Below are 273,597 nucleotides of genomic sequence, written 5' to 3'. Positions count from 1 at the left end.
TATAACTGGTCAATATACTCCTGCTCCCATAACCAGGGAATAACTCTAGGATACCTCACATGCTTCAGCAGTCAGGGAAAGCAGCAAAGTTCTCAGATCATTACAATTCTCTAATTACTGATGGATGTGTTACTGGTACATCTTGGGTAAAGAGGAAAAAAAAAAAAAGACATTTGTTTCTTTCAAGCTCCCTTTCCTTTCTGAGGAAGGCCCAGAAGAGCCAGCTGGCACTCAGACTCTCACTATTTATTGCAAGACAAATGTTTACTTCCTTTATGAAGTGCTAAAGTAGCACATCAATGACAGTTTAATACCAGGACCAACAGCAATTTCCTGGAGAAATCAAAAAAGTAACCTTGATTAAAACAATCAAGAACCAATTTTGAGTTATCAGCTGAAACAAGAAAGACTAGAATGAAGTTCAAATTTATTTTTCTATGGTAGCATCCTGGATTTCACTGAACAGGAAAATAAAGTTTCTGTTAATTAACTGCTTGAGAGTTTAACTAGTGCACTGCTGCTAAATAACACTCAGTGCTGATTCAGAGGTCAGGGTGGTTAGTTTTTTCAAACATTATGTTGTGAACTATCAATCTACTTCAAATTCTAATAGATGTGGGGCTTTCTTGTGTTTCTTAAGTCATGAATAATCATCACCTACTGCTGCAAAGCTTTCTATTGCCCTATTGTTTGTTGTAATTGTGAGCCTAATTTTGAGAACACTTTTATCCAGTTTTAAGCTCATAAGCTGCTACATCAAGCTTGCTAAAGGAAACTTATGTTTCATGGTGTGGGGAAAAAAAAACCCACAGAAAGAAAACCCAAACCAAATCCATCCAACCAAAAAAGGAGTCTTTTTCAGTGTAAGACATGAACAAGAATAGAGTTCTATCAATCTATACCCAGCTTATATACAGTCTCTCAGAACGGATGTACACACACTGCAGCCCATTTTTCCCAGCTCTGTACCAGAAACAGAAGAAGCTTACATCCAAAGGTAGCTGTAAAACAGCACAGTTTGGAAATTTATTATCTTGGAATATGCATAAAATCAAAGTCAGTAAAGAAGAAAGCACCCCAAAATATTAAACCCTGAAAGTATTCACACTCACTATTTCTTCTGTGGTTTTTTGACAGTTTAACAGTTTCTGAGAAACTTTGATCCCTTGCCAATTGCTTCCTTTTCCCCTGATCCATGCCAGCTTGTTGCAACCATTTCCTTGGTCTTCCAACACCTCCCCTTTTCCTAACTTCCTTTACCTTTTTAGTTTGAGGCTTGCTTTGGGATATGGAGACCCTATACACACATACGAATGCTTCTGTTCTTGCTCTATAGCAGAAGCATTTAGCCACCTTTTCTGTAGTAACTCCATTCTTTGATACATTTCAGAATTTGAAATGTGATAATAAATGAAAAAAGTTATCTGAAAGTATTATTCCTTGCATTTGTTATTACCAAGTTGCCACTGTAACAAAATTTTTTCAAGAATTTCTATAAGTTGATAGAAGCAAAACAAAGTAACAGATTTGGGGTGCTTGGTTGTTCGGGTTTTTTAAATAAAATACTGAAAGGATGCCCAGGGAGCTCGAGACAATAAGGGCTACATTAAATTTTTATTCTCAGTTGATCTGAACTCATTCATTTTTGGTTGACCCAGAAATCATTTTCTTCTACTCAATAGAGACTCATGAGAATCAGGAATTCAGAGCTGACAGGATTATTTTTATGTTTACAGTTGTAGTCTATTTTAGATAATCAGAATGTTAGAGGAAAAATTCACCAGGGAGAGCTGAAGGCTTCAAAACAGTTTTTCTTTAAATGGTAATTTATCTATGTAGACTAAATGACAGATACTTCACAGAAACATGACCACAGTTGCCAGTTGTGTCACTACCAAAACCAGACAGTAACACAAGGTTGGCAGCAAAACTGAGGGTCAGTGGGCTGAGAGCCTGGCAAACACAATCCTTGAGGCACCTAATAGGGAGAAAACATGTTGGTCTAAACTGAAAATCTTGCCCAAAGATAAGGAAACATCCATTCTTCTAAAAGGCATCTTAGCAGGATCACAAGTACAAGCGTAACATTCTCAGAACTCAGGAGGAAGAGAAGAAAACTCAACTAAATCCTCAAACAGCAACAAAAAAGTTGGGTAATAATTGGATACAGGGTAACTTGCTAAGTAACTAACATGCAAATAGGTGAACTTTGCTTACACTTGAGGGTGTGGGCTAATCACCAACCAATAAATTGATTTCTAAGCACTTCTTCCTGTGGCCTCAGGACATGAACTAAACCAGGCTGAAAATAATTTTAAAGATCTAATTAACTCATTAGCTTGAAGTAAAAAAAAAGTCTCTTCCTCATCACAAACAGCTGTACAAGCCACAACAAAGCAGGCACGGATGTTTTTCAGAACTCTAGAAATCCTGTCAGTGTGAAAAGCTGTCAGGGAACCAGCCTGCTAAACTCAGAGCCACACAGCACCCTCAGAACCCAGTGTCACGCTTGATGGTGACAATTCCTATCTCAGGGATGGCAGCTAAATTACAGAACACCAGGGAACACCCACTCCACATCCTTTAGTAAGATTATGTGGAGTAGAGCTTCAAAAACACAAAAACTCTGCAAACTACAAGAAATGAGTTCTCTCACAATTCTATTTCATTCAGAGTATTTTTAGAGATAAATAAATTGTAAGAAGATAAGGGAGAATCTACTGATATTCAGTCTACAAACTGCCAAGGCACAAAATATCCTTGAGAAACTCACCTTGGATAGGAATTCCTATGGATTCTTCACATACCTTAAGGGCTTTGCCCTTGTGCAATTAAGCCAACAGCCCCTGAAACTCACCTGGGTACCTCTTGCTCCACTAACACAGAATTTTTCTTTTGGAGCTCCACATAGTTCCAGTATTATTCAAGGTAGTAATTACTTTTATTTTCATTCAACCAATTATGTAATCAAACATACTTTATAAGCATGCTGCTAGCAATATCTGGAATTAATAAAAAGAACACCAGAGAAAAATACTAAAGTACAAAATCAACCAGACAATCTGGATGAATATTGCGGCTATTAAGAAATGATGAGTCCAGATTCCTGCAAACCATTAATCAGGAATTCAGGCAAAATAAGGGAACAATAGTTAGGGGCAACAGTGGATCCCAAACCCCGAGATAATACTCTTGAGAGAACAGTGAGGAACCAGCACATTGCTGGAACACAGTCACCCACCCAAACCTGAATAGAGTCCAATCAAGGTCATGAGAGAAATGAGAAGAACACAGGAGAACAAACACCAAAATATTAGACTCACTGAGTGGGAGCGTAGGCTAGGGGGAGGCAAACTTAAATACACAAAGGGGTAACAAAGATAAACAAACAAGTGCTTATTTCAGGAGAGATCAAAAGAGTTCCTCCTCCTTTGCCTGGTGGATAATGAGCACTGGACCTGGAGTTACTTTCTGCCACTGAAGTGACAGATTCTTAACTAATGCTAAGAAAAATGTTCTAACATGGGTAGAGAAATACCATTTCCAGTAGTTGTTTATCACTAGGGAACAGCATTTAGGCCCACAGGAAACACCTCTGGAAGGGATCAGGAATAGAAAATCAGAAAAAGGCATAGTCTCATTTTATTACTAAAATTATTATTCGTTTTAAGAACATGATACAACATCCTAACTTGTAGCTATTAGACATGTACTATTACTACAACCTTCAGGGTTCTGTTTTGGAGTTTGTTCATTTTTTCTTGCTTTGGGTGTTCAGTTGTTTTGTTATCAGTACAGCATAAGAGCAGATTCATTTAATTTAACTAAGATTTTTTTCCTCAGTTATTTCAGTGTGAAAGTTAAAGACCACAAGCTTCAAGATTTTACAGTTATACCACTATGAATTTAGTAGAAATAAACTCGTAATCATTTTTATTTCAACCCTTTACTTAAAATACTGATCTGCCTCTCCTGATAATACATTTTTATTTATTATTAATGTGGTAATAAGTGCTCAATATTCCTTTTTACTCTGTCTGTATTCAACAGCCAGATTATGCCATCAAAGACAAAACAATAAAAGTGGGCCAGTATTTGAAGTGTCCACATATTTTTATGAAATTTTTTGTGTGTTTGCATTTAAAGGTCAAAGTCCTACCTAAACTGTGAGAGACAGAAGGTGGAAACAGACCTCCCAAGTGGCATTGTACACTTACTGCCCACTGAAAAAGTGGAATAGAAGTTGGATAAAATAAAGTCCAAAACCACAGCTGCCCCATGTAGATTTTACCTATGTGTTATACAAACCAATTTTGTGTTTTCCTGGCCCAGTTTCAAAGTTATTTCTCATCTTTGGAGGATAAAAGAACCTTAGACAAGTAGGTGGCTCCTCTTGGGGTATTGCTAAACACTGAGGTTGTGGCAGATGGAAAAAACATCTGTGTCTCAAACCAGGACATATCCCTTATGCAGAACCTGGTGTTGCCATCAGAAATGGTTGGCTTGGGTTATTTTTTAGGAATGTTTTACCTTGCCATGCTCATCTCAAAGTTCCTTAGTGACCACTGACATCTATTATGATCTCAGTAAAGTCTGAGACAGAAGTTTGAAGACATGGAATTGTGGCTCTCCATTTGTTTGAAGTTTTAAGGCTCAAAACTGGGGGGAATATTGCCACAAAGCTTTGTCCCTGCCCAGAGCCAAGATCTCCTCTCCAAAACAAGAGAATGAGTAAAACCTTTGGGTAATAAATACAAAGACACTGATGTATTTTTTAATACTCTAAACACTTCATTTAGCACTGTGTTGGGCCTGACAATGAAATTGGCAGCTACCTACTCACACAGTCCACCAAATCCCGAGATAAAGACTTTTGTTAATCTCCTAAAACTCCTTCTGTACTACAGTTTATAATCCATTCACTACACTAATAACTAACTTGCCAAATATCAATAATCTTCCTAATTTTGACTATTTCTGTCTCAGCTGGAATGACACACTGCTCATCATGCATGTGAGGAGACTTACACAAACCACAGCTACTCTGACATGGCAGAATGAAACCAGTAACTCCAGCCTTCAAAAGAACTGAATTATGCTTTATAATCATGGGGGGGAAAAGCTGGAAAGTGATACATATCAGACAAGACTTCAAAAAACCTCTGTCTCTAAAATCACTTCAGTGCCTCCATTGTTTATAAAACTTATATATTTAATATGAAGAATGTATAATACCACTAAAATTAAATTTAATTAACACAGCTATTAAAATTAAGCTTAAAATTAATAATATTAATAGTGAAGTATTGCAAATTACTTGCTATTTCTCACATACCAGGTAGTATAAAGAAACCAAGAAGTTTTCTTCTGTCCCCATAACTTGGCACACAGCACTTAGAGCTGAGGATGGTTTCAAAGAAACACCTTAACCTCCAGTCCAGTTGAATATTCTGAGCTTCCCATTTGCATGCCAGCATTGGGACATACGAAATAAAGCAGTGAGAGGCATTCAACCTCTGCACAAGATGCTTAAAAGTGCATCTGAAGCCACCTTCAAGACAGGCAGCACCTCCCAAGCAGCTCGGAGAGGGATCAGTGTCTGGCAGAGTCCTGCCTTACAGAGTGGTTGGGAAGTTTTTCTCCTTTGTTTTTCCTTTCCCAAATATAAACTTCATTTTCACCTTCCAGCCAATGGGAACTTCTCAGTTGTAACATTTTCATTCATTTCCTTCAGTGCTTTTCATATGCACAGGTCTATGTTAAATTAAATTTGATCAAGTGCTGCCTTAACTGTTTCACACTGTTGGACCTCAGTTGAGCCATGGAAATTGGCCATAGTTCAGGGTCTTCCAATCATCCCAAGTAAGTTTCATAAAAGCATTTTTGCTTTCTATTTATCTCAAACTGATTATAAGATTGAATAGTGCAAGCACACACGCACTGAACTATTTGACTTAAGGACAATTTAATAGATAGAGGTGAAAATTAGATAATGATGCTTTTTCTGTTGCACAATATAAGATTAAATGGTTTGTTACTTTCTACTTCAATAAAGTGAATGATATAAAATAATCCTACTAACATCAATATTCAGTGGACTACTAAATTGGCTTTTCAAAACATTGCTCATGTATTTACAAAAACTGTAAAAGCTCATAATTCTCCCTGTTCTGTTTGCTGTTACATTCCATCCATTAAGTCACTGACACTTCCACTCCACAGCAAGAGAGTTGATGTCATTCATATACAGCTATTTTTCTAAAATAAATTTGGTTCCTGCATAGCCAGTGTGTCGACTCTCAAAAAAGGCAGTTACACCACAGAAGAGTTGTCAGGCACTGGTTTTTTTGAAAGCTAGCAAGGATTTAACTTTCTATATGGGAAATTTTAATTAACTTTATGAATACAGAAAGATCAACTTCCTCTGGATACCTTTATACCTCTGCTGATCTGTTTAAAGGTTTAAACCTCGGAGTTGTTACCTGCAGCAGCCACAGCTCCACCCAGGGATCACCAGCATTGCTGGTTCCATTTGCACCTGATAAATCCCAATTCCTGACCCCCCAAAACAAACATTTTAGACTGTTCTTGACCTCCAGGTTATCTCAAAGTAATTTCCTAACCTACCTACCATCCTCTGTTGCATTTGAGTCACAGTCTGCATGCCTCTGTATTTACTGGCAATATTACATTGAAGGGTGAAGGAAGAATGAACTCTCACCTCAGCATCTGGATCCACTAAGCCTTTAGCTTAATACTGATGCCAATTTAAATTGCTTAAAGCATGTGCTCAGTGTGTTCTTATGCTCTAAGATGGGTCAAACTTTGATTTATACATACAAAAATCAGTAAAGTGTCTTTGTCAAACACTGTATCTGCAAAGTCACAGTTGTGAGCAACCACAGCACATAAAGAGTTCAGTGAAATCTAGGATCTTCCCAACTTCCATAAATTCAACTATTTTGGTGTTTCACCTGTGCCCAGTGTTCTGGGCAGATGAGAAAGAATGTACCTGGTTACCTCTAATGTGACTGGTTTAAATACACTTTCCCAGAAACAACCAAAGACAAAGTTCAGCTCTCAATGGCACTGCCCAGTTCCTGGTAGTTGTTTAATTCACTGCTGGCAGTTGTGTTTGTTTTAGAATCTGCTCAAGTTCATTTTTCAGTTTCTGCTGGGAAGTCTACCTACCTCTCTCATACTGTATTTTTCTTTCTGACATTTTTGTTATTTTATTAACTGCTATGCATTAAAGTGACAGACTGCAAGAAAACAAATGGACACTAAGATGAAGCACAGCCAAAATTCTGGAATACTGGCTAGATTGTTGAAGGTGATGAAGGAAGAGAGAATTGCAAATGACTCTTCTGCAGAGGAGCATAGCCAGAGCTCAGTGCAGGAATCCAAGGACACTGCCCAGAGCCATCAGCAGCACACCCCTTGGAGGATCATTTGATCAGATACTTCCATGGAACAGGAGTTGCCAGCACTGCAATCATCACTAGAGTGCATGTGGCAGGCAGCTCCTAAATACTTTCTTCAAACTGACCTGAGTATAGTTTGGTCTGAATGAGAAAATTTCAGAAAAAAATTTTTTTCACAGACTATATATTAAATTATCTTTAATATTTTACCCAATTGCTTGAACTCTGAAGCTGTTGGGATTCAGTTTCTTGTTCCTTTCAATATGAAAACTAAGCTTAATAACAGTTCATAAATTGTACTGTTAGTTACAGAGGAGAACATCCTGTGATAGTATTTTTAAGCTCCAGGTCACACCAACTAAACCTTAAAAGCTTCTGGATCAACACCATTTTTCACAGAAGTAAAGTCTATGGTTTGTTTTTGTTTTTTTAAAGACACAAAGACATCACAAAAGCTAAATGAAGTTCCACTGCTAAATGTTGTGTAGACGCCTAAAAGCAGAGGGGGCAGATGAAGCTGGTGTCCAGGCTGGGAGGGGGATCAGGGCAGGGACATCTGTCAGCACACCTGACCAGGGAAGTTATGAAGGAGCTCAGCTGTCTCTCCTGTCCCTCCCATAATGATGTTTCAGTTATGTAAATACAATGGAAGCAGACAAAGCTCCATTTTATCTGCAGGTAAGATCAGAAATGACCTGCTCTATCATCCTGCACATTGGCTCATGTGCAAACAATTAAAAAAGGTCCATCTTTGCATTGCAATGCAAAGCTTTCCACCTCAATCAACGGCACGCTTGGGTACATGAGGACATTTAGGAGCCTACTGAGTGCATGGGATAAGTCATGTAAATGTTTTGATTTTCCTGAGCAAATGAGTCAAGATTCTCAACATAAGCTGCAATATTGAGCTACTATAAACAGCAGGAAACACTGATAAAGTGCCCAGAATTCCCAGCACTGGGGCCAAATGGATCCACGTCTATTTTTTGAGTTAATGGGCATTTCTTTCATCATGGGTGTTCCAAGAACCACTGAAGGAATTTCAGACTTCTGAAAAGTTGATGTGAAGCCTTACTCTCAGTGCTAAGTTATTAAAGTGAATTATCTATATAGTTCTGAATTAACTGCAAAAAGCACAGTGATCCAGCAATGTTATGAAAGAGAATGTCCCCAAGACTTGCTATGAATTATTTATGGACTCCTTACCAAGGGGGGGGAGAAGGGGAGGACATTAAAATCAGTAAGTCCCATGGAGTTACTAGCAGCTATGTTTTCTTCCTGTGCATTTGACCTGACCTGTCCAAACTTCCTCAGCTGATACTCAAATTCCAGCAGTTCAAAGCTCCATCTTGATTTAGAGTTTTACTGGGACATTAAAACCCTTTTCTGCTGAAGCATTCCTATTCAACAAGCTATAAATGACTATCCTACAGAAGATTTTAGCAGCTTATTCCCATACTTGCAGTTCTCAGAAAATGGAAAGGCCTTGGATAAGTAACTCAGGGTGGGTTAGGGGGACTAAAGGAGGACCCCGTGTCACCATCCATCCTGAGGTACACCATAAGTGTTTATTTACATTTTTATTCCCTTTAACTTTCCAGCTGAAAGGGTGTGTTCTCCTTCCCCAAAGACTGTGACTCAGTAAAAAGCCACTCAAAATACATTTGACAATGCAACACATTGCCATTCCAACTCCCTGAAAGCTACCCACAACCTCTGAAATCTATGTATCAAAGACAAAGAGAATAACCACTGCTGTCATTCTATTTATCTGAAAATAACTCAGTTTCTTGTGGAAAGTGATAAGCATTGATAACAGCTGAAAAATAAACAAACTCTTCCTAGGGAACACACCATTTCTGCATTACTGAATTTTTTTTTTGCACCACTGTTTTTCATCAGCTTATGTTCTTGTCTGCAGCATCTATCCCAGGGTAACTGATGTTCATAGGAAAAAAATCTCTATCAGTACTTGCACAGAGGTTCAATACATACAAAATTTATCTTGGTAATAGCAAAGAACAGAAAAGGAGAACATTTTGCTCAGCCAATATCTTGTACAATAATTTGATAACAGGGGCCAAGCCTGAGCTTATTGTGCATCCAAACAAGATAGGAAATAAAAATGAAGGACACAAGAGCCTAACACTTCAGCAAATGAATTCTCAACATTAGTATTCTGGCAGTGTTGTAGTTGATGGATCCACACAAGAGATGAGATTTTGCTCTCTGCAAAACTAAGTGAAGTAAAAGCTATTGTATATTTTGCAGGGACTAGGACCTCATAAGAAACAACTGCAAATAATACTTGAAAAATCCATGTCATTTGTGCAGTTCTCTGGCTCTGCATCAGAGCTGGCAAGCTTCCCATCCTATGTTAATGGCTCAAGAAGGGCTAATGGAAGGGAAGAGTACAGACACGCTGGGATTCTTGGGGCTGTCCTGTGCAGGACTTGGACTTTGATGTTCCCAGCGGGTCCCCTCCAACTCAGGATATTCTGTGATTATACTGTTCATTTAAGAGATGGAATATTTTCCTACTGCAGTGTGTACTTTCCTCAGCTGCAGAGCAGGAACCACAAAGACCACAGACACAAAAACATTTTAAGTCCATTGTGTCTCTTGCATTTTTATATTGGTGCAAAGTGATTGAAGTAGCAGCAAAGGGCATTGAAGAGATAAAACTTTATTATTCCTGTGAGAGTAAGTAATTTTCATTGCTCCTTTCCCACACATCATGTAATGCTTACCCCATTTCCACCACTAAAAAAATTTTTTACCTTTTTTTTTGGTTAGGGTTAGGTGGGACAGACTTCTCAAAGGACATTTTAACACACTGAGGTACGTACAGACTTGCTATGTATTTGATCTATCTTAAATGCTTAACAGAGGTTAAAAAGGTGGGGATTTAAGAAAAAAGAATCTCATGCTAAGATCAGTCAACAACCAATTCTCATGTAAAAAGCACCTACCAGAGCCAGCATGGTGATTTCAATCATCCAGCTACTCTGCCTGTGATATCATCTGTCTAGGTTTTATTATGCTTAATACTTTTGAAAAAAAACCACATCTTCTAAACAATTATTCTTATTTTAAAGATGCCTATCAAACCTAAAGATAGAAACTTCATAGCTCTCTTTCCACAGTTAAGCACTACTTTTATGGATGGAAGAATACAGCTCAGCATCAAGAACTTGCAATAGGGCAACTTTAAAAATAAAACTAAATTAAGGAAAACCTTTCAGTTATAATTAATTTGGTGACAGCAGCAATTCAAACTGAGTCTTCCATATCAAAACCTTATACCTCCCTCTACCACTATTAGTTTCATCAGAAACTGATAATGCCCAGGAAATTAATAAGTCAACAGCCAGCACATGGAAGAATTCAGTTATGGGAACACCCATTCAACTACAGCTGGTAAATGTGCCTGGTCAGTTGTTGACCATTTTTAGGTCAACTGCCATAAAAGCCTCACTAGTCATGAGTCATACACAGATTAAAACAAAGAAAACAGGTGTATTATCAATTTGTCTCATTATGATCAGTGGATAAGTCTTTGAACTGCTATCTGTTAATAGAGTCTCATCATTACTGTAAGTGATCACCTTCCCTGAAAGCACAACCCAGCTTGTTGCATCTTGCAGTGGAGCTGACTAATCGTGCTCATACACAAGGAGAGTCAGTTACAGGAGTAGTAAATCAAATACACTTCTGTTTGCTTTTCATTAGTTTTCAGAGATTTGCATTAATTAAGTTACTGATTATCAGAATGAACAAGACTCCTAAGGCTAAGATTTTACATGAGTCATCTCACTTTCAATTCAGTGAGCCAAAAACTGCAGTGCCTACATATTGTTCCAGCTAGGAAGATAATGGAATCTAGCATCTGATGCCACCCTTCCCTTTATAGTTACATCACACTATTGTATTTCCCTCAACACAGCAGAAATCAAAAAGGGCAATCTTTGTTTATAGTTCCAAACCACTTCTAATAAAATCTTAAACCAGAAAGCTCTTTTATTTTCGGCAGTGAGAAGTGGTGGGAGGGTGGGGATGGAATATCACACCAAAAAGCTTTGCTCAAGGTACATTTACAGGTGGCTTTATCCATCCTGGGGCCCTTTTCTGCAGTGGTTCTTCCTGTTGATCTCACAACTCTTCTGTGGATACAATACCTCCCAGAAGGCAAGGCTCCCTCCCTCACATCCCCTGAGGGCTCTACTCTCAGAGTTAATTTCCTAATTGAGCATTTGAATTCAGTTTACTTTAGGGAGAGAAGCACCCTAACAGAGTGTTATATATGAATGTGTATAAAACCAGGCAGGATCACAGTTTCCCTCTTGTGCAAGAAAAAACAACTCAATTAAGTGGGGGTTTTTGGTACATACACAGGACTTTTTACAAAGATGACATTCCTGGTGCTGTAATTCCTAGCATGTTGTACAGACACTATGGAAAGCAAGACAAGTCCACAAGTGTTTCCCAGGTAAGTTGAAGCTTTCAAAGAGAAGTAACCCAAGGAGCCATGCACCTAAATTAGCCAAACAACCTGTTTTTCCTAAACCTGTAACTCCTCAAGAAGCAATACAGGTGAGAACATCTTAGACCATCCCCTCAAGAGCATCAATGAGTGGTGGCTTAAATGCTATCTTCATAACAGGTATGTAGGATAAGAGGCAAAACTCTCCTCTGCTCCCTCAGCACTGCCAGCCTCAGGGGAAACTATCAATTCTGCAAATCCCTCTAACGAGGTGAAAAAACTAGATACCTTCAGTGAGAAAATAAATGAACTGCAAGGGTGGCATGGATGATGGTCATGGAGCAGTCACATGCTACTTACCAGCCTCCAAAGAGGCTGACATGCTGCAGCCACACCTGTTGGAATACAGGCTAAAGAACTGTTCAAAGCGTTTGAGAACTTTAATTGAACCCTTTGCATTAGGTTTCTTTAATTTCAGCAAGCTAGATTCACATCAGTCATGTTACATTATTGCACAAGGAATGTACATAGAGGAGCCAGGCTTCTGGGATTTTTTGGTCTTCACATTTGCAATTAGCACTCTCTCTAAGATTCAATTCTTTTACAATCACTTGGGGTTTAAAATTGGGAAAGTTGTTGCCATTTGAACTACACATCCTATAAAACACAACAGGGTAAGTTTCAGGATATTCACTTGGCAAACTAAGGTTAGTACATCTCTGGCATCAAGTGACAATATTCCATCTTTCTGTGAAGAGAGATCATCATGGTGAAATGGCTTCTTTCCTTTGATTTGCTTTGCAATATTCTTGTGATAACCCATGTATCTGTAGCACTTAAATTAGGGGTTATTTCTCACATTGTTTATATTAATGGATAGTGCATTAGTGAGCACTTCAAGGACTAGAACTGGGATGTCAATTCATTTACAACTCAAAGCACAGACTTAGAATAGTTCACCTGCCCTGACACCTCGACAGCCAGTGCCTTATAACCTGAGGTGAGTGATGGTAAAGTGGCACCACTTTCTGCTATAGCCTGTGCCAGAACAGGGCTCCAGAGCCCTGACGAGAATTCTCCCTGCACTTGAAAGCTGTGAGGCATAAAGCAGACAAGCCCATTCAGACTATGGCTCAGCCTGGCTTGCTGTCCTTGGGGAGGTGATCTGCTCACTGCTCGCCTCCTGCTCCACAGGAGGATTTCTGCAGGCACCATCATTGTCCTGGAGAGCCTCACACGACCCAAGACCTTTTCTTCCCTAGAAGTTATTTCATTTCATATGACCCAACACTCCTGCAAGTTACACATAAGTCTCTGGAAGCCACACACTAAACAGGCGACAAAGCCTGATCTGCAAGCAAATTAATGTGATATAAAGTAACAAACCAAAACCTATGTCCTCCAAGTACCCCACAAAGCAAAATGCTGTCTCATAGCTGGACAAGACAGGAAAATTGTAACCACAGCCCAAATGAGAACCTTGAATTACCACTACAATGTGAGCAACTCATGTTGCCTTTCAAGAAAGCAAACTGGGAAGAGAAACAATCACCTCATCACTTCAATTTCATATCTTCTGTTTTATTTTAAGGCTTACTAGTAAGGGCTTTCATGTATCTGGGGAACTTAATTTTGTTTAACTTTTCAGTCTTAATGTTTGTTTAATAGATACTATTTGTAAACTTAGAGTGTTTCCATAACCAAACTCTGTTTGTGTTTGTTTCTCCAGCATTTTTCCTCCCTCCTGTGTTTAATTCTCTACTGACACATCAAGGGAGGGCTTACTTTTGGCACACACTCGTGCCAAAACAAATTGTTTTATGTATTATTTCCTTTCATCAGAACTTCAACATATTAACAACTTAGGATATTGCATATAAGTCTGTATCAGGATTTTAAAAAATGATGGGAGGAAGAACAGGACACATGTTGAGGCAAGAAAGATTAAAGGAAAACATTTCTCTGAATTAAAGCCCTCTTAGCAGTGCAGTTGAAACTACGCCCTAAGTTTTGTTTTGTCTTTAGACAAGTTCAGCCCTTAATTAAATCGTGTTTACTAGTAATTTGGGATCAATCTTCCTTTCCTGGAAACAATCAACAAGAAGTTAAATTCAGAACACTTTCTCTTTTTGGTGGGGGAGTGAGGCAGTAAGGTGGCAGCTGGGTAAAAATAAAAGTTAATAGAAGAATAGAACTAAAGTAATTAGCTATTAACTGTCTCAAGTTTGCCCATGGAATGGGAATTAAAACTTATGGCAGTTGAAGGTATATTAGATAATGTTGTTCCAAGTCAAAACCCTCCACAGAGCCAGTTAAACGTGTACATTAGCTTCTATGATTTTCCAGATAGAGGTTTCCTGGTGTTGACTAAAGAAAATAAGCACAGCAATTCATATTCATAATTGAGACCTAATATAGTACCTTAACTAATCTCTACTGTCCCATTTAGTCAGTACTTGGCAAAAACAGTTTTAATAAATGGTGACTGTCAAACATTTTCTTGTGGATCCTGATCTGAGATACTCCATGATTCGTTCAAAATTCTGTTCATAGTCAACAAGTTCTGTAAAGATGACAAACTCTGTCATCTAAATTAATTTGAAAGATTTATTTCTTCATTATCAATGCCATGTCAAATAAGCTGTGACAGCACTTATTTATCATGGGACTCAAGATTACCATACGTACAAGCAGGCAGAAACTGTCCTCAGAGTTACTTGCCTTTATCTCCAGTAATTCCAAAGGCATTCATTCACTGGGCACTATGAGCCAGTGCCTATCAAACAGCTATGGAACCGTGGGGAGTTAGTGCACCAAGCAGCACAAGTACCTTGTACATTACTGACACTTTTTAAAAGATGAACTACCCTTGAACTACAAGAGATTTTGGAGGAGAAGTCACAGCACATCACTCACATCATGGCCTTAGCCAGTCCATAGGTGGACAAGACATGGAGCACATTTTTCATTGCCACAGAGGCAAACCTTCCATGAGAGCACAAAGGAAAGGGACCAGGAAAGCAAGGACATTTAGGCTGCTTAAATACAACTGAAGGGCTTGTTTTCCTTTTGGTAAGCAATAAGTTTATGGATCATCACTTTCAGATGAGTTAGTGGTGATGGGAGCTCTGTTTCTCCCCTTCACATTCCTGTTAGAACTTGTTAGTAAAACTTGACCAGTGTCAAAGTTGTTTCAGGGTCTTGTTACTGGACTCTAATGAAAAAAAACCACAACAGAACCAAACAAGTGTCACATCAGTGAGACCTTGAAAGCAAAGAAATACTCTTGTAAAGTGAGAGGAGTCAGTGATAAAAGTGCCTAATGTTGAGAAGGCTGGTAGGTTAAATATGATCAAGATTTAAGATTTTAAACTTACTGTACAGATATTGAACAGGTGAAAAGAGGTCACAGTCCCTTCACAGGGTTCAATAGGTGTAAAAGAACTGCAGGCTATCCACTGCATAACTTGGAGCAGGGGAGCTGGGAAAAAGTCTTTGAGGGGCTGTGCTGTTGTTTAAATTTTGCTAAACAATCTATCTGTAAAATTGATGGTAGCAAACTTAGAGCAGCTATAGCACACAAATATTTTCTCACAGAGTTACCTATTTTTAAATACTTGCTCCATGCACAAATCCACTCCTGAAACATGGAATACAAACCAGAAACCTTGCTGTGAACAAACATGGTTAAAACCCACTGATTTTCATGTTTTGTTTGGGTTGGGGTTTTTTTAAAGTTATTGCCTTGTGGTCCATGCAGTGGTTTTTACACCATGTATTACATGTGTCCAGTTTGGAGCAGAACTTGAAGAACTGATGATGAACTCTTAGTACAGCTCTAAAGTAGAGTACTTGTGATGTTAATACAATTCATGCTATTCTCTTATCTTTTTACTTTTATCCTCATTTTTCTCCACCCTACTATGTCTAGTCTAGCTCCCCAGGCTCTATACTCCTCCTTAAATCCTTTTTTATGTCACTGCCCGGCCCATGGCATTCACTTTGTGCATGGTCAAGGCTTCAGTCTCATGAAATATAGCCAGTACCTACCAACTCTGATAAAAGGATCATTCCACAGACAATGGATCGTTCCACAAAGGCAAATGGCTTTGGACCCCCCACTAACATTAAAGAAAACTGAAGGCAGGAAAATTCAGGAGTTGGCAAACCTAATTACATTTTCATAAGATGGATAAGATCTTAAAAATTCATAAGCATTGGAACACTTCTGTATTATGTGTTTGAGACCTCAGTCACACTTGCTATGATTAAAGAGTTCTGTGAAGAAAACAAAACAACAGAGACAAAACCCACTCAGCCCCCTAAAAGATCAGGAGACATCTGCCAGTCAGGGCATCTGGCATGGAAAAAACATTTTCATCTTGCCCAGATTTTGATTAAGCAAGATAAAGCTTCAAAAGCACAACTAGTGCTATCTGTTGGGCCTTGTCTTAAAACAAAGCTTTAGATGCAACTGTTGTCTACAGATTGGCTTTTACCTTCTACACAACAATTGTTCCAGTCCCATGGGAGGTGATGACATTAAAAAATGATCAGAAATCAAGGACACACTGATAAACAGAAAAGCACAACTTGAAAAGAGATGTTTAACATTTCTGGCAACAGTTACAGGTGCTCTAACTTTTTGATTTGGGGAGCTGGCAAATAAAGCTTGTTAAATATGAGAGCAGCACAATATCTGAGTTACCAGTTATTATGTCACTCTCCTCAAATTTCACACCTCAGTGAAAGGAGCCAGTTGTGAAATTTAGCACAGAAGCACAAAATGTCAGTCAAGCGGAGTGATATTTGGTGGTGCACCACCACAAATTACTTAAACAATATGAATGCACATCAAGAATTCCTTTAAAACACAGCTACTTCTTTGCTATCCCCCACAAATATCCCAGAGGAACAGGGGTAAGTAACACAGGTGCTAGCTGTGTTTCTTCTAGTCTGTTCTAAGCCCCTCTCCATGACCACACATGCTTGTAGATGAGCCAGCTACAGATACAGCTGAACATTTTGACTTCGTTCAAACTGCTTGATCAGGTATTACACCTTAATTTTGCTATGCCAGCTTTTCAGTAACTTAGCATACTACTGAGCATTGCTTTCAGAACCTGGAAGAGGTAATTTTTGCTGAAGGATAGTACCATGACCTCACCATTGGAAGAAAAGCTTTCATTGTTCAAGTTACTGGCAGAATTTCATAGAGGTGAAGGCAGAAGATAAGCTCTCAGCAGAATTTTCATTCAGGCACACATCCATATCTTTATCTGTCTTTGTCTCAGAAATTGCAGTTTGTGATTCACTTTTCAGCTCTTAAGAGTTTGGATTGCTTGAAAAGAATTCACCCCATTAAGGACTCAAATATTTGAAAAGCTCCTATGTGAAAAGACTTCAACTCTTTAAGATCAAGACCAGATCTGTATCAGACTCAAATGATACTGGAAATAATGTGGTGAACTGCCAAGAACAGACAGCTAGTCCTCTTGGGTAAAAATCTGGATATCCTTAGAAAAAGTGCTTAATGATTCTAGAACACAGATTCAGATGAACTGGTGCATCCACGTGGTACAGGGACAACTATGCAGGACAATTGCTTATGGCATCATTGTGCTCTGTTTGCTGCCTTGTGTAGTAGTACCAGGGCCAGCCTGGGTAATGATCTTTTGATTTAGGTAAATTTGCTCTAGTGCAGGAAATTAAGATGGTCCTGAAGCAGACACCACTACAGAAAGCAGAGTCAGTGGAACAACATTGGGAGATTTAGGATAAACTGCATGTCAGCAGCTACAAAGGATCAAAGATTTTCTTTGAACTCAGAAATTTTAATCCATCAATAAAGAAGAAAATCAGCACTTGAAAGTTTTATTCCAGTAATAAAAAGTGGCTGAGACACACTAGATAAAGTCTGACACAGATACCCTGGCAAACCATTCACCCTGACTTTGAGAAGATCTCAATTAACCAAAGTCAACTATTTATTGAAATACACAACCTTAGTAGAAGAACCAGGCTGTAGAAAGATATTTGCTCTTCTACCAGTAACAGCCAAACTCCCAGAAGTAAAGCAAGACCTAGGATTTAGTAGCATTCTAATTGTATTATCATCACAAAAGTATTATCCCCAAACCAAACTTCAGGCTAAATTTAACAGCAACAAGGTCTAGATTTCAAGTGTTTCAGGCTACCAATCATCAGCAAAATCCCCATCTTGAAGTGTGGGAAAGATGATAGAAGATACAGGATTCTGAGTGAATTAATTTCCTTAAAGGCCATTCATAATTTGATTAATAAAACAGCATAGCAACAGAAAGCAAAATATCAGGACAAAACCAAACATACTAAAAAGAGTCCTTTTCCTCTGTTTGTCATTCTCAGATTCCTTTTCCTTCTGCACAAAGGCTTGAGTCCCAGCCCCTGCCTCATGCACAAGGGAGCACATGTGAATCACCTATGCTGTGAGCCTGCCCTTTGCTCTTTCATTCTTCTCCTTTCTTCCCACTGGATATTCATACCCCTTCCTTCCCAGGGATCTGCCCAGAAGAGGCTGCTTTTCTCTTCTGGGCTTCAGCCATCGAGGTCTTTTGACAAGTGCTTACCAGCTCCTGAAAGAAAATCAGACTACATTCTGTACATGTTTAGCCTACTTCTCTTTTCTAGAATACATTCTTGGGGACTGTAAAAACGTCACTCAAATTGGATGGCAGCGTGCACCAGCTTTGTTGAGCCCTGATATTTAAGCACAATTGGAGTGGCATTCACAGTGCAATGCCTACTGGTGCAGTTCTGGCTTTTCTGAGGTCCCTTCTTTGCATCTGACTAGAAGAAACATTGAGCAATTTCAGTATGTACAGATAAATCCAACACAAGTTTAAGACTTCCTCTTTCTTTGCTTGTTTAACTCAAAGCAGAGAACATTCCAAATCATTGGGATCCAAATCAAACAGCCAGTTTTGTAGCTTCAAGCAGCATCACCCCAGAGAGCCCAGCACATGCCCTGAAAAACAAGACAGTGACCCAAGGCACAAAACCCTCATAACAGGTTTCTAGCTTGATAACTCCTATAAACACATGCTGCAGCAATGAAGTCACTACTACAGCTGTCCAAAACAGAAATATAAGTGTATCCTTCAGAAGGGAGCAGATGACAACAAAGCTAAAGTAACTCTTAATTCCAAACAGTAAAAACTCACATGTACAACAATAAAATTTACTTATTTTATCCAAATTCTAAATCTTTGGTTTCCAACTCAAGTCCAGGTGCTTTGTTTAGGTAAATTCAATTTCATTGAATTTTATTGCTTGACCTTGATCATTCAGAAAGCTGTTTTGCTGCCAATAACTCTGTACTCAGAAGCAGGTGCCATAGAGATCAGGTCCTGTACCCACTGCTTTTGCATCCAGGATGTATCAAAGTTAATGAGCAGGTGCACCTTGTGCTCCAGGATCTCACTGCAGCCAAACAGCCAAGTTTTTTGTACAGACAAGTACATGACAGCAGTGCCTTTCTATAGTAAGAATCAGTGTATAGGTAGTGAGTACCCTTTAATCACCAACACAAACTCCATAGTTTCACAGCCCACTGGAGAGCCATTAAAGGAAAAGGAATCATTACATTTCCTTTTGAGACTATTCCCAGACACAGAGGTTAGAAAGTTGTAACAAAGCCTGGAAAAGATTATTGGTCAATACCACAAATGGCAGGCTGCTTGATGTGTTTCTGTTAAGGCTAACTTTAATAGAACTCTTCCTCTCCAGCTTTATCAGAGATACTGCTTCAGTAAACAACTCCAATCTGCAATGTTGCCTTTTTCATTGCAAAACACATCTATGTAAGTGATTGGAAATGTGTCTTCCCTATCCATTACAGAAATTGCAAACACTGCATGAGTTTTTACATGCATGTGATTAAATGTGCAGTATTTAGTAACTACTTGATGCCGTATCCATGTGGCAATCATTGTAAGTGATTGATTACATTTGAGCAATATAAATTTGTACAAGTATTTGCATTTACCTTCTACTAGTTTTGGTGGCCAAACTGGGGAGCAAAAAACAGGTTGAATCCTTAACACAAAAGGTATAATTTGTAAGCAACAGCTCTAGCAGAACTGTCCAAAAGCTGCATTTGTTTCCCTAATATTTTTCAACTGGCAAGAGAAGTTACCACAACCTTCTCAGGGTAATCATGGCACACCGTAAGGGCATCGATACTGGCTGAGCCAAACACATTTTAAGCCCTGCTATGGTTTAGAAAGGACAGATAGAAAACATTAAATGCTGTCAGGACTCCAAAGGTTCCATCCACGTACACTAACAGACACTCAGTTAAGCAATTTTTACTGCTATTAACCTTAACATTTAGAAAATGAGTACCCTTTAATCACCAACACAAACTCCATAGTTCACAGCATAGGTTATAAGTTCAAGATTTTGGGAATGTCTGCTCTTCATGTGTTGCTTTAGCAGCACCAGTGCATCCTTTCTACTCTTCTACCTCTTCATTACAGGAACCTCCTGCTTCCCTGAGGAAAATTTCATGAAGTTTTTTATAAAGGTGGCATTCTGCAACAAAAGCTTTTCCAAACACAGGAGAACTTTTATCCATAAGTTGACAGGTAAACTGATCTGTCTTTGCCAGGAATTTTAGCACCTACATACTGATAGTCAAAATGGACTTAATACACACTAAAAATAATTGAAATCAAACCTTATAGGGCAAAGTAAATGGAAATTGATCAGTAAATAACTTTAAATAGAGTGTGAATAAAGTAACTGATGCAAGATTAAACTTCTGCTTGTTTGCTCCCATCATACCAAAACCAAGATCTCAGCTTGAAGACATATCCCAAGTCTTGTTGCAAAGTCATGCTCCAGTTGCGAAGATTAATTATGTATATCCAAAAAACAAATGATGAGTTACACAGCATTCAGGAAGATTAATTAGTTACAAGCAGAACTTCTTACTTCCACAGAACTTAACAACAGAAATAGTTTGAGCTATTTGCTGCCCGAATGTGGCAGACAGCTTATTTCCTAACTGAAAGAGTATTTTCAGCTGTTAGTGAAGTAGATACAAGAAAAAAAACCTGAAGTTAAGTTACATTTCAGCTTCAAGAGGAGTCAGGCAAAGGGTCTTAAGCACAAATATGTGGAGTGGCTTCATTTCTCAGTGTAAGTACCAAAGCACTTTTCACTGGAAAAAAAAGTTAAAATCCATATTCTCCAGGAAAGATCTGTGAATCAGTGAAATCCTTATCTACCACTATTTGACAATAGCTGTGAGGCAGATTACTAAAGGCAACATTTTCCAGATGAAACAGTCCTCTAATTAGAAATAAAGTACTTTTTTCTTCCTTTTTCAGAAAAGACTGCTGTGAGGCAAAACAATAGAAATGGCACCATCTGCTAATAATCCAATTAGAGAATTTCAAAGCACCAGCTAAAAAAGCTAGCTGTTAGGGATTTATTCTTCTAAACATATTTCTCAATTACACCACGTGGATGTCCACATGCTTTCTAATTACATTCTGTTTGGAAACTGCAAGAGTTCATGGGATCAAGGAGAAATATCATGGATAATGCAAAACATGAGTTTTTCCCAGTTATATTTGTCTCCTCTTGTGACAGAACTTGAGCACTTTCTCATATTCCCCCATGATAGGTGTTAGTCAAACATGTCTCAGACATGGCTTTTCACAGAATATTCTCCAGAATGACCTAGGATACACCCTCTCTTCCCACTTGGTTTATGGTCAGAATTATCAACAGATGCCAAAAAACAGTAACTGTGACTAAACACTCTGAAATGCTGTATTTAGGCAGCAATTGCTGCCTGTCATTCAGGATTATTTGACCAGAGATGGAAATTCAGCTAACACTGTTTAGGTGGGACAGGTTTATCAGTGCCAAACATCTCACTGGTTCTTGGCCTCTTGCTGACAATAGCAAAAACTCAAAACCCAACCACTACTAATATTTGAATATGTCTTCAGAAGATACTGACAGCTTCAGTAGAACAGCTGAAAATTCCACATGAAATCCAATGTTCACTTTCTGCCTTTCAGTAAATATGCTACGCTTTATTGCTGGAGGGAGACAAGAAGTCCTTCCAACCTGTAAAACTTTGAATCCAAAGGTGAATTTATGGCAAAAAGATCTGTTAAAAGTAGTATTTGTCTGGAAATACTTCAACAGCTGCTAAGGTGTAAATCATACATCCACCATAACTGCACTAGGCCCAAATATTTTCCTCTCACTTCCCTTTCTCCAGATTATCTTCCAGACAAAAGCACAAAAATATTAGCAAAAGTCTGAGCTAACAAGCTTAACATGGTTTTACTGGGCCTTCAGAAGAAGCAAACTGCTAAACATTGTACTCAGAGCTGATACTTCACTGTACAGCAGCTCTTGGAGAAACACTGAAGGTTGCACATGGATGTTGTTGCACAAGGAATATCCAAATGCCCAAATCTGTGACAACAAGAAAAACCTGGCAGCACTTGTGGTGCCACCCCAAGAACAAACTCATTTCTGTTGTTCTGTAGAAAAAGCTAAAATGAAGCCTTTGGGGAGTGATTAATTCCCCAACACTGCCCACTATACAGAGTCCATAAAAAATACTGATTTCTTCTTCACCCATCTCCACTACACCTGCAGTGTGGTGGGGCACAAGTTGCTGGTAGATTAAAGAAAGTTTAGAATTTTACCACAGCAGGTCTCTTGGTTGTTTTTTTAACCCCTAGGTTCCTCACTCATGCTTACAGCTGTCTAACCTGTATCCTGTGTCTAACAGCCACCAATAGCCTTGAGTGAGTGCAATGAGACCATTCACACAGCTGAACTTGTGTGGATCTTCCCAACCCATCCTGAAACTAGTTTCTTTACAGCAGCAGCACAAAGATCAGTGCAAACCAACAGTGGGCAAGATAAAAGGTGAACTGATCCGAGTTTCATCAGCTCCTTGCCTGATAATGTAACTTCTTTGACTAACATACAACAAAAATATTCTGCAATTACACCCAAGATTCAGAAGTTCCTAATAAATACATGAATTCAGTCACAATCTCAAGTAACTTATCGACCTAACAAGCAACCTAATGAGCCCCTCTAAACCCAATGCCAATATATGATGAGGTAATAATGAAATTTCAGGATCAAGAGCCATCTCCATGACATGTCACCAAGGTCACATTTGATGGACAGCTATCATTTCTGTTTATAGCATGCAGTTGAAAGGAAAAGATTTTTGAGCAGTTCCATTTTAGTTTTACTCACTTCATTTGCTGAGAAAATTAAATGGTGCCACAGCAAAATATTTTAATGCAATCCATCTATTTAGTGATAAGTAAATAGTATTCCATGAAATGTGATCATATAATACTTAATTCAGGCCTTGACTGCTGTTTTTCACACTAAGCTATAGAAGTAAGGAAAAGCACAGCACACACAGATCTCTGACAAAAATATACCTCAACTAGAAAAGAATAATAATAACAAAAACCCCAAAACATCTGCAGCACAAAGCTGCTGGGTATTTAATATGGTTTCTTCAGCCTGTTTGCACATTTAATGTTGAAAAGTAAGTTGTGGGGTTTTTTTAATAAGGTATGTCAATGTTTGATCAAAAGATCAGTTTCCACAAGTGTTTTACTTCCATGTTAGTTACTAGAGCCATATCCCTTTCTGTAGAATAAAACAATTACAGGCAGAAGACAGCTGAGCTGCTGCTTCAGTTGGTGACGATTTCCATGTTGACTGGCAAACCCATGCACTTCACTTCCAGTTGTGAAAGTCATTGAAAACATCACTGTTACCCAGTAAACCCTTCAAACAGACTAGGATACAAACCCCAGCTTCCACTCAGAGTCCTTAATTTTACAGGACTTGAAAAGTAGAAGTTTCATCTCCCACCTTTAGTGCTTACACTCAACAAAAGTACTGTACTGCAAACTGGAGTGGACAGACTCTCAGGATAAACTGATCCCTAATACTTCAGAACCTGCATAAATATAAACTTCATGTAGAACTCCAGCAAAATTCCCAAAGAGATCTTCAACATGTACATATAGCTACACTTCCATTGGGAACCACAGCTATCCATTAACTTTTGGTAACACAACATGCTGGAGGAAAAATACACAGCAACAAGCTACTAAAAGTACTAGCGAGTAGGTTTGCCAATACAGGCTCTGTACCCAGTGTTAGCACAGTATTTCCCACCCTGGTACTAACATTAATCCAGACCTATACATGCACTCTGCTCATTCCAAGTCATATCCCAAATACCAACAAAATAAAGCGTACCTTAATTATTCCAAACAGCAATCTTTTGAGACCTGTTTCAGACACAGAAGTTTCTGCACCTAAAAAAGTGTACCAAATGATGAATGGTAGCTTAAATACAAATACTCCTCTCACTCATTCTCCCCTAGAATCTAATTGTTAATAATCTTGAATGCCTTTCACTAACAAGTCTGCTATGTTAAGTACCTTTTAGGTCCTTCTGCCCTTCTATCCCCAAGAGCAAAACCATGTTTTTAATGAAGCTAAAATCCATCAGATGCTTTCTGTTTTGTACTTTTTAATATGCTTTACTCACCTGTAAATCCAGAAGCAAAATGACTACATGCAGAGACAAAGGAGGAGGCAGCTCTAAGAGATAACACAAGTTCTGTGCTGGATATTGGCTGCCCATAATAGGCTAAAAAAAAAAATTAAAAACTCAGGAAACAAGAAATTGTCTGGCAGCCAACTTCCATCAGGATGTGACTATACTAAAGGCTGAGATCTTCAGGACTCCTGAGGAGAGGCAGGTGCTTGACATGTAACTCTCAAACACTTCATTTGTTTGAAGATGCCAGCCAAGGAGATTAAACCCAATGTGCTCCAATTCATTTTAATTCATATTCTGTTGGAAGGAACATTAATTACATAAACTTTTGCCAGTTTTCTGCCTAAAACTTAAGCACATTTCATTCTACTCCCCTGAAGGAAAAGCAGGAATAAAGTAACTAATATTACAAAGGTGTATAAGGAGTCAGCACAAGTGCTCTCCAATGAAGTACAACTTGTGGTAAACAACTGACTCAGGGGATCAGTCTTCCTACTCCGCCCATCACATTAAAAGTTTGCCTAAGGAAAAGCCTTAATTTAGGCTGGCTTCCTCAAACTAGGACACAACTGCCAAAACTGTTTCTGCTAGAATTTTTTTTTAAAAATTACTTTATATAAAGTGATCTAAGATCAGGGCAGCTGCTAAATTTAAGGTAGGACCCAAGTACTACCTAAGAGTGAGATAATCTGTGCTATTCTTCTAGTCAGTAGTGTAGTGTACTTGTGTAGTACAGGAGGACAGAAGTGAGAATAATATATGCAATACCAACTTCATGAAAGTATTCCAGTGGAAGTATAAATCCATCCTATTCTCTCACTATAGGAAATAAAGCAATGCTCAGCAGAGCTGAAATCTGACCACTGTATTTCCAGAGGCATCCATCTCCCACAATTCAAGTCAGCTCTAAGCAGAGTCATTTTTCTAGTTCAGGTTTCTAATACACTGAACTAGAGCTAAAATCTTTTCTAACTTCAGATACACAATACAATGTTCATAGATCTTCTTTTATTCGAGTTCTACATTTTGTGCTGAAAACTTTCTGAATTTAAGTTCAAACTTCGTTATACTTTTCACTAATTGTCCAGATAATCAGCAGCATTAGAAAACCTTGAAACCATAAGAGTACAGTGAATTGAGAGTAAGCCCAAGACAGAAAAATATCCCATATAATATTCATATAGGATCATATATAGTGATATGGTTGAATTCAGAAAGCTCAGATTAGGCTATCCATCTTCCTGAATTATTGCAATAACAGGGAGATAGAGTTCAAAGTCTAATGCAAAAGCACCTGAAATAATAAATAAATCCCCAGACTGAATTTGTCTGTTAGAAATTTCAGTATAAAGAACTTTTAAGGAGCGTCTGTTTCTTCAGGCCTCAAATTTCTTGCAGTTACTGAGTATCAATATGGTTCAAATAGTAAATTGAAACAGCAGAGCAGAGATGGAAATGCATAGGATTTCAAAAGGGGTTTAATTCTCAGGTACATGTTTTGAAAGTCCTGTATTCAAAGCTAAAAAAGAAATAGCATCTAACTAGATAATGGATTGCAATACTCCAAGATCACTGTCTTGAGAGTGAATTGCTTAAGCAGATGCATCTTGTCAACTGTACAGAACCTATGCCTTAAGAGTTAAAATCTTAATGTTAAAACCTACTAAGTGTGTGAAAAAATAGCCTCAGCAGAAGACATTAAGTAATGAGTGTCTGCTGTAATTAATTACAGGACTTGCACACTTTTCCCCCCAGAAGTGATGGGAGTTTTCTGATGAGCAGCTTCCAGGCTGGGCACTGGAGGCAGCCAAATGAATCATCTCTTCCCCTAAACCTGGCAATTGATGACTCTTCTTTTACATCAGGGTTTAATTAGTTTTTGCTTTCAAAGCTGATGCACAGCACAGCATCCACTGCCACAGAAACCCAAGGCAGCAAAGAAGACTTAAGTTCCTACGTGCAGCAGCTGTCACGGCCTGATACAAAAAAGTCTTTTCTAAATGTACCTCTTGGAAGCAGTCTTACACACCAAAAAATTCATCACAGCAGTTAGAAGTACCCTCTACTTTTGCACAAGAGTAGCTTTTGGGAATAGCCTTCCTGGGAATTCTAGATTAAAACCAGTTTCAGTATAACTTTCATCACAAGGCTACAATACTTCATGAAACAACACTTTAGGATCAAGCAAACCTCTAAAAAAAGTCAGCTACAGCTTAAATTCACAAGAGATGGCCCAGATTAATGTCTGTAAAGATTAAAGCTTTACATCTTTGATTTTGATAACCTTGCCTTTTAATTAATTATGCAACTAAAAAAATACTTTACATTGCTGAACAGACCTCAAGGCAACAGAAGAACTTTTCTTCCTATGAAAGTCAGCTTTATTATTCAATAATCTTTATAAGATAACAGTAAAAAGGACCAATTGTTTGTGTTATACAAGATGTACTTTTCCTTCTCCTCTCCTCTCCCTCCTCTATTTCATATATTCTTGCAACTCTAAGACAGATCAGAAAGACTAGATTAGTCTGTGAATATATTTTGGAACAAGCCAATGGCAGATAAACTATTGTCTGATTACACATGTAAACCCTGAACATGAAACAACGCATTACTCAGCTCACAAAAAATATTTACATATCACAACTCTCAAAACCTCTGACCTGCTATTGCTGAAGGCTGAGGACTTAAAACGTCATTAGAATATAAAATCCAAAGTAAACATTCCTAATAACTATATCTGGTATATAATTTTTTACTGTGAACAACCACTACCTGCCCTGTATTATCATTTAGACTTGATTAAACGACTTGTGGGAAATAACAGAGCAGTGAAGTAAAGCTTTGAAAGATGTGATACAGAAAAAAAATATTATCTTCCCAATCAGTCATTCAATCAGCAAGGAAGGGCTTCAGTTACACAGAACACGACCCTGTATCATGATTAAAGCTAATTATGGTTAGTGGCAAATTAAATAAAGTCACTGAGGAGCTACAGAAATCTCATATTAATATTGTTGAACCAGGCAGGAACAGAAGAGAGGAGCAACCAAGCCCTTCAGCTGCAGCACAACTGAAAATTGACTGAGAAGTTAAAAATGCAATTAAATTGATACCAGAAAAGAAACAGTACCAGTTCTGATCCACCTTGCCATGTTGCCATAGCAGAGGGGGACAACAATATTTTCATAGTACAAGGGACAAACAACCTTCAACCTGAAGTCCAAACCACGCTGAACTTCAGTTATTTGGGGAAAGCACACCTGTCTCACCACCTTGGATAGGTGATGCACTGTGCAGTATGAAATGGCACATTCAATGCTTTCTTTGTGATTTCATCTGTTTCAGCAGCATTTAAACTGCAATAAGGCTTCAGCTGACAATTCTTTTGCATGAACTAATAGGCTTGCCTTTTTTTTTTTTGTTTTACACATTTCTCTTTGAAAAGAAACATGATTTAACTTCATTTACATTAGTGGTCTCTCTATGAAAAACTTTATTATAACAATTTCCCTCTGAGGTTACTGAAAACTGAGCACAGAACTACACAGGCAGAACAGCCTTACCACACTCAACCTTGAATAATAAAATACAGTGAAATAAAGTCTAAAGGAAAAGCACAAACCTGCCATAAAAACAGTTCATTCAAATAGCTCCCTAAATACAACAAATACCAAGATCTTAGAAGCAACTACGACTATAACTAAACATCATGAATGCAAGCCTCAAGAACAGCAGATATACAAAAGCACATTAATGATAAAGTTTTGATGAGACACTGAAGTCCAGTGGAACTTGTATTCTAATTTTAGATTACTCATAAGAAATGGGGACAGGCAAGGCCCAGCTCAGCAGGCAGCTTTCCTGTAGGAATCTGTCCCTCTAGCTGCTATTCCCTCATTTCCTAACCAAGTTCCCTACACTGGACACATCAGATCATAGAACAGTTCTCCGCTGTTTTACCAGCTGAAATGCCTTGTCTGCTGTTGTTAACTATAATCCATAAACCTTTGTCATAATCCATTTTAATGTGAAGCCACATCTATGAGAAAACCAGTAATTGCCAACATTTATCATAATATCAAAGAAAAATCTGACCTTTTCACTTGGAGAAAGACAGTGTCATCCCATGGTTCATTACTTAAGTCAGTGATGTGTTTTAAAATTGCCATTTTAAATTATTTTTAAAGTCCTATTACTCATCTAAACATGATAATTTAAACCAAAGCCAGATCCCAGCTGCTCAAATCAGCACACACAATTTAAAACAGATCCTGAGACTACAAAGACATTCTGTATACCACAGGAAAAAAAGAGGCTTATTATAATTTTAATATTACTAGTCTTTGATATAATCAGTGTGAAAAAATCTGTTAACAATTAAAATAAAGAGCATTCGACCTCAAATGCCTAACAGAAGTTAACAATGTTCTCATTGCTATGATCAAGAATAAACAGTTATTTAATGAAGACATGCATAAGCATCCTAATTTATAGTTCAGGGTTTATATGCATATTTAGCATGGGAATACTAATTGCTGCTAAAGATCAACTAGCCAAAAGCTTTTCACTGTGCTGCTTAGTTACACTTGAAAAGGCACCTTTGGTGCTCTATTTTGACCACGTGAGAAAGGCTGCAGTGCCTGTCACAGGACATTTGTAGGGCTTACCAAGACTATGAAGTAGCTTCAAAAGACATAAATAAGTTTTTTTAAAAATTTGGTACTGCTCAAGATAAAAATATAATAAAAGCAATAAGCAAATATTTCAAAAGTTAGGAGAACATTAGGTAATAAAGTTGAAATTAACCTTTTTGATAGTATTATTTCCCAGCTAACCAGAGTACACTACCATTTACAAGGGGTATAGGAGAACCCAGGTAAATCTCTAAATTCTCACCTCATTTGTCTGTTGCATCCGTTTATGTTTGAGCTACTCTTTCACCTTACTCATCATTAGTGAGAATCTAACAAGAAGCACTGCTTTCCTTCACACTGAACTAATTAGCAGAAAATAGCACCCCAGCAATTTCTCTTAAGCCATTCTATAATGGGGATGACTCAGTCCACCAAAAATCAGCCCTGAGTGCTGAACAATGTGGTTATTTTGCTGCTCTCCTAATTCTGAGTTAATCCCTATAAGCAATATGTTAAGAAGAGTGTTTCAGTGCTCAGAACCATTTACATTTCTCCTTTAATTTAAGGAACCATCTACAAGTCACTGCTGCTGAGACTCTATAGGAATTCACTCAAATTTGCAGTGGCACTTCTCAGTTAACATTGCCCAAGTTAAGACTTAAACAAGAATATATGTACAACTTGATATTTTAGCAGGATTAGTATAGAGTGATAACGGTTTGTTTTAGAGGTACTTTTAAACCTAAAAACCTCAGGTGAATCCACCTAAGTCTGAGTAGATTATCTAGGCTAAGTCTGGCTAAAGCAAGACTTTGCAAAGGTTGATACTGTGGCATTTGGCGTGAAGCAGTGTAAGTTCCATGGCTGGGAAGCTTTTTGCAGCACACATTTTAGGCCATTCAATAGCACAATGTGTCTGTGGGAACAGATCAGTTATATTACTAAGTACTAAAATCATGGACACAAAGCAGTAAATATGGTTTCAGGCCATCTTTACTGAGGCGTTTTGTGAGATCTTGCACTCAAGATTAAATAGTTTTGTATTTTGAGATACATCATGAATATTTAACAATGAAATAAAAGCCAATTGTGTTTAGAATTAAAACTAGGCTCTAAGCTGTTGATCTGTCAGTAAAGCTATTAATTAGTATAATTACATAGAAAATGAAACTGGAATTCTCAATGTTAGAATATTTTACCAGGCTAAGCAAATAGAAAGAACAAAGAACATATTTAAGTGATTAGACTCTTGTTTCATCTTTCCAAATTGCCCCATTTTACTCAATCGTGTTCATTTCATTGCTTTTATTTTTCATTTTTGCATTCAAAAGTATAAGAGGAAAACAGTTACACTAAGGAAAAAATATCCAAACCACCACAAAAAGATTGGGGGTTGTTTGGTTTTTTTACAAACATTTTCCAGCAGCTTTGGAAAAATCTATTTGCCTTCTGGTAAGACTTCAGCCCAGCAGTCCCAGAATGAGACTGGCCACTGCTGTGGGTGATGATGCACTTGCAGACTGGCAGAGAAGCAGGCAGCTGAAGATAAAACTTGTGCCTAAAGGACTGAGAACTCCCTCAAAGCCATCAAACTCTGTATCTGCTATTTCTTTATATAACCAGATATCAGATACTGTTAATTTAGTTAACTTCAAAAACATCAATTTCTACCTGATTCGTGTGGTCTCATGACAATTTATACAGGTCTACAGTCAGAGCAGGACTGCTTAGCCCTAAACAGTATCAGCTAAGATCAAGAAAGCATCCACTAGGTTCAGCTAATAAAGTATTTGATTTCACCATTTAAAGGGGGAGGGAGTGTCATACATGAACTCCCTAATTAGCTTGGTCTTTGCATGTTAAGTGTTTTAATTAGTTAATTTGGGTTAAACAATTTTAATTGAGTGTTAATGTTCACCCATCAGTCCAGGTACAAATATCAAGTTCTGCCATATTAGTGTTTTCACTTGTTCAAAGCAGTTTTTCTGCACCAGGTCCAGTTAAAATTCCCCAGTTAAAAGTGTCCCAGTTAAAAATCCCTTTCCAACTTTAAACCACTTGTACACTGTAAGAGTTGTTTTTCTCACGTTCTCTGTATACTTTTACAAATGTTTTAAGATGTGTTGGATGTATTTTAATATTTATTTTAAGGGTTTCTACTTTGCTCCTTAGTCTCAGAACCAGCTCCAAACCCCAGTTTCTAACAGCCAACAGGGAGTTTTAGACCTTTGGCCGTTGGTCTGTAAGTAAGCTCCGTGGCAACCTGAATCTTAATAAGGACATGTTAGCACTCTTACTCCAGCTGCTACTACCCCCTGACAACGACGAGCTATTGGTACACAGAGATGATCTGTCAAAAGGGAAGCTCCAATCACTTAGGACCAAAGGGGTGTGCCATGGGCGGGCTGTGGGCGGAGCAAAGGCACTATAAAATAGCGAGTCAGCTTCGGACTAGGTGCAGGACACTGCAGATTTAGCTGTAGTGGACGCCAGTGCTGGGCACTTAAGCCTTACTCATATTTAGGAGCTTTTAATAATTTTTCTTTGACTTTTGGGTTAGCTAAAAGTCAGCCCAGCACTGCAAGTTTTCCACCGGAGGTCCAGTGCTGTTTAAGCCCAAAGATCTCTAATCCCTGCGTTCCTGGGCATACCTCTTGAGCCACTAGGATCCCAAATTTTTATATTTTTCTGATTTTCGTAATTTTTCAATTTTTCTGTTTTAATAAATTATTTTAATTTTTCTGAGAGTTGTCTCATTCCTCACAGGAAGTGCAGCAGGGGTTGGGATGAAAAGTAAAATCAAGAGTTTAGATAAAACAAAAAAAATGTTGTTAGAAACAGTCTTAAAAATGAAAATGCTAGAACAGAAACAAAACTAAACTATCCAACTCAGCTTATTGCTCTTATTACAACCAGGGATAAATATACTCAACAGTAACAATAAAGTGATACTTCAAAAACCCAATAGCAATTAAGTATTCTACAGTTTAATCTTTTAGTTTCTGTAGAGCAACAGACCCCAACCACTAAAAATAACTGATGACTTTTCCTACATTCCTATGTAAGACTGTCTAGAGTCTAAATTAAGCTCTTCACATGAGCCTCATTATAAATAAAACCCTATAGCTTATATTTATGTTGTATATATATATAAACTATATGAGACACAGATAACTTGTAGCAGTCTTAGCTTGAAGGCTTCATAACACCATTTTCTAGTAAAATCTGATCTCAAAAGTAAAACATGCTTTTAGAGACATTAAGTATTTTTACAGTGAATTACAGCTCTTTTAACTTACTATTTTATTTTTCTTTTCTGTTTTGAATTCTTCTTTATTGTTGTAAGCATCAGAGATACATAAGCACTAACTAGCATTTCCAAAATTACTCAATAGATAAGAAACTAATGGAATAGAGGTTTACACAAACTTCAATACAGTCATACCATCCCACATTTTAAAATGCTGCTTAAGAAAAGCTAAAATGAGAAAATGTCTGTAGCTTAACATATTTCACACAAATGAACACTACATATTTTAAGAAAAGAGAGATCAAGAAACAAATTATCTTACACTTCACAGTCACCTAGGCAATACACCTAACCTGGCAGATTTTTAGGGGACGTCAGGCTCTTTTATAGCAGGCCTGAAACGAGCTCCAGGTGACAGCTATTGATGTGAAATAGCTAATGACCTCCAGCTGGGAAAGCTGGTTAAACTTTTTACTCAATTTGATTAGAAATTCACAGAGACAGTGCTAAAGTTATCGTCCAGAATATAGCTGATGATCTGTTTGAAATTTAATTCAATTAAAATTAAAGACAATCCCTCTGTCCAACTGTTTAGCGGGAGTAAAAAAAAGTACAGTCACGAAAATTAATTTGGAACATAACTTTGCTCAATAGGAAGCTATATTAGTTCACTGGATAATTTTTCCCGTCGATATTTGATGGCTGTTACTCATGTTCGGCTCCCGGGACGGGCACGGGAAGCGAGACCGGGAGCCGCAATGGCGCGGGACGGCCGCCAGGTGGGGCTGGAGCCCCGCGGCAGCCCCGGCACCGCCTCGGCGATCCCAGGGAATTAAAGTCGGGAATAAAAACCTGCGGCGAAGGGTACAGCGGGTGTTTAAATGACTGCCTTAGAGAAGCTCTGCTATTAGCGAGCATATAAAAAACCCGCACACAAACTGCAATAATTTATAATGAGTTTTATAGCATTGTAATTGTTTGGGTTACTTCATGGTTGTGCAATTAAAAGCGTTGATGATGGTGTCTATATGCATACTTTTATGTCACAAAATGTGGCTTTTAAGTACTTACTTGATGCTGTTACCAAAGAGGATAGCAGCATTTAAACACTGAATTAGCTATAGATCAGTGCAATAAATTGAATGTAAACTTGTGTCAACTAAGTAAAAAAATGTAAGGAAAAAAGCAGAGGGGGTTCTGAGGCACCATTAAATTACGGCGTGGCAATATTGGGTATCTGCATTTATGCTGGGTGTGAAGTTCAGTTGGCTTTTTAAGATACTGCTAAAAGAAAGAAAAGTTAAAATAACTCTGAGTCATCATACACTCCGGGTTCTATTACATGTGGATTTGGCAACCTTGTTCTGGGATTGACTGATCCCTTGAGTTAGCAGGCATATACCAACAACAACAAAAAAAATCAGTTCCCTGAGGTTGTCATAAAACTTGCATTGTTTTTTTGTTGTTTTTAGCAACATCTTGCAATTTTGACTTTAACCATGAATATTTGGAAAATATGAAAGATGCATCAAATTTTACCCTTTCTTTTAAGAATATATTGTATACTGAAGGAAGTATATTTTCATAACTGGACTCCTGGGTTACATAAATCCAGGAAGCTCATCGTGAGGCTCCTGTCCCATTCAAGCAAGCAGTAAAAAATGTGACCAATCTAAATAAAAGTAATGGCAAGGTTTCATAAGGGAGTTACAAACCTGAGAGTTTGTATTTGAAAGAGACTCTCACACCTACTTGATAGATTTTGCAGCGATCACATGTGGCCGCAGAAGGCTATTTAAGGTCAGAAAAATGCTAAGTAAAGTCGTGTTTTGCTAAGACGACTGAAATAGTGAGATGGAGTGATTTGGATGAGGTCAGTGTCTAATAGTTTAGAGAGGATTAGAAATAGTTCCTGGCCCTCAATCTGTTGCTGTAATTACTGAGCTACTCGAGCTCCTCACAGAATAACTCAGGTATTGGTATTACAGCTCTTAGTACTCACGGTAATAAATTAAAACACATTAATATTCTGGATTCTGTTTAACAGAAAGTGAGAGTGTCCCATCTCAAAAAAGCAGAACATTTTCATATTTACCTGCTGAAAAATCTGGACAGAGTTGAACCTGGGCTTTTATGAGTTGCACTAGCAAATAAAATAACATGGCTTTAAGTTGTGCAGCTCTGAGTGTTCTTAAATAATAAAGAGCAAGAACATGCAAAAAAACCCAAACAAACAAAAAAACCACAATCTAATGCTCCAGTAAGTTTTTTTATGGTGAACCCTGGGTCAGTTGTGCCAAAGTGACGGGTAGTAATCAGCACTTCTCGACAGACTGCTGAAACTCACTTGCTCCATGTAGCATTTGGTATCTCAGGCACAGTTACTAAAACATTTGTCAGCTCATATGTTACCCTGAGCAATTAGCAGGGAAAGACCAAGAGGGCTTTTATAACTCATTGGTTTTTATGCAGATAAAAGCAACAATCCTCCTCCTCAGAGGAAAAAAAAAACCACCAACACACTTACTTGCTGCAATTAATCCCTTATTTATGTGGAATTCTTGCCTGCTGGAAGATAAGACTCACAAAACATGGATTTCCATTTTATACAGGGTCAGCAGTGCACAGATTTAATTAAGTTTGCTGATACAAAATGTCAATAAACAAAAGTATACAAACTACACACTCAGGAAACCTTTATGCTTCAGTAGCTACTGGATTTGTAGAATCTCTGTAGGGCAATGGTTGTTGTTGTTGAGTTCGGAAGCAGGAGAAAAGTACCTAACAGTAAATTTATGGTTACAGTAGCAAGCTAAGGACTAAGTATAACCTAAGCTGAAAAGAAACATGAAAAGTGACAGTCTTCTCATAGATAAGTGGGGAAAAAGTATTTGTTTCCATAAAGCCATATTTACCACAATCAATGGATATAATGACCTTGTCATTCTATGTTCTTCTTACAGCCTCTTAAAGTGAAATCCAGCTTCAAAACGAAGGAATCCTGGTATATATCAGAATCAGATATTGTAACACCAGGAAATGATCCTGCAGCATTCTGGCAAGATGGTCACTCCACCTAACAAATTGCTAACAGCTTGTTAGCAACCCATGCCTGTATTTTCTATTCACAAGTTGTAGATACGGTTGTGAAACTGTCCTAATGATTGCTGGTTCAGCAAAGGGAAGAGAACAGGTCTGAAAATAAAGGTATTTTTTAAATAATGAATTTGTTACTTTGCATCCAAGCTCCTAACTCTGCTTTAAGCCATAAATGGAAATTCTAAGCTGAGGAAAATATTATGGAGTTTGCTAAATTATTTCATGTACTGAACATCAGCTATCATAGATGACTGTGGAATCAAAGAGGGGGAAGCAGCAGCTATTTTAACTCTTTTATAATTTAGCAGGCTGTGAGGGTGGAGTAACGATGTTAATACTCAGCTCTTACAATGTTGGTTGGTTATTTTTTTCAAGATGTACTCACTCACTGTCAGGGGAGTTATATGGATTTCTTAATTAAGTCACTGTTATCCTTATTTTAAAACAGGGGGCTTTAGCTGTGGGTATTTGGAGTGATTAATCACACAGTGAATGCAGCAGAATCAGGATTAGAACAGGATTGTCTCGTTTCCTGTCCCTGTTTTAATCAACTTGGTATTCTTGTCTGTCTAGACCATTCTGTATTTAATTTTAAATCCCATTTCTGTTGACAGAAGCTAGACTCCCATTTTGATAGAAGAGTAGAAATAGCATCATTTTGATAGCAGTAGTGTTTTATTGCCTCCCTCTGTCAAATTTTAAACTATGTGCTTATTTTCCATGCCCCTTTTTTCTTAAGACATCTATTTCCGTCCCAGTTGCTCCAAATAGGATTGTTATCCCTGCATCTACTTACAGCCTGTTGCTTGAATTTAACCATGCATTACTTGAAGCATGTTTCTCTAAAGGGAGAATTTGCTATCACGTTTCCACGCAGTGGCTTTGGTTAGGGATGTCACATCAAGTAGAATAATAAGTACAAAAATATATGAATCTTGCAGAACAGATTAAAAATTTAACCACTGTTTAAAAGTTAAAAATTACTAAGGTTTTCTTTAGGGGGGGAGGGAAAAAAAGTACGCAGACACCTGTGCTTGGATTCCCAAACAGCCATGGTGAAACACTCCTGCTGATGGACTTTGCTCTTTGTGAATATCACTCAGATCTTCACAGGCTTAGGAAATCTGTGAATAGTGGACAATTTAGCCGTCTAAAATCCCTCCTTGGGAGAAAAACAGAAGGTTATTGACGACTGTGCTACTAGCACTTAACTTGCTGTGTAGCTTGGACGGTAAAGCTGCACAGAAATTAAGGAAAGGCAGAGTAAGCAGGAGGTGACATTTCCTCAGGGACAGGCAGCCTCGGCAACCCTGCTGAGGGGGATTTCCTTGCGGAGGGAAGCGGGCGGCGGGATAGAGCAGACACTGGGGCAGATGGAGCGATGGAGCAGCCCCTTGCAGTGGGATTTCCTTGCGGAGGGAAGCGGGCAGTGGGATAGAGCAGACACTGGGGCAGATGGAGCGATGGAGCAGCCCCTTGCAGTGGGATTTCCTTGCGGAGGGAAGCGGGCAGTGGGATAGAGCAGACACTGGGGCAGATGGAGCAGCCCCTTGCAGTGCTCCACTGCCAACCCCAAACCTCTCCTGTGCGACACTGCACGGAGGAGGAGCTGGCGGATCAGCACGAGAAAGGAGAGCTGGAACAGCAAACAGCGGTTTGAGTGCTCATGAATAGACAAATTACGGAATTTGTAGCCAATGAATGCTGATGCCTTTGCTAAAATGTGTAAGTAGTGTGAAGTTTTGCTGATCGCTGAGCCAGCCTTTCGCAGCTCCCTACCACCCAGCTCCCTACTTTCCGCAAACTGGAATAAAACACAGAAATCGCTCTCCTCGGTGTGCGAATTGGCGGCCGCGGTCGGGACAACACTGTGGCATTTAATACCAACGAACGAGTCGGCCACGAGCCTGCGGTAGCAGTGACACAGGGTAACCGTGAGCGCTCCGGCAGCGACGGGCACGAACCGCCCTCACGGCCGCCCTCACGGGGCCCGCCCTGCGCCGGAGGCGGGGCGGCAGAGGGCGGGGCGGGTCTCGCGAGACTTGGGCGGTGCCGGGGAGCCGAGTTTGAACGGCGGGAGCCTGGGACGGCCGGTGCGGGGAGAGGGCGGCGGGTGAGCGGGTGGGAGAGAGCGGCGGCGAGCGGGGTTTGCTCTCTGTGGAGCCGCCGCCACTGCTGTGGCGCTGCCGGTGCCGGCTCCTGTTCCCTGTAGTGGGTGGGGCCTCTTGTCGCCCTATGGCCCCTGGTGGAGCGGGGAGAGCCCGTCCCCGCCGCCCTCGGGGCCTGTTGGGGCTGTAGCGGGTGTGGGGGCTTAGGCCCGGTCACCGGCCCGGTCTGCAGCGGGTCGGGCCCGGAAGGAGGGGACAGCGGTGTCATGGCAGATCCTGCTCGGGTTCTGTGGTGGCTGAACGATGAAGCTATAGTGTGATATTTGTATGTTCTCTGTAGTACTGACCAACCCTGTTTGTGGAAAGTGATCAGCTCCGAAAATTTTTCAGTCTGAGAGTGCAACGTGGTAGGCGAAGATATGGACTCGTGTAAGTAACTGGCTGGAATTGTCGGGGGGAATACCTGGGCTAAGGGAGAGAAACTACCCTGGTAATTGTGTTCCTGATCAGAAAACTGCACAGGTGCTTCTGACAGGATCAGAACACAGACAGCTGTTACATGTGGCCCTGGGGAATGGAAGTTTAACCAGAACTGTGTTAGAGTGGGAGAAGAAAGTTTGCCTGCCAGGAGAGTGCCTTTTATCTCCTACCCCATTACTTTTATTAAGGATTACTTGAGTAGTTGAATAGTAAATGTCTGCAGCTCTCAGTATAGAATCTGTCAAAAAATGTTTGAAGGTATTTAGCTAAAAGTGAGTAACTCTTGTGATTCAATAGAATCAATAAAGACTGATTTCTGTTATTTCCCCCTCCTGCCTACTCACCTTGCTGCCTATTCAATTGATCTTAAAACATTGTTTTCAGAGCAATTTATTTAGCCCCATGTATAATATTAAATTGCTTGCAATTATTTCAGCGTACAGCTTCATAAACAAAACTACCTGGACTTGTTTGATTCATCCAGAGTTGACAATGAAAAATTGAAGTTGGCTGTGCTCCAAAAGGCATAATTGCTGTTTTCCCTAATAGTCGGGAGGAATGTGGGAATAAGAAAATTTTTGAAAATTATTTCTCCTTTCCTCCATACTTCAACTATAAAATTAAGAAAAACCCCATGAGATCTTTTTTCATATTGTCTAGTAAATCATTTATTAAGAGCTCAAAGTTCTTATATGTGAAACTGGAAGAGAAATGCAAAAGAGATGGAAGAAGTAGGGGAGAGTTGGACAAAATCCCAAAAAAAACCCCTTAAAAATTACCAGAAGAAGATGACCCTGGCTGTAGCCTGTTTACCTGCTCCGGAGGCCAGTTGCAGAGTATCCATCCTTTGGCAGCATTGCCTGATCTGACTGTTTCTAAGCTGTCTGACAGTAGCCTTACTGAGATTTGAATAAGATTTGCATTTATGTGGGGGTTTAGCTTGTGATCTGCATGTTCATGACACAGCCAGCAGGGTTAAGCCTGTTCTGAAAAGGGACTGCTCTGAAGGACTGTGCTGTGATGGCAGCTTAGACTCATCCAGACTAGACGACTGTTGCTTTTTTTTCTTTTAAAGGTGGAGTGCAAGAATAAGGTCAAGAAATACTTCAATGGGCTTCTGAAGGTGAGTTAAACATGGTATTCATTTAATTTAATAAACTAGGAGCTCGCAAATGGCTATGTTGCCTCTATATTGTTGTCTGATCAGAAAATAAAGCTGTCTTTAAAATTCTGTTTATGTAGGTGAGCAATGATTCATTCATCCTCTTTACTAATGGAAGTGCGTGCCAGAAGTTGTTGCCTATGTGCTTATATTGCTACACCTTACAGTAAACACTTAATTATTAAATTGTACATGGTGTCTCTGTCCTTGCACTAGTATAATATTGATGATTCTTAGTTACTGGTGTGCAGAATTTCTGTGTTTCACTGGCTTATTTTAGTATAGATGCAAAGCTAGTATTTCAGGCATTGCAGTGGTTAGAGGTGAAAACTGAAGTTTCAAGGCCTGGCTGGATAAAGTCTCTTTGGATGTGTTGAACCTGGATAGCAACAAGTGAGGAGAAAATGCAAAAACCAGAATGTGATAATTTCTGTCTTGTGCCTTGGAAAGGAATTGGCACAGTATTGGCACGATGTACTTTTGCATGTTAATTAAATCCTTTTCTATTAGCAGAAGCTGGGTAACTCCACTAGTAGTCATTAATGTTGGATAAGAGATAGTAAAAAAAATGTGAAAGGTGGGTATTACAACATTCATAAGAATGATGTATGTGCCAGTAAGAAATGGCAACAAATGAATTGCTTCTGTGAGAACAAAAAGCAAGAGTTAGGTCTTCAATACAGAATTACTTTAATTCTGAAATTATATAAAAGTTATGAACCCTGACTTTAAAAAATCAACAGTATTTTTTTGGTGTGTTTGTGGCTTACTGTTGTTTCCTACCTTCTGAGAAAACTCTTGGCATATGTTGTTCAGAAGCCTGAGTTGCTTAGCATTTTGTATCTTAATAGGATTTTTTTGCAGTGGTCTGATACAGTAGATTTGGGAACGAGCAGTCATGCAAGCTTATGGTGTTAATTTGAGCTGATTTTTTTAAATTTTTTTTTAATATTTGGTTTGTTGGATTTACTTTGACTAACCTTTTTTGCAAAATTCACCTGTTACAAAAGGATGAATATTTTGAAATGTGACAAGGGGATGATTATTTACAAATAGGTGGCCTGCAGCAACTGAATTTTGAAAGACTCCATTAACCACTTTAATAAATCCAAAGCTCTGTGTTAAACTCCATATATTTTTACAGAGCTTCTATTTTTGACTCTTCACTTCAACTACTGTTTATCTGTTTCTCTATCCCACATAATGTTATTAGGAGTACACTGTCCTGCTAATGCAGCTGCCTACGCCAGTCTTAAGTGTTATTTGTGTACACAAGAAATGCTGTACTTGGTGGGGCTTGGTTTATAATAGAAAGAAGATAGTGTCAGCCATGTGCATAGCAGTGTTTTCCTAAGGTTATTTAATTGTTGTCTCTTGTACTTGGCAGGAGAGCTCTGTCCTAGATTAACTCTGGTTGTGGAGTACAAAGAAACCAGGCTGGGCACACAGGAGTGCTTTTGCTGCATGTTAGACATAACTAAGAATAAGGCAGTAACTAAGTTTATGAAGAAACAGCTGTTATTTTACTGTTCACAGGTCTGTTTGTGAGCTTTTTTTGTGTCTTGTATTAATGCAAAAATAGATCACTCTATCCTGGTTAAGATAGGAAATCCAGTAACTTCTTTCACATAACTACTGTAATTTACTGCAATATATTTTTTCAATAATTTTGTGTTTGCAGTGTTGAATAAAAAAGGAAGAAAAATGGAGACAGAGACCATTTTAAGTCTTAAACAGCAACTGAAGGAAGCAGAGAATGAGCGAAGAAAGGCAGCGCAATATGGTTTGCATTTACTGGAGTCCCAAAGTGAGGTTCAAAATCAGCTGGATCAAATACGCCGTGAATTGACTGAGAAAACTGAGGTGATGATGCCTTTTCTTCTCAAAGTTCAAAACTAGAACTTTGTTTTATTTCAGTTATTTTCTGAAAGGCACAGGTGTTTTAAATGCCTTCTAGCACCTAGATTAATTTTAATAAACCTCTAAGTAGTTGTAGAGAGGGCTTTTTTCTTGGCTTGAGCACAAGTGTGTCTAACTGGGACAGGGTTTCATAGCTAATTATGCATCAGGTGTTCAGTATCGTGTAGGACTAATTGCTTTTAATGTAAAATGCTAAACAGAGGCAAAACACATGCTCTGAAGCAAATTTACTTTAGCATTTAGTATTCAATTTGTTTGTGTATGCTCTCCCAGTCAGCTTTATATCACTTAAAAGCTGTGAGAAGAATGCTAGAAGCAAGTCTGTAAAATTGATTTCTTCTCTAGTGAAGTTTTCAAATTTTCCTAATACCCAGGGGTTCTGAACTTATTAGCATATTTCTTCACAGCTCAGACAAAGGAGTAGTCTAGTGCTGAATTACAGAGGTATTATTTAGTCAACCAGTTTTCTTCTTAGAGAAGATTTGAGAAAATTTCAGTTGGGAAAATCTCTTCCACTTTTCATAGAGGCTTTCATTTTCATGTTTGTATTCAGGCAGCCCATGTTTCAGATAAATTATTTATCTTCATTTAGTCTGTTTCTGGTTGTGCATCCATCCCTTCTCCTGGGATAGTGCTAAAACATTGGTTCTGTAGCAGCTGGAGGGTTGCAGCACCCTGCTATTCTTAATGGACAGAATTTTTTATTCTGATCAGTTCACTATTAGTAAGCTTTGTGTGAGAGGCAGCTGAAGGCACAAGTGATAAGGAAGCCAGGGCAGGATCATCCTTTCCTGCTGAGCAGCAGAGAGGGCAGTTACTTGAGCTGTCAAGCTGCTCCCTCAGACTGTGATCCTGTGTGAGAGGCTGGAGCCAACTTCTGAGCCTGTCTGGTAACTTGGATTCCAGGGGTGGAGGGGAGGAATTGTGTGCCTTCATACAGTAGAATAACATCTCGTGGGAGCTGTGCTTACCCAACAGATTCTTTAGAGCTTTTGAATCTCTCTGGCTCTCCTCTTTGCAGTCTGAGAGCCAAAGCAGTTACTGTGAACAAAAGTGTGAGTTCTACCAGCAGGCACAAAAGCCTTTCAGAAAGCTCTGTGTGCTCTTCTGTACGAGTGTGCAGGCAAGCTGTTGCCAGGATTTTGTTGTTCTTGGCTCTGGCCAAGCAGGGCACTCCCAAACATGTCCTGTGCGCAGTCTTCATCTTGGTGTTAAAGCTCCTGCCCTGGGTATTTGAGAGCTAAGCCTGTCCTTGATAGGCTGTGTCTAGGCCACAGAGGTCACTTTGATACCTGACAGCTTTTATTTTTTTGTTTAATTCTGGTTTGTGTCTCAAGACTTACGTTATTTTGAAAAGGAAAAAAAATCTGCGCATTTAGATTAATTTGGTTTCCCTATTACTTTTTCCTTTCAAGACTTTTTCTTTTCCTTAATTGCTGCTGGCTGAATGGAAGAGTAAAATGAACCTGCCCTTGGTAATTAGGAAGCATGCAATCAAGCATAGATGGAAGCTGTTTAAAAAAATGATTCTTCAGTCTGGAAGGGTTGGTGGGATTTATTATAACAGCCAATTTAGCGGTCTTAAAAAAACTATTGAACTCAGCTGTTCTGCTTGATGGACTGTAGTAATTTTTAATGTAATTGGGTTCTGTAGTGGTAGAAAGGGCATATAAACTCTGGCTAAATTTGTGACACTTGTCACAAAGATGCCCACACCCTTCATGTTGAGTGTAAAGAAATACAGAGTTTCCATGAAGAAAAGACTATTGCATAATCAAATTATAATCATAACATTTATAAATCATAACATTTTAGAGCAGTTGTTCTTTTTTTTAAAAAAACTCATGGGTATTACAACTCTCTAATTGGCACTCCCAACAAAAGACTAAATGAGCTAGAAGCATCTTGGTTCTGTGCTTTTTCATACATGCTTAGGGAACAATGTACAATTACATCTAGATTTATTAGTGTGTTATTTCTTCCAGAAATTTGAGCAAGAGAAGTACACTCTTCAGAGAGAAATTGAACTCAAGAATCGAATGTTGGAAAGCTTGAATTTTGAGTGTGATTCCCTTAAGCAACAGCAAAATGTGCAACTGGATAAACAGAAAGAACAGCTTGACAGAGCCTATGGACAAGAAATCAGTGACCTTAAAAACAAGGTTTGGTGACTAATATATAGCTGAAAGGTTATTAATACCCTTTTAGATACTATATGTAGAACTCATAATTGCACTCCTAAGTACCAAAATAAATAATAAGTAGTTACAATGTGTAGTAGCTTGTTTGGCTGGTTTTTAAAAAACATCTGTGTAGTTACGTATGAATTATGTTAAATTTCAATGCTTGTTTTTAAAAGTTACTTTTGTGTTTCCAAGACATTTTCTGTAATTGGATCAGTCAGAAGTATTGTGCTTTTCAAGAATTTACCATGAAATGATACTACTTAGTTGTCAACTGTTTTTAAGTTGGAGAACCTGAAAGCAGAACTTGATGAAACCCGACTCTCAGAGAAACAACTGAGACACAAAGTGGACCATCAGAAAGAAATAATTGCTGCCAAATCAGAAGAACTGCACATGATGTCTGAGCGTGTACATGAGACCATGTCTTCAGAAATGCTCAACCTTCAGATAGAGCTCACTGAACTCCAGAGTGAGAAGGTGTGTGAGTAGCACTGAATCATTTGCAGTGTAGCCTAGTTGAAAATGAAATTCTGCTGTTTTGCTCATTTCATTTTTAGGTGTGTTGTCTGTAGTGCCATGTTAGGATTGACTTTTGTTCGGACAATGTGCACAGCAAAATACAGCAGCCTTAATAGCTAAACTTTAATACCATTTCCTCTTCAAGATAACACATTGTATTAAAACTAACTACTTCTAGTAAATGTGTTTGGTTTACTTGGGCCTGCTTGTCTTCCAATTGTTTTAAATAACTTTTGATTTCATACTTGTTTTTTGTTTGTTTAGGCCAATGATGAAGAAAAGCTGAATGAGCTGCAGTGCAGTAAAGAACAGTTAGAGCTTGTGAACAGTAACTTACGTAACCAGCTGGAGCGGCTGCAGGGGGAAAAAGAAGAGAGGGAAAAAGAAGTTACTTTTTACTGTAATGCGTTAGAGGTATTCTCCTAATTTTATTTGACAGTGGTAGATAATCCCCAAACTGCACAAGTTGTGTTGCCAGGTTTTTGGTGAAGTAGGAGTTTTGAGGAGTTGTGAGAGGGAGGGAAAAGAGAAGGACAATGGTTGGTCATGTTTGGTGTTGCCTGGTAGTAAAAGCTCTCTATTGGCACTGTTTTGTGTGAGTGGTGAAAGGAGAGCCTTTGCATGGCACTGTTCTGCCTCTTAGGGACCTTCTCAAAGATCACTGGAGGAATTCTCATTTTTATTTCCAGTTTCTACTGAATACCTTGGAGAATCTTGTACTGGGGAGTAGAGCATTTGTGACTAGCGCAAGGAGAGCGATCTGAATACCGTAAATCTGGTTGACAAACATCAAAGCTTACTCCTAAAGTCTTTTACTTGTGCTCTTGTCCTGAAGAACAAGTGGAATATTAAGTGTTTTAGTGAAATTAAATGAATTTGTCTCTTAGTTACTAGAACTGTCTGTACAGTTAAATAGTTCTGAACAATATAATCGCTGCTAAAGTGTAGGAAATTAGAAAGAGTTAAAGCTATCTGATTATCATGTATGCAGTACATCAGATGCTTAAATGACCAATATCCTCTTTGCTTTAATCTAGAAAGCTCAGGAGGCTAATCAGGAGCTTCGGGTTCAGCTGGATCACGCAGTGCAACAATCTTTGGACCCTACAAGCAAAGGCAATTCTCTCTTTGCTGAGGTACAACTATGCCACGGATGCCTGAGAATGTCCACAGGCCAGAAGAAGTATTTTCAGTTTTCTTTCTTATGTTGTATTGAAAATATGAGAGTATCTGTACCTGATCTGGCCAGCATGTATCTCTAGTCCTCAAATATGACTTCAGTGTTGATCTGACATGTGGAAAACCATTTCATGCTCTCTCTGAAGGAGTTAGTAAACTTAACGGAATTACTTTAAGTTTTCTGACTATCAAGTCAAAAGTTGTGACCGAGGGTTCATGATGGTTCTGTCTATAGCTCTTGACTCTAAGTAGTTTTGTTCAGCTGATAAATCCTTCTTTAACATAGAAGACACTATGTGAAATATTAACAGATGCTGATAAAAACTGTCTTAAAAAATTCCTGAAGATATCTGGATGTTTGAGCTTTTGGGAGGGTTTTGGAATTAGCTTTTCAGTAAGAATTCAGCTGCTGTTAAATGCATAGGGAGCATTATGTTTCATGACAGCATCCAGGGGATGGGTGAAGTTGGGAAACAATTCATATTTTTTTAAACTGTTTGTTCTGTTGCCAGTGGGCAAAACTATTGTACAGCAACACTGAAGCATGAAATGTTACTTTATTTTGATATCAAAAGAAAAATCTGTTGCATTTCACTGATTGGGCTTCAGTAGCACTGTCTACTCAGTTCAATCACGGGGGAATGACAGTAGCCTGCATTTCCAAGTACTGTTGCTGGAAAAGCACTATTTGCAGACTGAACACCAATTGCCAAGCAGCATGTCCTTACCAAACTCATCCTCCAAGTGACAGCAAGTGTTGTAATTTCACAGTAGTAATTGTTCACAATGTTCTGTAGGTGGAGGACCGTAGGGCAGAAATGGAACGACAGCTGATCAGTGTGAAAGTAAAATATCAGTCCCTACAAAAACAGCATGCATTCAGTAGAGAACAATTGCAAAGAATGAAGGTATGGTGATTCCTGTAATACTCCAGGGTGTCCTTGGGTCTGATAAGGCACTGTGCTAATGCTCAGGCCAGGGGATTTGTTATCTTTAAAATATGATGCAGTAGTCTGTGGGGAGGGAAATGGGAGAAAAAACAAGTGAGATGATGATGTGCTGTTTGACTCCTATGGTACAAGTGTCCACATTACAGTGAAGGCACCATGTTTGCTTACTTTGGCTGTAGTTGTTTAATGGATAAAAGTAAAACACAACTCTTGTCAGTCAAACTAGCATTCAGTTTGTCTTGATAATTGTTTTTCCTTGTCTAATTCTTGTACTTCATGAATCAAGTATTTGTGCATTAACTGTGGTTGTCAGGGATGAGCATAAAGAAAAGGACAGGCTTTTGCCCTCATCACACTCTAGGTTTTTGGGTTTTTTCCACTTTTGTGTTGCTTTCTTTGTCCATATTTTTTTTTTCTTGCTTTGCACTGTTTTTGCTCTAAGTCATAACTTTCATCATAACTCTTTAACTTAAACTCCTCTGCTATAGGATGGGAGCCTGTTGGTTAATATTGTTGAGGACTAGTTAGCAGAAGCTGATTTATAAGATAATGTAAAGGGGATGCTGCAGAGCTGGCAACTGTTTTCATGTTGGTCTCATGATTTTTCCAACACTAAAGCGGATCCTTTAATTTTGATCAACTACTTGGTCATGCAGTTTGAGGAGAGTGCTTAAACATCAAGGGTGATGATCATGAGTTGCACTGAAGGTTTGTGTTACCTAGATTTTGTGGAGTAGGTTGAAAATAGTTCAAACAACAGTCTTAAAGGAGAAGAAAAAAACCCTACTGATACAGCAAAGATTTGAGTGAGGGAAGTCATTGGGTAGGATCAGTTCCTTTGCAAATTTTCCCCTTGTAATATGGGGTAAGTCAGTCATACTGATTGAATGGTATAAGAAACACACCCAATACTAAAAGTGCCAAAAAATGGAGGCAAATTGGTATCCCTGTACTAGTAGTTAATGCTTTTATTTGGAATTTTTGTACTTGTTTATATTCATAAAACTTTTTCAAATGTCAGTAATGGAGATAGGTAGTTTGTTAGGACAGCTGTTTTGCTTAAGCTGCTGTTAGAATCCCTGTTAGCATCCTCTCCGTGTTGTGCTGCACTGGGATGCTGCCACTTAAAGCTCAGCCTGTGCTCAGCTGATCTCTCAGTTCGAAGCTGCTTCCCACAGGAGAGGTAACTGCTGTTGCAGCTTTAGTTGAAGAATCTCTCTGTGTAGTATTTGCTGGTAAATCCTGAGGATCTGGCTCCTGAACAGAATGTACATACCACTCCTGGGAGAGCTTTATCACCTCTAGTGTAGTTTTCCCAATCCAGAACATCCTTCTCAGTTTAAGTTCCTGTTCTCTGTTATGTAGATCAGCTGCAATTTGCAATTCTGACAGCAGGAGGGCTTTTAAGGGAAAAGGTTGGGTGTCTGTGCTTGGCAACTGTAAGGATAGATTTAGTCAGCCAGTGAGGTGGAGTTTACGATTTTGCCTCCCTTATATCCTGTAGAAGCTATGAGGAGATAATTGAATCTTTCATTAGCTCTAACTTGTGCACAGAATCATCAATCCCCTTTACCTGACCTAGGAGATTCTACACGTAGATGCTCTTCTCGCTTTCTCTCTGTCTGTAATTTAATTTTGTCACATGATCATTTTCCTGTGATTTCTCCCAGTGTCCCATTGTTACCTTATCCATACTGACCAGACTGATAAAAATACCTCAGATTTGTGAAGTCTTTCATTTATTGTATTTCCTGTTGTTTAAATGTCTAATGTATCACCTGCAACTGAATGTATTAACACCCTTGTACTTCAATATTATGTTAACACCAACACAAATATTGCTCTAAATGTAAGATTTTTACAGCTTCTCCTTTGTAATGACAGAGGGTGTTCTTTTGCTTGAAAGGATATATTCCATTGGAGAAGCAGAAAAAGCTGAAATTCTTGGGTTAATATTGTAGAAAGCAAACATGGTGGTGTTATACCTGAAAATCAGAACTGAAAAAAAAATGGGGGGTTAAACTTGTGGGTTCTCCTAAGTGACTTGTCAAGATGCATTTTAGCTCAGACAAATAAGCCTGGACTGTGACTGGATTCTGGCTGACTTGGTGTTGATGGTGTGAATGTGGAATGCTGTGTGTGACCTTGGCTGTGTGTTTCTGTGTTCCTTAGCCAATACAGAGATATGGGTGTGACACCTCAGGACCGAACTGTTCAATGAGGTCTCAGCTGTCCTCATGCCTTGTGCTGTCTATGGTGATAATTGCTAAGATTATGTGGTGAGGACTGAGTTCAAGCATCCAGTGCACTTCTGTATTCAGGTTTAGAATTAAAAGGCTTGAGTACCTAAACAGTTTTGTGTAGAAGGCTGGGATTTTTAGTCACTAATCCCAGTATTTGTTGTAAGTAGTTTTTTTCCTTTTTTCCAGCTGCAAATGGCTACACTGCTACAGCTGAAAGGCTCCCAGGCAGAATTTGATCAGCTGGAACGCTTACAGTCGATGTTAGAGCAAAAGAATGGTGAAATAGAAGATCTTCTTACTAAAGTGAGGCAGCTAGAAAAATTTAAGGTATGTGGTTTTTAATTAAGTAGAAATTTGTAGTTGGAAGCTAACACATGAGAACAAGAATTATGAAAACCAGTATCTGAAGTCCACACTCTGGTTTGAGAAGGGATCCAAAAGCTGACTCATATCTTTATTTGAGCTAAGTTGTATTTTACAGCTGGAGAACATTAGACTCCTCAGGCGCAGAGAAGCAGAAAATTATACACCACCTAACACCTGTGTTGAACAAGCAATTTTTGTGGGTTCTTGTGTGAAGCACCTTCATATCTTCTATAGTTACTTACAGCATTTAAGTTCAGTTACTTGGTCAAAGCTCGCAGAGCTGGGACATCCAATTTTTCTCTTGGAAGGTGTAGCCATTTGGCACTTTAACTGTGTGTACTTAGACTTTAGCCTTTTTTAGTGTCTCAGCTCTATTGAATTTCCTCAATACTTATTTTCTTGATGTGTCTTTGCAGCTGAAGCATGCTCTTCTCTAGCAAAACTGAATTGTTTAATCATCCTTGTAAAGCAGTTTTTTCAGTCCTCTTATGCAACTTGAAAACATCTTGTCAATATTTTGAAAAGTGAGAAATACATGAGGATTCCTATATACACCAGTGTAATGCTACTGATGTTTGTGTGTTTCCAGAGTGAAAAACTGTAGCTTGATTCTTGTGTGTTTCTGGAGTCGTTTGACCCTTTCTTATCACAGCTTTGGAGTGTAAACTGAAGTGTTTTAGCTTGTGCAGTAGGATTATGCTTTCCAGGGTAGCTTCCTGTATTCTGTATTTAACCCAAGTGGTATGAACCACACTTAACCCATTTTAGCAATAATTGAGGAAGCCTGATTGTTTTACCAGTTTTGTCATGTTTAAGCTTGGTCTGTACTTATTTCTGTTTCTAGGCTGTAAATAAGTAGTGTTGGGAAATTGAATGGTTGATTCCAATAACCATCAAAAGTATCTGTAGTCAGTGACTACTGAGGGAGGTCTCTGAGACAGGATTAAATCTGAGCACTGCTTGTTCAGAAAAAAATCACCAAACAAAAACCCCAGTGTCACATGTTGCTGCATTTATAACATCTTTACTACAAACCAACTTCCTCATCTGAAATATGGAATTGATTTTGAGATTTTGGCTGTTGGTTAGCATGGCTTGTATTCCTCTGCGGTCCAGCTGCTGAAGCCTAGAATTAAATGCTGAAAAAATTCCCTATGGGTTAACTAAATACTCTGTGTTTTCAAGTAAAAAGCAAGAAAGCTGTTCTGCAGTGCTGCTTGCAAACCTTCTGGAGCTAACTTACTTTTTTCATTTTTTCAGTGAATGAGAGAGAGCTGTCAGTACTATTTGACATTTGTAGCAAATGAGAAAGTTGTCGGCACAGCTGAGCTTTATCTTTTGTGTTTAAATCCCTCTGTGATGAGGCTTCTCCATCAAAATGCATGAAAAATGTCTCCTAAGAACTAAGCTAATGTGCTTCTGAAAGGTCACTGCTTGACAACCTGACTCTTTCTTTATCAGAGTTTATATGAGAATATGGAAGAGTCCAGACCTGCAAATGGCGCAAAAGGAAGCGATTCTGAAAATGGTTACTATGCAGATTTACTGCAAATTAAACTTGACAACTCAAAGTAAGTACTTAGAGCCTGAGGCCTAGAAGTTGGTTGTAGCAGGTTTATTTTCTAGGTACTTGTTTTTATCCTCCCTTTTTTGTTACTGTTTGTATGCACTGACTGCATGTGCAGAAGTGTTTTGTTCTTGATGGGTTTTCTAATGCTGTGGAACCAACCTGACTTCATTATAGGACTGAGAGGGGTTTTTTTGTAGTTTCATTTAAGTTTTAAAGATAGCAGCAGAAATATTGTTTATGATTATTGCTTTCTGCCAGAAATCTTGTTAATACTCCTAGATACAGGGCAGTTGAGACCTTGAATCAATTAAAAGTTAATCTCTAAGGAAACTGTGTGAAGATTCTTAATCTTTAGCCTGTATATGTTCATTTCTGTTTTAAAAAGAGTGAGACAATAACACTTGAAATGTTTTATAGTACAAAAAAGCTTGATTTTTCCTACTAATTTATAAATACAAAGTTGAGGTGAAGTTGAGTGCTTATTTGTCTTTACACCTATTGGTTTACTAAAAGAAAAAAACCCAAAATAATCCAAGTCTGACTGATTTTATAATTTTCCTCCCACCCCAGCAAGGAAACTGAAACACTGAAAAATGAACTATCCCTGCAGAGAATGAAAGCTCTGTATGAGAGTCAAAGGGTCCTGGAATTTGAAAGGAAGCTCTTCACAAATGAGAGGCATTTGCAAGCTTGTCAGAGTGAGAACATGAACTTGCGGGTTATGCTGGATGAGCTAAAAATGAAATATGAACCTGAAGGTAAATACTTCTTTTCTACCTGGGAAAATAAAAAGTTCTGATTTTCTCAGCCTTTAGAAATGGACTGACATTAAACAGGAAGACATTGGTTTAATTCCAGAGCTTAATGCTTAAATAGCTGCCTTTCTGCAATAACCTACTCCAAAACCTGCTGAGCTGAAGTAGAAAAGCTCTACCTTGCTCCAGACCTCACTTGAATATGTGAACACTGGCTTGAAAAGACTAAAGAAGGCAGTTTTACCACTAAAAATGAGAGGCTGTAGAGACCATAGATAGATACCCATACTCAAGTGGGTGGGAACAAATCTCAGGTGTTTCCCATAAAAGCAGTGGCGTCTTTGTGGTCCTGAGAAGCCTCAGCTCTCTGGGTGTAGGCAGCTGATAGGAGCTTTGTAATGAGGTGCAAAGCATTTAGAGGAAATCTGTTTAGTAGCTCAAGTTAATATGGGTTAAGTTTTGACGACAGAGGCCCACTCAACAAACAGCTGATAGCTAGTATGTGCAAAGCAAGGGAGCTGTAGGCTGTGGAGGAAGATTTCTATTTAAACTGAGAGAGAGAGCAGGTTTAGATGAGTTATTAGGATGAAACTTCCCTGGGAGGGTGGGGAGGCCCTGGCACAGGTTGCCCAGAGAAGCTGTGGCTGCTCCATCCCTGGAAGTGTCCAAGGCCAGGCAGGGCAGGGCTTGGAGCAACCTGGGCTAGTGGAAGGTGTCCCTGCCCATGGCAGGGGGCTTGGAACAAGATGTGCTTTAAGGTCCCTTCCAGCCCAAACCATTCTGGGATTCTGTGAATGGGGAACGGATAGGTAAGTTGATTTCCACCCCCCCCCCCCCCCACGCCCAAAGGATTTAACTTCAAAATGTTATTTGTGGAAGCTTACCTCAGCAGCCTGCAGTTTAGGGCATTTAATTTAAAAGCTTGGTGAAAAGACAGAGTGGATGAGGAGAAGGATGTTGTCTCTTTTTCAAGGTAACTTCTGTTGGGATTATTAGGTTATGTGAAGATATGTTCTTTAAGGGATATAAATTGTCTGTTAAGAATTAGTCCAAGCTCTTTAGTCATGTGAAATGTTCTTACTTTTATTATGAACAAGTTGGGGGACAAGTCATCTCCAGCTTCTCTTTTGTACAAAAAGTATATTCCTTTATTCCTTTTTTTTCCTTAGAATTACTTAAAGGTCCTAAAATTAAAAAGAAGAGGGAAAAAATTCCAGTGAATGCTACCTGTGAGTACTTTGACAGCAGAAATACTCCAGTGAAAGAAACTGCTCTCACTCAATTGCCAAATAGGGAAGGGAAAAAGGTGACTACTGAGAACTTGGAGCAAAGTGATGCTTCTCCAAAAAAACAGCCTTTCCAAGCATCCCCACTACATACAGCCCTCCAGGCAATACGAAACATTGTTGAACCTGAAAGAGAAAGAAAAAGAGTTAAAATTCAGGATGAGAATCACATTGCCTTTACTTCGAATAGCGGAAGTGGAAACAATTCCTTGGCTCCAGCTGCCCCCAGGTCAGTGTCAGCTTCTGTCTCTGCTCAAGGCAATCAGCACAGACCTGCATCTCTTTTCTTTCGCTGCATGAACTGTGCTCTCCACTTCTTTATCTATTTCCTCAGTGTTGCATGCAGTGTCATTCCTCAGCTCCGGCTGCCCACGCTGAACCTCTCACTACCTTTTAGAAGGACTAAAATGCTGACTAATAAAAAAAGACTCTTGAAGCAGTCTGTGAAATAACTTTCCCATTGCTTGAAGACATTTAAGGTGTGCAGGTAGCATGACAGCTCACTTGGTTTGCTCCAGCATCAGAAACTTTGTGTTCTTGGTCCCTTGAAAACTGCCACACACCTGTGTTACAGCTCAAGGTAATAAAGGCAACTGGAATCGTGCTCCAGTTTTATACCTAATTTCAGACCCCAGCAACTTCCAGATTTAGCTAAAAGCCTAAAAATTATTTAAGTAATTCTTAACCTGAATTGTGTTAACTTTCATTGTACAAGATAATGGAGAATTAATTAGCTATCTGTGTTGTCAGACAAATGAAATGCATGATCTGGATGCATGATAGGTGGAAACACAGCTGCTAAATTAAGATGAAGTTTTTCCCCTGAACTGAGAATTGAAGTTGATTTTTGCTAGATGGTAAAGTAACTGAGAACAGTCGTTATCTCCAGCTTTTTTTATCCTGATAAAAAGAACACTGACTTTAATTTTCTACTTTTTCAACTAATGCTTTTTGTATTCTGTTCATAATCTTTGTAAACATGTATTCAAGTGTTTGGGGGTAGAAAAAAGTCTAGGCTAGTCTAGGTGTTTTGAGCTTGCAACTTGCTAATATCTGCTAGAAGAAATAGCCAAAGTTAATGGCATTCAGGAGTAATTGGATTGATGCTGTGACTCTTAGATCAGTTACTCAAGGTTGCATGGACATATTAACAGACTTAAAGGATCCAAACACTGCAGTCTTCTTAAACTGTGGAGAGAATATGGCAGAAACAGCAGTTTTAGCAGCTGTGTTAAAATGTGGTGCAGGGACTGTTAGTGAGGAGGGGAGATCAGGAAGGTCAGATGTGGGTGAAAGTGGAGAGGAGAGATTGGAATAATTTAGTGATGGTATTGTGTTTTGATAATGTCCTCTACACGTAAAGGAACAGGCAGAATGGAACCTGTTATGAAAAGTTTAACTTACTTCCTCATAATGCTTTTGGAAAAGGAGATACAATGTCTGCTAACAGGAAGCTGTTGGAAATAGTTTATGTGAACTGAAGAGGGAAACCTACTGCAGAAGGGGTGAGGAGTGGAAATTATTTATGGAGCTGATGCTGGAAAGCAGAGAGAGTAGAAAAAGTGGAAGAGGAAGATGAAACCACAGTTCAGAGGGAGGTTTCTAATCTTGTACCCATTGCTGTTGTTTCAAATAAGGAACAAAACATAAAAAATACTTGGAAAATAAAAACCACCAACACAATTAAGTTGCCACAAAACTCCATATAAGCTGCTAAGCTTTTTTTCAGTGATGGTAAGAGCCTGTAAAAGGCAAATCCAGGCAGAAAGCTGTTTGTTTCTGATTGTGTTAATGAACTACTAAAACCCCAAGTCGTGATGTTAACATTGAGGATTTACTTACCCCTGATCTGCTATGATGTGTTATGAAATAGGAAGTCATGTTAAAGTCTGAATATTTGAGAAGTTAGATTTCTAAACACTGAAAGAATCTCTGGACTGTTCTGTGATGGATGTGGCTGAACTCTAGGCACAAAAAATATTGGCAAATTGGTCGGGAGTGTGGATCTGAAAATGGAGAGTTGGTGGGAGGAAAAAATAATGGCGGATAATTGTCAGTGTTTCACCTTGTGTTAACTAAAATGTGATGCTCCAGCTGAAAAGGCTGTTGTGGTCCCTCGGGGTTGGTTTTGTCCCTGGAATAGTTTTTGTTCCATAATTAATGGAGCTCTGATACTGGCCCATGAACTGTGGGAGAAAAGAGCCACCATAGCTGTGAAAGGGCTGCAAACTTCATTTCTAGAAAGTGGTGTTTGGAATCTGTCATCTCAGTTCAGGAGGTGATGAGGAAGTGGTCAGAAGTGATCTGTGTGCACTTGTGGAGGTGACAAACTCCCTTGTGTGAAGAGACTTTCCTGCTGAGGTGATTTAACCAGGTACAGCTGGATAATCTCAGCCAACACCTGTGTGTGAGGGCATTTCTGTGTCCTTCCAGAGCTCTGCAGCCAACATTGGAGTAGCTCAATGAGGTGCTGGTACTGATTAGATTATGATATGAGAGTGTTGAGACTACAGATTTAAATATTCCAGTGGTGATTATTAATTGTCAGTGGCTACTGAAATTCTGGCAATGCAAAGGTTGTGTGCACTGATATCTTTCGTTTGGCCAACTAACTGGTCAATAAAAAGATACATTTCTCTATCAAAATGCTTTTCTTCCCTTCTGAAACTGAAATAGTAAATTCTAGCCCTTGCTGCACAATTTATTTTCCATTTAGATTTGTGGTTGTTTGCTTGAGTTTTTGATTAAAGAGCTTGAGTGCCTAAGAGCTTATTTGCTACCTTAAATTATTTAGTTGGATTACATTTACCAAATCTACTTCACTTGGGCTTTGTCCAATTGCCTCCAGCTATTTGGCTCAGCAGAAGATAACTAATAATAGTCTTCGGGATTTTAGGCGTGACTCTCAGCCTAAAGTAAAGCTCCACCTGATGAGACAAGTTCATCTTCTTTAAACAGGTAGAAGAAGCCCCAGTTATATCTCAGTTTTGGAGTCTATACTGTCAAAGCTTGGTAGAATCATGTCATAGTTTCACAAGCATTTGCTTAAAGTGGAAGTGTTTAACCATTGTCTTTCTGATCCATTTCTTGTGCGTGTGTGTGTGATGAACAGGACAGTGCTCTAAGGGATGCACTCTGAGGGCTGTAGGGGTGAACCTCAGCCTTCTGCCAGCTGCACATCAGCTGCTCCTCCCTCTCTTCCATGGGACAAATGAGAGCATTGGATTGAAAAAGCTTGTGGGTAGAGATAAAGATGACAGAGTTCAGTTGGTCATGGGCAAACCAGACTTGAGTTTAACTCCTTGCCAGTTAGACAGTGGGGCAGTGAGAAAGAAAGAAGGAAAAGTGCTCCAGCCCTTCTTCCCAGGCTCAGCTTCCTTCCCTCAGTCCTGGCTTCTGTAGCCTCACCAAGAGGCACAGGGTGAATTTGATTGCCAGAGTTCTTACATTATATGCTAACAGAACTATTTAATACTGTAAATGGGCAATATTTTGTATAAATCCAATTGTGCTGCTTTGGGACATAATTTAAGTGAATGTGGGTTTTATTTGGTCTTCTGGTTTGAGTTCTTTCTGCTTGTTTATAGGGAGTCTTTGTTGGCAGTTTTGGCCACTAGAGTAGTGTTTCTGGTGGCCTTGGACAGAGGTTGTTTAAGGCAGAAAAGTAGGAGGGGATGAATGAAGGGGATCTGCCGTAGGAGCCAGGTTTGTGGACAGAAGCTCTCCATCCCTAACTGCAGCTGCTGGGGGAGTGCAAGCCACATGATGGCTACTGAGAACACCCTTTTTTCTTCCCTGAACAATTCCTTCATGCTGTAACCGCATGGCAAAGGTGACCATGGACAGAAGGTGCGCATCCATCAGAGTTACAGGTGTGGATTTCATGCAAAGCACACGGTGGAGTAAACCCTGCTCTAGAGGAGGTGCACAGCAGAGCCTGTTTTTCTTTAGCCTGTTGAGACAGTGCTTATAGGGAATAACATGCACATGGCCTGCAATGTACAATAGTTTGATAGCAGTTTGAAGCTGTAGCTAAATTGCCCCAAACTTTTTTGTTACAGCTCCTTTCGTAGTCCTCATGTTCAGCTGCACCTCTCTTTTTTTGTATTGCCAAAAAAGTCTCTTAACAACTGAGTAGCAGCTATTTGTGTTTGGAAAAGCATCACTGAAAGTAGCTGTCCATGGTGTGGGTTGCTCACTGAGGGCTCCTGAGACCACTAAAAATCCACAAGGTCACCAGAGAATTGCTTTAATGCGTGTGCTGATAAACAAGTGTAGAGTTTGTGTTGCTATATAAAGTGATGTTTAACTTGGAACTTAATTTTCCATAATTTCTTTCTTTGTGAAAATAATCATGTGTAGCAGTCAGTGGGCCATGGGTGATTTGGCTGGGTAAAATATCACTATTCATCAATTGTTCTAATGGCATGTTTGAATGTTCATTAAGCTAAAAACAAGATTTAAGCATATGAGCACAATCTGATGTTTTGATTTCAGAATTATCTTTTTAACAGCAATGAGACAGTTTTATCCAGATTTACATTCATAGCAGAATTAAAACCTGCCAGTGGAAAAATGATGTAATTCAGAGCCTGAAACTGAATCTTCCCCCAAGTTAAGGTATTCAAGCACTGAGCTAAAGGCAGCAGTAGTGTAGAGCTAGGTTGAAACGAGCATTTTGTGTTAAAGGTAGTCTTTTTTGGTGGTCTAGAAGTAAGAAGCTTGATTTCATCCTCTTTGTATGATGTGGCTCAGACTTTTCACTTGGAGTTGTGCTTTTGGGGGACTGGATCTCCTTTCTGTGCATGACACAGTCACTGGTGTTTTTGGAGGCTGATCTCAGCCACTTAACATATTCAGTAACCTTTCTTACCCAAGCACTTCAGCCGGTGAGGTGTGTGGGGGAGCCTTTAAGAAAATGTCATTAGGACTGATACAAAAATGCTTTGGTTTTGTCTCATTTTCTTCTTAAACCCTGCTTGCTCTGTCTTTGTATATGGATGGTCTTGTATGCCAGTTGGCTCATTGATTTTGCCTAAAATTCTTATTTTAGTCCTGGTTTATATTAACTAAATATGTATTTAGAATGGTTGCTTTGCCTATAGGTTAACAGCTGAATCCGGATTTGAAACTACAGAAGAAAAGAAAGAAAACAAAATCTCAACAGAGAAGAAAACACAGAAGAAAAAACATTCAACATTGTATGTATCTTCCAAGGCAAGTCCTGAAACACAATGTGCTCAGCAATAAAACACTTCTGCAAGGAATCTGGACAGTTTGGAGTCCTGCTTCAGCAGGAGCTGCTGAGTGAACTTGTGGCCACATCAGTGTGCAGGTTGCTAACTTAAATATTGATCTGCCTGGTGTTTTGAAGGGTATGATTGCCATGCAGAGCTGCACTTTTGATCACTTCCCAGAGGGTACCTGTTGTGTTCCCTGGCACTTGACCTGAGGTGTGGCCTGTTCTTGACTCTTGGCAAAGTCTCTAAACACGTTAATTGCTCTTTGTTTGAAGCACGGGGCTGTTGTGGAGAGGAAGTTCTGGCTAACAGAGGTTTTATTATATGGCAAGACAGACTAGACAGGGTTGGTGGAGAACTCAACTAAGTGATGTGCTCCTAAATTTCTTCCAGTTCCCAGATTCAGCATTCTTAGTATTTTTCCTCCTAATGTGTAACTTTTCAACTTTCAGGCTGACACAATTGCAAAAGTGCATGTGAATCACTTTGTGTGTTTTGTTAGTCAGTGTTTGAAACTCTACAGATTCCTGTATTTGTACTATTAATTAAAATAAAGGTTTATTTCTTTCTTTATAAAATGGAGCATGTATTGTATTTGAGAAGAAACATGTATCCATTTTTTAAATGAAGGTGATGTCTTTTGTAGAACTTTTTGTTAAAAAAAAAGTACCTCTCAATAAATGATAAGAAAGTGTAATGCAGGTGCTGTGTGTCATCTTTTTAGGAGATAATTCTGTAACTTTCTGAAGTTCATGCAGAATAATTCTGGGGACAGCTTTTAAGCTAGTTCCATTAATTTTTGGAACATTTCTATGGAAGTTAGATCACTTCATTTGAGTTGTGCTACTACAGTTTAAGCTCCCTCTGGTGAATGGATTACCCAGCTTCTAAGTAAAAGACTCAGTAGTTAAGATGAAAGTTCTTTAAGACTTCTTTTAAATCCAGCATGGAAAAAAATATGTTGGGGAGCAGTCTTGCAACCCACTGGTTTGTTTACAGTTCTGCCAGGTCTGAAGTGATGCCTGGGATTTTGTTAACCCTAAGTGTGCTTGTGGGTGGCTTTAGCTCATAAGTCACTTACCTCAACAAAACCTGACTTCTGGTCACAGCAGAAGTGACTAGAGAGGTGGGAAAGTCACCTTAAATGGCCATGTCTTCTCCTTTTCCAGAGCTGCTCTATCTCATTATCAGACCATTTCTGCAGAGCTCAGTTCAGACACAGCCCAGTGCCTGCTACTCCTGGTGAACAAAATAATCAGAAATCAGTGTGTCATAGAAACAAATTGTCACTGCACTGATGTAAGAGATTTGCTATGTAGCTGTGTTTTTCAGTCTGTTATTAATGAAGTTACACAAACTGAGAATATCTTCTTGTTAACTTTTACTAAGGTATTTTATTACTGGCAGCAGATGTATAACCATGAAATAGTTCTTGCTCTTCTTGACTTTGACGTGAACTTAAATGGTGTGATGCTACGAAATACTAGAAAAAAATCCTTTTTTATGCAGATGATGAAAGCTACATTTGTTTACTGTCACTACTCTGAGACACAAATAGCATAAAACAGCTGAAATACTTGATTGTTCTACTTAGAGGAAAACTTTTGGTAAATTGACACTGGAGAATGTACTTTAAATGGCAGTACTGAGCTGTAGATTGTCTACTAAGACAGTTAATTATATGTTATGTTAATTGTGTGTTGATTTATGTTATAGTTGACTATATGTTGAGCTACTGGGCATATGACGTTTCTAAATTTTTTTTCTAGATTGAAATAACTTTTTAATTTATGCTACAAACAAAACTGGGATGTCATCTCAACAAATGAATGAAACTGATTAGGGTTATCTAATTACCCCCAAGATCTCCTTTACAATCTCTGCTTCTGCAGTTCACTTGGAGTGTGCAGCCTTTACCATCTTATGCAATATATTCGTGTTCACACATCCTCTTGCAGGAGTGCAGGTGGGGGAACCTGTCTGGGATTCAGGCTTTGGGTTTGCCATAACACACTGAAGGTGCTGTGCAGGAGAGTACTTGCTGTATTTTCTTAGTTGGTTCTGTTTTGTCTCATCAGTTGCTTTTCTGCAACTGCACTCACAGATCTTGGCACAGAATAGAATTTAGAGGCAGTTAAATGCAACTTCTGTCTTCTGCTCAAATTCTTCTTTGTAATGGAAATTAGCATAGCTAAAACTGGGTAATTAGCTACTCAGCATCTTACAAGGTCTTGTTTTCTGGAACTGATAGCAATATTGAAGGAAGCAAGACTTGTTTCCCATTCTGCCTGTCCCCAGCCCTGAGAAGGTAAGCTTTTTGTGTGAGCTTCCTGTATAAAGAGTTTGATCTTTTAGGGAAGTAAGGAATTTTCTATTTTCCTTAAAAGACCTTGTGCCTTGAAAAAGACTTAAGGAAGAAATGGTAATGTATGTGAGGGTGATGAATCTGTCCGCTGTCTTCTGTGGAATATCAATGTGGAAGTGATTGCACAAATAAACCAACTTGGAATAAAAACCTCCACGGACAAAGGGTGTAACTATTACCCACCTTAATTCTTTAGACCTGTGTTGTAAAAACAGGATTTTAGGGTTGCTGTATGTGCTTTGCTCTGAGTGCACTTTCCTCTTGCAGCTAAGAAAAGATTTTATTCCCCAATCCATTCATGGGGAGTTAAAGCAGCGATTTTTCAGACACAGTCAGACAAGGTAGGAGCTGAGCAAGATGAAGTGGCAGTGGGTTCCAGTAGCTGAGGAGTTGCAAAAGCATCATCATGAAAGTCTGCCAGGAAGAAGTTCCAGCAGCTGTGCAATGCTGAGAGCTGCTGTGGGGAAGGGGATGGCAGCAGGAGGCAGCAATTCCTGTGGGAGCTTTGGCCCTTGAGTCGGCATTAGGGGTGAGTCCAGAAGGTACAAGAGGGGCCGTGAGCTCTGGCCAGAGCCCAGTCCCTGTGTTTGTGCTGTGCTCTGCACGATCACATCAGGGCATCAGAAAAGTATTGCAAATTAGATCCCAGTCTGCAGGTGAAGTTTCTGTATTTTGGATCATTTACTTTGAAAAGACAGTGGCGTTAACTAGGTGTATTAGAGCTCTGTGGAGAAGCAGGTTTGTAAATGAGTGCTAGAAAATAACAGTTCTCCACGGGGCTGTTGTTTTACAGGGAAACACAACAAGGGAGAACAAGAAACTAAAAGCAAGGCAACGTCTAAGCCAAATAGTGAATGGGAAGGGGGATTTGCTGCAACAGGGATTGGGAGGAGTGAGAAAGATAATCAGCACTGGTTAGGAAGTTACTACTCAAAACCCATATTAAACTGAAAGATTAAATTGTTCAGCCTCAAGATCTGTTTTTGACAGAATAACAATATAAAGTGCATTTTCCAGGGACAAAAAGGATTGAGAACTTTTAGATGAAGCTTGTCTGTAATGGAGATAATGGGAGTTTCTGGGAATTGAGCCCTCTTTAGTAAACATAACATGATTTGCAATGTTATTTTAGGGGAGAGTAACGAGCTAAATCCTTTTCTAAGCTAGTATGGTTAAGATTACACCAATTCAAGCAAATCTGTGATAAAGGTTAAAGTGATTTTCCTCCAGAAATATATATCAGAATTCCACGTGCAAGGAGAGAGACTGGCAGTCTGTGCTCCACATGATTGCTAGTTAAAACTGAGAAATAAAATGTCATGGGTTATCAAAAACAGATGAGATGGTTATCAAAAATCAAGAGATGGAGGTAGCATGGCAGTGTTAGACAGTTTGGATAAAAAGTGATTGCTAAACTGCAATGGAATATCCAGAGGACAGGATTGTCAACTGAATTTGTTGTACTGAGCAGAAGATCAAACAAACAGTAAGTCTTGCAAGGATTTCATTTGGGGTTTTTTAACTCTAAACTTATAAGTAAAGCACAGACTTTGTGCTTTAAGATTACATACTGCCTTGAATTCAGTATATTGTCCTTAATGCAGATTCCAAACAGCTTGGCTTGGTCTTTGCACATCCAAGATGTCCTCACCCAAGTTAGCTGACACAGCAGCCTGTGTGGAAGCACAGGCTGTAAATATACCAAAAGTTGCTTTTGGCAGTATTGTATTGACAGTAAGTCTTTAAGAAAGTACTGCTTTGTTTAGAGAATAGTCTCCTACTTCCTCCAAACATAGAATGACAGAAATTAAAAAGAATGGGTGTGGTATGAAACATGGCTTTGTCTTCACTCCGTTTCTGTTTGCAGAGGAGACATGAAAAGCACAAATCTGTGTTCGAGGACAGGTTAGAAGAGCGGAGTATTTAAGATGTAGTGTCCCCTGAAGTCAAGTCTTTCAAGCCTGGTGTTGGTCTGGTGTCCAGAACTGACCTAGCCCGTGATCAGAGATTGTCACTGCAGGCGGGCTTTGCACAGACCTGAAGTTCAGGGGTGGTGCCGTACGGTCCTGGTGTGGTTTTGGTCCTTTTTTCATGCTTCTCTTTACCGCTGACATGGTGCAAGAGAAAGACCCGGTTTGGGATTCCCCTCCCCCATGACACTGGGGCACAATATCTTGAGTTGAGAAAAGAGGAAGGAAGCTCCGAGAGGCAGCAAATCTCACAGAGCCCTCGCAGCTGCCTCTGCCTGCTGCTTGTCCGAGGGCTGGGGAACGACGGCGCTTCCGGGGCCTGTGTTTGTCACCCACCTCCAGCTCTGCATCCCGTAAATCCTGGACTCCTTGGCAGTGGGCATCCCTCGGAGCCTCACGGATTCATGTGTGATGGCAAGATGGCACAAGACGGAGAAGAGTGGTGTGGGTAAGTAACTCAGGGAGCTGCCATTTCAGTGTTGTCTTTCTGTCTTCTGAGCAGGATGTGGGCAGGTGTTTTCTCTGGTGTGATGAGTTAACACTGTCTACTTTACCACGGTGGCTTAATTGAAAGGATCAACTTTGTACAAAGTTTTGACCTTTCAAACAGAATGGCATGAAGTACATGAGAGTCGGCCTTCCCACTCTCACAGTAATGCAGCTTTTGCCACCTTGGTGTGTTAGAGGCAGACTGAACAAATAATGTGTTGTATAATGTGCAGCAGCCAGAAAGTTATGGGGAACAAATGTAGGGGAAGGGGAATCCTACAGTTGCTTCTGCAAGATTGTCACTTGTGGTCCCTGTTACAGAAAAAAACTGTTTGAGTTGGTAAGTAGTACTTTTTGGAAGGAAAGTAATCTTCTTAAAATGAATGATGTTAACTTGTATGGACTGAATTGCTGTTTAAAAAAAGCCTTAAAAAAGTAGGAATCAAAGCTAAAGCACTCGAAAGCTAAATGCTAGTTCTTAGTTATTAACCTTCTATATACTTCTGACAGAATTTTTTTATTTTAAGTAGGCCATAGTGTTTTGTGATGTGCATTAAAAACCCAACTGGCTGCATGAAATAAAATGTAACACCAAGGAATTTATAAGAGGAAAATAATGTCTTGTTCAACATCCATGTATAGCAGTAGTAGAACTGCAAAATGGAAGTAGCCTGTTCTGGTGGCAGTTTACATTACAAAATAAAAGGTGTAAATATTTTCTGTTTCAGTTTTACGTATCATAAAAAGCACCTACTTTTTGCCCTTGTAGTAGTCTCTGTGGTAGTTGAAAGGTTCAGCAAACCTCACATAGTAAAATCCATCTTGTGAAATACATTGCTTCAAAAACAAATGGCAATCCAGCAGTGTTTGTTGTCCTGTCCAAAACAATATCATTTACTCTAGAGTAGGTCGCTGGGAAGAACTGACACTGCAAACCTGCTGGCACTTCCTTTCCCCTCTGCTTGCTCCCCTGCTGCTCTCACCTGTGAGCAGAGTGAGTTTGGTGTAAAATAGAATCTGGGCATGTTGTGTCCTGCCGTGTGGTGATGGTGCTACCACTTGCTGGCCCCACGGAAGTCCATTTTCTGGGTTAAAGAAGGGGTTTCTGTTAAACATGTTAGAAAGCTCTTTATATTTGTATGTAAAAATCACAGTTGTAGTAGTGTCTGTGGTTTAGTGTGTCACAAAGGAAAATAAATAACAATCAATCGGACTTTTCAACAATATTAGAATAGTAGTTATGTAAGTGGTCATACATGTGACTTTATGGTAGGTTCCTTCAGTAAGAGCATTCTGTCTCTGTTTTTGCACAATTGCTTGAATTTAACAGATGAGTACAAATTCAACAACCTTTAGCTTATACCCAGAAGTTCCTTTTCTTAGCCAAACTGTTTGCTCACAGTTTGTCTTACTTTACCTTTATCTTGGAAACCAAGTGTATTCTTTCATTATATACATTGGTGAGAAAAATGCTCTTGCACCCCAGAATAATTAAAACAAGCAGACAAACCCAAACAAGCATGTACCACCACGACTGGTTGTCCTGTCCCATAAATTAAATAAATTTATGTTCTTTGAAGTTGGCAGGAAAATAGTGTAATTGCTGAATTTCAAGTAAATGAAACTTACGGAGTAGTGAGGCCTGGAAAAGGGGCATTGGCAGCTATGGTCACAAACAAAGAGGGTTTTGCGTTTATGGTTGGTTGTAAGCATGCCTCCTGTGTCTGAGGGAGACGAGAAAAATGGGCAAACTTGAGTCTACTGAGTCATAAATTCTGTGAAAGTTGATGAGCTTTTGGAGTAATACACACTGGAAGCTTTTTGACCACATAGGGTTATTTTGTCTTCTGTGGTTTTGAAAATCTTTGGGTTTAAGTCTCTGATTACAAATCTCACGTTGAATTTTCAAGTCTCTTGTTTAGAAGTGTGCTTGATGCCTTCAGTTTCTGCTGATCAGCAGAGTTTCAGTTTGAGAATATTGGGCCCATCATGCTTTGGATGAGCAGAGTACACTGCAGGGTAGGTCTGGGAGACCATGCCATCCCTTGATTATGGTAAATTGCACCTGTTGTGCCCACTTTTGTGTTTTACTAAATTAAATGGAGTGGTCCAGGTGGAAGATATTCAGCTTTGCACTTGGAAACTACAGTCCTGGTTTTACACATGAAACCTGTTCTTAGTCTTGCAGCATTCCCAGCCTAAATTTGTGTTATTCCTCTGGGCTGGACAGGATGGAAGAGTCATGACAGGCTGGTGACATTGGGTGGCAGTTTCCTCATGGAAAATCTTTGCCTTTGTCTCAGATGTTAAGCAAAGTTACAAACTGGTGAAATATTACGTTGCCATTCTAAACTCAAGCATCTGATTTACTCCTGCTGAATCTGAAAATGAATGTTTGTCCTTTTGAAGCAAAATTATGGGGAGGAGTGGGGGACTTCTCTGAAGGTGTAGAAAAGCACATGCTCAGCCTGAGTGCACAGGGCTGAGACTGCCTTGTCTGATTTCATCTGCTGAAGTCCTTGGAAATTATTCTACATCTCTGAAATCTGAATAGATTGCGGTGTAAAGGAGCAGAGCTTTGTTCAGGGCAGGTTTCCTCCATGAAATGCACCCTCTGAACCCAGCAGACTGTTCCAGCTGCTTGGGAAGCAGCAAAAGGCAAACTGAAACGGTATGAAGACAAAGCTGGGGAAATAATATTTTTATCCATGGTCTTTCATGAAAAGAAAAAATCACAGCTCAATATCCTTTCCTTCGTAAAGAGTTCTAAGAAAAATGTCTGTGCTGCATTTTTATATGAGAAGGAAAAGAGTCAGAGACAATATCTTATATAACTGGTTTGGTATGTTAGAGCTTCCTGGTTCTTGTAATCCATACTGGCTTTATCGTGCCTAAGAAGGAAAATAAGTAGCTCAGGTCAGCTAAAACCTCCATCTGGCCCCAAGATTAAGCAAGTGAGGAAGTCTGTATTCAATTGTTTTCTGAGATAACAGCTCATTACCTGAGAACTGCAGAATTACCCTTTGAGCATTATTTGCAATAAATTTAATCAGCATCTAACGCTTAGGACAAGTCTCTGACCTGTGATTTTTCCCCTAGAACTGTACCCATGTTGTGGTCATTAAGGCACACTTGGTCTGTGAGATTTTAGGGGAGATCCTTAACTTGGAATACTGGAACACATTTTTTACAGGTTTCTTTCCAGAAGTCAAGAAATCCTGCTAGGACTGTATATTTTCACCTGGGGTTTATCTGTCTCCTTGCTGAATAATTTCACCCTGTTCTCATGAGAAGAAAATGGTAATTGAGCACCAAGAATCGATCACTTACGAGCACTTTACTACTCATAAAAGTGGAGCTGCATATTTTAAAAATAAAACAGGGTGCTCGCTGTGCCCATTAATTAGAATTTTTTTTAATATGCAAAACACATCATGAGTTATTGCCTCAAAATCATACCAAGTTGTCCTTCTGTTGTGGTAAAGGGAAATTAGGACCTGAACGGTTCAGTTATATCTTAGGATTTTTTTTTTTTTTTTTTAATTCTGTATAAGAGTGGAAAAGTAGCCAGGAAAAACAACTTGAAACATGGCTTGTTATAGAAAGGTGAGTCTCAAAATGAAACAACGTAATGCTTGTACTTTTTATAAAGAGTCGGACCTGGACTGCCCCTGAAGGAAAACAGGCAGCAAAGACAGGCAAGATTATTAGGCTAATAAACGGTTTCAGTGTTGCAGGTTGTGAGATTTTCCTCGCTTACCATTCCCACCTTGCAGTAACTTACAGGCTAATCATGTAAATAGCAATAATATGGGCTTTAACACTGAGGAAATGTAGCTTTTTGAGGAAGGGGTTCTGTTACCTGGGTTACTGTGACTCTTCCACAGTGTTTTGTGTGTGGAAGTCCCCAAACAAGGTATGAGGGGTTTTTTTTCTGCTGGCCATTTAAATTAGGAAAGGTTAACTGTTTTCTGTCTCCACAGCCACCCATCTATTCAAGAGTGTACACACATATTTATCTAGAGGGGGGAGTGTGCATATCGGATCCAACAGCTCTGGCTGCAGTAGATGAGTAGGAGTTAAATGGAAACAGAGGAATTTTCTTCAACCCTCAATTTTTCCCGCTGGGATAGACACTGGTAGATGTCTTCACTCAAGCACTGGGTGTGAGGGTGACAGCAAAACCACACAGAAGCTGCTGAGAGTCACTGTCTGCAGCACGATCTGTTTGACTGGACTGGAAAGGATTCTCTGGGCACGCCTCAGGGACGTGATGGGAGTTGTTCCTGTCTTCCTGACGTGCAATTCAAAGCCCACCTGGGCTTGAATGGGGCTCAGTTTGGAAGGCTGGCTATGTCAGCAGTCTGACCCAGCATTTCCATGTGCTCTCTGAGCAGTATTGATGCTGTGGTGTGCTGGCCTTCAGCTCGTCTCCTGAGGGAGCTGAGAATCTCAGGGGACTTGCACTGGGCTGTTTGTTTGCTGAGTCATGCGTGATGTGTGTGCTATAAAATTGCCACAGAGGTTATGGGCATCTCTAAAAAGACAGTTTTTATCCTTTGCTTGTTCAGGGGAAAATTTTCCACCTGTGTTCTCAGTGAGCTGTAAAGTCCCTATTTAGGAACACAGTCATAAAATTGGGGTTGCTGGGCATTCTCTGAGCCATCCTGGAAGAATCTGGCAGCACCTGTGTGCAGACACACTGCTGCTGGGAACACCTCAGCTTGGGGCTGAGGAGGGCATCTGCCATCCAAATCTCCCCCGCTAATCTTATTGCCATGACTTCAGTCACTCCTGAGGTCAGTAGTTACTATTAGGATTTAGGGTGAATGCTGGGGTCTTCAAGCAGGTCGCTTTCTGTGCCTCAAGGATACTGAGATACATGACTCATTTTTTATTTATGGTTGGGATACAGGATGCCAGGGAGAGGAGCAGTAGGAAGGTTCTTCAGAGAGATTTGAAAGGCCTTTTATTTCTACTCACTGGAGAATTTATTTTTTAAAAAGCCAACAACATGTTGTGAATATCCCACCAAAAACCTTGAATTTCACGTGGGGTTTTCATACACTATTTTTGAAGAGAAAAATGAGTTAAATGTTTGTGCACACATAACCCTGAGGATCTCAAAAGAGGGTGGAGGAAAGGGAACCCTCCTTTTGGCTGGTGAACTCTGAGGCGACACTCACAGATACAGGAGGGTCCTGGTTTGTGAGAGAAATGACATCACTTATAGCTGACAGAAAACATAACTGGATATAATAGTCAAATTTTCATTCACAGTAAATAATTAAAGCAATAGCAGATGTGATGGTTAAGCTGTCTGGTGCTGTAGATAAGACCTTTGGATGTAGCTGATGGTGTTGGGTTATTTGTTACATTTTTTGCAAAGTACTTTGGGAGGTGGTTTATCACAAAAGGTGTGGGTAGGTCTATAGCCTAAAACTTTGTAGAGGGATTTTTTAAACTCATCCTACCAAAGCAATCCAAGTTCTACAATAAGATCTTTCTTGTTAAGTTTCCACTTACTCATTTAGAAATAACCAAGATGGTATAGCCACTTCCGTTGCCAGTTTGTAACTGCATTTTTCAATACATTCAGGGCTGTTAAATGAAGTTTTAAGAGAGCAAAACCGAAATGCAATGTAAATATATGACTCAGTAATTTGCATCTATATTTTGAGACAGCTACAACTAAGTAGAGCAGCACATATTTTGAAATCTAAAATATTTGCTGGTCAACAGTAGTCTTGATCTCCATGGACTTTTGAGGAAAATAGTATTAAGAGCATGGGAGTGCACACACATCCCCCACCTCCCAAACACTCCAGGCAAATGTCTCTTGAAATGTCATGATAACTTTTCAGGGTTGTTTGCCATCCTTCACTTATGGAAAAGAGACCTGTCAGAATAGAATTACACATGTGTTATGCTACGTAAACTCAATTTTGTGTTGGGCTAAGGCAGTTCCAAGGAAGTGTTTTCAAGATTCTCTTGAATAAATGGCTGAATCTGGGAAGCAGAGCCTCACTTCAAAGTTATACTTCTTTTACTCCTCCCCATATGTTGAATGATTCAAGCCTTGCTCTCCCCACTCAGGAGGAGGAACTGCTGGGAACCTCTTCACGTCAACAAAAAAGAATTTATTCTTGGTCCAGTAAGCCTCTTCAATCTGAAATTCCTTCTAATTTCTGTTCCAGAAATATAACAAATATAATGATGGCAAAAGAGACATAATTTATGGAATACTTGTAAAGGGAAGAGGATGAATCTATTTAGCTCTACATTCCTACTTTAGGCATTTTCCTGGAAGGCAATTTATTTTGAGACTTTAATAATTTAAGCAAAATAAGTAAAATGTTTAAATAAAATGTATCATGATACATGTTGACCTAGCAGAGATGAACATCCTGATTTAGAAACCTGGAGAGGGGAGCAGAAGGAATGCAGGAAGATGCTGAAGGTAGACTCTGCTTTATAGATCAGCTTTCCCTCGCCCAAACTACTTCAGGTTTGGTTGCTGTGTGTGGCTGGATGGGGACACTGCCAGGAGCCAAGGTGGAGCTCTGCTGACTGACACATTTCCTGCACACCTGGGGTCACCTTTAGCAGCCTGTTCCCACCTGCACAGTTTAATCGGGGGATCAGCTGTTTGTATTTAATCAGTTTCCCTGTGTGATTGTAGCTTCAATAAGCACTTCTGCTCTAATGCTGTTGTAGAAATTTGTAACCGAGCCCAGAAAGAAAAAAAAATTTACAGAGGCACGGTTAGCATAGGAGCCCACATCCTGTAGCCCTGGAACGTAACTGGTGAAGAGGCTTATTATCTTGAATTCTCTCTGAAACTTTGCTGTTTCTTAACCACATGTAGATAAGTTTCTGATTAGAACACTTTTAAAATCCCCTCCTCCTGTGTTCTATTCAGAGTCATGCAGAGAATACAGAAAATTATGAAACTTGGTACTGTTTCCATATGAAACACAGTTTCACGTTAAATTAAAGCATCTAAACCCAGGAAAGAAGTCAGTAAATTTAGTTTTTACAGGCATCTCTGTGCCCTTTCATGCCAGTGTAACTATAAATTTCGATAACTCTGTGCTTAAATCCTTTGGGCCAGTAGACAAACAATTCCCCAGCACTATAATTGTGTGTTTATCAAAGACCTGCATCTAAACAGTGCTCCTAAATCCTGTGCAGAGCAGTGCTGATCAATAGCTGGTGTCCCCATGCTTGCTGAGTTTTCTGTGGGGTTGGTTTGTTTGGTTTTTGTTTTCAGCACTGGCCATTTTCACCATCTTTCCATTCTCACAAGAGATTATTTAATGGTGACAAATGGAGCTTCTGGATAGAATTATAGTTCTGTTTGTCTAGCCTAGTGTATTTATCCCAGTATCCAAACCTTAATAACCATGTCTGGTTTTCAGTTAAACTGTAGTGTGTGGCTGTATTGAAAAATAGTGTTTTCATCCTTTAATTTTCCAGCTATATACAGTTTCAAAGGCACAAAGATACAACACCTTTCTCTACAGATTGGTGATGTGGTCCATATCCTGGAGTCCTTTGAAGGTAAGTCACATTTCTCATTTCTTTGTGAATAACATATTCCTTTCACCTCACAGCAATTCCCTGTATTACATTGGTAGCTGTCTAATCCTCTTGTTTTTAGTGGTGGTGGTGGTGGTGGTCTATTTTGAGGAAGAACGTGATCTTTTCTGAAGAGCCAAAATTAGACATATTACAGTACATGTGGTTTTTTGGGAAGCCTTTACCAAATGAGGAAGTCATCAAGGTGAATGTAGAGTTCGTGAAGTTTGTGCCAGCTTGTGATGTACCTCATGGAATTTATATTAAATTTGATTTAAGATTTAAAGGAGTAAACTTTTTGCCTCTAAACTAAATGTTGGTTGCTAGGAGATACTCAGCACCCTCATCCTGTTGTACAATGAGGAAACCCAGTTAAAGAAATCTGAGTGTCAGCATGATAGAAACAGTTCTGAAGGCCATCCAACTGATTGAACATGTTAAGCAGCAGAACTCCAAGTCAAGTCATGCACGATGGACAGCCAATACCTTCACAATCCCACTGATTCTCTGCAAGTCTCTGCAAGACAGAGCTACTGAGGTTTCCATTAGTATATAGCACAGAGGGTGGAGTTATTACTAACTCAGCAGCTGGGTATCTGCAAACGTCACCGTGAGAGTGATTTCAGTTTGCAGTGATGCTCTTGACCAGGCCAAGAGTTTTTTAAAAAAATTGCAAACTGCTTAAAGCTTTGAAAAACATAGTGTGAAATTATCTTCCTCAACCTACTTCTGCTGATAGAACATGTGTCTGTGGTATCTTATTAACTGTACTTATGTTAAAGAGAGAGGCCAATTGCTGCCTTACGCAGTGGCAGAGACAGCTCAGTGTTGAGACATTTGGTTTGTTGTGGTCACAAAGTGCAAACACTCTGAAGCTGTTTGAACCCAGCCTTTTCCACCACACAGAGCTCTAGGCTGTTTTGTCAGGAAACAACAAAGGATTTGAGGGAGGAGCACCTGAAAAACCACATTTACAATGTACTGGAGCACAAACCCATAATTATTTCTCTTCTGTTTGTAAGATTAAGTCAATATCTTTAAGCATCAGTGAAAACATTGATGTCACTCAGCAGCCAACAGTCACAATGATTCCTGTCCTCTCCTAAAAAACGTAAGGTCTGCACAATTCTTTAAGCCTCTATTCTAAACATTTTGGCTAAGAACAAAGCACACAGACAAACCAGAAACCTCCTCATCCCTGTATTGTCTATTAGTTGCAGAAATAGCATTTCAGGCTTCTGATGCCTGTGGTACATTTGTAGTCAGCCCAGCCTAGTGAGTTGAGTGCTGATCTTATGGGGTTATTTTTTGTCTAAAAGTCTTTTCTGAATCCCCTGCCCTTGACATGCTCTGTCATGCCTTGCTTTATGAAATATGTCTGTCAGTGAAGAAGTGGAATCCTTCTCACTGTGCGAGTGAAGTTCATATTTCATCAGATATCTTCAAAATATGCTGCCAGCTGCAGCTGGCTAGTAACCAATGGTGACAGGATTCTTCCCGTGTTCCTTTTATGTCCTGTTTTAGTTGGTTTTGCATGGACAAAATTTATGCACAGAGCATACATGTGCTGTCACAGCAGATGGGGTGAAACCAATTTTACACACTTGGTTGTAAATTGAGACTATGTGCAAATAATTCAGTTTTAGCAGTAAGATGGAATTTTATTGTTGAGAAAACACTGGGGGAAAAAAGAATCCCAGTGCAGAAAAACCTAAAAGAAATCTGTCCTGAGTTTTTCTTTGAGGTCAGCAATCATCCTGTGACTTTTAGCATCACCTTTCTGACACTACTGTTTGGTGTTTGGGATTTATTTTTATTATTTTATGCTTTGCTTGCATGGCTGCGATACCTGTGATAGAAATGGTGAGAGAGAAAGGGTGATAACAAAGACATCACCTTTGTTCATGAAATTACAGTTAGAAAATGTATGCTTTTAGTCATAAATTCTTTCTATGGGATGAAAAAAAAAGTAGTATTCAACAGTTAAACATTGATTCTCTGCAGGTGATTTTTCATGATGGGGTGTGCACATGATGTGGCCCCAGATCTAATTTAGGAAGGTTGAACTCTGCTTTTTATGCTTTTTGTAGTTTATTGAGACTTAACTGTGGAATAGGTGGAGCAAAGCCTGAATTAATTTTTAGCTTTCCATTACTGCAATTCTGTACTCCTGTCTTTTGGAAGGGCTTTCTAGTTACAAATGGAGCAGAAGCCAAATAATAACCCTGAGTTTTCTTGAGATTCCAACTTGAATTTACACCAAGAAGCTGCTTATTATGGTTGAGTCCAAAAGCTAAAATTCCTCATAGCAGAAAAATGACTTAGTCTTCTTGAAGGAAATTGAGTGTGTAACAACCATGTGCTCTATTGGATTAATACTGGGCCTGGAACAGCGGAAGAACTTCATGGGCTATCCAGGACCAGGGGCAATCGTGGCTGAGATAGATATTTAAGGATGTGCACATAATTACTTTGAGATACAACTTATTCTACCATTTTAATGTGAGCATGGGGTGTTAAAATATGTGTACAATTATCTGTACTTACTGTGCAAGGTTTGAAAGCAGACAATACAATCATATTTGATAATATGCAAGTCATGCTTAATATAATCCCTGCTATTCACTTTAATCTATGTATGTTTGAAGTAACTGTTAATTCTTACAAATACTATGCTAGGTATTTTTTATGTGAAATAAACCCCATGACTTTGTTGTGTGCTTTATAATGCATGGGTTTTTTTGTCATACCAAGTTATCTTTCTCCCTTTTAGATTGGTACAGGGGTTACCTAGTAAGATACAAAGGAGCAGAGGTAAGATCACACTGTTCATTCCTATGAGACTGTTTTTAAGGAGTCAGCTCATGAATTGGGTTTTTTGACTATCTCTGCCTAGATAGTCCTGATCTCTCTGTTCTGATCTCTCGAGTCAGCTATTGCCACTCTTTCCTTTCAAGATGAGAAAAATGATCAGCATTCATCCTGGACAATGTTGGTAAATAGAAGTGAGGGCTGAGAAAAGCAGATCGATGAAGAAGAAATGACTGTGACTTCAGGTTAATGGTGTTGAAGACACCATTTGAATTGAATTTTGAAATAATTTGCTGCTAGATGTGTTTGTTTCTGTACTTTTCCAAGGATTCTTTAGGCTACAAACAATATAAACAACTTGTAGGAGGCTTAAGTTCTTAAATATCTATAATGTGCAAAAATAGTATTAATTTTTTTAAAAATCAATGTTCTTAAGCCCAAAAATGGAAAGCCACAGAGGAACAGTTTTTACCCTAGGTATGATGACTCCTGAGTTAAGTAGCAAGAAAATTACTTCTTAATTTCAAATGCACTTTTCCGGAAGAAAAGCATTTTTGTTTGTAACTTGCTCTTAGTATAAGACTCTTTTTTTAGGGAGCAGCAATGCAAATGCATTAAAACACTATGCCTGTGTTTCAATTACTCCTTTGACATTTCTTTTGACTAAAAGTTTTATTACCATTTATTCTATATAAGATTCTATTTTAATCAATTAAAATTTAGCCTAAAACTAAAAAGGGAAAATATTTACCAGAACTAACCACTTCCTTTTAACTAATTCTTAATTCCTAATATTGCTAAAAGGCTTCAAGATCAACATGCATAACATGCTTTAAGAAGTATTATTAATTTCATGTACTAAGATACCACTAAATTTACCATTAGTGTGACCTTCTTCTTTTACTTTGCTACTTCACAGACTTTTTTAGCTTTAATCTTAATGAAGAAAATGTGGAAGTGATAAGACATGATTGTGTTCTGATTAAGATCCAGTGCTTAAAAGAAAATGGTTATAAAAGAAGCAATCTAATTCGGAGAAAGACTTTGTAAAGTAGCACATTTGTTATTGAATTATTGTGGTACTTGAGGTACCACGAGTGAGTTATTGAATAGAGAAGAATCCAGGAAGAATCTAGTTAATTACCAAGGTGAGATTTGCTAGTTATGGGGAGGATTGTCATGGACAGAGTGATTGTCAAACATTCCTTTAATCATAAAGGATTAAACTTTGGCTTAAGACATTTCAGCTTTTGTAGAGCAAGAACAGGTCACATTAGAACTTTTTCTCTGGTGACAAACCATTTGTTTTCTACACAGGTCAGTTAAAATAGATGTTGAGAATGTCATGGAACCTGGTGCTTTCTTGGCTACATCTTGCTGGGCATCTCTGCACAGCCCTGGGGAGCAGAAAATGAGACTGCGATCTCAGCTGCAGTGGGGCCACACAAATCTGGGAAGGCTGAGAGTTTATGGCTTTACTGTCTCCCTTCCTCATGCATTGCAAATACTTTTATCAGTATTCAATGATCCTACATCAGTCTTTCTTCTTTGCTTTGATAATCAAGCTGATCTCTAAATTAGATTGTGTTTTTGTCTATGAAAGGGGAATGTATGAGATGATGCACAGACAAAATGTTTCTTTACTGAATTTAATCTGTATTTTATTATATTGTATTTAATTGAACTGTTTTCTGGGGTGGAAAATGGTGTTTCTTATGAAGAAAGATGCCTATGCAGTCTATATTTGCAGAGATATAACAAAATTTCTATTATTTGTCAAATAGAAATGCATCCATCTGGACAGAAACTAAATAATCAGCAGTTAATTTGGGTATTACAGTTTGTCATTACAGTTTATGTTCATACTCATGGTTGTTACCCCAGTGTTCTTGGAGAATAAGTGTGGATTTCTGATTTTTCTTCTCCTTCAACAGGGAATATTTCCTAAATCCTTCATCCACATTAAGGAAGCTACTGCTGAAAAGAAAAGGTATTGAATTTATCTGTTTTATTACATTATTGAGCTTGTCTGCTAAAGAATGAGTTTTAAGGCATTTATGTTCCTCACCCACAGTAACTATAGTACACACCCATGAAATGCAGACACTCTTTGTGATAAGTTTCCTTCTCTTTCCTAGACATACAGAAAATGTCATACCTGCTGAGATTCCCTTAGTCCAAGAAGTTACCACTACTCTCTGGGAATGGGGAAGCATTTGGAAACAGCTCTATGTGGTAGGATGCCATTTGTTGCTTGTTAGTCAGTCCTATTTATGCCCACTGGGGCCTTGTTCAAATTAATGTCTTTTCCTACATTCAGGGCAGGGTCTGGGTGGATTTAAGAAATTGCTTTCTCACTACTAAGATTTTCTTCAGTGGCTTTAAATGCCTAGTGGCTTTAAATCTAATTCAGCCATCAGCCTTGGACTGGATGATCTTAAAGGACTCTTGCAACCTGAATGATTCTGTGGTTCTGTAAAGGGAAAGCTGACTTCCTGCTGAGGAGTGGTGTAACTTCATGCCTTTGTTTCAACCTTGAGTATCCTGTGCATGATAAATTTTTCATAATTTTGATTAGCATTGAAAATTTTCCAGATAGGAGTATAAAAGATAACTGGCATGCATTTGAAAAGATTCATGATGCTCTTGGAATGCTAGAACAGAAGTTCTTCAAGGGTTACTGGAAGCAAGTAGCTATCAACAGTTGGAGATTTCAATAATTGTACTGAGTGTTCCAGAATCCCAGCCACTGGATTTTGCTTTTTCTCTGTTGGGGAAAAGCGATCTTGAATGTGCTGTAGTTTTCTGAAACACATCACTTGTTAGTCTTCTTGATTAAGTCAGCAATGAAAACCCTTCTTTATTTTCAGTGAACGACACTAGAATTGCTTTAGTGACCTCTGTGTATTCTCTCATTTTTCTCTTAAATGTGTTAATACCACAGTAAAGTGTTGTTGTTCCCATCAGTATCTCATACAGAAGTTAATTATTTTTGTAATGTTTTCTCTTGATAAGAATTTGTTAAGGAATTTTAAAACAACACAATTAAATAAAACAAAAATAACATAATTCCCTATCCTAATACAGACTGCTTAAATTTCGTGTCATTTCTTTATGATCACATGGGATATTCTGTCCTTAAGAATTTGTGGGATGAGACATCATTATTTTACCTACTTATTGTTCCTGCTATCATTTAGCATTAAATATGACATGTAGCCTTTAGTTGTCAAGACCATAGTTTCGCTTCAACTCAAAGCCTGAAACTATTGAGGTTTTTTTTGTCTCCTAGACAAATAAGAAAGCCCGGTTCCAGCAGGTGCAATCCATGATGTATGACTTGATCGAGTGGCGGTCACAGCTTCTGTCGGGGACTTTGCCAAAAGATGAGCTCAAAGAACTCAAACAGAAAGTCACATCCAAAATTGACTATGGTAACAAGTAAGCGGCCTACATTACTTCTGGAAAACGTGATTTATTCTGAAGCACATCATCAAAGAGATGATGATAAAGTTTTCATGTTTAAAGGTTTGGAATTCAAAAGTGTGGTTCATATTCTTCGTTTTCAGACTTCCCCCTGTTACTCCTGGGCTGGTGGTGGATACTGTGATGAGGCTTTTCATAGCAAATGGTTTTTCAAAATATTATTTCTTAATTATAAATACATGTGCTTGTCTATCGGGAAGATTTGAGATCTGGCCTCTATGTGCATGTGTCACCAGCGTGCTTGGGGCCCAAAATTTGTCCATCTGTCACAAACGTGGCCTGTGTCCAGTAGTGTAAGTGACCCTCAGAAGTGGTGCTGGCAAACTGTACTAAGTCTGCAAACAAATGCATCCACACCCACACCCAATTCTGTAGGGAATTTCCAGGCAGAACTCTGGTTCTGATAATAGAAGTGAAACTACCAGGGGCAGAATAGTGATTTGACAAGATGTCTTGTCTGCTCCCTGCCAATAAAAAGCCACTGCAACACAACATATTTTTTGGCAAAATTGTGGGATTATGTGAGGTCAGTGGTGTTCTACCATCTGATAAGGGGGGAGAGAGAGAGAGAGCTTGGTAAAAAAACCTTCACAATATTATTTTTACAGGCATTAGAATCTGCTTATAAACTGTGTTTCACTATTATAAGTGACTGTGGTTGCTGTGGCCTGAAGGCCTCTATGCAGCTGAAAGTCTACAAATACTGGTGGCTACACATACAAAATGACCACAGGGTGTTCTGAAACTCTTAACTTGTTCACTGTGATTTGGATGCAAATTTGTAATAAATTGTATTCATACAGAGCACACTGTGGAATACATGTATCCTACTGCACTGTGTGGAGCTCAATGCTCACTCAAAACCAGAATTTACTTTGAAGTGCTCCAATCAAAGAAGCCCAGCTGTGATTAAGACAAGATTAATATTCATTTGCTTTCAGACTTTTGTTTTCTTATATTCTTTCTGTATTATGAGACAGTAAAGTGCTTCCTTTGGAAGAGTAGGGGTGAAGAGGATGTTTAAAATTATTTGGATCACAAGCTGGATGGTGTTTTTAAGCTCCTGAAAGTGTGGGGTTGAGTTGTGTGGTGTGAAAGAAACTTGCCAGACTGTGGAGAAGAAATAAAGGGGAAATTACAATGAAGGCTGAGGGGGTCACTGTGGGAGAGGGAAAAAAAGAGTGACAGGGGAAAAAAGGCATGATTTGTATGAGAACAGGGCAAAGAGAGCAGAGTTAAGTATTGGGACAGAAAGGGTAAGAGAGCAACATAAAAGCAGAAGGCAACAGGAAGACTCTACACATCTTGATTACAAATGTTGAGTGTTAAAAGCTAAAAGCAATGAAGACTGCTAAAAGTCATTGAATAGGGTGAAACTATTTCATGTGAGAGGCATTTCAATGCTTTGGTGACATTACTATAAATTCCTAAATATTGTACAGCAGCTTAAAGAAGAATCATGGTATGTAGTTAGATTTTTCTTCAGTTTTGCATATATAACTTTAAATCTTTAAGTGCCTCCTTGTTTGTTACATTTCTAAGCTTTCTTCATATAGAAGGAAATAACCCTACCATTATGCCTTTCACATTTTCACAGAGTACTTGAGCTAGACCTGATAGTTAGAGATGAAGATGGAAATATCTTGGATCCAGATAAAACCAGTGTTATCAGCCTGTTTCATGCGCATGAAGAAGCGACTAATAAAATCACTGAGCGAATTAAGGAGGAAATGGTAGGAATGACTGGCTAAACTTCGTTTCCTTTGCTAAAATCCAAACAAAAACTAGTCTAAGGGTTGAAGGATGGAATCAAAATTTGGTGGAAACATTTTTCTCTGGCTTAAGAGCAGATCTACAGACTTCTGTTATAGATAAGGCTAAGCCTCAAATTGAATTGCATTTGTGCACTGGATTTGGGCTGTGGGCTGGGCTGAAAGCTTGTGTCTAAAGCTGGTTCTAAATCCAGTCTGAATTCATATATGGAAATATGTCTCTTCACTCCATCCATGGACTACTCAACAGGCTGAATTGCATAGTGAATAGTTACACACTTGGAGGTCAGGCTGCAAACCAGGATTGACCACAGCTTGCTTTCACAAGGTCTTGTGACTGCACTGGTTGTTTTCTAAGTGTTGCTGCTTGCTAGTTAGTCTGATGAAGTTGAAGAATTTAAGCTCACTGAAGAGGAACTAGGGTGAACTCAGCATAATCTTGTGGACACCAGAAGTTCATGTGCCAAAGCAAAGCTGACAAGTGCATAAATTAAATCTTTTTAAATGTAAAGCAGGTGACTACACTTCCTCGACCTTTTGCAATATGAAATCTCTGCAGGGATTTGTAGGCCTCTTTGGTTCTTTTCTCCATTTATGAGAAAGTAAACTGTAAAAAAGCAAGTAAAACACTTAAAAGAAAATAGTTGGTTTGTCATGACACTTCAGTAACAAATCACTGGAAAACATCTTGTAATTAACTGACAATATAAGGAAAATTAAACTTGGGAGTCTGTGATAGACCGTGGTGACTTATTTTAAAAATAGAGAAAACAATGGGTTTAGAAGTGTTAAGAAGCTGCTTCTTGGTGGTTAAGATGGAAGGTAGGTAGAATTCAGGAGCCTATTTTTGAGTCAGTGAACCTGCTCACCTCTGTCCTGATCTCAGAATGTTATTTGCTTCCTCTTCAAAGAGACTTCATTTTGCTATTGCTTCTAGCACACTGAAAGCCCACTGTGATGTGGATCACAGGCTTTCTGCTATGGCTTACTGTGCTCAAAAATGTATTCTTTCAGGCTTGTAGGCTTGTCTCTGTGCTGACATCTTGATACTTGCCCTTTTCTTTAAGACTGGTGAGAATATTTCCCCCTTTACATCATTGCCTTCTGGCTGAAGGACTGGCCTAAGGCATGGCAGTCATAGAAGAGCTCAAGGTGGAAGAGAATTATGAGAATTATTGAGTCCAAATCCCTGCTCTCTTTTTCAACTATTACCTATACTAGCAAGTGAAACTGCTTGTAGTATAGCATCATTTCAATTCATGGATTGTTATTAACTGATTTTCCTCCTCCTGAGTAGTCAAAGGATCAACCAGACTATGCATCGTACTCCCGAATGTCTTCATCTCCCACCCACAGCCTGTATGTCTTTGTGAGAAATTTTGTTTGCCGAATTGGAGAGGATGCAGAGCTCTTTATGTCACTCTATGATCCACAGAAGTCAACAATTATAAGGTAAAACTTCTTCCTTTGACTGCAGAAGAGTAGCAAATAAAACAGGCCAAAATGAATTAAAATAATTGCCAATGTGCTATAACAATATAATAATGCAAAGAATATATAAATAAAAGGAAGGAAACCAAAACCAAAGTGAAGCATAAACAGATCTTGTTGCTGGTTGCTACTAAAGGATTCTAATTTTCCTAATATTTTCGTAGGTAATTCCTGGATTGAACATTTCAGAAGTTTGGAAAAGCCTGAGCCCATTTCAGATTTAAGAGATTGTTCTAGATGGGCAATATTGTGGTGTTTGGAATAAAGTGCCGAGGGGGGAAGGGGAGTGAAAAAAAATTAAATTTATAAATTTCTGGGTAGATTAAGATTCTGTTGAGTATTCCCATAAAACAGACTATGATGATGGTAAGCTTGCCTCAAAAAAGTGCCCGTTTGTGTTATGTTCAAGTTACTCTTTTAAAACTTACTGTTGATACTTGTATAGTGTTTTTCTTGCCATTTTAGTCTGGTCTTAGATTTAAACCATCACCACAGACTGCTTGTTATGCAACTTTTGTACTGTGTAAAGGGAGAATTTAAAATCACTTGGCAGTGAGATATTTACCTTCCAAACAGTGAGAACTACTTGGTGAGATGGGGGAGTCGAGGCTTTCCAAAGGAAATTGATATGCTCAACAACCTTAAAGTGGTGTTCACAGTAAGTGTTTCCCAGTTTACTGCCCTTTGTATTTGCAAGTGAAATTGTCTCTTCTCTGTGGTCACTGCCAGACCTTGTAAAGAGTGAGCAAGATGAAGAGAGAAGCAGAGGTAATCTTAGAAACAGAGCAAGATGACAAGTTATGAAGCTCTTCAAGGCAGAGACAATGTTTCAGTGGCCTTTCTTGAAATCAGTTTCCTGCCTCATGAATTTCTTGATGACTTGATTTATGTGTTTTTATCTGCTGTATCTCTTGATTGTTATTCTCTCTATTTACCTTACCCTTTTTTTTTTTTTTTAACTTTAAACTGTCAGTCTTTTTCATCCCTTTGTTGTGCTCAGGTTTTTTTGTTTGTCGAGTTTTTGGGGGGTTGTTTGATTTGGGGTTTTATTGTTTAATTTTTTTTCCCATCGATTATTAAGGTTCAGTTTATTACTGGAGGTCCTGTTTCAATTTCACAACTTGATTTTTCCCCAAGTAACACTGTGATTCTTTTTTGTTTCTATCTTAGGATCTTGGAAATAAAGACCTTAGCAGAGACAAAATTTATTTAGTTTGCCAAATAGTTCGAGTGGGAAGGATGGACCTGAGAGACAGTAACTCAAAGAAATACACACAAGGGCTCCGGCGGCCTTTCGGAGTGGCAGGTACCTGGTGTCTCCTGTGCTATGGCTGAATCAAGACAGCAGTGGTTTTTGCCAGCCCTGGACTATTAAAATCTCTACCAAGACATGTCAGAATACACAACAGCTCTATCAGTTTTTTCTATACTTTTTCAAGTCTGTAAAGACTGCACCTACATTTAGTTGCAGTAAAACTAAACTAAAATACACCTGCATTTTAGTTCAAGTCAGAAATATGCTTTTGAATTTAATTTCCTAATTATTCATATAGTGCCAAGGTGTGTGAGTGAAAGCACACCACCAGTTTAATAATAGATTCCCTTGCAGATGAAATAAAGTCAGAAATTATGTCCCAAAATCACCACCAAAGCTCTGATACCTGTATTCATAAGTTTATACTAAAACTGGTCTAAATTCTCCCTCTCTCTTCACAGCAGAATGTTGGTAGTGTGGACTTTGCACTAAATGCTCTGCTCCACAAACCTACCCCCACTGGGCTGCACTGCTGCTGATGAAAAATCTACACTTACTTGAGGCACAAGAACATTGATAGATAAGACAAGCTATTCTGAAGTGCTTTTATATGTTCTGATGATTTTTCTTTTGTTCTTCTAGTCATGGATATTACAGATATCATAAAAGGAAAATCTGAAAGTGATGAAGAAAAGCAGCATTTCATTCCCTTTCATCCGTAAGAGCATCATAGATATCTTTTTTTATATGAAAAAAAATATTTATTTATCCATCTTTTTGGCTGTAATTATCTGTGAAAGGTTAAAGAATAAGAGAGTTTTCCTTAAACAATTTTGTGTTGCGATAGTGCTAATTATTTAAGTATGACTTCAAAAGGCATTTAAGACTTGCAGGGGTACCACAGCACATTAGATTAATGCATAATTCCATGAATGTACTCCTTCAGACAGCTGATACTAATGCCTTTTCCTGGTCTTAAAATCAAGAGTCAAACACGGTTAGAAGGGGAAAAGGGATTTTACCTTGGGATTTATTTTAAAGCTCTTTAAGTGCACACGTCCAGGTCAAATGCACCTCCATGCACGCTGCAAGGCACACCCACAAAAGATCTGGTATCGTATTATAGGTTTTACTAATTAGCAGATCTATCAAAAATTCCCTAATGAGAGGCTCGAATGAGCCCCTCTCCCCAAGGAGCCTTCTCCTGTGTGGTTCTATCTTGGTTTACAGAATGTGTTTTGGAGAGGACCTTGGGGTCTGGGGCACACTGATCCCCAGCTACGAAGCTTCTAAAATGTTGAGTCTCTCAGCTTGACAAACAAGTCCAAGAATGGAAGCAAAAGTACTAAGAATAGAGAAGATGTAAAAAAGTATAAAAGAAAAGGCAGAAAATCCTCATGGTGTCAGTACCAGGTCTGATTTCCTACACCCAAGTCAAATAGTTACAAGTACTCAACAGCAGGCTTTAGAAGCAAGGATAACTACTATTTTATGAGCTTGGTTCTGTTTTGAACTTGAGAAAAATCTGAGTAAAAACTATGTTCCCTTTAAAAAGTAATAGAATTATCATATACTATCTTCAAAAGAAATGCCAGAACAGCTGCCTGAAAATGTGATGCTCACAGATCAAATGCAGATACCAGTGGAAATACTGGAAATAACTCTGTGTGCCCTACATAGCACTGTACTATGGAGGGTAAATAAATTCTGAAAGACCCAGGTATGGCACACTGGTTTATTTTTTCACTTGTTTCCAATTTGACCCAACATGTTTGCTATGTGAGAATTTGCTTCTAAATTCAATAGTAGCCAATAAAAATTCCAAGTTCATTTATCTGGTTATTTGTCAGGGAAAGTGGACTGAGCTGGAGTGGCATGTTGGTGAGTGCATTCATATTGTCACTGTCACAAAACACCTTTCTTGGTGGTTGGCTGAATCTTTTTCACTTCAGTGTACGCACAACTGAACGTGAGTGGGCTGCAACTTGAGTGAGAGATAATAAAAAAATACCGAAAGTAAAACAAGAAGGCAATACTGCAAAGACTGAGGCTGTTTGTCACTTATGTTCTAAATGGTGTCTGATATATTTAGCACTTAATTCCTGAGCAGACACTGCTGTTTCTCTTGCAGGGTAGTGGCAGAGAATGACTTTTTACACAGTCTCCTAAACAAAATCACTGCATCAAAAGGAGACAGTGGTGGACAAGGTAAAGTATCTTTTTATTTTTTTTTTTTAAGTAACACAGTATTTTTGTGAAACTTTATTTTGTGTTGGAGCTGTAGGACCACCATGGAGGTGGGTCAACTTCGAAGCTGGAATTGAGGCACCATGAATTTGTTACAGAATCTTAGGGGCTATTTAAATTAGTAGTGGCAGTTTTACATTATAGAGCTTTTACTTTCATCTACAGGAAGTGGGAAAAGTGAATTCTTATTCCTGTTTTGGTGGGTAGAAGAGGCAATCATCTGAAGACAGATTTTTTTTTCCCCCCTACCAAAAATGTAATCTCTTTTTCCTTTTTTTGCACATGATAGGTCTGTGGGTAACTGTGAAAATGCTGGTTGGAGATGTGATTCAAACTAGAAAGGATTACCCACACCTTGTAGACAGAACCACCGTTGTTGCTAGAAAGCTGGGATTCCCTGAAATAATCATGCCAGGTAGGAGGTGCTTTGTTCTGTAATAGGAATGGATTTCTTCTCATTCTTTATGTTAATAAGTATCAGCTGCTGCCTTACTTATTTCTGTAATGGGTAACTCAGAGGCCCCTTAGAATTCATTCAGGGTAATTTTTGTTCCAATATTAGAGGCTTATATGAAATTGTGAAATCCTTGGAAAGTTGTTGCTCATACTTAAACAGGAAAAATAAAATCCAGACAGTGAGGGATAAACCTATCTCCTTGTACATAACTTTCTTATCCTGTAAGTAGATTAGGGTGGATGTCACTTGAATTTTAAATTAACCTTGTTTTCATCGTAACATATTGCTGTCCTTAATAATAATAAAAAAATGAATTTGCAATATCTTGATTTCATTTGTATTTATGACAAGATATTTTTCCAACAGAAATCACTCACAGCCTGTTGTGCTCGTTTTTAGAAAACAAATAACCAAAACCTCCCTCGCCCCAATTCAAATAAAATCTCGAACCTTTTAAAAGTCATATGAATTCATTCAGAAGAGAAAATTAAAATATGAAGCTCCCTCTAGAAAGAGAGCTGTGTATTTGGGGAAAGTTCCTGATGGGATCATCCAGCACCTCACCAGCAGGTGTCGGGGCAGGACGGGAATTGCTTCGAGCCACTCTGAGCCCCCATTTGCTTCTCCTCACGTCGTAGTTTTGCCTTAGCAAAGGAAAAGAACAGGGAATTTAAGTTCAGATGGAAAATAATATTTTTTTTATCTGTTTCACCGCAAAAAGTGAGGTACTTGTGTGCAGTACAGTTAATCCTCTCACAGCTTTTGACATGCAGTTAAAAGCTCTCACAGCTTTTAAACTGATTTTTAACCTTCCAATTTCTCTTTTAGGAGATATAAGAAATGACATATATATTACATTGCTGTATGGAGATTTTGATAAATACAATAAAACAACTCAGAGAAATGTGGAAGTGATAATGTGTGTCTGTGATGAAGAAGGAACAATGTTGCCTGTAAGTTTTCTTTTTTTCTGCATGAGGGGCATTGACACATGAGCTGCATTTTTGATGCAAGGGTTAACTTACACATTCTATAAAATACCACTATCCAAAAACTCACAGTTCTCTTACTTGTGTCATCCTGTGACATCTTGTGACAAATAATTTTTATGATTTTTAAAGTGATCTATCTATTAAAGCCCTATAAAAGTCTTGCATAAAAATGTAATGAGGAATAGCATTGAATGACCTATTTTAGCTGTGCCAAGGAACAAATGCTGATCCTGACAATTACTGCATTCTTACTCTAGGGTTTTTCTTGAGGAAATTCCCAGAGGAATACAATTTGTACACTGAAATGTTGGAAGTACCATTTCTGCTACATAACAAACCCTTGATTTGTGCCAGAAATGTGTCATTGTGCCTTGAAAAAAGTACATGGCAAATAATGAAATTAGTGACAACAATTACATATGCAACATAAATATTTACAGCGTCTTTTTGCTTGTCTATTCCCATTTTGAGGATCTTTTGTCTTTTCCTTAGGGTTTTATCACCAGTTTGGTATTCAGGGAGATTTTTGACCTGTCATTTTCTGAGCTTTATAGTGTTGAGATCGTAAGGGCGAAATCATAAAGACACTTCTTGAGATAAAAAAAAGATGGAGTGAATCACTGTGGTTCATGACTTGTTTATGAACTGTGACTAACTGCTTGACCTAAAATGTAACTTTAAAGCTTGAGTAAAGAAAATTCTAATCCCACAAAACATTTAAGGTCCACACAACAAACTGTAGCCCTGATTACAAAACATTAACTATGACAGCACCTGACCATGACTTTCATGCACAGAAGTTAACTCTATTCTGTATTCTGTCTAATCACAGTTAAGATACTTAAAATACATACAAACAAAAGTATTCCTTAGGGAAATAAATCTATTACCATGCATTAAATCTTGCATTCCAATATTATGTGTGCTCAGTTCTGCAGATACATAATTTCTGCAAATACGAGGAGAAAGTGAATTTGTCATGTTGTCTTTGAGCTGAAATATCACACCTGGTCTCTGTGGGTAATATGGCTTAGACATATTTAAGCAACAATTTTGAGGAGTGAATTGTTGTTGAATGCAAGTAATAACAAAAGTCACTGGTTTTTCCTTTCAGCCTTTAAAAAAACCCCAAAACAACAGATGTTCAAACCCATGAATTTATATTAATGTTTCTCATAACAGGTATATATGTTCCCTATGCAGGAAACTGGTTGGTTCTGTTTAGATATCAAACCAGTTCCAGTTGCAGAACTAGCCTTTGATCTACTGTTACAAGGAACAGGACTTCTGTTCCAAGTGAATGTCACAGAGGTGGCAAACAAGTAGGTGCATAAACCTTGAAAAATCTCTTCTCAGGCAGATGAGACATTGCTTTCTGCAGTTAAATCCCTCTGACCAGACTGTACAAATCATTTTCAGGTATCAGCATCACACCCTTCTGGTCACAGGGCATCCTGGTGCTTGAAGGAGACTTTTAAGATTCACTGGATTTTCAGCAGGATTATTGCAACTTTGCAGCAGTTACTATAGCCTAGATTGGATTAATTGAATCTGTGCCTTCAGTAGAGGATTTAATGTTTGCTTCCTTCAGGGACTTTAGTTTCATGTCTGAGAGGTATCAGAGATCTTGGTGCCTCCCTGTCCACAAGTAGCTTTTACTCTGCATGTACAACTCAGCTGCAGTCAGCCAGACCAGATGGATGCAGGCCAAGTCTTCACAGACTCACTAAGAAAACTGAATTCCTATGAAAAGACAAGTTTTGAAGTTGATCAAATCTTTCACTTGGCTCTGTCCTGGTTCTGATAATCTTTAAAGAACTGGAAATTCTAACTGTTTATTGTTGGTGCCTCTACAATGTCCAGTTTGGAAGTTGCTAGGTGTGCGGCCTAGCACTTCTGAGACTCTGCTGGAAGAAAGTATTTAAAAGTAAATAGAGAAAAAAAAAGAATAATGAAGCTAGTTTTTTTTTTTCTTTTGTTTTTCTTCTACTAATTGAGAAGACGTGTTGGTTACTTAAATTCATCAGATGGAGAAATCAAGTCTATTGTATGTTCCTCACACATCTCTTAGAGCCCGTTGTGTGACCCCTGTAAAACACAATTACACTGGCCCTACCCATAGATTATGGTAAATGTTTATTTTCATTGTGTTCAGAGGCTTGGAAAATGCAGTATCTTCACACTAGTGCTTCCCCTCTCTTGGTGCTGTCATTATTTTTAATTCTGAATGATGCCATATAAAAATTCAAACCCGCTGTGAGGCCGGGAAGCGGAGCCCATGAGGGGAAGCCATTGTGCCACAGCCGGAGTGGAATTCCCAGGTCGGGACTCTGAGGGGAGGCTCTCTGGTGATTTGGTTTTTCTCAAGTTAATTTACTCAAAATTGCTCAAAACTTTACCCAAATCAACAAGGCACTAAACACTGTTTCTTCCCTCCTTTTGTAAGAATGCCATCTGCCTGGGAGCGGGGGACAAACCCGTGAGCGAGTACAGATCAGTTGTTTACTATCAGGTCAAACAGCCGCGTTGGATCGAGACGTTGAAGGTATGGTGTGGATACTTCCCACTTGCTTTTTTCGCTTCTAAATGCCTCACACAGAAAGGTTGCACAGCATCAGCTTCTTCCAGAAAACATCTTGTTCCTGACTGCAGCTGAAGGATGGAGTCTTAGTCATACATCAGTTATCAGAGATACATGATCTCTGAGGCTTGAAATTTGGCCTAGAAAATGATGTGTAGATTTTGTTCAGCAAAGCAAATGAGATCATCTTAGATAACCTTATGTCCTAACAAGGCTCATCAAAAGTGAAATACTGCATTTGTTCTGTTGTGCTGAAACAATGGAGATGAGGAGCTTCAATTAAAAAACAAACAAACAGGACCAAACCAAAACCCAAATGAAAACATCCACCCCCTCTTTTGATTTCAAAAAGAAAAAACTGTCTTGCATCTCTTTAGAGACACACTAATAATTACCTAATCAAGCTTTAATGTCTATGATTGGAAAATGCCCAGAAGCTGCTAGGAACAGTTCTTATAAAGCAGTATCAAACTTGCATGGTTTTTTAAAGATAAAATAGCCTCGTATGACAAGCTTTCAATTATTACTTAAGGGTGTGTTATCTGTGATGCTGCAGGACAGGGAGGGAATGGAAGTGTGATTTCAAACAGAAGCTTATTTGTTGTTTTGAAAACATTGCCCCGTTCTCTTTATTGCTTATTGTACTAGTTCATTTTTAAATTATTCTGTAGTTCAGACTTGTGTACAGGATCCCTAACAGTTGCTCCTGTTGAAAAACATAGTTAATATTAAGACATTGTGAAGTAAGATTTGTAAAGGGAAGTTGTGAATGGACACAAAGGTGTGCAAGCCCTTAGATTTTTAGAACTATAAACTTGATAATATGAACATTTGTTCTTTCCCTTACACAGTTGGCCTTTTCTGTTGCATGTTTGACCTGAAGTATGCTGCTTTAAGAATAATGCACTTGCAAGTTCCTGTGAGTTTCCTCAAGGCTTTGCACTAAATTTAATCACAAAAATATAGACAATTTATTTTGCTGGAATTTTCATACCCTTTTCACCTGACATTTAATAAATTGGTTGTCAATTTCTGTATCCAAAATGTGGAAGTTGCAGAGTGCAGAGGTGATGTTTAATTCTCTGTGGTTAACAGGGTGAGCAGTAGGACTGCACTGTGCTTATTTTCTAGCCTACAAGCAACTGTGTGTACTAACTCACTGGGTTTTGTGCTTCATTTCTTTGCTGGTGCAAGACTTTCAGCAAAATCTAACAGATCATTGCTTATCGGCTACCACTTCTGCTACTGTGATCAGGCTCAACAGTTTTAAATGGCCTGTGAAAGGCACTATGGAAACAGCAGAAGTGGGGCTTATTTATTCTAAAATAGGAGCTCATTACATGTGAAACCACCCCCCCTAACTCTCCTCACTGTGTTCTGATTTTACAAAAGGTAGCAGTCCCCATTGAAGACATGCAGAGGATTCATCTGCGCTTCACGTTCAGGCACAGGTCGACTCAGGAGTGTAAGTAGGGAATTTTTACTTTAGTGAATTTTAATTTGTTGATGGGTAGTCAACTCAAAATCTTTTGCTTTGCAGCTAAAGATAAGGGAGAAAAGAATTTTGCAATGGCTTACATAAGACTAATGAAGGAGGATGGAACAACTCTTCAAGATGGAGTCCATGATTTGTTTGTCCTAAAGGTATGGGCTCAGTCTCCCTTCCTCCCTTCCTCCCTTCCTCCCTTCCTCCCTTCCTCCCTTCCTCCCTTCCTCCCTTCCTCCCTTCCTCCCTTCCTCCCTTCCTCCCTTCCTCCCTTCCTCCCTTCCTCCCTTCCTCCCTTCCTCTCACAAGACAGCTTTTCTCCCACTGTTGCCTTTGACAGCATTGTATATTTACTTAGTGCTAGATGGATTTTATTATCCTATCAAAGATAATACGGTGTTTTTCATTGGAACAGAATGAAAAGTTGTAACCTGTTCCATTGTCAGTAAACGTTGCTCTGCATTTTAATGACATAAAGATGTTATCTAAGCACAGTGAGAGATGATTGCTCTTTTTACCGATATATGTGCTTTTGGCCTTCTGTAGTATAGAGAAAATTATGCTGCAGCTCCATATCTGGGTGGGTACCGTTCCTCTTGCTGGAGGTGGGGAAGTGTTTGATCCATTTGGAATCTTTGTCACATGAATAATCTGGGAATGCAGTCTTAGGGAAATGGTTGTTTTAAACTTCTGTGTAGTTCCTTAGGTACAAAAGTCAAAGTTTCAGCAATTTGGTTTTGGGTGTGAAGAATAGCTTTAGCTACAGGCCTGGCTGGACACAGGTAACATCTTTGGGAAGGAAGCAGGGAACAGACGTTTCAAGACTTTTGTTTTATTTCCCCTCTTGGAGAATGGTGTCTAGCAGGAACTAAGAACCAGAAATCACTTCCAATATAAAGGGAACTTAAGTTATTTCTCATCACTCTTCTCAGTAAACAAATTTGCTGTAACATTAATGCCAAGTGAGATGCATGCAACTAAATCAAGTTGCTTAGGCAAGCCAAAAGAGATTAATGGCAGCATGTAGTTATTTATCTTCTCTTCATTGAAACTATCATTTATAAATATTGAGACTAGAAGGAAAATTGTGGACTGTGTGGTTAATGTTAGCTATGAAATTCCACGTAATTCATTTCTGCTTCAGCTCAGTAATTTTTTCCTGAAGTGACAGCATGGATGAGAAATGCTAAATGGAGTTGACCTAGTTTATGGTTGTGAGAAACAGACAGATTCTCTGACATATGCTTGCCTATTCTAGTATTAAAAACAGTAATTGTAAGCTGTAAGTGTTTAAAGCAGTCATACATCTGGCCTCTCAAAATAAGTAATTTGAAAACTGCTAAGTTTAAACCGTCTGGATCTTTTTGAGAGACTGTTGGATCAAAATTTCACGTCTTTTTCCCATTGTCTGTCTGACTTGTCCCAAAAAGAGGAAGTCAAGAGTTGCTTTTGCTTCCAGAAATTTGGGAAGTAATTATTTGGCAAGCCTGATACAGTCATGGATGTTAGTACTGTTTTCTGTTGTGCTGCATTAGGGTTTTGCCTCTTGTCTGTCTAGGTCTCTTATAGTCAGCTTTTAACCTTATCTCTTGTTTGATAGGAAGTAGAAACTGCACATCTGCAGTCACCAAACCAGATAAAACTGCAAAACTTTAAAATGTCTTGCTAAAATATGGTTTTGAAGCTCCTTGTTCATGCACATTTGTAGATTAAAGGTCTGCAACTGAGTCATATCTGTGACAGTGTTGCAGCTTTAAGTGGCAGCTCAAACTCATCAGGGAAATTTTCTGGAGTAGTTTTGTTAAAAAAACCCATGTTCTCTAAACAGTGAGTAGCATGATTTTTATTGCCTTTGTCTAAAACTATTTTCCTGTCTGGGGAATCCTAAGGTGAGACCCAGAAAATCTGTGGGATTGTGGCACACAAGCTGATGAAAGAGAGGAGGGAAAAATATCTGTTGGCTCTGTGGTTTTGTACTGTTCATTCTACTGAAAAGCACTTATTTATGTCATTTAGCTGCTGCGGCATACTGTGTTATTTAAAACATAACCTTACCGTGCCCTGATCTTTTATGTTCAAGGTCCACATACAAAGTTATGATGGGGATACCAAAATAGTGCTGTTCTTCTTTCCTTAGTCCTGTTTTCTGATTTTAAGTTGTGTGCAGACATTCTAATCATATTGTCTATATCCTGTGTACAGTCTTCAAGGTGATGCTCAGTAGTCTGCTGTGTTCCACACCTCTTGGCATTTTAATGAGAGATTGGCTCTTGCTTTTACTCTGCCAGTGGTGTCACCCCTCATAGTCCCTTCCTACACCTTAGTTATGTTTACTTCTCTAGAAAGCACAAAATAAGTTCAATTTTAAATGTGGTGCTGTGAAATGGGTAATGAATGGTGTGTTGTTTTTCAGGGGGACAGTAAAAAAATGGAGGATGCTGGTGCTTACTTGATGTTGCCTTCTGTCCGTCAGCCCACAGAAAACAAAGGAGCAACCTTAGTCAGGAGCTCAAGTATTGTTGGGGGGCTTTCGGTCAGCTCTCGAGATGCATTTTACATTTCAACTCTTGTTTGTTCTACAAAGTTAACCCAGAATGGTATGTATCTTCTAAACAGGTGGGAGTTTTAGAAAGAAGACATTTGCACAGATTGATAAACACATTTGAAATTTTAATGTCTGTCCGTTTATTTTCTATTAGTGGGCTTGCTGGGTCTCTTGAAGTGGCGCATGAAGCCAGAGCTGCTTCAGGAGAACCTGGAAAAGCTGAAGATTGTGGATGGAGAGGAAGTAGTGAAGGTAAATCTTTAAATAGTTATTCTAGTAACAGTTATTCTAGTAATGCCTTTGTTAGTTTGCAAAGGACATGAGCAAAGCTCTTCATTAGAGAGAGCAAGAAAGCAAATACCTGGACAGGATTCTTGACAGGGCTGGCCAGCTCTCCTTCTACTTTTTGATCTCAAATATCTCTGGTATTGCCTCTTGTTGGGCTGGGGGATTTGCAAGATTATTACTAGGAGATGAAGATAGTAAAGATAAAGTATTTTTCACTATCTCTATTTATCTGTTTCCTTTTGTCTATCTGAAGTAGAACAAACAATTCCTACTGCTTTCTTTGCAGTTCTTAATATTAATTTACGTGTTGATATTAAATCCAAGAAGTGTTATGTACCCAACTAAGCTCTTTCTTAATGAGTATAATGTGAATAAAAAATTGTTACTACTTTGGAAAATGGCAGACCCTATTTATTACCTTTGTGTCTTCAAACGCAAACTAGTTGTCTCTGGAGAGAAGGAATGAATATTAAAAAAAAAAAAAAAAAGTAGGAGGAGTGGATTTTTTTAACCAAAGATTTGTGTCCCAAGTCACTGAGGTACTTTTCTTTGATTTAGAGCAGAATTTGAATTAGACCACAGAAATAGGAAGAGTGTTTTTAATCATCATGTATATGTGAAAATAGCAACTACTAATCTGTGTCACTAAGGAATGCAGTTTTAACAAGTTTCGTATTTTATACAATATTTTTATATTTTCCATAACTCTGAGCTAAACATGTATTATTGATTGCTCATGTGTCTGAGGATGTAGGTTCTTAAAATTAAAGCAGCTAGAGCCTAAATCCTTGGAAATGTTTTCTGAATTTAAGTGATGCTTCAGTAAAGGTAGTGAAATTCTAACTTGAGGGAAACCAAGTCTGTTATCAGAAAACATTCATGTGAGGTTTTCAAGTTGAATTGGTTATCAATTTGTCCTTTTGTGTTGTTCTATAGTTTCTCCAGGATACATTGGATGCCCTGTTTAACATCATGATGGAACATTCCCACAGTAATGAGTATGACATTCTTGTCTTTGATGCACTGGTAAGAATCAGCACCAATGATTTTATTTGTCAAAGTAAAGAACTTTAGAATTTTGAGCAAACGATGAAGTTGTTAATTTCAGAGAATTAATCTTAAAGTCTCTATAGAACAGAGGGATATTACTCATTGACTGAAAATTAAATTTCTTTAAAAACCTAAATAGTAAATTACCAGAAATATTTTTAGAAAGTTAATATTTAAATTTGAAATGGGACTCTGGCTAATTGTGTCCCTGTCTGTTTAGATCTACATCATAGGGCTCATTGCAGACCGTAAGTTTCAGCACTTTAACACTGTTTTGGAAGCATATATCCAACAGCACTTTAGTGCAACCTTGGCATACAAGTAAGTTTGTTTTATCTTCTTCCTCTTTTTTCCTAAACCTTCACCATCACATAAAGGAAAGTAAATCCTGCTTGTGAGTTTTCTGATGTAATTAGTGGTGGCTGTTGTTTTGATGCTGCTGTTTGCTTATCTGCCTCTGAGACATATTTGGTTATAAATGGAATTAATGAACCAATAGCAAATGATTTGGGGTTAAATGATGCTTTGGCATTTGTTTTTGCCTGGATTTTGCTGTGTCTGAGCACTTCAGATGTATCCTGTTAAATTTATCAAAAGATGCTTTGCTGTAAAGCCTCTCCCTTCATATCCCTGGCCTTAAGCTGAAATGCCTCAAGTGAGGGAGGGCTTGAGGATGTCCTTAACCCATTTACATAGGTTTCCACTTTTTTTTCCACATCAAGCAAACTCAAGGGGAAAAGAATTGTTTGGGAACTGTCAAGTCTTCATATGCATTTCAGTCTGATGTTGGGTCAGGAGGGGTTCAGTGCAGTGAACTGGAATTTTGGTATTTGTTACGTGTTCTGCTGTAAATGGAGTTTTAGTATTTGTTACATGGTCATGCCAGTGGGCAGGTGGATGGACTTGTAGTGGTTTATTATTTTATTTGTTTTCAACTTCTGGAGCTTCCACATAATGCTCAGATGGGAAGACATGGACTCATAGAAGAGAGTAAAAACCATGAGGACATGTTATACACCAAATTTAATGCTGGATTCCTACTTTATTTAGAATAGGTTTTTGCAGATGATGGTAGGATAAAATGACTGAATTATGAAGGAAGGTAGCATCTTCAGCTGATGCTGATCTCTGGATGTGCTATAACAGGATAGATGTGGGTTTTTAATCCACGTGATACCTTGTTCTGGCAGCTTAATGGAGTGGCAGATTGAAGCAGAACTTTAATTTGGAATATGAATAGTATGTGGAAGACCTGAGCTGAAGGTTTGAAATAGTTGAGGATATCTTCTAGTGCCTGTGCTGAATTTGCCTTAGTTCTAACTCAACAGAAAATGTCACAAAAATCATGCATTAGAACATGAGTTTCCTGGAGCTGAAAGGCAGCAGTGCAAAACCAGCCCTTTCTGACACCCCAGTAAAGTTGAAATGAGCATTAGTGGGCTCAGAAAGCTCAAGCACAAAGAATGTGCTCTTCTTCAACCCTCCCTCACTCCATAAGTAATAAGCACATGTAATTTAATGCTTTATGTTACTGTGAAAGAAGAGAAGGAAGGGTACAGGACCTCTCAGGACAGCCTTATTTGCATAAAATATTTCTAAGACTTACCTGGCTGGGAGTTTCTGATGACTTAATCTATATGGTAGAGGCAAAATAATAATGTTTATGGTTGTTCCCCACATCATGTGTTTTCTTGGCATTATTGATTCAATGCAAGAATCTTCTTCATGGAAGATTTACTCTGTTTCCAGAATTATTTATGAAATAAACAAGTGTGTGTGGCCTAATTCCTAACTAGGAAGGAGCTACTGTGTCCCAGACATATTATAACCATGTTATGTCATGGTTGGTTGGCCAAACTGTTACCTATTTATTCAGTTCCTGGTTAGTCATCCTTTCTCCTGGCTTTTAGAGAGCTCTGAGAGGGCTTAATGTGCACTCCCCCTACATACAATTTGGGTACATTTTGTTCCAACTCAGAGAAGCTATAAAAAGGAGTAAATGGAAACACACAATGGTTGTAGTGCCCAGAAGGCTCAGAGGCTGAAAGCACAGCATTTTTGTCCTGAAATGTGAGTTAGGCTGGGGATGTGTATTAGTTACTCAGGAAGTTGGTTGTTGGCTTTGTTTGTTTAGGGCAGGGGACAGTGGATCTCCATTTCTGTTGTGATTTAGGAAAAAAACCCAACCACCCTTATCTTAGTATGGCTGCATTAAAATCAAGACTGCATTATTAGTATTGGTTTAATCATTTAAGATGATTCTATAACTATAAACTAAGGGACTTAATTTTAGGTGAACTTCTGCACTTTTCTAGCAGGCTGTGTGTTTAGCAAAAAGTTGCTCTCAGATCCAGAGTAAGGAAGTGTTTAATAAAATAAATAATTTAAGCAGATATTGCTGTGTACTGGAATACTGTAATATTTACATGCAGTTAATTAGAGTGTGGTGGTGTTTAATCACTGCTCAGTGCAGGTAGGCAGAAGTAATATTTCGTGTTACCTTGTGCATATGTATTACAAACTTCTGTAAAGATGCCTCCAGGACTGTGAAAAGTCATGGTGCTCTTTTGGGATTGCAGGTTGCTCTCTTGCTTTTGCAGCTACGAATTTGCTCCTCATTTGTTTGTACTGACAGAATTTGTGCAACATAAATGCAGAAGTACATGCAGCCTGTTTTGTTGTATGTGCTCGACTAAGCATGAACATATATTTAGAGTTGCCAAACGAGTTAAAGAAGTTAATTTAAAAAATAGTAATAAAACCAAATTGTTTAAATTTTTTTTTTTAACTTCAGGAAATTAATGAGTGTTCTGAAGACTTATTTGGATATTTCCAGCCGAGGAGAGCAATGTGAACCTATCCTAAGAACTCTGAAAGCACTGGAATATGTTTTCAAGTTCATTGTTAGATCAAGGACATTATTTTCACAGTAAGTACTCAGATACTGCAATTTAATTACCTGTCAGACATAGAAGGAGACCTGAGAAGTAGAAAAAGTTGATTCTAAAATAGAAATGGTTATTATTTTTACAAATAAAACATAAAAACTGGCAACTTCTCTAAAATACAGATATTGCTGACATAGTTTTTGGAGAGGAAATATTCAAAAATCTGCTTTCTGATTCTCAGTGTAAGATCCAGAGATGTATTTAGCAATAGCAGCAGGTCTCAAAGCATGATTATTCTTTGTGTCAGGTGGCTTGGCCTAAGACCAGTGGATGGCCAAACGTCTCAACAGATGGCTGGAGACTTGTCCTTGAGAACACGGTGTTCAGCCCCTCAGACTGTGCACGGAGCAGTGTCATTTCAGTAACCATGGTCACACTGAATTTAGGGGTTTGGGTCTCCTGTTGAGGAATTTATAGGGAAGACTCCATGGACAGGATGTGCGTAACTCAGGCAAACAGAGGAGGTGTATTTACAAGTGAAGTTCAGGTTTAGGGGGAAAGGAGGATGGGAGAATGAAGTAAATGAAAAGTGGGAGGAGAAAAATTACGCACTGATAACTGTACTCTCTCCATATACCAGAGACCCATTCCCTCAATTCTTTTCTGCTTCACCTTTCTCCATTTATCCTGAGCTGGTTTCCCATACAGCTTGTTCTGACATCCTTTTGCTCTGTGGCTGAAGGAACGCAGGGGCAGAGGCCAGGCAGTGGCAGACTCAGGCCTGTAGGGAGAGCGAGTTGTTGGGTGTTGTGTTTGTGGCTGGCATTCACCAGAACAGGAAGGTGTTCTGTTCTAGCTGTCTTTTGCTCAGTGAGAACTCTAGTACCATTTTTCTCTGTTATTCCACAGTCCATTAAAAAAAAAAGATCCATGTGGATTTATAGTTTTGTAAAATTAAGTTTGCTTGCTGAATTATGAAATTTTGGTTGAAGTAGGAGTAGATTCAGAAGGTATTTGCTGCTACAGATAGTACCTTAGAAATATTATTGTCTCTAGGAACCTACCATTTATAGATGGATACAGGAAAACACGGTGTAAAGCTGTATAAGGAAGGAGATGATGCTCAGGAGAGCAGAATATAGCTTTATATTTTATATTTTTATCATAGGTGACACTGCAGAAGGGGACATTAGAGTTTTGGGGAAGGAAGCATTGTGTAGAGGATTATGGAAAATTTCTTGTCTGGATGAAGGTCATAAGGCAGAAGGGGTTTGCTTGGAGAGCTGTGGTCCTCATTTTAATCTCTCATGTTATCTCACAGCTAAAAGTTGGACAATCTGTCACAAAGTAGGTTATTGCAATGTGTTGCATATTCAGGTGATTATCTACACGTATCTACTCCTATTTAACTAGAGGTCTGAAACTATACATTGATTGGGCAATTATTGTTATTATTGTAGGCAGTCTTATATTTCAAGTTGAAAAGAAAAGCAAATGACACTGCAATACATAACTTTAAAAAGAGATTTTTCTCTTCTGATAGAGCAGAAAAGGCAGCACTTAGCTCACATTATTCTACTCACATTTCAGGACTCTCTTGTCATCTTGGCTTTTTTCTTAGCTTGTTTTTCTTTAACTTTTGATAGCTGTATCACATAGCTAGTTTCACATGTCATCAGTGTTTTTATTCTCTATGTAGGCAGTGTTTAGCACTAAGAGCCAGTATGAACAATACAGAAGAGATAATCTGAGGGATTAAAACTTTTGGACAGGGAATGGAGAAGTAATGGAGTGAGCTCAATTTAAATGCATTTTTAAACTTTTAAGTGTCAAATAGAGACTTTTTTTCAAAAAGAAGACTGGTTAATGGGGCCAGTAAAAATAGCTCTTGGAAAAAGTGGCAATAGCAGCAGAAGACAGAAATTGTCATAATTTGTGAAAAATATCCTAGAGTAGCTCAGTTGTAGTGGGGAAAAAAAACCCAGGTTTTTTTTGCATATAAGTTACTTTGAAAGTAAAATGACTTATATAAGCTCCAGTCTGGAAGATGTCATGCTTCAGAGGCTTTTAAAACAATTGAAAGTGGTTATGTAGTGTTCAAACTGAAGAATTTCTACACCATACAGTGAATAGCAGTTATAACCCATTGGGGAAATAGCTATGTACATAATATTGGATCAGCTTCGGAAATAGGTATTTAGTGTTAAATCTGTTACATCTGGGAGGATGAAACTTTTTGATTCTGAAAGGATAACCTAATGCATCTCTCAACAGATTATATGAAGGCAAAGAACAAACAGAATTTGAAGAATCAATGAGGAGACTCTTTGAATCCATCAACAACCTGATGAAAAGCCAGCATAAAACTGCCATTTTGTTGCAGGTTGGTGTGTGCTTGGAAACCAGTTGGATTTGGTTTTCTGTATGGTTTTTGTACGTGGCCTTTTTTATTTTTGATCTTTTTAAATAGAGGAAAAGACACTCAGGAAATTTATCCAATATGCCTCTTTTGTAATTCCCCTTTACTGGAAGAGCAGGTTGTCTGACAAATTTGAAGCCTAGTTTGAAAAGGTCACAACAAGATACACTTACAGAAATTCTATGAAAGTAGTCAGGGAAAGAACCATGACACAGATGTTGGAACCATTCAACCAATCTAATGACATGAAGCCTCCAGTGGGACCTGAGCACTTAATTCTTGAGTTTCTCCAGATAATGTTAAACAGGGATTCCACCATCTTAGTGGGGAAAATAAATTTTATTGTCTCAGTCTTTGGAAGTTACATTGTTTAAGCTGAAAATAGGACCAGGTTTTGCCATTCACGTCAATCTTAGTTATTCTAACACCTCAGAATCTGATGTTTTAAAGAAAACTAGAAAAACAGGAGCTATTAACATCTGTAATATCAAATAATTTGCAGTTCTGTATTAAGATGAAAAACTATCAGGATTTCCTGTAGAGTAAAATGTAGAAGATTTATTAGGCAGCTGCGATACTGATGCTTCATACATACTTTATTAAAAACTCATTGTATTTATTTAGCTCGAATTTTCCTCTGGCTTTGTGTTTAGATTCCTTTTGATATGACTTAGATTAGAAGTAGAAGCCCATGAAAATGTCTGTCTTGAATAAAACCTCAGGTGGCTCATCTTGAGGTTTGTATTAGCTGACACTTCGCACGGAGTGTTAATGTGCAACTGCAAAAGAGCTGAAAAAGTAAATACCAAGTTAATTGTATAATACCATGGTTACAGTAATGTTCTAAATGCATTTGAAAATCAATCAGACCCACTGTTACTTGATAATTCTGTAGAGGCCTTCCTGGGAATAGTTTATGTATTTGAATACTACATTGGAAGCAGGAGAAACTTCTGAAGAAATAAAAGCATCTTTAAAGTAATACTGAAAGAGTTTATATAATAACGTTTGCTCTTATGGTACTTTTACTAATTAGGAAAGAGATCTTGGAGGATTTCATGCTCTTTGGGAGAGCATGTCACATCACTGCATTCTGCCCTGCCTCATCTCAAAGTGGCTGTGTGGGATTGTCCATCTGTGTTTCCCTAATGAGCAGGGTAGTTTCTTCTTGAGAGTGACAAGAAAGGGTCATAGAAAACTTTTTCTTCCTCAAGAGTTGCTGGGTGTGCAAGTGGCAATGGTGCACCTGAAAGGCTGGTGGGAGTGTTTCAGAACAGGTTGTAGTGCCAGTGGCACCATGACACTGCATGTATTGAGGAATGATGAGTGTGCCTACCCTCACTTCCATATTTGCATGTTTAATGCCAGTTCCTAATCCTATACCTGTTTAGCAAAAATGCACGCTCTCTTGGTTGATGTTCCTCAGAAATAGCAGAACTTTGAAAGCAGAACTGAGCATCTCTTAGAAGGACTAAAGGAAAGAAATCTAGGCTAATTTTAAAGAGCACGTAAGTGTGTTTCATTAACAGACTGGTTAGTAAACAGTTATGCTTTGATCAATACCATATTGAAAAGGAATATTTTTGATTTCTAATGAGTGCTGTCAGTTGTGCAAAATGGGTCCTATTTATTCCTAAGCATGAAGCACTAGTGGGATTTTGGGTATCTAAATCTGCATAAGGTACTGGAAGTTTTCTTTTTAGCAGGATTATTTTATGGCAGATGTGAAATACTGGTTTACATCATAACTGTGTTCTTGTTCCAAATCCTAATGACTCATACAGCTATGTCTCTGAGAGAAGTCTACAAAGAGATTGCTTTACATACAGTAAATAAAAACTACTGTATTGATGTTATAGAATTCTAATGGGAGAGGCACGGAATAAGAAGTGTCCAGCTGTAGTTTAGCGCTGGCTGCTGGAAATAAGTTTAATGGGGGGAACAAATAAGAAATTAACACTCCCACTTCATCATGAACTCCATAAGCAAGTCAGCCACAGCTTTCACAAGGGACAGTATTTCTGTGCCTGTTTGGAGGAGACTTCCGTGATGATACCTGAGACTCCTGCTCTGGTGGGTGGATACAGACCAGAAAACAGAGATGATTTCTGCTGAGAGGGAGGAGAAAGGAGTAGGAAGAAATTCATAAATCTGCCTCTGCCTAAATCCAAGACTGATTTCCCTTGGCGAATTTGAGGTGACAATGATAGATGTTGTAGTAGTACAAATTAACTTTGCAGAATAAGGGACAGGTGATTCAGTGATTCTACAGACACATGAGACTCCATAGGTGTTACACTTTGCATACCCAGAGAGGGAAGTTCAGAGAGTCTGTTGGAAAAATACAGGAATAATCAGAAAATTAAAACTCTCTTAAATCTGTCACAGTTGGAATTATCATTGATAAGTGGTACTAGGTTGGTAGGATCAATTGAAAATGTTCAAGTAGATTATTGTCTGAAGATATCAGAGAATAAAGTTTTAGCAGCCCTTAAGAAAGTTAAAGTAATTGGGTTTCTCAGGATATTGAACTAGTTTGCAGAGCCTTTAAATGTGAATTTTTAACTCTTATTTCATCCTTGGATGTCCAAATGCCTATCGGGTTTAACTGTAGATGATTTAAAGAAGTATTTCGAAACCTGAAGTTTCTTGGTCTCTGCTATCTTTTTTTTACATTTTTAATTTGGAGCTCAGTATTTTAGCCAGTAGTAATTTTCCAGTTGTTTTTACCGATAGAATCACACTCAGACTTGCATTGAAAATTAATTCACTCAGGAAAAGATTGTTTATAAAATTATGTGTTATATGGAACAGCGTCATCTGTGCCAGAAGCACTTTATTGTTTCAATTTAACTTTATCTACTGAGTGATATCTTACTTCCTAATCTGTTAAATGGTGTATACATTTACAAAAAGTTAAAAATCTATCTTTTAAGTCCTTGTTCTCGAGCTGACTGAAGTGGATTGAGGCTTTGACTTATTGTAACGTCTGAGCTTTGAGAAGGGCAGATATCTGGTTCTGTTTTGCAGCACTGTTCATACAAGTTTTGAACAGCTGAAGATTGAGCTGTTAATTTATTGTTGGTGAACTGGAAATGTCCATGTTAATCCACATTAGCCTTTCTTAAAAAAAACAACTTCTGGAGTTGGTCAAGTTATCTTTTTTTTTAAAGAAGCAGACAGAAACCTTCTCAACTTCAGCATTGCATGAAGTAATTAAGCTACAATTAGGATTATATTTTCAATATCCCTACTGTGCTGATGTTTAAGAGCAACCATCTGAGCTGCAGAGTGGCCTGGGTGTGGGTTCTGGCACGGCACTTCGTAAGACTGGCCCTTGTAGTGGAGATTTGAAGTGGTTTAAGTTCACCAGTACAAGTATCAATGTGCAGGTGTAGGGTAAGGGTTCCTCCTTTTAAGAGTTTTTTACAGATTTTTCTTGTAATTATTTAAACCAATTAGTTCAGAACTTATTTTGTCCTTACGGTTGTAGGACTTTCTAGGTACTAGAGATAAACCTTTCTTTAATTTATTTTGGCAAGGATGATGTTACAGCTTTGTTGCATTTATCAGTTGCTTTTCTGTAGCCATTGCTGGTGACTTTTGTAGATTTTAGAGAGTTTTTTTTCATGAAGTCTGTACTTCTGGGGGAGAGAACCCCTGAAATCTGGAAACCTGGAAATCAGTTTCCAGAAGCTGCAAAGATTTTGGTGAAGGGAAGCTTGGGGGTGAGGGGGAATAGGGGAGGTACCTATCCTTTGTCTGAGCCCTCAGGGAAAAACCCTTCATTTTTAGGGGATGTGTTTTGTGTCTGTTTAAATCATCCTCTATTTCTGGGGAATAAAATTGAATGAATTATTTTGAAATTTCAGATTATGTTTTTTAGATCATCCTACTGTTGACTTCTGACTGTTGACTGTCTGTGAGTGTGCCCTTTCATTGACCAGCTTGTGCTCTCAACCTTAATTTACAAATCAAGCCCCTGCTCCTTTTCCAACTGTTCTGTTCCCCAACTGACACACCACATTTGACCTACAGATGGTCTTGTCTGCTGCAAATGTCAGCTCTCCCCAGCTCACTCCTAGGCACTGATTTGAGAAAGCACAACTCCCTGTGCTGTGCATGCTTTCAGAAACCTTAGATGACATGTTCTCAAGGTCATTGAAACATAGGAAAAAGAAATTGTCTGTGGCATTGAAAAGTATGAAAAATAAGGGAACATGAAGATACTGCCTTTCTCTCATTCTTCCTCACACACTTTTGACCCACCCTACTGCTGCAGTAGACTCCGAGGACTTTATGCATCTCTGTAGAGTTTTCTTATGAGAGAGCAAGCCTAGAAAGGTACTGATAGTGATGCTTTGCTTGTGGTGCACAATGGGGGATGGTACAGTAACTTCTTAAAGTTGCCTTGATGGCAAGTAAAATTAGATTAAGAAACAGAGCACCAGTGATTTCTTGGAATGTACTTTTCATCTCATGGGTACTCAAATTTCATATGTATAATGTAATGCTGCAAAAAGAGGGCAGCTAAAAATAAGCTTGGTCAGGAGTAAAGGTTAAAATAAATGTAACAGTACATTGTATATGTAAGAAATAATTTTCTGCAGTGCTGTGGGTTTATCTGTACCCGCTTAAAAAACTAATCTCTTAAGGTTTGAAGAATGCAGAACATCTTGTACTGCTGACTAGGAGATTTTAATGACTTCATTAAGGGCAGTGCTCAGTTGTGTCCATAGTGCATCATTTGAAGCAATTATTGCAAATGAAACTTGGGAGTCTAAAATAGTGCAGGGGATATACTTGTAATTGTACTTCAGCTGGAACTATGGATCTGCAGAGAGGTTGCAGCTCCATCCTTCCCACTTCCCTCCTATGCAAGTGTAGAGCAGGGAATATGTGAAAGTCAGACAGCACAATAGTCCAGGAGTCAGTGGAGCACTGCTTGAAATATTCTGTGGCCACTGGTGGCTCTATCACAGTACCTGTGAATTGCTGTAAGATGAAACTCAGATGCTGCTGTGCAGTCTCTTCATGCAGTATTTGTAGCTTGAAAAGCGAGGAACAGCACGTGTCTGAAATAAAGCTGGAGCCAGTTTCCAGCCCAACACAAGTATTTGTATGGGTGTTTTAAATAGCCCTGGGATTTTCCAAATCAGTAGAAGATATAATCTCTTTGTTGAAGTTGCAACAGCTTTTAAACACTCTTTTGACCTTTCTAGGCTTGTGTATGAGTGTGGGATGAGATCTGCAGGAGAATGACTTTATCTGAAGGTATCTTAAGCCAGCATTTAGTCTCTTTGAAATACCGTATTCACTCTTGCTGAAGGCTGAACTCTTTTTTTCAATCAAGACATGGATAGTTTTTTGGGTTTTTTGAATTGGCTACTGCAGTGGAAATTCATACAAATAAAATTATAGCTTTATTGTGTTTAAAAGGTCTGAAAGAGAGCCAAAGAAAGCTGTGCTCTGATTGTCCTCATCCAGCCCCCCTACTCTCAAAAAGGAGACTAAGTTTTTAACAAGGAGCTTGCTGTGTACAGGTACAGAGCAATATTTAACCTAGATAGGCTTTTATCAGATAGAACTGTAACAGAAGACTTCACATTACTGTAGCTTAGTTCTCGGCAAAATGTTAGTAGGAATTTATACCCTAAAGCTGCACAGTGAAGTAAAGTACTGCAAGTTAGTTTTTATGCATATTAACCTTAAGTGTTAGTGGTGATTTTGAGCCTGAAATTGCCTGCTGAAGTTTTTTTTTCCCTGTAAGAATAGCAACTCATCTCTTACCCTTGTCATGGTAAGGTTTGGTTATCCCACTATACTGTCAAAACATACCTCAGGAATTGATAAGAGAAGATCAACCATCACACAGCTTGGCTGCAGATGGTGGGTTAGGGACATGACACCCCTCTTCATCTATTCTAGAAAGGGTGGCTCAGGGTGGGTGGATGACTGTTAACCTCAATTCTGCCTCCTGCATGGCACATTTCTGGGATGGAATTGATACTGCTCCTGCTTTGATCAGTGCTTGGTTTGCTTATTTGCATCGTGATGACATTTTTAGTGGTCTGCAAAGAGATTATCTACAAAGGCTGGACCCTTTCACAGGTCTACAAAGAGAATAAGATCCACTTGGTACTCTGGTAGTTAAGCTCTTCTGCATATCCTCAGCACAAAAGCCCTTATGCAACTCTGTGATTAAACTTATTCAAATGCCATGTAAAATTTCAGTCTGGGGAAAGAAGTCCAAGTTTATCAGTTTGTTTTGTGTGTATCTGTCGCAGCAGTATGCTCTGTACTGTTTATGTACTTGTGTAGACATACAGGGTTAACAGGATCTGTCTGTTAATTCAGGTTGCTGCCTTGAAGTACATACCGTCAGTTCTTCATGATGTTGAAATGGTTTTTGATGCCAAGTTACTGAGGTGAGTCACTCTTGAACATTTCCTAGTTATCAGCAATGACTTCTTATAGATCAGTTTAGGGCCTCAAAGCTACACCAGTTCCAAATAATCAAGACAGTGATGGGTCCCTAAATGCATGTTTGTTACTGGTCTCTTGTCAACATTTGTGATATATAAATACATGTAAATCTTAAAAAATGATAAATGTTTAGAAGTACATGACTTTTTGCTCTTTCTCTCTGTCCTTATTAACACATGAGGAATTCATCTGTATGGTATTTATGACACTTTTCCTTTACATGCAGCCAACTACTATACGAATTTTACACCTGCATTCCACCAGTGAAACTACAGAAGCAGAAAGTGCAGTCCATGAAGGAAATTGTACGCAGCAACCTTTTTAAAAAACAAGGTAAATAAGAAATGCCTCTAAGGCTTCAAATAAATGTGTGAAAATTTTCAGTGACTTACGTGTTGTGCAATGCACGTTTGAAATGGAGTGAAACAAACACTGAAAGAGTGTGAATGCCAGAAGTCTGAGCTCTGGAGGGGATTCATCTCTTTCCACAGGATGGCAAGAGCTGTGCAAAGTGTGATTGCTGGCCTAGAGCAAGGAGCAGGTGGGACTCAGAGGAACAGTTCTGCGTGGTTTTCTTACGATACAGTGGTTAGGTGGATGAGCTATATATCCTTTCAACCCATTTTAAGGTCTATAATGGAATAGGAACATGAACTGAAACCTTGTGAACACAGATGTTATATAAGGCCTCTGCCTGGGAAGAGGACAAAAAAAATCTGATTGTGCTGTGGTATGCTCAGCTGCAATGCAGCATTTCCACTTACAGGAATTACAATGCTTCTCAACCTCTATCAGAATTTAGTGTCTTTCTCAACTCTCAGGTGTTTTAATGACACTGAAATGTCTTTATCAGCATTGTGCTCAGTTTTCCTTCATATTTTCACAAAAAGTGAATTTTTGCTGAAGGAATCCTATCAGAGAAGCCAAGTTTTACATTATTGGCTTCATCTCAGTGTCAAGAGTTCTGACTCCTCTCTTGCGGACCGGATGGTTGCTTCTCTCTCACCACCTTTTTGCTGTGTAGATAACCTTCAGAACTTGAAAGGCACGCAGACTATTTAGATGAGTTCCAGTTTCTGACAACTTAGAGATAATGATTCCAGGAACTTGACAGTACAACAGTGCATTGCAAATAGTGCAGTGTGTGAGTAGATTGAGAGGGGATTGCTTTGTGCCCCTCGTTGTGTGTTGCCAGGAGAGTGATGCAGTTCTAACTAGCCAGGACAGATAAAAATTGCACTTTATTTTAAGACCTGTGCTGCATTCCATTGAGACTGAAATCTATATTGTAAGCTTTAACAATAACTAGCTGTGTCTGTTGTGTTTTAAGACCATTGTAGATTTCCTGGGAAAATATGTCAAGAAAATAATGTAGTTGGTTTTATTGTTTAGATTAAATTATTAGTATTTTCACCTATCTTTATGTTAATAGTTTCATGGTCAACAGCTCTGATTTTTTTTTTTTAACTATGTGTAAATTTACGTTTGCTTAGTATTGGTGAAACTCAAGTAGCTGCAGCTTAGGTATCTCCAGACACGATCCAAACCATTAAGAGCAGTTCCTAATTAATTTTCAAACAGTTCTAGTCCTGCATTCACAGTTTTCTCTGGTAGTTGACTGTATCTCTGTTTAACAAGCAGAGTCTGATATATCATTGCAGTATGAGCTGCTTTTACTGCTGCTGCTTGTAAGATCAGAAGTGCCAGACATAGTTTTATCTGTGGTGCTTGTGGTGAGCAGCGTTTAGACCAGAAGGAGAAATATCCTCTCACAAGACCAAAACTCTTGGGTTAAAATAAGGCGCTCTCTTGAACTCTTGATCTTATTAGAATTCAGTCAGCTACCCTGTGTTTAATACTGAGAAATTAAGTGTAAGCTATAAACTTATTTTGGTTCAATAGTTTTTCTTTAAAGAAGCTTGTCTCACTGAAGTACGATTGTTACTGGTTCATAGATCAGGGGAGGTGGTCAGGATGGCAGATCCCAGGCTCGTATAATAAGGAATAAAGCCCTAATAAAGTTTCAGAAAGAAAACAGTTGAGCATATAATAACTGTGTGCTTCACAATTCTATTCACTAGCATACATCCTACAGCTCCTTTCTTCCTTCCCTCTGTATGTTCCAGAAGAGAAAAGAATGGGTTTTGGATTCCCAAGAAGATTTCATTACAGTCTGCTTAGTGTGGTGTTTGTTTCATGTGTTTAACAGGCCTTTCCTTTAGCTGAGGTCTGTTAATGCAAAATACTCTGTAAAGCTTTTACTACTTGCAGATAAATAATAATAATAGATTGCTGGTTGCTTGTAAATGCAGCTTGTCTGATGTCTTGAAATATAGCTGGTACATCATGGGAAATGTCTACCTTGGAATGCGTTGTGAATTCTAAAATGGGGACATGGTTTCTGTTTCTCTATTTTTTTAGGTAATATTGAATAAGAAATTTTGCTAGGAGGATTTCTAATTCGGGGGACCTTTTACAAAACCAGTAAATGGTGGGTTTTGCATAGTGCTGACCAGATAATTAATACATTTTAATTTTTCCCAGACAGGTAGGTAGTGGGTTCGTTTAGTCTCACATTTGTAGATGAAAAAAATGTATTGCCCAAAACCTCTCTATTTTTTGCTAACATCAGACACTTGACAGCAAAACCAAGCAGCTGAGAGTATGAAGGCAGCATATCATACTTGATTCATTTCCCAGCCCTGCTCTTTCACCTATATCCTGTATATCTGGGTATTGTGATCCAAAGTTGCGTTAGTAATTGACAGTTAAAGTGTTCCCACTACATAATATGTAAAAATTAACTGCTTGTTTATGTGCTTGTGGTGATTACATGTGCAAGATCTACCTTAAAATGTTTTTACTGTGATACTTAATATAGTAATACTTGGTATATAACTATATAGTAATACTTAGGTGTGTTCTTTTTAGAGGAGTCTGGGGAAATGGGTTGATTTTTTTTCCATGTATTACTTAAAAACAAGAGAAGTCCTCTGAAGAAGCAATTACCCAAAATAGAGAAAACAAGTTGCTGTCATTTTAAAATAGAACTAAAATAAATCCTGCTTATTTTAGCTGTATCATGACATATTGTTTTAGGAACATCATGACTTATATCATAATAGTAATAACCAGAGGATATTTTTGCTAGCTAGAAAATATTAATGTAAACATTTTGTATGTCAGTAGTTTGATGACGTGATAGAATAAAACAGCTCTTTGTTGGTAACGTAGGATTTAGAGTTGCCATTATTGTAGGATTTAAAATGCCTGAAAACCACTGCTTTTTTATTTTATTTTTTACTTACTGGAGTGGCAGATATACCTTTACACCATCCTTGGTGCAATCTGGTCAGGACCAAATAGACTTTTGCAAATACATTTTCCATTTCCTGACACCATTCCATGAAGCTGTCATTCCTCGAACACAGAATGGCCAGCTAACAATGCTACTATTGCCTCGGGTTGTTACCCAAGTACCTTTTAGGGCATTTAATATTGGAGTTTCTCTGTTTGGTAATGATCTTTATACCTTTCTTTTCACCCAACTGCCCCTGCACCACTAATGGCAGAAAATCATCCCTGTAATAATTACAGGGTGTTTTTTATCTTAATGATATTTTTTGATTATTTGCATTTATGTTTTGTTTTCAGCCTTAACATTGTAATTACCATAGGGGGAGAAGTCCACATCATGTTTAAGTGCAGGCACTGGAGATGTGAAAAGACCAATACACAATTAAGAATCTATAATATTATAGTGATATGAAAACATTTCTGTACCATGCTGCTGTAATACTGTGCATGGTAAACAGCAAACAAATCTCTTTTCATTTACATCGCTGTGGCTTAAAATAGAAAATTCTAAAGATCCTTTTTTTGCTCTACATCAAATACAATTGATTTTAAAATTAATTGGATAGAGAACCAAGTGTGTGTAGGGTGTAGACGCCGCCTGATTCATTACTGCACTCAATGAGCTGGAAGGTCATTTACAAGAAGGAAAGCACATGTAGGCTATCTCAGAATAGGATGCAGCGTGATAATTAAGGTAAGATTGCCAACAGTATCATTAACTAAAGTTCACATTTATCTACAACAGGTAGCATTTTTTCTGCCATGAATATGGAATGTATTTAACTACACTGCTAATTACAGCAAAGTCTATTAATTTGCGTGTTTCAGATTATCTATTCCTCCAGACTTTATTCTCTTTCCAGGTAGTTCATGGCAGTTCCAGTTCAATTAATTTACATCCATCTCCAGAGGTATTGTCTTTACAATTCAATTGGATTGCATATACTGGCACTTCTATTCCTTGACCCATTGATATTCACAGCATTTTCTAAAGAAGCAGACTTATGAAAACACAGGAAGGTATTTTCAAAAAATAATAAAAAAAAAGCCAGTGAAATTTGTCTTTATTTAATAAAGCTGCATGTGAACCTGAAGTTGGAAACCTTGAGGGTGAACTGAATTTATTGGTATGTATTCCCAGGCATTCAAAAGTTTCCACTGTAGACTCAGGGAGTGCTTTCATCAGATAGGAAACGTGGTCCCGTGCACCTCTGCTGTAATTGATCTTCAAAGGCCTTGTAGCACTAAAGCACTTTTAGAAGCCTTTAAATTACATTGCCAGTTTTTTCATAGAGGCATTGATTTCTTGCTCCCACTCTGTAACTGTAACACAGCTTGGAGAGGTTATGGTGGTGCAGGTATTGGAGGGGCTGAGTGTAGGAGGATGGATGCTTTCTGCTGCTTGCACACTTTCACCGTAGCATTTAGGAATGTTCTAACAGGATGTGTGAGCAGACTTTTATGCAGTTTTGTGTTTAGAAAATAGTAACTCCTTTTTGGTCAGAGGACAAGAAATCTGCCTAATTTTTGACATTTTTCTTCTAGATTACTTGATATTTTATTATTTTAAAATACCAGAGTTAAAGAAATGGTTGCGTTGTCTCATATAAGCATCTTTAATGGGATTTTAGAGTCTCTTTTATGATGGAAGAAACTGTCTCCTGTCATATCTTCCACCCTGTACAGTAGGATGTAATGGATTATTCCTCCCTGTTGTGAAAAAGTTTTGTTTGAATTGTTTAACTTCTACGTAAAACTACTTTTCAGGAGTTACTGTTTTGTTTGTTTTTAGGAAACTTACTGCCAAAATTCCCCCACTATCTCTCTGTTTTTTGAGAGAGCAACAAATTAAGATATAGCTGTTCATAAATTACATGGAGTTTTTATTGTAGTTAGTGCTGCTGAGTTTATAGGATCTAGATGTTTATTCTAAGATGGCCCTGGAATATTTACTGACACTATGCTGAAAGTTGTAAATGAGTAGCCTTGGGAGAACTGGTTTTTATTGGTGTGAAATGAATGTAAAGTGCTTCAACACATGATAAAATGTGTCTGTTTTGATAGTGGTGCTTTGGACATTGCATTCCCTGACTGCCCAGTCCTGGTGAGGGGTTTGTGCTGTAGCAGAGCTCAGAGATCTACCCCAAGGACCAGGAGCTCTAAGTAGGGCACACAGATGGTCACTGGCAGGGGTGGGAATCGAGTTTCAGTGTCTTGGCTGGAAATGCAGGCCCTGTGCTCACTGTGGCTCCAGACACGGCTGCTGCATGTTCAGCATATGCAAACCACTTGCTGATTTTGGAAGAACAGCAGCAAGAGACATATGTTAGCACCAGGGGTTAATTTGCCAGATGCCAGAAGAAATGCTGAGACTATAGCAATGCTTTTTTTCCTCACTGAAGAACTCTTTCTATTCTATTACTGTTTAAACAAGAGAAGTACTTACACACACCCATAATTACATTGATTTCCTAACACTCGTGTACATTACTGGGTTTTACCTGTGAAATACTTTGTTTCGTTTCAAGAATTGAATATTGTTGGTAGTTTGTGTTGCTAGAGTGTATTGTTTTTACCTTCAGGATTATTAAGAAAAAAGTTTTAAAAAACAGAGTAGAAGGAGGAGTAATTTCTGATTAAGCATATTTCAGTGTCATTATTATGGTCAGGATTGAGTTGCAGATATGGATTTTTACTATTATAATCTTACAATCTACTTCCTACTGATATGAGTTCCTAAGCCTAAGTTTTTGCGGATTTGTGGGGGTTTTCTATGATTTTTTTTCCCCCTTTCCTGTGTTCAAAAAAACTTCTCAACATTTTAAATGACTTGAACACAGGAGATCATTAGTGCATGTCACTCTCCTGTTTTTAGCTACTGGGAAAAAATTGAAATCAGTCACTGTTCATAAATTTCTTTAAAAAGGTTCTGTATTGAAACCCAGTCTTGCCTGTAGATTCAGTCTCAAATTTCATATTTAGCTTTTTTATTTATTGGGGTTTTTTTCCGGGGGTACATTAGCTCTAAAACATCACTTCAAGTGCTGTATTCATTTTTTGCCAGTTCTATTCCTGCAATGTTTTGATATAGATGAGTACGGCATAAGCATATCTGTAGGTATTTATCTGCATACATTTGTGATGGACATATGTAGATTAAAGCCATTACTTGTGTTTATGGAGGAGTAGGAGACATGCTCGATATTGCTATTGATAACTTTTTGTTAGACTTGACCCATTATGGCATTTTTTAGTTGCATTTTTTAAAAATCTTGTTATATAGAGGGAAAGCAAGTTAGGTGAACTAGTTTTAACAATGAACTTCAGGATGTTTATGTAAAACGTGGTTTACGATTACTTCAAATAGAAAAAGCAGACCATAAACATATTAAAGCAGTTGATAACGACACATATTGGGCGTCAGTAAAATGAAATGAGGAAATATGTGAGTTGGAATTCATCTAAATTCACCGAATCATAGGATGGCCTGGGTTGGAAGGGACTGTAAAGATCTCAATCTGCCAGAGAGGATGTGCTGACAAGGCTGTGTTGCAGCCTGGCAGACTGCAGTGACTGCAAGCTGGAAAAGGCACCAAATGCTGAAAATGCTGTCTTGGCTACAGCAGGGTGGTGTTGGAAGTCCTGGCTGTCCTGGAATGCCTGGCTTTACTCAGCCCCTCAGGAGTGGAGACACTTGCACGTACGCCTGGAAGCTGGGAGGCAGAGACTTCTGCAACTGCTCCTGGTGTCAGTGGTGTGCTGGGACTGTCGATGCTGTACCTGTTCTGTATCCTCCTGCCTCACTTGCTGACACTGAACAGTCAGCAGGTGCTGTGTGCTGGCCTCACAGGATTCCTGTGTTTCTCCTTCCTTCATGTTCCTATTAGAGGCCAGCGGGCAAAGAGAATTTGCATCTTGCAGTGCTGTCAGGATCTGTAGGTGACCTATGGTACCTTCCCTTTCTGTGGCTCTTATCTGAGCTGTGAAATTTTAATTTAGATTTAACAACAAATGGAAAATATACCAATTTAAAATCGTTACTTTGGGGCTTCCCAGTAAAGCAAAGAGTTAAATTGCAAATAACAAAGAAGGAAGACTTTTAGTAGGAAGATTGCTGCAGTTGTGAACAGATGTCCATTGTGAGGAAGCACAATGCTTTAACTGAGCGCTGGCTGCCATCAGAAGTCTCACCTCATTGAAAGAATGTTGTTCACTGGCCTTATTTTTAAGGCTTTGTTCTAAATCTGTATTCAGATGACACCTATGTCCTTATTAAACTGGCATGCCAGTTTTTAAGTGGGCATGAAGCCATCCTAACAGATGGATATGACTACAGGCATGCCAGGGAATCAAGAGTAGTATTTCCTAAGGGAGACAAAAGTGGTGTTAAATCTTTATTACCATTTTGGCTGCACATACGAGGCAGTCAGGAATGAAACCCATCTGTAATTTTTGCTGAAGGAGACCCAAATGTCTTTTTTAATGACATGATTGCATTAATGACTTAAGAGTTTGAATTTCATTTACCTGGTACATAAGAAATCTTTGGGTATCTTCCAAAGGGAAAAAGGTGAATAGAGGGGCTAAAAAACCCAACCAAACCCAAAATAGAAAATATATAACTGCTTAATTCTGGACAACAAAGAATCTACCTCTCCTTATTCAGGAAGGTGCTGCCAGGGAACCTTTCTAAGAAGTGTGTTGGAATTTGGAATTGATGAATATGTATAATACTAAGTCTTTTAAAAGACCTTGATGAAGAAAATGCAAGATGCTCAAACTGTATGTTGATGTTTTATCAGTTCAAATAAAGTTTGGGGCAGCTAGAAAAAACCAGTCAGAACAGTTGGGCTTTTTCATGCTTTTGAACATTAAGGAAGAATAGATGTTGCTGGGAATGTTCTTACATTATTTGTCAAGCTGAAAAGAAAGCAGCTAGTACTTAAATAGGCATCTTCCCCCCTCTGTGTCTCTCCCTTGTCTGTCTTGAGCTTTCTTGGGGCATGGGAGGAGGTGTGAGAATGTGAATTGCTTCATCACAGACTTAGAGATTTGTTTAGGCTGGAAAATACCCTTAAAATTGAGTCCAGCTGTAAACCTAACACTGCCAAGTCTGCCACTAAACCATGTCCCCACATCCACACATCTTTTAAATCTCCCCAGGGACGGTGACTCCATCACTGTCCTGGGCAGCTTGTCCCAGGGCTGGACAACCCCTGAGACAGTTTTTGCTTATCACTTGCTACTTGAGAGAGCAACTCCCACCTCCCTCCACTCTCCTCTCAGGGAGTTGTAGAGGTAGAAGGTCCCCCCTGAGCCTCCTTTTCTCCAGGCTGAGCCCCACCAGCTCCCTCAGCCACTCCCCATCAGACCTGTGCTCCAGACCCTTCCCCAGCTCCGTTCCTTCTCTGCCCTCTCTCCAGTCCCTCAGTGCCTTCTTTGCCTGAGGGGCCCAGAACTGGGCAGAGCCCTCGAGGCGTGGCCTCAATGGTGCCCAGCACAGGTCACTGCCCTGGTCCTGCTGCCACACCAGTGCTGGTACAGGCCAGGTGCCCTTGGCCTCTTGCCCACCTGAGCAAACCTGGACTCATGTTCAGCCACAGTCAGCCAGGACCCCCAGGTCCCTTCCTGCCCGGAGCACAGGACCTGGCACTTCACCTCAGTGAAGCTCACCCCACTGGCCTCAGCCCACTGATCCAGCTCGTCCAGGTCCCTCTGCAGAGCCTTCCTGCCACCAATTTAGTGTCATCTGCAGCCTTGCTGAGGGTGCATCCAGTGATGAGTCTAAATCATCAACTACAACATCAAATTTTACTTTGGCTATTTTTCTCAATTACAGTCTTCCACAATTTTCTTAATTTTTTTCTCCTTTTCCCAGGCCATTGAATTGCTCATGTTTAAATAAGAACTTGGTTCATTTTCCTTACATAACTTGTGCAATGATACCTTAGTATTATAATCTGAAACTTGTGTACTGGTTCAATAAACTTTTGCTTGTCCCAAGACAGTACAAGGATTTCATCTTTTGTGTAATGTTCTAGTGAAATAGTTTTACTGGGTTTTCAAAGATACAAAGACATGACTACAGGTTTATGTTTACTTTAGTCCACCTGCAGGCTCAGGATGAGATCAGGTCTTCCTTGCTATGAATACAGGTCTTTTCCAGTTGCTTTGATTGTGTGTTTTTCAGAACATTTTGGAATTACACTCTCATATGAGATGACTTCAACTGCTAGGTGTCTTATAAAACCTAATTAGTTTTCTTTTTCTTCTATTCATCAATAATATCCTAGAAGTGCATTATAAAATTCCTTCTCCTGTACTAACAAGCTGAGTTTATCTAGCAGCCAGTCAAAAAATATAGACATAAAGCTTTAATATTAGCCAAACTAATTAACACCAAAAATTGAATTTTCTTGCTAAAATCTATTGATTTTTTTGTATTATTATCAATGGCAAGTTTGATTTTTTTTTTTTCCCCTAAGGAAACAATTTAGCTAAGACTAGTTAAACAACCTTGAATTTCCATGTGGCTTGATGTTTCAACATTGTCCACATCTGAAAATGCACTGTAAATAATTGATCAGCTGCATAGTTTGTCCTTTTAAGAGATTCTCTATGTATCAAATATGGATCCAATTTTAATTTATATTGCAAAGTACAACTGGGAGTACTGAAGCTTGTAGAGTAATTAGCTCTAAAATCTGAAGGAAATCAATTGCACTTTCTGCCTCAACTGTTGTCTCAGTACAACAGGAAAATTGGTCTATGCAAGCAACCCTGTTTTCTCCATGTTTAAGGAGTATGGAATGGCTTTATATGGAAGAAAAATTATGTCAAAGACTTGATTCTTTCACTAAAATACACATGTGTGGTTTTTAATGAGTTACAGACAAGGGCAGGCATTTTGCATCCTGGTAGGAGGCTTTAATTGACTTCTGAAGGCTTGTATGGAGGAGTTTTAAATTCAGTGAAGCTTGCCTCCACTCCTCTTTAAGGTGTCCACTGCAACTTGTTAGTCATGATCTCATCTATGCTTCCTGATTATTGAGCAAATGGGTGTCACTGACATGTGAAGGCACAAGTAATTTGGTGATTAATGTTTTCATAACACCTACCTTGAATCCCAGGGTTTTATTTTCTATACGAAGACAAATTAAAAATGTACTTTATCTAAAAGACAGGGTTCCTCTTGATCAGTGACTTTGCTCAATTTAGTCTCTTACTTTACTTTTGAAAATAAGCTCGTTAGGTACAGGTTTTTATTATCCAGTTGCTCCCTGTAACTTTGAAAGCTACCCAAAAGGAATTTTTATATTTGCTAGCTGTCAGGCAGTTCAAAGGGACATCTTAATAGCTTAAAATTGAGCTGGATATTATTTTGAAGGAGTGAGAGCAGTAAGTATGTTTATCCTGGCAGATGTGAAACCGGAATGTGCCAAGAACCTTCCATTCTCTTTGTGAGAGGTGAAAAGTGGCTGAGATGTCACATAATGTGATGTGACTTTGAACTTTGCTGCTATGAACAGCCTGTTAGCACTCCCTAGTGATGTTTTTTGAAGTGGAAGTGTTTTCAAGGCACTATTTTTAAGAATGGTAGTTAAGGGGAAAGAGTTGCCAGCTAAATTTCTTACATACTGTTGATTTGGAATCTGTACTTCTATTTGTCATTCCAGATTAGTTAGATGTGCTTGTCTAAATAGGTTCATCTTCGTGTTGTATTAGGTGTAGCTGTTACTGTGTTGTTTCAGATTGCTGGAGTAAGTTATGAATCCCTGTACAAAGTGTAATTTATATGGACCAGGTTGAGAGTTGAGAACTTGTGGCACAAAGTGTTGCCATGGGTAGAACTCTGCTGTAGCTGCAGACAGGCATGGAGAGGGATGTGGATGAGTTTTACTGCCGAGGGTTTGCTTGGTATATGGGATCCACAATGCTGTAGGAGAAATGGGGTTTAGCTTGTGCTGAATCTTTCCTTCAGCATATCTTGCACACAGTCAGAGAATCTGGAAGGGAACAGGGGGGTGGAGCAGAGTGGAGACCAGAAAAGAGGTATTTTACTGCATGTGTATTTTCATACAGGTTACATATATGTGAAACATTTCTTACGCCTCACTACAGATGCTGTGCAAGTGCTAGGGATTCAAATGGCAAGAATTGGGTTTCTCCTACCTGTCTTTAGAATAATGAGTTTGATATCATCTCTTCTGATATAGGACACCTTGATGTTTGAGTCCACAGATAAAAAAATGACAAGCCCCAAAAATGTCATCATTTATGTACACAGGAATATATGTAACTTTGTTCCTAACTTTCTGACAGTCTCTGTTCATTTTCCAGAGATTCAGAGTCTCCTGTGATTTTTTTTTACTGTGTTGTGTTGCTTACTCGTTACCCATAGTTGTCTGCTCTGTTCAGGTTCTGAGGATTAGAAACTGATATTTTCAGTGCAGCAAGCTACTGCCACACTACCATTGATTACCAGTTTTAGCAATCAAGAATCATAGAATAGTTTGAGTTGGAAGGAATCTGGGAATGTGTCCAGCCCAACCTCCAGCTCAGCATGAGGTCAGCTGTGAGGTCAGACCAGGTTTTTCCAGGATAGTCTGTGCAACCTGTTAGTTCTACTGCTTGGCTGTCTGTGTGAGGAAGAGGTTTCTCCTTATATCCAGCCTCAACTGCTTGCTTGGGTTGTGAGTCCATTTTTTAATTTCATCTGATCCACTTTAAAATGTGTTAAATGTGTGCCATCTTTCAGTAAGACTGTTGCGCTTATGGTCCTTCTCGTAAGCACCATGAAATGGAACTAGGTTAGCAATAAATGCTATATCAAAATACAGCTTAAGTATTTTTGGGGTGGTCAGAATCTTGATGAATGAATTCTGAACTGATCATACTAGGAACTGTTTTCCCCCTGGATAACCTGGATAACTGTTGAAGGACAGTCTCCACAGATAATAATGAAAACAGAACTTAAGTTTGTTTACTAGCTTTTCCAAAAGTAGTAAACTAATAATCTATTTTATAATTTGCACTTATTTGTTGACTGAATATATCAACCCTGTATTAAAAAGATCCTATCACATTTTAGCAAGTTTTTAAGGTATTGCATGTAACTTTTTTGGTTGCTGATGATGTTTCTTTGGTTTAGTTTTTAGTTAAGCTAATAGCACTGGATTTGTTGCATTTACAATGAGTTAGAAGCAGTTTGTAGGAGCAAATCAAGAAAGTTTTTGCTAGTTACTGAATTACATCTCAGTTTCAGAAAACTTATAGTATTTGCTGTCTGCAGCTGGTGACCAGCTGCCAGTACTGACTTCTGGAGCGCAGGTGTTCTCTGCCTGCATGAGCACAAATCCACACAGAAGTGCTTTAGGAGTGTTGGTATCCCCTGCTGCTGGGCTCCACTATGTGGTTTGTGAGCACAGCCCTTTGGTTTCTGCTTCAGAGGGGTATCTGTAGCCTGCAAGAAGTGTGTCTGTGCAGAGTTGGTCACATAAAGAACTGTAGGCTGTGTGAAATTCATTTTTATGCTGCTGTTCAAACAGGGCTCGTGTTGATATGTGTTCTTTAACTGCTGTCTTACTGGTGAGTTTGTAACTTAGTTATTGGGTTAGATTTGTCTTGTAGCTTGGAATAAGTATTATAGAAATAGTTACCAAGGGTAGAGATGCTTTCTGAGGCGACAAATTATGCTGCTCTTCAGACATGATTAAAAGCTCTTGGCTTCATTTAGTTTGGAGCTGTTACTTCAAATAAGAATAATCTGCATGGATTGCTTCTGTTGCTTCATCTGCAAAATTCAGACATTTATAATCTACTTTCCATTCTTTTCTTTTTCTTTCTTTCTTTCCTTTCTCTCTGTATGTACTAGCACCTTTATTTTGGGGGGATTCTGAGCCCCTGGCTTGTTTTAAATCACAATGGATACAGTTTCACCATGTCTCACAAAGCACTGCTTTTTCAGGGAGTGCAGTGTATGTCCAGGTGCTCCAAATCATTCTTAAAAAATAAAAGATACTTTTTATTCCTAGATAGATATTGCTCTCATTAAAGTTCTATCAAATTTGTGTATTTTGTACTCCTGACATTTCCTATAAGCACCTCTCTCTTAAAAAGTCAATGTATGGGTGATATTGAAACATAACTTCATATTTGTGTCAGCTTCCTTAAATTTAAATAAGGATGAATGTATGCACAGCTCTCACTATCACAATCTTGGTAGGCCTTTCATTAGAGTCTTCTCTTTGTCTGCATTCTTTTATGTGCCTTTAGAAGATATGTTTCAAAATGATGCACATAGAACACTTCTCTTCTCCTGTTTGAGTCTTATTTTCAGAAATAAGTTAATAAGTGCAGTAATTTTCTCACATTAAAATCCTGTCATTACTTAAACACAATTAATTTCCAGATGCTTTGTGTGTAAGTGAGTAATTTGTCCCCAAGTGTTTGATATAAGCTGAACAGCCTTCAGAATTTAAGTGAAGAAAACTATTTTTATCAGGAACTTTCGGTTTTAATATATGAAAATACTGTTAACTTATGAAAATACCGCACAAGTATGGAATATTAACGAGGCACAATTGGAAAATCAGCAATTCCACGTTGGGACTGTGGCTGTTGAAGCATATTGTGTTTCGCTGTTTGAGGGAGGGTTTATTTGCACACAGTATTTGATTTATATTTGTTGTTAAGATAATTTGCTTTCTTTCAGAATGCAGGGACATTCTGCTTCCTGTGATTACAAAAGAGCTGAGGGAATTACTGGAAGAGAAGGAGGATCAGCAGCTCCAGGTCCAAGAGAGGAAGTACTGCGTTGAATTACTTAATAGTATCCTGGAGGTTCTGAGCTGTCAAGACCCTGTAAGTATTGATGATGATGATATAGAGAGCCCAAGTCTGTAGAAAGCTTGAGCTGATTAGGTAGTAAATTATTGATGATGATTAATCTCTTTCAAATATTTAATACAAGTCAGTGGCGAATTGAACTTTTCTCCTATTTTTCATAAACTTAAATGAAAGGGCAGTTGAGGTATTAAAGATTAATACTGACATCTGAGTAACCTGATCCAGTTGAAGATATCTGTGCTCATTGCAGGGGGTTGGACTACATGACCTTTCAAGGTCCCTTCCAAACATAAATTTTCGATTATTCTATAATTATTTTAATTATTCAGAATAAATTTCAAATTTCATCTTGTTGCTCTCACAAAAGCCCCTGTAGTTTCTGACACAGATGCTGTACAATGTGGTGAGGTATGGTTTCTGCTTTCAGCAGTGTCTGGGTAAAACAGAATACTCTTTACTATATTTCACTTGGAGACTGTAGTTTCTTTCTCAGACTTCTGAAATTTTGGAACACTGAAATTTTCATCTAGGTGGTTCTTTTTTTTCTCATTTGAGAGAATATTGAATTGACTTTTAGTTACTTTTTAACGAGTAGTAGGTTATTCAATGAAGCTTCTCAATAATTCGAGCGATTTATTCTGAGAAAACCTCATAACTAATTACATTAAGAAAGCTGTAATTTCTCCTGTGCTGATTTTTTCTCAGCTATAGTTTTCCAATACATGTGTTCAAACTTTGCAGACTTTGGATTAAGGCAAGTTGTCATTTTGGGAGTTTTTCACTGTGGCTCCTTGGATCATTTCCTAGTAAATGGAATCATTACAGTATATATCTTGATTTCATAAAAATCTTTGTTACTGCAGAGGTTTTTCCATTTGCACAGGGCAATCTTTCCGTGTGTATTATGAGCTATTTGCCTCATTGGTTTAGACTTAAGCAGTTCAGGAGGGACTGATCCAAGGGGATACCAAAGAGGTATTGGAACATTTGAATTTGAAATGTAATTCTTAAGAGAAATGGTGAAAACATGATGAGGCAAAAATTGAAGTTATCATCTCATAAGTCTATAATGCAAAGTAACCAGTTTTGTTACTGTATCCTTTAAAAGGTAAACACAATTGTAAAGTAAGATGGGGCTCTCTGTGTGTACCACATAAATGAAGTTTATTTTTGAATTTAACAGTTACCATCCACAGCAGCAGTTGCTGGCATGTCAAAGACTCATTAGGGCCTACTGAAAATATGGGTTTGTAGCTCATCTTTGTGTGAGTGGGAACATTATGCAGAGCAGCAGAAGAATTGCTGAGAATTTAAAATGCATGCATTAAAAAAATTATATATTGACATTTGTTCCAGAGAAGTGGCATTTCTTCAATAGTTTCTTTCAAGGAAAGTAAACTGGAGATTATCTGTGAGATGTTTGGGTCACAGTTATCTACAGATTGTGCTTGCAAGGAATACTGATGCATTTCTGATATAAGGAGAAAAGCCCCTTGGGGCAGCTTTAAATCAGCAGTGGTATCAGTCCTCTGGAGGCATCATATTCCTGAGTCTAAGAAATATTGTAGATAGTTGGGATATCAACAAAAGAACCAGATGCTTCTGTTGCAAAAAGTCCATACCCTGGCCTGCCTCTGGCAATACAACTGCTGGTCAGAGAAAATACAGATTTTAGAATAAATTAAGGATGTGTCATTAACCGTAACACCTGGGTTTGTAACCACAACAGGAAATGCGTGGCCATCACTTGTAGTTTTTTCTTTCCTTGAGTGAGAATCCATGGGTTAAGATCTCATTTTTTAACAAAACGCTGATCCTGCCTCAGTACTGAAAATCTGCTGTTGAGATGACTTATCTGAAGGAGGAAAAAGCAGCAAAGGAGGGGAACACCACAGTATCCAAGGATCACAGTCATTTCTCTTTGAGAGCCACTACAGATTTCTCTGGAGTATAATTTTATATTTATATATTCCAGCTAAAGTGAGAAATCTTGTTTCGAGGCTGTACTTGCCTTGCAGCAGTAAATACTTTGTAACCTGTAGGCAAATGGAAAGGGTTCACATATGGCCAGGTTATTGTTTAGGCACTGACCTTCAAGATGCCTTTATATGCAGTGTGATCTAGATACAGACAATAAGTTTGGTAATTAACCAAGTCATTTCTGCTGGGATTACACTTGAACCCTAAAATGAATGCAGTTTTCCATTCAACAATTCATTTCTTGTATCGCTTAGCCTCTTTCTAAGAAAATGGATGTTTGACCTGCTGGAGGAAAAAGCTTCAGCCCTTAGTAGCAGCATCACTTTACAATATTAATAACACCAATGCCCTGTCCTATTCCTTCTGCTTTTTCCATCTCAGTAGAGAAACCTGGTTTCAAAATTTTTGGATATTAACTTTGATATTTTTACATTTCATTTATTCTGTGAAAGTCACCAGAAATAAAATGCACACAAAGGACAGGGAAGAACAAACAGCAGTAGTTGTTCTGTTTTGTGTGGTGAAAATTTGTACTGTGAGGTGATCTTTGAAGTTGTTACAGAATTTTTGAAGAATGCATTTTCTTTGTCAAAGGAAAAGATATTTTGGTATTACCAGCTCTGGTCTACTGTATTGTCTCACATTGTTTAGTGAGTGGGAACATGGGAATCATCAGATCCTTGTGTTCAAATGCTGTTTTCTTCAGCTGCTGCCTCACTGCTGGGTTCTGCAGGTAGCTAGTGTGTTGTTAAAAACTCTGTTTTGTGTAGTGTTTATTTTTATGACTAGACAGTCACTGTTGGGCATCTCAGTGAGATGCTGAGATTTGATTTTAAGTTTCCTCTCCAGCAAACAACTTTTGGACATAGATGGCATTGTTTTGGCTTAATCATGTCTAAAATTAGCTTCGTAGCTTGAGACTGTGCTTCAAGCACCTGTGAAATACAGTTAAATCTCAGAACTGCAAGTCATTGATGAAGGTCATGGTGAAATCTGTGACTTTTTGTTTCTGTTTTAATTAAAACCACTTCCCTTTTCCCTCTTTACAACACTTTTTCATGGAATCTGACTGTGCTTCGTGAGGTGACTTTGTCTCTAATCTAACATATATGCTATGCCTTAATATTTACTGAATCAGAACAATTTTTTATTTATAGTGCCTACAAAATTAAATGTAATGGTTAATGCTTTCTCTTGGAATCTACAGTGAAATCTTGGCTGAGACTGTAAGTGCAAGAGAGATGAAGAATCTTCTCCTGTTCTGTGCATTGTCAATAACTGGCAAAAGTTGCATTTTAAGCTGTTTAGCAAATGCTAGCAAACAAGCCTGGAAGCATTTTAGAATTGCAAAGAAATTTCTAAAGCTTTTGCCTAACTTATGGCAGATTTTAAGGCTTTAGCAAAAGAGAGTTTCAAAGGAATGTAGTCAGGAATACTGCATGTCCTTTCAGGGCCTGTTACCTTAAGGTCCTCTGTGGAGACTTTTCAGCCAAAACAATGCAGGATTATGAACCATGGTTTAAAAAAAAATTGTTATCCTTCTATATGTGCCTTTATTTGTATGTGTGTTAAAGAAGCAATACAAGTTACAGAACTGGGTGCACCAGGGAGTGAGCACGCAGGATCTGGTTGGTGTAGAACTCATTTCCTCTGTGGCTGCCCATAGAGTGCCATGTTTTAGATTTGTGACCAAAACAGTGTTGATAATGCAGAGATGAAATTTCAGTTATTGCTGAACACTGCTTGCACAGTGCCAAGGCCTGCTGAGTTTCTCACTGAGCCCCACGCCAGGGAGGAGAGTAGAGCTGGGTGAGAGTTTGAGAGGGGACACAGCAGGGACAGCTGAAATGAATGCACAGAAGTGTTTCCAAATGGGTACCTCGAGTACAGGTTGTGTAACGTTGGAACTCCCAAGCAGCCATTCAGTGAGCCCCTGTTTGTCCAAATAAACAAACACTCCATCAGAATCTGAAGTGCAGGGTTGACTCTGAAACAGAATTCCTTTTTCTGTCCCAATCCTGTAGTAGTTTAAATAGAAGATGAAAACCAAATCAAAGCTATCTGCTTTTACCTTGCGCAGATATTTTGGCAAGAGAGTGACATTTTGCTTGGTTTGGATTTTCTCTTAACTAATCTGTGTACCAATATGTGCCATCCAGCCCAACAAGGACCGTGAAGGTGCTAGAGCTCTGGGAGAACACTCCCTCCTGCTGACCTGCCTGCAGAGTATGAACTCTGATTGTTCCATGCCTTGGTCACCTGGAAAATCTTTTCAACGGCAAAGACAAACATATGTTTTTGATCAGCATATTTAATTAAATGGAATAATACAGTTAATGTTTTCCAAGTGAACATTTATATATGATAATTTAATAAGTTAATTTAGCTCCTAAAAAAATCTTATGCTTAATCAACGGAACAAAGCCAAATGATGGTGGGTTTTCCCATGTCATCCTTTTGAAGAGAAATATGATCTGAAAAAGCACAAGTTGCAGTGGGCTGTTAGACTATCTTCTGGAGCTAGAAGCTTTAAGTTAAAATAAAAGCTGAAATCTCTTGTATTGACAATGTGTGAAAAGAATTTTTGTTAATTTTGCATTGTCAGTATTGAATGCCTAATTGTTTCTTAAATTATCAAGAAGAAAGGGAGTCTCAGTTTCATAAAGAAACCATTTTATTTCATTTGCTAATGTTTCTCTGAAAATTCAAAGGTCTAGCAGAAAATAACCTTTATGTGCTTGAGCATATGTAATAGTCTTTCCAGGAGAGGTTTGTGATGTGCTACTTGTGAATTAAGAATAGAGCTCATCTTTAATGATGGAGTCAGGGCTAAATGTTAAAACTCATTATGCAATGTTCTGAACTGTTACTAATTATGGTATAGCACATACTGGAATGTGGAAGTTAACTTACATTATATGAGCCCTCATTTTTGAATTTTAAAAAAAGGGAAAGTAATGAACTAATTACATCCCTGTGCTAAGTGCTGCTACACAGTTTTTCAGTTTGGGCTGTTGATATTTTTTTTTTTTATTATAGTGGTAAACAACTTTATAAAACTAACAACAACAAATGTGTCTTCTGTGCAGCCACTCTCAAGTGTAGTCATGTTATAAACATAGGACTGTACCAGACAAAGTGAAATTTTGAAGTAGGAAACACCAAACACAAACAAATTATTCTGCAAATACATTATTCATTTATAGAATATAACAACTTCTGAAATGCTGTGACAGATGAAGAGATCACTTAAGCTTCTATGTGTCATTATCAAAGGATATAAGAGGACTAAATGGTAATAGTAAATAAATTGCTAGGTGTGAGGAAGGTTCCTGTTATGAGGTGTGTGGGCTGATCCAAAGCAATCAGAACAGGAGGAAAAAATGGAGAAAACATTGGCTGACTCAGAGGAAAAACAGAACCTGAAACAGTTTCTCCTGGAATGGTATTGGGGCTCAGCTACCTAAAACGTTATGAAGAACTTGCCATGGTTCTGTGATTGTGGTGTTCTTTCCATACGATATCTGACATTAAATAAGGGTCTTGGTGGAAGCTACATATCCTTTTCTACTAGAAATTTGTTTAGACTTTTTCTTCCTTGTTGCATGCTGGTTTCCCAAGTTGTCGAGTGATCAGAGTAAGGTCAGTGAAAGTGGTGAACATAAGGTTGTTCCCATTTGCTCAGGGTTTTAGAATAAATAATCAAATGTCCTTCTTCAGGCAATGAGAGCAGTACTTGGGCCAACCATCCCCAGTTTGTGCCCTCCCAGAGCAGCTTGGCTAAATGAAGACAACTTTCTCCTTTAATAACTCTATATTTGTGACTGCCAGCTAAGAAAATTCCTGAGCTCCAGCCTGCCCTGAGAGCACTGACAGATGTGGGGAGCTGTGGGACAATTTGCCTCAATTAACTGTACCAGGGTAAAGTTACAGACTACTCACTAAGGGGGAGAACAGGAATGCCTTGAGTGAGAGATGGGAAGTGACTGTTTGAAACAAAAACCAGTTGTGGAGTAGATTGAGATGAAATTGGACTGAAATTGGCCACGAGTATTCCACTGAAGTTGCTGGAACTAAGGAACAATGTGAGCAAGAAGAATTAGTGTTTCTCTTTCAGTGGGGCTGTTACATCGTACAGCTTGAACTGACAAAATGGAAATAATTGGGTTTTTCTTACTTTTAAAAGAGATATGATTTTAATACCAGAACTCTGGTTTTTTTCATTTGCAGGCTTCAACTTATCACCATATTCAAGAAATAATGGTGCAGTTACTACGCACAGTGAACAGAACTGTTATTACAATGGGACGAGATCCATTAATTGTGAGTAATATTTTAATGCATTTTCCATGCTTTGAAACTCATTTTATAGTTATCCTGGAAAAAAATGCATATATAGTCTTAGTGGATTTCTTGAGAATTATTTTTTTCAAATTTAAAGTAAGAAGTCTCAAGCTTTAGTCTTTTTGTCATTCAGCTGTGACACTGTAGTCACAGTCTTTTGAAGTGTGGTTGTGAGATTTGAACATTCTTTAAGAGAACAAATGATAAATAGAAAGTTAATTGATATTTGCAAAAGAGAAGAAATTTTTACAAATCTGCATAAAGGACATGGTTTAAGACATTGTAAAGAGTATTTCTACTAATCTAAAGTGACATTTTCTGAGTAAAACTAAAAAAAAAAAAAAATCTAGGCATGTGCTGGCACAGAACATTTACCTGAGACTTTTTTTTGTGGAGGTTCCATGATTTAAGAGTTGTATTCAAGGACAGATCCTGCAATTTATTCAGATTTAAGTACGCATCTCCTGAGTGCTCCCTCTGGATTTAGACTATTCCTGAGAATGCAAGGAATTCGTCAGGAATTCAGAGCTTGCCCTTCAGACTGGGCACTTATGGGAAGATGTTTTCTAATGGTTTGTCCTTGGAGATTTATTCTGCGAAATCATAGCATCATTTACTTGATGATTTTAGCCACAAGAGGTGCATTGTGTGCCTTTTAAAATGCCCAGGTTTTCCCTGTTTACTTCTATTGGAAAGCCAAAATAACAGTTTTAGATCATTGCCAGCCAGAGCACGTGTGTCTCCTGATTACTCTCCTAATAACTGAGGAGACTGATCGAGTTCCTCAGAGGAAATATTTGCCAGTGGTTGCTTTGAACTCCCTGGTGGTACATCTGCAGGTTTGAGACATCACTGTAGCTGTTTATCTGAACTCCAGGCTGTTGTTGTTCATGTGTAACCCTCGGGCACATCCATGGGCACAACAGGAAATGGTTTGGAATGAAGATCAGTGACCCTTTCAGTTCTCTCTAGTGTTTGAAAATGCTTTCTGTACTCACAAGGAAAGCATGATATGAGTGTTGGGGATGACCTAACCAGTCTATTAAGGAGTATTTCCGGATACCATAAACAGCACATGAAGAGGCAAAATGAAGCTGTTGTAATCCTGCATAAAAGATCCATTAGGAAACCAGTAGGAAACAAGCTGGTTACAGTAAATTGAAATGGCTTGGAAAATGTTTCTTTTTTTTCCCCCCTCCCATCTACTGTAATTTCTTCAGCTGTTTTAACCTGAAAAGAACAAATTCAGAGTGAGTTTTGAAATGCAATTATCTTCCTTCTAATTATGCTCATGAGCACCTATGCATATGTGTATACTGGGCATTTTAGAGGTTTTTCAAAGCAGAGTTCCAATAAATTGCTATGTTTTCTACAGCTGAGGCAACACCTCTCAACAGAATAGCCTTTTACATGCAAATAAATTGTTTTTAATGAACAAAAGTCTTTTGTATTCAGAAAGAACTGGCAAAAGAAGCTTTTTCCATGCTCTGTGTGCTACTTTAGTTCACCAAGTTAATTTTCAGGTTTGCTTTAACACTCTTGAGAGGGTCAAACTTTTTGTGAAAGCCTGAATGCTTGATCTTTTCAAAATGAAGCAGATCATCAGGAATTATGTCCTGGAGAATGCTTAGGTGAGTTCAAGCTGCTGAAATGTGGGAAATTGCAAGTACAGGTGGGATACATGGAATTGCTGCAGCTGGACTGCATAGCTGATGTTATACAGCTATAAGTGACATTTCAAATGGGGCTAAATCTATTCCTTCCAGGAGGACAGAAGGTTACTCTTTAGATTCTTAAATCTGTGTTTGTGAATATTGCAATTATTTTTATTAACTTCTGCAGTGTAATTTTCTATAACTTGAAAATGCTCTGGACAGTAATGCTAATACTGATTTATGCTGATAAAAACAATGGTTACAATTTACAAGACCTGTAATTCCTTGCAAGTTTAAATGCCTTGCACTGAAAGATAACCGGATTTGATTTACCTGAGGGGTTTTTTTGCTTTCTGACAGTGATAAGCAGGTTAATTTTCATATTCAGGTGCTCTTTTCACAATCCTCTAGCTTGCTGGCAGAGATTGGGGTTTACAGTTGCCTGGATCTTTTCTTGCTGCAATGCCAGTTGAAGGGAAAGGGAAGGGGAAGGTTCTGCCTTGGGCTTAGCTGGTAAGTGCCTGCTGGGAGCTGTGTTCATGTAATTACTGAGAAGAGTCAGGCTCAGAAAGAAACAATCTCCCCAGGAGAAGGAGGTGGTGGTGGAAAGGTAATTTGGCTCTCTGCAGCTACTGCAGGGGGAGACTTAGTTAAATGCCATTCTTGCCTTCATTGTGGTTTAGCAGCTGAAGGCTTTAACAGCTGCTTGGTTGTTTTCACTCTTAAAACCCCACAAACCCCCGGCTGTTTGTAGCTGTAGAATTGCTTCTAAACTTGTTGTGAAGAGGGACAAGTTTATCATGTGAAACTGGCTATGCAATCTTTACCTTGAATATTTCATGAAATTTAGACTTTTAGTTAAAGGTCATTGTCATGCTGTGAAGTCCTCCTACAGGAATTACAGAAGTCAAAATTATAAACTGTGTAGAACACAGCAATACTTGTTTTCAGTCTTGGCTTGGTTAGGTAAATAGAAATATTGTAAATCCACCATATGCATCTTAAGGGTTTCCTTTAGTACTTTCAAACTTGAGTTTGTTCACAATATCAGTTTAACATGATGAAATAAGTGCAGCTATGCTACACAGAGATGTTTTTAGACAGTATTTATATATAATATTGTACAAATAAAACTTTGCCAAAAAGAAATCTGTGAACTCTGTTAAGCAAAGCTACTCTAGAGCTTTCTCTGTGGGCAGATAATGACCAGAGAAACTATTTCCAGAGCTGCCTTGGTTGGAGAATTTGATATGTTGAAATATACCCATGGTCTAGCTAAAAGCTTACAGCTTTTTCATTTGATATTCAAATTGACATCCTTGGTCTACCTGGAAATGCTGCAAAATGATTCCATGAAATGCCTGTTAGTCTGACATTCATTTTTCTTTTCCCAAAGAACAGCTGTTCCCTTCCTTTGGAATCTAAATATTGTTTATTATTAATTGACTCCTGAAACCTAATAAAAATATCTCACTTTATTTAAAAAGATAACATCACATTTAAAGGGCCTAGAAATATACAAAACATACATCAGATTAAGTGCCATTAGAAAGATGGTGTGTGTCTATGCTGGCAGGATTATTATAGTGCACAAAACCATCACAAGCCCTACATTAACTGCTCTTACATCAGACAAACCAGTATTTTATTCAAACATTTTTAATTTTTAAAGAAAGTGAGTTTGACTCCATCAAACAACAATTTCAAATACAGTAATTTTGGAATGTACTGCATTCTGTGCAATGTTTTATATATAGCATGTATAATTTAAATATAAATTCCTCAGAAGCCCAAAATATTTTCATAATCAAGTGCAGTCAAGTAGCTGTGGTTTGGGTTTTTTGTTGGGGTTTTTTTACAACTTATGGGGGGTTTGTGGGTAATTCTTCCATTTTATTTAAAAATGTGTTTGTATTTCTAACATTTCTTTCCTGCTCTGGGAGCTGTTTATAAGGATTAGACAGTAATTTTGTAAACCAGAGAAACTTTTTGTAACCAGTACTTTTATCTTCCAACAGTCAACCAATTTCTACTGCTCTTCCAATCTTCACACCATAAATTGTGTAGCGTGTAGCTGGTAATTTTTTATTTCCCATAAGAATTAATAATTAATGATGAAAATGTTTTTAAAATATTAAACAATAAAACAAACCCCAACGCTTTCATATTATATTTTCATATAGCCAAATTTCTCCAATTACGTGTTACAAAGCTCTTAAATTTTGATTATTTTATGTTGCTAAGATATACATATTTTTAAATCTAAACAAAACATCTAAGAAGCATTACACTGTTCCTGTTCCTGGTGCATCCGTGACTGACACTTCCCCCCCATTACCTTTTGGTAGAAAAAAAGCCTTTTGTCCCAACGTTCTCTTTCAAGTTTTATACAGAAAGCTTTTTGTGTGTCAAGCACTATGGGAATGACTGGGGGTAAAAACTCCTTGCAGCCTTCCTGAAGGAAAGTGCTCTCACAGCACTGGAATTTCATATTTTCTGTCAAGGAAAACAGATGCCTTGAATGGGGTGAGTTTGATAACTCTGAGCACAGGGAAGGCTGAGAGGCCAAGTGGATGGTCCTGCATGGCAGCAGTGGGAGCTGAGGCTCGGCTGGCCTGGCAGCCTCCAGTGCCTCCCTGCTGCTGTGTGCAAAGGTCACAAACACAATTCCATATCCACATGTGGATGATCCAGACTTGACTGACAGAGAGAACTCAAAAACAACCGATTCAGGAATCTGGAAAACAGAAGCTAATTGTGACTAGGAGATTAAGGATGAAAAATTGGTTACAGTTCTGAATTCCACCAAACTCGGACATTAAAATATGAAATCTGTAAGCACTTAAAATCAGTGTATTTCAGTTTTTTAGGAGTATTGATGTTTCTTCAGGCCAAAAGAAAGACTTAGACCCTTACTTGTAACTACCTTTGGTTGGACTTTCTTAAACTAAAAAGAGTATTTCTGTTTTGCCTAGTTCTTCTGACCCCAGGAATTGATTAGTGCTATGTGGTGAACCAAAGTGCTGTGGTTTGTTTAAATTAAATGATCTGGATCCTTTGAAAATAGATTGAAGGCATCATATGCATTATGTGGGCAAACCAAAAATCAGATTGCTTAAAATGAGTGCTTTTGGTGTTTATCAACAAAAGCAACAAAAAGAAAGGCAAAAAGATTGCTTTTCTATAATAAATTATTAAAAATTGGTTCAATACAGAAAAAAATCTTGCTGGTTTATCAACAAAAAGAAAGGCAAAAAGATTGCTTTTCTATAATAAATTATTAAAAATTGGTTCAATACAGAAAAAAATCTTGCTGGTTTGACTAGTGTTACAGCTCTTCGTATTGCTTATTATTATACTTTACCACAGGGGATATTGGACTTAAAATGTTATTTCAATACACAAGAATAATTTATACACTAATAAATCCTTCACTGCATCAATTATAGAGACTAATGCAAAAAAGAAATGCTGTTGGCACAGCAGCACAAGCAGTGCATGTACTTGAGTTCTCATGTAGTCATTTAATTCTTACCTTTTTTATAACCACAACCTATTACTGAAGAGCTGTTCTGTCTCACTAAAGGCATCTAAAAACATGTTAGTAAAAATTAATTTCCTTCTGAAGAGCCTCTAAAATAGAAGTAGTTTTGCGCCTGTCATTTCTGTACTAACTGAAATTAACATGGAAATGTTTTTTAAGTGTCAGTCCTTTAGAATTTTGATAAATTAAGCCATGACATATTGCATACTTTCTTCTAAAAAATTCGTTTCATAAAGAAATTAGTTCTTCCAGACAAAATTATTCTGTGCAAAATTGTTTTTAATGTATTTTCAAATGTGTAATTAACCCTAAGAATTCAAGGAACAAAGAAGCGTACAAAAAATGTACAGACATTTAAAAGTAACATTGCACGATTGTCATGGTTTAGCATGACATGATACAGGATGACTTAGAAAAATAAGATGAAGCAATTAATCTATGGAATACCCTGAACCAGAGCCACTTCTAAGAAAAGGTCTGCACTACATTCCACTAAACTTGCGTTGGAAAACCTTTTCCCCCTGCCCCCCATATGAAAGGTGACCATGTTTTCATCAGTAAAATAATAGTATCACCAATCATAAATTGGGTTCCATTGGCACAACCTGTGCTAATGGTAACTTGAGTATTTCTGGACGAAAGAAGTAGCTGTATTGACATCTGATAAATTCTTTTCAGCATATATAAATTTTTTTGTGTAATACAGATCAGTTCACTAAATATTATTTTTATGTTCCATTTTTTATCATCTATTAATTTACATCTTAAGGCAAAAAAAATCTTGGGATATTTTGGTACAGCAATACAGGTCTTAAATGGACAGACTGGGCAAGTGATTCAGTAAGACAAGTAGCCAGGATAGTTATTCCTCTTTATCCAGCAGCTGTGTGATGACTTCTGAGGAACCGTGTCCAGTTTTAGGCTTCCAGGTGTATGAAGGACATCATTCCTGGAGGGACACCACCAGGACAGCTGTGGCTGCAGCATGTGAGATGAGAGGCAGTGAAAATTGGATCTGTTCAGTCTTTTAGATGTGAAGACTTAGGAGAGAGCTCTTATTATCCATGTAGTTCTTCTTGAAGGTGTACTTGGACAGAGCACGATGTAATGAACACAAATTACAACACAGGAAATCCGGAGTAGATGTTAGGAGAAAACCCTGGAACAGCCTGCCTCAAGGAGCTGAGGATTCTTGTCTTTGGAGATACTCACAACTCAAATTCACTGAACTGGACCGTGCTTGAGTAGGGGTTCAACACAAGAGTTACTGTGACACTCTCTTGTTTTACAACCCCAAAATTCTTTTCAGAAAAGTCCATTAAATGGCTGAAACTTCTAAATGGTGCCTTTCATGATGAACAAATAAAAGGATAGAGTAAAACTTAACCTGAAATTCTTTTGTTTGTTGTTCAGTAGTAGATGACAGCAACAAAAATATCTCAGTGGGGATGTGAAATAATTACAATTGTCTCCTTTGAGGAGAGATTAATTTGAACAACTTAGGTTTCCCTGCATTTGTTCTTGATGATGTGGTTTGTTCAAAGCTCAATGAATTTTTTTGCTTTTAGTCCATGTTGCCTCTAAATGGGAAATGAAGGCTGTGTGACATGCTAACTTTGCCTACAATTGTTTTTTAAAGTAGAGATTTAAACCTTGTTATTTTTGGAAAGTTGAAAAAAAGGTCTTTACAAAGCGTATGAAAGTGTCCTTGGAAAAACATGAGAACTTCCTTTTGAAAGAAACCATTTATTTTCTTGAAAATAGTATCTTCATGCACCTTTATTCAGCGAGATGATTTGAATAAATTCAATTATTTTGATTTTTCAGATACTCTAATTAAACATTTTTAACCTTTGTGATTTCATAATAGCACATTTTCAGGTGTGTGCTCTCAAGCTCTTTCTGTTTTAGTGTCTTTTGAAATGTAAAAGGATGCACGAGGAAGTCAAATCCACCAGAAGCATTTTCTTTTCACCTTTTTTGTTTTTCTCCTTAACTCCTTTTTCTCGGGAGCTGGAGGATCAGGTGGTGGCTTCTGAGGTGAAGCTGAAGGTGGATTTTGCTCTGCATTGTCCAGTGTTTTCAAAATCTGATGAAATCTTCCTTCTTGTTGTCTGAAGTCATATTCTACACTATGGAAAAAAATTGAGAGATCTATACTAGTACATGAAGAATTCCCCCTTTAAAGAGCATGTGGAAAGGCTGCTTCCCTCATCAGAGTAACTTGGTGTTATTCAATACAGCCTGGGGTAAACAGAAGGGGTTTAGGGGTTGTTCCTTTGAAAATAAGTTCACCTCTTAATTTTTTTTTTTTGAGCAAAAATTTTACTTCATGTGAGTTAAGAACTCCAACATTGTGCCCAAAGCGATGGGACAAAAATTAAGGGAGACACAATGAAAATGTACTAGGATGACCTTTCAATGTGTTTTATTCAAAGGTCAGTTTTTGATACCATAATCTAACAGTCACATGCTTGCAATTAAAAGCTCTCACATTCTTAACTTTGTTAAATGCAAATGGCTCCTACTAGGACACAGGCTGGGAACAAAAACATATGAAATTAAGCCGATATGTAAGTCTTTGAGGTAAGTGGTGTTAGTTAACAGGAAAGTAGAAGTCATTTCCTCCATTGTAATCCCTAATTATTATTGATGGCAAACAAGAGCCAGGATGTTAATTAGATAGCAGCAGATGAGTGCATAGAAATAAATGTAAGGCTCAAAAAAAAAGTCAGTGTGGACAGGGACTAAGCAGTATTGTACGTATTGTCCTTATTTCAATCATCTTTTCTGGGCAGGAGAGTGAGTTGTGTCAGCTGTGTCTGCTGTGAATGTTTTAGGAGGCAGGGGGGAGGAGAAAGGTTGTCTTTGCCAGAAGGGGAGGAACAGAGCATCATCTGAGGGGGGTTGGGATGTCACTTCAAGGCCCCGAATCTGACTTTTGCACTGATCAGAAGAAATCTGTGAAGTTAGTCAATATGCAAATCTTTAAACACTTTTAATTGTGAGTATTTTTATATAGAATCCATAAACATCATTAAATAGTGTGTTAAAATTAACTTGAAGATTGTTTCCCTTAATTCATGTGTTTTGAGGTTTTTCATTAAATAATATAACTCAACTGGTAAAAAGAAAGCAGGGGGGTTATTTTCATTTATAAAAGAGTAGAAGAATCTCTTGAACAAGAAGCAATGCATAATAAATATTAAAAAAAAGCAGAAGGAAGTGATACAAAATCAGAGCCTGTTGCATTTCATCAGCTTATTACGAAAACTGCAAGTTAATGCCTTTCAATATTCACAGACCACGAGTACTGGAGAGGAAATGTTGGGTTGATAGAAAAAGTAAGGGTAGCATCTGCTCATGTTCCTTTTTTCTGCCCTTCTTCAGAGTTTTAAATTTAATGTTGGAGATATCATCTCCAGAGGCAGGAGGTCAATTCAGTCTTTATTTAATACTGCCTATGATAACTGGTTTTGGTTGCTACTTGCATTTGTTTATTATAATACAAACATTTCTATTACATGATCTGGATGGAAAATCCCAAGGCTGGAATCCCTGCTGGGTAGTTAATAAATCCAAATTTACAGTCACTGTTAGGCTGAAAAGCTCTTTATTACTTTAGTGATCAGTGTAATCCACACGGGGATTTCTGTGAGATTAATGCATTGTTTGACTCGGGGACTGTGTGTGATAAAGATGGTTCAGTGACAGCAACCCAGCACTCCACGTGCAGGGTTTGCAACAGTGGGGAGTGAGATTCTTCAAGAGCAGGAAAACTGGGAGCAAGATAAAACACCTGATTTTATAACTGCAACTGGGATGCTATATTAGGGGGAAAATATTTGCACGGACATTTTAGGCCACATAAAACACAGGAATTGCATGTGTTTGTCTAGAGCAAACACTGACAACAATTGCTTCTTTCAGAATATTGTCTAATGAACTTCAAGTATTAGTCACTAAGAATGCTTTTTTTCATAACCACATCCCCTGGAACACCTTTGCAAATCAAAAACTGTTGTTTCCTTATTGTCTCGTGTTTGTCTCTTAAAAGCAGAAACTTTTTATAGCAACTGTGTTCTGTACATGTTCTATTAATCATTGCACCATGAGCCTCCAGGCATCATTACCACTGCAAACTACCTGGTAAATCAAAAAGGCCCCTCATGTTTTCCTACTTCCTCTGTTCTTTCCTTTGAGTGATGGTGCTTGTTGTTCAGGATCTTTCCTGCTCTGAAACTGTGTAAAATTAAAAACACGGGGTATTTTTCAGAAGAGAGAAGGCATCCTGTGGTCAAGGGTAGTCTGTATACAAATTCTAGGGAGTGATCTGTTCATGTCTAGTCCCATAAAATACAGAGATTGTTTGTTCAGAGATAATGACCAAGTAAAGGAAATCTGTTTTGTGCTGGACCTTCTTTTTCTTTTTAATGGATACAGTCTGTGCTCTTGGGTATGTCACACAACTTCCCAGAGTATCCAGTGGGCTGTGAAGAAGACCTACAGCTTTGTCTCAGAGGAGTTGTGGTGTTTAATTTGTGACATGTTAATTACTTGGAAATTCCATTACCAGAGGTTTAGGACATCAGTGTGGGACTGAGTTGTATGTTGAACAATAGGTTCTAGTGCTGTGTCTAGTTTATTAAGCTCTTTACGAAATTTGGTTCATGTAGAACATGTGTGAAAAACACTTCCATGTGAGTATTTCTATTAAAAAAGTAAAGGTTTAGTGATTACAAACTCTTGAAGATAATGGTCTGCTATTTTCTTTGAAATGAAGGAAAAGGTTTCAACCTAAAAGAGACATTATCTTACCCTTTAGTTTTGTAAATGTAATCAAGTAACCCAAGGTGTGGGTTTTCTGCCTCATAACTGAGCTTGCAGAGATTAGATAATGTCTTCAAAAAATTCCTTACTGAGTGGACAAGCTACATGTGCAGTAAACCAAGACTTTGTATCTGTTGGCTTTTGGGTTGATGTCTGGACAGCTGAAGGCTCCTACAGTGTGTTTGTATAGACACAGCATTTGAAACATGTACAGCTTCCAGAACACGGCCCTGCAAAGCCTTCTGGTCATAAGGGCTTAGCATAAGCTGCACTTTAAATCTGAAGTATCTTACACTCAAATTGCACTCTCTGAAATTAATAACAACTGAGGTGAAAATTGTGGGAATTTTGATTTTATTTTGCATGTTAACATGAACTGTAGCTGTAGCTCACTGGCATTCAGAGAACTGAGAGTTTATCTTTTTTAAGATCTAAAATTATTACAGAAACCCTAGCTTTAAAAACGTATCACACAGAGGAATTTCATCATCAGAAATGGCATCACAGATTTTCAAAGCATGCCAGTAATAACACTGTGAACCTTTGTGGGAAATTTCTGTTTGCATTCTCCCAAGTCCAGTCCCCCTTTCCTTTCAGCTAACACCACTGTGAATTGTTTTCTGCTTGGGGTCAAACAACCACTTGGTCTTTTCTTAAAAACTGGGTTAGTCACAGTTGAGATATTTCATAGGTGTGAGCAAAACACTGTTTTGTGCAACTAGAGGGATGCCCAGCCAGGACAGAACCGTGCGAGGGAGCGAGGTACCTGTAAATGATGCACGCCGTGTTCTGACAGGTGCTGCAGTTGTTGAGGTCCTGCCCAGTGTGGTAGAAGTTACGCCTGGAACAGATAGCAGCTCATGAGATGTGGAGCTATAGATACAATAACACAGCTCTGATTCTTTTATGAACAAAAGCCAGCCTGTTCACAACTTCTGTTAGCCCTACTAAAAATTCTAGTATCAAATTCTAAGTTGGAAGGTTTCTTTAAAAAACCCCAAACCCTATGAGCCTTGTCTTGCACCTTTCCCACTTCATGCTGTTAAGGGTTCTGGTATGAATACCTGTTATGAAAACACATAGACATGAGACTGTTTCTAACAAACACATTTTCAAGTATTTGAAAATCCGTGCATTTGCTGAATCAGTCTGATCTCTGTCCTTATGCTTTCCAGTCTTCCATTGACATGTTTCCTATTTGAGTATAACCAAGTCAGATTTTCACTGTGGATAAGATACAAATTTGGAGTGTTGAGAAAACAAGAAAAGTGACTTTTCATGCTTAACATGAACTAGAGCTGAAATACTTTTATGATGTAGAAATCTGCACTAGAAACAGGTTGAGATTGGTAGCTCATTGTGTCTGAAGAAAGTGTAACACTTATACTTAACAAGTTTTATTTGAATTAGGGGAGATCAGTTGGTACCAAAATAATTTTCTGATTGTTTTGGGAAAAATGGGAGTTCATGTGCATTGTTGTGCTATCTATACAAGTGCTTGGAACATTCAGTGAGATGAATCTACCAAGGAGGATTGAAGCTTCTCATTGGATCTCAGAGAGACACTTCAAGATATTTGACAAATTTTTTCTCTTCAACCATGTGGTAAACGAACAGAAATGGATTATAAATATTGCTGTATAATCTGACTGTGCTTCACTGCAAATTAGTCTTTGCTATGGGCAGATTTGCAAACATAATTGAAACCTGTGCAGTGTCTCGTAGAGAACTGCATGCAGGGGAGAGGGAGTGGGTGTTCTGTTCTGTCACTTCCTGAGGAACCACAGTCGGGTGGGGGTTGGATGAAGATTACAAGAGAGAAATGACTTCTTAAGCCTGAGACATACTTGGATCCCTGCCTCTAATCTTGCTTTTTCCTGAATTTTTGGGGTTTGGAGTGTTGCATTTTTGCTATTAGTCTATCTATGTGGATTTTGTCTCTTGTGTTTAAGCTGTTGCAAATCTGGTGCTAGAAAACCATATGGAGCCACCCTCTGAGGGAGGGTAGCTGGATCTGAATTGTATGGGGGAACTCTTATCTAGAACAAGAATTTTTGTGGGCACAGTGAAAGCTAATGAAAGTATTTTCGTGCTAACATCCAGATGGACATTACTAGTTAATGTTTCCAGATAAAAAAGGTAATATGTATGGAGTAAAATCACAAGCCAACTTGATTTATATTAAATTTTTAATGAGTGTAAATTCTTATTTGAATTGTGAGTTGGAATGTCATTCAACAGAAATAAAAGAAGTTCACTTCAATTCCCAGCTAAAATACTTGGAAAAAGAAAAAAATTCTTCAAAATAAATTTTTTTTTTCTTTTTTTCCTTCAGAAGCTGTAAGAAAATTGGGGTATATATAAAGTTGTGGCCACAGTTAGTTCTATCTTGAGAGTTCTGCCCATGTGAGAACAAGTGCAAAGCCCTGATGCTGGATGGTGTGAGCACAGCAGTGTCATGCTCTGGGCTATTTCTGCAACTGCACCTACACAAAACCCTCAGTGCAGCCTTCTTGTGATGTTTGCACAGTTTGTGGAAATGTGGAATATTATCTGATTCATTCATTAATTGTAATCAGTAAATACAATTAATTGTAATCAGTAAAAACACGGTGCAGTTTTGCACACATAAGTGATTTATCTACATGCATAAGATGCCTGTGCTAAGCATTAAAGTAAATGTATGGTAACATAGTCTTCTTGTTGTTTCATCTTAAAATAATAAAGTAAAAGGGAACCATAATTCCCTCGATTTTTTTCTGAGTTTTTCAAAGATAAATTGTTTGATGGGTATATACTACTTTGCAACAAAACAGAACTTTAAAGTGTATCCTAGGTGCAATTACTCTAAGAGATGCTGTCAATAGTTTGGAAAGCTCTATTAGGATATTCTGAAATCTGTTTTGAGCAGAAAAATATTTAAAATTCTATTTTAACTTTGTCCAATCTTTAGATGTTAGTTGCATTTTTGGGGGGTTTTTTTATAATGCATAATAATGCATGAATACTTTTTGCAGCCTTGGCTATCAGTCCCTGTGTCACCATACTGACAATAAATAGAGGTCATGCTTTGTTATGGGGGTGCAGAAAGGGGCCGCTCTGAAATCTGAGGGTCTGAAGTGAGTTCTTGCTGACAGCCTTCACATGCTCTGTCCTTAGTTCTCAGTCTGCATGTCTGGCACTCCGTGCGTATCTGACCTTGCCATGCTTTGAACACCCTAAATCTAAATGAAAAGGGGAGTTGTTAAGCTGGGCCTTGCACTGGGTTTAGTAAAGGCAGTGTCAGCTAAAGCCAGACTACAAAGGGACTTGCTTCTCTGCTGAGGCCCAAGCACCACAAAAAGGGCATAAGACACGTTTTTGCAAACTCATCTTTAAATACCAGAAGAGCTGTGTTTTTCAGCAGCAAAGTTAAAAGAATGTTAACATCTACTTTACACTTCTGATGAATTACTAATATTAAAAATGAACCATACCCTTCACTGAGGGCTCTGGATTTTTCCAGATCTTGGATTACATTCAAAAGGACTTTAATCTTCTCCTGGTTCGACTGCAAGGATTCCTCTACAGACTGCAGCCTGCCTTGTAGGGCACAGAGTTCTCCATGTGCCAAGTGAATTTGATTTATTTCGTTAATCTCTTTGTTGCTTTGCAGGTTTATTTCACTCCTTGGTGGATAAGACTTTATGTGAAATCCTTCTAAACAGCTGTTGCACTGGGAAACATCTGACTGGGTGGAATTTTTCTCGATTTCAGTATTACGTGACAGACATGGTTTTGATGCATTGCTGCTGGTCAGTGACACCGTTGGGTGATCTTCACTTGGTAATGTCACGCAGCTGGAATCTGGCTTGTGCTCTCCTGCCTGGTGACAGTCTCTGAGGAAACAAGGAGATGAGCTGTGATTTGATGGAGGTGACAGTGGAGTAGTTTCCTTACTGCTGGCATCTTTGCTGGCTACAGGCGGCTCAGAATCACTTTTCTCCTCTTCCCGAGCAGCAGAGTGGGGGTTACATTCACTGCAGTTCGTAGAATTGCTTAGGCAAGGCTCTGCTTTTTCAGAATCAGATGACAGTGTGCTGTTTTCGTGACTTTCGTTGCTGTTGATGACAGTAGAAGAATGCAGTGAATTACTTGAAACCATGGTTGTGTCTGGTGCATCCAGGGAAACGTTTCTGTCTCGTGGAAAACTCACATGAATGTATTCAGGCACCTGTGTAGACGCAGTCGTCTTGTCTGACACTGAGAAATCATCTGAGTACATCGGTCCATTGCTTTGTGCTTTTGATGATCTTTGACCCAAGCCCACCTCACTATTCCTGCATCCATCCTCCAAGTGATCACTTATTCTTAAGTAACAGAGCTCTGAAGACAGAATGTCTGGTTCACAAAGATTGCCATTTACCTGGATAGAGTTTGTAGGCTCCGCTGGCATTTCTGTCAGTGATTTGCTTACTGTCAGCTTTTTCCTTTTAAAAACTGGGAAGTGTTTCCTGAGGCTGGGAGAAGTTTGTATGGCAATATTCCGAAGCCCCTTCTGAGCCCTTGGAAAAGTTGGAGACTGAGATAGCAAGAAATTGTGATCCCTAAATATTTCTGTTTTTCCAGTTGTGAATGCTGTGTCCCGGGCAGGATTAGCTTCCAGCTCTGCCTTGGTGCTGACACCATCATCCTTGAACCGAACTTGCTGGGATTTGGTCCTGCGGTGCTGGGGGTGTCTCAGAAAATCTGCCGAGTCCAGGCTGTTCCTTTTCAGTAGCACTGGTCGCATTTTCATGCTTTGCTGGGCCATTGAATCACAATTTAAAGTCTGCAAGTAACGTGTTTCTTTGCGACCCATTTCATCTGTCATTTGATCTGTGTATTAATATTGTTCCTAGGATACCAATAAACACCTCACTTCTGGAGCTTATCATTCTTCTCCTTGTTATTATGTATATTTTCAACTGGCATGTTCTCTTTAGGGATCCTCTTTCAAATTTAATTGCTGATTAGACCAAAAACTAAGATAAATTAGATACAAAATTTAAGGAAAGATTTCTTGTAGCTCAGGAATGCAAAAATGCTGCTGCCTGCAGCTAACATGGTCTTTGTACTACAAAATTGCAACAGGCTGTTACACTTCCAGTCAACTAATTTAAAGGTAAGGTTGAGTCTATGGCTTTCCTAGTGGCTCTTATTTGACAGCAGCTCTCCATTAGGGATCCAGCTTTTATTTTCTCATGGACCAGTCACATGTGTTTTATTTGTGTGTTGTCTAAACAAGCATAATAACTTTTGGGGACATTTTCATTTCTGATGCATAGTTTTACTGATGGAATATATCCATTAATACCAAACTGAATTTCTTTCTTTAGAGATAGTTTTTCTTCCTCAGCCATCTTTTTAATTTCCAATTGAAACTAATCTTCCCAAACAGGTAAGGAAAACGTAACCACTTCTGACCAGGGAAAAATACAGCATCCAGTGGGATTCAGTGAGAGACGTTATTGATGCGTGGTTGTTACTGCAGTTCTTGCAAACACAAGGCAGATCATATCCAAGGGGTTGGCTCAGTTCTGTAAACAGGAGAGGTCCAGGCTGAATAACCCATAAAAGCAGAATAGCAGAAAGTGTTTCCTGAAAATAAAAAGACAAGAGTTGTAGCTGAACAAACTGGCAAACGGCGTCATTTTCTTCTGCTGTCTCCCAGTAACTTTCCATCATCACTGGTTCTGTGACTTTGGCAATGAGACAATTGCATAGAAGCTGAAAAATGCTTTAGAATTTTGAAGTGCCTAAAGTCCTTTTTGTATGAAGTACAATACTCAAGAAATGGATATATATATTTATATACAACAGATACAAAATATCATAGGCCTGAATCTGGTCCCAAATGCAGATCTTTAAACTTAAGTCAGATTTGAAAATGGCCATTAAATCCTGTAATGGATGAAATATCCAAAACTGAACAATACAAATGTGAGCTCTTAATTCAGAGGCAAGTTGAGGGGTTGTTTGTTTGGTTGGTTTTTTTTTTTTTTACTTGTTAATTTTAGTGTTCAGATTTGAATACAAGAATGCAACTAAATTCCCAGCATAGTGGTAACTTACTATTAACTCTGTTCCCTGTTAATTCACTGGTCATCTCATTAGCCTTACTACTTCCATTAGCTCAGAACCTTTTATTTAAGCATTGCACAGATTTTACTGTATTTAATTTACAAGAATTGATGAGATGGGTGCAGTGGGAGAGATCTTTTTAAAGAACATAGCAAAGTGTTATGTAGCATCATGTAACATTTAGGCACTGTAATATAATTTAAACAAAGTAATAATGTGATATTACTCTATTATAAAGTTCTAGAAGAAAATGAGTGTTGGATGATTTCACTGAGAGAGAAATGTCACATAAGATATTGAGGAAATAAACATGTGCATTAATACCAAATTTTACTTTTGTGGTAGGCATGAAGTTATGGAAATCTGTGCACTGATTGTGCAATGGAAACAAGTATCACAATAAACAAGTCCAACAGTTTCTGCAAACAACATTCCAGTGCCAAGTTCCGAGTTCTCATATCATCCACTAATTACCAGAGACTTTTTACAGTTTTGTTTGAGAATTTATCCAAATATTGCAGTAGCATTCTCCCCATCACAGCTGCTGTGCTCCAGGCAGATGGACTACTTTAAAAGTTACACTTGCCCAATTAAATTCTGAAAGGAGCTTTAGAAAGCTAATCCTTTGTGTTTTAAATAAAAGTAAAAAGCCCTTAAGCGTTTTGTGAGAGCTCTCTCCTTTGGCTGTAGAGGCATTTGAGCTACATTCCTGCAATCTGAATTTGAAAATTGCTATTTTAACTCTGTTGATTTTTAGCTACCTTGGCATCCAGTACTCTGGGTTTACTATGAATTGCAATGAACATTTTGGTGCTGTTTATACTAAATCAAGCTGAAAGAAAAAATATATATAGCTAGGAATGTTCAAATATTTGGATTGAAAACCCAGACTAGTGAATTTCAATGAGTTATAGGTGTCTGTGCTTGAGTTAACAAATCAGTGCAACATTGCCAATTACTAAGTTTAAATAACATTTTCCCTTGCCCAGCATCTAATTCTTCACTCTTTCCTGACACAGCAATTTAAAGTTCTTGTTTTGCTCATTATTTCACATTGAAGTAGGAAAAATCCTAAAGATCCATTTCATAGAAATGCTTTCAATTTATTAATTTAACTTATTTCACTCATAAAAAAGAAGATTAAGTCAATCTTAAATTTATGTCTTGTAGTAATAATAACAGTTTTAGTAGAAGAAATTTACTGGGCTTTGATGTTCCATGGCTCCATGACCTTGCATCCAGCTCTCCAGCCTCTTCCTCCACATCCCTTCCCTGGGCAGCTGCCCACAGTCCCAAGGCAATGCCTTGTGCTGTGGCTGCTTTGCTCAATGAACCCCCCATGGGTTTGTTGCAGTCTCTCCGTCCCCTGTTGGATAAGTGCCCTGTGAGGTGCTGGGTAGTTCATGTTGTTTTCAAATGGTGCACATTCCTTGCTTCTCTTCTCAGTGTTCTGGGTATGTGGATCTGACTGATGTTTTTGTGGTTTTTTTTCTTTTAGGCTTGGCTGGTACTATTAAAGAAAGTCTTGACTTTGAAGGTCTCTGCGTGCTTTGCTCACACAATTCTTAGTGGTGGTAGTTACTCTTCAGTGTAAACTTATCCTTGCTCCAGTGTAATTTGTATCCCAGGGTGTAGAAAGTGAACCCTCTAGAAAACAGTCGGGGGCAAAGCCTCCCCCCTCAAACAGCAATGGAACTGGTGTCCAACCTGGGGATTGTGGGTTTGAGTTCTCTGAAATGCACCTACAGCTTAGTTTGACTGCCAGGCAGAGGAAATTTAACAACAAGACATAGGTATTTTTTTATATAAATATTCTTCTATCTTTCCTGCCTCTGCCTTCTCAATTTCTTCAAGAGTCAAACATAGTTTTTTGGTTCATATTTCAGTTCAGTGACTGAAGCTATGGGTAGAGAAGTGCAGCTGGTAAGGATAAATGGAGTTTACAGGGAACTGCATGGAGTGAAAAACCATGGAGCAATGGACAGTTGGGATTTTGGAAGAGAGCAGATGTGTGAGTGGTGCTTCTAGGGGGGTTCTGCAGTTTGTGGCAAAAGTTACATACTTGACATCGTTTTCAAACTCTTTCAGCTGCAGCAGGATACCTTAATTTTCCATTTGTCTAACTTGCTCAAAAAATACGTGTTTTTCCTTATAGTGAAAGTGTGATATGAATTGGTGGTATTTTGTTTTTCTTTTAAGCATGTTTTAAAGCCAATATTTATTGAAAAAAATTGGGGCAGACCCCCTTCAGTAAATAAAGGAATTAGGTAAAAGTATTTTGTGGGGGCTTGCAAGAGGAAGATGATTAGTGTAACTTGCCTTCTACTTTTGAGCATCCACACTTTAAATTTCCCAATTCACTCTATGGAAGAGGGTTGGAACAAGTTGATCTTTAAGGTCCCTTCCAAAACAAACTGTTCTGATCCTGTGATTGGTGACAGCTGTAAGAACTGTAGGATAATGCATTCAGACTCAGCAGTTTTCTGTCATGTCTGATTTGTGGTTTGCCCTGTATAACACAGATTTTCTATGATGCACATTTGATGGACATTTTCAGTTTAGAGAGGCAGCTTGCTGTATTTAATTATGGTTTTTGTTTGATAATAAGCTGTTTCCTAGGTGGGAGATCATCAGTTTCTAAGAAATTTGTGTGACTCTCACTTTCCCTTCGTGTTGCAAATCTTTCCAGGATTCCTAAGCTATTGCTGGGATCAGAGGCTGCATGTGGGGGCTGTTGTGAACTGTGTGCTTGTCAGTGGTTGCAAACAGCCTGGTCACTGCAGAGCTCTCCTTCTATGCAGGTTCCCTCCTGCTTTTCAAAACGAAAAATTAACATCTGTAATGTGCCTTTTTTTAGTTAAAAGTCTGAATTAAGGCTTTAAGTGCTTTGGTTTGGATGTTGCTTTTCTTCCACTTCATTTTCTGTCTCTATCAGAAACTTTGGCAATAGCTGTTGGCCAAGCTGCTTAATTTAGTCACAGCTCTTCTTTGCATAAAAGTCATGTTGGGTTTCTTTCCTCAAAATAATGAGAGATGTTGAGGATAAGTTTAGATATGCTTCTGAAATCCCTGGAGACTGCAGTGAAACATACATCACCAGCTAGCACGGAGAGCTAGAGATGGATTTGAAACCATTGCAATTGGATGATGCTGAAAATTGCCTCTTTTTCCTGTCCTTCTTTCTTGCAGAGGGAAATGGATGGAAATGTGCTCAGAGTTACAGAGGAACTGCATGCAAGGAGGCCTCTGAAGGGAATATTTTCAAATGAAAATGGGTGACAGATGCAGAGCCTATAAAGTAGAAACAGACCCCCAGAAGTGCAAATTTGCAGCTTATTGTGATACACAGGAAAAGCTGGCAGGGAACAGGAAGGATGAAACTGCTGAGAGAGATTTTTAAATGGCCTCTGTGTACAGGGGCCTGTTGTTGATCACAACAAGAAGTCTTATTACTTTGGGTCCCACAGAATAAAGCTCAAAGCTATTTATGAAAGTAAATGTGTTTATTATAAGAGATGGAATAATTTGTAGAACACAGTTTTGTACCTGGAGTTTTCTCCAGTGCACAGCTTGTCTTGTGTAATATTATTCTATTTCTTACTCTAATTGGGCAGCACACAGAATATCTGTTCCTGTTGGTGTGCACAGCCACAGAGGAGTTCTCTGGATGTTCCTCTATGTGCTCTGTTTTCCCCCACAGCAGTGGTTTGGTAATGCTGAAGGAACATTGGTTGAGCACCTGAGAAAAAAAGGACTGAAGAAGGCAAGAACTTTTTTACAAATCCTGCTGGTGGGTTTTGTAAGCCACCTCCAGGTGGGATCAAGGTGACTGGAGAAGAGGATCTTAACACAGATAAGGAATACAGGGTAGGATGGAAGCTTCTGTCCTCAGAAAGGGAACATTTCAGTGATGGAAGAGATTATAGGATTTTGTCTCTGGTTAATTTTACAGCAAGATTTGAAAATTACTTCAGGTTGGTGAGACTGGGTAGAGAAGATGCTGTGATATTTAGTGCAGCAGAAAATGGACTTAGCTAAGCAAGTTTTAGGGGTGAAAATTGAGTGTGGTTTGCCTATAATTTGATGGAGATGATGCAATGCCATTCCACATGAAGTGCTGAAGATGCACTAGAAGATGAAACCATGATGATCTTATCTCTGAAATAACTTTCAGAACTATGGTACTTGAAATTCCTTTATTCTACTTAAATAAAAATAAAAGTTCTTTTCCTTTGAAGAGATGATACATTCCATTTGCTCTCTCAGAAAAACAAAAAAAGGCTTCATGGATTAGAAAACATTTTTATCTCAGTATTTCCTCTGGAGCATACACTGGAAATTGTTCCTGCAAGGTTTAGTGTCAGGAGGTAAGATACAACTTTTTATTCACTTAAGAGGGAAGGATTTCAGTCACATATTTATATACAGACACAAGTTGGATTTTTTTTCAGTGTTAGTTTGCAAAGATGAGTGTACCTAAAACTGAGAATTTTCTCTTGAAGAACTGCTTGAATGCCTACAGGGAGAGGGAAGTTATCCAACATGACAGGCTGGTGAGCTGGAAAGTGTCCAAATACTGGTTCATAGCACAAAATTTCAGTGCTCTTCCTTGTATAAGTCTTACCAGTTGAAAAAATATTGCTAAGTACATGATGTTTGTATCAAAGTATGCACACATTTTACACTTTAGATTATTGCAGGTTTATATTCAGGCTTAATAAAATGTTAACAGACCTACATGTAGATCTATAGGTAACCCATGCATAGGCAGGTTTACACCTTGTGGTGCTTTGGAGGCCACAGCATTTGGTTAGAGACAGATTAGTTCATAAAAATGACCTTTTGAACTTTCTCTTTGGTTGTCAATTATATTGGCTATGCTTGTTAAAACAGCAAAACTTAATATTTTTTCTCAAGTAGCAAACTTAAATGCTGCATTTCCATGGTTCCTATGTGACAGGTTGTCACTGCCCAGTACCTTTCTCCTGTTGAGACACTGTTACAGGAAAAACCATTTAGAACCAGTATAAAGTGCTCACTGTGACTTCAACACTTGAGTTGTTTCCATCATTACAGTATTTATTTAATTCTAAAGAACAAGTTCTGAGTGTACTTGCTGCAGCCCCTTAGCTTTCAGTTGGTTTCTGGGGTTTTTTTCCAATTAATTTATCACTTCAGATCAAGAATGACATGGCAAAGCTGTGTCCAAAAGTATTTAGCAGTCTGCTGTGCTGCAGCTGTGTGTAATGCCTTGTAAGCACTGTGTGTTCAGTTATGATTCTTCAGGATCTCCATAACTTTTTTTGCCACTGTAGTATGTGGGAGTATTCAAAAAATGTAAGGAGTCAACTGTTACTCTCACTTGTCTCACAAACCTGGGTATATGGGGAAGCAGTGAGAGAAGAAACCATGCCAAGCTCTTGCTGAAATACATTGTCCCATGGCTTCTGTTTCCTATGGAAGCACTGGAACCTGGGTGGGAATATTGTGCCAGTTCTCATCGTGGTAACAGGGCAGGATTTTAAAATTGCATCTCGAGGCTTTTTTACCTGTATTCCACCAGAGCAGTGAATGACATCAGGAATGTGAGTAACTGGGTATTTTGTCCTCCAGAGATGTATTTTGTGTACTCAGCTGAATATACCTGGCTGTGCCTCTTCCTGGATGCCAGTTTTGAAAAACATTGTTGGTGTGGGGCAATTGAACTACGGCTGCTCAGACTGGGTTACCACCAACTGGCTGACAGTAACTGCAGGAGAGACTGGAAGTGTGCTTATTATTGGCTTTGGCAGGGTGTCTGCGGAGACTGACACTTCCCACAAGCTCTCAGCTTCTGGCACAAAAAGCTACAGGTGGAGGGGAAATGGAGGCTGGGATACAATGAGCTGGGGACTCCCCTGAGAAAATCTCTGATCAGTCATGACCATGGCTGTTTTCAGCGTCAGAGGAAGCTTTTCTCAGGCTTTATCACTGTGCAGGGTAGTCTGCTCAGTCAGTCTGATGCTTTGGCACATCTCCTCTTTGAATGTTTACAAAATGGAGCTGTGATAAGGTTGGTAGTTCAACTTGTGTGAAGTTCTATGTGAGTTCTGTTTCATTCTATCCTTAACCTGTTGGTAGTTCAACTTGTGTGAAGTTCTGTGTGAGTTCTGTTTCGTTCTATCCTTAACCTGTCAGGAGCCAGAATTATCCATTCTGGAGGGGGACTGGTGAGGAGTAGACCAAAAGAGAAACCTCTGTTTGTCTTGAGTCTCTGCTATAAGTAATTTCACATCAAAATACACCAGCCTGCTGATGTTGGAGAGGTCAGTGATGAGTATTTTGAGGGGTTACAATTAAATAGATGAGAATTGCACAATAAGAAATCTTTGCACATGTTTGTTCTCTTCTTCTGACTTTGCAGTTGCAAATTTTAGTTCTGTTTTATATCATCAATAGTGAAGGCATTAAGGAAATCTAAAATTCAGATTTATAAGACAAGTATTTGGGTAAGAACACAACTCTTAGTGTCATGACTGTCTATTTAACAACTCAGCAGCTTCGTGCTGCAAATGAATAACAGGAAGGGACAACACAGGTATGTTTCACTTGTGTCTGGTCTGCTGTGCAATACTTCTCTCTAAATCCATGAGAAAGGCAGCAGGTTTATTCTCTTTTATGAGCATTGTAAAGGTAGTTTTTAAAGTTGTGTTTTAAGTCTGCTTCACCAACTTATCCATAATTCTCTGTGATTTTATTCTTTCGTTTTATACAGCACTTCTGTCCTGTATATTTAAACAGTCTGTAGTTTAATGTTGTTTGTGAGGTGCACAGATTATTATTATGCAGGGCAGGTGCCTTTAAAGATGAACTGTAGCATCATTATTTCCTGACTATTACCTTTTCTAAAGGTAGAGAGAAGTTGCTTTTGAAAAGCCTTGCTTTTTGTGAGGAGAGGATTTGAAAGATTCCCACTTAGTTAATTATTTATAGCCTGAAAAATAATATAGCCTTACAATCGCTCTCCAAGCTTAGCTCCACTCCCCATGTAAGGAGCACCAGGAAAATGAAAGTTTCTCTGCAGCTCATGCTTTGACAGAGACACCCATTCTAAGTTACAGCATTATTACCATGTGTAGCATTATTTTATGTTATTAAAATATTTATGGCTAGATACTGGTTTTTCTTCAAAGCAATAGAATAAAAACTCAGTCAAAACTTGTCCCACTGGGTAAGACAAACAACTGGCTAATTTGTTCTTCACACTTTATTCAAATAATATCCTTTTATTTTTACTTTTTTTTTTGGTGGTTACTGCTGGCTTGGGACAGATTATGAAAGCCAAAATCATCTCAGTACTAACAGGTACTGAGAAATGTAGGAATATGGAGACTTCAAAAAAATGCTAAGCAACTTTTTTTCCTGGTACTTAGAAGAAAATGTATGTTTCTTCTTTACACAAAGCTTGTTTAGCTTCTCATGAAGTTGGAAACAGTGTGAGTTACCAAAGGACTGTCCACTTGTCTGGAACTCAAATGTCCTTGATGCCTGAAGGGCTTAGGGTGATGTGTTAAGAAATCATCAGAACTAGCAGGATGGATTTAATGTTTTTCTCTCAACCTTGTAATTAATTGTTTCTCTATATTCAGCTCTTAATCTTGATAATGTTTGTTATTTCTTAATATTAAAGAAATATTAATGTAAATAATTTCTTAAATATATAAATTCTCAATGTAGAGAAACTGAGACTCTGCAGTTTGAGGTTACTGTTGGAGATGCCACAATGCTCCCAAGTTAAGGGCTGAGGTTCAGTAGCTGGGGGTCTTTGGCACAGTGCATAACTGCCTATAGAAACAGAGGATGAAGGAAATTCTGTGCAACTGTGGTGTCTTAGGAGGAGCAAATAGTGCATAATGAGATAATAATTATGATATTTGAGAGGAATTCAATCCCATGGCAGAAAAAGTGAGGTGATGATACTTTACCATGTGCTGAGATGGGGAGAGAGAGTGATCTGGTAACACACTGAAGTGTCACATAGATATATTTATCTCCTGCTGGGCACATTTAGAATCAGATGGATCTAGTGTCTGGTCTGCCCTGGAACACGTCCAAAGAGCAAAGGTGCAATCGTGGTTTAAAGCAATAAATCACAAAAGTGTAGATAAACATTTCACTCTCCTCTTGGGAAAGGTGATGCTTCACCTTGCTGAGTTTCTAAGACAACACCAGAGAGGGAGGGAGGTGACCCTTTGATGACCTACTGATGGTCACTAAAGGAAAGATGAACATCTCTGGACACTCCAAGGGCTCTGAACCTTGCTGGAGAAATGAACACCTTCTCTGGGCAACAAAAGCTCTTGTCCCAGTGATGCCAAGGGCAAAACAAAAGCCTGGTTGTTTCCTTGCCTTTTCCCATTTCAGGTATTTCTTAATATCTCTACCTCATAACTGATTTTATATCTTGTATAAATTCAAAATTTTAGCTTACAAAGTTATATTTAGATCGTCAGAGAAGTCAATAATTGATGATATGTCTAATAAATCTGCAGTGTCCTGAGTTGTGTGGCACCTGCTTGTCACTCAGCACTGGGGTTTTTGTTATTCAGTCTTTACTGAGGCTGGCAGTTTGGAGAAGTCCCGAAGTTGAATTTGAGAACTGCAATAAGCCTAACTAAAAGGCTGCATGGAAATAAGTATCTTCAAGAAATTTTTGTCTGCTCAAATTATTTTTCCACAAGTGAGGGCAATTAATTTCAAAGAAGACAGGAGATAGAAGACATGCAGCATTCTGTATGAATTAATAGAAACTTCAATTCCTTGTATGTTTTGAAATATGTGAAGTCCTTAGAAAATAATATGCAAGTTAATTGCATAAGCAGATGCATATTGCCTTAAATGCACTTTCCCTGTGCTTTCCCATCCTCTTCTAAGCATAAGAATGAGGAATGGCCCAAGTAATTGAGTATTTTACATGATTGTATCATCTCTAGTTGGAGAAGAAAAGAGCAATCTCTGAAGTGGTTACATAATATGGAATATCGCCTGCCCTGTCTCAGGAAAAAAGATGACCTTTCTTCCTTTTTGTATCCCTGGGATGATCTCCTGGGGCCTGTTAGTGAAATATCAGCAATTTTATAGAAGTTACTTCCTTCCTTCATTATTTCATATGTTGCCTTAATGGCCCTGCAATGAGGTTATTTTCAGAAAATTGTAGTGTTTTTTATTTTAGAGAATAATTTCATTGCAAAAGGTCTCCTTGGGAATAGCTTCAGGTTCAACTTGGGTAAGTAGCAGTGTGATTCAAGCAAAATACTGAAATGTATTCCTGTGTTATTAAGAAGGCAGGTAAAACATGAAGAACTTGGGCGTGGTTGTGTCTCACTTCAGACATGACTGAACATGGAGTTTTTCCAATGTTTTTCAGAAAAAGTTAAACAAGAAACCAAATGAGTACCTTGCCATGAAGCTGAGCAAGGCAGGCAACCCAGAAGCTGTAGAGAGGCTTGGGTTAGAGTTATCATACAGTATGTTAGCTGCATAAAATTAGGTGTGTGTTTCAGGTTTTTATTGCTTGGTTGGTTTATTTGTCTTGTAAAATTAAAAACAAAACAAAACCTTGAAAAACATTGATAGAATCCACAGAAATGTTGCCATGTGTAATCTGTCAAGATTGCTTTGTTTTTCCCCCAAGTCCAGAAAAAGAGTTATGAAGCAGGAATGTCTAACTGGCAGCCTGAGGGCATGTGTATCCTTGTATAACAGGAATCGACCTAGTTCAGCGGGAACATCCTTTCCTTTTCTTAAAAGAGTAAGTTTCATACATTGATAGAGATGTTTGTAATCCTGGTGTCACTTGTTTTGAACTGATGAACTTTGAGAAAATCACAGTATTCTCGGAGCTATTTCTGTTGCAATAACTTAGATTTCTCTTAGCAGCCTAACAAGGCTTATTTTCAAACCCTTTGAATATCCCCAGGATATTCCACAGGTTTGCACATCAGGCTGTTTCCCCCTTTAGCTTGTCTGGAAACACTGGTGTGCCCAAACCTATGGGGACACCCCTGATGCAGGACTTGGAGCCAGCAGCAGGGAAATGATTTGGACAAGGGCTACATTTGGGGTTTTCCAGCTGCTTTCAGTGGCCAGCCCAAACCACTCTGCCAGCCCACTGCCCACATCCTGCACACTGATATTCTCCAGTTTCTTTGCCACCAAAGAACCCGTTCCCCACACACTGCTGTGAAATCCTGGACAGTGTTCTTCAGTTCAGCAGAGTGCAAGTTCTTTTTCTGTCCTCTCCCAGATGCCTGGGACTACATTACTGGTTTCCTGTTTTCATGCTTGAATGCTCTGTTCTTCCAGAGCATCTGTGCCTTGAGCTGTACAAACTGCTAGGGCCGACTTAATGTCCTGGAACTCTCTAATTGCAGCACAGGCAGTTAGACTTTTATGATAATCTGGAAGGGGTAAGGGAACTCCACTACTGCTCCTGTATTTCAAATTTCCTCCTTCTCGACTGCCTTATTCATTCAGCATCAACCTATGAACAATATTATTTCTCCTCTTATTTGGTTGTGTATATATATATATATATATACACACACATATGATTTGGAATTATTTGCTAAATATTATTAAAATATTTTAATGTTTGTTGTATTTCAGAGTCTTGGAGGTCAAGACCTTGTACCAAGAAGAGATCAAATAAAAGACACTTTTACCTTATGTGACTATAGTGCCATTTAAAAAAAGACAAATGGCCTTGGTCTAGTAGTAAATGCTTTATTTTCATATTTTCTAAATATAAGAAATTCTGTAAGACATTTTGCTTTTAAGAGAAATATTTAAGAAAAAAATATTCTGCATTACTGGATTCCTGACACAGAGCTCTGCAGGCTAGGAAACCTTGTTTTAAGATACAAAAGATTAGCAGCTTCCTTTAAAACAAAAACTGAGCAGAACAAGTTACTTTTTTTTTCCTTCTTAATAAACATACTTTAAAAACTGATCATAATCTAAATGGAAAATTTGATTCCAGTCCCTCTAGCTTCCCAGACTCTTGCCTTAATATTATAATGTTGCAGCCGCAGTTTGGAGAGTCTGACCAGGAACAAGATCCAGGACTAGGAAGCTGTAATGCAACATTCAGCTCAATGGATTTATGTTAACTATGGGAAAAGAATTTGTTTGTAGAACAAATCATAATGGTATCAAGATATAAGATATCCCTTCAAATATCTTGGAAGTTCTTTTGACTGTGTGATGGTACAGCATCTACCAAATGCTTGTTCTGTTCTTCAGCTTTACAGAACTAAAAAGACAGAAAATTACCTGCATCACAACAGGTCCTTTGGTGTCAGTGAACTGTAACAAGGGCGAATCTACAGACCACGATCTAATCAGCTTTTATGAGCAGCTTCAGTAGTACAGACCTGGAACTGCTGTTAAACCCGATGGCACTAATATAGAAAATACAGTGGAGGTGTAGGTTGTAATGGTTCTAATCATAACCTCTTTTCTCTGTGTGTTGTTAGATATGTACTGATGCTCCCACACACTCTGTATTGCAGTGACTAATCATAAAAATAAGAGACTATAAGACTGTTCAGGAGATGCAAACTAAATATCAGAGGCATAACAAATAAGATTTCTCTGGCACTCTCATTGATCAAGTTTGCTTTTATAAGGGTGTGATTCTGCTTTTGTTTGTTTCCTGCTAGGATTGCAATTCCCTAACATGTATCTACACTCATTATTTCTGTTTGCTTTGTCCAGGAGAAGGTGTTGGCACCCTGGCTTCTTAGCAAGACAATCTATTTGAATTTTAGTGATGAGGAGAAATAAATCTCTGTAAATAGCCTTGAATATTTTGGCAGTAAAGCAACACAAAGAAGTGTCTTTTCAGCACATAGTCATCACCCTCAGAAGGAGTTCAGATGGTCAGATGATGTGGCACCACGAAGTATTTTGATAATCACGTTTGCAAAGTTGTTGAAAACTGTTTGAAGCCCAGTTTGTGTTTGGGAAGACCTGTTGTAACACAGTGCTGTTACATCAATACTCACCCATTTTTCTGAGGAGGGTTTATGCTTGGGGTTTTTTGGGGAGCAAGTTTTAATTTCAGAATAAGGACATAATCTGTTGTCAGTGGGATTTAATGCCGGGGAGCAGAGGTGCCTCCTTTTACCATCCTGGTGTGTTTTCCAAACAGCCAGGAACAGGAGTTCTGTCTCGTCCCGTTGTGGGTTTAGGATTCGGAGGCTCCTGGATTGCAGTGATTGAGCAGCCAAGGGACAGTCACACCCTGATGGAGCCTAAGGCAGGGCAGTCTGAAATTCTTTACCTTTCACAGGCTTTTGACTGGTTTTTCTTTTTCTCATTTAAAAAAATGGAAGAAAAACCAAGAGCTAAACTAATTCCTTATTTAGTTATTCAAAGAAATTTCAACCCTCATTTTCATTCTACTTTTATTGTAAGTATATAATAAATCCAGCTCTCAGGCTGGTGCTAGGTTATTAAAGGAAGATTCCTTATTCGGCCAGAGCCCAGGGAAAATGTGTTAGAACCTCCCTAAGAAAGACAGATTAGCATATGCACAAATAATTGATGCAGACAATGCTATTTGGGAAATTTCTATCTGTATATTATCAGAGTATAAAGATTCTCTGTTTCTGTTACATTATAATTGAAATTAAATCAACTGGGACACAAGTGACATTCCTCAAAGAGACCCACACCTGAGGAGGATGCACAGTTGGCTGTAGGTTGTGGAATACCCATTGACAGGACATTCTGTAATTTTTGGAGTTTTATCCTTTTGTCTTTAGACACGTGTTTCCACGGGGTTTTCTTTTACTGAGAATTCCCTATGCTTCCTGTTAAACAATTTACCCAAAATTCAATGTGAAAAGCTCTCTGTTTTAGAAAGATTTGGAGTTTTGCTATGAATTTTGGTTTTAGCCAGTTACTCTGCTAGCCAGACTCTAAGACATTTTTCAAGCTTAAAAGTGGAGCCCACTGTTACATAACAATTAAAAATTTAATAAAAGCCCCTACTGGATATAATTTCAATACGAAAAATATTTCAGATACAAATTAAAACTGTTCTAACAGTTGCTACTTGTTATTAATCAATCCTAGATAAACACAGTGGGTAGACTGGTTAGTGTAATGGATATGAGTTGTTGAAAAATTATTTTTATTAAGCCCTATTTTCTTTATAAAATCAATTTAAAAGTAAGAGGGAAGTTTCTGGAGTGATATGACTTTCAACAGTTTTAAGCAGAACTATTGTGACAAAGCTTTGTTTTAGCCATTCACAAATATATTGAATTAATCTCATCTCTGATCAAGTCATTGAAATTTAATTTAATTTTTCTGTCTTCAGTAAGCGCAGCTGAAAAAGACCAAAATCAAATAGAGTGATTTAGTTCTGGGAATACAGGAGGTGGCTCTGTTTAGTTTTAAGGAAGTGAATCATCATCCAAGACATTTGTCTTCACATTGTATAAATTTAAAATACATGGCTTAGCAATAAAAGATGTTACTGCACTTTGAAGAGCTTGGATTGCTCAGTTCTGCTCTTTCTGACCTCAGGGTTGCTCTCCCTTGCAGCTGCTCTGTTCTCTGCAGTCTCCTGTTGCAATCCTGGCTGGGTTGATTCCTGCTGTTAAGTATTGCACCTCTGGGCAGGGAACTCTTCCCCCAGCCCCTCTATCACTTCCTGCAAGTTCCCAAGTTGGTTTCCAGTCCTTTTAAATGAAGAGATTGGCCAATCTCTTGTTACAGTTAATAAACCATGGATGGTATTTTTAATCTTACTCTTTGCCTGTACTTTGTGTGTAGCTCCACTGTTTCTGCGGGATACTGATTGCACCACCTCTAACGTGGGAATGAGTGCACCAGGACCCTTGGCAGGACCAGACCTGCTCTGCCTGCTTGGCTGCCCATCTGGTTTAGTGGCATCAGGGCAGTGCAACAGCAGTTGGAATAAGAAATTAGGGAAATGAGCAGCCTGACAGCCTTGGGATACTGGGGGTTCTCAGTGGACATCTCATGTACCAGGGCAGGGAGTTCCTTCTGGCCTGCGGGACCAGGCTGGAAAGTAGCTGAAGTGATGATGGGAGGCAATCAGTGGCTTGCAGAGGAGGAGGGAAGAAGCTGCACAGATCCCTGAAGGCAAGGATGGAAGATTTCATCTGCTAGAGCAGAGCTGAGGTCGGAAGTGTGACAGCAGTGCTTAAGTGAGTAGGTGAAACAGATCATTGTGTTTTTTGATAAATGTGCCTTGAACAAGTTAGTTCTGTTTCCAAGCAATGATTTCTTGTTCCAAGTCACAGCACCAGTTCCAAGTCACATCCATATTCTGGATTGGAAGGGATTCACAGGGGTCATTGAGTTCAACTCTTTAGTGAATGGCCCATATAGGTATTAAACCCACAACCTGGGCACTATTAGCACCATGCTGTGACCAGCTGAGCTCATCTCAGTTCCTCTGACCTCACTGATTAATGTTATCCATAATTTGTTTGCAAATATGCCTTGGAGATGAACACAAAGTTAGTATTACAGGAAAAGTAGTAAATTACACAACTGTGTTTGAACACAGACTTAAGCAGAAGTTAAATCTATTACAGTGGAGCATTCATATCAACCAGAGACAGTAGCAGAAATTCTGGAGTGGATTTATGGCACAAAACCAGCCAAAAAACAAAACCCAGCAGCAGCAAAAACATTGTAGAGAATGAAAAATCTTCTTTTTTGGAATATTGCTGGAAAATCAGTACAAAGTTAAAAATCCACCCCTCTAAAAAAAGGTAGATGGCAATGGACATATTCCATGAAAATCCAAGCTACTTTTATGTCCTACCATGAACCATTATTTTATTGCTTTTATCTATGTATGGAAAAGTCTTAAATGAAATAATACTGAAATTGTTTTGTTTGTCTAACTTGTAACATATCTTAAAATCTGCTGTTACTCTCCCATTGTGCTACAAAATTGTTCTGTATTATTCTACCTGGTAGTCTTCTGCTTTCACAGTTGTACATCCTTTTAGCTAAACTTTGTGAATGTAAGGAAAATGGTAGAACAAGCTAAAACAGCCCAGCATGTTTTCAGTCAGAAATCCAAGGCTGTCAGTGAGATGCGGAAGCAGGACCTGTTCAGTCAGCTATAAAACACAAGGAGACAGAACCAATGAACTATATGAACGTATAAATGGAAAATTAAAAACCCAAACCCACTAAGAGTAGTAGATGAATGTTACTGTAAATGAATTATTAGTACAATGTGCTCATTGGCAAGCTCCACGTCTGTATGGATTGGGAGCTATTCCCCATTTCACATGTAATGAATACTCGAGGTTGTTGCATAGCAGCCTGTCCTAATGTTTATGTATTCGTGCCTTTCCAGCTAGAAACAGTACATTTTAGGACTGCACATGCATTGGCAGGGACATCTATTTCTGGAGAGAAACAGAACTACTGCATTAGCAATTCTCTTGAAATTCTGCTTATTTTTCCTTACAGACTGGTATTATTTAGTATTTGCATAATATGATCAAGATGTTTGTTTCAACCTCTACATATGCCATAGTTCTCAAGGTTTAATGGGGTTTTCTGAGGAACTGTGGCTTCAAGCTACTGTGGTTCTTTGTTGCATCACTGAACACCTTCCATAGTTGTAATGGCGTTGCTCTTTAGCTCATGACACGGGACAGCTGTGATGACTCAATTGTTCTGAGAAGATGGTATTTTTGGAGACCTTCTCAATAAAAGGCCTGTGGTACAACATAAATATTGATGATGTTTAACACTTGATTAAAATAGTTGGTTAGTTTTTCTTCAATTACACTCAAGATGACATATTTATCACTTTTCCTCCAGAAAGATGTTTGTACTTATTTCTGAACAAAGAAAACCCCAACCAAAACAGAGAGAACTCTTTGGCCCGTAGAAATTCTTGGTCACACTCTTTATGTGTGTCATTTCTACAATTACTGTTTCTAACATGCAATGCATTTTGAAACTTCTGGCTTATCCGAAAAGGGAGTTCAGAATTAAATCTCATCTATGATTGCTGCAAATACCACAAAACTGTTGGATTGTTTGAATAAGTTTCTTTGCCCAGTACAGAAAGCATAAACCATCATCAGTGAGTGTGGGATCACAAGTTGTGAGGATGGTGCAGAGTCCCTTTACCTCACTCCACGTGTGAGGGTAAGCAAAATGAGCATGTCCATGTGGTTCTGTGTTTACACTCAGCCTCTGTGTTGGTAAAGTGCTCTATTAATGAGCGCCAATGCTACTTAAGTGCCTACATTAAATAAATATCCTCCTGAGTCCTTCCAAAAGTACATCTGCATGAGGATTGCCTACCCTGCAGCCACTGAAACACTTCTACTAGATTAGGTCAGAATGTAGCTTCATTCCATGTTATTTCTCTTGTTTTTTCAGTGCATTTGCCTCATCCTTGTGCTGCTGCTCTATTTGAAGTTACTACGGCAACCTGTCACCATCTGCTATTATAAAGTGTGCTGGGGTTTAGTTGCTAGGTGTTGAAGTTTGTCATCTCACTCATATGATCCTGATGTTCCTCAGCTGTTTCTTTTCCATCCACAGCTAATCTGCACTTTCTCAGCAGTGCAAGAGATTCCACATCTTCCTGCCTGACCTTAGGAAGCCCTGTTTGTGTTACAGAATAAGTCTGCCATTCCTTTTGATGTGCCTTGTATATACTCAAGCAAAACAACATTTCTTTTACCTTACCCACTACTTTACAGTGTTTATACTAAAGCCAGCACTTTAGTTCATTTAAATATGGTATTAATTATGCGGGGGGTTAAGTGGACAGAGAATTTGAATATTTCCTCCATATTTTCTCCTCTGTTTTATTTTCATTTGACTGCCTATTTACTCGTGTTCCTGCTCCTGACAGCAGTACAGCATTCACAGTATCAATTTCCTAATTTCTTTACACATTTTTTTCAAGTCTTTCAGAAAACTGGATAATTAAAAAAACTGAGTTCAGTGCTGTATCTATTATGGGTTCTTTTACATTTATAAGGAAATTATTGTATTGAAGTTAGGAAATGTTTTATTAGATCTCTTCATAGTTGTGCAGAGCTGTTTCTGGGGTTCTTTCTGTTCATATTGTCTCAGCAGTCAAGTGTTTACTTTGATACGTTTATTTTTTATACATTTGACCTAGTTCTAATCAATGTTTTCTGCTGAAATTCACAGGCTAAATCCGAACAAACCTAAGCACAGCTAAAACGACTCCCTAGGATTCTACCTGAACTTCACCTTGTCTGCCACAACCTCTTTTATGCTATTCAATTCCTATGGACAGTGTTTGACAATGAAATAAGTTTTTTAATAGACTATTGTGTGATTCTGAATTTCTTCTGCCCATCCCATGAACACTCAGGCTGTGTCCCGGTGTAAGAGCTGGTTCTTGTGCAGAACTTGCTGTATTCACAGGCAGTTCATGCTCTTTGCACATTCCAGTAAGAGGCACTTAAACCCCAGAGGAGAATTTCAGTGGATACAGAGAGATCTTTGCAGGTTTGATCACAGCTCTGTAGAGCCCTGTGTTATCCCTAAGTTCTGCCAGTGAGAATGGCAGTGCTGGGGGTGCAGGGGCGCTTCAGAGATCCGAGGCTGCCTCTGAGAAGCGAATATTTATTGCTGCCATTTGGGGATTAGGAGGGAGGGGCAAGCTTTAAACCTATAAAGATGCTAGCATATGATTTCTGATAGTTGAGATTGCTGGCAAGAAAATGATTAAAGATCAAACAGTATTTGTATTTCCCTGCTTTACAGTTAGATGGAAAGGATGGAGGAAGTTTTTGTAGCAAACCATCTTTACTGTCACCTATTTTATTATCATTCAGTCCAACTGATGTGAATTTGACAGGTTTGGTGCAAGGTCCTGGCCAGCAAGATACGATCTTTGCTTATGGCTCTTTTCAATGCATGTCATCTGTTAATTTTAAAATCACCATACACAGTCACTGAGGCATTTGTGCTGTACCATAATCACAGGCATAGCTAGACACATTTTTTGAAGTTGGTTTTAACAAAAGAAATAACCTTCTTAAAGTCTTTATGCCCTTAAGCATCATAATACATCTATTCAATGCTTGTGAAGAAATGCTGCTTATTTCAAACAGTGATTATTTAACTTGAATCTAGAGAGGCATTTAGTGGTGAATGCTTAACTACTAAAAATACGAGCTGCTTTTCGTGTCAATTCTCTAACTTCTGTCAGTAATCTTTTTTCAAAATCAAAACACGAGAAGAAAACCCCCACACAATTTCAGCACTGAATCCTTTGCAATTCATTATTCCTTTCAGCGATGCATTTAACACCACAGCAAAGATTTGTCTGCTCCAGAACTGTAAAAGTGAAGTACTACTGCAGGAAACCCAGCATTTCTTTTAGAAGAGCATCAGTACCCGAGAACACACGATTTCTTACCTGAAAGCTTTTGCTTTACCTGCAGAAAATGAGTCTTCTTAGCCTTAAAAAGTAGGCAAGGCTCTCACTAGCACTAAGGTTACTCCGACAGAAGCTACGGTATGTCCTTTAGGTTGTAATTTCACTGTTTGTATGCAAGAAGTGCGCTGGGTCTGCTCACGTAGGAATAAATAAATAAAGCCCCGGCAGCGCGAAGCGAGCAGCGGCTCGTGGAGGGAAGAACAAGACCTCTAGTGGGCACAGGCAGCAGCCGAGACAGGCACGGCTCCCTCCGCTGGAATGGGGACAAAATGGTCGGGTGCGACAGAGCAGCCCAGCTGGGAAAGCTCGTGTGCCTCTGGCTCTGATTAGCAGCGGGACAAAGCGAGCCCGAGGGACACCGAGAGCCTGAGCAGCGCCGGGGCCGGTTCTGAGCCAGGACAGTGAAAAGATCCAAGGAAATCTAGAAAAGGATTTTGCACGCTCATCGATTTTGTTGTTAAAATAAAGCGAAGCGTTGGAAGCAGGCTCGATTTTAGAACGAGAATTAAAGCATCAGCAAATGAAAAGGAATCAATAAGTTGGGAGCTTTACAGTATTAAAGGAAAACTGCAGATCATTGAACTCACTATTAGTACTTGGGAAAGAAGCGTCTTTGTGACTTCCAGTAACTTAGAGTGAAAACTTAGAACTGGAAATCATGTCATATCTTTCAGCATTTAGACTTGGGAATTAAGAAAGACTAAATACTTCCTTTTGAGGAAGTTTGAAAGAAGTTTTGAGATATGAAGGTCATAAGGTTCTATAGAAGTTCAGGAGTCCTGTAATAGCTGGTTAAACACCTGCAGAATGTGAAAAATAGCATTTATCGCACTATTTCTTCCTGTGAATAATAGAATTATTAGAAATTAGAAAATTTTGATTCTATATTTTCTTTGATATTTGATTCTATATTTTCTTCCTATGAATTCCTAATGGAAGAATCATGGGGAACATCACATGCCTTTTAGGAGTCTTAAGGCGATATCCAGTTGTACTTTGTACAAGTTTTCTTGTCACAATGTGTTTTCCATGTGGTATCTCATTAATGATGCAGCTTTCTTACAAGAGCCTGTCCCTTGCCAAGGCAACTTTGGAATAATCCTTTTGGAGTTCTTAGTTTGTTTCTTTCATCTGGGCTTGCAAAAGCTTGACTATTGTTTATTTCTACATGCATAAAGGGATTTTTCCGACATTTGGCATACTTCAACTTTAGAAAGAGTGCAATCCAATACCTTAAGTAATCCACAGGTGTTGATTCTGTCTGGTTTGCTTTCAGAGTCATTTTGTGGCGTGCATGACAGCGATCCTAAACCAGATGAACGACCAGCATTATTCAGTGTACATTGAAACTTTCCAGACAAGTTCAGAACTAGTGGTGAGTACTAAGTGATCATGGAATTGATAGTTTTAAGTATTTGATTTCCTGTGAAAAATCAGACAATTTTTGGGGTGTTTCTTGTCTGATTCTTCCTAGAATGAATTCTATTGCTGTACATTTTTTGTCTCTGTATTGTTGCACAGCCTCCCTCTTCTAGTTGTGCCGCTGGACAACACTGTAATCAGAAATTTGGAAAGGCACAAATGTCTCTGTTGATCCTGGCACTGAGGTGGTGATGTAACAATCCAGAATAAGTAATGGGATCTTTGTGCAGTACTCTATTGAGGATACAGAAAAGAAAAAGAATAAATCCACAACAAAACAACAGCAAAACTTATCCTCAACTAGTTGAAAATTCCCCCCCCCCTTCACACGCAGTGATCCAGTTCCACTTTCGTTTTCACTATTGAGTCTACTCCTGGTGCTGGTAACATTGTAAGCTAAATGCAATAAATGCCCTATTCCTGTAGTGCATCCTTTTATTGCAGTTGTTTCTGCCATAATTTAATGGTAGTTCAGGTACACTGTAGCCAGAAGGTTTCCATAGTCCTATGTCTGTCCTTTTACACTCCTTGTGTAGCTCTCAGGTAAGTCAGGGCAGTGGCAAAGGTTTGGATTGCACCATCTGTAGTTAGTCCATGGAGGCAATATCTGCACTTGTCAAGAACTGATCCCTTTCCTTCCTTTCTTAAAGCCAGAGTGGTGCCATAAATAAAATTGTAAATGTGGAGTAAATGGACTAAAATAAAAATCCTGTATTTTTCAAATCTATTCATTCTTTATGCATAGTGAAACTGCTCTCCTAATTCACAAAAAAAACCCCAATTTTACTCCAAAGTACTACAACTTTTTCCTTCCATTCATTTATACCTTATATTTTCCTAAGAGCCCTGCATAATGACATCAGTGTAATGGCTTTTAGCTTCCATTTGGAATCTGAGACTGCTGTTCTACAGGACTTTGGCTCCAGTCTCAGGTTTACTGATAACACCAGGAATTCTTCTCTTGACTTCACTGAGCAAAGTGGAACTCCCCATCTTGGCTCATTAATCACACAGAAACTTCAAAGTGTGCATTACACAGCCCCAGCCTGACCACATTTTGTTGTTCCAGGACTTCTTGATGGAAACGTTCATAATGTTCAAAGATCTCATTGGGAAGAACGTTTACCCTTCGGACTGGATGGCCATGAGCATGGTGCAGAACAGGTAAAGAGGGGAGGAGGACCAGTGCTCCTGTTCTGTGTGCCTGTGGAGAGTGACTCATTTCGTATCTTACAAAACATTTTTCAGTGCAGTCTAGAATTACTTTATCATTCCAGTCTGGGGAATGCCAAGAAGGTCATCTGAAGCAATCCACTAAATAGCTTGTTGCCTGTGCTTTAAGTCCACTTTTTAAAATTTATTTGGGTATTACCTTTACAGCTGAACTTATTCTGGTTTCTTGTTTTCAAAGAAAAACTTCGAGTTTAGATGCTGGATTGTATTATGAAGTGAATACACTTTTTAAGCAAGACTTCTGTTGACAGTGACCTGTACTACCTTTATTTTAGTTTTGTAGAGATGGTGGTAACACTGAGTTTTCTAGAAGTTGCAGAGGGACTGGTCTAAGAGTTAAGTGTCAAAAGTGCATAGGTTTGAATGAACTTAGTCCATAGATGCTGTTTATTTGAAATGTCACAGTTATACAATTCTTCCACTTTTATAATATATAAAAAGAGAGGAAAGAGGACACTCAATAAACTTGATCATTTCCTGAGAGTGTTTGGTCTTGAGAAAAAGATTTGCCAATAAAGTTTACAGTTTTGTGATATCAGATTTTGATATTGGATACATTTTAATCTAGGATTTGAATGGAATGATGTTAAATGAAAAGGTTGGTTGGGGCTTTTTTTGCATTCTGTGGTTGAAAAGTGAAGATTATGTTCTAGAGGGTAGTGATGGTTCTAGTCAGGTGTCCAAACCTCACTTTGTCACTCATGGGTGTTAATGACCATGCAGAGGGATCCCTGACCCCTCTTCTGAGGTGGGCAGGTACAGATGTGCTGGTGGATGTGTAAATTCAGGGAATATTTTGTACTTTACAGTAGTTTCATCCCTCTTGTTTTTCTGTCTGAGCTAGTCTTTGGCCTATAAGGCAAAATCCAACTCCTTGCACATTCTTATGTGGCTGCTGCTGTGATTGCAGTTAGTTTTAATGTACCAAGGATTACTCTAAAAAATATCAATTTGGTACTAAACTACCTACAGTCATCTGGCACATGTCAGCACATCAAACCTTTCCTGTGTAAAGCTGTTTCTCTTATCTAGAAAATGCTGTTGACACCCACCCTATCCACAAGTATAGGATTATTTTATTCTATAGGTGTGGGAAGTGACTGTCCTTGGTCAAAGAATGTCTTTGGAGCTTGGGCTTCACCTGGTGGTGTCCGTATTGCCTCAAGTCCTGACAGTAAAAACTGCTTTGGGGGACTGTATGTGTGTACATCTGCCTCCTAATGACTCTGAGCTCTGTGGACAAGTTGTTCCAGGCAGGTTTTGTCACTCTAAGCTTTATCCTCTGTAAAGAAATAAGTTAGCATTAAAAAAAATATTGTTTAGAAGCTATTTAACAGTCCTCCTGTAAACACATTGCTTACCTAAAATGACTTGGCACTGTTTATACTCCTTGATTATGCTGCTGTTCTCTGGAATGCATAAGGAAATGAGTTATTGATCTTACTTTATGTCTTAATTTTATGTTATATCAACAACTGGGAGTGAGGACTTTTTATCATTCTTTATAGAAATTTGGTTTTGTTTTTTCTTTTTTTGGATTTTGGGGGTTTTTTTGAGAGAATGGATGTTCCACGAGATAAATTGAAGACTAATTTAGTTTTGTAGATTTGTCTTGTTAACATTCTTTACCACAAACCAGAGAAGTAGCACAGAGAAGAAGTCACAGGGGATCAGGCTTAGGTCTCTTACAGTAACACCGAGAGAAGAAAAAGAAATTAAAACAAAACCCCGACAAACCAAACACAAAAAATATCAGCACAGTGCAGGTTTTGCATTCTTAACTCCCCTGTTGTGAACAGGAGGCTCCATGCAGGCTTTTTACTCCCTGAAGGAGCTGTTCTGCCTCGAGTCTCCCCTTTCTGCCTTTGCAAAGAGCTTGGTTAGGGCTGTTGGGCATATCTGTGGTGTGTGGTGTAACCTGGCCAGGGGCAGGGTGGAGCTGGTGGCACTTGTGCCCTCCAGGTGTGCAGCAAAGCCTGGCAGGCTCCCCTGCATGATTGGGTGTGTTTTGTGGCTTGCAAGGAAAGTGGGAATTGGAGGAGTTTTGCTGTAGGAGGGACTGCAGCACAGAGAAGTGAAATCAGTACAGAGACAGAGGAGAGGGAAGAGCAGCACCAATACTGCAGGTCTGGTCTTGTTTGCTGAGCAGGGGCCCCAATTCCTGTCATATGGAAGTAAAGACAGGCAGTGCCTGAATGATACCAGGGATATTTCAGCTAAAAGTTTGATGTCTGGCATAGATGGAAGCAAACAATGAGAGAATGGCTTTTTACAGGCTCCAAAGGAAGGGAGAATGGACACATTCCTGTCCAGGAGAAGCTCTGGTGTATGGGTTGAATGAATTGGAGTAGAAGCTTAACTGACTAAACTTAGTTATCAAGCTTTGCCTGTATCAGGATGGAATTATTTAACTCAAATTACTTTAACTCATTACTATAAACATCGTGCTCTTTGCTTCCCAAGCATGCTCAGGCTACCAAAGCACGTTTGAAGGAGGCTGAATCTGTGTGTACTGGTCCCACTGGACAGGCAGTATTCAATGAGCAAAAGAGAATGAAAAGGGGGAATAATAATACATATATAATAATATAATAATAAGAAATAATGAAATACCTTTTCTTTTTTCCTGTTCCCCCCCCTCTCCTTCCATTAACAGCAAGATGGAAAGAACACTTTTTTTACAGCATGCTAGGTGGTGCAGAACACTTTGGGAAACAGTAACATCATCGTTGAGGTCATGAGGATATATCTGAGTTATTTTTGTGATCCTCCATGGTGGATTTAATTAACTTTTGTTCTAATTAAAGTTGCTTACTGCATTCTTCTTATTATTAGTTTCTACTCCTTATATGTGCACTTTATTCCACTCATGACACTTAGATATTGGCTATTAACTTATTAAAAGCAGTAATTCCTAAGTACATGGCATTTGTGGGGAAATGCTTAGCTGGTTTAGCTAATACCATATAGTCTGTCTATCTTTCAGCAGTTCATAATTTTAATTCAGAGGGATATAATTTCTCCCAGGAAATTAATGTACTTTATTGTCAACATGAAGTGCATGGGGAGTCAGATTTGCTGAAGAAGGAAGAGTTAGCGGGGTTAGCAACTACAGGGGAAAGCATTCACATCCCTTAGCTTGTCCTCTGGGCTTTGAAAGGGGAATTCCTCACAGGGAGTCTGAAAGTATTTGATCTTATCAAAATTAGTGCCTGGGATCACTTGGGTTGGTGTCCAGTCTGAAGTGGCCCAGTGAGCACTTTGTTTGCATGTCCATTTGGGTAGTGCTGTGAGCCTTTGGCTCACATTATATTAAGGTATTTTAAAATAAATGGAAACAGTGTTTCACCAGCACATTTCAAGGTCGGATCCTACTGGGTGGAAAAACTCCTGCAAGATAACACTGTAGGGTATTTTATAACACTGGTAGTTTGGCTTTTTCTAGAATATGTTTTCATTACCTGTGCATCTGAGTGTTTTCAGACATCTGTCAGAGTCAAGTCTTCCCCAGTGCTTTTTAAGTCTAACTTGAAAGGTTTAGCGCTGCAGGTATTTGGCAAAAGAACTGGAATTGTTGTCAATTTTCTTTCATTATACATACCAAAAATAGCTGCTTACTTGCTGATGAGATGCTTTGTAACACCCTCCAGACGTGGTTCTCATGGAGCTCACACCTGGAGCACTGTTATTAACTCAGCCAAAGCTCACTGTGGCTTCAAATCAGCGTCACCTGCAGCCCCAGGCACCTCAGCAGTTCTCAGCCTGCCAGGGCTGTGGGCTCTCTCGTTGTCCTGGTCCTGGCCAGGCAGCAAAGAGAGGCAGAATAAATTCCTCTTTGATGCCCAGCAAGGGATTGCTGGGACTTCGGTTCAAGAGAAGGACAGTAGGGATTCCAGGCCTGGGTTTTGTTGGGGGTTTTTTTGTGTTTTTCTTTTCATAGATCATCAGAGAATGGCTCTGTGACTTCTGAAAAATTTGTTTTCCACATATGTATGCATGTTGCTGAACACAGCCTTGGAATAAGTGTCCAAGGCCAGGTTGGACGGGGCTTGGAGCAACCTGCCCCAGTGGAAGGTGTCCCTGACCATGGCAGGGGGTGGAATGAGATGAGCTTTAAGGTCCCCTCCAACCCAAACCATTCTGTGATTCAATGAGCTCAAGTTGAAAGGGAGAAAATCCCCAAATTAATTAAAATATTTGAGCTGCTTCTCAGTCTTCTATTTATCTGTTGGTGGAAATAAAAGCTTGTCATATTTAAAAACAAACAAACAAACAAAAACCCCAAACCAACCCCCAGGTGAATAGTTTAGGTTACTTTTACCCTGAAAGCTGATTCATTTATGTAACTAAGGTTGGATGACAGTGTTATGGTTTATTTTGTGCAAATAAGGCAGAATTTAGAAGGCTCATCTGCTGCATACAAGTAACTCTTTTCTTTGATCTTGTTTTCCTCTGCAACTTTTGACTGATTTAAACATCTTCTTATAGAAGTGCAGTTGTTTTTATAAGGGCTTGAATTTTCGGGGGAGCAGAATACATTTATACACAGGCTTATGGCATATTGCAGGACTTCATAATTTTAATGTATGAAAGATATTTTAAGCAACAAGTATAAATGTCTAATGCAAATATTCTTTTATGCACAGTTGCAGAAAAGGGTAAATAAGGTATTATAACAAGTGCAAACAAACATTACTGTTTAGTCATAGATTTAATTGTGTACAGTGATAGGATGTGTCCTTGGACAGCTTGGTTTTGCTGTGAGACTACAAATGTCCTTGCTGAAATGCAGTTTCCCTGTTAATATGAAGTCCCTTTCAGAGGGAAATTTATTTCTTTATTGTTTTCCATGCTGGAGTATTTGGTACACAGTGCCTCAGTGTTCTCAAATTTGTATTCCTGCCCATTAAATCCAGGCTCCTCTGTTTCCTCGTTGTCTTTCTCAGTCTCTACAAAAGTCAGCATTTGTAATCAGGCAAATGGCATTAAGTTAGTCCTGGGGCAATGGGGCAAGGCAGGTGAGAGCAGAGGGAGTTGTTTCCCTGGGGACTGTATTTCCCTCCCAGGGAGAGTTCCAGCTGTGGCTGCTCCGTTCACACTCTGCTGGCAGCTCCAAGCCTGGCACAAAGAGTCCCTTCCATCTGCAGGTGCCTGTGCCAATGTCACTCTGCCTTTCCGTCCTTGCATCTTTCTAGCTAAATTCTGCTAATTCTGCTCTAGCTCTGCATGCTGCTGGTGGTTCTCCATGGTGTGGAATTATCTGCTTACCAAGAATCTGAACACGTAATTATGTAGTGGTTGCAGCAGATAATCCGCTCAGCAACAGAGGCAGTTGCCCATCGTGGTCATGGTACAGAGTGGATGCCGGGTAGGTTTTAACTGCAGTCATTTATTTAGTCTTTTATCTAAAAATGCAGAGAGAAAATATGCAGGGAGATACCCCATTCCCACTCCCACTGCAGAGTGTCTCACCTTTCCTGGTATCAGCTGCTGGGATGCTCACACTCCTAGGCTAAGAGCTCTCAGAACTAAAAGTAAAGTCCTCAGTGGAGAGAACAACTCAACACACAAAAAAATCTTGGTAATTTGATATTCTCAGAAAGTCAGTGGGATAAACTGTTACTCTCCTAAATACAACTTCGACTTGCAGATAGAAACCCCTAAGGTTCGTTGCTATGTGGCCTGTTATAAAATGCTTTCTTATGTTTTCATGTATTTTAATTTTAATAAAACATCTGGGGATTAAGACAACGAGGAGTACTTTCCCCTCTATTGAATATATGTGCAAATGAGTAAAAAACATTGAAGAGATCACCCACACAAACTGTTCTGTGTCACTACAGAAAAGACTGAAATTTCAATATTCATAATTTTCATCAGTTGTAAGTGCAGTTGAGCAATCTTTCTGTCTTCCTCTTTCTGAGTAGCTTTGACCAGAACTTCTTATAATTAGAGTTTTTCAGGAAATAAAATATATGCAGTTTCCTTGTATTTAACATTATTTTGAACAGTTAATTTTCATATTTTTTACCAGAAGCATCACAAAATAGCCCTGCTGGTGTATTATGTATTTGCTGCATAATCATCTCTTTTAAAATTCATAGTCTGCTGGTTCAATGCAACAAAAATCAGTGGAAGAATGGAGAAGTAATTTTGCAATCATCAGTTCAAACTTTCTTCAAAAGTGAAGGCTGTGGAGTTCATTAGTGTGTGGCATCCTGACACAACCATGTTAAGACCTTACATTCATCTTTAAGAACCAGGTTTCAGCTTTGTGTCTGATTCCCATTCTTGATCTAGCACTAACGACAGCATGTGATTGTTAATTTTTTCATTAATTCAGAATGCTTCTACTATGCAAAAAATTTTCTGGAATGAGCAAAAAAGCAAAGGAGACTGAAGTGAGAAGAAACAATATAAGCAAAATTACTGAAAGTAATGAGGTACTGAAACCTCTCTGAAATTTTCTTAGAGCCCATTCTGACAGCTCTTCATACGCTTCATTTTCAAACTATGAAGTTTCTTAGAGTTCAAAACATCCCATTTCCAGGAGTTTGGCATAAAATGTGTACCTAATATGCAGACTTGAAAATGTATTTTGGTTCCTAAATGAGAGCTACAAAGCAGGTTTTGGGTAGATGCTGAAGGAAAAGCTGCACACAAAGAGCCTGTTGGCCAAGTCAAGGGTCTCACATGGAAACTTGGCTTGTCTGGCACAAAGCCACTGCACATTCCTGTCTTCCTCTGGGAGTTCATTGTGCTGCTGTCAAAGTAACTCTGACACAGTGCAGCCTGCAGTGTTCTGGATGCTTGGCATAGCTGTTTAATGTAAATTTTCAAATCATGCCAGTAAGGAAAAAAACGCAATGTATAATTGAGACAAACCCCAATGTTATAATTGAGACAAGAGCAGGCAGAGCACAGCCATTTTGAAGCAGTTGCTTTCTGACTGTGTTATTTAGTTACACTCTGGGCGTACATTGGAAAAGAATTTAGGAACATGGCAGTGGCTTTATCATTAGAATTCAATATGAATAGTTCAAGAAATTATTCTTCAGTCTGTAGTGAAGCTGAGTTGACACAAGGGAGAAATATGATGAAATTATACTCCTTTCTTTGCGCCACTGGCCATATTTTTCCAGTTACCATGGAAGTGGATTTCTTCCCAAGTGTTGCCATTATTGTGCTCTTCATAACTAGGTTTCATGTAGCCACGAGGTTTTTAAATATTGCTTCCATCTTGCATTACCCTTCATTTCTAGATCAATGATTGCCATATTATTAGGAGATAATTTCTGCTCTTGCTTTGTGAAGATTTTTGTTATTACCTGTTCACCTGTAGTATACGTGTCCTTTAGTGTCTCCTGTCACACTGATTGCTCGTTCTGTGTATTTTGTACCATCCAGCATTAGTTCCTAGTTGCCATTCACTGCTTCAGTCCTTGACAAGGATCAGCACTGGGGTTTGGCTCTGACCCACTCTTTGAATCTTCTGATTCTGTCATGTGCCTTCTTCTGCTTGTTCTGCACACAACAAGCAAGAAAAAAGGTGACAGAAGCCTACAGGAGAAGGGAATCATTTGACTCCAGCTGCTTTTCCCTTGTGTTTGCTTCATGTTACAATACCTATCAGGTGTCTTCTGCACAGCATTTTATGAGGATGATACTAGGAAGTCAATATAAGTTATGTACGAGTATTATTTTGGCTTTGCTATTCCCTGCTCCAGATTTCACAGAATTGGCATAATGGCCAAACCATGTCTATCAGAACTCAGAAAAGATCTTTAAAAATATAGTCAGTACATCCTCCAGGGTTTGCAAGAACTTCCCTCATATTCCTTGTCTGTTCAGGTAGAGGATTCACTGATTAAAGCGCTGACTAATCAGTTTTGGGGACTACAAAAAACACTGAAGTTAGTGGAACTCCTTCTGGCTTGAATTTTGGACCAAACTCTCTGAAGGAAAAGCACTTAGGGTTTGTGAGAAGAAGTTCTGAATTGTAAAAACTGTCCATGCCTTCACTGGCTTTTAGATGTGACTTTAAAAACCCATATATGCCATCATTTTAATGGTTTCTTTCAATAAGTTTTCATAACACAGGAAATACGCTCTTTTAAACTTTCTTTTTCTGGGTCTGATTATCCAGTAGAAGTTTGTACTTGATTCATTTTTTCCACCTGTCATTACATCAGTGCAGTCACGGCTTGAGGAGACATAGCAAGCATGAGTTTGAGTTGATGCTCATAAATACCTAAGTGAATTCATTCAGCCTTCACCTCAGTATATGGGTTACTCATCTCAGAGTTGAAGCAGTGAAATCCCAAATTTTCGAGTCATGTGAACCTGAAAAGACATTGAAGAGCATCTCACTGCAGTTGGGCACTGCTTTAAAAGAATTCACATGTAGGAGTCTGAGACGAGGTTCTAGTCGTTATTTTGGAAATGTTTCTAATGCTGTATCTGAATCATGCACCTTTCCCAAAATAATGTTGTGGACCCAGAAGCGTTTCTTGTTTGGAACAAGGTGCACAAAAAGGCCAGCTTTTACAAAGCCACTAAGAACAGTCAATGTGAATGTAAGGGTTTGTTTGTTTGGGGTTTTTTCAGGGGGGTGTTGTTTGTTTGTTTGTTTTATTAAGTCCTCTCTTTGATTTACATTGCAAGAAGCTGACACAACAATTCCAACTAGCTTGCTAAAAATAGCTTGGAGTTGCAGATCTGAATTTTAGATTTATTACCTATTTACACTTCAAAAACAAGGACAACATGCAGACCTATTTCACTGTTAGACAAAATCATCATCTTCTGAGAAATAGCCTTGAAATCCTATTTTTATTAATATGTTGTTTATGAATACAGAATTCTTTCCTTGTTCCATCTCAATCCCTCTGTTTTATTTTGAGGGAGAATCAGCTTGAAATCAAATCTTTATCTTAGGGTGACATGAATTTCCAATTTTTTCTGTCTTAAATTATTTGTCTACATTACTTAAGGTACTGTTCTCCCCTGTTAAGAACAGACATCTAAGTGTGTGAAACTGAGTACAGTTGCACAGGATTCTATTCTTTGGGCTCATTTTCCAGCCAAAGTTTTGGACAAATGTCTCTGACAATACAATAAAGCAAAGCAGAAGCAGCAGGAAATTCAGAGAGAGAGAGGAAACAGGAGCAGTTGAACCATGGCAATGTTGTTGCTGTCCTGAGCCGAAACCCTGCCTTTTAATATCCAGATTTAGCCCAGAGACTTTGGACTTCGAACAGCTTCCCTAAATCTTCAGGCCCAAGAGTTTTATATGAGCTGTACATTAGAAGCATCAATCCTCATAAACTCAGGAAATATCACGGAAGTTATTGTGGGTAAAGGAATTTCAGCAATTTTAAATCACAATTATTTAAATTGATGAGAAATTAAATCTGTAGTAAGTGTAGAAAAGTTATTGGTTAATTAAAATTAATGGAAAATGTGACTATTTAATTTAAGTCTTTAAAGATTCATGTTTAAAATTATATTTTCTCTGTTTTTTTCATCAAAATCTCTAACTGTTTTAGAAGTACCTGTTTAGTTTCGTACTTGTGGCTACTTAATTAATGCCCCTTTTTGGTGAAAGGGGAGACTGAGGCAGGACAGTGAAATCATTGAGGCATTGGAAGGAGCCAGGAATAGCATTCAAACCTACTGCCTAAGTGACTCCCAGTGACAGGAATAGATACACCCTTTAGGCAAAATACAAATATTGGGAACTTGACAGCCTGGAAATATTGCATGCTGCCTGAAAATGTGTCATTCCAGTCTGTCAGATAAAAATATTTGTGAGAGCAAAAGGGATATTTACAGAAGACAGCTTACATATAATTATATTGTATAGAATCCTGTAAATATTTTTAATGTTTTCTGTGATTTCTACAGGGCATTAAATACCTCAGTATTTCTCAGGTGTCCTTGAGTTTTTTTCTGTACGGCTAAAAGCAAACCACAAGCTTGTCACAAAACTTTTTATTATTACACACAGTAATATGTCAATATTATGAAATAGATTTCCACTAATATATTTCATGTGTGTTTCAGTTATGGTTATTTCTACTCTATCTTGCATGATATTTCTATTTAAAGAGTAAAGTACTAAAAAGTGTGGGAGTTTTTTATTGCAAGAAAAATTATTAGCACTGTACCAGAGTCTGCCTAAACTGGATATTTAGGTGATGTGTTTCACCATGGTGTTGGAGTAGTGTGGAAATCCACAGAATCTGGGAACTAAAAAAGTCTCAGAAATGGAAGACACCTCCTCCTACTCCAGCCAAAAAACTCTGAGTGAAGGGAAATGCTCCTCCCTGAGCAGCTGAAGCTCAAGAAGTGCTTATGTGACTTGGCAAGAAATAAACTTTGTAAATCAAAGGGTCTAGAGCAATACAGAGATACAGAAAAGACACAACACTCAAAAGGCCTTGACCTAAAACTCCTGTTCTGAAGAATAATGATGATGATGACACAGAACAACGTGTCTGTGATTCTGCCAAGCTGTGTGGGGTTTTGTGCTGCCTAAAATAGATCACTCTTTCAGAATTCCCTTTTTTTGCAACATCTTAAACCATTTGTGTCAAGTATCAGGCAGCTTTGAGGAGATAAATGTCCCTGTGTGAGTGGAGCATCAGGGAAGAATGTGTTTATTTCCTTGTGGGCAGTGTGGGACAGCTTTCAGTGGGAATCACATTTAGGAGTTGATTACATAAAGGTGGCAAAGCAAGTTCGATAGGCTGGGAAATGGCAGTGGGGGCACAGGGCAGCCCTGTGAGTATGCACACAGAGAATGAGAACTCTCTGTTCAGCAGAGCAGTGATAGCCTGCAAGGGCAGCACTGAGCAAAATTAGATTTCTTGAACTGGAGGAGATTTGATGACACTCGGCTTTTCACAAATCAGCCCCTCAATTCAGCTGGCAAGATTAGCTCAGCCAGAGCTAGAAGATGAGATCAGAGGATGCCCTGGACCACAGGGAGGAAGCTCAGCTGAGTGTGTGGGATGATGCTGTGGAGTGACACAGCACCATCAGAAATCTGTAACCTCCCCCTGCCACAGCTCCTGCAGCATCCCTCTGGTCACCTTCACAAAAAGAACTTGGCAAGATGTGACAACATGCGTAGTTACTGAATTTCCTTGATCACATCAGCAGTTCAGGGGAACGTTACACAGATGGAAAGAAATTCTTCTTTAGGTTTTCACAAAGAATATTTACCTCCTGGAGAACTTCACCCACAACAAGGGATTTCACTCCAGCCAGTCACTGCTCTAATGAAGCAGGGAGCTCCTTTGGGTGATTGCTCAGTGGTTAAGTGGGATTCCCTGTAGTAAGCTTGCCAAAAGCTGAACTTTCGCTTTACCTCCCTCATTAAGAAACTGAACTTAGGCCTTCTGATTTCTTTTTTTGTGATGAGACTAAAACTCCTTTCCCTGACTGTTCTGTTTCTCCAGTGGCTCACAGACAGCTGCCAGGGGACCAGTGTAACAACACAGCTTGTTTGCTGTGTTCTACCAGCCTCCAGTGACCAGTGGCATTTAATTGTCCTCCCTTCAGTTTAGTCTTTGATGTGTCTAATCACTTCTGAGCCAGTATAAAATTCAGGCATTTGCAGCATCCTGTAGCAATGAGCTGCAGAGTTGAACAAGATTAACACAGAACCTGGGTTTGCTTCTTTTGGATGCACATTCTGGTTGTGTTCAGTGCTCTCTGATGCTTCTCAGAGAAGCTGTGAGCACTCAGTCTCTCATCTCCTTGGTACTTTCGATTTTATAGCTCCTGTCACCTCCCTCCTCAGTCACACCATGTCCCCTGACTGAGGATCATTTCTGCGTCACATTTATTTGCTTGTTTTCTTCTCTCTTGTTTCTTTTTCTATTTGTTTATCCTTTTGAGATGCGACACCAAAACACCAGAGTGATTCCAGCACAAGGACACAACATTCCTTTGACAGTCACATATGGATATCCTGTGGTTTCTTAATCTTTTGCTGATAATCCTAATTATTGAATTATTGCTTTCTCTCATGCTGCTAATCACTGAGATGGTGGGGATTTCTGGACCTGGCTGTTACAACTATTAGATCTCTTTCCTGACTGGGAATATCTAGTTGACAGCCAATCATTGTATTTGAACAAATAGGATTGGTTTTCCCTTGTGTTCAGCTTTCTCTTTGCCCCTACAGTGCTTTCCATAGAAATATTTCCATTTAATAGCTTTGAAAAATCTACCTATGAAGTGGAGTCTAATGATCACTTTCAGTCAGTTTACAATTTTGAAAACAACTAAATTATTTAAATAAACTTTATAAATATTTAAAGATACTATTGATTTTTCTTTTACAAATGTCCCATGCTGGGAAGTCAGACAAGGAAATTAGCTTTAGAAACATGACTTAATCACGTTGCATTAATCAGGAGCTTAAACAGGTGCTGCTTTTCAGAATAGAAGGGTAATGTTCATGCTCTTACTCTTGGAAGAAGTAACTGTATAGGATTTTGAATCTGTATTTTCACTGTTTTGAATGTTTTTATAATCTACCCGGGGAGGAAGCTGGACAGAGGTGTCGTCCTGCCCTCCCCACCCATAAGAGAGCTGAAAAACTGCACTCAGTATCTTTGAAGTGGCAAAAGTGCAGTTGCAGCTCCTAACTAATGATGTGAGCACAGGAGCTGTTTCAGCTGTCAAACCCCCAAGAGGAGGTGATGCCACCCTTGTGAATGATCTGGGTTTGGCAGAAGGTAACATTGGGCTTGAAAGAATTGCTCTCTTTTCTCAGGAATGCAGTGTATTGTGCAGCAGAGGAAGCAAAACTCTGTCGTCTGACTTTTCCAGTAGAAGTTGAGAAACTTTTTGATAATTGTGTAATTTTTTAAATGGATAACACTATAAATCCTGTGCCACTGGACAGATTGTCACCTGCTGTGCTCAGGTGTGTGAGAACTCTGATGCTCCCAGTGTGTTCAGTGCCAAATGTGCTTCCACCAACATCATACATGGTGGGTATTGATTGCCAGATGTTACATTCATTTATCTATATCACTGTTTTTCCTTTTTAGGGTGTTCTTGAGAGCCATCAACAAATTTGCAGAGACAATGAACCAGAAATTTTTGGAGAACATGAATTTTGAAGTCCAAGTAAGTATTTTGGGTTTCTAGCTGAGCCAAGGCAGTACATGCAGGTCAGCCCAAGCCCCTCCTGGTGCTGTGCCCCAGTATCAGACAGGTTGTGGATCTGAGTGGGGCAGGACTGGACTGTCTTCCATGTGACATCAGAACTGGGCACTTATTATTTATAATAAGGCACCCAACCAGCATATTTTCCTCTGTGACTCTGTTCAGGACTGGGAAGCCACAAACTTGTTTTTCTTAGCCAGCCAAGTGCACTCAGAAAGTCAATCTCAGACATAACACACGGAGCCTCTACAATGTCAGTGCTGTGGATGTAGGACAGAAGGAGCTTAACTTTGCTGATTCCTAGAGTATTTAGCACTTAGAATTTATTTTTGACTTGTAGTCTTCCTGACAAGTCTATCTCTATGCAATTTCATTAGTTCTTTCTGTAATAATTTTTAATTAGGGTTGGTTGGGGTTTTTTGTTTGTTAGGTATCATTCTGTGTAACTGAACTATTTGGTTATGCATTTTACCACCTTTGGCTTCCTTTAGATAAGAATGAAAATGCCTGTAGTTTTCACGTTCATCAAATTGGTGTTAAAATGTAAGTACACTTTTAGATTCAGGATTTGTCCCTAAGTGCTGCCTGATCATGGTGTGTAAAATTATTCTGTTCCATTCTTACATAAAGTTCAGGGCTTTATATTTTGCAGTTCATCTCACAACTTTCAATCTGTTTTAAATGATTCCACTTGTCTAAAAACAGTTTGGGAATTGGTCTCTTGGTCCTCAACACAAAACACCTTGGTCCCAAATAGCTGCAGAGCTATGCCCATGTAGGGGTTACACAGGAAGAGTTTGAAAGACAGTAGTGAAAAGAAAGGTAAAAGATTCAGTTCACACTCAGTTACAGTGGCCCCAAGTAGGAAATGCAGAGCTTTTTCCTGCTTTATTTCATTAAAAATGTTTTACCTTCAAAAGATGTGCTTATACAAATGTGCATGTGTATAATATTAAGATTTTTAAAGATGTTTCTTCCAACAAACTTAAAATTTATTTTTCAGTAAATATCCCTGTTGGAAACTCTCAGCCCCTTGACATATTTATGATACAATCTGTCTAAGGCTCTATCAGTTTATTAATAAGAAATTTGTAACTTATAATTTCTATGGCATTTGATCACTTATTACTGCACAATGTGTCAGTAATTTTTAAAAGCAGATAACAAAGGTCTGAAAGACATCATGTGCAGGATACCAAAACCACACAGACTATAAAGACTGTATCTGTCAAAGTTTTATTAAGGTGTACACTGCCTTTTTCAAACATGAAAGCAGCAGTTTGATCTGGAGCTTTTATTTCAGCTCTTTCCTGTGGCAATTCTGTGCCTTCCAAAGTGTTATCAAACAACCATTGGAACGTTGTAGTTCCACAGTGCACCTTGCAGTTCAAGGGAATACATTAATGCTCTTTTATTCATGACTTGTCAAATATCTGGAGGCTCTGAGTAAGCTAAACAATGTTATAGTAAATAAGTGGAGCCCTGTAAAGAATTGTAATACCCTTAGAGTCTTCATAAGAGGCTTTAAAGTACAAATCAAGGTGTTACCTTACTTTTCTTTCATGGATAAAAGCTCTGCAAACCTTCTAAGAGTTCCCTAAGTATACCTATTTAAAAAGCTGCTACTGGACTAAAAAAGGTCTGAATAGTGCAAAGCACATTGTCTAGTATTCTTAATTGTAACTTTAATTTGATTTCCCACCGTATTTTTTTTATATTTATACACCTTGGCTGTAAGCAAACCTGAGCAGTGGTTAACTCAAAGTAAATGAGAAACTCCTGTGCTTCATAAAACAGTTCACCTTGTTACTGTGTAGCTGTATTTCTATTTTTATTTGCATTTGTATAGAAAAACTGTGAACTGGGACAAAGAAACTTGTTTTTTCTATTTTGATCTGAGAAAAAATTTGGAAGTAGCATAACTATAAGGTTTATTAAGAGCTGCAGCCTGATGATCACACAGCCTGTTCATTCCCACTGGCCAGCCCCAGGAGCAAAGGCAGCCCCACACATCCCAACCCCCAGGTGTGTTTGGGGCAGGTCCCTGAGCCTGCTGCAGGAGGAGCTGAAGGGGAAAATAGAGATGCACATCAGTCAAAGTGTTATTTAAAATAAAAAGGTGTCGCACATTTAAGTTCTGTGTAAACAAGTGCATGATTTATACTGCTTGCAGGACAGTGTTTTCAGATCAGATTATTAATAGCTGAGGCAAAGTCTTAATTAAAAGAAAAATTTGAAAACTATTGAAAGCCCAGGGAAATAGATCTGAGGATTTTCACTTGGCTGAGTGGTTGCATGGCAATAAATAGGAGACAACGAAAGCAAACAAAGCAAGTCAACTGTGAAGCAATTGAGCATCTAAAAAAGTGTGGTTTAAATCTACAGAAATGCAATGAAGAAATTTTTTGCTACTCTGGTGGGGCTTGTTAAATGGAGAAAATAAAAAGGGTTCCTGGCCTCCTTCTTATTTGCAAAGCAAATTGCTTTTTTCATATATTATGTGATTCAGGTAGAAGGGAAAGAGGTGTTACCATTTAGGGCCTTGGTAAGGATGTGCTGTACCTGATCAGGAGTGGGTCCAGTCCTTAAGTTTAGAACTCAGCATTGCCTTAAAGCCATAGGTTCAATGCTGAAGCTATTGCATACAGAGAAAAATACCAACCCCCTGCCCAGCACAGCAGTGAGGGCTGTTACATTTCCTGCCTTAGCACTGTCATCACTTGGGTTCACCAGGCCCATTTTGGTAGGGAGTCCTTCCCTAATCCCAGAGTTTTGACACCAAAGTTGTCATTGCACTGGGCAGGCTGCAAGGGCCACAATGGGCCTTTGGGTTGGGAGTCTTTGGTCTTGGAGGTAAAAAAATAGTCTGCTGTGTGACGTTTTGTCCCTGAGTGGGGGTGGTTTTCCTTGGTTTGGGTTTTTTTCTGGATTTGCACACAGCGTGCACGAGGGGTGGATTCAGTACATCAGTGGCACTCAGAGGTTGTGTCCTGCAGAGATTCTCCAGTGTCAGCACGGAGCAAAACTCAGCACAATAAAACCAGGTCTGCCTGGAACGCTTCTATTATAGAATATTTACTGTTGTGCTGATAAAACAAAGCTGTTAGCTCCAGAGGAAATAATTTTACAGGAAAGAAAGGAGTGAAATTTCATTAAGCAATTGCCCAAAAATAAACCATGAAGTAGGAGTGAAGGAGGGCTCCCAATATCCACAGTGGCTTCAGCTAGGGCGTGCCTACAGTACAAACAGGGACAGAATCTTGAATAATGCATGACTCTGCATTCTTCAGTACTGAACATAAACTGGAACGTGAGGATTTAATGCACAGAAATCTGGAGTTTCAGTAGGAATTACTGGAACAGGTAAAACCTCTCAATATTTAGCAGTTTCTATTCTATTCATGTCCCTGTATTTGAAACAGGTTATTTTCTTGCATTTATGTTCGATACAAAGAGGTTATGTTAAATATTGGAGCAGGTTATCTAGAAAGGCAGGGAATATTTTCTCACTTCAGGATTCTGAAGAATGAATTCAGCAGTTCACCTGTCTGAAGCAGTTTAGCAGCTCTTGCCTCGGCATGTGCAGCTGGAGCAGCTGAGCTGGCAGGTGTCCTTCAGGTGCATGTTCAGAGCTTGCAACTGGGAGAAGTCTGAAGGCCTGCAACTGTGGAAAGTATTACAGCTTAAGACTGTATTCAGGATGACCATGTGGAGAGAATATAAGGAGATTTATTGATGGCATACAAGGAAAAAAAGGCAACCACATCTGAGGTCAGACTTTTCCCTCAAGACCATGACAATCGACATCTTATTGCTTGGGGTTTTTTTAATTTGACTTTTGTTGCATTTCACGTCAATAAAAAGTCTGATCTGTGTGATTGCAAATTGCTTATTTTTCTCTTTTCCATCTTTTTGTTTGTTTGCTCTCAATATTATTTAAAATAATGTTCACAAGGATTCTCTTAACTGATTACAGAACTGTCTCAGGCAGCCAGTGTCCACACCACCTCCCCACACTGGTGCCCCAGTCAGGACCATGTTATATAGTTGTAAGAGGATTTGTTGTGGGCTGCTTTTGATGCTCCCTTTTCTCTGGAGGTGGAGACAGTTGGTGGTGTAGGATTTGTTACCAGCTTCTCATGGTAAAGACAAGGGAAATTCAGCCACTGGCATAACATCCAGTCTTAAAGGACATTGCAATTTTGGGATTTTTGTTGGTTTGTATCAAGTAACAGTTCTTTAAGGATTTGCCATTTTCAGATGTGAAGGTTGGACACCATGTCCAGACCAGTGCTTTGCAGCTGGGCTTTTGCAGGGCAGCAGAACCGATACACCATCATAATGTGTGCATTCTGGATTTAGGAGCTGAGATAGCCTCTTCAGAAAAGGCTTAACAAACAAACAAAAATATTAAAAATTCTGGAATATGTTTTTGAAAAAGTCATCCCTGAAGGTCACCCTGGTGTCTTTGGTTTAATTGTAACAAAAACTGGGTGATTTTCTGTACTTATGATACATCCATGGTAACCTCAACAGCTGCCTGAGAAGATGTCATCTGTGGTAAATAGGACGATTCCGGGACATTTTTGTCTCTGTTGGCAGCTGATGTCATTGCGAGGCGTTACCTTTGTCCAGAACAGAGTATTTTACTCTGCTGGCGCTGTCCCCTCCTGGCTCCACCACCTTTGGTTTGGAGTCTTGCTCTGCACAGGAGGAATTTCCACGCTGAGAGGGAACCCTCCCGCCCTTGGTGGCACTTCCTTGCCGTGGCTTTTGTGCAGCATTTTTTCGGGAATGTCGCTGATTGGAGCTGGCAGCGTCTGACACCTCCGGGGCAGGGCAGAGTGAACAAACCCAAACCATTTCGTTGTGCTCGGGCACAGCTGATGTGGAGCCTCCGCTCTGGAAATGCAGCGTTACCGACTCCTGCTCCTCCCTCCCTTCCCCCCATTAGCACTGTATTTACAGGGCATTAGAAAGGATTGTACTTCTGAATCTGTGCTGTTACAGCCATTATAATTCATATATTAATCACCTATGCCACAGAATTTTATTATAAAAGGCATAGTCCAAAATCTAATATCAGTCTGATTTGAAAGAAATTGCTTATTTTTTGTGTTTTCCTGTCTTTCTTGCATGTATTAGGCTCCAGCAGTAATGAAATGTATTTCAACATCACAAATAGAATTGTGCAGCTTGGTTTTATGTTAAAATCTTCATTTAGAAACCTCAAAATCCAAATCCTCAGTGCATTAAAAATATACAGGGGAAAAATACACACTGTGCAAAAATCTGTGTATGGCAGTGACAGACATTGTTGAAACCATGCAGAGGTTAATAGGGAATGAAACCATTGGGAAATCCAGCTAGCACTGGCTATACTGGAAATATTAAAGAGTTATATTTTTATATATCATATATCATATTGTGCATTTGAAAATTATCAGATTACAGAGTTTGAAATTTACCTTTGATCTTTCCACCAGCAAACATCTGGTTTTAGAGGTGTGTGGAAGAGGCTGCAGCCTTTACTCCTGGATAATTTTTTAGGATAATTACCAAATCTCTTCTTTGTGAGATGGCTGGAAATTTTCTACTAAATTAATTCTACGTTTTCCAATTTGACAGCTGTCCAAAACATCTTGAAATGTTGTTGGGGGGTTAAGAGAAAACAAAATGTGTCTCATAAGAATAATTTTTCCATTTTTAAAGTCTGTTTCTATATGTTTTTACTTTAGAGAGAGACTATTTTGTCTCATAGGGTTTTAGTCTTGGTGCTTAAAATCTTGTGAGTCATTAATTTGAATATGCTATTGAAAGGATCCCATTTTTTCGGCCGTTTTGGGGTACTCTGAGGATGGAAGGAAAAGTGCTTTATAAATAAGGTGATTGAGTCTGTAGGGTGTGTCTCTGACAAAGGTGGCACTGAACTTGGAGCTATTAAATGAAAAAATAGGCAGTTTAGGAAAAAGTCTTCATTTTTTCTCCCCACAATCTAGAACAATTTGAGAAATTTTCCATTTCACTGGTATAATTGACACATACAGAGTGTGGGCCCTGCACATCAATAAATACCACTTGAAGGGGCTGAGAACTCTACACTGGTCAAAATAATCTCTTAAAATATTTGGTAAGAGAGGAAACTAGGCCTTTCAGGGCATAAACAACATTTGTCCTGATGAGCAAGGCTCTGAATTGGCTGCAGAATTGAGTTGCTGTGTCTGCAGCAGGGCCAGCTGTGCTCTGGGGCTGTGGCTGCTCACACAGACACAGACACAGCGCTCCAAGGGCTTTGAGACGAGCAGCTCAGCTGGGGAGAGCCTTGGCTGGGCCTCCAAGGGAGGAATAAATTAATGGCAGGATCATCTACAAATGATAGAGGACATTTGAGAATTGTATTTGTTATGGGAAATGTCTGTGGTTCTGGGTGTGGTTTTGTGTGTTGGGATCTGTTTTTCCTGGTTATTTGCACACCAGAGTTTTCCAGGCTACAAAGGACAGAGGCCACTTAAGTTTTGATGGAACATTTTGTTACCAGGCTGTTTAGTGTGGGTTCCCAACCCAGGCTTGTATTGCACCATACAAAATGAAGAGCTCTGTCCCATGTTTTGTTCATCCGTTGAATCACCACTGAATGCATTTCCCATTGCCTTCTGCTCTCTCACTGAGCCCTACCACTGCTTTTAGCTACAGCTGCATTTTCAAGTGTTTAAAGCTGTTGCTGACAGCCTAGAAGCTTCTGAAAATTGTGTTTCCTTCCTTAAATTTGTGTTTCCTGGGGAAGTTTCTCTTTTCCCTTTCCATTTCCAGCGTGTGAGAAGCGCTTCTTTTTGATTGTCTGGAGAACAAGTAATTTGCTTTCAGGAATGAAGGGTTGTGCACTGGAAGCACGGGGGCTTTTTGTCTGCTTCAAGTACACGACTCAGTACTATCAGCTGTTATTTAGGGATGTATTTTGTCCTTCTTTCATGTGGAGAGCTCTTCACAAATTACACTGGAATTTCATACAAATGGCTGTTGAATTAGGATCCGAAGAGGAGGCAGGAGATGCCTTTTGAAGTGGTGCTCAAATGCAGTGTAATTACATCGGTGCCTTTAGCTCCAGATTGTTAAGATTCACCAGCATGTAATGTGTTCCCCCAGTCCTGCTTTGGTTCAGGGTTTAATGTTGTTGGCTAATGAATCTCGTGTGAATCTTTTTTTAGCAATATTTATTCAGCTGCTCTGTTATTAAAAGCAAATGTGTAGTAGTGGTTATTAAAATTCATCTTTCTTGCTTTTCTACTAATTGCATAATACTAATGATGTACATCTCTGCATAATATAAAAATCTCATATTGCTTGCATCATTTGGTTTCATAAATTATTCCACATTATGCATCATTTAATATTATTCCTGCTTTCCTCAAAATTATTATAATTTCCTTATATTCAATTTACAGCTGTGGAACAACTATTTTCATTTGGCTGTGGCTTTTATTACCCAAGATTCACTACAGCTAGAAAACTTCTCCCATGCAAAATACAACAAAATCCAGAACAAGTAAGTAAAACATATACTTCAGCTTATACCTTCAATTTTTTAGTGAAATTATAAAAAAGGCAATGATAAAAATACCTTTGATATTCCTTTCTCCCTAGGTATGGAGATATGAGACGTTTAATTGGCTTTGCTATCCGTGACATGTGGTACAAACTTGGTGAGTAGCAAACTGAGCTTCACTGCAACTGAATCTGTCACATAATGTTTGTTCCATTGGAAAATATCTGACATGGAGTGCTTTTGTAAATATTTCTGCTATTTGAACTTAAAATATGTTTTCACTCCTGTGATTAAGCTTGGAGTTGACATGAGATACCGTTGGACTACCGCCAGGTTTTTATTTAAAAGAGAACTCACAACCTTCTCTCAGATTTCAAACATGACTGAAATCAGATTTCAGAAACCTTATTTTGCAGGAATTGAGACTGGGTAAGTTTTCCCTGAGAAGGTTACTGCTCAGCCTGAACCTATGGTTCTGGAAATTAGGAGACTCAGATCTGGAATCTGTTTGAATTAAAATTCCCAAAAAGTTTTTACATTTGTCATCTGGCCACGTTCTTCTGCTCCTTCTGTGAGAGTTTCTCATGAACTCCTTTGGGATCATTTCTTCTTAACTGAACTTGGGTAGAATATTCATTTTATCTTGGAAAATTTTTGCGTGACATTTGTGTTGAAAATTAACATGGCACACGTTGGAGAGGAACATCAGACTCAGAACTCTCCTTAGTTATGGAACAAGTCTCACATTTGTTAATGAGAATGTTTTTGTCTCCTTACAAGCTTCAGGCAGCATTGACACTCTCACACAGGTCCTTGTGTTTGCTGCTGGTCTGCTCCACTTATCAGGGCAGTGTTTGGACCATGTCTGAGACCTGGTTGAGTGTTTTGTAGATTTGGGTGTTTGTTGGACCATTGGTGCTACAAGATAATTCTGTGTGGGTTTAGCAGCTGAGCTGTATGGATGGTGTTCCTGTTACTGCAGGTGATTTTGATGCATTGGTTTGTTTGATTTATTGTTGCAATATCTAATTTTATTCAAAAAGCCAGTAATGGTTTTCTCCTTCATAGAAAGGTTACACCATGTGACATTTCCATGTGGTCCTCTCCTGCTGACAGAATCTGGGGGGTTCTTAGGGTGGTTTACTACTTTCTACTCTAAATATTTATAAGGAGGTGTCAAAAGCTGAAAAACTGAACTCTTCACCGAAAATATCGACTCCTCTGGCATTCTTGCTTATTCCTGGCACTGAATTGTGGCATCTTAGAAGGAGACAGTATCCATTCACATGTCCCCAGCTTTTGAGAAGAAACAGAAAAGAGTGACTGAGTTGCAAGACTTGACCAGCAGAGCTTTAAATGATTGCAGCTCCTAGATGTTTCCCTAAAACTATTTGGTTTTCTCTTCAAATATTCAATTTGTGGTTTTGTTGCAGGCCAGAATAAAATTTGCTTTATTCCGGGCATGGTTGGGCCCATCTTGGAAATGACTCTTATTCCAGAAGTTGAACTACGAAAAGCAACGATCCCAATTTTCTTTGACATGATGCTGTGTGAATATCAGTGGACAGGAGAATTCAAAAAGGTAATTACAAATATCCTGCATGAAAATGCATTTAAATGTCATGTTCTCAGTATTTCTGGTAAATGTTTGTCAAGCGAGCTTTTCTGCTAACACAAAGTGAAATCCCAAGTATTAAGAACCAAAGAAACAGCTTTTGTGCAGCAGGTGTAGGATCTCCAGGAGGACTGAGTTGGATTTAGGCAAAACTTGTTGCAATGATAGCAACAAATAGATGGAATAGGAAATAGGGGCCAGGAGATTGCAGAATCTTCATCCAAATTTTCAGGATTTTACTGGAGAAGGTTCCGAGCAGCAACACTTACATTGAAGTCAGCCCTTCATTAGATAGGAGATAGAGTTAAATGACCTCTGGGGATCCTCTATAACCTAAATATTTCCTTATCCCTCTTCCTTGTGACATAGATATTGATAAGCCAAAACTTCCAGGTTTTACTACAGTATCAGACAGGAGTAGCAGTGAACAGTTAATTATATTTTATCAGATTTATCAGGAAACTGTAACTTTTCTAAATGTTTATTGTGAAAAAAAAAACCACTATGAAGAACTGAAATTCCTGGAGTGTTTTCTGCAGTCATTCTGAAAAGGAAAAAGAATTTTTAAATCACAACTATGAAATATTTTTGATGGATGGAATAGAAATAGGGATGGTGGGACAGGGCACTAGAGATTGTAATCTAAATTTCCTGGCACTGCTTGCTGTGTCTGCTTGGGCAGTGGAGTATCCATCCCTGTCTGACATCTCCATTCTCCTCAATCTCTTTGGGCATGGACTCCCTTTATTCTGTGTTTGCACACTGCTTCCCACAGTAAATGATAAACTGGATATTCAGCACAAATAATTAATTCAGAACAATCTGTGTAAGGAAAATGACAAACAAAAAGGCATCATTTTAGACACATGTAAATATAAATATCTCGTATACCCAGCTATGTTTAATACTTTAAATCATTTGGGGCATTTCTGTGTCAATGAAGTGTGGAACAAATGAGCAGATGGAATTTCCATTTTGGTCTGTATTCCACAGTGCAAAGCTTTTGGTTCAAGGCCAAGATTAAAAACCACTTTGTTTCTGTGCATCTGTTCCCTCCGTGTCCTGATAGTCCTATATTTGCCTTCTTAAAAATGTTTTCCTGCTCATGGCTTATACCTCATCTCTTGGGAGAGACACACAGATCTGTACAGACAGAAATCCTGAAAACTCATCAGTCATCCTGCCTCATTAACAGGAGCAGCAGCTTGGGAGCCTGGGAGAGGCCAGGCACTCCAGTGACCACTGAATCACTTCTCCTGCCATAAAAATAAGTTTCAGGTGGTATTTTACAGTGACAAGGAACAAGGACATTGGGTTTATTGCAGCTTAAGGAAAAGAGGGAGTTTTCATCTGATGGTGCAAAAACTATTTCATAATTGAGCAGCTGAGTCTCATTGGACTCTAATGTTCTGCTTTAGGAATTGTGATCATTTGCTCATCAAGAATCATGGGGTTTATCCTCTCCTTCCCTATAGAGGAGGCAATTAAGACAAAGAAACTTGCTTCTCTAAGTTTAGCCATTCTGGCAAGTTTTTTAAAATACATATTTTAAAGGAAAGGTACATTAATTTTTATGTTTTAAAATTGTTACCATCTTCATGTAAAGGGCAAATAATTAATATGAATGGCTAATTATTGGATGCACAAACACTGAACTCTAGGTTTTGCTAGTGGACAATTTTCATATGCAGATTGACATTTGGTAGTATAAAGGATTTTTTTTTAAAGCTTTAGTATAAAATTTTGAGAATGACAACATGTTATTTCAAGAGTGCCTGGGGCACTCAGGAGCCCAGAATGACATTCACTTAAACATAATTTTGTGGAACTTTAAAACTAAATAATTTATTTCTAATCTAATCTTCTCTAATGAGAGAGGAGGGGGAAAAAAAAAAGCACAAACAGAAACATCTTTACCAGCTGAGCCTGTACCAGCACAGGAACCAGAGGCTGTCTGGTACCTCCCACACAATTTAATAACCTTTCCCAAAAAGCCTGTGTCTGTTAATGTGCCCTGGCGCTGTGCTGGGGCAGGGCTCTGTTCTGGGGAGGCACAGGGGGTGTGCTGGGGCTGGGGGCTGTGTCCTGCTTTATGCACACAACATACAGGCAGTAAGGATATAAAGTAATTGAAATCTATCAAGCAGGAATTTTATTTTATTTAGCTATTTCTAGGAAATCGTCTAATCCCAGAGAAAACAAAATTCCACCTGTGGCTCTCTCAAGAATGACTTGCTCCACATGCATATTTAATGGCTTGGAATCTGTATGTAGGTGTAGGACACAGTAAGACATTTTCTTGCAATCCTTTCTTCTACTTTGCACATGTAATTTCCATTCAGCCAGAGCAGTGTTATATAAGCTTGTAATTTTAACTCTAACTCAAGTCGGAGAGAGGGAGCCATTAATATCTACTAATTTTAGCTATCAAGGCTCTGTCTGTCATGAGCTCAGAGAGCTGGGAATCTTGGAAAGCCAATTTATTCATCCCTCAGCGTCTGTGGATAGACTCAGTCCTGTAAATGGATTCCTTTCTCTTGCAAATAAAATGAGAAGCTTGTTGCTTATATGTTGGACCCACAAGGTTAAAAAGTCCCACCCTGCAAATGCTGATAACCCACCTTTCCTTTCCTTGAGAGATCAGGTTATGCATTTTATTAAGACTTCCCAAAGGAAGACACATCACCAAGTGACCTCGTACTGCTTGTTCTAACTGTGAGCTGAGGCCAGGAGCTGGAAAATGCTTGCCTAGAAAAAAAATTAAACAAACAAACAAGGAAAATTAGTTCTTTGCAGAGTAAATGAAAATATCATTTAAATAAACATGGATTTGAGTTACATTGTGGATTTAACTTGGCTTAGGAAAGATTAATTCATCTGTGTTTATATTTTTGTTCAAATAAATCATTCTGTTTGTGTTTGGTATTTTCAGTTTAGTATCTCTCATGGGTTCTGCCAATTGCTGGAGCCATCTGGGGAAGTTTTCTGTGTTTGCTTTCCTTCCTGACTGCTGTGGGACCATTTCAGAAAGCAGTGCTGGCTGCTGCTGTGTGCTTGGGCTTTCCAGACTCATGGTTAGAGGACAGACATCGATTCTTAGTGAGCCTGTGACAGTGTCCTGTTGTTCTGAGCCCTCACAGGTGACTGAGAGAGTGACCGAGGTGTCCTCAGCAAGCTCCTCTGGCACAGGAGATTTATTTACTGTAAATAGCCATATTTATTTCTCTCAGTTCTTGAAACCTTGTTGTGTGTAAGAGTTTCAGAAAGATGTGAGATCAGCAGCAGAGACTGAGTTTGTGTGGCCTGGTGCTTCAGACAGATCCATGTGGAAAACACGGACATGTTTTGTGCTTTGGTATCGAGGTGTGTTCAGAGCTGGGGAGATTCCTTGGATCTGTTAGAGAAGCAGGTGGGTTTAAAGCTAAATTGGTGCCAGTGACAATTAGGCACACTCAGTTTAAGTGAGAGGAGAAGAACACTCCAGAGTTTAATTTTGGCACAGAAACATTAAAAACTTTATTCTGTTTTTCTGCCAACTTTTTTTATATGTTTCGATCCAAGCAACTGATTTTTTCTCTTCTTGCAGCTTGTTGAGAACCTGCAGGAAAGATGCTTAGGGAGAGTTTTTTCGTTCAGATCCAGCAATGTGAAATTATTGCCTCTTTGAGAAGTAATCAATTCTCTACCTGCTGAATAAGTACTAGGAAGGATTTAAGAGGTGAACAATTTTTAACTGGTGTTTGACCTGTACTATATTCACAGATTTGTCTTACTGCAGTAAGCCCACAGAAAATGGTTGGATTGGATGTTTTTGCTTAATATTTCCTTGTCCTGAAACTGCCATGCACCTGTTTTACCCATGTTAAATACTAATACACATCCTGCTTGCATATTAGAATTAATTCAGAGTCCTTTAAACTTCTATTTCAGCCTGGATGAGACAGAGTAATTTTATTTTCTTCCATTAAGCTATTTTTCAATGACAGCTCTTTATTCTCTAATATTAGTATAATGTGTACTGTTCAACAGGCAGTCTTTCATTTGTATTCTAATTACAGAGAAAGAACCAATATTAGAGCAGCAACACCTGCAAGTAACAAAGTGGTGGAAACAGCTCCTTCCTCCCTGCCCTTTCCAGAGGAGTGTGTGCCTGCACTGCCACTGCTCTGAGCCCAGGTTTTGCTCTTGGTGTGAGCAGTGGAGAAGTCTGGCTGCTCAAGACACTGTTTCAAAGCTCGTTGGAAGAAGCAGCAGCTGCTTCTGTTTCTGCCTCAAGAGTGGTTTGCAGGATCAGGGTGACAAACAGATCTGGGTTGGACACTGGAGGAAAAAGGGGAATGTTTGGCCTTTGTTCTTGAAAAACAGTGAATCATTTTTCTGGGTGGAGAGTTTGAATCACAACCTACTTGAAGGAAGTACATCTAGTAACATATTTTCATTTAGAATGTGATGTTCTTTAAAACTGAAGAAATTCTAAAAACACATCTGAAGAGATGCGTGCCCTGCTTGGTGCTCTAAGAGGAAGGACTGCTTTCCTCTATGTAACCCTGGCTTGGCTTCTTCAGCTCAGAGCTGAATGTTTTGCTAAGGATATATTTAAACAAGGTAAAATATTTTGCATTGCAGTTATCTGAAAGCACCATATATGAAATATTACAGTAATTCTTTGTACCATGAAAGGCTTCTGGTTCTCTGATGGGATGATCTGGATCCCAGCCTGCCAAAGCTCTCAATTACACAGAAACACTCCAGGGAAAAACAGAATTATTCATGTACTGACAATTGTGTGAAATTTTGTATCAAAGAAGAACATGAAAACTTGCTGCATTAGCACAGTAATGAATTCTGTCATTTTTACAGTGGTTTTAATAATTAGGTCTTGTAAAGCAACTGAGCTTTATTTCAGTGTAGGTCTCCACTAATGCTCTCTCTGTGCCTCTTGATGGGTTAATGACTTGTCAAGAACCCTGAGGTAGATCTTTCCTACGACTTCTGAACAGGGTGCAGCTGTTTGCACGAGGACAAAGACTGTCTGTAGCTGCACACAGACTCTGAGGTTGTGCCTCACAAGCCCAGTGCAGGGGATGCTTTGTGAAAATCTGTGTCCAGGCTTTCAGCTGTGCTAAAAGCCCAGACCAGAATATGCTGAAGCATTTAACTCCTGGGAATATGCGACATAATTACACAAAGGTACAGTTTTGATGCCATCTTGAAACGTGTTGGCCTCTGGATAGTTGCTCAAGTGTTTTGATTTTTTTTTATTCTTTCTTTATTAGTTTGAAAATGAAATCATTTTGAAGTTGGATCATGAGGTGGAAGGAGGACGAGGGGATGAACACTACATGCAGTTGTTTGAGTCCATGTAAGTAGTGCATGAGAATAAATACAATAAATGCCTTCAGGATGTGTTTCCATCTTACTGTTTCCAGTTCTCAGGTTGGTAACCTCACCTAAAATAGAATCTTAGCAACTTTTTTCATTAAGAGACTGGAAATACCATAATGATTCACTACCCCTGGTTCAAATTGCAGTTCAAATTTTGCTCATTTAAATTATTTTCCTGGTTGCTTTTCATTGTTTTGTGCTTCAGCTAAATTATGCAGAAGTTATACATAACCTGCATTTTAATACATCTCGATTGGACTCCAATAGATTATTGTCTGAATTTAAATAAGGCTTTGTGATGTCATGTGCATGTTTTACTTCCTCAAAGCCTGCTATGCTGTATGGGTTGTGTGTCCATGTAGGGGTAGCAGTCTTTGCAAAGTCACATCTCTCATCTGATGAACCATGAAAGCTTTGGGTACACACACAGGGGATATACAGAATCATTATTCTGTTTCTTTTTGCAGCATCTTTTATCAAATTTGAATGTTGCTGTCTAGTTTCCTTCAGGCTCTCCCTTAGGGTAAACACCACTGGTATTTCAGTTTATCATAGGGAATGTTTTCTGGACATTCCTACAATGTCTCCATCTATTTTGAAATACTACATTGCCTTAAAGCTGTAGAGAGCATTCAAACCAAGACTTTATCTATGCAAAAAGCAAGGCTTCCCTCAGATCTTGTGTATGAGACTCTTTGAAGCTCACTCTTTCTGAGCTGTGTAACGTTATTTGCTCACCTTGTTTGCACTTTGCTCTTTCATTCCAGCTCATTTCTTGGAAAGTGGAACTATCCAGTTAAACCCCATCTGTCAGCAGTGCAGTCGAGGAGTGCCATCAAACACAGTACAGAGCTTTTGATCTCCCTGCCTTCCCAAGGCCCCCTTCTTGCTCTGACATATCTGTGGCACTGTCCCACTTTCTAGAAGGCCTCAAGTTCAAAGTTCCCACTTTTCTAAAGATGACACTTCATCTTATGTTCAGATACTATTTTTCCTTCCATCCTTGAAGTTGGTGAATGACGCCTGTAGATGGAGAGTTGAAGCAGAGGCTGGTGACCTGCCTGTGGTAGGACCTGTTCTCTCAGTTGGTTTGGTTTAAATATTCCTACCTTCACACCTTTCAAAGCAGGGATTTCAAGCCTCTGTTCCCAGTTCCCTGTTCCAACTGGAAGGAGACACAGTTACATTTGGTTCCACATTTATTCATTTGGTCATATTTTTATCAGCTGATCTCCTAGAACTGTCTGCACTCCTGCACAGCTCCAGGTGTCACCTGAAGGCAGATATTTAGCAGCACTCAGTGACTGCTGTGCTGCTGCTCACCTCTGCAACCAACATTTGCCCATGCTGGTGGTTGCTGGGAACTTCTCCATGCCCACAGTAATGAACTAAACAGGTTCAACAGAAGTTTAATTAAGCACTTGCATTTGTTGCTAGACCTAAATGTTAGTGCAGCCCATGATGGGGTTGTGGCCTGTCCCAGACAGCACGGAGGGGAAGCTGGGGTGATGTGGGGCAGGTGAGAGGCTGTTCTCAACAGGCAGAGTAGACAAGGCTGCCCTGCCTGGGGAAAGGCAGGAGAATCAGTCCAGCTCCATGAACACAAGTTGTGCCACTTGTCCTCAGGCTCAGAAAATGAGTTCTGGCATGTTTTACTTACTAATGTAGGCACAACAGGAAATGGCATTTGGCAGCTTTCCAGTTCCCCATCACTGCAGTGGCCCATGATATGCAGTTGTTTTTCTCAAGCTTTATTGCAAATATTTTTTTATTTAAAATTTTCATTTTTTTCAAGCTCTGTTTAAAAATTCAAAGGTTTCTTGCTCCCTCCTGGAGGTAAAAAAAATCTTCTGAAGTTTTATGGTCCTTTTTATTGGGATTACTGTATAAAGCTGAGCAATACAACTTTTTGAATCTTCCCTCAAGAGACAGGTATTCCTCTCTCCTGTTTTTTTGCAGTTCTCCTTTATGTGCACTCTGGTTCACCTTTCTTTAGTGACTGGAGTTATGTACTTTGTGCTGGGTGAGACCCAGCAATAGCTTGTGGCTTATGTCAATGTTTTTCTGCTTGCATTGGGAAGAAATGTGATGTCTTAGTGCCTCATGTTCATTGTGCACTCAGGAAACGTTCACAAAGCTCTGTCTTGTTTGCTGTTACTCCAGGGGAACCTGTGGCAGAAATCCATAATAGTCACTTAAACAGTGACTGTACTTTCCTTCATTAGTGTCTCACACTCTCTCTGATACTTGTATATGTAAAATAACACCATTTTTTCTGTATAATATTCCAGTCTCCTATGTGGTTCTGAGGCTTTCTTACTTTCTTTCCCACAAACATCATTTAATGTGCTCCAGCCTTTTCTGTCAGTTGTCAGCTCTTCAGCCCCTTTAGTGTTTCCATTCCATTTGCAGTGTATTTTATAAGGCATGTGTCAGTTATTGTTTTAAATATTTCCATTTCAGACCAGAGCAATTGGAGTATTCTGGTTGTATCTGCTGGCCTCTGTCCCTCCTATCTTATACAATATAAATGTTCTTTCACACATCCATGTACACATTCCCTCTGTCTCAGCACAGTAACTCCCTTGGAGCTGCACAATCCAAGGAATAAACTTTAGATGTTGCTTTTACTTTGCTTGAGTTGGGTATTCTTGACTTGGTTTTATTCTTGGGTTTTCTGCAGAGGTTCCATTCTAGGCCAGAGCTTTGAGGATTTCTTTGCAATTGAAGTCAATATGAATATGTATTTTCTGAAGAAGGTTCAAATAATTATGAGGAGTAAAAAAAAAATATTTTCTCCTATTAATTAAAACAGTATACTTTGAAATTAAAATTTTAAAAAATATTGTGCCTAAAGATTAATAATAAATTATTTTTTTACCTGGGTGTCTGGAAAACAATGATATAGAGCTCAATTGATAATTAAGCACTAAGAGGTCAGAACCTTCCCAGCTACCAATACACAGCAGGGCTTCCTTGGGGAAAATTAACTGCATCTCTGCCTGACCCAATGCTTGCATCTATAATTATATATGTGAAAATATATGTATGTATGTCTGTGTGTGTATATATATATGTAATGCAGCTTGTCAGAGAGAATCCCAATGGAAAACCAGAATGTTAAGTAGAGGAAACAAGCTCTTAAGCAAAGAAATAAAATAATCCTTAATGAGATGCAGGTAATCACTTAATGATGTTTAAACAGTTAAACTTTGAAAAGAAAGCTCTGACAGTAAAGTGAAATCTCTACTCCTAAATCACTTCAGCACTTTGTAGAAACAGTACATGCTAATGTTTTGTTAATGTAAATTGAATCTGATGATGCCAAAATATAAAATTCCCTTTCTCCTACTTTCATCAAAAGAGATCAAGCTGCTCTTTTCAATCTGCAGAAAGTTGATTGTCTGGTTGTGCTTATTTCTCAAAGTAAAATTACTCTGGTGATGACTTTTTTGAGCTAAAAAAATTGTAATTTTTGTTCATTTGAACTTTCTACTTGCATGTAACAGTACAAAGAGAAGGAAAGCATTTTTGCATTTTATGCTGTGGAAAGTACAGTATTTATTGCAATAGTGTGACATTCCAGAGACTTGAGTTTGTGATAGCACAGATGCAGGTTGCTCTGTCCTGAAGGTGGGTACACCCTTGAATTCAAAGTCATTTTCAGACAGGAAAAGTAAATGTGGGGGTTTTTTTCCCTTTGATTTATATGCATCTGTCTTCTGGACATCTAAATGACCAACTCACAGAGGGAATATCTGCAGTTGATTTAGGCCTAATTCAGTATTTGCCTTCAGAATGGTACCAACTTTTCTGTGTTTGCAGCCTTATGGAGTGTGCCAAGCAGCACCCTGGCATTTTCAGCTTGGTGAAAAGCTTTGTGAGCCTGGTGAAAAAGCTCCTGGAGAGGCTGCTGGATTACCGTGCCGTGATGAACGACGAGAACAAGGACAACCGCATGAGCTGCACCGTGAACCTGCTGGTAGGTTCTCTCCTGGGATTCTGGTGTGAGGGGGGCAGAGCATTAGAATCCATTTATTAAACATGAAGGTAAATCTCCCCAGGGACAGGAGTGGGTGACAACATTCCCTAGTGATTTAAACTCTGAGGCAAGAGATTTTTATATGTATTTGCACAGTAATATGCATAACTCTGAAAGCAACGTTCACCCTTTTGTTTTGTTTTGTTTGTATGCTTTATCCACTTTGATTTTGTGGATAAATTAGAAAGTTTGCTGCTCACATGCCTGTACCTATTGGTAGGCTTAATGGGACACTGGGTTCTTGACACAGTCAAGCTGTGATGAGCAACTGACCCACTTGCTGCTTCAGCACCTCTGTAGTTACAGTTTTCAAATGTGGGCAGGAAACCTGCAAGGCACCCTTGCAGTAGGGTGCCAAGAGGTTTGAGGCTCTGATGTGGTCCTAGGCCACTCTGTCTTCTTTTCTACCCCTGTTTTGTGATGAGGATATGGCATACAGAGATTCCTCCTCCAGGAAATTCCTCAAAGCCGAGAAGGAACCTCTGCCACCTTTGAAGTATTGCACTTACACACTCTTAGTTCCTCAATAATCACTGTGCAATGTGGTATAAATTTCGTCAGCTCTTCAAGACACAATTCTTGTCATACCTTTTGCACAGCCTTAGCAACTTACATACCTGCAAACATGTTATGGTGACCAAAAAATGAGCTTTATTCCTGGAACTGGCCCCTTTAGAGGTATTGCACAACAATGCTCCGTAACTACAGTGCTACACATCTGCTTCAATACATACCAGCTTCCACCAAGTGTAGCTGGAGTGTGTGGTTTATTATGTTCATTCATTTGGATAACCATATTTTCCTCTTCTCCATTAGAAAAACCTTCAGTAATGATTTCATTATGAACTATAAGAAGTATATGTATGTATAAAAACATACATTTAATTAATAAAAATATTAATTGAAGCAGTAGTTCCAGGTTTAAACTTCAGATAGTCTGTAAATAATCTGTTTCTCCTGCAGTCTATGCTTTCTAACTAGCAAGAAAGCAAAATCTCAGTGTGTGTGTGTATATATATATATATATATATATATATATAAATATATAATTTTATTAAAGGTCATTAGGAGGTAACTTTAAATATTTGTGTCCCTAGAATTTCTACAAGAGCATTAACCGTGAGGAGATGTACATCAGGTATGGCAACCATGCTATTGGATCTCTTTTGGAGAGGGCAGTAATATTGTCCTGTGAGTTCTGGTTTTATTGTTGTGCTTGGATTTCTGTACTTAATGTTACTTTACCATCCACAATGACTCTGTGGCAGCCCTGGCCTCATCTGCATTCTCATTCGGTTGTTAGCTTGGCCTTCAGCAATTGGGAATCTATGCTATGTATTCAGCAAAGGCATTTTTTCCCCCAAGAATTAACTTGTAATTGGTCAAATCACTCAACATTCATTGTCTATTGTCTAAAATTAAGGAAGCACAGATAGATTTGAGGTTTGAGGGAGGGTGTATCATGCATTTAGGATGGCAGAGAAAACATTCTAGTTTTGTAGAATGGCCCAGTCTGCTGAGTGTCCTTCAATATGCAGCACTCCACGGGCAGGGTTGCAGCTGAGGCTGTAAATTTCTGTGAGAGCTGCAAATTCCTTCAGATGTGACATGGCCTCTTGCTGTCTCCAAGAGTTCTGCATATGGGCTGCAGCAGATCTTGCTGCTTCAAAAGCTCCCTGTTTCTTGCCTCTCCTCCCCTGCAAAATCTGCAGAACAAAGCCCCAGGTCCCAGCTGAAATGAGCTCTGGAGGTGGTTCAGAGCTAACCTTGGAGCTGTGAGGCGGAGGGGCTGGGGGGCAACAACGCTGCCCCTGCGGGCATTGCTGAGGGGAAACTTTCTGTGGGGCTGGCAGCTGGGAATGGGAGTGCCTTGAACTGGCACAGCAGGGTGGCAGAGCTCCCGTGCCTCAGAACTCCTGGTGTGAGTTAGAGCACAGCGTGCAATTTTTCTTCCTGGCTGCAGTAGATGCAGCTTGAGCTCCACGGTGGGCAGTGGTTGTGCTGGAAGCAGCAACGCTGCCCTGGGGATCACAGAGAACATTCAGCTTGGAGCTCTCCTGCCCCCAGCACCTCCCGGGTTGTACAGCGCCTGTTCTGCCTTCCTGGGCTGGTATTTTCCACTTTCTCCGTGCCCCTGTTATCTGCTGTGTTTGCATCTGGAGAATGTGTGCCTGCAGGTAAGCAGTGCTGCAGGGGAAGGCACCTGTCCTGAGTAACCCTCCAGGAATATTGCACTTGGAGGCCTCTCTTAGACCTTGAGTGCAGCAATCCTTCCTCTGAGGAGGAGCTGACCGCAGCTCACAGGAGGAGGACGCCTCTTTCTCCTCCTTTTGTGCACAAAGTTTCAGCACACAAAGGAGCACAGCAAAGTGTGAGCAAATGCCCAGAGCCTCAACCCCCCTCAGTGTCCTTGAGGACGCTTTGGGGAGTCACAGTGTGACATTTACGGAGTTTCCTGTTATCTGGAACATTTTGACACTCAGTATTCCAGTCATGTCAGTATCCAGTCTAATCCTTGCTCTCTCCTCTATCAGGTATTTGTATAAATTGCGAGATCTTCATTTAGATTGTGAGAATTACACAGAAGCAGCATATACCCTTCTACTCCATACGTGGCTCCTGAAGGTTAGCTTTTCTAAACTCAATGTAAAATTAAGCTTTTGCAATTTTAAATTTTAATATATTAAAGTGAATGTCTTATTATCTGATTTACTGCATATTAGTTATTTTCCACAGGGGTATTCAAGTTTCTGGTTAGAAATACTGCAGTAGGTCATACAAAACTAACATTAATTGTTGAAATTTTATTTTCAGTCAGTGAATAAAAGCCATATATTGCTGAAACTAAATATGGTAGCAAAAATAGTTTTTCTTTATAGTGAGAACATTGTGTACAAATGTAGTTTTCATTTTGGTAATTTCTAATATAACAGTTATGAAAATTAAACACAGTTCCAGCTATCACAAAGGGTCACCTAACTTTTAATTTTAAATAATATGGATTACATAACCAAGTTATGTTGGCTTTCTTTTGTAGCTGGTAATTAATTCTTTTTCAGTACAAGTATTGTTCATTACCAGTGTAACTGACAGTATCAATTGAAATGGTCAGTAAGATCCATTTCCATTACAAGGGAATATTCCAAATTTAAATGCTCTTCAGCAAAAACGTGATATTTCTTATGGAATTTACTTTAGTGCAGAACTATATAAATTTGTGCTTTTTTGCTTAAACTTCATTTTGATTTTTTTATGATTATACAAATATGAGGTATATTGTATGTCTTGGTATAGACAAAGATAATAGTATATGAAATATTTTAATACAAAAAATCAAAACTAAGTCAGTCAAGATGATAGCACTGAAAAAAAAGGAACTAATTTTCTCACATGGATTTTTACATAAAATTTGTAGGTGGGACAAGGATGGGCAGGTGTAACATTTTAATATATTTTTTAAATATTATGTGTGGTGCTGTATCACGTGAAATACAGCATTTGTCTGACGAGGCAGTGAATACAATCCCTGTGCCTTTCCCAGTTTGTCTGAGGATGGGTAAAAAAGACTTGGGAAGAAAACACTTAGAAGAGCCCAGGGGACCAGACCTTGTGGCAGTGGGGATTTTGTTGTGAAACACTGAGCTTTAAAATTCTTTTTGATGTGTTCTCATTCTCAGTGGTCAGATGAACAGTGTGCACCCCAAGTCATGTCAACAGAGTTCCAGTGCTCACAGACCTACAGACACTTGAAAGAGAATTTGTATGAAAAGATCATAGAATACTTTGACAAAGGAAAGGTAGGTCTGGAGAGTTCTTCCCTTCCAAATCTCTCTGCTGTGCTGCTCTGAATAGTCATGTTTAACGAATGTGCCCTGGATAAAAAACATTGGTGAGGAAAAGCTTCTTTGAAATGTGGGTCAAGTAAAAATTGTGTCCTGCAGGCTTATTCCCAGAGTGTATCCGTTCCATAGGAGCATGTTCCTTCAATAACCTCGTTCACAGAGAAAGAGGGCTAATGTTTCAGCACATTGTCACAAGCATCTCTGTCAGGCACCAACAAAATACAATAAAAAACGTTGAATCTACTTCCCTTTATAAAGAGAAGAATATGGACTACACAGATTCCATTTCGAAACCACTTGGCCCTTATCTCAAAAAAACTCCAGACAGTTCAAAATAGACATATTTGTTTCAGAGAGGACTAAGAATTGGATCCTAAAATTAAAATGTAGTAGATTGATGTTCAATACCTCAGTTTAGTTCAATTTAAGACAAAAAAATGTTAATAAAATTACCTGTAAGTGCAATCGTATTAGACCTGAGAATTTTGGAAATAAAGCAAAGGAGAAGCTCTGCAGTGCCAGACAATTAATCTCGTGACCCAATGCAACCTTTAAGTCATTATGTCTTGTTCAGCCAGAGCCAAAGGTGCGATGGGGAAGACAATTCATTACTGTTTCTCTCAAAAGTCCTTCCTATAACTTACAAGGTAGAAAGTTTCAGCTTCTCAGGTTTTCTGTTGGCATCTGCAGTAACTGCACTGCAGCAGTGCCCACCTGCTGTCCCAGGAGAACCCAACCCTCCCAATTCCTGATGTGCAGCACCCAGCACTGAGATTCACACCACGGCCAAGGACCCAGCTGCCAGGGCCAGGAATACCTGGCCAGAGAGCCCATGGCACCACGTGAGAATGGCCTGATGTCTGACTGGCAGTGTCCTTTCAGCAGCAGAGAATTCTGCTCAGGGACACCTTTGTGTCCTCTGTTCTGACTAGGTGAGGAGACAGAATTTGAGAAATATCTTCACAAGAGGGAGTTTGTTCCTGCTTTAAGACCACTTTGGTGAAGTGCCCAGAGCAGATGAGAGAAGCAGTCCTGGTCTTTCAGTGACCATCACTGTAGGAGGCAGCCGTTGTGTGGAAAGAAAGAAGCTGCTACTCAGGGCAAGTGGCAATTTAAGACTTGTGGTTATTTAGCTGACGAGAGCTGTCATGTACAAGGCTCCCAATGATTATGGATGCTGCAGGATGTTTTGTGAAATGGTGTGTGTTTTAAGGACAGGCAGGTGTCACCCCCCTCATAAACTGCTCTGTGCTTGGGGTATGTTCTGAATGTTATCACCTCAGTGATTTGCTCTTTTTTTTTTCCTTTAATGTATCTGAAAGGTAAGATGATTTTTTTTAAATGTTACTCTAATAATAAAGTAGGTTTACTTATTCCTTCCTGTAATGAATCATAAAACACTTTTATTTTTTAACATTAATCTGCTTTCCTTAAGTTTATGATTGCCCTGAGTCTTCCACTTTAAATGTGCAGTTAATAAATGACTGCACTTTAAAGACAACATAATCAATAAAACTGCAGTTAAACTCTGATGCATTAAAAACTCATTTTTTGGTACTGAATTTACTTTTTGAACGTGTGGTTGCATTGCAGATGTGGGAAGAAGCCATATCTTTATGCAAAGAACTTGCAGAGCAATATGAAAAGGAAGTTTTTGACTATGAACTTCTAAGTCAAAACTTGGTAAGATTATATATAGATCTTCAGATCATTGCAGTCCAGAAATTAGTGCCTTTCAGCTATCAGACAGCAGAGCTGCCTATGAGCTTGTGCTCTACAATGGATTTTTAATTCATTTGTTGAAGAGTTGCTGTTTCACTGTAACAATCCAGTGGTAAAGGCTCATAAATGACTATTGGTTAAAGTTGCATGAGCATCTGTTTATTGAGGTATTTTGAAATGTCTGTAGATGAAATAAACATGTTCTCACCTAGGGAAATTTAAAGGCAGCATTTTGAAGCCGCTGTACTGCCTTAGAGTAGAAAGAACACCTAGGTGAACTTTTCCCCCTAAATTTTTCTTTAGATTTTACCAGCTTGGATCTTGACAAGCCTGAAGAATTCTATCCTAATCAGGACTGTGGAAGTATTACAGCACAAGGAATTAGAACTAGGTCCAAAGGCTAGAAGAAAATTTTTGAAGGGAAATAAAATATTCAGTTATTCATTTTCCTTTAAATTTAATGAATCCAAAAAATTCCAGCCCCACAAACCATTTTTATTTCTACTCCCAATATTTCACATTTGCATGATTTTTAACAAATGTTTAGGGCTCATTCCATAGATATCCCTGAATCTTCCACAGAGAAACTGTGGAATCAAAACATGGTGTTCCTGAATGGTGCTGTGTGTAAAAAATGCGCTGTGTGTCTTTTGCTCTGTTTTTATCATGAACTAGAAGATATTTTTGCTAGTTTAAGTTGCAGTGCTGTGTTCTCACAGACATAACACCTAAATGACACTTGGTATTTTATGGAAGAAATTGTTCTAAGCCCTTTATAGGGTGTGTGCCCTTAATATGAGGCTACAGTAAAAACTGGAGTTGATCCCATACTTTGGGAAATATTTGAGGCAGGGAGTTTCTCCAAATGTATTATTTCAGTAATTCTATCAGTGGCCAAGGATGACTTTGGTGTTTTCTTTTCTCCTAAGTTAAGGGCAAACCCAGTTTTGAGGCCAAATATGAAGGTTGAAGCCATACCCATTTCACTGTGTATCATATTTGCATATAAATGTAAACAGTGTTTAACGTCCCCCAGCAGCAAACTGTGTGATAACTGATTATTGCTACAGCTCATCAGCTGAGAGCTGATAGCTCTTGCTTGTGTAGTAGAGGTTAAAAATGCATAGATAAAACCCCCAAACACAAGTAATTACAGTTGGTTTTGCTTTCAGATCCAGCAAGCAAAGTTTTATGAAAACATCATGAAAATTCTGAGGCCTAAACCAGACTATTTTGCTGTTGGATATTATGGCCAAGGATTCCCAACATTTCTAAGGGTAAACTTGTTTAAATTCTTACTTTTTCATGTATTTTCATTCTTCTTTTCTTTTCCTGTTTTCCTCATGATTAATGTCCAGATTCCTTTTTTGCCCTCTGATATGCATTGAGCTGACATATTCATACCAACTGTCTTGTACTGCTCTAAGTTTTTTCCTGAACTGCAACAGTTCCTACTTTAGGACAAAAATGGTAAGTTTGAGCTGGTTTTATTCAACATATGCTGAATCTACTCTGTTTTCTTTACTTTTCTCCAGTTTTGACTACCATGTAGGAAATCCAGACTCCAAAGGCTCTTTTTTTTTCAAGAAACCTGACAAACTAGGGAAGCAGTGCACAACTAGGTTGTACCATAGGTTTTTAAAAGGTCATTGTTTTAACCACAGTAGTGCATGAGTTCCGAGCATAAAAATAACCTAAATATTTGGTGTTTCTTACTACTAAAACCCCTCTTACATACAACAATGAATAGGGTGGCTTTCTTCACACTTGGAAAGCAACGAGAGGCCCTGATTTTGAAGTTTAAGGGCTAAAGCTGCCTTGAAAACACTGGGAAAACAGTGAAAGGATACACCAGTGTTATTGTTTTCTGAGTAATAAAACTCCAGGGTCTCTGGAGAATCAGTGCTGCTTTCCAGCACCTGGTAAAAATGGTGTTTGGCTTTAGAGTTGATTAATATTCAAAAACCAGAAACACCCATTCCAAAATCTGAACACTGCTGTGCCTTTGTGCCGATTACCACGAGCCTGTAACTTCTGCCTCAGCACCACCCAGCCCAGGAAATAACTCCTTATTCCTTGCAGAACAAAGTGTTCATCTACCGTGGGAAGGAGTATGAGAGGAGGGAGGATTTCCAGGCCCACTTGATGAGCCAGTTTCCCAGTGCTGAGAAGATGAACACGACTGCAGTGCCCGGAGAGGATGTGAGGAACTCTCCTGGTCAATGTATCCTTGGACACTTGGGAGATTGCAGAGGAAGGAGGGTTGGGAAACCTTGTTCTTAGCATGAGCTTATCTGTGTGAAACACTGATTTCCTGGAAAGGTTGAAAGTTTACTGATGTGGCAGCTCAGTTTGCAGTTTTACTTACACATCCTCCATGTCTTTTATGGTTTGTACCTAAGAGAGCTGCTGTTTTTCTAGCAGTTCTAAGGAAACTGTCTCTTTCATTCATCACAGAAACATTTAGGTTGGAAAAAACCTTTAGGATGGAGTCCAGCCAAAAACCTTGTTCACCCATGTTCCCAAGTGCTGCATCTACATGTCTTTTAAATCCCTCCAGGGACGGTGACTCAACCCCTTCCCTGGGCAGCCAGTGCTAGGGCTTGACAGCCCTTCTGGGGAAGAAAATTCACTGTAGTTCATACATGGTTCAGCTTTATTTTCTTCAAATGGCAAAACCAGTGTCACACACTTGAAGAGACTCAGTTTAAAGCAGCAAATTGTCTATTACCTCCTATTCATAGCTGTTGTGTCTTGATATTAAATTCATGTCTTCCTTGAGCATTGCTCTGCCTGGCACCACACTTTGGTATCACCTCTCTTTCTTGGCAACATAAACATGTCCTAAGTCCCTCAGAAATTTTTTTAGGAAAATTAACTCACAAAAACTGTTAACCAATTTTTAGAATGGCATCAATTAATCTTGGTTAGAATAACACTGATTATCTTCTGATTTGAGTCATTATTGACTGAGCAGATATGGGATCACCTCATTGTATCAGACATTTTTTATTTGGATGCTGATTTTCCTTTGTTAATTTTCAAGGTGATGTTGTAACACTTCACATACTCTCTTGAGTCTTTTCTGGTGGAACCTTCTGGAGGAGAAAGGGAATACTTTCTTTTCACACTGTTGGGACTGAAGTGGGAGTATTACAGGCTTGTCTAAAATAGTACATTAGGCTTGAAAGCCAAGCTCTCCCAAGTCTGTCTTGCATCTTAACTAATTAAATTTTTTTTGGATATCACCTGCTTCAGTCCTTAAGGTAAAATTTGCTCATCTATTCACAAGGAGAAGGACATAGGCACCACTACTACACTTATGCAAAAAGATCTAACCAGAGGGCATGAGTTTCAAACATACTGAAATGTGTAAGAATGTGATATATTTACTTACAAATACAGCATTCAGATTTAAAAAACAGCACTTCCATAGAAAAAGGAAATCTCAAGTAAAAGGGCTGTTCAGTTACAGATTTCAGAATTAAATGTTAACCATCATGACTTTATTCATGCCTAAGGCTACACAGTGAAACTGTTAAGATCAGATATGGTTGATGTTATTTTTGTAAGTTGCCTGAGCTTAAAAATTTAATGAATGAGTCAGTGTGATAAATTCTGCTGCAGATATTCAAGCTCAGGAAATAATAAAAATATGCAGTTCAAAATTAATATGTATTCACTGGTTACTACCGGCAGATTTTTCCTTTTTTAGCCAAGGAAATGCCAGAAACGAAACCCTGAACACTTCAGATTTTTCATCACAACATGTCTTTTTTATTATTATTATTATTATTTCCCTTGTAGCCTACAGTATTTCATACTAATAGTTAATAACATGTCCTTAACTTTCACAATTTCAGATATCCAGTGTTTTACAGTGCAGCCAGTCCTGGAGGAGCAGCCTAGATTCAAAAATAAGGCAGTGCCTGATCAAATCATAAAGTAAGTGAATTTCTGTAATAGATAGTGTAGTGAAAATCAGTCCATATTCCTAAACTGACAATCATTATTTTGTGAATTCAGTCATTTTCCAATGAATCTTAGAGTTTTTATTGTCTTAATTTACTGACTTATGTATCCATAGAATCAGAGAACAATTTGTGTGGGAAAGGACCTTCACAGGCCACCCAGTTCAATCCCCCAGGGACAATGCTCAGAGCTCCACCCCATCTCTCTGGGGTATTCCCCAGGAATTTCATGAGAGCCTGTACCCATCTACCACTGAAGAAATAACTCGTGGATGCAGGGACAGAGGTGGAATCTGTGCTTTGGGTCAAAGGTACTGAGTTTTCAACACGACTCAGACAAGTGGTGGAGACAGGGCTCTTGGATGTAACTGGCAGTGTGAGAGTGGTTGAGTTGGAGGCTCTTGAACAGAAGAATCTTGTTGTGTCTTGTCTGGTCAAGTGCAGAATAACGGTGGCAAAATGGTTTCTGCTGGTGCTATGGAGTATGGGTTTTGTAAAGGAATAAAGGAAATGAATTGACCAAAGTATTTTGAGAACAGACTGGCCAAGAGCTGCTTCCAAACCAGTTGTGCCCTTGGTCTGCAGCCCTCTCTATGGAATCTTTACTGAAGTAGCAACTGACTCAAAGGGGAAAAATAAGAATCACCTCCCCATATACAATACAGTAAATAAAGCAGATCCAAGCACAGGTCTTGTGTGGCAGGATTTTAAAATAAACAAACGCATAAACACCAAAACAAAACCCTACCCAAAAAGCCACAAAAAAATTGTGGTCCTAATTTCAACTTGATTCATTTTCAAATCAGTAACTGAAAGGCAGATTATAAATGTGGTCCTGTTTGACCAGATTTCAGCGTAGAGCCAGCCACACTTCAAACTGCTGCTGTTTATGTAGCCAAGTGTTCCATGTAGAGTATAATCTCTGCTCATATGGGAGATTTTGTAATGGTTTGTCTCAGCTGCAGAATTCAACCAAACTGCTGATAGCATCTGGTCTTGGAGATTTATTTTTATGAGTGTACCTTATTGGGCATTTAATTGTTTGTTACATTAGGCGATGAGAATGCATTTATTCTATCAAAGAGCTTCAAAATATCTGTCCTTTCAGATGGAACTGCATAAAGTGGTCTGACTCAGTGTGGCAGTATTTTCCAGTTACTTTTCTTTACTGATGAAGAAAATCTTAGCAGTTTGGATCAGAAATCATAGTTTCCAATGAGCTAACACACCATGGTTTGCTTAACTCAGATGTTTGGGGCTTCTCCACTTGTTTTTCTGGGCTTTCAAAATACAGTTCAGTTTTACTGAAAGAGATTTCCTAGATTGTTTTATTTTTCTCTGCAAAATTAGCTTTTACTTAACATGGGTTTAAATTTAATTCATCTTTAAAACAAATAATAAAAACCCAAAGGAGAGATTTTTCTGTGGACAGCAAAATACTTAGCCAAAACTCTGCAGATTCAGTACTAAAAGTCAAGTGGTTGCAAGTTTAGTGGAAAGGTGTGCTCACAATGATGGAGAATGAATCATTGGCTGACCATAACTCAAATTTGCAAAGGATCCTTTACATTGGTGTACCCCTCTACAAGTACTTATATACATTCTATTTTCTGTCACAAGAAATTGTTATTAATGGCTTCGGTTGTTTAATTTATTGAATGTTGTTCAGCATTGTGAGCAGGATTGTTAGACAAGATTAAACTGCTTTGTCATGTGCCATGTTCCAGTCCACGGGGAAAATACCAGCTCTGCTCAGTCAGTTGTTTTGAATGAAAGCGACTCCTTCCATAAACCAGGATAAAGCTGGCACGTGCCACAGCAAGAGGACAGGAGAGGAGAATTCTCTAGTCCTCCTGTAGATTTGAACATTAATCTGGATGTTCTGGAATATTTACACCTGGGAAATACACCCAGTCACAAGTTGAAGCTTAATATTTGTAAAATACTGTGTATTGACCCTGATCTGTAGGTAAAGTGATGCTTTCTGAGTTTCCAGTAAAGTCCTTTTTCATTGAGCAGTAAATTTGCTTTTAATTAAGAACTCAACTACTCGAAATATTTCTCTGTGATAACAAGATCCATTAATTTCTGGGTTCTGTATTTTACAATAGTCGTTTTCAAATCTTTCAGCTTTTATAAGTCAAACAATGTACAACGGTTCCACTATTCAAGACCAGTCAGAAAAGGATCTGTTGACCCTGAAAATGAATTTGCTGTAAGTAAATTAATGACAAGGTGATGGATGTAGTTCTGGTAACTGTGACTGAATTGTGATCCTAGCTCCTTTCTTAGGCTCAGATTACTCATTACAGACACTTTTAACTTTAAGATCTGGTTCAGAAAAACCAAATGCAAGACTTCTCTACTTCAGCATGACTCCTGTGTACTTAATTAGACATCACTGTTTCAGTTGCAGGTAAACATTATGTAGTTAAGCATGTTCAGCATGTTTGTGTTTAGCAGTAACATTTTCTGGTACAGATTTTCATTATGAAACAAGGTGACATGTAAATAAATATCAAATGCTTTGCTGCTTGTGGTTTGCAACACTTCCATCAGCTGCCACCCTGACAATGAGGTGAGTGTTGCCTGCTTTCATCAGTCCTGTGCAATCTCGACTGATGAGAGAACTGCCTGTGTCATTTTTACTCCCATGCCTAATGGCTGAATGCTGAGGAATGGCCCTCACTCTTCAAATAATCTAAGAAATCTATACCACCATGAATTACTTTTCAACATTAAGCATAAAAATGTGGTAAGTTTCTGTAATTTCACTTTACAGGTGTCTGCTATTTTATGGTTTGTTTTGAAAAGCATCCCATCCGATCCTTATGGCTAAAGCTGGGCTCTTGGCATACTGGTGGGAAAAGCCTTTTTTTTCCAAAATGTACAATTTCTGTTATGTGTGTGCTGATTAACAGAGTCAACACTTTCATGTAAGAGCTTCCTACCTGCTGTTAAATCAACACTTCACACACAAACTCTACCCTGACATGCCAGAATGTATTGTCAAGACTCAGGATGCACCTTGACTTCCTTTCCAAACTAGAGAGGTTTGAGCTCCTATATACCTTGAAATAGTTTTACAAAAACTAAATTATTGATGTTTTCATTGTTGATGATAATAGATAAGATGCATGTTTCCTTCAAAGAGGTGGGAATTGGGATAGGTGGAAGTGTCTTCATTACCTCTGTTATGGTGTTTCTCAGTACTGGCAGTTTTGATGAGCTGATACTGAAATAAGGAGCAGTATGGTAAATGAAACAGTGTCTATTCCAAACTATTCTAAAATACCAACAGCCAATCTTGTTCAAAAAAGAAAAATTAGAGGAATAAAAACAAAGTCAGAATGCTGGCAAGTTGTTACAGGGCTATTACTGCTTTTAATTGCAGAAATACCTTTTGAACATGAAGGGAGGAAATATAATCTGGGTAGAGGCGAGAGCAGTTTGTTCAATGTCAGTCATTCCATCTGTACTGGCAAAAATAGGAATACAGACTAAAAGATTCAAGGGCAATTTTCTTTTTCCCATGCTTTGTGTGGGCTCTGTGCCTGAAGATGGCCTAATCTGAAATCAGGAAAATTATTTGTGCAAGTTGCTGTGCTAGATTAAATTTGCAGTGTCTTTTTATGCAAAAATATGCATGTTTTCCATCTACATCCATTTCACTCTGACATCTCAGAAGGCAGAAAAGATTAAAGTTTCAATCCTGAACTATCATTTTGTCCTGCTGTGTTTTTTTAATAGTCTATGTGGATTGAGAGGACATCATTTGTTACAGCCTACAAACTTCCAGGAATCCTGCGCTGGTTTGAGGTGGTCACCATGTCACTTGTGAGTATTAACGTGCTCAGAGCCCATCCAGCTTGCAGCCATTGAATTCTCATGTCCAGGCCAGCTTGCAAAACCATCACACAAGGCTACTGTAGCTTATTTTATACATACAAAACTTGTTATTTACCTTTAATTTTTCTACTGTTCAATACATGATCAACATATCTTATGTCTGATTTATAGTTTCAGGACCAAGTCCTAAGAGAATTGAACTGTGTCGGTTTGCTGAATTGCAAAACTGTTGTTCATTTGTGGGATTTTTATAAAACCAAAAAGACCTGTTTATATCTTTATGAACCTTAGAAGTCTTTTGTCTCTTACAGTCCACAATTAGTCCTTTAGAGAATGCTATTGAGACTATGTCCACGACGAACGAAAAAATTTTGATGATGATTAACCAGTACCAGAGTGATGAGAACCTCCCTATTAATCCACTTTCCATGCTTCTGAATGGAATTGTTGATCCAGCTGTTATGGGTGGCTTTGCTAAATATGAGAAGGTAGGAGCTTTGGAGTCACTGCAAAGAACATTCTCACGTGCATCATTTCATAATCCTCCTACATCCTTTGTTAAAGGGGTAGCGCAGTGTGGATGGGGAATAGGAAAGCCATAATTCCATCAGTTAAGGGATCCTCATATCATCCTTTCCTGGTCACCTCTGTCTTTGAAAGCAAACCAAAATAACTGAAGCCATTAATTGATGTAAATCATGATACTCCAAATCTGTGCCTTTTTAGTTTTGCTGTAAACTTAACAAAAGAAATGATAATTGGGTTTCATAATAAGGGTCTCAAACTCAGAAGTGTTGGATAAAGACCTAACACATTTTAACCAAAAAGAGCACCTCAGCTCCCAACTGATAGAGGGAGGAATTCTCACCAGCAGCATCTGGCTAAGGACCATGCAGATGTCTCTCCTCTTTGATGACCAATATTATGATCACCAGCTAGGCTCTGTGGATTAATGATTGATTTCTTTACCTGTCAAAATGATGGACTGTATTTATTTTTATTTTTTTTTGTGTTTAAGGCTTTCTTTACAGAAGAATATATCAGAGACCATCCAGAGGATGAAGAAAAGCTGAATAGGCTCAAAGATCTGATTGCTTGGCAGGTAATTTCTCACTGACAGCCACCACTGAGGCTTCACCAGTGGCTCCTTTGTGCCATTCCTCTCTAGCAGGAGAAGATAGCATTGAGATGATTGTATCATTTCCACTTTTTTTTACCCCATGAAACGTATTTTGTACACATCTGGAATGGTTTATCAAAAGCCACATATAACAGGCTACATTTATGGTTAAAAGGGCCAGGATTTCCAACTTGGGTTGTATTCCTGAAGACAAAACTGAGAGCATGACAAAAGTCATAATGATTTCATGAATTTGTGGAGTTGGCAAATGTCTCACACTCTCTTGGGAAACAACTCTTTCCTAGAGTATTTGCTTTCTGTGGAGGGTTTTTTTTCTTTTCTTTAGAAACCTTAATGGAGTGTTTGCTTCTCTCAGAAATTATTTTCATGCTCAATGACCCTTCAGGATAACTGCTATGTGTCTTCTGTGTGCAAATAGCATGGAAGACTATTCAGAAATACTTTTAAGCTCCATCTCCAGAGGAGAACTGAATATTCTCCCTATACTGGCAGCACTGAGGTTATTTGGGTTTACTCTTTATTATTTTATATATAGTGTAGATATGATAAGACAACCAGCCTGCAGAACCCTTTTGTCATCAAGGAGGAAAATGCACCTATGGGAGGTAGTGGCAGAAAAAACTCTATTTTTGCTGAGATTCAAGGGAAAACGGCTCTTCCTGTTGACCTGATAATGATAATGGAGCAGAGAAAAACATGACCCCAGAAATGATCCATTCTATTTCCATTATCTAGTCCAAAATAGAAATCATTGCTATCAATAGATAGACAGAGGGATGGTAAGAAATAGTGAGATTTCATCTGGGGTTTTACTACCAGAAATGAATGGCTCAAGGTATTTCACCTCACATTACATGTCTCATTTTTTGTACTTACTCACAAAAACATCCCTGGAAACATCCAAGGTCAGGTTGGCTTTGAGCAACCTGTTGGGCTTGTCCCTGTCTATGGCAGGGAGTTGGACTGGGTGACCTTTAAAGGTCCCTTCCAACCCAAACTACTCAATGATTCTATGATTCTGTCTCTCTTTCATAGATGAGAAAGAGCAAAAATTTACCATTTATTCCTCTCTCAGCCTTGAAATGAATCTTCCAAATAGTTTAATGGAATTGTTTGTACTACTTTTTAATGTTTTTGAAGTTTCTTCCTGTTTCATTTTGATTCATCTCAGTTTGGTTATTAGTTTGAGTCGTACCTTTACAGTTTCTCCTGTGTCATTGCCCACCACACCTCTGTCTCTTGTGGCTTTCTGGCCATCAGAAGTACTCAGTGGATTAGTGGTATTGATTGACCATAACACCAGCTGTCATTAGGAAATAAGTGGTAATTTCTGCCTATCCCTGCAAATCCCTCTGAGGACAATCAGGTCTGTCAGTAACAGATGGGCTTTAATACCACGTTTTTAAAAGTTATATTGAAATTGAACTTCCATGAAATATGACCAATGAGATGGGTGGACCAATGTTCCCAGTATTTACTGAGTCAGAACACAAAAAGGAAGCACGGAATATAAGTGGATTTTACAAAAAAACCCCAGATATTAATGCAAAGTACTAAAAGCTGAAGTAAAGCAGTTAGAAAAGGTTTGTGGCAGAAGGGGAGCTAGAAGTGTTTTACACAAATCTCACAACATTAAAATACATAGAATAGAGAAGACAGCCTCTGTGAGGCAGCCAACATTTTCAGAAATTTACTGGGAATACCCATTTTCCATGAGCCTTCTCCATCTTGTATTTGCTGCTCAAAGCCAATATCAATGGGCAAATCCACCTGCCAGTCACAGGAAGAGTTTTGCAGTTGATTTACCAGATAATTTAAACAGAGCCAGAGAGGTTGTTGGACCCACTTGAGAAGTCTCACCTTTTTTCTTCTTTTATTCCTCTTAAGATACCTTTCCTTGGGGCTGGAATTAAAATTCATGAAAGAAGAGTTTCTGATAATCTTCGTCCTTTCCATGACCGGATGGAGGAATGTTTCATGCACTTAAAAGTTAAAGTGGAAAAACAATATGGAGCCAGAGAATTGGTATTACTCTCCTTTTAACCTCTACCTCAATTTCTCTTTATTTAATATACATCTTGTTCTAAACAAAATCATGCTTTTTTTTTTTTTTTTTGCTTGTGGGTTTTCTTGTGCTCTGAAGGTAGTAGGATCTGAGTTGCATCATCCAAGAGCTGATTCAATTCTCTGACACATCAAATATTCCTCATTCTGGAAGATTTTTACTGTATTTTATTGCAACTTAAAGTTGCAAGTCTTTTCAACCTTATTGAGGAAGTAAAAGCAAGTTCTTATGTTTGTTCTCTTTATTTTTTTTCTTAGTGGTTTAGGGCTTTGATCTGGAATTGATGTCTCCCTGTGCCAGCCACTTCCAGCTGTGCTGTGAAGTAAAACCTGCCGTGTGTATAATACTATAAATACTAGTTGAGAAGAAACTGAAGTATCTGGGAATTGAAGGATAACTTCTGAATACAAACTCCCCAGACAATTCTTGAATAAAATATTCTATCTGAGTTGTGCAGGCTAGCAAGAATGATGGTGCCTGGCTTTTGTGATTAAACACCAGTTACTTTGGAAATTATTTTATATTGTTGCTTTCAGCGTTGGTGATTTTACAATAGGACTTATTTATACTGTTATAGGGGGAAAAGTAGCAAGTTTCTAACCTAAATTTTGGATATGTGCTGTGTTATATACCTATATGATGAAAATTCTATATATCTATCTGAGTATGGTTTTTGTTTTGCAATAATTTCCTTGAAATCATGTCATTGCGATGATAATTGCAATAACAGAGGCTGTAATCTACAATCAGCAATCTTGCCTCTTGCTTGAACCCTCCAGCACTCTTAGGGACCAGCACTTAAAAAACCCATCCTATTTAAAATTTTGAGGAGAATGTACTTTGTGAATTGAGTTTGGGAGGTTTGAAGAGTAAGAATTCATCCAGACACAAGATAACTGACAGTAATTAATGGGAGCAGACAACTCCTTTCATGCCAAGTGTTAAACATCTGCACAGTCTTCAAAACCTGGTGTGAAAAGGATGAATTAAAGATCCCAGGGTTGTTTGACAGAACGTGTTTCTCTTTTCCATCCTGTAGCCAGAGTTTGATGACAAGAGGGTCGGACGGCCAAGGTCGATGCTGAAATCCTACCGTCAGTTATCCTTTATCTCCATGTGTTCCATGAATTCAGACTGCAGTACTCCCAAAAAACCTGCTTCCGAAAGGTTGGTTGTAAATACAGTACAAATTCTTTTTCAGTCCTGTTTTTTAATCAGTTTTATGAAAGGAAACAAAAAGATTTTAAAAAAAGAATAAAGACCACCAGCAGCCTTTTCAGACAATACCAACATTATTTTTAACTGTAGCTATCACTTCCTCCAGGCTCAAAACTACAGCATTTCTATTTTAATAGACAAAATGTACTCAAGTGTCATTGAAAAAAAAAAAACAAAGTGGCATTTCTTTTTCAGAAAATAAGTATTTTAAAAATTAAATTACTTTTCAAAAATTTATGAAGATCTGGGGTTTTTTACAAGTTTCTTTTTATACAGCTTTTAACTTAATTAGCATCTTTTTGTTTATAAAATGTGAATAGGAAAGGAACAACCTTTACAAACTTGAAAAGGAGGTGGAACATTTTAGTAAAGTCTGTAGTAATGTAAAATGCTTTGCCTAATGTGCTTTAACTGCAGCACTGGAAAACAAAAAGACTTTTAAGTTTGAGAGAACAATTATGGGTATAGCTTTTCCATCCACAAATTGTTTTGTTCACTTTATAAATTGTCTTTCAAGTGCATAGAACTTCTTCCCAAACAGGATACGTATAAAACTGAACTTGTTGAGCAGTGTTTGATTATTTTTTTAAACATCTGATCTCCCTTTTTGAGTAGTTCACTTTGAAAAAGTCCAGTGGTGTATGACCCTAATGTGGAAGGGTTGCTTCTTAAGACACCCCTTTTTCATGCATGTTTGATGGCCAGCCCAGTGTTGAGCACTCCTCACATACTGAGATTCCTGAGGTTGCTTCTCCTGCCCTTCAGCTTCCCCTTCAGAAGGGTGGGGCAGGCAAACGTCATTTGTGTGCTGCAGTAAATCAGGACGCCTCTGACAGAACCAGAAAAGCCCACTGAAGCAACTGTATCAAGCACCTGGTTTTAATTCTTAGGATGCTAATTTGTTTCTGGGAAGCACAGGCCAGCAGACTCACCACACTACTTGATTTATCAATTTTTATGTTACAAAAGAAGTTCGGTCCCATGTTCCAAAGGCTGATCACATCAGCAGAGAAGGGAGTAAAGCCAGAACCAATTTCATGGGCTTTTTTTTTAATGAGAAGTAGCCCAATTTTTAAACTGTAAAAATTAAAGGAAGAGAGAAAGTGGAGGGGGGGTTAATCCCTGGGTGTGTGCATTCTTGTCCAATATGGTGAAACAAATAGGAGGATGCATTTAAAACATGGCAACAAATAGCAATACTCTCTTCCACTTTGGTTCTCTTACAACCAGAAGAGCATGTCTTGCTTTCAGCACCAGCATCACCACACATCAACTTGCCATGTGAGCTCCACTCTGTTTAATTTAGGAGTTCTTAAGCTGATGCACAAATCTTTAAACAGGGATTTGAGCTCATTTTAAAATTTTACATTCTTCGCTACATTTTAAGACAGTGTCATTCTGCCTGCAGGCATCTTATTTGTATCTCCACTTGCCAGCTGCTGAAGCACATCCTATGCTTTTTGCCAGCAGTTTGCAAGGCTGCCTAGAAAGTAGAAGGAAAGAATGACCTGCATTTATATTTCATGGGGAAATGACATCAGAATACCAGTGGCTTTTAAAATATCACTCAGCAACTTGTACTTTCTTTCTTTTGCTCCTGCAGCTTTGATCTGGAAGCAGTGCTACCAAAGCAAGTAAAAGCAGAATCAGAGGAGACTGCTCCACAAAATAATCCTCATCCTGAAGTCAAGATGAGAAAGTCCAAAAAAAGAACAAAAAGAAGCAGTGTGGTGTTTGCTGATGAGAAGACAGCAGCTGATATTTCTATCTCTGAGATGAAATGTGTATGTTACTGATTTAGAGTAGTATCTTATAATCCATTAAAATCCATTTCCTTAGAAAAAGAAAAATATATCCCAGAGAACTGCAGCTGTCATAAAGGGAAGTATGCAGGATGCAGAGATGATCTGCCCTGCCATGAATGAAACATGCAAGATGCTGTGGAGGAAACAAATCAGTGAGAAAATCAGAACATCTCTCCTGGCTTCTGGTGACAGATAACAGAGCTCTGAGGCTGCAGATGTGGAGCCTGGTTAGCTCAAAAAGGAGCACTGTGTTGGGAGGGTTAAGCTGCTTTCCTGTGGAGAGGCAATTGACTGTGCTGACATTTCATGGCAGCTCCTCGCAGTCAGGGCTATTTCAAAAGTGATGAGCCCTGTACGTTTTGTACCTTGTTATGGAACATACAGCTGTTAGGAAATTGCAAGATTGCAAACAGCACTCCTTAAATGGTGCCAGACTGAAGTTTGGAAGCACTGGCATCTCTCGCTCCATAGATCATCCGAGTGCTTTTATTGCACTGCTGGATCATTACAATGACTTATGTAACTTACACTGGGCCTTTTTATATATATAGTTTAATCCTCAGGAGAATTTTCTTTTGGTATATATCCTCTTGATACACAAGCCTCATCTAAATTAAAGAGTCAGGCAGTAACAGATTGCTGAGTTACATGGAGGGAGCATAAATAATTTGATCAACTGTTTGAAGGAATCATCAAAGGTAAAATGAATTGAGTAGAAAGCCAAGATTGTTTGGGGAAGCACAGAGAAACTCACAGATGATTATGACTGTCTATCACTGCATGTCCTTATGCAAAAGGGAGATAAGCACAGTCCTGCTTTGAGAAGCACTGATATACAAAACCAAGTAACACCTTTGGCTTTTGATTAAATTAGATAACACATACACCAAACTGTGGGGATCTCACTGTGTATTGAGTTAAAGGACTTTCTTCTGCTTCAAAAAAGCAGTGACAAGACTTTGCAGCAGCCAAGCTGGGTATGTTAATGCGATAGGGAAAAATGTTTTCAAAACTTAATTTTACTTTGCAGATCACACCCAGAGTTGTCTGATGGTATTATGCCAAAAATAGAGTAGGAATTCAGGTTTCAGATCACAGATTACTTCTGTAACTTTTTTAGAATATTTTTTTTCAATGTAGAATGAGAAGTTTCTAACTATAAATTATCTGAAAAATTGTTGCATGTTTTTAGATTGTATGTAGTATGATATATGGACCAAAGTCTCAGTTCATCATCTCAGTTCATGCTGTGGTTTTTTATTTAACAGCTGTCAAGGAAATATGAGTTCATGAGTGATACCAACCTCTCAGAACATGTGGTGGCACCTCAGAAGACTTCTGTCCTCAAGCAGATGAGCACTGTCAGTCGTTCTATGCCAACTATCCCAGGTAAGGTGCTTACACTAGGGTGAGAGTTCTGAACTTTACTGGGATGTTAAGAAAAAGCAATGAAGGGTTTGCTCCAAGCAGGGCTGGCAGCTCTCTCCATCCTTGTGAAATCCACTGGGACAAAGATTATAACTGAAGTGTGTACTGTGCATGTGAGGCTGGGCTGCTCCAAATGCTTGGTAACACCATACCTGTGCCAACATGCAAATTCTAAAACTGTTACTCCTGGAGCTCCAAATTTCACTTCCTTGTACAGTGTGAGCATTCCTGCTGCCTAGAAAGAGGCAAGGTTTATTCAGCTTCCCTGCTCTGTAGGGTCTCACGAGCAGAAACAAGGGCTCACAGCCAAGGGCAGTGTGTGAAACAGGGAGAAATGCTCCGTGCTTTGCTTTGGGGGATGAATATCCCCAGAAGTTGCCCCATAACAGGATTTCACCTTCTGCTTTTGAAGCCAGAGAGGAACCCCATAGATTCCCTCACCATTGGAGGCAGGGGAAGCAAGATAACACACTTGCCCCCCAGACAGATGGGTGGTTGTGTTAAAGGGAAGGGAAAAGTGACTAAAGTTGGAGCTCATCTCTAGGCTGGGGCACAGTGAGAAAACAGACACAGTTTCAGTATCTTTTAATCCCTTGTTCCATAGGACATCCCATTTTTTAGCCTGCATTTCACCTGTCCTGCTCACTCTCCCTCTCTTTCCAAATGCCTGTGACAGATGTTTAGCACAACACAACAGACTGTCATGGCCCACTTCTTTGTCATATTATCTATTTTTAATTCTTTGGCCAGATTGGTTCTTTTTTTTCCCTGTTCAGTTTCAATGTACTGAAGTTTATTGTTTCCCCATTATTTAATTTTTTATTCTAAGGTTATAGTTAGATTAAAAATGTCTCAATTTTTCCTAGTCATTGCAGTAGTTCATTATTTTGAGTTCTGTTTTGTCTTACACTCTGGCCATCCTTTTTTGGTTTTGCTTTGTGTAACCAATATTGTTTCCATTCTAAGGATTAACTCTGTCTGTCAGCACTGTGGCACCCGATGAAACAATTGCGTCACACAGGCTGAGCCAGCCAGTGTTTCCTACCACCTCAGATGGTGACAAGAAAACCATCAAAAGAAAGAAAGTGAACCAGTTATTTAAAACAATGGTAGGTTCTGTGTGTTTGTGGGGGGGGAAGGAAGTGCTACATGTTCAAAAATTCTATGCCGTGAAAATTAAATATTTTTGAGATTAATAGGCTCGTAAGTCAGATTCTGCTTTTTTTTCCCTTTATGCTTTTGTCAGACAGAGTGGGGTGGAAGCTCAATGTGGAAGCAAAGCTGGCTGTGGCAGCGCTTCCAGCAGGAGGGTGCAGGGATGGAGGGATGGAAAGGTGAAGGAATGAAGGGATGGAGGGATGGAAGGATGAAGGAATGAAGGGATGGAGGGATGCGGGGATGCAGGGATGCAGGGATGGAGGGATGCGGGGATGCAGGGATGGAGGGATGCAGGGATGGAGGGATGAAGGGGATGGAGGGATGGAGGGATGCAGGGATGCAGGGATGGAGGGATGAAGGGGATGGAGGGATGCAGGGATGCAGGGATGCGGGGATACAGGGATGCAGGGATGGAGGGATGCAGGGATGGAGGGATGCAGGGATGCGGGGATGCGGGGATGCGGGGATGCAGGGATGCAGGGATGCGGGAATGATGCGGGGATGCGGGGATGCGGGATGCGGGGATGCGGGGATGCAGGGATGTGGGGATGTGGGAATGCAGGGATGTGGGGATGTGGGGATGCAGGGATGCAGGGATGCGGGGATGTGGGGATGCAGGGATGTGGGGATGCAGGGATGGAGGGATGCAGGGATGGAGGGATGTGGGGATGCGGGGATGCAGGGATGCAGGGATACAGGGATGCAGGGATGAGGGGATGCAGGTATGTGGGGATGCGGGGATGCAGGGATGTAGGGATGCAGGGATGTGGGGATGCAGGGATGCGGGGATGCAGGGATACAGGGATGCAGGGATGAGGGGATGCAGGGATGCGGGGATGCAGGGATGCAGGGATGCGGGGATGCAGGGATGCAGGGATGCGGGATGTGGGGATGCAGGGATACAGGGATGCAGGGATGAGGGATGCAGGGATGCGGGGATGCAGGGATGCAGGATGCGGGGATGCAGGGATGCAGGGATGCGGATGTGGATGCAGGGATACAGGGATGCAGGGATGAGGGGATGCAGGGATGTGGGGATGCAGGGATGCGGGATGCAGGATACAGGGATGCGGGGATGCAGGGATGCGGGGATGCAGGGATGCGGGGATGCAGGGATGCAGGGATACAGGGATGCAGGGATACAGGGATGCAGGGATACAGGGAGGTACCTGGGTTTGCAGTTCCGCTCCCGCACCGCGAGAGGGCGCGGGTGGCCCGCCGAGTGCCGGCGCCGGCAGGGAGGGAAGGAGGGAAGCGGCAATTCCCGGTGGGATCGGACGGGGCAGGGACGGGGCCGGGACGGGGCCGTTCGGAGCGGGCTGGTCACGGCACAGGGAGAAGATGCTCAGTGGAGATGCTTAATGGAAAGTAGAAATCGGCTCCCGCTGGAGTCGTCACTCTTGCTTAAAGCCGGCTGCCTTCCTTTAAAGTGAGGAAAGTTCACTGACGTCTGAAATTGTCATAAAACTAAAACTATTTCATTTAACTCAGTATTTGTCAGCAAAAAAAGTGTGTCTAGAGCAGCTATTGGGACGTAGAATGTGAAAGTTTTCCTACTTTGAAGGTAGTGGGAGGGTGACAATGCAGATGAGGGTAGCTACCAACATGCATTACTGCATACGTATTCTGGGTCACTTGTAGTATTTTACACATCAACTTTTCTGATCTTTCAATGCAAAGGGTTTGATGTTTTGGTTTCTTTTTTCTAGGTAATAGATTTCACTTATATTCATTACTTTCTGCAGTGTTGTTTGGTTTTTGGGTTTTTTTTAAATAATGCCTTCAGGGACCATAGAGTAACATTTAGGAAAACCTTCAGTTTAAATGTGTTCATAACCTATTTTTCTGGTAGAAACAAGAATAACCTATCAATTTGAAGTCTATAGTATTTCACTTACATTCAATTTATCACACACTTGCTCTTTTTAGACCCAGGAGTTGCAGCTTTTCAGCACTATCTCATCCACTCATATTTAAAATTAAATAGCATATAAAGTACAGAGGATAGAATGTTCATTCTTACATGGTGGAAAAATGATTAACTAAAGCTAAAAACCCAGTTATGAAGTGCTTCACTGCATGTTTGGAATCATGTGGACAGGTTTAAATACAGGTTTAAGGTTTTGCAGAATAGAGAAATTAATTCAAAACATGCAGGATTTGGTCAATGTCTTTTTTTCTCTAGCTACAGCTTAAGCCACAAGTAATGAATATACATATCACTGAATCCAACACAGAATCACTTTTAACTTACAAAAATCTGTTTTGGTGTTTTTTCAGCGCATTTCCAGAGTTCTGGAAGATGGAAAGCAGTCTGTGGAGCAGCATTTCAAACCTTCATCAACAGATCTGTGATCAATTTTTACGAGACCACTTCTCAACAGAAAATAATTACATCTACCTACAAATATTCCATTTTAGAGCACCATCCACTCTAAAGAAAGGCACTGATGGAGAATATGAACACCATGGGCTCTGATAAGTTACTTGTCATACAGATACAGGAATAACATTTGAGGAAAATACTGCAGGATGTGTCCACTGGGATCTGAACAGAAGCCTCTGGTTGTACAGGCCAAAGGGAACTGTGTGTTCCCTGGGAACAAAGCTTGTTCCTGGGAAGGGAGGTGTACTGAAAGGGCATCTGCAATGCTCACTGTGTAATGCAAGTCGGGCTCTGTTCTTTCCAGAGAGCAGAGGAGTTATAGTTTTCTGGAGTTTGTACAGACCACTCCAGATATCCTTAAACCCTCACTGGCAGTGTAGCCAGGGCAACAGGTGGCTCAGCACAAAATAGCCACTGACAATTTACTGTGAGGCTGCAGCTGGATTTACAGCCCTCAGATCCCTGTGCTGCTCCCAGCACACTGCTCTGTATCCTCAATCTTTCCCCAGTGATGTCCGTGGCTGTGACACCATATGCCTGAGTTATTTGCAGAACAGCAGCTGTTATGTGGAAAACATGCAAAAGTTTATTTACACATGTACAAATTGACCTTACAGCCAGCAGCACAATGAACAAAAGCTACATTTTCTGCTGTTCAATAAAATGTTACAAATCTGGTTTATTTGCCCTGACCCTTTCTCCCTGACATCTCCAGGTATCATCATATAAAAGGTAATAGGTTTTTACTGACAGCAAATGGAATTCTATGAGCCCAAGTTTTCTGCTTTTAGATTGATTTTCTGTGTCTTCCCACCTCATGAGGTAGAGTTGGGAGGTGATGTCTCACTGGTGTGAAGCACCACAGCACTGCAGGTCAGCACCTCAGGGTTTTTATAACCTGTCAGTTCTTTCTCTTTCTAAGTTTCTTATCCAGATAGAAGGGGAATCTAAAAGAGAATAAATGATTTCCTTCACTCATCCCTTTCTGTTTCAGACACCTACATAGGTTTATACTAAGTAAATAAAATATGTTCATGTACAGTGTTGTGGATGGGGGAACTGCCTTGTTGCCATTTCTATGGATTCGGGAAAGACAAAGAGGTTAAAGTTATTCCTTGCTGTGGAGTTGGGTCTATGGAAAGACATCTGTAGTTTGTTTAAGCTTAAGTTTTTCCATCAACACTTTAACATACAGTGCGAATAAATTAGTTTTATGAATTTAGACCCTGCAAGTTGTCAGAGTGAAGCTGTTTTCTACAGGAACAGTTAGTGATTGTTTTCTGTGAGAGGCTTGGAATATTTGCCATTGGAACAAATGCTACACCTTCACCAGAATAACCACAGACAGCAAAACAAAATGGGCCCAGTTTTAACACTACAGTTTGGCATGAATTCTGACAGACTTCTTGTTTCATTTTGTTTCATTTGCTTTCCACAGCAACTTGATAATGCTTCTGAAGAGGCACAGAGGAGGAAAAAGGCTTTCCTAGGAAAAAGGTTTCTGTTTAATAGAGAAGGTTATCTGTGAGTGAGAGAAAGTGAAAGGTAGAAGGGTGCACATTTAACATCTTGCTAACCTGGGGGAAGAGGAGGGAGGGTATCAAAACTGTCCTTCAATATTATCTGCAGATACTTTAAATACAGCACAAAATGAACAAGTATTTTAGAAGAAAAGGTGTGGTTCTATTGGAAATGAGATGATGAAAAGAACGATTTATTCTTTGTGAAAATACCAGTTAAAGGTTACCTTTTGTTTATTGTGTCTTGCAGATACTTTTTCAGGTGAGTGGGATAATAGAGTTTTACCTCTAGCTGTTACTATAAATTGTTATTGAAATACTGTGACTCAAAATGAAGAAGTAGGAAGAATGTAAGTGAAAGAAGAGCCAGAAACAAATACTAGGAAGGCAGGAGCACAATGTCCAAAGGAAGTTTGGTGTTGGGTGTTAAGCCAGTGGCTCAAGATTCGTGCTTGCGTTTTGCTCAGGTTTTAGTACAGTTTTTGGTGAAGGGTTTACATTCTCATTTAGTTTACTAAATATCAGCAATAATTCTTCTTATTTGTCCCACACCACAGATTGTCCTCCTCTTGCCAGCCCAAGTTTCAAGCCTGAAATCCTGTCAATCAACTCCGAGCAGAAAAGTAAAATTAACCAAGAAAAAATAGCTGCCAAAACTATGGAATTCATAGAACTGGAGTTTTAAGGATGTTTGGACAACAAGCTCCAGCCTTTCACAAGTTTCCAAAAACTGTGGATACTGACATTTTGTCCAAACAAATGACATAGCAGCATGAAGGACAATTGATGCCCTGGGATAATAAAGTGCCGGTATGGCAACATCTGTTTAAAAATGTAAATCAGCACTGATTGCTGCCATTTCTGTCACAAGCTCAGCAGGGCTTTAGTTCATGTATGCAGAGGGGAGGGACAGAACCTGTATTTGACATTCTTTGAGGGGAAGCACAGAGGGCAGAAATTTCCTCCAGGACAGGGTCAGGCTTTGGCTGCTGTCGAGGGAATTAGTGCAGCAGGAGAGGCTTCATCTCTCACCGTGCAGGTCAGGAACACAACCACATTCTCATGTGCTTTTCTGTACCAGTTATTTCCCTTCTCTTCAACATTTCCAACAGTCTGGCTGGTGACAGCCTGCTTTGCTCTCACGTGGCACTGAGATAATGATGGGGTTGTGTGAGTCTGTAACTAATGAGCTGTTTGCAGACAGGAAAGCTGCACGTGCCACTGAGATTTGATGAGCTGACCTGCACGGAGCTGTTACACTGCAATGACCTAAGATGCATTTAAGCTGCACATTGGAGTTCAGTTTAGGCAGAAATCTCAATTTTAGACAGACACAGGTACCTGGGTGTCTCTATGGAGTGTAACACCGTGTTAGAGGTGCTGGTCCAGCCCCAGGAGCTGCTGTGTCAGTGCAGCACAAGGTCTGGTCACACACAGCAAATGTTGGCATTTACTCACATCAGGGTACTCAGGAGTATCTTCATCTGACTTGGGTCTCCAGCCTGCCCTTGTTTGTGCCATGTAGTCATGCTAAGTTCTTATTATGGAATTATGACCTAAATATTCATTCTGGAGGGAAATTAATGCTCTTAAAATCTCGATAAAAATTAGCTGGTGTGAGCTATAGGAAAATGGTCAGAGTCTAAGTCAATAAGGATCAAGTTTCTGAGGAGGAAGGAGAGTTTTATTAAAGATTTTACAGACCTTAGGAACACATTGTTCTGGAACTCGAATGTGTGATAGACCTGTGTACCTGCTTGACATTGAACTTTTATCCTATCACATGCACTCTGTAACCTGCTTTATTAGACAGTAGAAATTGTGAGTGAGTAGAACCATAGAATGGTTTGGGTTGGAAAAGACCCTAAAGATCAGCCATTCCCAGCCCCCGGTGGGGGTGTTGGTGCCACTGGTTATTCTGTGAGAAGTCCATCGACACATTAGACATCATGGTATCTCTGTTTTCATTTGTTCCACCCTGATCACAGGATGAGGGCACTTTTAGAATGAAGAGATGTTAAATATGTTTTTAGAATAGCATGGTAGGAATGAGAAAGTGATTTTGGTTTTTATTAAATCCGGTTTCCATTTAAGTCAGCTAAGGTCCAGGAGTTGTGCTTAAAGGCACCCAACCACATAATTCTCTATGCCACTTCCTCTGCTGTTTTCAAGGATTTTAGCTTAACAATCATAAAAATAGCAAAAGATCTTTTTTTTTGGTTTTTAGTTTCAGCTTCAGTACAGAACTATTCAAATGCTGGAACATTTATCCCAGAGACTGATTCCATATATGCCAACGTCAATGGGAATCATCCAGAATTAGGGCATTCTGTTTAAAACAGAAGCACAGGTCAGTTCTCCAGAGTGGGGGAAGATAAAAGGAATAACTTAAACGAACACAGCTTCTTTCTCATTTAGAAATCAAGAGAAATCAGAGAATTTAAAGACAACTTGTGTTTTGCACCACTCTTTTTTTTTTTTTAAAGCATTTCTGAGGAGGGAGGAAAACTAAACAGTTTAAGGATTCTTTCCCTCATTATTTTTTGGATGAAGATATGTCCATCTTTTTAGATACGTCTCTGCTTTTTAGGAATATGGAAGCCTCCTTGAAAAAAACTTTCAGCCATCTCCTATCCTGGGTGCCTTGAAGTAGTCACTCCATAGAACTTACATTTCCCTGCCAGAACTCTGTTCCAACTTGCTCTTAGGCATTCAAGGTCCTTCTGAGGGGCAACATTGAGCAACACTCCTGGGGCTGCCCTCAGCTGTAAGGAGTTCATCATCAGCAGTGTTTACTGCTCTGGGGTGAGGAGAGGACCTGTTCTTTATTGACTCAGAGTGTAACTTGCTGTGCTGATTTGCTCTCATGATGCAGCGTGTGCTAAAGATTAACACTGTAAATGAAGAATTGCTCTGCAAACAAACCTCGGGTAGGCCAGAGATTTCATAAACTTTTAAATGTTAGATAAATTTAATCAAGGTTTTAAAGTGAGGACAGTTTGATCTGATTGGGTTTTGCATAGATTTATCCTTTTTCAATGTAGTTTTTTGTCTTCCAGGATAGCTGACAGCTTCTGTGTGCCATGAGGGATCTTCCCTATGGCTGACCCTAGGATGAGACAGCCTCTGTGAGTGTCTGAGCTGGAACAAATACAGTGTCTGCAATAATGATTTTTTCATGTGTATTAATGCATTCTGCAGCTCCAGATGCCCCATTATGTGTGTGGGTATTCAACCTGCATTTAGTGCCAGGTTGATGTGACAGGCATGACTGATCTCTCTTTCACAGTTAACCCTTGATAGGCCTTGCCATTGCTTGGATTAGTTCAGTTTGTGGTAGGTGGCTGTTGATGGTCTCACCATGGGTTTAAATGGTGACTGATTCCAAAGGCACAGGACAGGTGATGGGGATCAGAGAAGAGTCATTTAAGGTATCTGTGCCCTGGCAGGCCAGCAGCCAAAAAAGACTTATGTAGGTGAGGAAGTAGGAGTCTTGTACTGTTGTAACTAGAAAATGTCTAAACAACTCGCCATGTTTAACAGACGTTTTGATGGAAGACTTTCTGCAGAGTGTTTATTTATATGTGTTTAGATATAAGAAAACAGCCCTGGAGAGAGCAGCTGTAGATGCAGACCTTTTAACCTTGTATTTTGTATGATATTTTATTGTACACTAAAGTGTGTTATGATTGGATACCTGGATTCAACAAATAATGAAGAATGCAAAGCCTTACTTCAGTTGCTTTGACACACTCAGTAGCACTAGTGCACAGTCCCTGAATTTGTTGAGTCTTTCTTCACAGCTGCAGTTGGACTTCTTTCACAAGATAGGAAAACAGGAATATTGGAGATCAGGACGGGGAAACAAAAAAAAGGGGAAAAAAAAAGGATACTAATCTAAAACAAAGACGCCTCTAAATCTACCAGAATTTCCACACAAAGCTGCAAAGCAAACGAAAGATTCTAATACGAAAAAGTTTAAAATGTTTACATATAGAATGGGTTATTTTTACAGATCCCGCTACTCCAAGCCCAGATCCAGGGGATCCTGGACAGCAGCACCAGGACAGGAGGATCCCATCGGGCCGGGAGTCGCGGCCGCTCCCCAGGGCAGGTCCGCCCCGACGCTGTGCATTCCCAGCAAGCAGCGCCAGGGGGCGACAGGAAGTCGCGACACTCAGCCCACAGCGCGGAGCGGCAGCGGCTCTCCCTGCCCGGATCCCGGGAACCCCAGCACGGCGCCTGGAGGTGCCAGGACCAACAGCACCCTAAATCACCCCGTTCGCAGGTCAACTTATCTTAGTTTACCGCACTCAAGCCCTGGCTGCAATAAAACAACCTTAAGTTTATCTGTGGCCGGGTGTGTCCACAGAGAAGTTCCCTGCACTTGCACCAATTCACTTTCCAGCTTTAGCGTCTAATTAATTTTCCCCAAGTGTTTGCGTCGTGCAAGTACTAAAGGGCATAGAACACTGAAGAAAACTTTTTTCCCTAAAAAAAAGGAAGCTACGTTTTCTGAAAAAAACTGTGGTTCTAAAATACCTTTTATTGAAAAGATCTCCATTTGAATTGTGGAGAGGGAGGAGCTGATTTATCCATACCAGCAAATACCTTGATGCTGAAATATGACTAAAACAAAAGCATTAGCATGTTACTACTTTTTCTTCCTGTAAATCATTGAAATGCATTGAAATGAATAAATTCATTTCATTGAAATGCACAAGAATTTAAACTTTGAAGGGTTTTTGGAAGTGTGTACAGATTAATTTCTTTGGTACCTGTGTTGATGTTCATATAAGACCTCATTTGATTTTAGAGCCACTGATTTCTCATATAAACACACATTTCATGGTGAGAGTAGAAGAACAAGCAGATAATCTGAAGAGGGAACCCTGTCAGCTGCTCGGGAGCTGCAGCAGCAGTGAGGCTGTCAAAGTATGATTGATTGAAGTGTCTGTATCTGTATTAATTTCCTATAACTGAGAGGGACTCCTTGGACTCTACCATGAGAAGGATTTGTCACAGACTGATTCTGCCCCTCTGTGGCAGATGTGACCATGTCTGTGTCCCTCAGCGCAGCAGATCCCGTGGCAACCACAGCCAGCCAAAGGGAAGCTATAGATTCCTTGCCTGCCTATGGCCTGTCACAACTGATACACGAGTCAGGGGACACCTAATCCCCTCTACGACATTTATTATATGTTAGGAGATGCTGGAAGGCCTTTGTGGAAGTAGGAGTTATGACTACTTTTATTATCATGATTCACATGGTCAGGGAGAGGGCTAGGAGCCCTTACAAGGTTTCACAGCCTTCTAAAAACACTGTTATAAAGTTGCTCCAAAAATCCACAGTGATTTGGTTCTGGAAGACTTAAAAAGTCTAAGGGCATTCTAGAATTGCAGCACATATGGCATGGATCCAAATGATATTGCCTTTTCCATCAATTTTATGTTCAACCTGCCTTTCTAGAAATAAAGCTCAGTTCCCTTGTTTTGCAATGCTGTATTTTACATTTCTTACACTTTTGTAATGCCCTTGAGATGACATTGCTTTGCCTGCTACACCTTGTTCCTTCTCATGGTGTGGTTTATTTTGTGGATGTGCTGGGCAGATGATTAGTGGAATAAGATATGAAGACTTCAAAAAGTAATCTACTGGACAACTAAGAACATAGAGAATTTTTCACTGTGTGAAAATGTCTTATTGATGGATACTGAGCTGTTTCTGAATTCAGGGTAGGAATTGTTAGAAACAAGGTGGATTGCTTGGTGTATTGACTCATATATGGACTCTTTTCTTTTAAAAACAATTTTTCCCTATTCTTTGTGACCATGGGAATAGTTCGTATGATCTTGTGCTGGTGTGTACACACCTCTCCCAAGTCACAGCATTTCAGAAACACTGGATGTGTAGGTTACCTTGGAGTAGAAGTGGAAATGCTGAGGAATCTGAGTTTAAATGAAATTAATCTGAACCTTTCTTAACCCAAGATTTCAGATATTTTCTTTTCTTTTATAGAAGGGTATTCAGTGTGAAGAAACATTACTGTTGGGTGGAGTAGAAGGGTACATGGGAGCTGACCTAAAAAACCTATGGAAAACAATGGTTCTGCCAGGGCTTGGCCTCAACCTTGCAGATTTTGGAGCTCCACTTAAGAAGAAATTGAGAGGAACAAATATTTGTATAATGCAAGAGCTGTCAACAGTCTTTGGTTTGACAATAGTCTGTGGTTGACCAGGCTTCCAGTTGGTCGAGACGTGCACTCAGGGCTGTGCAGTACTGTACTGCACTGCAGTAAAAAGGAATGCTAAAAACAAGATGCATCCTGCCTAGTCACACCTGCTGACCCAATGCATTTTGAAATAATGATCATTAAACTGTCCCCAGCAGCAGCCTCCAATTTATTTGCAGAGTTTTTCAGCCCTAAGCAAGATATGTTAGTGTAGCTTGGTCAGCATGCCGCCTTTTTCCAGCCTCTTTATATGGAAGCCTCACCAGTTTTCCTTCTCTTTTCTCCACTTCTGGGATTGCTACCTTCTTTCAGCCCTGCCAAAAGGAAGACTCTCAATGGTGAGGACCCCAGGGCAACACTCCTGGCTAGACTCGTGTACCTCCAGTTCTGACTCAGCCACCACAGCTTGAACAGAGTTGATTCTCTCCTTGCTGCCTCCTTGCCTGCAAAGGAGCACCTGCAGCAGAAGAGCTGCTCAGGAGCATGTGCTGCAGTGACCCTGCAGCAGCAAGGTGTGTCCAGAGTACTGACAAAGTACCTTTTTCCTGGCACTGTTTGTACTCTGATCTGAGTAAATCAGGCCCAGCCAGCTGAAGGGAAGTGTTGCTGATGGGATCGTGTCCCTGCTGGAAGCTGTGCCAGCGCAGACGTGCCAGGGAGGGATCAGACCTTTGCACCCCCTTTCACAGCTCCGTGGCAGAAGCCCAGAGGTGTCTCTGCACCTCCCAGCTGTAAAAGCAGCACTTGCCATCCTCAGCCCAGTCCCTGCTTTCCTGGGTTCTGTGGGACACTTTGCTCAGGTGTTCCAACGGGGGAGGGCTGTGCATCCCCAGGCTCGGGCTCACCCTGCTCTGATGCACTGCACAGAACTTCATCAGGAGTCATTTGCAGAGGAGATTTTACAGCCTTCAGCAGTCTCTGGATGCAGAAGTAATGCATTTTCCCTTTGTAAAGCCTGGGCTATTTTCAAAGCCTGCATTCACTCAGCACCACTTGAGTGTATTTTTATTGTAACTGTGCATGCAGAGCACCTCAGGGAATAAGTATTTGGATGTCACTCATCAAAGCCCATGATGTAGTTAGCTGAATTTTTACTTCTTGGAATAAATTTACAAGCTTTTCTTGCTTTCAAGGGGTTTTTTGGCAAAAATCTAATTTGTTGAGCAGGTTAAAAATGTATTATGTTTAATTTTCTCACTATATTCTGGGGCTTAAGTTAATATAAATGTGGTTTTACTCATGTGAGTGTTTCTTTAATGTTTTGTTCCATTGACTCTCCTGTAAATAAATGGGGGGTTGTTAGCAATATTTGTACCAATATTTTCAGGAATACACATATAATTTTAAAATATATCTATATGTTAGTAACTTAACTAGGAAGCTGAAGGGAAGGTTGCTCAAACAGCATTTTGCATGTTTGAAACTCAGATTCTTATGATGAAAAATGTTATTTCAGATTAGTTCCTTGAGGAAGGAAGCACTCACATTATTAGCTCCTGAAAAAAATTTTTTTCTTTCTTCTTTTTGTCCAAGTCACCTTTTGCATAGCAGTTGTCACTTAGAAAATAAGCCAGTCCTACTATGTTCCACTTAACTGTTGTCTGTTTAATGTGTGTCTCTGCACAGGTTATTTAGCATTTACATACTCTGAGCTCTCAGCCATTCAAATTAAAGTAGCAGCTTGTTTGTTGTGGTACAAATGATTTTCTGTGCAGTGAAAGCATGTATTTTTAAAGTAACAGCTGTAGAGCTGCATTTCTGAGCTGGCAAATTGGCTTGCTTTGTCATTCTGTACTCAATATTTCAGAAGTACTTCCAGTGGAATTTTTTTTCGTACCTTTCAAAGCAACAATACAGACATGACATTGGTGAATCACTAAGTCTCAGGGAGTGGGGAGTCTTGGTGGTTGTGCTGCAGCACAAAAGACTAAGATGAAGTGTGACAAAGCAAAAGGCCTTTGGTACAGCCAGGAATTAAAATCCACGGGTCAAATCTGGTGTTTCTGCAGAAATTATAGGACAAGGGCTATCTGGAAGGCCCTGTCATACCAGGACCTTCTTTAATTGCATGGGTATTAAGGCTGAGGCAAGTTCTAAATGATGTATGTGCCTTAATCCAAAAAAAAAAAAAAAAGCAAATATCGCTGTGAAGGGAACTGCAGCTCTGCTCTAACTCCAGTGCAGGCGTTCATGCAGGGAAGAGCTGCCACCCCCAGACAGGGGTGGTGACATTGCAGCTCTTCTCTTTCCTCCTTCAAGTGCACAGGGTGCCTTGCAAGGCCTTAAGGATTTTTCCAAGTCATAAAAGGGATAGAGGTTTTTCCTTATTACTTTAAGGAATCAACTCCTGTCTGTATAGATACAGATGAAGTTATTGGAACTTGGCTAAAAAGAGCTGTGCCGAACACTGTTGCTGCTTTCCTATTTGGAAATTGTGCTGAGAGGTTTTATGAGCTCTGCACCAGTCCTGCAGGAAAGAGGAAGCAGTACTCAATGATTTCCCATCTCAGTTCACCAATTTAAGCTCTAAAGAAAGGTTTGATTATTAAGCTTGAAACTTTTTCTTCACAAGATTAATCCTTCGTTTAGAGAGTTAATTCCATTTATATCAGTAAGATTACTCACGTGAGTAACCAGCTTCAGAATTTGCCTGTAGTACTGTGATTGCCTAGGGGGAAGTACAAGCAAGTCTGCAATTAAAGTTACAAAAGGAAAAGGTCTGACCTTTTGTTTTCTTTTTTCTTTTATTTTTTTTAAGTATATATTTCTACTGTTTCATTGACTAGTGACAATAGCTTTTATATGCTGAGGTGTTTACTAACAGCAACACAAAATGGATTTTCTTTAATAAGAAAAAAATACTAAATGCTTAAGCTTCACTGTGAAAGGTAGAAAGAGGAGGATCTCTGAGTTTTAACTTCAAGATGCCTTAGGCTTTCTTCATGTGCATCACATTAGTGGAAAATTCCTTCATTCACTTAAGAAGATAAACAGTTGTAACTTTCACGTTTGGTTGATGTGACATCAATGACTGACTGGGACTGCCAGCATTCCAAAAAGGATATCGTCCTCATCTGCAGCCACTCAGGGCTGTGGGGTGGAGCCTGCAGCACAGGCTGAAACATTTACAGGTGCATAAGTACCTAGGGAAGGGCACAGGTGATGCACCTGTCCTGGGAAAGGAGCACTAGCACAAGTGTGTCACAGCTCACCAGCTGCCTGTGTTAGAGCATGAGCTTCTTTGACGCACAAACGCACTCCCCTCCACGCTGCAGCCCACAATTCCCAAACATCGGCCAAGAACCTCCGGAGATGAACATCTACTACGAGAACTTTTTCCATCCACAGAACATCCCGAGTCCCCAGCGACCAAGCACCTTTGAGACGACGGATTACAACACCACTCCCAATCCTTACCTCTGGCTAAATGGACCTTCCATTACCCCACCACCGTATCTCCCAGGATCCAATGCCAGCCCCTTCATTCCTCAGTCATACGGGATGCAGAGGCAGCTCTTGCCTAACATGCACGGCTTGGGAGGAACTGACCTTGGCTGGCTTCCCCTCCCGTCCCAAGAGGAGCTCATGAAGTTGGTGAGACCACCTTACTCCTACTCTGCCCTCATTGCCATGGCCATCCACGGGGCACCTGACAAGAGGCTGACGCTGAGCCAGATCTACCAGTACGTGGCTGACAACTTCCCGTTCTACAACAAAAGCAAGGCTGGCTGGCAGAATTCCATACGGCATAACTTGTCTCTCAACGACTGCTTCAAGAAGGTGCCTCGAGATGAAGATGATCCAGGTATAGCCCTCTCCCCCTTTTCCCCCACCTCTAACTAAACTTGATTAATTTTCAAATACCCCGTGCACTGTAAAGAGACATAGTAGCCCAGATACATGGACACAGTAGCACTTTGTTTTCAAAAGGCTGAACTAGAAAGCAGCTGTGCATAGCTGAGGTGTGAAACAGTGTTGCTGTGAGATCTCTGGAGGGAAGGGAATTTTGTCCTGCTTTGGGGCTTCCTGAGAACAGATCAATGAGCTGAGCATGAGGCGCAGCATGCACAGGAACATTTAACTGGGCAAGGCACACTCAAGACTCATTTGGTGTAATGCATGTCTTATGTCAAACTTAACTGGGAATTAAAGGGATCTGTCAAAGAAATCCAATGGCTTTGGGGAGTCAGTATTAATTCTCAATAGGAGAGAGCAGGCTGCTTTTGTTTGTTTCAGTTAGTGTTTTGCTTGGAATCACACCTCTGCCATTACCAACCCCTTGGCTGGTAGGCTTTATTCATTGTTTCCTATCAATAGCTGTTAAGAGCCTTTGCGAACATTAAAAACTCGTTGAAATTATTCTGCAACAGAGGGCCAAAAATTTAGTTCTGTCTTGTTAGAAACCTGTGCTAGCCCACTGAATCTGGAGGAGCAGCCCAGTGTGGGATTTGATTACTCTCTGCCATAAATTCAGAAGACTAGCTATATACTGAAAACCTCTTTCCCTCACCAAGAAAACAAAACAAAAAGCCCTCCAGTGACTCCACTTGTAGTTTTGCCTGTGTGAAGCGTCAGGGCTAAATGGTGGAACCCAGAACTTTAAACTTTTTTCTGAACTCAACAGACTTCTACTTTTGAGTGACTAAAAATACATGTGTATTGCTCATGCAATTGTTCTGTTTCTGTGAAATGAGAGAAACACTGCAAAGCTCTAAATGACTGGGGTTTTTTTTTGTTTGTGTGCATACTTTTAAACTAAAAGTGTGGGTTTGTTTCCCTTGACAGGAAAAGGGAATTACTGGACTCTGGACCCGAACTGTGAAAAGATGTTTGACAATGGAAACTTTCGCAGGAAGAGGAAGAGAAAGTCTGACATTGAGGCCAGTGCTGCTACTTTTGCATCTGAGAAATCCGAGGACAGTACCCTGACTGGCAGCCCCAAAGCTGCAGAGCATCAGGACATCTTGGAAAACTCATCACCTGGGACTGACAATTCACCTGAGAAAGAATCTCCTCCTCCCTCTTCCAGCAGCCCATGCCTCAGTAACTTCCTCTCCAGCATGACCGCCTATGTCCACGGCTCCAACTCGGGGAGTCGCTCCGGGCCCGTGGGACTCAGCTCTGAACCCATTGACAAAATGGGGCAGAACATGGTAGGCTTCAATTCCTACTCCCCACTGTCCAGTATCCCCAGCCATGGTGTGGGGGAGTGGCCCAATTCCATGCCTTCCGGTCACCTGGGCCACAGCAACTCGGTGCTCAACCAGTTTAACACTCATTTTTACAGCAGCCTCAGCACAAACAACACACTGTACTCCAGAGAAGGGACAGAGGTTTAAATGAAAGATTCTAAGACACCAAAGTATAGTTATTTATGGGAGGAAATGATCCATGGGCAGGTGGTTAGCATTAGCCTCTTGTCTCTAGGGCCACACTGCATCCTCCTTCTGACAGCCACAAACTTGTTACCCATTATACTGAAATCACAAACACTCCACATTTGGCAGCTCCACATGAAAAATCAGGGGTCATAAGAGCAAGAATAGTAAAAAGTTCTCCTCAGACACTGCTTTAACTGCTGCCAACCAGCGTCCTCTACAGAAGTCCTTGAGAAGTTATGGTTTACCTTAGGCAGGAAGCTCTTTCTGGCATGGCACTAACATAGCTGTGCTTTTTAAAGTGATAACAGAAATGTGGTTGTAGCTTTAAATATCCTGTCTTCAGGAATAGGCTGCCTGTACTAAATGTGCAAGTTCTTATTTGGTCAAAGCTCTTCTGAACACTGCAGGATCCCTAATGCAAACCACTGTATAGTGAGTAACAACAAACATTTGAATGGTGAGTGCTGTCTTTGGCTTTCTCTCACGCCAGTGCAGACCTTGTCTAAAGCCTGACCCCCTTCCAGTCTCAGGGGGAATGTGGCTGTGCAGCAAACTGACATCATCATGGACACAACAGGAATTTTGAAGCTGAAGGGAAGCATAACAAAATACACTGGAACTGTCTTCTGCTGTTGGATCTTTGTGTTTTCAATTCTAATTACAGGGTCAACTTCATTCCTAAATGTAGATTTACATTTACACATGTAAATCTAGTCACATAAGGGAAACGGGATCTGTCCTGAATATATAAACATATATATTTAAGACATGTTTTTTTCTGAGAAGAAAACATTTGTTATATCTTAACATTCTACATTAATCATTTCTACTCAGTAAAGGGTTTGAATGCTGGGGTGGGAGGTGAGGGAAGAAGAAAAGGGAGGTAAGTTTAACTGTCTCTGAATTTCAGTTTCAAAGGCTGGATCTTTCAGAATATCCACTGCAGATATTGTAAAAAGTCTCTGTACTGTATTTTTTTTCATTTTGTAGAAGTCCGTGCTGTTCGTCCTTGCATAAATATTAGAAATAATTCATATTTTTCCTACACTCTAATGTAGTGACAAACATTTCAAAATATATATGAAGTTTCTTTAAACCAAGACTTGACTCGAGTTCCACATTTATGTAGAGTCATATCTCAAAATGGATAATCTGCAGCATACATAGGCAGCAAGAGTAACTGTTCACATCTGGCCACTGACCAGACTTTCGGAATGAGAGAAAACATCAGTGCATTGTAATAGATACCAGTTTGTCTTGATTTTTTTTTTAAACTCTACATGTTTTGTTACAGGCCACCCCAGAAGCATTTTTAATAAAGCCTTTGTATAGAAGAGTGTGTACCTGTGTTTGTTTGTACTGTACTACTTATGCCTTTAAAAGTCTCCTTACCAGTTTGACTTGAGCAGTTCGTATGAGGAAGAGCAGGGTAATGGTAGCAGAAGGTCAGAACTGAGATGACATGTCCAGGCCACCAGCATTTGCATGCCTGGCAAATACAATTGACTGCTATTATGCAAAATACTATCACTAAATAAAAATCACCCTTGGAGTTTCCCTGCTGGAGCAAAGTGGTGCCAACCATTTAAAATTTCAGAAAGCAGACTGTTTTCACATGTCAATTAGCTCATATGACTGCAATTTTCCTGCATTCTTATTTATTATTTGCTTTTATGTTTCAAGTTTTTCACTGTCAAGGTTGCTCTGACATTTCCTAGTTTTAGATCCACTATAATAAATTGCCTCTTGGCAGTTGCAGCCTACCTACACTATTAACACCTTTGTTCAATAAAAAAGAAAATGCCCTTCTGGTGGTGTCCTTGTGCCATCACTGTAAGTTTCTCTGAAGTCAGGCATGTGCTGAAGCCTGAGCTGTAACTCCTGCCCTCAGAATTTTTCAACCCTTGCAGACTCTCAGCCTGCTGGGTGGGCTGCAATATGCCCTGCAACTCAGCAGTGGCAGCATTTGTCATAGAGAACTGCTCATGTTAAAGCTGAGAAACGTGTTCAGTCACTGTACTTACGCTTTGGATTCAGCAGACATGCCACAAATTGCCCAGAAATACAGTTCCTGTAGAATACATAGTCTACAAACTCAGAGGAACTGTTTTCTTTAGTGCTGAAATGGAAAATGTTCCATTATGAACTTAGAGACTATAAGTGCAGGGAGAAAAAGGTGGAAAATAAAGTAAGAAGAAAGACATTTCTAAGTGACAGCAAAGAGTAAAAAGCAATTCCTTGTCACTCTGCATTTTGTTTGCCTCTCTTAGTGCCCAATCCCAAATAATAACAGCAACTCCATATAGGTGTGCATAAAAACAAGCTTGTGCTTCCTTGCTTCCCAGATGTTGTCAACCCAATACCACTTTTGGCTTCTGCATGCTGGGGAAGTTCTGCCAAAATGCCCGTTCTCCACAGACAAAGGTACGTTCTCCACTGGGCTCCCTGAACACCAAGGAATCAGTTCCCCTGCAACCCCTGAGCTGCCTTGGCATATCAGCTCAGCTGCTGAAGCTGCTCTTTAAGGAGGAGTGGAAAGATGTTTGCGTGCGTTGTAATCCTATTTCTCCTCAAAACAGAACTACTTTGTAATGAAACAAATCTTCATCTGTATTTTTGTGTTTTTCAGTGAGAACTGGTTTTGGTAACCAGACATGTCAATACAGTCCTGGAGCTCCTGCACATGAGTGAAGCACCTTCAGGGAGACTTGGCAGCTATCCTTGTATGTGCAGCAGCACTGCTCTGTCAAAGGTGATGCTCCCATTCCTGCATTTTACCAATATGATCAGTGTAAGGGTTTTGGATGGAAGAGCATCTGGGTTTTAGAGATTTCTTTTGCCTATTATTTGTTTGTTTGTTTTTAACTATGCTATTAACAAAGCCACTGAAGTGGGACCCATAATTAAAATATATTTAAAATACAGCTGATATTTATAGACCTGTAGTCTGATTAATAAACATATTTACTGATGCTGTTCAAAAAGACCATCTGGGCTTTAAGAACTCTGAATAGTTTTCCCTGTTAAGATTCTTGATTGATTATTTCATTCTTAGAGTGTGTTTTGTGTTGAGGTACAGCTGTCTTCACATACCACTGCGGACACTGTGTTTCATGACTCTGCAGTTATTTGTTCCTGGTTTAAATGTTAACCCTGACAAGCTGCTCCTATCTCACCACAAACACATCCAGCCATGAAGTGCCAGAATAGGTTACTACTTGCTTTCCTTCTATAGCACAGCAAAACTGCAAATACAAGAAGCTTTCACTGGCAGGCAGTGTGTTTTGAGCAATGACTAATGAGTAACAAGTTCCTACCCAAGTCTGAGGTATATTGCTGCTGAATCCCTGGGGCAGCTTCACTGTCAGCCATCCCATTAGAAACACCTTCCCTGGGTTCTTACTCCGCAGCTTCCCGGTTCTGTGTCCTGGCTGTGCAGCCCTGGAGTCTGCGAATCTTCAACCCAAGCTCTAGTACCAGGGAGAGGAGAGATTTGGGGTTCCCAGCAGAGTCTGGGCTCACAGGGATCCCTTGTACCACTGCCTCAGGGTTGTTCCACCTAGTTATGGGATCAGCTGCAAGCCTGGAGTCCTGCAATAATAGGTTCCATTTAGCTGAAGTTCTTTGTGTCCCAGCAGTCCCTTTGGAGCCCCATCTACAATTCAAGACATTTAAGCCACCAGGTTTAAAGATTTGGATTTAACTGCAAGATTCGAAATGCCTGAGTTTCCAGATGATAAACTGATGAGAGCTTAAATGTTACAACCTGTTCAAAGATGACACCAAGAGGTGTGGTACAGGTATCCCCTGTATAGGAAAATCACATTTCAGGCCTCAAAGTATTTACTTCTCCCATAAACAGCAATGGGGACTTTGCCAGATTCACTCTGAATTACAATGCACCAAGCTTTCTCTCATAAGGGGATAAGCTATGAAACTCTTCGCTGTTTCATAGTGTCAATAGTTCCTTTGTTTCTTCATGTGAAAGCATTCCCAGGGAAGGAAAATAACTAACTTTTTCCCAGTAGGTTTGCCAATTCCTAACACCTCCGGTTTGTAGCACCTTGCAGCAATCCTTACAACTCTTTCTTCAGGATTTTAGAAAGAGCTGCCGTGGACCTGTGTAGTTTTTTACCTAAGTACCACACCTCTAGATCTGTGAGGTAATAACCAAAAGCCTCCTGTACATGTCTTGGAACCTCTAGCTTTCCCTGCTTTAAGTGCTGACAGCTGCAAGACTGTGTTGCTGTAGTGCTGGAGGTATTGCTGTTAAACACATCTCAGCTGGTGCTTGTCCTGAGCTAGAAACCTGCAGGGCTGTCATCACCTGGACAGAAAGACACTTTAGCTTTTCTTATTTATGCTGCAAGTCTAGTTCTAAGAGGGTAAGGACTGTGATCTACCCAAACAACCCTTCCTAAGTGTACTTGCACAATATCCTGCCTGCTGATATTTCATGCAAATTAATTTTCAGAATACCTCTCTAAAATGAATTTTTACATGTTTTGTGTTAGCTAAATTGCAATGCAAATTGTGCTTTACCTCAGCATGGTTTTGACTCTTTTTAAATCCTAAAAGCATTCAGCTGCTAATGTCTTTGCAGCAAAGTGGTTTTACCCTTGTACAGCCTATGATATCCTTTGCTCTTCAAGAAGGAAGGTGCCAAGTTGAGGCAACTCTAAAAGTAGCCATTCCAATCTTTTCAAAAGTGCTTTCACTATATGACAGCCAGCAGTATTCTTTGTGTTAGGCATGCTTTGATTTTTTTAACTGCCCTGAATTGCTCCAAACCCTCTCATTCAATTCTTTGCAGCTGAAGATCTGTCCTGATGCCTCTTTGTTACCAGTGTTGAGTTACACTAATTAGTTCCCCTTGCTTCTGTTCCTCTGGAAGATTCCAGGAGGCAAGTAAGGTAGGCAGGCAGTAACAGGTGTTAGCATCAAACTCTGCATGAAGAGCTGTCAGAAGCTCTGCTGTAACTACATGGCACATCAGGAGAGCTTTTCCCAGTGTTTGAAATTGTGTGTGGGTGACCTATGACATCAGCAGTGGATTAGTAACACACTTCATCCCTGCAAAACCCCCAACTGCAGGAGCAACCTGCCCACATTGTAATGCTGATACTTTCGTGGTACCATGACACAGAGAAGCAAATTGTGCGTTGTCCAGTACCTGAATGATGGAGGCTTCCAGGCACCACATGGAAAATTGACTTGTGTCATCAGGGAAACCTTTTCATACATTCTGCATACAGGCTCATCTGGGTCTCAGAACTTCCCTGGAGTCAGGATGTCCCACAAAGCAATGGAGGTTATTTGGGTTGCAGAACAATGACAGACACAAAGCTGCTGAGTTTACCCTTTCTGTTGCCTTTGCAGAGCTGTAAATTTGTGTGGAGAAGTCTCAGTACCACGGCACAGCAGGGTAATAATATAGCTCAGTAGCTATTTGATGTTGTTGTTTGTACAATGTGTTCTGACATGAGAAGCTTAGTGTTTGCTAATTCATGACAAGAGTTTTGTGTATGCAAACTTGCACGCAAATCAGGCATAATTTATTATGCTTCTCTCCAATGAGAGTGGAAGGAGAAAAACCACTGTTTAACTTCAGCCATACATTTTCCTATGAATAGGGAAGCTATTAAATGATTTATGGAAGGAATGTTAAGAATTCAAGGAGTTCAAAGAAGGTGGAGGGATATCTTTTTCCCTTGTCAACTGGGAACCTGGCTATTTAATGCTGATAAAGCCATCACCTAACTTGACTTAAACTGTTGTGCCCATGTGCTGTACCTGCATTTCACTGCATCACAACCAGGCAGATCTCTAATTAGAGGTCTTACTGTTATTAAAAAAACCCAAACCAGTTTAAAACAATTCTTGCACAGAAGAAGAAATGATGAGGGGTTTGATATTTATTCATTCCTTCTGTCTGTTCTTTGTAGCAGTCAGTGTGGCTAAAGCTGCAGTGAGGGCATTCCAAGATCCTTTCCTAGCCTAGGCCTGCCACAGCTGTGAACAGCCCTATTTAGCTCAGGTGTGAGGAATTCTCCTGGACCTTAATTTTGCCAGACTGGAGATACTCATTTGGCATACTCATACCTCTTTAACCCCATGAACCTGCATGATGACTTCCCTTTTGAAGTGAAATAGGTAACATTTTCACAGAGGTGAGAATTTTAGATTTTTTTTTATGGTATTACATATTTTAATAGGAAATACCATAATGAAAAAATTCTACCCAGATGACTTAAAATTAATATTAATAAGCTGGCCTTATCACACATCTCTCTTTAATTTAAATTGAGTAGATATACTTTAATGCATGGTACAGGTACCATAAAATGAATATTATTTTTCATTTAATTTTATTGGATTCATTCCTATGCAAACCATCAGGTTGACAATGCAAACATGCATGCTAAAGGAGACATGTCTCCCCATGTGGACTAAATACCACTTAGATGGTGAACAAACATGCATCCTGCATGCAAATGCAAATGTTGAAAACTATTGGTTCCTCAGATGCTACACGATCCTTACTAATTTCTACTGAATATTACATCTCTCTCCCTCTCCTTAACAGGAAATTCTAGAGCAAAATTTATCTGACACTTTTCTTGTCACCTATAGAAAAGTTGCTGGGTTGTTACAGGGCCAGCCTTGTGTGTTCTAAAATCACAGGTTCTCAGAACCAGCACACTCAGGTCATTGCTTTTCCCTTGGCACTAAAAGCCATCTCCATTCATGCACCACAGCAGACAACACACAGAGCTACAGCTCAGAAAGAGCTGTGCTTTGCAATGAGACTTTTATCATATATATCATCTGCCATATGGCTTTATTAGTAATCAGATGGTGACCACTTCTTATTTGATGTAAGCACTAAATTTCATTGATCCTAGATTTGTTCTAAGGAAAAATGCAAAAGCTTACAGAACTTGAATATTTTTACAGGACCACAAAGTCATCTCCTGTTCTGTTTGGAAGAGTTATATGAGCTAACTCTGGCTAGTTATGGAGCAAGATTGTTTTCACATTTGGATTTACCTAATCTTGTCTCCATGCACCTTAAGTGCATGTGCCAAACAAGGTGATATGCTCTGCAAGATATGTGCCTGCAGAGCAGTCACCATTTTCCTGCTACATGTATCCTTCAATGTCTTTAAACCACTTTGATAGAAAATAGATGCAGCCAAAGAACATGTCATTTCCTGCCCTCAAGCAAGGATAAGACAATGTAAGTCATCTGCAGGTTTGCTTGCAATACACTATTTCTGGTTTTTCATATAGTATGTTGTTTAAAGCAAATATTGTAAATTCAATTGATTTTTGATGGTAGCATTAAATCAAATATTGTAACTTTATGCAATTTTTGAAGACAGTATTTATGCAAATAAATATGCAAAGAGGCCAGGTCTTTTATCCCCTGGCAAGTTAGTAAGGTAGCCCTTAAAGGCTGACAGTCGTCAGACCACTGCCAATCAGGACTTTTTTTTCCCCTCTACCAAAGTGTATTTAACATTCCTAGCCCTGCACAGAAGGGTAAAAATAAGGTCATAGCTGTGGAAAAATCTGTTGATGATAACTGATAATATGAAAATGAAGCAGTCAAGCAGGCTGTGGATAGCACAGCCCAGGTCTACTTACACAAAAGCCAAGTTAGAAATGCAGTGATAGAAACATGAAAATTCTGGAACACAAATGAAACAGAAGCCACCAGTTGTGGTCAGATTAATCCTTTAATACTGCTGTTATTTCCTTGTTGCCGTGTGGGACAGGTGATGGCTGGAGTGTCCTGTTGTCCCAAATACAGGGGGAGTAATGCCAACAAACATGACAGAGAAAGGGCTGACCTACACCCTGGAGTGTGGACAGCAAACAAAAACTCTTCAACTTGAGAATTTTCCAAGTTTACGGTTTTTTGATACAAGTGACAGCAGAAGTATTAACTACCTCTTGCAAATTTTGAACTTTAGTGTCACAGTGGTTTCTGCACAACTTTGCGAGTTTCTGGGATGGTTGGGGTATCACTGGTCTTAACAATGTGATCCAACAGTGAAGCTGTCTGCTTTATTACTACATTTTTACCATATATTTAGTGAGATTATTCATATGCTAACTAGTTTGAGTTTTCATATTATATCTGTAAAGGAAATTTTCACCTGAAATTTATCTTAAAAGTTTGATGTTAGATTTCAGTGGACAGTTGTATGGACAAAACACACAGGTCTGTGTATTATGTGCAAAAATTTTTGGAGAAATATACGGGTTGGATTTGAATCATATGAGGTAAAGCAAGTGCTGACTTTTAAATACTCCTGAAGTTCTGTGAAAATTAAATTTTAAACCCCACTCTATTGCCTCCAAGCTGAGTTTGTTGAACTGAATGTTTTCCCAGTGAGGAAAAACAACAACCCAAAGAAAAAAGCAAGGATGGTCTGTATTTTACCCTGACTCCACTGACTGCTTCACATATTCCTATAATAAGCTGGAGGATTTAATGGCAGGAGCAGTACTTTGTGGAGCAAGCATCAAACTGAACCGACAGGGACTGGGAAATAACTCTGGAACAACTTAAACTAAAATTGCCACCAAGGTTTCTGTCACAAAGTTTCATCCATGGTCTCACATAATTTCAGACTACTTCTGTATTTGGGTAACTGCTTTATGGGACACTTTCATCACATCTTCCAAGGAAAAAAAAAATGAAAATTTCAAGCAATTTCAAATAATCGAAAGTTTTAAAAATAGGTTTGTGTTAGGGGAAGAAATATGGGCTTTGTTATATAAATTTCAAAATGGCCCTTCTTGCTCACCATTTTTTCCTAAACCTGATGAACAGAGAAGTACAACTGCCACTGAATCAGGGTTCACACCTGAAATGAGAGCAGCAAACACTCAAGATTCACTCTGTCCCCTGGGTCCTTGCAAGCTTTAACCATCTACTGTAGATGCACACTCAGACTGGAAAGGAGACACAGGCACTTTGGACTTGACAGTTATTTTAGGAGAATGGGATAATTACATTGATAGAAAGGAGAAAATGAGCCCTGCACAAATTAACAATCAAAATTAAATGCACATGTAATTAAATACAAATAAGGGAACAGCCCAGTTTTAAAGGTTGCTTATGGAACCACATCAGAGTTTGCGTAAAGGGCCAGAATTTGCTGCTTTTGCCAATTGCTGGTTATTAACTCTCAGTGTAGGTAAAACTGCATTACAAATTTAAAGTGAAGTGAATGCATCTGCTTGTACCCCACACAGCAAAATACACTGACATGTGCTCCTGTTGGTTAGAGTTCCTGCAGGGTTCTAGAGCCTGCAGAGCTGTAGTATTTCACTAACTGTATTTGTTGTAGGTTAAACCTAGGTGAAGAATATCTGCTCCTGCTGCAGTCATTCAAATGGCACTCAGCTGTGTCTCCAGGTGGAACCCATTGTCATAACTACAGCACCTAACTGAAATCACCCTCTGATCAATAACATGAATCCTTTATTTCCACCACTAAAAAGAAAAGAACATCCTCCTTCTTTAAATTACTCTTTAAACAGAAAATACATCTGAAAACCAGTTTTTGGTCACAGAAACTTGAACTACTTTTTCCAAATTTTCCCACACTTACAGCATAGGAGTAATTTGTCTGATACTGCAAAGTGACATCCTGAAAAATCTGCCAGAAGTTCCAAGTTTTTAGATTAGTTTTCCAATTATTTAATTTTGAAACACTAAAAAAGCCACTACTCGCTTTTGAAACCTGTCATCAGTCTGTACTTTCCTGCCAGGAGAGAGTAGGCACAAGGTATCATGAGACCATCACAGCCATTGCCTGTTCTCCCACAATGCCATGACCACAACAGGAGAAAGAGGGGATTTATGCATCCTCCGTGTCTTGCCCAGGTTTAAAAGCTTATGGATTGATTCAGTCTGAAACTGAGCAGACAAATGCCAGTAACTCAGGGGGAGATTGAAACCATTTTCCACATACAGTGAAAAAACAAAGGCCATGGAATAAAGCCCAACAGTCAGGTCTTTTGCCCCTGCACACAAGGTTTTCCTTAGTGTTTTACTAAATTGTTTGTTTGTTTGATTTTTTTTTTCCTAGGGGAACCTGCCTGGCTGGAACTGAAGGGGACTGAAGCAAGAGGTGGTCTGAACTTGGCAGCACAGCTCAATTAAGGTAAAGAAATGCATATGTAGGACACCAGGTTGACTCAGGAGGGTGGCTTGTTTTCTTTTGAAATTGTTATCTTACGTTTATCCAGTTGTTTTCAATGTTAAGTTTTAAATCCCTTCTAGTTAAAAGGGTGAAGTGTTGGGGCTCCTGCCCCCTGCCATGGGGTCCTGGGAGAGGGGCCCTGGGCTAGAGGCACGGGTTTTCCCTGCTCCCTGGCCAATCTTGTTCCCCATTGGTTGTTTTGTGTTCCCCTGGGCGGAGAGGACTCTGGTGGTCCCGTGATTGCTACAGTTCTTCAGCAGTCACCGGCCACGTGGCTGGAAAATAAAGATCTCTGAAAACATCTACCAGGAGTCGGTGCATATTTCTTTTCCACGGGCCCCGCTGTCTTATACATGTTGCAAGAATCCCCACTGCAACATGCATAGAAGTCCATTTGCCTGGCAAAGCTGCAGTGGGAACAATTAATCGCTCAGAGCAATCACAGTTACAGGGATTGGCTCTACAAATTCAGTGCTCTGTCTGCTTTATACTTACCTTTGAACACTGCTAACATGTGACAGAAAATAATTCTCTATGTATTAAATGCAGACTGATGTTTTCCTTTGCATCCACTGCATGTTCTGCTTCCAAAGGAAGGGAAATGCATTATAAAATTGTCTTCATTATGCTTCCCTACAAAGTGCCAGCTTCCTGCAAATTATGCATGTATTTGTATTTTGTTCATTTGGAAACTGAGGTTTGGAATGAATGGACATACCTGCGGTGTGGCAGTAAGCTGGTGTTACAAACAAGAGTATTTGAGACCACTTAAAAAAATCACTGGCAAGCGTATGACCAAAAGTCAGATTTTTCCCTTCTAAGAGACTTTAAAATCTCTTCCCCTTTATTCTGCACAGCAGTGTTACCATAACAGCTGACAGTCACAGAGAGGACAAGGACACAGCATAGCTGGGTTATTGTGTGCTTGGTTAAAAATTGTAACTCAATGCAGTTCCCTAGCCTGCAATCAAAGGTACTGGTGGGAACACCATCACCCCTCTTTGCCCCGCACTCCATACCCTGTCCATGTGATTATATCTTACAGCTTGTAATTATCTCCTTGCTGCAGCCCCCAAGGAAACAATAAGCCCTCCTTACCTTCCTGCAGAAAGGAGTTAACACACATTCCCACTGAACAGACCTATTAAAGCTCAATTGTGATGGCTCTTGAAAGAATTACTACAGCACAATTTGATTACAAAAATATGTGCGTATATATTTTTATCCTCATTATACAGAATTTTAGACTCAGCAGGAGCTGTCTTCTCTTTAATTTTCTGCATCTGTCTTTATTTAGGTAGAAAACACTCTCAGAATGAACCAAAATCTTAAGAGCCCTGATCATTCTGCAGTTTATTCTGATTAGTGCTGGTAAACAGAGGCAACCTGCACCTGCCATGGTATAAAAGGTGAGCTTTTAAAGAAATGTAATTCTTAATTCAGCATGTATCACATAGTACTTGTAAGGTAAACCCAAAAGAGCTTCATGGAATAGCTAAACCCTGTTAGGACATTACTCACATGTTGATGATGCACATTTATAAAGAGGCTTTCCAGTGCTGAGTTGATGATACAAATGTAAATGCATTTCCCATTGTCTATGTCTATTAAAGTTTGTGACTTTAATTCTGTTACCCTGCTGTTTGTAACACTTTTGTAACAGATCATCATGCAAGTACTAACAAGTGATGACACTATAAATACAAATAAAATAACCTTTTATGCCACTTCAGACATAGACAGCACATGAAACGTAAGAATCCAAGCATAAAAAGATAAGATCATTCATATTAATGGTCTTAGAATGTTGAAAATTACAGTGAAGCATGCAGAACTACACAGTATGCATTATATTCATTTTGAAAACCTCTTTCTAAATCTGTAAAGTTGTGTTCTGAAATAGTTCGTGTCTGTTTAGATTATTTTCATCAGTTTAATATTGACTGAACCACCGAAAACCATTGTTGTGTTCAGTTTTACTTTGTTTCCGTTCTCAATCAGAAGGCATATTTGAATTGAAATTATTTTGGGGATTAAAACATCTGACCTACTCAGAGTAGTATGCAAAGAAGCACCTGATATCCCAATCCCATATGTCCTGGTAATGCAAAGGGAACATGTATGAAAAGAGGTTTCCTGGTGTCCAAAGACACGAACAGAAGAGCAAACTCCTGCACACCTATCACATATTTTGGATATTCTGTCTCAAGTGTGATGTGACAGTACTGCAATTACCTCATAAAATCCTTAGAAGTTTGAGATGATGGGGAGAAGAAATAGTAGAATGCAGCAGTAGCTGTTCTCTGAGGTGGTAAATTCTGACTCTAGAAGGAAAAACAATGGGAAGAAATATGTGTTAATAGTAGTTCAGATAGATTTTCTAGAAAAAGACATAATCCAGTAATGTACAGAATAGAGAAAAACAAAAATAATTTTTTTCATAAAACCATCAGAAAAATGTCACGTTCGTTATACCATAGGGATATATAATATAAGGAATTAAGTAGAAAATTATGGAAATAAATGTATTATTTTAATCATTTTTTCATATGCATCTTGCTGACAAATAGCCTGATTTTTTTAATTGCTTATATTATGTTAAACAGTACCCACAAGTAATGTCAGTGCTATTGAAAAGCAACCCATAAAGTTTTATTCTAATGTCACACATGGGTAAATGATTAGTAAATCAGTTAAAAAATTGGCAAAAGTGAGATCGGAATCCAACCCAAACTGCAATTCTTGGGGGGAAAAATCCTATATCTATGTTTATAATATTTAGCAATAAAATTTACAGCCCTGTTATCTGCCAGCTATGCAAAAACAAACACTTGTGCAGGAGGAGTGTGCCATGTGTTTATATATAAACAAATGGCTTAATCCTGCCCTAGGGCACTGCAATGCTGGAGCACACAGAGCTCAGGGAGATAGCGTGGGTTAGGGAAACCAGCCAGGGCAGGAGAGAGGTGATTTGTCTCAACCACCTAAAGGGAATGCAAAGTGAAGTTCCAGGCACAACTCAACATCTACGAGCAGACTGCTGGCTGGGCACAGATCAGAGGCCAAGAACCAGGAAAACAGAACTCTGAGCTTGCCCAAACTATGGGAGCTTTGTTTCAGGAGAGCTCTGTGACACCTGCATGGCCTGCAGCCAGCAAGCAGTGTAGGACATTCACTCTGTGCACCTTCCTCTGCTGTCACCGCTATGTCAGGGACTTCTTTGTGTCACATTCCAGCAGTGAGGGGAGCTCACTCCTCAGGCATGCTGCTCTGATCCAGGGAATACTCTCTCTGGGATCTCCCAAAAAAATAGAAAGAGGCATAGGTCATAAGAGGTTCTGTGTTCCTGATACACCTCTGGAAAGTTGTTTCATGTCATTCATTAAATGTGGAATACTATTAAATGTGGAATTCATTAAATATGGAGTACTATTAAATACACATACTATCCTCAAACTGCATTTTTAAACATAATAGGTAATTTTTCCAGTTTCCATTTCTGGTCATATCTAGTGAGTCTGATAATGAAATATAAATTAAATATTTATGTGCTGTCAAGCTGTTTCTCTTTGGCCCATCTGGTATGGAGGAAACTGGGTCCGACAAATGTTACTGTTCTGGAAAGCCAGCCTGTGAAAGCTTGACAGAGTCTCAGCAGTCTCAGTCTGCCTTCACTAGAGGGGAGACTGTCTCTGAGATGAATTTTGAGATTTGGGGTTGGTCGGGCGTCAGTTTTGCTACACAAGGAGCTGTAAGGGGACAGGGCAACAGTAGAGAACTAGGAAGTCACAGCTTTTCTGCAGAGTGGATTTGCTTCCTGTGCTGATCAAAGAGGCTTATGGCCTTACCCTGAACACAGGAGGAGGCAGCCAGTAATCCTCATAAAGATTATATCAGAAGCTTTTTCTGCAGGGTGTAGAAAACTTTGATTAAAAGCCCATCTTTATTGTGAAAATTAGCCCTTGGTAGAAGTTATCAGACAGGCCAAGGTAATCTAGGCCTTAATCAAAACAGTAGTCCGTTGCATTAAGACATGTCAAAGATTATTTTCACTGCTATAAAAAATGACTCATTTGGGTCATTATGTATCTAAGATACGTTGTGCCCATGCAACAAGGTACACTAGTTTGCTATAAAAAAAGAGACAATTTTATTCTGTGGTAAAAATTCGATGGGGTTGTTTTGGTTGCGTTTGGGGTGGGGGTTTGAGAGGGCTTTTTAGTGGTGGTCTTTTCACCTTGTATCATTGACATCCTTGATGTGGCAACATAATGGACACACCATCTTTAGCACTAAAAGCTTTTTTTCAGATAGTACCAGAAGGGACCTTTACCTAAAACCAGAACTAAAGAGGAGGAACGGGTCATGACTTGTACTTGCAAACAAGTGTTTGAAGCTCAGTGTCTAAGGCAGTGGCTCTACTTTAAATGACATCACGATGGCAGTTCCGTATTGTGAAATTTAGTGAAAAGACAAAGTGCTTTTCTTTACTGTGATTCTCTTTGGAGGATTGATTTTTCTGTTCTTGTCCAGCATGCATGGTTTTTTAGTGGATTGACTTTTTCAAGGCAAATCAAAACTGGCCCAATGTATGTCCAATTTTCCAAAGTTTTGATGGCTCCTCTCCAATTGGTTTTAACCCAGTCAGTCTTTGGAACTCCTCCACCACCAGTTACAGGAGGGCACAGAAGGACAGACCTAAAGTCAAGAATTTTACTTAGAAAAATTCTAAGTAGAATAGAATTCTAAGATACAACATAGAAATGGCAGACATGGCAACAATTGCTAAACAGCTGGGGTTTTTCTAATACATGTTCAATTTAGGTAGGGCAGAAAGAGGTCTGTGTCTCTGCGAATGCTTGAGTTTTGTGTGGGGATGCTGAAGGAAGGCATTCATTTAAAATACAAATGAATCTGCATTTCAGTCTTTAGACCTAAACAAGGGATGGTGAAGCTGTTGCAGATCAAGCATTACAAGAGAAATCACTGGCTGATGACTTCCTCCAGGTCCTTTTCACTGATATGCCTTAAGTGTCTTGCTGTCTTTATTTTAACTCTCATTTCCTTCAATCTTCCAGCCTTCAAAACTTCATTTTTAAGCCACATTTTTAATTCCACCACTGATATTATCAGTCAGTAAACAAAACTCAATTGTCTCCCGAACAAAGGAGATTCCCCACTTGCCATTCTGAAGATTTAAAAGTAAATTGCTTCCCACTGAAGCCAACTAGATACTTGGAAGACTTCTGCATCAAAAAACTGGAACTGAAAGCTAGAATTAAGCTTACCACAGTCTCTTCTTTCTGTCTTTTCTAAATATCACTTTAGAAATATATCCAGAGTTAATACAGACAGAGGCCACCTCTAATATTCTTTTAGCCAGATTACTAAAATTTAAGATCTTCTTCTTTCTGCCAAGCATAGGAACAACTTATGGGAGCTGAACCACTGACTTTGCCTCAGTAATGAGTTTGGATAACTTACAGAGCAGTAGAGTAAGGACAATAAAGTATTAAAATAGTATCTCAACAAAAGGCTCTTAGCTTGGCATCAAGTCTTCAGTAGAGTAGATATGTTGTGCTCCATAGTTTTAAAACATGACAAAACATAAAATTAAATAAACTAGGGGTGGTAGGGGAGCTAGATAATTGTTGAAAAGCAAGTGGTGATGCAGTGGACTGGGATGGCAAGCAAAGGATGCAGGATGAAGTGTATAACTTCAAATGCTGCCTACTTAGGAACTGAAATAGGTAAACCTGTGAAACCTATCTAAGGATGTGTTCATTTGTACTGAGTGTGTCATGTCCTTTTATTAACATCTATTCATTAAGCAATCCTTTTATTAATATTTCTTCATTATTAATATTTTTAATCTCTCATTCATAGATACTGTATATTTAGTCATTGTCTGTTAGTTACTGTAAACAGCAAAACCCTAGCTAGCTTTAAATTAAAATTGCTTCCTAATTACTTTTTATTGCATAGGAACAAAATGTTACATTCTATGTTATTCTCAACAGGACCTCTAAAGCTCAGTTGGAGATAAGCAGTAAACACTGAAGAGTTCTCATGAATCACATTTTTGCATATAATTAGTATATGCCTATAAAAGTGAAAATTCAGCTATTCCTCTGTTGCCAACCAGCTCTGGGCTAGGAATTCATTCAGCTTCCACTGCAGAGTCTTCACACACCATTTGTTCCAGCAGCTCAGATTTCCTTCATTTCTATGCCATGAACAGTTCACACCATTTTACATATTAAGTCTGCTTATATTTTCCTGCATTTGACATTATGTGATGAGGTAAGTCCAGTCCCTCCCTTCTGGCCTAGATCACACTTGCTGTCCTTCATCCTTCATAGTTTCATTTCTGGAAAACCTCACTTTATCAGTTTGTTCTCCTCTCAGTATTTCTACTCCAGCAAGCTGGATTACAGCTGCTGAGTTAGTGAATTTTGTTTGCATGAAGCCAAAATGCTGAGGCTGTGCTAAAGAATGCTGGTATAACAAAACTAGTAGTTGTTTATTTATTAAATGGAAATTTGTGTATTTATGAGACAGACGTGTGTATTTACGAAATGGACAAGTGTGTGAAAAAGACTTGATCTCCTTGAAGAAGATTCTTTTTCAAAGCCTACCAGTCTGGTCTGTGTTTTTGTGTTCAAAAATTTAGTAATTTTTTTCTTAGGTCAAATATGAGAAACTAAAAAGAGCAACCTAGATTATACTAAGATGAATCATTACTTTTATAAAACCTGACACAGTTTGTTCTGGGTTATGACAGAAAATGGATGAAGCATTGCAAAGGCTGGAAGGTACATCTTTTTTTCCTTTTTTTTTTTTTTAAGAGAGAGGGAAAAAGAAATCTTTAAAAGTCAGCCAGCTAAACTGAATTCCAAGAAAAACCCTTCAACCATACTAGCAAATATGTCTCTTTCAAATGGCAAGAAGCTTTAAGGTGAAAGTCACAGCTAACCTGAATTTGTTAGGAAAAAAAGCCGTGCCAAACCAGTCTAACAGCTTCTCCTTGGCAGGGCACCATCACCAAAGCACCAGGACAGGAGTGACAGACCCGTAACGGGGCCACAGCGGGGTGGTGTGGGACTGCAGGGGCTGGGGCGGGACATCAGCCTCTGGAGTCTGGAGGTGGAAATGAGGGAAGACAGGTAAGGGCCCACTGAAACACTGCATCGGTCTTCAGGCCTGAAGGCACTCGCAGAATAAATAACCTCTCATATATGTATATATGTGTGTGTATGTGTATGTATATATGTGTGTACAATAACAAGAGTAGCAAACACCTAGAAGAGATTTGCAGGCAGGTTCTGTTACCTCTGTCACTGCAGCTTTAGAGCAAAGTCAGACCAAGAGCTGGCCGTGACCGTCAGTCCTTGAGCTGTGCCCCTTTCCTGGTGTGTGTCCCCGGCCCAGAGCAGGCACTGGTGGCCCCTGCAGCCGCAGGAGCTGTGAGACCACCGAGGAGCCGGGGCCGGCCGGAGCCTCCGGAGCCGCCATCGGCCCGGCCCGGCCCTGCCCTCAGCGCTCCCCTGAGCCTCTCACGGCGCTTCCTCCTTCCCGCCCGTTCCAGCCCCGAGCCGCGGCGGTGCCCGGGCCCTCAGTGCCCCCGGTGCCCCCGGTGCCCCCTGTCCCGGGTCTGGGAGCAGGACCGGAGCAGCCCCTCCGTGTGCCGAGGTACAGAACCGACCCTTGCCCCTCAGCAGGGTCCTGCCCCTGAGCCCTCCCCTTGAGCGCAGACGACGGTTCGCTCATGGAACGCGGCGGTTCCTGGCTGCAGGGGAAAAGAGAAGGTTGGAGACAGGGAAGGAAAGGATATTTGTGCCGCTGGGCAGGTGATGAGCAGCACAACGCTGGGCAGATTGTTCTGGATATGCCTAAACTGCTTCTGTCTTGCCCTGCTGCTCCTTCAGCGCCGGCGTTGAGCCGCAGGTCGGGGAGCGCGGTCCGTGCTCCCCTCACAAACCCCTCCGCTGGGATCGGGAGGCTCCCACGCTCCCAGGGGTGAATTCCAGCCCCAGCCAAGCCTTCAGTTCTTCCCCTGCACTGGGCACTTCAGGCTATAAACTCGTACTCTTTTAACCTTATCCCGTTCCTACAAAATTTATGAAACATTTGAATTATTCACTGTTCGATTTCATAGAATGAGAATAAAACTGGGGCTTTGTTCTAAGGGAGTTTGCGTGGAGCTGAGTTGTGCTTTTCAGGTGCAGAATTTAATGTTCTTTTTAAACAAAAGTGTAGCATGTCTTGGTTTTTTAGAGCTTGACTGCATCTGTGCTTTTTAGAGCTCCTCGTTTGAATTTAGATCACAAATCTTGTGATGGTACAAAACGGTTTCATAGACTGCAGAGACGGCTCTCAACGCTGAGAAACCAGAAATAATTGAAGTTGAAATTCATTATCCAAACCCTTGTTTTACAGGAATCTCAGTACTCTCAGTCTGCTCGAGCCAGATCGTTTGAAAACATGGTGACCCAAACCAAACAAGCAAAAACCCAAATCAAAGCAAACAAAACCCAAACCACCCAACCAACCAAAAACGAAACCAAAAAAACCCCTCACAATGAAACTATGACAAAAATTCCTCATATTTTACAGCCATGTCACCCACAGCACTGTGGTAAGGGTAAGATCAGCAAAGAGTTCTGCATTTTATAACATGGGAAAATTAATCTGGAGCCATATTTCCGTCTCTTGTATCATGTACTGTTTCAACATTAATTGCTAGCAAGCAAAGAAGTCGTTATCTCAGCTATATGGTTAGATTTTAATATAGCTACTAAAAAGGCATAACAATGCACTAGACATTTTTCATTTTGATGCAAGAAAGCAAATGGACATCTTTTGAAATGCTGCATTCCCATAATGTAAAGCAATTTGTTACATTGGAAGGATCGTGTCAGTGTCTGTGTAAGGGCAGTGCTGCAAATAGTTTCCTACTTTGATGATGAGCAGCAAGTATTGGTGTGTTCCTCTGTCTTAAACTGCTCTGAAATACGGTATCTAAAATTAAGTACTTCAGCCTCCTTTTTCATCGCCAGGGCCAGTTTCTGAGAGTCTGGAAGGATGATTCTCTGGATTAAAAAAAAAAAAAAAAAGCTTAAATTCCATTAAGCTTTTGTAAAACTTTGCATTGCAAATGAGGACAAGGTGTTGCAGACCTGGAAGTCTGCTGTATTTCATTTCAGAAACTGTTAAATGAGAGCATTTCAAACATTTTTGAAATGAGATGCAGTTTCTGAGCTCCAGGCTTAGTTATTACACAGACTCTTTCCCTTTTGTGAAGTCTTAAAGCTAAACAAGCTTGGAGAAGCCTTGAGAATTGAAATTTCTGTGGCAATCCACAGAATTGGAGAATTCAGATATGGCTGTATTTATCAATTTCTTTTCCTCTACTGTCACCCTTTGTGTATAGATAGGCATAAAACTCATGTATTGTGCCCATAGTGACATGTGCTTCAATACAAGACCAAGGGTACGAATGTAGGATTTTATATAGTGATCAACAACTGTGATTTAATCTCAGTTTTGATGGGTGATTCAGGGAAATTCATTTGGTGGCTGTATTCAGGGAAATGGGGTTTTATGACATATTTAATAAGTTTTTCCTCCTAATACAAATAATGAGGCAAGGCTTAGATTTTTGAATTAAGGAGGCAGGTTTCCTGAACTACGTGTAGATGTTGTACCCACATTTGTTTCTCAGGGTGAATGCAGCAGCATTTTCACTGTTCGTAGCCAAAAGGCTTTCTTGACTTCTTGGGGTGTTAAACAGACTTCCAGGTCAGAGTCTTTATGTATGACAACTCCCAGAGAACAAATCTGAGCTGCAGTTTTCATCTGTCTGTCCAGAAAAATACAAAACTATAGAAAATATGTACATCTCAAGTAGGTGGAGTGTGGGGGAGCTACTCTTGATGGTTTTTCTCCGTTTTTTCAGCCATTGACACGTCTTTCCTTGCCCTAAGAGAACATAAGCTCCAGCAATTCATTTCATCCACCACTCCCTTTATAATTTCTTCCCTTCTTCCCTTCTCCTTTTCTCTCTCTTGTGATAAAGACAGGTATAGCCACACTTTAAAAGCAACCCAGCAAGCAGAGAACAAATTCTTGAGACCAAAACTTGGAAACTGAGGTTTGTAAGTTATGAAAGAATAATAGTTTCATGATTGTGATGGAGTAATTATTGGGAAAGAGTGATAAAAAAAATAAAAAGGCTGAGACATCACCTAGAAAACAAAAAGCTGTAGTATTTTGGTTTGAAAAGGAGTTTCTGTGTGTAAGACTTGAGATTTGCTACGGAATTCTTTCAGAACAAGTATTTAGTTTTAATTATCAGGGTGGTATCTTGGTTAATGGCATTCTTTGAATTCTTCAGTGGCTGTGAAATGCTGAGGCCTTATTAAGGAAGAACATAGAGAAAGAGGAGCCACAAGAGATGAGTACACTTCCCCAATTTCCCAAATTAAATGTTCCAAGTGCACACGTTCATGGTTTTCAGCTTTAAGATGTATTGTTAATTGAGGGAGCACAATGGGTGTCTATGGAGATGCAGTGGCGCATTCAGGGGTGTAGCCAATCCCCTCAGGTTGTGGCTGTGCTGCATCCAGCAGTCCCCTGAGCCTGGCTCCAGCTCCTCATGCACTCCTGCTGCTCTAGGAGTGCTCCTTATGGCATTGTCTTGGCTACAACTACTTTATGCTTTTGTGAGTTTATCAAAAAAATAAGAAGATATTTCTAAGCGTACATAAAAGTGCTGTGCTTGGAGAGGCAGCAGTGATTCACCTCATATTTTCAACTAATTTAGCTATTTAACAATTCTTGCCTAACAGCCTTGGTTTGGAGAATGGAGGATTTTCAGTGTGAAGCAGAGTCCTGCTAATACAGAGAATAAATACCTTTTGTCTGCTCTTTATAAATAAAATACCTGTGTAATGTATAATAAGCTACATGGAGTCAGACTGGGGGTCCATCCAGCTCAGTGTCCTGCCTCCAACATTGGCCAGAAGTGGCCAAGGAAAGAGCAGGAAGTCAGCAGTCTCCTTAGAGATCCCAAAGGAGTCCACATTCAATATGCAAAACTAAACCTCCTCTAATAGCCCTCCATAAAACTGAACCTACTACATGCTTAGCTGACTCCAGTTACTGGTAATGCAAATATTGATGGAATTCAAAACTATAGTCTTCTGGAATCAGCAGATTCATCTGATTAAATGAATAATAAATCATCTCGTGTTACTCTTAACAGTAACACATTTAGTATTTGCATATGGTGTGAATGAAAGTTGTCAAAGACATGCAAACTAGAGGTTGAGAAATTAGGTTTCTAAATAAATAGAGATCTTGAAATAGAAAAGGCAATATAGATGTGGTCTTTGCTGAACCCAAACTGCATGTACACATTTCTCTGTTTAGCTCCCCCCACAAAAAACCTTTGGGGAAAACCTTTTCAGACAGTTTATGGAGGACTTCCAATACCACATTCCCTCAGTCCTCAGAACAAAGTTGCATCACTCATGAGATCTACTCCTCATGCTATGTATACACTCAAAATACAGACTGTAAACTGAATAAATAACTCTATAAAAAGCCGTAAGAGGTCACAAATGCCACTGTGGTCTTAAAAGGGTCATGTCTAGTATTTTTTTAATTTTCATTGATTAATACTATATTCTATGGTTTATAATTTTGTGATGGTTCAAAAGAATTCAGTCATAGTGAATTCCAGTGAGACACAATGGCCTAAATGCTCAAAATTACCACTCTACACAACTAGACTTTTTTTACCCTCCAGTGCTATTTGTAATTTGGAAGTCTCTGTAATGTGTTCGTACTGGAATCTAGTCCTAGCAACAGAATTTTAAAATTAATTTTGATACCTGAAAAATGCCTTGTACTGTTCTCAGAGAGGAAAACAGAACGATGGAAAGATTTGGAAATTTCTGTCAGTTGATAGTAAGGCTATAAAGAGAAGATAGAATCCTCTAAAGAGGGAAACAAGTAGGGATGGACTCTCCAAAGGCACTGAGTGTGTAGTCAAAGCAATCCTGAGAAAGGAGCTGTGATCTCCTGCTGCCAGGTGAAGGCATCTCTACTTTTTGCTTATAAAAGTAACAGGGTGCACTAGATCTGTATCAATGAGACTGAATAGAGCTCTGCAAGAAAACAGGCTCTCTGGATTCTTCACCTGTGTAAAATTGTAACAGGGTTCTGATATTTTGCCAAGCAGCTGCTCGTCTAAAACCTGTGTCTAGAGGGAGCCCCGTGTGTTTGCAGTCTCGGCTTGGAGTGGGGCTGGCTGCTGATTGTATCGCTCCTGGCAAATTCCGGCAGGTGTGTGGCTGTGGAGTCCTGGAGCAGGAGCACAGGAATAAGCATGAGCCAGTTAAGATTATGGTCTCGTTTCTTGTTTAATTCATAAAGTTCTTGCTAAGGTCCCTGTAGGAAAGGAAGAGATGCAGCGAGAAAAATACCTCTTTGCTCAGAGCTCAGTAATTAAGACAAAATTTTCAGATTTGTTTGTCTAAATTTTAAGGGTGCAGTAGGAAGAATTTGGAGGACATCAGGACACCGTTGGGAACCCAGAAGAGTCCAGTGGCTTGGACATTAACAAAGAAGACAGAAAATTTGAATTTTGCTCCCTGACTTAGTAGATGATTTTCTTACAGTGAGTCACTTCATGCCTTTGTTTTCTCACATTCATGTGTTAGTGCTGGACAGTCTTTGGGCACCAACGTGTAAAGTCAGATTGTTTGAACTTCTGGGTGCACATTCTTGGGAATTAGGTTTCGGGATGAATGAAGCTATTCATCTTTCACAGCCTTTAAGGCTCTACTTACCTATGGAACTTTCCAGTATCCTCTGAGACTTGCAGGCTGCTGTTGATTAAGATGAAGTATTTTCTTTTTGTGAATACAGCGTATGTTTTTTTAGTGCATGCTAAATATTGCTATGGTTAAGTTGAAAGGAGGAACAGGCATGCTGCACCATATTGTTATTTGCTGTGAAGTGATTTAACAAATGTTTGAACAGCTGTGCTGAGTAGGCCCTGTTGATATAAATAGTGGAATCATGAGAGCTGGTGTTTTGGTTGTTTACAGTGGAAAAGGATCAATCAAATAATTGTCTGCTGGGGTAAAGGACTCCATGTGAATGTAATAGAAATTTGAGGTAATTTATGACAAAGTCTGTCAAATCCAGCTCTGCATGTGGTGAGTTTTAGCAAAGATGCACATTTCTGATCTTCCAGAAGAGGTGATAGAGTTTTGACTACTTCAGCAATCAAGGAAAACTGCCTTGGAGAACCGCCAGGACAGTTGCTGGTCTTTATGTTTAACAAAACTCTTTCAGTTCCAGAAATGAGCAATCTCTGAGCCACAATTCAAGGTGGATGGACAAAGCGACTGCAACAAAGATTGATCATTTGTAGCAGAAAAACACTTCTGTGGCTAGCACCCCTTGCCATGGAAAGGTTCTGCTCTGCACTACCCTTAGCTTGCCAGTTTTTCAGTAATGAGGTAGCGAAAGAAATATCGTCTCTATACAGTCATGAGTGGTATTAAATGAACAGCTGGCATTCCTGGCATACCACAAACTCACCAAACAGGAAAAGAAAATAAGGGTAGAATATTTTAATGGGTTTTACTCCTAAAAATGGAAACCAGCTATCCAAATCACAAAGACCCCACTTGAACTTTCTGCTTGTGGTCTGGCTTCTGATAAGAACTAATTTGTAGGGACAGATTTGACAGTGGGCAGCCACTGTGACTGTGGGCAGCCTCTCATAGTGGAGCTTGGGTTTTCAACTTGCAGCAAAATGCACCAAATGAAGACCCTGAATTTTAGCACGTTGGTAAAACTCTTTGAAAATCTGAACACTAATTTTTGTGCCAGAATTGATCCTTTCTGAGTATCTGATTGCCAGGGCTCAGGTTTGCTGGAAAAGGTTTAGGGTGGCAAGCACAGTGAATTGTTCAGAGGGCACACTTGTGGTCTGGGAACCTGAAAGTCCTGGGGGTGTGTAGGAACAGTGGCAATGCAGTAACTCCACCCTTGTCCCTCTAGTATGTTCCACCCTCCTGCTTTCCTTTTTTCAGTGCAATGTGTTACATTGCCCAGGCCTCTGAGCACTTCCTTAAGCTTTTTATAAAGAAGAAAACATGGAATAAAACATAAAAAGGACTTTCTTATACTAAGGGTAATGGCATACAGAGATATGCTTATTGCCAGCCTGATCTTACACGAGAGCAATCCTTTCCAGGAGCATTCAGAGTGACTGAGATGCCTTTATTGCGAGGAATGCTATGTGACAATAAAACATTCAGTATAGTTTATATTGCCACTGCCGTAACTGAGACATTATATTTGAATAAAATAGCACTCCTTTTATGAGTGCACACTGTAATATGAGTTATCAACCAAAAGGAAGGGTTAAACTGGAATTTATTTTTTCTGAAGGATAAAAGCTGTTGGATTCTGTGCTGATAGCTGCAGGGGTGTTCCAGGTAGCTGAGTACTGGAAAGTAACCTCAGTCATTGGCTGTGAGTGCAGAGGCACTGTGCTGCAGCTCCATTATAGGCAATGCGTCTTCATAGTTTTTTTTGCTTTGCAGGGAAGCCCATCAGAACTTCATGCTTTAAATTAATTCTGTTTATCATGGCAGCTGAGAGAGAGACATGATCAAGACATCCCCATTTCCATTGTGATCAAGGCAAGGCCTTGGTGCATCTCAGGGTGGGCTTGAATACAGCCAGTGAGGAAGCTTGTTCTGCAAATCTCCTAACTGTATCCCTCTTAGCTAGTTGAAAATGTCTCATGTGAGACCTTTTGTTCCTCGTTTTTTGTAGTGTAAGTAAATTCCAAACTGGAAACACAGCGAGATTTGACTTCATGGCTTTGACCACTGGTTTAACACATTTTCAATCTGTGTTAGAGATTTCTGTACTTTCAATTTTGCTAGTACAGCCTTTTCTAGTTCAACTTTTTTTTTTTCTTTCAATTAGTACTTGGTCTTTCTAGTGAGCCACAGAATTTTTCACCTAGACAATCAGGGTAGAAATCAGTAATATCAAGGTAAGTGGTGATATGTATGTCTTGATGAACATTAATGGTACCAATCTCGATAATGCTTTCACTGTTAGATAAAAGCTGGCCCGAAGATAATGAATCTGCCTTCAGGAAAAGCTAAGACATAATAGACTGAAAAAAGCATTTGTCTTAATTATGGTAATTATGTTAATTTAGGCTTTAAATAATAAGAGGGTGGCACTTTATATATTTAATATTTCAGTTAACTGTGAGCACTAAGGAAAATGAGACATCTCAGAGATCCAGATTCACTCTAGCATTTCATATAAGCAATGGTAAGAAGCTTCCTGGGAAAAACAGCAGTAAGAAGAAAAGAGATGTTGCTGGGCTGTGACATGTCCCTCTCTCACAAACACAGAGTGTTCATCCAGGCCATCAGATCTGCAGGTACAGAACTGCAGCCTGTTTAGAGGAGCTGAGGACGTGACCCATAAGTCCACTGGAGACCTTTACTTCCACTGCTTCTGTTGTCTTAGCTGCTCTCCTATCCAGTGGTGTGAATCTGAGACTTATTGTACTGAATCTCCCTGGCAGGATTAGAGCAACCTCAAGGCTATTTCCTTCAAAATCAATCTATGAACAGAGCTTTCTTTGCAGTGAAATGTCATCTTTATGAATTCAGAAAGAAGAAAGTCATAATCCTCTGTGACTCTCTATACCCACATGTGCCTAAATATCCTGGAAATTATTGTTTTTTCTGCTCCAGATGTAGTAATTGTATTTGCTTAGCTACTTCTGCGTGTCTTCCAAAACTTTGTTCTCAAACCAAGCCAAAGAATCTTCACATTCACATTTTTTTCCTGCACAAAACATAATGAATGTTTAACTGTAATGTATAAACTTACTGGTTACCTGACTGATTAAATACAGCAAATTCCATCCAGAAAGCTTTATTTCCTTAGTGAAAACACAGCCTTATTCTATAGTTAAGAAACAGACTTAAAAGATGTGTAGATGTGGCACTTAGGGACATGGTTTAGTGGTGAACTTGGTAGTGTTAAGTTAATGGTTGGACTCAAAGATCTCAGAGTTCTTTTTCAATCCAAAGTATTCTGTGATAGGTAATTCCTTAGGGAAGTGTAGCCATAATCCCCCAAAATCTAAAGCAGTTGTTTGTGTATGCAGTGGCTTGTTTTATAGAGTGGGACCTAGGCTATGGTTGCATTTCTCCTGCTCATTAAAAACATCATTCATTACTCAGGGTTTGGGTTTTGATTTTGGTGGGTTTTTAAAGTAATTTTACTTCCTTTTTTTGTCTGAACAAACGACTGTCTTCCAGGCATTCACATCATATAGGATACTTCTGGCATATGACATTGGAAGATGGTAATTAGCCTTTTATTGCTCAAAATCACAGAAGGTGGTTGGTGCCTCATTTTCTAGTAGTGCCAGAGCTGTAATGACTGGTGTTGCTGTTATAAAGTGAAATCCAATTACCAGTGTCCCAGTTAGGAGATTCCTGACTGAAGTTTAGTTTTTGGATGCCTTTACTGGCCTGTATGTTCTATCTGATCCTGCATATGAAATTACTTCCTTGGTATTGGGAGTGCCAAAACAAACAAGGGAAAATCAAATTGTCTTTGTGGCTCCTATGCTAAGAGTTAGACCAGGCTTGGGGTCTGTGCTGTAGAGGAATTTAAAGTCAGACTGATTCCATTGCTTTCAAAAACTTTACTCTTGGAGGTCTCAAGAGTAAGTGAGGGTGTGATACACACAGACTCTAGAGAATAGAGTACACTGTGTCTGCAGTGGGAAATAAGAGGAAAATAAGAGGAAAACTGCTCTTCCAGTCTTGCTAGATGCACCAATGCAGGATAAATGAGAGTGCTGGTCTATTTTAACAACATTAGTCCAGAAGTAAAGTGGCAAAAGTGTGTGCCAGTATTCTCTGAAATTTTTTCAGCGACCCTTTTGAGAAGGACAATGAGAACGTTGAACCTATGGCTGAATTAAGTATTCATTCCAGATACCTTGCTATTTGATGGTACATTAGCCAGAAAATCAGATGAGGAAAGCAAAGAGGAAATGTGTAAATCACAGCATTTTTTCCTCTCACATTTGAAAGACTGTAGCTTTTAAAGGGTTAAAGTAAGTAAAAGGTATGAATTGGAAATTCATACTGAACTGAAAAAGACCCTGATTCCTGCCATCTCTGATCGCTGTCTAACAAGATGACCAGCTGCACCCCCACTCCAGGCGAGTATCTCAGAGTCATTCACTGGTTTTATCTCTCAACATTCCTATACAATACCATCTCCTTTGATGAACTAAGAAAGTAAGTGATTTAAATAACCAAAGTCACAAAATAAACCTAGGTTTAAGCCAGCAATTGATCAGGTACTGAGATCCTGCTCCACCAAGAGGACTTGCCATGCAGGAAATGTCCTGTCCTTGTGCCATTGGTGCCCATGTTTCCAGTTAGGCTGGGTCATCTCTTTAGCAGACATGCAACAACCTGCATGGCTTTTTCAGTGTCGTGTCTGCAAATGTATTTCATGTTTCTCTTCTCTGGAGACAAATCAGTTTGAGTCAGGCTCTTTTCGTAGTGGAGACAGGAGGAATTACGCACTGCAGTTTGTGTAGACTTCCTCAGCTGGCTTTGGGCTAGGTAGTTCAACACTCTCAGCAGTGCAGCTGCGCAGCAAAAAGCTGTGGCCTGCTTTCAGATCCACCACCAAGAGGTCCTGTGGTGATTTGGACTCTCCTAGACGAGCTACAGTTCCTACAACTTTTACAATTTTGTTCATGCCCTCACAAAAAAATTTCTAGAAAGGGAGCTGAAGCTTCAGCAAATGAGGCTCAGATGAGAATCAGCTGTGGGAAAGCAGGAAGGAAGGTCTGTGCAGGGACTGAGCAGCTGCACAGCTTTGATGGTAGCAGAGAATGCCACTACTTGAATTCTGTACCCGCCCTACAACCTTCCGCTGCCACTGTTGCTTTACATCTCTGCGCACCAACAGCTGCCTGATTCCCTGGCACGTTCTTCCCCAAGTGAGCCCTGCAGTTCCCCTCAGAGGGCTTCTCCATCACAGCCAGCTGCTATCTATCTATCTGTCTATCTTAGTCTCTAATCTGGGCTATAAAGCAGGCCCATTTTCCAGGCAGTGTTTACTGAAAACACAGGAGTGTGCCTGGCTCCCTTGGCCATACCTCCTCCTGCCCTCCCACTCCTGGCAGGCTGTGGAGGTCAGGCTGCTGCAGGAGTGTCCTGCTGCCTTTGGGGGAGCGTGCAGTGAAATCACCAGCCCATGAGCCCATTAACCCTGACAGATTTGCAGTGGCTTCCTCTGAGGTTAAAGGAGTTCATTATGCTCACAGCCAGTCAAGGTGGTTGACAGCAAAGCAAACAGTGATTGAAATCTTCATTAGAGAGAAAACTGGAGTGCTAAAGTAAAGATTTGGGATAGAAGAACACAGTGCAACATCAAGGCTTTTAGTGAGATCAGTAATTTTAAAATGAAATTTCTAAAGAAGCAGAGAAGAGATAATGAAAAGGGTCAAAAACAAATAATGAGGGATAATTATGAGGTTGGTGGCACACTCAAATGGCACTGGAGAGCTGGTAAGAAGAAACTGGAACTTGCTGTAGTGCTTAATATGAGGAAATACTCAAGTCTTTAATGAAAAAACACATTTGAAATGGAAACTTCCTTGATTTTAGTGCTGTAGATTAATTCTGACTAAGACCCATGTATTCTGTAGTTATGCTCCTATTTCTGTAGGTATGCAGAACTTTTGGGAAGCAGAAACCATCTGGTGCTGCATCTTTGTCCCTGTTTCCTGACAACTGGGATTGTGGCAAGATAATTAGGGCCTTTGCTTGAATAAAGTATTTCTAGATTTCTTTGCAGCTTCTTCTGAACTAATCTACCCATTCATATCCACCTTGAAAAGATGACTTGCCTCATTCTAGGAATGAGAAGAGCTGAATTCTTTGTCTTGCTCTTACTTCATCATTTTTGAATATTTTTGTTACCTTGGACTTAAAGGCGGTAGAAGGAAGTGGGCTGGATGATTTTTTCCTTGATTACAACTCCTTTTCTTGCCTGATGTTGTCACTAAAACTCCACAGGCTGTTGAAACAGTGTTGAAATGGGGGAATATTCAGTCTGCAAGATGCAGGCTGAGCATTAATGTTTTAAAAGAGAGACTTTTAGGAGCCTTCCCTACTCTTGTTAAAGCCAGCAGACATCCCTGCCTGTCAATGGAAGTGAGATAAGATTTCAAGTCACATCTTGTGTCCTACACATTTTCCTGCGTGTCCGGAAATTTCAGTTATCTTCACTCATGGCTGGAGATCAGGAGAGCAGTTTGAATTTTTAGTCAAATAAGACAAATACACCTCTATCTTCTCTAGTTATATATTTATTGAGTAATTAACCCAGCTTTAAAGCTCACAAACTAGTTCTTTGTCTCTTTAAATATTTGTCCTAGGGGTTAGGAGCAGTGATCTCCAGTGAAGATGAAGAGTCACAAGAGAGGTTGGTCTCTCGGCCAGAATGGCCAGGAGCCCCTCCATGGTCCCACATGAATGCCAAGGCTCTTCTGCACTTAAAGACCCATCTATGTCTGGAGTTTTAACATCCTTGGACACTAGCAGGATATTTTTGCATATGGTAGAGTGTTTGTATTTTCTATCCCTTTTATTTTCTGAGTAAACAACAAGGAGAGAACATATTTTCCTCTTAGCATTTTACCTTTTTTTTTCTTTTTCCCCAGCAGTTTAGGACAAGGAAGAATTCTTGTTCAAAAAATAACCTTAAAAGGAAAAATCTGATTATTTGTTTTGTTGTACATGTTAACAAAAGGCTCAGAGGAATCCCAGCTACAGTGAAAGTTGGTATGAAACCCCAGAATATGGGCCCTTTTAGTTGAGAGTAACTAGAATAATTAAATATTAATGAAAAATTATGTCAGAAGAACTGAGAAGCCTGTTTTTCTGTACTGATCTACTAAAAACCAGATATTTCAAAGTAATATTACAAAAAGTATAATTTTAAAGTGTAATTACCTACAAAACAGGATCAGTGATCTGGAAATAAACCAGTGTTACTTAACTAGAAAGCAGTTGCCAAGAGGTTTATTCCATGAATTAAATTTTATGTATTCTATATTAAAAACTTCTGCAATATAGCTGAACAATTTGTTCCTGTCTTGACAGGAGCTATGATAATAAATGCCAAGAGGTTGGATGTGTAGGTTTTTCATCCTCACTAGGGGTCTTTGTTAATTAAGAACTTTGGCAACTATTCTTTCCTTTCTGTTTGAATTGTTTTTAGCAAAATGAAAGGATAACATTTCACTTAAGGAACAAAATGTCTAGAATTTTTTTCACTCATTGCTGAAATGATCTTAAGCAGAATGCTGGGAGAAAATTAATTTAACATTCCTGTCAACCTTGATAATATTTGCTTCTCCCGCTGGTCTTTTCTATTTTTTCTTTCTCTGATTTACAGCAAAATGAACTAATAGAGTCAGAACTGCATCTTACTTTATGCAGAAGAAACAATTGGGCAAGCAAAACTACAAGCTGCCTCCCACCTCTGAAAATCAATTAACTGATTAAATGGTCCAGAGTTTGGTATTTTGATTTGGTACCATTGAACATTGGCATGTAATATCTGTGGAGGCCTTGGAAAAGAAAACATACATATATCATAAATTATATTATTTGTACCCGATCTAATATTTCTGAAATATGGAAAAACACCTTTTGTAGTTTGGCTTTTTGTTGCATTCCAGTTCAAGGGTACTTATGGATTTGCTGTGCTCTGTGACCTTCTACTTCTCACTCTGTTTTTCATTCAAGTGGAGCAGGAATCGCAGGGTTTGCCTGGGCTGGAGGATGTTGAAAATACTGCAAGCTGTTGGCAGAAATTGAATGCAAATTGGGAAATGAAGTGTTGTGAGGCACTGCAAACATTAAATATTTTGTTGTTTTCTCTTTAGAGATCACTGCATATTGTGAAACCTTCCTGACACACGAAGGCCTGTGGAAGCTGTGAGGTGCCCTGAGTGGGGCTCACACCTGGGGCTGCTGGCTCAGGGCAGGGCTGGCCAAAGGTCTTCTCTGAAATCCCTTCTTCACACAGGAAGTGATGCCATGATGATTTTTTGTCTTTTCTTTTCTATACCTTTTTTATACCCTTTTATATAGCTTTTATGTATCCTCAGTGCTTCTAGCATGCATACTTGTAATTCCTTAAGCCCGATAATTTAGCATAGTCCTAATATTCCGTTAAGCCAGGAGACCAAGCATCCTGGAGGCCTCACAGCTGGAGGCCAGAAAGCCCTACACTATCCTAAAAAACCAAGGTCCTTTCTAGAACACATCCTGGAAACTAAGATAGGCCCATCCAGGGGGGAATTCCTCGGGATGGGGGGATATCACGCTGTTCATTTCAGCCTCTCATTGGGGAATCTTTGATAGATATGCTCATTTGCAAGGTCTATAAATTGTATACCTGATCTATCGTGTGGGTGCATTTCGGTGCATTCCACCTTGGCAAAGTGGTGCATCTTTAAGGATCCTTAAAGAAATACTGAGGTCAAAACCCCTTTTTCCCTTAAGGGCGTCTGGCTCTTAATTTTAAGACCAGAAAAACATTTGTTCATCTGATGGTGCACCTGAAACAAAGTTGCATGATCTGTTGATATTTATTAGTGCAGGTAAGTTAGGAAGAGTTTAAAGATTTTTCATTTCAACTGCTTTGAATTATGCATTAGGGTGAGGATGCTCAGAGCCTTTTGTATATGCATTTTATTGTACAGTTTGTGTTTTCTCCTGAGATATTCATTAGTTCAATTTCAAGCTTTCAGATAAGCTTCAAGGAGAGAGTGGGTTTATTTTAGAGCAATGAAAAAGAGAAGAATTTGCCTTATATCTTTGCTGCCCAAAATCACACTTAAAAGATCCATCTGTGAAAAATGCAGGTAATAGACTCTCTGCTGTGTTATTCAGAGGTAAAAGATAAAAGATAAGCCTGCTGACAACCAGAACCCTATTTCAGCTGCCTCTGAAGAGTGTCACAGGCACGTCTGCAAAGACATTTCATCATATCACTGATAAAGATTGTGTAGTACTGAACTGATCTACAAACATGCAAACAAGCTAAACTTGTGTGTGCATTGTGCATATGTGTGCATCTGGATCTGTGGGCCAGTGGAAGGACAGCTTTTCAAGAGCTTTGTAGTAAAGTAAGAGAAGCTTATTGCTCATTAACTGCTTTCCAATTGTTCTTTTATTTTGGCTCTGTTTAGCATTTTTAGTGCTGTTCTAATTCTAGCTCAGCTGTACAGCCATGTCATGACAGAGTAGCAAACAGCATTTCCAGCTTTAAGGGCTAAGGCTTTATAAAGGTAAGGGTGTAAAAGGTGGTGCAGCAATTGTGCTTGACTTCCTTTCCACTGTCACTGCCTTCTGGAAGCTGTTTTGTTCTGGCTGCTGATTAACTTCTTCAGTGGTTATTTGAAAGTCAGCAAACAAGGATTGTTTCTGAACCTAAAATCAAGTTATCAATAAAGAGGACTGGAACATTTGATCAGCAACTCCAGTCTCCCAGAGCACACATTTACTCCTCCTTAAGGTTTTTAATGCTAGAAACATGGTGACTTTCCACAGTTTTGTTCGTATTACCTTGGCTGTAAATCTCCTTCCTAAACTGTGTGGATGTACATGTTTTGACAGTGTTTCTCTTTGGTAGGACAGACTAGAGTTTCACAGGAGAGAAAACTAGTATCATAAGGGAACAGGATGCAGCAGGCAATAAATTAATGGTTTGCTAAGAAAATATACATGAAGTTTTAAAGCTTGATAATTGCACAATCTACTTTTTCCCTCCCTGAGACCCTTGTGAAGGATCCTGTTAATGATGCCATTTAGTCTGTGGCTGGTGGCAAAGTCTGTGCCATCATCACCAAGAATAACCAAGACGTTGGGCTAGTTTTAATTAAATGTATGTGGCAAGTAATGAAGTACAGGATAATTGGGATGCTGTTTGTTGGGCAGAATTGGGTAAATCTGACAACACCCAGCTAAGCTTTGTATAGGAATGTAAGTGCTGTTGCCTGCATGGGATAGTGCTGTGATTTGTGGAAAGAGGAACCCTGGTACAGAAGGAACATCTGGGTGGTGCCTTTATTGTGAGCCCAGGAGGAGTTGGTTTTTCCAGCCTCTTGCAAAAGTTCTGTCTGTGTCTTTGGTCCTGGCACCAAATTCAACTACTAGGTCTTTATTCCAGAGTAATAGTGGAAAAAATAACAGCTAAGTTCCCCGTTGAAGACAGATCTGAGATGCTAAACATGTCTGTCAGAACCTTCCTGGAAGAATGGAAATTTACAGTAAATGCAGCACTGAAAGCAGAAGTATTATTCTCTATTACAGTTCTGCACAGGTCAGCAGATAAAGCAGATATATTGTGCAAGCCTGGCAGCAGAGAGAGACTGTCTCAGAGGCATTTTATTAATTTTTCAAGAATATAAATCAAGACAATTTCATGTTGAATAAAGAATTAAATACTTCTTGCTCTCATTTCCGGACTCTCAGTAATCATTAAGGAGACAGTAAAAGGACTGCAAGGGAATTAGCTTTTTGACCCAGTGTTCACCAACAGTAGATTCTGCTAACAGTGGGAATAGTCTTAATGAGCAGTTTGCAAGTGAAAGATTTATATACTTTCATTATAGGCAGATTTTGTGAGATTTTTAACTTTGTGGCCTGAATGGAAGCTTTGAGGCAATTATTAAGAAAACACTAGGAGTGACTATGGTACATGAGGAGATATCATGCCTTAGGAAAAAGGAGATGTGATTAACTTCCAAGCCCTGGTGCTGAGATTCTGCTGAATTGCACATTGTCTTGCACTTCCATGCATTTCACGGGATCCCTTCTCTTCCTGTGAGGTCAGTGGAGAGGAGATGAGCAGCAGCCTTTCAGAGTTGAGACAGGAGGCAGATGTAAATGTAGGTTATCACATATATTCAACACATTCTGTCTCCTCTTCATAGTTCCTCAGTTCCAGACTACTGAGTCTTCAGAGCACACACTTGCTGTACAATAGTTGTATTTGTTACCTTGCTGTGGGTGCCTGCAGGAAATAATCTGTTTAACTTGATCCCTGATCTATTTTTGTGGGGGAAAAGGAGGAAGGTAAAAAGGGGATAATACACTGCTGCTGTTCTGCAGTGTACCTCTGGCAGGGGCCTAATCCCAAGGGTCAAAAGCTGAGAACGTCAAGCAAATTTAAGTTAACAAGAGAAATGCTTGGCAGTCCTCCTCCACCAGGAGTCAGGTGCCTCAAGATTTAACACACGGATGTGCCTCCTCTGCAAAACCTTATCCCATGGCCCATCTACCGCTGAGTGAAAATGTCCCACCCTGGAAAAATATTTCTTTCTCTGTTCTGCCTCAGCAGGGCCTTCTCATTGTCCTGGCTAGTGGGAACAGTAACAGGGTTTATTTGCTTGAGCAGGTGCCCATGGAGCCATCCCATGACAGTTAAAATATTGCTCCACGTGCCCAGTGTTGCCTCAATGCTGAGTCATGTTTACTACGGGACTGCTCCTGTGAGAATTATGGTAAGGCCAGACATGTGCCACCTAAAAATGGATAAATTGATCTTTATTAAGGTTTTGTTTTTTAATCTACTACAGTAACGCTGGTCTGCAGAGGTAAAATATATTCTGTTGAAGAATCTTCAGTGCCACTTCACTGGAATTCCAGGCTATGGCCATTTTTCAAGGCCTGTCTTATATGAGTGCTTTCTTTATCAGGATACTCTGTTAACATTGCCAACATGGCCTCAATAAGGTAATAGGAAATTAATTTCATTCAAATTAAAAAAGCTATGAAATCTAAAGGTAAGCTTTATAAAGGCCATATTGCCACTCAGTCCTGGGAAGATGGCTGCATTTACTTGACCTGATGGGAAATTGGAAATGTAGGACTTTCTCCTGAGATTTAGCACAGGGCGCTTGGCTTCCTGAATTTGAAGGACACTGCAAGAGAAAAGCAGGAAATGACAAGAACTGAATCAATGACTTGACTAAATCACTTTGACCAACACTCCTTCATGTTAGAGCAAAACAATGTTGCTGCCTGAGTTATAATAAATTGCTGCTTAATAAGGCCAGAAGTAAGTCATCTCTTTGCAGCTAATTCCTGTTCTGCTTTCCCAGCTATAAAACCCTTATTAAAGAAAGTTTAGCAGCCGTACTGTTCTCTGAGGCATGAAAAAATCTTGATTAAAGCCACTATACTGGAGTCAATGAAGCTTAAACCTTGATATGGTGGGACACAGGGAGGGCCCAAACCAGCTTTATGCTCCACGGTGTCCTGCTGGCCAATCCACAGAGGACTGTTTGTTTTTGAGGCTGCAAAGCAGCTTGCCAGACCTCCTGCCTGTCAGATAAGCATCGTGTTATCTGTGCCTATCTGCAAGGTTAGAGCAGCAAGCAGAAAGCTGTGGTCACAGAAGAAAAGATATTTAAGCAACTTTGAGGCTGAGCTTCTGACATTCCTGCTTTTGACAAAGAGAGTGTTTGGAGGAAAAGATCATGTCTTTTACACTCTGGGTGTTGGATTTGAGGAATACAATTGAGCTGGTAGTGCAGTTTTCTTAATAGCTCTAAGGAAAGCTGTGCCTCACAGTGTTATTTAAATCACCATGCAACTGTAACTTCGTTAACAGCATTAATGCAAGGCAATTAGTGATTGAAACAAGTCAATTATGTTAATAAGTCAAGTCTTACTCTGAATAATATCATGTGACTGCAAGGAATGAAACCTAGAACAGAGTTGGAATGCTGGCTATAGATACCATGGTACTGCAGTCACAGGATTAACATTGAATCAATGAGTTTTGATTCCTGCATTTTTAATAGTAATACTTTTTCCATTTATTCTGGGTATGATGTAAATGACTTTGAATTAGGTCTGAAAAGTGAGGAAACAGCTTTATGTAGAATTGGATTTTTGGTTTTGCTCACTTTTGTTTGTCAGTCCTTACAAAAAATGAAATATATTTAATTGGTTTTACATTTGTTTTCATTTTGTACTTACCCCAGAGAGTATTATAAAATATGTTCCCACATGTAAATGCTGTGATATTCTGCTGAAATATTATGCTGAAAAGCATATAAAAAATCTTTCGATTTCTTAATTGGTGAATGAAAATTCTTTTTATATCTAGTTATAAAAGTTAAGATTAAAAAATCCAGAAGCATTGACATTAGTCTGCAAGAGATTTTATTTGTAAACTAAGCCTGGAACCTCCAACTCATCAGTTGCTATTGCAAAATATCTTAGCAAGGACAGAAGGGATAGTAGCTGGACCAAGGCCACCTGAGCAAAACACTGATTGGGAGACTGCAGTTATAGAGTCAAGAATGATGTGAAAACACTTTTATGATTAATGAAGATTGGTTAACGAGTAACTGGCAAAGAACAGATCGCACCTCTCTGTGTGGTTATTTAGGAGTAATTGGCTTTAATGATATCACACAGCTATTGTGTTTTATTTGGATAACCTTGTCTGATACACTAAAAATCACCGTTTTTACAAGTTTGTTTCTTTTTTATTTAAAGCAGAAAGGCTGTGTCATTGCTCTTACCCCATCTGTACACAGGCAGCCTCTGAAGTCAATGCCAGCATCCGTCTTTAGAAACAGGAAAAGTGAGAATGTGTGTTTCTGTGAGTGCAAATGGCAGAAATTCAGGCCTCTGGTATCATGCTGTGCATAAAAAATAATTCTGATCTGTTTTCTAATTGCAAATTGAGAGATGCTTCAATTTGTTGTCTTGGGGTTATGGTATAGAAGGTCCAAGGCACTGTTGCTTTTAAACATCATTCAGAAGTCGGGTGTTACTGCTGAGGCAACATCAAAGAGTGGTACTACAGAAGTAAAGACTAAGGATAAATTCTATTGGCTAGAATGGATTTATTTGTTCCCCATGTGTAAAATCTATCTTCTGTGCTCACAGGCTCACAAGCTTGTGTCATGGTACGTCATTAAATACATCATAGATCATCTTATTTTTCTTCTTTCATTCCATCTTCTTTCTTTGTATTCTGCTGTTTCTTCTCTGCCAACAATTTGTATCTATTTAGGTGAGAAAAATAAGCTTTTGCTTCAAAAAATAAAAATGTTACTCTTAATCGTTTCCCACTAGTCTAGTGAGCTTTTTAGCTAACAATTTAGGCAAATAAAACAGATTTTTTGGTGATCTGATTTGAAGGAATTTCTTCAGTACAGTGAATCAGGACTTGGTTTCTGTGGGAAATGAGGCAAAATTAGTTTAAAATGGTTAAGGAATGTTTCTAGTCACTTCTAACTATTTTCTTGTATTAGAGACCACTGGACTAAAAAGAAAAAGAATCAGTATTCCGTCAATATCCATCTGGGATATTTTCTGTGCAGTCATACAAATCATAAGACATTCATGTCAAAAGAAGAAATAAAATAGTTATTATTCTAAGGGCTTCAACTGTCACTATCTTTCATACTACAAATACAGTTCACAGTAAACTTACGCCTTTAGGGTGAACCTGCCTGACAGAGGAAAACTAAAAGATAACTTGAAAAATAATGAACTTGGAGACTGCACACAAATTCAGGGAAACACCAAGCTGGATTAGTCTAGTTCTTACTAGGAAACACCAGTTTCAGGCTGAAGAATGCAGTATCTGCTGGAGAGATACGGACCAAGCAGGCATAATTAACAAGCATTGCATTTTCCATCTATCAGGGACTCTATTGCCAAGCTGTCTAAACTGAGAAACTGAAATTTGTGCTTACTGCAGGTGCTGTAGGAACTGCAATGTACCTGCTGGCCCTGTTCTGTGCTGTGCTGCTCTGGGACAGCCCGCTGCTGGTTTTCAGCCCAGGATGTTCTCTGCTACTGTGCCTATGTGTGAATAAGTGTGAATGAAACTGCTCCCAAGTAGGCCAGAGTAAAACTAATTTACCTGTTATCATTAAAATTTGTGTTAATTCATTCCAGAAACTAATGAAGACATGTGCAATCAAATGATTTCTCCTAGGACTGATTTAAGGAAGCAATTTGAAAGCCAGGCTTAGAGGGGCAAAAAAAGAAGTTATACCTAATTCAGTATACTACAATATTTTGTATTGTAGAGATGTTGGTGGTAATTTGTTGTTTGTAGTCTATTATGTGCAAAGCCCCACCAAGGACTGCTTTTCCCCTCTTTTGTTATGCTCAACTCTTAACAATAATTTTCCATAATTCTGCAGCACAATTGATTTGGTCACCAAGCAGGTACATCCTTCTGAGTAAGCTGGAGTGTAAATAATAGAAACAAAAGGATGATTACAGTCATCACTGATGTCTCCACTGCATTTAATCAGCCTCAGGGATTTTTTTCATCACAGGAGACAAAGTAACTGTATGTGAACAGTCAGTTATTTGATCAGGAAAATGTTTTTAAAATAGCCTGTGCTTGATTACTCCCTTGGCCTTGGATTGGTGCCTCCACAGGAGCATGAAGTGCATTTCTCTGATTTACTCTTCATCCTTGGAAACCTGATCAAAGCCTTGAATGTGGGGATATGACAATACAAATGTTGTGATTCTCATCTTCAATAATGCAGCTTTTCTGTAGAGAACAGATGATTTGTTAACACTGGATTAAGACCCATTACCTCACCGAAACAGTGTCATCCTACCTTTTGGAGAGGTCCCCACAAGTAGATTGCCATGTGCTGCATGGCACAAATTAATAATGCAATGAAACAGAATTTTTGGAGCTTTCAGGTCCAGTATTGAGCTGTAAGCAGTTTCTCTCAGAACAGTGTGTGCAGGGTAGCTTGTTCTCAAGGGAGAAAGTTGTCTGAAGAGAACTATTAGTAACAAAATCCATAAACTAGGAGGGGGGAGAAGAAAAGGCCTGTTTAACAGTGAATTATATCTCTGGTAGGCCCTGCACTTGGACTCCTTTCAAGTTACCCTACAACAAGATGAATAAGCGACTGTGCTAGAGCCTGTGAAGAGCACATGAGGCACAAGGAATTCCCTGGTGCCTTACAGGCACTCAACACACACTGCTGTGAGTGCTGGAGGGTAGCTATGAATGACAGAAATCAGTCGTGTTAAGCTGTTGTTGCTCTTACTCTGTTCTGTGAAAATGAGCAGCTGCACCAGGATTTCATTCTTACTTCTCAAAAGCATCCAAGCACCACTCATGCAGTGTTTGTGCTTCTTGCCACAAGTTGAATTCTGAATCGGAAGCCACATGGATGTTTTCAGATCTTAATTGACTCCACACCAGGCATCCAGGCTTAGAGCAGAAATACACCATGGCAAAGAAAGCAAATGCTTTAGGGGATCCTCCATTGTGTGCAGGGTTAACAGGGAAGCAGGGGGTTGTTGTATGTGTTGTACAGGAATCGCCAAAGCTGAAGAAATACTGTTTTCTTTCAATGATTAATGTGCCCAGTAGAAGTGTAGCATTTGCTGCCAGCTTTCATTAACAAATCAATGGAAAACAAACCCGCGTGGTAGGGAGTGTGTCTGGGGACAGCTTAAACAGGACTGAGCCGCTTTAGATTTCAGCTGTTTTCTTTAGCACAGCAGTATAGAGCACTTTCTTGTTTATAGGCTAAACACAGTGGATTGAAGTGATCTGTGTAGCACACAGGAGAGGTTGCCAACCCATAACATTCTGCAGGATGCAAAAATTCCATAGCTGCTCCCTTGGGAGTCATAGGCTACAATCTTCTTGCATGTTGGTTTCAGTGTAAATAACAGTTAAATCATCAGAACAGACAAACTGCCAGTAAATAATTGAATAAAGTATTAGTTCATTTTCCTTCCTTCATAATACAGGTTCAGCAGACTCAGAGCTCAGCTATTGGTTCAGAAGTGGTGTTTCACACCAAATTAATACAAGTAATGCATTAAAGTAAGGCTGTAAATGTGTGCTTTTTTAGCTTACTAACAAGAAAGAAGACTGAAATACAACAGATAACTTTATTTTTAGCCTTATTTTCACTTGATGGTGATCACACAAAGAGATCTCAGACTGGACATGACTTTGACCTGTGACAAGAACGTCACTGAATCAGCCTTAGGATGTGCAATGATTGGAGTATTGCTTTCAGCATTTCCAGTTGTTCAAGGCTTTTTTAAAATTTTTTAATGTAGAAATTAGATTCTTTTAAACAAATGAGCACAGACTACTTCAAGCAATAATGTGGCTGTTCTTCAGACACACTGAAGCCTAGCAGTTTTCTGAGCCATCTGTTTGAAAACATGCAAAATTATTCATTCATGGTGAAAATACCTCACAGAGTGGTGAAAACATTTCAGGAGTAAAACCAATAGATACAAACCCATCATGACCTGAGGGAGGTAAGGCAGCCATCCCTGCAGGTTACAGGATTAGGACAAGGATAGCTTTGGGAATCTAAGACATTTTTTCTAAAGCCAAGTACTCTAAACTTAATGACAGTAAGGAGAAATAAGCTGCACCTTCAACTGTACCTGTGAGCTATGCTGAAACCAGGGAAACCTTCCTATAAACTTTAGATAGGAGACCAGTTCGTGCACCCGTTGTTCCCATAAAATCAACCTCTCCCAATTGTCTCCTCTGCAAAGTACAAAATCCCTCCAGACAGAAGAGAACAAATAGATTTCAACAGCTTAGGATAGAATAAGATTAGAATTCACAAAGGCTAAGCTAACATGCCTCAAAAAATGTTTCTACATACCAAATAGACAGAATTAGATTTACAGTTTTCCTGCACAGGATTTTGGTGTTTAGTACAGACTTGGTGCCCATGTAGCTGACATGGTCACACACTGAAGAGAACTTTGTGTTCCTGAGAATAGAACCTGGTCTTCAGTCACGACATACTGTGACTATCTTCACCATGCAAATGTGGTTATTTGCTGATGAACATGCATCCCTCTGTATGTAATTGCATCACATTTTGAGTCTTATGTTCTCTCTGTAGTGAGTCATCAGACTCCTCAGGTATATCCAGCGTGTGCTGTGCAGATTGATGCACTGAGCAGGTGTGGCAAAGGACAGGGCAGTTCAAGTAAAAGGAAATTGAAATGTCTTTTCAAAGAGAATGTATAAGTACCTTAGTGTTTGATTTCCAGGGTGGTGATTAATTGCAAACTGTGAGATAAGAACATACAGGACAAATAACAGTGATAGCCGTTGTTGTATCATGAAGTAGATTCACCTCTGGTTTGAGCTGGCTTTTGGTGGTATGAGCTAGAAATCAGGGACTCTGGCAGTGTAAAGATAAGCAAAAGCCTGATTTCCCCCTCTGTGGTGGATTCTGGGGGCTGGAAAGCTGTACTCAGAGGACACTGACCTCATGGGCTAAGATTTTCTGGCGCTCTGTGAGGCCATTAGAAATGTTACCCTCATCAGATATGATGGTGAAAATTAAAATATGGCCTGCCCATATGACCACACAGCTCATGCCCATGCTCAAGTTTATCCTACTCATCTATTTGTACTTGCTTGTGCTAGAAAGCTCGTCTTGGCTTCCACATACATTCTGAGTTCAGGGAATATGGAGTGACTGTATTTAAACTCTGAACTCAAATACCAGCAGTGTGATCTGCAGAGTCTGGAGGTGCAGTGTGTCATCAGAAAGTGTCCAGCTTCTACTTGAGCTAGGTAAAAGAGCAAAGAAATTTGGAGCTTTTACCTCTTTCCCTTGTATTTATAAAATCATTGCATTTGGTACAACTTGCAGTTCCAGCTAAAAGCTGTAAAAGTTGCTGTGTTCCAGATCATAAATTGGGGTGAGATGGCAGTGCTGTGTGATGAGGCTTGCACAATACCCATGCAGCTTATA

At 39.3% G+C, this 273,597-nt stretch overlaps 4 protein-coding genes across 6 annotated transcripts; 3 read left to right on the top strand and 1 right to left on the bottom strand.

Annotated features, from left to right (window-relative positions):
• Window positions 1-37,540: 37,540 nt before the first annotated feature.
• Window positions 37,541-58,176, top strand: SPDL1 (spindle apparatus coiled-coil protein 1). Of its 3 annotated transcripts, none has more exons than XM_039559734.1 (14): window positions 37,541-37,608; window positions 37,964-38,052; window positions 39,179-39,226; window positions 40,947-41,128; window positions 43,171-43,347; window positions 43,654-43,848; window positions 44,155-44,304; window positions 44,928-45,026; window positions 45,867-45,977; window positions 48,449-48,589; window positions 50,090-50,199; window positions 50,769-50,956; window positions 52,123-52,468; window positions 57,345-58,176. In XM_039559734.1, the coding sequence occupies exons 4-14, from the start codon at window positions 40,970-40,972 to the stop codon at window positions 57,487-57,489; spliced, it is 1,821 nt and encodes a 606-aa protein (XP_039415668.1). In that variant the 5' UTR covers window positions 37,541-37,608; window positions 37,964-38,052; window positions 39,179-39,226; window positions 40,947-40,969; the 3' UTR covers window positions 57,490-58,176. The 3 variants fall into 3 exon arrangements, with proteins under 3 accessions (XP_039415668.1, XP_039415669.1, XP_010404522.1); XM_039559735.1 differs by having other exon boundaries at window positions 37,548-37,628; XM_010406220.4 differs by lacking the exon at window positions 37,541-37,608 and having other exon boundaries at window positions 37,640-38,052.
• Window positions 58,177-61,993: 3,817 nt separating this feature from the next.
• DOCK2 (dedicator of cytokinesis 2) lies at window positions 61,994-219,520 on the top strand. Its single transcript, XM_010406219.4, has 52 exons — window positions 61,994-62,262; window positions 69,783-69,866; window positions 72,658-72,698; window positions 74,630-74,685; window positions 74,834-74,930; window positions 75,988-76,136; window positions 77,779-77,914; window positions 79,251-79,405; window positions 80,021-80,102; window positions 80,615-80,750; window positions 81,342-81,417; window positions 82,831-82,907; window positions 83,236-83,361; window positions 84,232-84,356; window positions 86,842-86,940; window positions 88,369-88,441; window positions 88,517-88,620; window positions 90,876-91,059; window positions 91,162-91,259; window positions 92,232-92,321; window positions 92,566-92,666; window positions 95,140-95,274; window positions 97,508-97,616; window positions 104,010-104,080; window positions 104,365-104,471; window positions 118,210-118,358; window positions 124,554-124,646; window positions 160,562-160,660; window positions 161,777-161,871; window positions 175,011-175,089; window positions 182,571-182,671; window positions 182,770-182,828; window positions 184,105-184,253; window positions 189,563-189,648; window positions 193,497-193,653; window positions 194,811-194,851; window positions 196,248-196,338; window positions 197,391-197,510; window positions 199,149-199,238; window positions 200,450-200,554; window positions 201,360-201,501; window positions 203,141-203,222; window positions 205,379-205,463; window positions 206,999-207,085; window positions 207,409-207,585; window positions 208,116-208,199; window positions 210,126-210,263; window positions 211,343-211,470; window positions 213,125-213,305; window positions 214,595-214,715; window positions 215,721-215,863; window positions 218,193-219,520. The coding sequence occupies exons 1-52, from the start codon at window positions 62,226-62,228 to the stop codon at window positions 218,265-218,267; spliced, it is 5,505 nt and encodes a 1,834-aa protein (XP_010404521.2). The 5' UTR covers window positions 61,994-62,225; the 3' UTR covers window positions 218,268-219,520.
• INSYN2B (inhibitory synaptic factor family member 2B) lies at window positions 130,128-159,627 on the bottom strand. The gene is made up of 4 exons (XM_010406218.4): window positions 159,265-159,627; window positions 138,173-140,315; window positions 135,463-135,537; window positions 130,128-131,998 (listed from the first exon to the last, which is right to left on the bottom strand). The coding sequence occupies exons 2-4, from the start codon at window positions 139,546-139,548 to the stop codon at window positions 131,812-131,814; spliced, it is 1,638 nt and encodes a 545-aa protein (XP_010404520.1). The 5' UTR covers window positions 139,549-140,315; window positions 159,265-159,627; the 3' UTR covers window positions 130,128-131,811.
• An 8,538-nt stretch (window positions 219,521-228,058) lies between the features above and the next one.
• Window positions 228,059-232,703, top strand: FOXI1 (forkhead box I1). Its single transcript, XM_010406216.4, has 2 exons — window positions 228,059-229,856; window positions 230,837-232,703. The coding sequence occupies exons 1-2, from the start codon at window positions 229,283-229,285 to the stop codon at window positions 231,388-231,390; spliced, it is 1,128 nt and encodes a 375-aa protein (XP_010404518.2). The 5' UTR covers window positions 228,059-229,282; the 3' UTR covers window positions 231,391-232,703.
• Window positions 232,704-273,597: the final 40,894 nt, after the last annotated feature.

Source organism: Corvus cornix, chromosome 13 (assembly GCF_000738735.6).
Source record: "Corvus cornix cornix isolate S_Up_H32 chromosome 13, ASM73873v5, whole genome shotgun sequence".
NCBI classification, from domain to species: domain Eukaryota; kingdom Metazoa; phylum Chordata; class Aves; order Passeriformes; family Corvidae; genus Corvus; species Corvus cornix.
This window is presented reverse-complemented; position numbering and strand designations above follow the sequence as displayed.

Excerpts from the sequence above, each read along its gene's own strand:
- INSYN2B (XM_010406218.4), bottom strand. The coding sequence starts at position 139,548 with ATGACAGATGAAATGGGTCGCAAAGAAACACGTTACTTGCAGACTTTA. Across the intron at positions 135,538-138,172 it reads TCCAGAGCCCTCAGTGAAGG|GCGTAACTTCTACCACACTG; the intron begins GTATGGTTCATT and ends TATCTGTTCCAG. Across the intron at positions 131,999-135,462 it reads ACGGCGTGCATCATTTACAG|TGTAGAATATGACTTCAGAC; the intron begins GTACCTCGCTCC and ends TTTTTTCCATAG.
- FOXI1 (XM_010406216.4), top strand. The coding sequence starts at position 229,283 with ATGAGCTTCTTTGACGCACAAACGCACTCCCCTCCACGCTGCAGCCCA. Across the intron at positions 229,857-230,836 it reads TCGAGATGAAGATGATCCAG|GAAAAGGGAATTACTGGACT; the intron begins GTATAGCCCTCT and ends TTCCCTTGACAG.
- DOCK2 (XM_010406219.4), top strand. The coding sequence starts at position 62,226 with ATGGCAAGATGGCACAAGACGGAGAAGAGTGGTGTGG. Across the intron at positions 79,406-80,020 it reads CAGAAGTCAACAATTATAAG|TGAGAACTACTTGGTGAGAT; the intron begins GTAAAACTTCTT and ends CCTTCCAAACAG. Across the intron at positions 80,751-81,341 it reads GCGGCCTTTCGGAGTGGCAG|TCATGGATATTACAGATATC; the intron begins GTACCTGGTGTC and ends TTGTTCTTCTAG.
- SPDL1 (XM_039559734.1), top strand. The coding sequence starts at position 40,970 with ATGGAGACAGAGACCATTTTAAGTCTTAAACAGCAACTGAAGGAAGCA. Across the intron at positions 45,027-45,866 it reads GCAATTCTCTCTTTGCTGAG|GTGGAGGACCGTAGGGCAGA; the intron begins GTACAACTATGC and ends AATGTTCTGTAG. Across the intron at positions 52,469-57,344 it reads TTGGCTCCAGCTGCCCCCAG|GTTAACAGCTGAATCCGGAT; the intron begins GTCAGTGTCAGC and ends CTTTGCCTATAG.